The sequence below is a fragment of the Panulirus ornatus genome, chromosome 59 (genome assembly GCF_036320965.1).
Source record: "Panulirus ornatus isolate Po-2019 chromosome 59, ASM3632096v1, whole genome shotgun sequence".
Lineage (NCBI taxonomy): Eukaryota > Metazoa > Arthropoda > Malacostraca > Decapoda > Palinuridae > Panulirus > Panulirus ornatus.
Genome location: NC_092282.1, coordinates 3,863,987 through 4,146,486, shown reverse-complemented (window position 1 = coordinate 4,146,486; position 282,500 = coordinate 3,863,987). Strand labels below are relative to the sequence as shown.

The window sequence follows — 282,500 nt, the reverse complement described above, 5'->3', positions numbered from 1 at the left end:
TTCATCCATTCCTGTCCCCACCCCACCATACATGAAACAGCACCCCCCTCCCCCCATGCACATGTGAGGTAGCACTAAGAAAAGACAACAAAGGCCACATTCGTTCACACTCAGTCTCTAGCTGTCATGTGTAATGCACCGAAACCACAGCTCCCTTTGCACATCCAGGCCCCACAGACCTTTCCATGGTTCACCCAAGATGCTTCACATGCACTGGTTCAATCCACTGATAGCACGTCAACCCTGGTATACCACATTGTTCCACTTCCCTCTATTCCTTTTATGCCTTTCACCCTCCCGTATGTTCAGGCTCCGATCACTCAGAATCTTTTTCACTCCATCCTTCCACCTCCAATCTGGTCTCCCGCTTCCCCTTGTTCCCTCCAACCCTAACACATATATCCTCTTTATCAATCTTTCCTCACTCATTCTCTTCATGTGTCCAAATCATTTCCACACATCCTCTTCTCCTCTCTCAACCACACTCTTTTTATCACCACACATCTCTCTTACCCTTTCATTATTTACTCGATCAAACCACTTCAAACCATTTCTTTTCCAACACATCCACCCTCCTCTGCACAACCCTATCTATAGCCCATGCCTCACAACCATATAACATTGTTGGAATCACTATTCCTTCAAACATACCCATTTCTGCTCTCCATGATAACGTTCTCGCCTTCTACACATTCTTCAACACTCCCAGAACCTTCCCCCCTCCCCAACCCTGTGATTCACTGCCACTTCCATGGTACCATCCATTTCCAAATCCACTCACAGATATGTACGGCACTTCACTTCCTCCAGTTTTTCTCCATTCAAACTTACCTCCCAAATGACTTGTCCCTCAACCCTACTGAACCTAATAACCTTGCTCTTATTCACATTTACTCTCAGCTTTCTTCTTTCAAAAACTTTACCATACTCAGTCACCAACTTCGGCAGTTTCTCACCCAAATCAGCCACCAATGCTGTGTCATCAGCAAACAACAAATGACTCACTTCCCAAGCCCTCTCATCCACAAAAGACTGCATACTTGCTCCTCTCTCCAAAACTCTTGCATTCACCTCCCTAACAACCTCATCCATAAACAAATTAAACAACCATGGAGATATCACACACCCCTGCCGCAAACCGACATTCACTGGGAACATATACATATATATATATAATAATATATATATATATATATATATATATATATATATATATATATATATATATAAAATATATATATATATATATATATATATTTTATATATATATATAATAAAAAAAAAATAAAATTTTTTTTTTTTTTTTTGCTGTCTCCCGCGTTTGCGAGGTAGCGCAAGGAAACAGACGAAAGAAATGGCCCAACCCACCCCCATACACATGTATATACATACGTCCACACATGCAAATATACATACCTACACAGCTTTCCATGGTTTACCCCAGACGCTTCACATGCCTTGATTCAATCCACTGACAGCACGTCAACCGCGGTATACCACATCGCTCCAATTCACTCTATTCCTTGCCCTCCTTTCACCTTCCTGCATGTTCAGGCCCCGATCACACAAAATCTTTTTCAATCCATCTTTCCACCTCCAATTTGGTCTCCCTCTTCTCCTCGTTCCCTCCACCTCCGACACATATATCCTCTTGGTCAATCTTTCCTCACTCATTCTCTCCATGTGCCCAAACCATTTCAAAACACCCTCCTCTGCTCTCTCAACCACGCTCTTTTTATTTCCACACATCTCTCTTACCCTTACGTTACTTACTCGATCAAACCACCTCACACCACACATTGTCCTCAAACATCTCATTTCCAGCACATCCATCCTCCTGCACACAACTCTATCCATAGCCCACGCCTCGCAACCATACAACATTGTTGGAACCACTATTCCTTCAAACATACCCATTTCTGCTTTCCGAGATAATGTTCTCGACTTCCACACATTCTTCAACGCTCCCAGAACTTTCGCCCCCTCCCCCACCCTGTGATTCACTTCCGCTTCCATGGTTCCATCTGCTGCCAAATCCACTCCCAGATATCTAAAACACTTTACTTCCTCCAGTTTTTCTCCATTCAAACTTACCTTCCAATTGACTTGACCCTCAACCCTACTGTACCTAATAACCTTGCTCTTATTCACACTTACTCTCAGCTTTCTTCTTTCACACACTTTACCAAACTCAGTCACCAGCTTCTGCAGTTTCTCACATGAATCAGCCACCAGCGCTGTATCATCAGCGAACAACCACTGACTCACTTCCCAAGCTCTCTCATCCACAACAGACTGCATACTTGCCCCTCTTTCCAAAACTCTTGCATTCACTTCCCAAACAACCCCATCCATACACAAATTAAATAACCATGGACGCATCACACACCCCTGCCACAAACCTACATTCACTGAGAACCAATCACTTTCCTCTCTTCCTACACATACACATGCCTTACATCCTCGATAAAAACTTTTCACTGCTTCTAACAACTTGCCTTCCACACCATACATTCTTAATACCAATCTGCTGGCTGTGTGAGCCTGATGGGAAAAGACCGGTGTGTATATATATATATACATATATATATATATATATATATATATATATTCATATGATTTCAAACCTACAGCACAGAATAGTAGGATATCAGATAATTCAATTCTGATAATCCTTGAAAAATAAATAGCAAAATAAGTTAGAGCAAGAGCTTATTGCCACAAACCTCTAGATGCAGTGACACATTTGAATGCACATTCTCCGTAACTGCATGACTTTGGTCTCACCAGAAAGCAATACATATTCAACAGATGAACAAGAATAATATTTTTGTTTTGCCACAAAGAGCTGTTATTCATTGTGCATTCTTTTGGTGTCCTACTCCTAAGTGTAACTTTAGTGTACCTTGTAACATCATAAGAAACTTTTTCTTTCTTTCAAATGTGTCCACCATTTTCTTGCATATGCAAAGTAGTGGCAACACAAGAAACAAGAAGTACAAATTAAGCTAACAACTAGATACCAATAATTCACTCAAATCAAAGAAAAATAATATTACTGCATGAAACAGTGGGGTAACTAGTGAGTAAGAATATTCTAATCTTATGAAGTCTTCCTTCCTTCTTCTATTATCAATGCAAAAGTTAGTGTCTGATACTGGGAGTGTTCGTGAAAGGAACAAGTTGAGAGTTAATGTGAGTAAAAGTAAAGTGTTAAGGTTTAGCAGGGAAGTGATACAGGTCAGCTATGAGTGTGAGCATGAATGAAGTAAACCTGAAGGAAGAGGGTTGTTTAGATACCTGTGAGTGGACATGGTAGTGGAATGAACCATGAGAGCTGAAGTAAGCCATACAGTGAGTGAGGAGACAAAAGCCCTGGGGACATTTAGGAGTTGGTGGTATATATAGTTTGGTGGTATATATAGTTTGGTATATATAGTTTGGTGGTATATATAGTTTGGTATATATAGTTTGGTGGTATATATAGTAGTCATGATGGTGCTGTATGTCTGAGACATGGTCCCTCAGTAAAAAAGTACTGAAGATGGGTAGATCTAAAACAAATGCAAAAACACACACACTTTGAAGAACATATTCTTGTCCTCCATCAGCAGGATTCAAACACTGTATGCTGAGTACCAGGCAAGGATCTTATTAACCAAGCCACTGGGCTAAAAGAATGGCACTAGCTATAAGACTGACTGAATATCCATTTGACCTTTGCACTGGCATCATGGATCTCATGGGACCAGTCTCCCAAGCACAAGTAACCAGCAAAACCTTTTTAATGAGACACTGACAAACATGTTGATTATAAGATCTTAGAATAAGTGTGTAACAGCATGCTGCTTACTGAACATTTCCTGTACCTCCATCAGCAGGGATTGAACCACTGATTGATGCCTGGCCATTTGGGTATGAGAAAGGAACCAGCTATTTGAATAATCGAATATTCATTCATCCTGTATACAGGTATCATGAATCTCCAGGACTAGTCCACCAAGCACCAATAACCAGAAGAAGCATTTTACCAAGACAGTGGCAAACAGGAAGGCTATACAATCTTAGATTAAGTGCATAACAACATTCACTTTACATAATATATTCTACACCTCCATCAGCAGTGCTTAAACCACTGTTTGCTGAATGCCAGGTTGAGATGCTATTAGCCATGCCACCAGTTCATAAGAAAGAAACCCACTACCTGTATCTGACTGATTATCCATTTGTCCTATAAATACATATAGTGGCTCTTATGGACCAGTCCCCATTAACACCCAAGCAATATGGTGGCTCTTATAGATCAGTCCCCTAAGCACCCAAGCAGTCACAGAAAACCACAACAATGTCTTTGGGGCATGACTGTCCATAGAAGGATATGGTTTAAATGCAATATACAGTAAATAACTGCTAAAGAGCAGATGTGAGCAAATGAGGCACTTCATTGTCTACTCCTGGCACCTTAAGACCCCTGTTACGGGTTCCTGCAGTTTCTTATAGATATTAAGGTAAACTTCAAAACTGTCTCATAAGCATAAAGAGCCATTGGTAAAACAGTATGGGGCTTTGTCTTATTGTTTACCAGTTACTGAACATCTTTCTGCCATTATATGGATGTATCTAGAAAAACTATGATCTACACAGAGTTGAGAATGAACAACACAAAGGTAAAAGTTAGGGAATAAAGAATAATGTACACATGAATGAAATATTCTAAAAACTAACAGAAATGTTTTGTGTGTCAGTTTTAGGTTTCTTTAGGTTCAAACCACAACAAAACTTACACAACAAGCCTCTGATAAAATACATTCAGATGCAATTGCACAGTATCAAAAATGTGTCAGCTTCTATTGGTAGCACATTGACATTACACACAATATTCTTTTTTTAAACTGCTTGTGAAAAAAAGGTTTGTCTATCATTGCCAAGTATTAATACAAAATATAAAGTAAAAAGCATATACCATTTTTCCTTAAAGAAATAAAAAACTGATCAACATGCTACAAAACTCATGCCAAATTATTACTTCAGTTAAATGTGAGGCAATTGTTAACTTTTGACAAAAAAGAGAAAATACAAAAAAAAATCTGTAAATTTCTGGTAGTGTTTAATGTAGTATCCCTTACTGTTTAAATCTAAATAGGTTTGATTTCTGCATCTGATGAGGAAAAGAGCACTGGATCTTGGTGTGTTGTCTGTCTTTTCTCACGTTTACTATAAAATTGACTGGGTTTTACCTGTGAAATGAAAGCTTATGTATATTTCACCAAGGTACATATTTAGTTTCAATATGGATGGAGCAAATACAGGAGTAATGAAGTGATAATTTCTCCCATCAAGACTAAAATCACTAGACTGGACCACAAAAAAAAGGAATGGTACAAGAAAAGATGTGAAAACAGGATAGTATCAGTTACAAGCTAATAAACACTAGCATTTTCAAAATCACAATAGCTCAATGTATGAATAAAAAACATGTTAGCACGCTATGGAGGAACAATTCAGAGCACATGATCATTATCTGTATGTCTGCCTTAGCCCAGTACTGGAATTTATAAAGTTTTTGTGAACTTTGCATTAATAGGTTTGAGATGGCATATAATGCCAACAAAATGGCAGGCACCCATTTTGAGGATGATTAAGAAAGCTGTTGGAGAAAACAATAAGTGAAAAATGGTTATATAAGTTTAAAATACTTATTACACCATGAAAACAAAAAATATTAAACATTTAAAAACTCAATTTCATTTTTTCCAAGTAAATGCTCAACTTATATAAGAGTAACCCTTACAATCCTTTTTCCCACAGTTCATAATAACCTACCTGTATTACCAGACTCCACTTGCAAGAGGTTATACAGCAAGTGGAGTCAACTTCAGTGAGGTTGAATCATCATCCATGGATGAAAAGGAGCACAGTCTCAAGAAAAAACTCAAAAACTCATCACTCACAAGTAGTCCATATTCATTTCCCCGCTACTGATTGAAATGCATTCTTCAAGCTAAAGAGCCCCATCAAAGGGGTCCTAAGGTTACATAATCATAATCTAATGATCTGATAATACTTGATATATATGAAAATCTTTCCATCAGCGTTGCATGAAACCCCTAATGCTGCAATTTACAAGTGAGTATTATTACAAGGGGTATCTACGTGTAGGAAGAGAGGAAAGTGATTGGTTCTCAGTGAATGTAGGTTTGCGGCAGGGGTGTGTGATGTCTCCATGGTTGTTTAATTTGTTTATGGATGGGGTTGTAAAGGAGGTAAATGCAAGAGTCCTGGAAAGAGGGGCAAGTATGAAGTCTGTTGGGGATGAGAGAGCTTGGGAAGTGAGTCAATTGTTGTTCGCTGATGATACAGCGCTGGTGGCAGATTCATGTGAGAAACTGCAGAAGCTGGTGACTGAGTTTGGTAAAGTGTGTGGAAGAAGAAAGTTGAGAGTAAATGTGAATAAGAGCAAGGTTATTAGGTACAGTAGGGGTGAGGGTCAAGTCAATTGGGAGGTGAGTTTGAATGGAGAAAAACTGGAGGAAGTGAAGTGTTTTAGATATCTGGGAGTGGATCTGTCAGCGGATGGAACCATGGAAGCGGAAGTGGATCATAGGGTGGGGGAGGGGGCGAAAATTTTGGGAGCCTTGAAAAATGTGTGGAAGTCGAGAACATTATCTCGGAAAGCAAAAATGGGTATGTTTGAGGGAATAGTGGTTCCAACAATGCTGTATGGTTGCGAGGCGTGGGCTATGGATAGAGATGTGCGCAGGAGGATGGATGTGCTGGAAATGAGATGTTTGAGGACAATGTGTGGTGTGAGGTGGTTTGATCGAGTAAGTAACGTAAGGGTAAGAGAGATGTGTGGAAATAAAAAGAGCGTGGTTGAGAGAGCAGAAGAGGGTGTTTTGAAATGGTTTGGGCACATGGAGAGAATGAGTGAGGAGAGATTGACCAAGAGGATATATGTGTCGGAGGTGGAGGGAACGAGGAGAAGAGGGAGACCAAATTGGAGGTGGAAAGATGGAGTGAAAAAGATTTTGTGTGATCGGGGCCTGAACATGCAGGAGGGTGAAAGGAGGGCAAGAAATAGAGTGAATTGGAGTCATGTGGTATACAGGGGTTGACGTGCTGTCAGTGGATTGAAGCAAGGCATGTGAAGCGTCTGGGGTAAACCATGGAAAGCTGTGTAGGTATGTATATTTGCGTGTGTGGACGTGTGTATGTACATGTGTATGGGGGGGGGGTTGGGCCATTTCTTTCGTCTGTTTCCTTGCGCTACCTCGCAAACGCGGGAGACAGCGACAAAGTATAAAAAAAAAAAAAAAAAAAAAAAAAAAAAAAATCTAATTTTCCAGTTACATTTTTTCTCCATCATTCACTTAACCCTTTCAAGTACGAGTGCTCAAGCAAAGAGTACGCCACTAAGATGGAATTTCATTATGCATCATTTACATATACTGAGAAGACAACAAAATTTCATCCACCCCATCATATCTGATACCTCTTGCTCTAATGCATGTCACATCAGGGACGGCATATTAGGCCAATTAACTCTTCCCTTCTCCCGAGTCTCACTCCACTTTCATTTCTACTCAGAGTCACATGAAAGGTGCTCCTTTGTAAAGTCAAACATTCCCTCATATGGATGTGTTGATATGACTTTCAACTCATAAATCTTATAACAAATGTCATAATGAATCTACTTATACGTAGATCTTTAAAAGAACTGGAGATGTATAAAACAAAGTGGGCTTTATCCTATTAAAAAAAATAGCAAGTGCACCAAAACATCACATAAACAAGGTGCCAACAACACCTGAGGACATGTTGACACTTCCTAATGTCTTGATGATAAGCTCCCATCACTAGTTTTCTATTTCTTTCTGGTTATGGCCCATATCAATTGTTTCTTACTTGTTTAATAAGTCTTTTATGTTCTTTCATTTCATATACAAAATGGATTCTTAACTGTATTATTTCAGTTTCAGATGTAAACTATCAGCAACTGGGAAACAGATCTGGCAAGAACACTTGAGAAAAATGATTTTTTCATTAACTAACAAATAATAGTCTTTTTTACATTACTGTTCCACCAACTCAATTAACCACTGCTTAGGCAATTTCGATTGCATACACTATTATTCTGGTTTATTTTGACTTGATTTGACATATTGCAGAAATATGTCACATCTATTTCAATAGGTTAATATTTACAAGTACTTCATCCACTTTTATATTAATTAGCAGCACTTTTTCCTGATTTAATAACCCTCATAACTATGGACTTAATGCCATCGAATAAATATAATGCTCTAACCTGTCCTGAAACTCACTGTACCCCCTAAACACAATACAACCACTCAATATCCTAAGTAGAACTTCGATGTGTGGTAAAACTAATAAAGTACTAGATAAAGAATGAAACAATCTGCCGGATAATGAAACTTTTATCAATAATGTGATCTACAAAAATAAAACATGAGAACTGAAAATGAATATTGAAAAGTTATTCTAATCAGTAACACAACCGAAGAATTTCACTGCAAAAATATAATAGAATCAGCAAATAATGGTCTGATCATGTTTAATGGCGAATGAAGACGTGATCAATATAATCTTACAGTTCCTTTCAGCAATAACAGCAACTATTCTTACACATACACATAACATCAAACAGCAATAACTTTACCTAGAGAGAGAGAATATCATACCTGTTATCATTTACATCAGAGATTTATCCTGCCTCAGATTGTACCCTACTTGTCTGTAGGATAATTCATGTATAAACGTTCGAGCCAAATACTTCCATAGTAACAACTGGAGGACGATACTTTACAATAAAAGAGCATCACTATTAACATTTGCAAAGTTCTCTGCTAACAGTAGCGCGAGTTGAATACCTTATGCCAGAATTTATATATGTGATGAATATAGTAGCTATTATCAGTCAAGAGTAATTGTCTGGATCCATAGCATAATTCAAATATATGATTTAAAAATCTGGTTCTTTGTTTCTAGTCAGTCTTTAGGCTATATTTCGACTCTTTTTCGTCTATATTTTTTCAAGGCTCAAGTTATCATACGTATATCTTTTTGTATTTGACTCATGGATTTCAGTCAGATACGCTTAAGAGGTCTTAGTCGTCCTTTTCTGTATATAAACCCTAACAAACAGTTCTTTATCATTTTCTGTATTTAGTACATAGAAATGCAGTGTCTGCAACTGTATGCACAGTTCAACTTCGCTTTCATGCATAATTATTGTACAGTATACTTCATAGTCAAAACCTGAACATTGAAAACTGCTTTATGAAATGATAGGAAACTACTTTTTTTTCGATTCTGAAAAAATCATGTAGCTTAAACGGACTATGTGGTATACAACAATTATATATAGATATGTATAAAAAGTCACATCAGCGAACTTCTCATATAAGAAAAGCTTCTAACGTCAAAGGATTCACTCATTTCCCTGCCAATGGATGTATTGCTGCTTTAGGGCTGCAAGAATTTCTGGAAAAGGGGTCTGGAATAATACAAGGACCCCTTCAAGGAAAAAAAGGGTCCTGGAGCACTATGATTGATGATATATATATATATATATATATATATATATATATATATATATATATATATATATATATATATATTTATATATATAGTTTTAAGAATAAATGTATTTGACAGGAGACATGGCAACACTGTTGTTTACCTTAAACCACAACAACATCAGTGGTCGGGGGTCGAGAGCAAGAAGGACAATTTCATTATAGGAGTCTATCACTTCCTGCGTGTTCGTGTGGTATCAGTTGCAGCTGATTGCTTCAGGGTGAGGTGTACTTTTCTTCCAGTCTAATTGATATAGGCAATGATGGATGTAGATAAGTCCGTGATGAAGGTTAGTGGCCCCACTGTCCAGCCTGGCCAAACAGATGCTGAGAAAGGAAGATGCGAAAATCTTGGGATAATACTGAGGCGACTAACCTGAATGTTAGGAGTTTGCTACGTAAGGAACCTACTGAAGAAGGGGTTGAAGGCTGAGAATTCCAGTTTTTATGGTGGAGTAAGAGGGGAATGTGAAAAAAATTGTAAAAGTTTAGTTTGAGGAATAGTATGTTTTTAATGACAATTTCAGTGAATTTATGTCAATTTGTCTTTTGCAAGAGTACAATAGAAAATATTTGGCTTTAGGTATCAAATAAATTCTCCAGCTTTTCGGTGTCAGAAAATAATTACTGTACCCTTATCTAAATTGATGACAGGTATGTAAATATTGGTGTGTATTGATGAAACAATAATAACAGTGTCCATTGATAAGAAGGCTTTAATCTTACGGACATTTCTGGAAATAGGAAGCTGAAAAATGGAAGCCTGTTATTATTGGATAAGTTCCATAACATTATATATGGAATGTATTAGAATTTTATGGAGTAACAAAATTTATTGCAGAGAATAAATTGGGGCAGAGGGAGCATGATGGATTACCACTTGATTGTTCAATAAGAAATAAGTGGACAATGTGGTTATGAACCTTGGGGAAAATTAAGGGATAATGTGAAAGTATACAAAAAGACACTTTTAGATATCAATTTAATGTGATATCTTCTCTTAACTTCCCTTCAGCAGCTGAATATTGTCCTAGTTTTATGTGTTACATTAAAAATATATCACAATTTCAGCATTGCTCCAGCTTCCAAAAACATGAGCAAATGACATGATGGCTTTTGGCTCCACTGCCCCAGCCTCCCCACATTTAATTGAAACAGATTCGGCTGGTTAACAAGTATTTTGTATATCTAAACAGTATTTGTCTCCTTATTGGTCATAAACTTTATCACTATTGTAAGATAGAAAAACTGTCAGTTTTTTAAATCTATAGGTAGTCACTGAGATCAGGAATCTAGTCCATGGAAAGTATTCATTTGAGAGGATTATGTGGCATGTATAGATGGAATGAAGAATTAATAAGGGGTTGTTGAGTAATTTAAGCAAGCTGGATTGAACAAGTTATCATCCTTTAACTTTTAATGTTTGATTGATCAGATTGCATAATACTGATATGAATAAAATTACTCTTAGAATCTTTTCATTTGATGGGGTCTTCAATGGGCAGAGAAGGAAAAATTTCTTGTATGAAACTTGGGATGGCACAGTCAGTGTTAGTTGATTTATCAAATTTTCGTAGTCTTTTTTAAATATCTCCACATGCATTTTCTTAATGAAATTTTGATTGCATCTTTTTCACTCTGGTTAAGTCAAAACATTTTTACTTCTTATATTGTAAGATTATTACCTTATGCTTAGAATTGTATTCTGCAATTCTTTTGAATGTACATTATAAGCATGCATGTAGTGATGTAGTTGCCATGACTTTTCTCTTATACTGTGATGTGTAGCTGCTTAGTCACAAGTTGTTGCTGGAGATCTGGTGGATTCACTTCCTCACTTCTAGAGTTTGCGTTCCAGCCAGTTGTGTTTCTGTAAGATGGCTTATTACAAGCCCTTCATTACTTTCCAGATAGGGAATCACATGTATTTGAGTAATAACTTTCAGTACATTCTAAGAATGTTAAACTTTAGGTTTTTATAAATTCTCTACTTCCTAAACCTTTTGAGGCACAACACTCAGTCAAATTTTTCCGGCAGGTGTATTATGGCACCAACCTCAGTGACTAAACACAACTTTGCCATTCCCATAGATCTACTGGATGACATAGCCAGGTGAGCTGCAATTTGTCACGTGTCTTTATTTGTACCAGATATCCCACATTGAGAGGGGAGTAGCATACAGTATGTTTCCCCTCAAACACCTTTGCCACTTAAGATTTTTATATGCACATGTCTTTCCCACACAAACTTCTCTGTGTTGTTTTACTTCACATTTGGTAAAAGTAAAGAGTAAGGTACTATTCTCTGGCATGCCAATGAGGCCAGTCAGTGAAAGCCATATTGACTGGCTAGGCCTGTCGTATCTGAGGTGCTTTAAACTGTCCATGGTTGGTATCCATTTATCTTCCATACATATATACACGTTTTTTATATATATGGTTTCAGTGAGTGTATGTGGATGGGAGCAAATAAATCCATAGTTTGTGTGTTCTTGGTTTTACATTGCTTGTGGAAAATGGCAAACTAGTATAGAAAAAAGGATTTTCATATGTTATATACATTATTCAACATACCAGTTGCATAGACAGATTATATGAATGAATGAAAATTAACCTCATTTTCATATGAAATATAAACACTAATGCAAGAGAAATTTATTTAAAAAATGATAGCAGTATTAAATGTATAAATCTGGCATCATAACTTGATGTTGTGGTTCCACTCTGTTTGATGAATTGTAGGTGATTGTGATGCTTTATATTTTACGTTGCTAGTGCCAGTTACCATACTGTGGTTCAAATACGTATTAGACTTCATGTTTTTATTTAGAAAAAAAAGATAAACAAGAAAGGAAGGATGAGCTAATGTGCAAACAGGAGGTAAAAAATAAGAGGAACAGCAGGACAGGTGTATAAAGTATGTTGAAAGTATATGGTTTTAAACCTATATATGCTGTTCCCATATGTACTGCATATGTTCTACTGGGAAAGTATCGAACATGTTTATATACACTTTCAAATTTCTTGCCTACATTTTAATAGACTGATGCTTTCTAGAAGCATATATAGATGCCATGTCACCTGCAGTTGTAATTAGACCACAAAAAAATTCTGAAGCCTGTTAGAAACCTATCACTCATTATATACATGGTTTGGGAAAGTGCTGGGCACACACGGTGTATTCTTTTTTATAAGTGTTCACTTGCATATACTGTGTTCTTTTTTTGTGTTCACTATTTCCCGCATGAGCAAGGTAGCATCATAAACAGATAGATGAGCCTTAGAGGAAAAAAGTTTTTGTATATCATACCCATGTTTAAATAAATACAGTGCATTTTAGTGGCTTATATAGATGCTGTATGCCACCTTCGACTCTGAATATCCATGGAAAGAAATCATGAGGACTTTCATAGGTAATTGTGGTGGGAAAAGGTAAAGCACTCACAAGTGGGCCCCATCCTTTTACTGTAATGTGCAGTATAAATTGATGAGATTCAGATAGAAATGATAGATGACTGTGTGATTTGGACAAATCAGAAAACCACGAAGAAGCTGATTTTGAATATAATATTTGAGGGAAACTGAATCTTTAAGTAGAGAGGAGGCAAATGAGACAAAAGGGTGATGGCTGGGTTGCTGGATGTGTGCTGGGATTGAAAATGGCAGTAGGTCAAAGACATAATGCCATGTTTTGTGTTAAGGTGTAGGTGTTTATGATGTGTTAGGTTTGAATGACAAGCTGCTTGAAGATAACTGAAGAGTTATGCTGACAAACATCACTTTATATTATGATATACATGTGCTATAAAATTTATATCATTAATAGTGTGACAGGAAATGCTGTTGCCAGTAAACACAAAGGTTTTTGATAATAATAATTGTGTAAATACCATTTGACCTAGTAATGACATCATTACACACCAAGCAGTCGCATAACTTGTCATTAAACTTAGCAGTTGCATAACTTATCTTTAAACGTGTAAATCACCTATCAACTGAGAATATAAATACAAGTTATCACTGACCAAAGTGTTCCCTTAACAGTCGATTCCTGCTGGATGCTCCAGAGTCAGAAGTGGGGAACCCCATATCTCTGTGCTTCCTGACAGAGCTTGCATACTGGTTTTATCTGGATGAATATGCAGAGAAGGACGAGAAGCTTAACAATCTCAAATTTGACTCATTTGCCCTGCAGATACTTAATGTAAGCATTTCTGTCATGTTACATATTATTATTATTATTATTATTATTATTATTATTCAATCATTATGGAATATTCTGATGAAGTCAGAATAAAAGATTATGCATACTGACTTATGTTTACCATGTCTAGTTAATTATAAACTGAAAGACAGAAAATAGTTACTGTCATATTGCTCTTAGTTTTAACCTACATTACCATAAATTTAAATTTATTCATCCTTGATATCCTTCACCACCTATCATTCATGACCAGCATTTCTCATCATGGTCATTAGTGACTTTGATCATCACATTAACTTCTCATTATTCCTCACTACATTTACTAATAATCTTTGCACTCATCTTTCGACATTCTTCACAGAATTACACCAGTGATCTTATAAGATGCTAATTTCTGTTATTTTCCCCCTATCTTACTCAACACCAGTATTATTTACCACATTACACTCATTTTGATATTCTTCATCCCACCCTCCTCATCATCCATAATACTCTTCACCACATCTCATCATAGACATTGTTCATACAGCACTTGTTATTGGTATTCCTGGACCATGTAACAAGAATGTCATCCATATTCCTCAGATGTGTATCTCTACTTAAAACTTACTTTCTTGGCAGCACTTAGGGATAAAGCCGCACTCAGGAACCATAGAGGATATGCTTCAGGATTTTCATGACTTCAAGCTTCGTGTACCTACATATGGTGGGCTTTTGCTAAATGAGGACCTTTCTCAGGTTTTGCTAGTACAGGTAGGTTGCTCTATGATGTCAGTGCAAGGCTGTAGAATGGTTAGTTTAACTGCCTGGAACAGTCATGAATGGTAACCTTTGTCAGTCTGGCTATTTGAACAGATACAGTACCTTAAAGTAAGTGAATGCTATGATTCATTATAACTTATCCTTGATGGCTCTGTTCATCCAAGATATTATAAATGACATAGTATTTACTGATTATTGTAGTTTTTTCTTGTAATTGACTAACTGTACTTGCCTTGAATTCCAAGAGGATGGTAACAGTAACCTTTCCAGTTACAGGATGAATTTGATCCCTTTGTTGATATGTGCATGGAAAAATGTGCTTTCATTGCATTCCATTAGCTTTTCTAATGTAGTCTTAATGATGCAGCATTAATACCATGCAAACTTATACTGTGATATCAATGCCTCTCTCAAGAATTAGTCATTTACTCTTATTTGCATTCTACAGCATCCTGTCTTTATATACAATATCAAAATTTGCGTGACATTCTCTCCAGCCTCTTTCTCAGATTTAGTATCCTTGTCATGAGGCGAAAGAATGTGTTCCTCTATTTCCCATTTCTATCTTATACTTTCTATGCTCTATTTCCCATTTCTATCTTATACTTTCTTTGCTACTAAAATTATCAAAACTGCTTATCTTGATTCTTAAACATGTTTTATTCTTTATTCCAGAATTTCGTATTATTCATATATGCTAAAGCTCGATGTATTTTGTTTTCAATATATCTTTCCTAACAGGGGTTTTGGCATCGATCTTCATGGGGGTTCCCTAAAGGCAAAATCATCGTGGATGAGGAACCTCATAAGTGTGCTATCAGAGAAGTGAGTGGGTTTGCATTAAATTGTTTGTTCATGTATTGGAATATTTGGTACAGCTTTCTACACCCTACATTATTTACATTTGAAGGCTGTATATTATTTTTCAGTCATTTAATAATATAGTTGATAGCTGTCCTTCACCTTATTTATTTTGAAGCTGCAGGAACCTTATAAACGAGTTCTTGAATTTTTTTCCCTCATACCTATTCTCATACCTCTCATTTAAGATGGCCACAAGTGGGCCATGCTTTTGCCCATGCCATGTTGACCCCTCAGGAAACAGACGAAGAAAGACCCATCCATTCATATATACACTTACATACATACACGCTCATATGCATTATTAGGTTCAGTAAGGTTGAAGGACAAGTAAATTGAAATGTAAGTTTGAATGGAGAAAAACGATGAAGTGAAGTGTTTTAGATATCTGGGAGTGGACTTCTACAGCGAATAGAACCACGGAAGTGAAAGTGAGTCACAGGGTGGGGGAGGGGGGTGAAAGTTCTGGGAGCAATGAAGAATGTGTGGAAGGAGAGAACGTTATCTTGAAGAGCAAAAATGGATATGTTTGAAGGAATAGTAGTTCCAGTAATGTTATATGGTTGTGAGGCTTGAGCTAGGTAGGGTTGTACGGAGGAGGGTGGATGTGTTGGAAATGAAATGTTTTGAGGACAATATGTGGTATGAGGTGGTTTCATCAAGTAAGTAATGAAAGGGTAAGGGAGATGTGTGGAAATAAAAAGAGTATGGTTGGGAGAGCAGGAGAGGGTGTGTTGAAATGGTTTGGACATGTGGAGAGAATGAGTTAAGAAAGATTGACAAAGAGGATATATGGGTTAGAGGTGGAGGGAACAAGGAAAAGTGGGACACCAAATTAGGAGGTGGAAGGATGGAGTGAAAAAGAAGCTGAACGTACAGGAGGGTGAGAGGCATGCAATATATAGCGCAAGGAAACCGACGAAAGAATGGCCCAACCCACCCACATGTATATACATAAATGCCCACACACATACATATACATACCTATACATTTCAACGTATACATACATATACATACACAGACATATACATATATACACATGTACATATTCATACTTGCTGCCTTTATTCATTCCTGTCACCACCCAGCCACACATGAAATGACCATCCCCTCCCTCAACGTGCACGTGAAGTAGCGCTTGGAAAAGACAACAAAATCCACTTTCATTCACACTCAGTCTCTAGCTGTCATGTGTAATGCACCGAAACTGCAGCTCCCTTTCCACATCCAGGCCCCACAAAACTTTCCGTGGTTTACCCCAGACACTTCACATGCCCTGGTTCAATCCATTGACAGCACGTCGACCCCAGTATACCACATCGTTCCAATTCACTCTATTCCCGCATGCCTTTCACCCTCCTGCATGTTCAGGCCCCGATCGCTCAAAATCTTTTTCACACCATCTTTCCACCTCCAACTTGGTCTTCCACTTCTCATTCCCTCCACCTCTAACACAAATATCCTTTTTGTCAATCTTTCCTCACTCATTCTCTCCATGTGCCCAAACCAATTTCAAAACACCCTCTTCTGCTTTCTCAACAACACTCATTTTATTACCACACATCTCTCTTACCCTTTCATTACTTACTCAATCAAACCATCTCACACCACATACTGTCCTCAAACATCTCATTTCCAACACATCCACCCTCCTCTGCACAACCCTATCTGTAGCCCATGCTATAGTATTTTTGTTTCTAATGCCTGTGTCTTAGTGTGTTAGAATGTGTGCAGATTTATTAATTTGGATGTTGATTTTTATTTCACTTGGAACTATTGCTGTGCTTTATATTGGTTATTTTTATATAGATTGTGCTGTAAATTTGTTGCCTGATTTTATATTGTTTTACAAAAATTGTCATGTTTTAAATACTGGAAGAAACATGTTATGACATTTCTCCACTGATTTACCGTTTTACAAAAATCTTATTTCTTTAGGTACTGGAAGAAACGGGTTATGATATTTCTCCACTGATTGACCCAAGTATATACCTGGAAACATCCATTGGTGAACAGTATGTACGCCTATACATCATCCCAGGAGTCTCTACATCTACAGAGTTTGTGCCAAGAACAAAAGGAGAGATTAAACACCTTAAGTGGTTCCACATCAACCAGCTTCCGTCACACAAAAATGACCGCAATTTTAACAAGATCAATGGTTCAACCAATATGTTTTATATGGTGATGCCCTTTGTCAAGTAAGTCTCATCCTTCCTTTTCCATGTACTTTGCATACTGCATACTTCCATGCATGAAAATGGTTTGTCACAGTCTCAGCAGAAAACTAAAAACAGTTACCATTTATGTTTTGGCAGACAAGTATTAATAGAAAAAAATTCACCTAAAAAAACACATCTCCAGTTTATATATTACCACCTGCATTTACAGTAGAATGGAAGAAGTAAAAGCTACCCTTAGATACATTAGACACTACAAATATATTCCTTACATCAAGTTATTGAGAATAGCAATGTTTCAGATATTTAGAAATGTTTTGCGTGATGGCTTGGCTACAAGTGAAACTCATGATAGTAATTTTCAGTCTTTTTATGCTATCCTTGTTTAATGTGATGTATTTGAAATTTGCCTTTCCTCAAGAGCACTACGGGAATGGGTAGCCAACCATCATCGCACTACAAACAGTGGAAACAGCAATGGTGGTAGCAGGGATGATCGTCGCAGCCATCGCAGTTGCACTGCTAATACCACAGATGCCCACCAAAACTACAGCCAGACTAGACATAACCACTCACCTGGTGTTGTAATAGACAATGGCAAACGACCACAACCAGCCTGTGATACAAGTAGAAAACAACAAAGTGCTGTATTTTCATGTAACATGCAGGTGAGCATATATATATATGGATATATATGGGGATAGGGGAGAAAGAATACTTCCCACGTATTCCCTGCGTGTCGTAAAAGGCGACTAAAAGGGGAGGGAGCGGGTGGCTGGAAATCCTCCCCTCTCGTTTTTTTTTAATTTTCCGAAAGAAGGAACAGAGAATGGGGCCAGGTGAGGATTTTCCCTCTAAGGCCCAGTCCTCTGTTCTTAACGCTACCTCGCAAACGTGGGAAATGGCGAATCGTATGGAAAAAAAAAAAAAAAAATATATATATATATATATATATATATATATATATATATATATATATATATATATATATATATATATATATATATTTTTCGCTGTCTCCCGCGTTTGCGAGGTAGCGCAAGGAAACAGACGAAAGAAATGGCCCAACCCACCCCCATACACATGCCTTGATTCAATCCACTGACAGCACGTCAACCCCGGTATACCACATCGCTCCAATTCACTCTATTCTTTGCCCTCCTTTCACCCTCCTGCATGTTCAGGCCCCGATCACACAAAATCTTTTTCACTCCATCTTTCCACCTCCAATTCGGTCTCCCTCTTCTCCTCGTTCCCTCCACCTCCGACACATATAACCTCTTGGTCAATCTTTCCTCACTCATTCTCTCCATGTGACCAAACCATTTCAAAACACCCTCTTCTGCTCTCTCAACCACGCTCTTTTTATTTCCACACATCTCTCTTACCCTTACGTTACTTACTCGATCAAACCACCTCACACCACACATTGTCCTCAAACATCTCATTTCCAGCACATCCATCCTCCTGCACACAACTCTATCCATAGTCCACGCCTCGCAACCATACAACATTGTTGGAACCACTATTCCTTCAAACATACCCATTTTTGCTTTCCGAGATAATGTTCTCGACTTCCACACATTCTTCAAGGCTCCCAGAATTTTCGCCCCCTCCCCCACCCTATGATCCACTTCCACTTCCATGGTTCCATCCGCTGCCAGATCCACTCCCAGATATCTAAAACACTTCACTTCCTCCAGTTTTTTTCCATTCAAACTCACCTCCCAATTGAATGGACCCTCAACCCTACTGTACCTAATAACCTTGCTCTTATTCACATTTACTCTTAACTTTCTTCTTTCACACACTTTACCAAACTCAGTCACCAGCTTCTGCAGTTTCTCACATGAATCAGCCACCAGCGCTGTATCATCAGCGAACACCAACTGACTCACTTCCCAAGCTCTCTCATCCCCAACAGACTTCATACTTGCCCCTCTTTCCAAAACTCTTGCATTCACCTCCCTAACAACCCCATCCATATATATATGTATATATATTTTATTATTATTTTGCTTTGTCGCTGTCTCCCGCGTTAGCGAGGTAGCGCAAGGAAACAGACGAAAGAATGGCCCAACCCGCCCACATACACATGTATATACATACACGTCCACACACGCAAATATACATACCTATACATCTCAATGTACACATATATATACACACAGACATATACATATATACACATGTACATAATTCATAGTCTGCCTTTATTCGTTCCCATCGCCACCTTGCCACACATGGAATAACAACCCCCTCCCCCTCATGTGTGCAAGGTAGCGCTAGGAAAGACACCAAAGGCCCCATTCGTTCACACTCAGTCTCTAGCTGTCATGTAATAATGCACTGAAACCACAGCTCCCTTTCCACATCCAGGCCCCACACACTTTCCATGGTTTACCCCAGACGCTTCACATGCCCTGGTTCAATCCATTGACAGCACGTCGACCCCGGTATACCACATAGTCCCAATTCACTCTATTCCTTGCATGCCTTTCACCCTCCTGCATGTTCAGGCCCCGATCACTCAAAATCTTTTTCACTCCATCTTTCCACCTCCAATTTGGTCTCCCACTTCTCCTCGTTCCCTCCACCTCTGACACATATATCCTCTTGGTCAATCTTTCCCCACTCTCCGTGTTACCAAACCATTTCAAAACACCCTCTTCTGCTCTCTCAGCCACACTTTTTATTTCCACACATCTCTCTCACCCTTACATTACTTACTCGATCAAACCACCTCACACCACATATTGTCCTCAAACATCTCATTTCCAGCACATCCACCCTCCTCCACACAACTCTATCCATGCCTCGCAACCATACAACATTGTTGGAACCACTATTCCTTCAAACATAGACATTTTTGCTTTCCGAGATAATGTTCTCGACTTCCAAACATTCTTCAAGGCTCCCAGAATATTCGCCCCCTCCCCCACCCTATGATTCACTTCCGCTACAGACTCCTGAGACACTAGGTGCAGCAGAAAATGCTACATTGGTAGCAAATTAGACCCAGCTGGACTTTTCATTTAGATTTCTTCCCTGTTGTGTTTTTATGAATTTGATCAATTTTTTGGTAGTGAAAAAGGCCTTGTTGGTGTTGTATTTATTGAAAACATTTACTGTACTTAATGCTGGGCCTTGGTGTTTTAGCACCAAAGCCTCAATACACCATGCATGTGTTTTGCATGCATTTATTAAGCTTCACACTTTCTGGATCATAATCTAGGATCATGGCACCCCATTAAAAAAAATGGAGGTAATTTTGAATTTGAAAATGGGATTTCACCACATAGGCTCAGAGAGGTGAGTCTGTTGCCTTTCTCAAACTTCGGTATAATAAGGATGAATCTAGCTTCATGCACAATTGAGAATGCAAAGAAAATTATAAATGTAGTGGCTCAGTCTAGCTTAGTATATGCTAGATTGACTACAACAGTGCAGCAGCCTTTAAATGAAGTGTGAAAAATGTTGGTGATTTGAGTAGAATATTAGGATTAAAAACTGATGCCTTAAAACTCACGTGATCCATGCACTAGCTCCTTATTGATAATACCTGTGAATAATTGGTGTGCACTTTTTTCTGAGGTGGGAGTGGAAAAAGGGGGACTTAGGGAGGAGTCAGGAACACATTCCACAGATTTGCTACATTCATATTTTTCCCAAAATGCCTCTCCCATGTAAAGCAGGGTAAGGTGTATTCCTTAACTGTGCATTGAAGTGAAACTGGAACCTGCCTTCATGATAGCCATCATTAAAGCAAGCATAAAGAAATGGGACACAACACAAGGCAGTGATTGTTGGTATGCCAACTCACTAATCTTTTATGTGGGCCATGAGGCATCAAAGGAGTTTTATAATAGACTATTGGCAGTTGATAGGAGGAGAAACTTCAAGAGGGTAAAGAGAGCTGAGTGACAGCTAAGTAATCTCAGCTGGTGTCTATCTTGAATCAAAAGATAAACATAGTGAAGAGGGATTTGTGATTTATTTCAAATTAACCTGGTATATGGGAAACATGGTGTTTAATAAAGAAACAGCTTTTTCAAATGTCAAAACTCACATAAAATATTGATGCACATGTACTCCAGATATCATTGTAGAGCACCACTTATCCACATGTAGCAAGAAACATTAATGCAGTATTTTGTACATCACACCTCTACTAAAAATTCTTTGCAGGATGAAGCAGCTGGTTTGGAGAGATTATGCATCAGTGTGGACACCTCACCACGCAAAAGAGAAACAGCCAACAAGATCAGACCAAGAAAGTCTTTGTTTAATGGTAATATGCAATTTTTCTTGGATTTAATATGTTTCACTTTCATTTGTTGATAAAGTTCTGTTATATGTAGGACAAGGATAAATTTGCTGATAGTTATTATCTGCTGTTTGTGGAGTATACATTGTCTCATCTGTACTGCACAACATCTTGTGTTCTTATGTTTGGATAGTTACAAAACCTTATACAAATCTGTTTGATCAGTATTTTTTGCTGCTTCTTCATCTTTCTCCTTTTTCTTTCCTTCCCCTTGTTTTCTTTTATGTCTTCCTCTTCATCTTCCAAAGCCTTAAGGTTTCTATGCCTCTACTAGTGTACTTTGGATTGCACATGTATATGGCATGTTCACTCAGTCTGCCTTGTATTGTCTTTCATAAAATGTCCTGATGACTTGGACTTGAAAGGGATAATCTGATAAAGTTATTCAGTGAAAAATTAACCTTGCTGTGCTTCAGAGCTAATTTCTCTTAAAAGGGAATTTCCCCTTCCTGTTTAGAAAGTAACTTTTTAATTTTCTATTTTAAAGAACATCAAGAGGAAAACCACAAATTTACCTTCAAGACTAGAGGAAAAGGACGGAACAGCAAAGCCAACAGAGAGAATCAGATAACCCATGGTGAATCTGATGTGCACACCACCAACTTTGGAATAAAGACAGTTTTCTGTTCATATTCCTGGCAGAAATTTTACCTCAACAAAAAGGAAGTCATGGATGCTATTGAAAGAGTATGGAGTGGTGTCACTATTACTTGTTAACTGTCTGTGAAAAAGCCCTTTTAGACTTATTCACCACCCATGCTGTGATAGGCTGGATGCTTCAACCAAAGTTCACTGTCATGTGTGCTTCATTGACTGTGTTTAGATGTCAAATATTTCATGATTAATTTTTATCAGTAATTCTTTTAGAGTATGATTCAAGCCCTCTGGATTCGGTAGTTATCACTGTCAAAAGGTCATTTTGATTTAATTTTTCTCAAGAGCTGAGATTTGACAGTTCATTGCAAACAAAACTGTTGGAACTAGAGCTTTGTTTTCATGATTTTAGGAAACTTATACTCAACTAAATTTTGGCATGATTCTTCAGGGGTTGTTTTTAACTGATGGAGTATAGAAGCACTTAGGCATTGTACTGGGATGTCCAAAAGTTACTAGACAGTAAGACTAATGAAACAAGAAATGTTTATTCGATGAAATGTTTTAGATTATATTTTTTTCCATGAGAAGCCTGCTTAACATTATTTTTCCCTTTGGTTATTTTTTTAAGTATTTTCTGACATCTAGTAATGCTTCAGAATTTTTTTTTAATTCTGTGCATGGTGATGCAGAAAAAATGCAAAATACAAATGGTTACTAATGTTATGCAGTATATGTTTACGTGGATTATTCTTGATATCAGCACTGAACTCATTAACTGTAAAGTATTTATTTGTGTTGCTATTATTCAGTGAAGTATCATCAGATGAATGATCCAATATGATCTTGAACTGTTTTGTAACTCCTTGCCACCCCATGTAAATAGTTCAAGTCTTTTCAATAACTGGGATGAGCCTTTGTCTTGGTGACTATATCCACATAGAACATCTTCATAACAAAAACTCAGCCTGAATTGCATCATCTAAATTGCACTTGTGAGAAACATGAAGTGAAGACACTCATCTTCTTAAAGTACAGAGAATTCACCAGGAATTCAGCCAGGAAATGAATTAGGCAAAAGTAATGCACTGTTAAGCACTATTTATGTGAATATCAATATAAAAAGAGAAACCTGTTTAGTAAACAGCAGCATCGCACCTTGAAAAAACACTAATTTCTTGTTGATGCTTTCCTTTCTTTAGGAATTTATTTAAATGGCAGGATTCCAGGAACTGGCATCCTTAGTCAGAATAAAGTAGCCACGAAAGGCCTCTGTTGGGAAGGTATCACCTGTGGCTTCCCAGTGTGTGGGCCACTATGCTAACATCATACATGCATCTGAAATGCAGTTGCTGAGACTAATTGAATGCTGAAGTTTGGAGAAAATTCATTGTTGATTTTCATTATTAAGGGTTCTTTTAGTAGATGATTTTGGATTATGATTTGTAGAGTAGTTGAAGTCATATAATTCACTCTAAATAGGGAAGTACAAAGCAATTTTTGATTTTGCCCACATTAGATTAGGCTTCTCCAAAGCAATAATCCAGTCCTTCCAAATTATAAGGTTGATATATGGTTTCCCTTTCACATTGCATTTAGTTTGACAATTTAGCCTTCTCATTAACAAGGTAGCCTCCATATGAAGAAAGAAAAAGGGTACACACAAGTCTATGTACCCATTTACACAGAATGGAATTCTATGAATTGAAAAGCACTTCAATATAACAGAAATATAGTATTTAAAACTTTCTAATAAATTCTTAGATATATTGTAATCTTTGTTAATTTATATCTTGAGTCACCTTACCTGATGGGCTAAATGGCTTCAGATACTGATGTGATTGGGAACGATGGTAACCAGGACACCAAGAAGGTGTTCAGATTTTAGATCTTATGTAGTGCTGGATTTTCTTAACATCTTGCAGAATAGTTATGTAACTAGTCTTCTGGTGTTCTGATCTCTGTAAGTTGTCCAGAAGCAGCACTTGAAACATCTGCTATGGAAATATATATGTTGAATCTGGTCATCATCTAAGTTGAGTGCTTTTATTTGCTTGGAACAAATAAATAGAAAATCTGAAGTCATGTAGGTTATCCAAGTTAGTATACACAGAGGGGAAAGCAGAAGTAAGGAAGCATACAAAATCAAGTAAGGAAAGATAATGAAAGAAAGAATGACAAAAACATGAATATTCAAGTTACTGTTTGAGTGCTGATACCATGTAGCAGACCATCAGTAATGTTTTTATTGGGAATGCGAAAAAAGAGGGTGGGGGCTACCCTTACTAACTTTCTCAGTAATGTTTGAAGGACATTGGTCAACTGTCTTGATTAAACTTTTAAAATCATATACTGTAAAAAAATATGATTAGAGAATTTAACTATGCTCAAATTCATACATTTTCTTATTCAGTAGAAATTTGTTTAGCATCTTATTTGCATCATTGGTTTTAAGTAACAATGCTTTTATTATACTTCTTATTCCAGAATTTAAATACTGTCTTCTTTTCTTGCTCAGCTAAGTATGTATTGGGAGCAAAATTGTTTGAATGCAAGTTTTGGGCCATGAATGCAAAAGAAAGGAATTGTGGATGTGTTGAAAATGAAATGCCAGAGGGCAATACTTGGAGCAAGGTGCATTGATTTGAAAAGAATGACAGTGTAAAAGAAAGGTGCGGTTGTAAAAACTGTCTGACAGACAGAGAGAGGACCAGGTTTTACAGAAATGGATTGGACAAAAAGAGAGGATGAGTAAAGAAAGATTGTCATAAAACAAAAGTGGAGATCACCAACAGGTTTAGAGAGATTAAGTGAACGAAGCTCGGGGCATCAAAGCTTGAACATTCAGGAGGATGAGAGGCATGTGCAGAATAAAATCAACTGGATTAGTGTTGTGTATGGGGTTGATATACTTTCAGTAGGCTGAACCAGGGCATTTAAACAGCCAAGGTAAACCATGGAGTAACCTAAGGGGTTTGGCTGTGGATAGTAGGCTCCAATTTCAGCACATTATACATGACAGAAAAAGGACACATGCAAATGAGGCTAATGTTCATTTTACTCAGATGTTAACTTGCTGAGGTGGCATAGGAAGCTGTATATATAAAGCTCAAAAGTGTATGTGTCTGTCTTTATGTCTGATTGTTACCTCACTACTTCTAACTCATGAAGCCAATCTTGATTAGGTTTTGTGGGTTGATAGGTTGGAACCAATGATATGTATATAAGGGGTTTTCTACCTTCTCCACTCCCATCTATGTTGGGTTTGAGCTAACATATGTCCATGTGTACTCTGAATGTAAGTTGATAGTACTGTAAATTTTTTTCATTATCCAGTGTGGCTTTTAAAACGTATTTAGGGACACATGGGTCTTAACATGGAAACTGGCCCAATGCTACAGTATCTGAAAATGAATATTTTTTTTTTTTTGTCGCTGTCTCCCGCGTTTGCAAGGTAGTGCAAGGAAACAGACGAAAGAAATGGCCCAACCCACCCCATACACATGTATATACATACATGTATATACGTCCACACACGCAAATATACATACCTACATAGCTTTCCATGGTTTACCCCAGACGCTTCACATGCCCTGATTCAACCCACTGACAGCACGTCAACCCCAGTATACCACATCGATCCAATTCACTCTATTCCTTGCCCTCTTTTCACCCTCCTGCATGTTCAGGCCCCGATCACACAAAATCTTTTTCACTCCATCTTTCCACCTCCAATTTGGTCTCCCACTTCTCCTCATTCCCTCCACCTCCAACACATATATCCTCTTGGTCAATCTTTCCTCACTCATTCTCTCCATGTGCCCAAACCATTTCAAAACACCCTCTTCTGCTCTCTCAACCACGCTCTTTTTATTTCCACATATCTCTCTTACCCTTACGTTACTTACTCGATCAAACCACCTCACACCACACATTGTCCTCAAACATCTCATTTCCAGCACATCCATCCTCCTGCGCACAACTCTATCCATAGCCCACGCCTCGCAGCCATACAACATTGTTGGAACCACTATTCCTTCAAACATACCCATTTTTGCTTTCCGAGATAATGTTCTCGACTTCCACACATTCTTCAAGGCTCCCAGAATTTTCGCCCCCTCCCCCACCCTATGATCTACTTCTGCTTCCATGGTTCCATCCACTGCCAGATCCACTCTCAGATATCTAAAACACTTTACTTCCTCCAGTTTTTCTCCATTCAAACTTACCTCCCAATTGACTTGACCCTCAACCCTACTGTACCTAATAACCTTGCTCTTATTCACATTTACTCTTAACTTTCTTCTTTCACACACTTTACCAAACTCAGTCACCAGCTTCTGCAGTTTCTCACATGAATCAACCACCAGCGCTGTATCATCAGCGAACAACAACTGACTCACTTCCCAAGCTCTCTCATCCACAACAGACTTCATACTTGCCCCTCTTTCCAAAACTCTTGCATTCAACTCCCTAACAACCCCATCCATAAACAAATTAAACAACCATGGAGACATCACACACCCCTGCCGCAAACCTACATTCACTGAGAACCAATCACTTTCCTCTCTTCGTACACGTACACATGCCTTATATATATATATATATATATATATATATATATATATATATATATATATATGCATCAGAAGTGGAGGGAACAATCACCCCGCCAATTAATACCAATTTCTCAACTGCCCATATCCCATATCTCTTGCACATGCTATCACTGCTTCACTAAATATCTCCCATTCCCCTTGCTTCATTTGCTTACAACTTTAGCTATTCTATAACCAATCTCTTCTAGTATTTCACACACACACACACACACCTCTTTTTTCCAAGCTCATTTCTTTCTCACCCTCTTCTCATTCATATTAGCTTCTGATGCATATATCCTTTTTGTCCTCTATCCTCATGTTCTTAACACTACCTCACTAATATGGGAAATGACAAATATATATGAAATAAAATATATGTGGTTTGATTGACTAAGTAATGAAAGGGTAAAAGATATGTGTGGTAATAAAAAGAGTGGTTGAGAGAGCAGAAGTGGCTTTGTTGAAATAATTTGGACTCGTGAGGATGAGTAAGGAGGATTAACAAAGAGGATGTACATGTCGAAGATGGAGGGAACGAGAAGTGGGAGACCAAATTGGAGGGGGAAAGATGGAGTGAAAAAGATTTTGAGTTATCGGGGCCTGAACATGCAGGAGGGTGAAAGGCGTGCAAGGAATAGAGTGAATTGGAACGATGTGGTATACTGGGGTCAACATGGTGTCAATGGATTGAACCAGGACATGTGAAGCGTTTGGGGTAAACCATGGAAAGTTCTGTGGGGCCTGGATGTGGAAAGGGAGCTGTGGTTTCGGTGCATTATTACATGACAGCTAGAGACTGAGTGTGAACGAATAGGGCCTTTGTTGTCTTTTCCTAGCACTACCTCACACACATGAGGGGGAAGGATGTTGTTATTCCATGTGTGGCGGGGTGGCGATGGGAATGAATAAAGGCAGACAGTATGAATTATGTACATGGGTATATATGTATATGTCTGTGTGTGTATATATATGTATACGTTGAGATGTATAGGTATGTATATGTGGTGTGTGTGGACGTGTATGTATATACATGTGTATGTGGGTGGGTTGGGCCATTCTTTCGTCTGTTTCCTTGCACTACCTCGCTGGTGCGGGGGACGGCGACAGGGCAAAGTGAATAAATAGATAAATATATATAGGGGAGAAAGAATACTTCCCACGTATTCCCTGCATGTCGTAGAAGGCGACTAAAAGGGAAGGGAGCGGGGGGCTGGAAATCCTCCCCTCTCATTTTTTTTTTAAATTTTCCAAAAGAAGGAACAGAGAAGGGGGCCATATGAGGATATTCCCTCAAAGGCCCAGTCCTCTGTTCTTAACGCTACCTCGCTAATGCGGGAAATGGCGAATAGTATGAAAAAAATATATATATATATATATATATATATATATATATATATATATATATATATATATATATTTATTTATTTTGCTTTGTCGCTGTGTCCCGCATTAGCGAGGTAGCGCAAGGAAACAGACGAAAGAATGGCCCACCCCACCCACATACACATGTATATACATACACATCCACACACACAAATATACATACCTATACAACTCAATGTATACATACATATACACACACAGACATATACATATATACACATGTACATAATTCATACTGTCTGCCTTTATTTATTCCCATCGCCATCTCGCCACACATGAAATAACAACCCCCTCCCCCCTCATGTGAGCGAGGTAGCGCTAGGAGAAGACAACAAAGGCCCCATTTGTTCACACTCAGCCTCTAGCTGTCATGTAATAATGCACCGAAACCACAGCTCCCTTTCCACATCCAGGCCCCACAGAACTTTCCATGGTTTACCCCAGACGCTTCACATGCCCTGGTTCAATCCATTGACAGCACATCGACCCCGGTATACCACATCGTTCCAATTCACTCTATTCCTTGCACGCCTTTCACCCTCCTGCATGTTCAGGCCCCGGTCACTCAAAATCTTTTTCACTCCATCTTTCCACCTCCAATTTGGTGTCCCACTTCTCCTCGTTCCCTCCACCTCTGACACATATATCCTCTTGGTCAATCTTTCCTCACTCATTCTCTCCATGTGACCAAACCATTTCAAAACACCCTCTTCTGCTCTCTCAACCACAAAAGTGTGTCTGTCTGTCTTTCCGTTATCTAACTACCCCTTGGTTACTGAGCCAGTTTTCAACCAAATTTTGTCGGTTGATAGTCTGACACAAGGGGAATGTTAGTGCAGGGTTCACCCCCCCTCCCCTCAATCTTCCCTGTGAGGGTGGGATAATCCAAATATGGGACGGGTACTTCTGCTTAAGTATATATGAAAAAAGTCTTCCTCTGTTGGATATTTTTTTTTTTTCCAACCTTCCAATAGTTAGTATGCAAACCCTGGCTTTTAACCTGATCCATAAGTGTCAGAATAAAAGCTGGTGAAGTTAGGATGTAGTGAAAATGCATTTCACTTGATCCATATGGGTCAGGTCAAAGGTGAGTGGAATCGATTGTGTAGTGATGTGTTTGCTGGGTGAAGATTTATGGTCAAGGGTGAGGATGCATTTGTCGAGGGTGAAGTGAATTTAGGTTTATCAAAAGTCTGTTGAAGAGGCATTTGTCAAAGTTCAAATGAAGATGCATTTGTCAAGGGTGAATTAGAGATAAGTTGACAAGGGTGTAGTGAAGATGCATTTGGTGAACATGATGGTATTTGATGGTGCAGAGGGGGAAATACTACATTCACTCACATATTAGTTTATGTTTGCTTTTTTTCTTTTATTCACTGTATTGATGAATGAATAATCTTGATGCTTTAACACTGCACTGTCTTTTTATATATAGTTAATAATGAATAATATTTGTCCTATATTCATGCATTTCTATACAGATATCAGAAAAACATGACATTGATGTGATATTGGATCAGTACAAGTAGTGTATAAAATGTATTGTATATCTCTTACTCTTAAGACAAATTGCTTTGTAATACTCATTTCCTGTAAGGCTTAAGTTTATAATGTACAGTTTGCTATTATTTCATTCTTTTCTATCCCTAGGAATAAGGTAAGAAAAATATTCCCATGTTTCTCCCACATGTCATAGTGGTCAACTAGGAAGGTTTGAAAATTCTCTCATGTATTGCTATCCAAGAGTATAACATAAAAAGCTGAAGCTGTCATGTGTTTCTGATGCTACCGTGCAAAAGCAGGAATGGTAAGAAGGCAGACAAAGGAACAATACATGTCATAAATAATTTCTGTTTCATTTGTATGCAATAACTACTGAACACTGATGTAAATATACCTCAGAATTGGTTAGTTTTCATAAAAGTCAAGATTAAATGACTGGATAGTTTAGCTTCAAGTCAGCCCAAAATGGATTGCACTGTAAGGGCTTTACTTACTGTACTTAAAAACTTTTACTTGTAAAAACTTACCTGTATGATTTTTGGAATAAACTGTATACCTGCTTCATTGCCAAGTCAGAGACCTACAGAAGCATATGTAAAGGACCATGAATTGTCAAATGATATACAGATAGCTGGGTTTCATCATCATTTGAGGTGTGACCGAGTTACTCACCAACCTCTGGAAGAAAGGTAATTTTCATACTTAGTTTGTAAGCTAGAAGGATTTGTTTTCAATTTACTCACACAAGTTTGTTTAGTGTATGTCAGTTATTCTTCATCCTCATATTCATGTGAGGAGTCAGTATTCAATCCTTGTACCTTTGCCATCCTGCTTCCAGGAAGGAAAATCAGTACATTTGATACTACAAACATGAAACTGAAAAACTCAGAAATCTTAAATATAATAGCAGGTTTGTGTAATTAGATGTGAAGATATGGTACTATTTCAACAATACAGCCGGTACAACTACTGTAGAAATAATCAGAGGTATTCAACAATTATGTATATCTAGCAGTTTATAACAGGATGGTGTAAGAGAAATCTACTTAACCCATCATACTTTTACTTTAAAATAATTTCGGAAAAATATATATACAGGTTCTACACAAACATGTCAATTTTTTAAATATCTCTATTCTTTAGGAAATTTCAAATGTACAGCCATTTTATATTGCTAGTAATTTCTTTGCTAAACTCATATCAGTAATAAAAATTTCTATCTTTAAAGAATTATAAGATCAGTATTTTTGTTCGAACAGTGGGGAAAGCCCTATAAGGACAGTAATGTAAGTAGATTTGTGCTATCAAACACTTTAATGCCCTTCTGCATCTCCCTCATCTGTAATGTGGAACCTGCTAACACTGAATTGACTTACTGTGGAGCAATAACAGGAAAATGATTGATATACATAACATAGCAAATAAACAGATGCCTTGGGTTTGAACAAATTTTTAACTACTTTTGATTCCAAATTATACAAACTGGAATTAACAGTCAATGCCACTGATAAGACTTGGAATATTCTACAATACTGACCATACCATATCTTTCTTCCCGTCAATCCACAGGGTGCCTTATAATTCTGAACTAAGATCCAGAAATCACTGATTACCGTTAGTAGAAAAAAAGGTATAAACTGCAAGTAATGAAGTGGCATACGCAAGGTATTTGTACTGTTTCATAACATACAATGTGAACATCTATTACACTAAAGGTGAAAAGTGAATTCTGCCTTTGAGTTCAGACTTTTGGGAAACCCTTTGTACTGTATATGTCAATTATCAGTTTTATAGCAGAATGGCATATAATTAAAGCTGACTTTTCATTGATTTTTTTCTTGTTTTAGGCAGTAAATTGAATAGTCTTGGGCTCCAATGGAAGCAATACCCTGGCAAAAGTGTTCCTTCCTTTACTATCAGTTCCTATTTTCTGCCACATACACAATACACCCTACTAAATGGATTTTTTTTTAAGTCCCACAGCATAAGTATGAGATTGCTAATTATCCATTTTTTCTGACTTATACATTCCTTTTTTTCTACCTACTCTAACTTTTCCAGTTTCCTAATCTTACTTCCATCTAAGGAGGGGGCCTCAGGTCCTTTTCCTCCTATGGTTACACCACTGATGAGTATTACAAATCTTACATTCATAATTTCACATTCAGGTCATATAATGTCACACACATGTAATTTACTGGTACAATAATTCATCAGTAATTAATGCTTTCTTTCATACCTATTTGTCATTTTCCATCAGAGTGAGGTAACATCAGGAACAGATGACTGAGCCTCAGAGGAAAGATATTTGCTATCTCATGCTGTCTCTTCTTTAGGAAACTATACAAATTGGAAGGATATCCAATTACCCTTCCCATTTGTAGGAAATAAATGAAAGCAAAGGACCATTTCATATTCCTTCCTTTGCTACCTCTTGTGCCTACTTCCTGTGACCATCCTCATTCTTTTAAGATTGTTCCCAAGAAAACAAGTGAGGAATGCATTATTTTTTATAACAGATTATTTTTTATAACAGACAAACCTAATGCAGTTTTTCAGTATATTTTTCATGTTCTGCAGCAGTGTCTTAACAAAGTAAAGGCTTGCATATGGTTGGCAATGAAAAATACAGGTTTTAATAAAACTACTGGAAAGAAATTCTATCTCATTTGCTTGTGTGAATTTGGCTCCTATGAATTTAGTATAAACATGGGTGACCAGTATTGTATGATTCACAAGTTATACTTTAGAATCAAAACATTATGTCATCCAGCATTTGAAATATGAAACACATGTTATTACAAGATGTGAATCAGAGCAAAAATGAGAAGTCGATGCCATGAGTGCACAATGTTTCCATTATTCAAATTACCTGTATGCATAACTGTAATTATTTGCATACTGCTAAGAGAAAATTCTTTTAAGCATACAACTGTACTGCACTAAGCAATGTTTCACTGTTACCTGATGATAAATCTTATCCTAAAAGAGTAACTTTATCACTTAAAATATGCCTTCTTTCTATGTGAAATAATATTTATCTGACCAGCAAGCCAAAACATCCATCATGGAAAATTAAAATGTTATGGCTCCTAAATGAGGCTATCTTTGCCAGAATTGTAAACACAGTACTGGAATACCTAGTGAAAAAGCTGAGTAACCAATAGCTATCGTGATTGTGAAAAAATACTGAACACGTATGTTAATCATACATTTCTGGATATATCGTTCCGCAAATTCCATGCAATCATATCTAGCTCTCTATTTCTTTAGTAATTATATAAGTGTTGACCACTGCAATTTATCTCCATGTGTTATCTTTGGTATTCAGGTAGGAAAAAATCTACCTCCTAAGTGCATTTATAGTTGATGACTAGACGAGGGAGTTTGAGCTGGAAATCTTTTTCTCCTGTATTATCACCAAGCAAAAGTAGGAACAGAAAGAGCCAAATCAAGATTTCTCCAAGAAAGCTCAGTCATCTGCTCCTGGGCCTATCTTCCTCAAGAAAGAGGGACAAGCAAGTATTCTAAAAAATAAAATAACAACAACTTTAGATTTGAACCTGAATATCTGAGGTTAAAATACATGTCAATAAGAAAAAATTTAAGTCTGTACCAAGAAATCCACCCTTAAACAAAAAAAAAAAATCATTGAACATAATACTAATATCACCTACCTTTGACCTAAGATATGCATCATTCACCATACACAGTGACTAAATTTGTGCATGTTTCACCTATTAATCAACATCAACTAGCCCAATACCCTTATTTACAACAGAAAGGCATGAAATCACTTGGCCTGAAGAATCTGCTATGAAATCAACAAGTTGCTCTTTATTATACACTTACTTGATATTCTCCCTCTCTCTCTGTATATATATGTATATTTTTTTTTCATACTATTCGCCATTTCCCGCATTAGCAAGGTAGCATTAAGAACAGACGACTGAGCCTTTGAGGGAATATCCTCACTTGGCCCCCTCCTCTGTTCCTTCATTAGGAAAACTAAAAACGAGAGGGAAGGATTTCCAGCCCCCTGCTCCCTTCCCTTTTAGTCGCCTTCTACGACACACAGGGAATACGTGAGAAGTATTCTTTCTCCCCTATCCCCAGGGATAATATATATATATTATCCCTGGGGATGGGGGAGAAGGAATACTTCCCATGTAAACCCTGCGTATTGGAGAAGGCAACTAAAAGGGGAGGGAGCAGAGGGCTGGAAATCCTTCCCACTCATTTCTAATTTTCCAAAAGAAGGAACAGAGAAGGGGGCCAAGTGAGGATTCACCTCAAAGGCTCAGTCCTCTGTTCTTAATGCTACCTCGCTGGTGTGAGAAATGGCGAATAGTATGAAATATATATTATATATATGTGTGGTAATAAAAAGAGTGTGGATGAGAGAGCAGAAGAGGGTGTTTTGAAATTGTTTGGTCACATGGAGAGAATGAGTGAGGAAAGATTGACAAAGAGGATATATGTCAGAGGTGGAGGGAACGAGGAGAAGTGGGAGACCAAACTGGAGGTGGAAAGATGGAGTGAAAAAGATTTTGAGCAACCAGGGCCTAAGCATACAGGAGGGTGAGAGGCATGCAAGGAATAGACTGAATTGGAACGATGTGGTATACCAGGGTCGACGTGCTGTCAGTGGACTGGACCAGGGCATGTGAAAAGTCCAGGGTAAACCATGGAAAGGTCTGTGGGGCCTGAATGTGGAAAGGGAGCTGTGGTTTCGGTGCATTATTACATAACAGCTAGAGACTCAGTGTGAACGAATGGGGCCTTTGTTGTCTACCTAGCGCTACCTCACGCACATGAGGGGGGAGGGGGTTGTTATTACAAGTGTGGCGGGGTGGTGATGGGAATGAATAAAGGCAGACTATGAATTATGTAAATGTGTATATGTGTATATGTCTGTGTGTGTATATAGATTTATACGTTAAGATGTATAGGTATGTATATTTGCGTGTGTGGACGTGTATGTATATACATGTGTATGTGGGTGGGTTGGGCCATTCTTTCGTCTGTTTCCTTGCGCTACCTTGCTAACGCGGGAGATAGCAACAAAGCAAAATAATAATAAAAAGAAAATATATATATATATATCCCTGGGGATAGGGGAGAAAGAATACTTCCCACGTATTCCCTGCGTGTCGTAGAAGGCGACTAAAAGGGAAGGGAGCGGGGGGCTGGAAATCCTCCCCTCTCTTTTTTTTTTTTTTTTTTTTTTTTTAACTTTCCAAAAGAAGGAACAGAGAATTGGGCCAGGTGAGGGTATTCCCGCAAAGGCCCAGTCCTCTGTTCTTAACGCTACCTCGCTAATGCGGGAAATGGCGAACAGTTTGAAAGAAAAGAAAATATATATATATATATATATATATATATATATATATATATATATATATATATATATTTTTGCAGGGAAAAAATGCAATTGAGTGGGAGATGTATAAAAGAAAGAGACAGGAGGTCTTTTTTGCTTTGTTGCTGTCTCCCGCATTTGCGAGGTAGCGCAAGGAAACAGACGAAAGAAATGGCCCAACCCACCCCTATACACATGTATATCCATACATCCACACACGCAAATATACATACCTACACAGCTTTCCATGGTTTACCCCAGACGCTTCACATGCCCTGATTCAATCCAATGACAGCACGTCAACCCCGGTATACCACATCGATCCAATTCACTCTATTCCTCCTGCATGTTCAGGCCCCGATCACACAAGATCTTTTTCATTCCATCTTTCCACCTCCAATTTGGTCTCCCACTTCTCCTCGTTCCCTCCACCTCTGACACATATATCCTCTTGGTCAATCTTTCCTCACTCATTCTCTCCATGTGCCCAAACCATTTCAAAACACCCTCTTCTGCTCTCTCAACCACGCTCTTTTTATTTCTACACATCTCTCTTACCCTTACGTTACTTACTCGATCAAACCACCTCACACCACACATTGTCCTCAAACATCTCATTTCCAGCACATCCATCCTCCTGCGCACAACTCTATCCATAGCCCACGCCTCGCAACCATACAACATTGTTGGAACCACTATTCCTTCAAACATACCCATTTTTGCTTTCCGAGATAATGTTCTCGACTTCCACACATTCTTCAAAGCTCCCAGGATTTTCGCCCCCTCCCCCACCCTATGATCCACTTCCGCTTCCATGGTTCCATCCGCTGCCAGATCCACTCCCAGATATCTAAAACACTTTACTTCCTCCAGTTTTTCTCCATTCAAACTTACCTCCCAATTGACTTGACCCTCAACCCTACTGTACCTAATTACCTTGCTCTTATTCACATTTACTCTTAACTTTCTTCTTTCACACACTTTACCAAACTCAGTCACCTGCTTCTGCAGTTTCTCACATGAATCAGCCACCAGCGCTGTATCATCATATATATATATACATGAATGCCCATATATCCACATATACATACATATACATATATACACATGTACTTATTCGTACTTGCTTGCCTTCATCCATTCCTGTTGCAATCCAGTCCCATAGGAAACAGCATTACTACCCCCTGCTTCAGCGAGGTAGCACCAGGAAAACATAACACAGTGGATAGGGAGCTGTGGTTTTGGTGCATTACACAGGACAGCTAGGGAATGGATGTGAGTAGAAGTGGTCTTTCTTCATCTGTTCTTGGCGCTACTTTGATAACATGGGCAACGGCGACCAATTATGAAAAAATATATATATATTATTACTGTGTTGCCAGACTCTTTCTGCTTGTGGTTACACTAAGAGTGAAAAGTCACTTTCAAAAAGGCTGTATCGTCGTCAGTGGATTAAAGAAAGTCAAGTCTTACTGAAGAAGTTCCCTCTCAAAAGGAGTACATCACCTCCATGCATCTAACTGTAGTGCAGCTATGGAGATGGAGGAACTCCATGAAAAGTGTTTTATGGTTATATAATCATAATTAAAATATATACTGCTCTATAAATACTTCAGATACTGTACATGCTGTTTTTAACTCAATGTAAATAAGAGGAATAAGATAAGGGATGAAAATCTACTAGTAAAGCTTGATACATGTCCCACAATGGCCATGATCTACATTTAATCACCTGTGCTGTCTCTAAGTTTCACAAGGTGACTTCCTTTCATGGAACAGGTTATAATGTTTTGTCTGGGGCCTTAACAAGAGAGTGACCAGATCTATAAAAGAACTGATCAAGTATATATCACTACTGGCTTTGCCAGTCTCACAATAAATTCATCAGCCATAATGTCAGGGTTGCAGCCCTGTATGAAGATAATCCCTATATTTTTTCATTCAGTTAACCTTTAATCATATCACTTCCCACTCCATAAGGTGGCATCCTTTTATCCATTTATGGATTATCTCTAAACACAATGTTTATGTGACAATGTGAACTAATTCATAGTCTCTGAGAGTGATCCTAGGTCCAAAAGTTATCAAGACAGCAAACTGTTCTGTCAACTTGATATCCTAGAAAATTAGACTAGTTTGGATGATGGCCTCTGTTCTTCCTGGAAGATGCTTTTATGGAACTGAAGTTTTTTACTGGTAGGGTGCTTGAGACTCGCTTTGTAATCAATATTAAACCTTCAGGCTTAAATTTTATCACCGAGCTTAGCACTAACTAGAACAAAAATATCTACCACAGGAACCCCTAAAGTCATGAAAAATTATTTTCAAGATAATATTATCAAGAAACAACAATACTGGCCAATATTTGATACACTAAAACTATACCAGAAAAAACTAGCCTGCAAAATATATCATATCCTTGAGGTATTGGTGGGTGCCTCATTCATCACTGGGCATATGACTAAGTCTACATCAAAAATTATAAAAAAATATGTGCCCTTCAGTTAGCCTAAATTCATGTAGAGTGCAAATGGTACTGCATAAAAATTACAGTATCCAGTGTTAATGCCTTTGTATTTTTACAGTGATTATGTATGTGTTATAAAAGGTAATTCAACCTCTCAAAGCATTATACTGAGCCTATGCAAATCTCATTCTCTGTACCTGGGAATGTATCAAAGAACAAAGTGAATTTGATTTAAAGTCTACTACAAAAGCTGTATACAGTCACACAAAAGCATGTGAGTGCAATTTAAAATAAAAAATAAGTATACATGTAAATTTGGCTTTATGAAATGTAGATAGATAAAGGTGGCATGTAATTAGATGTGTTATATGAAAAGAAAGGAAACATAAAAGAACAAAGGTAAGAAAGAGAGGACTGATGAAACAGGAACTACAAATGACACTATAAAAAGAGGTTATAAATGACCAAAAACCTTGGTCTTTGGAGAAATTCATCATACATCTTGTTATGTAACATGTGGCATATATGATAAAAAGTAGATGGAAAGGTTGAAATTTATTTCATTAATGTTTTTATGCTAAAAGTTCCAGTCTTGGACAAAAGTCCATATTGAGGCTTAGCCCTATCTAAAATAAAACGATAAATAGAAATAAAGAAATATGCAGAAGAGGATAATTCAAGTTTTGGAGGAAGTGGAAAAACTACTGTTTAAAAAGGATGGGTCTTAGTTGTGAGGAAAGATATGAGAAGGTAAAGAGTTCCAAAGCCTGGCAGTGTAGGGAATGATACATGTATTTTAATGGTCCAACCTTGAATTAACAGCAACCACACAGTAGTCATATGATACAGTTACTTACTAAGTATAATGTGGCCAGGCTAATGGTAGGGATACAAAAGCAGCACAGTGTCAGAGGAGGTAACCAAAATAATATGTACAGATGAGGGAATGTGAACCATCACTGCAGCACAGGCAAAGTAGGTAAAGTTTTGAAGTCAGCTTGGGAAAGCTCATAATTCTCCTTGATCTGGACTTAACTCTGTCTCATAAGTATGAAGAGCTAGACTCTCCCCACATGTGAAAGTGGTACTCATACAAAGATGCATCTATCATTTGTATAATCAGAGTAAATCTTCAGAAGAAAAGAATTTATATCTGAACAGTCCTCCTACTTTCTTACAAGCATACATAGCTACCAAAATAGATTAGATATTCAGTGATACTGATCATGTCATAAATAGAAATGGAAAAGTTATGTGAGGCTTTAGAAGGAAATTAGGGAATTTAGGTAGAAACTGAGTTTTAGAGGCAATAATCTTAACCAGGTTGCACCTGCCTACTGGGAAATCTTATTACAACTGTCATTAATATAAATGACTATGAATTTGCCATGAACCTCCACAGATAGTTAGACAAGTCAATGGAATGGAAAGCTGTGGAGTTGTAATATTTACAGTGAAATGAACTAAACTTGCAAACAACTATGTAAAAAAAACTGTGACTAAATAAAAGCAATTCCTTTATAACTTATAAACAAATGACATGCCTACCTCTGACAAGTCCAGATCACTGTACAAGAGAAAATCAGGAGAAACAGAGGATGGACCTGTCCAAGGGAGGAGAGTGACTAGATCTATGGCGAGAATCATCAGAGAATTTTTTTCATCATAAATGTTAAAAAAGGACAGAGGGCTAGCCTAAATTATTGTTGTGTCAAAACAAGTATCAAGTGGCTGAAATTTTGAGGGGTGCTTGCAGTATTAGCAAATTGGACAGAGTAAGCAATGCTGAAGTGTATTATAGACATGGGATTTCAGAGGAACATACATGGTGTGGTGTCAATATGCATGTTAAGTGAAATACCTTAAAGTGGTGTGGTCATGTGGCAAGGATACATGATGAAAGGTTGGTAAAGAAAATATATAAGTGATGGGAAGGTAGCCATAATCATGAAAAGAAAAGGGAATAAACTAAGAAAAATATTCCAGACAATGTGAAGGGGATGGTGTGTGTTAAGTTGTGTTTGGATATGACAACCTGAAGACTTTCCTGACATGGCCACCATCCCCAGGAGAATAAAGCAACAATAAAAGCAGAGATAGATATTACCTATGATGAGATTTTGCTACATGGGGCACAGCATGCACGTAAGACTCACCAAAGAAAAACAAATAGGCTCAAACGTTCTCAGTATACCAACATAGAGACAAGAAAACAATAGAAAGGGGGATACATGTCCCTAAGCAAGCAGGTGTAATGGATAAATTAAAGTTAACAATTGTGTCTTACTTGATGAGAGAATTTTAGAAAAAAGTTATTGATGCCCTGCTGAAAACATCATGAAATGGTTAGAATTAATGACAATGAATAAGTATCCTGATAAGGTATAGCTAAGAACATAAGCAAGATGCCTAGGGATAGTGGTCTGAAGAGTATCATGCATAAATACTAAACATTAAAAATGAAAGGCATCATATAAATAAAAAATAGTAATTCTGTCATTGGTAACCAAATAATGAAATACAGCTGAGATAAAAATAATGTCCTATCCTAGTTAACTAAATGAAAAAATTACTTTCAAACCTGAATTTGATCATCAATTTACTATTTTAGCAAACAGCTTGAAATACAGATCAGGAACTAATGGTTGTCGGACAAAAGCTTCCTTATAAAATAGAGAGCTTTCAACATACCAATGCTCCCTAAAAGCTTAATATGTTGAACATTCTGAACACCAGTGTATAACTCCTTGCTGAAAATATGACTAGAGTTAACAGCCTTAACAGTCCCAACACATATACATGCCAAGACTACACAAGACCTAAGATGTTGGAAGTAAAGATGACAAACTTGTGAAAATGTATCAATTCATCAAGTATCAGGCAGTACAGTACTTCTTTTTTAATGTACTACTTCCCAACCTTTGTGGTGCGTTAGTTAACCTCCCAGAAGAAAAGGATAAGTTTAGTCCAAGGTATTTGCTGCATTTTGAAACTGGCTCAGTCTGACAGGGCAGTGTCACTGGCCAAGTCTGGCATGGCAGCATCCTCCACCAATAAGGAATCCTCTCCTAAGATGCTGCATAACTCCTGTAAGATGACAAGAAAACTGATGATGCTGTTCTAGAAATAATGTACCTAGACACAAGTGTATGAGAAAGTAGGAGTAAAGAATGATGATTGGGTAATGTGCTGTGAGCTATAATTATCGAGAATGTAAATTACCGATTGCACAATAGCAGATGGATCAGAACCTCACCATGCAGATTACATAATACATTTTTTTAATCCAGCTAACAACATACACAAGATTTTGACCACTAAATGCGAGTGAAGCACACTAATCTACTATAACATTATGTTATTTTGTACAAGTGAAGCATTCAGTACTAAGCTATCATAACATTATACTATGTAGATACTGCAACACTATACCACTGTCTGTAATTTAGGCATATCAAGATACTGTAACACTATGCTGTATCAAATATCTACAATTTCAGTATTTCTTTAAATTTATAAACATCACATAAATAATAACACATCTACTAAGAAACTAAAAGAAAATTCGATAGATGTGCCTCATAATCTAATTACATATATAAAAATAAAAACATACTTATGTTTCAGGGTAGTTTCTGTATGTATGTATATAGCATCAGAGAATCATTGCATACTCTTAGAAATAAGCAGGTTTAGCAGTGTTTTTCCAAATGGTACACTTAAAGGTGATCACTCTTGGCATAATCAAATTTTTAAGGTTAAACTAACCCTTTTTCATAAAAGGATATCAAACTATTTATAAGGATGGCTTAATCAGATGTAAGGTTTTCAGTTCAAAGGTGATATATAACAATCTACTTATGTCTTAAAGCAATGTATCACTCATTTTTTTATGACACAGTTAGACTTTTCTTAAATTACTAATGTCACACAGAAAACATATAAGTTACATTAGTCATATCACAACAGGTAATTTCATATGTTCCTTAATGATACTTCTATTAATAAAAAAAAATCCTTACATTATATCAGGGTTCCTACGGATCAGGACATTCTCTAACTTTACAAAATCATGAAAAAGTTAGGGAACTTCACTGATGATTTAAGAAATTTCAGATAAAAAAAAACAGGAAAATTTGAAATCCCAGTGTCTGAGGCTTGAAATGGTTTGTCAGGCAAATGGTTCAGGCAATTTTCTTCACTTTTGGCTAGTCCATTTGTCAATTAAAATCTGCTATCTTCAATAATTAATATTAACACAATAGTCACAGATGCTTTGCTCTGTACTGGCATTCATTTCTTTATGACTATACAAATGTCAGAAAATTTGTACCTGTGAATATCAGTGAACCACCTCTGCTTAGTATGCAAAGAATTTTGCAATATCTGAGACTAAAATAACCTTTCTTTTATTTTGTAAGTTTGCTGTGCTCTATGTATGGAGTCTGGTATTCATCTTGACATTACTCACTGTTACACAGCACAGGAAGCTGCACTTTTAATAATGTAGATTCTAAAGGATGACATGTCATTTCTTTGCCACAGGCAGAGCCCATGAACATATGAGATAGCACTTGCCATGGGGGGTAAAACAGTTCTATCCCACAAGATGAGGTGAGTTCATAAGAAACATGGTTTGAGTGCAAGTTTCAGTGGAGAAAATCTAAAGGATGTGGAGCATTTTAGATACAAGGGGGGTGGACATGCTAACTATTCTATCTATCCATGAAGATGGAAACATCAAAAAGAACTTTATATCCCTACCTTCCTAGTTATGTAGGTATAATGGATATTTCCTGAAAACAATCTTTCCATCCTCTCAGCTAAGTCCAATATATCTTCATTTAACACCTCTCTATGGATACAGTACTGGATACATATTTACCTTTAATCTCTCCATCTTATTGGGAATATCAGACAGAAGAGTCTCTAAGTGCTGCTTCTCTTCTTTTAATCCTAGACGTTTGTCAGAGTCAAGTTTATCAAACTTCCATCCACCTTCACCATCGAACTGTAGCAAGTGCGTATGAAATTTCCTGCAAAAAGAGATATTGGTATTAGAGAAACAATTCTGAAGCGTATTATCTGTTTCTGTCAAGTACATCATTTCCTCTATATGGTGAGGTGAACCACTCAGGACCTCCTCCATATGCTTATTGTATACTCCAGGACCTCCTCCAAATGCTTATTGTATATTCCTACACAATGCAGTATTTCTTGAACAAATGTGTTACAGAGGGCACTACACTAGCAATTGATAAAATTCCTAATCATCTGAGAGCAATGACCCAGTCTTAAACTTTAATTAACCCTAATATGAAAGAAAGTTATTTTGGAAAGGCATAAGTATTTTCATGTTCCTCAATGGGTTCAAACTGATCTCTGACATAGGCAGAGGGTCATGTCACTCATGTGGCTATCTATCTATCTTTTAGTAGACAAACAAATGGGTACCAACTTCCTTTGAGGGCAAAACATAATATCAAGTGACAGGCCTGGCCAGTCAACAGACTGAAAAAGATTTTGAGTAATCAGGGCTTGAACACGCAGGAAGGTGAAAGACGTGCAAGTGAAAGTGAATCGGATTGATGTGGTATAATGAGGGTGACATGATGTCAATGGACTGAACCAAAGCATGTGAAGCATCTGGGGTACACCATGAAAGGTCTTTCGGGTCTGGTAGTGGATCTGGAGCTGTGGTTCTGGTGCATTACACATAAAAACTAGAAAATGGCGCTACCTCGCTAAAGTGGGAAATGGAGATCAAGTATGAGAAAAAAAAATTTTCATCCTGGCATATCATTCAATATACACCTAAACAGAAGTCCAGACATGATTTCACACTTCTCATCTGTATCATTTAAATATTTTCTACATATTCATATTCATTTATTTTTTCACACATATTCACCATTTCCCATGTTAGCAAGGTAGCATTAAGAACAGAAGACTGAGCCTTAGAGGGAATATCCTCACTTGGCCTCCCCCTTCTCTGTTCCTTCTTTTGGAAAATCAAAAAATGGAAGGGAGAATTTTCAGCCACATGCTCCCTCCCCTTTTAGTCGCCTTCTATGACATGCAGGAATCTATAACCGCCCCAATATCCTTTTTTTGATAGGGTCATAATATTACTTCAGGCCCCTTTTTCATCAGTTCCGGTAGCTCAAAAACTATGCCGTTTCCAGTTGCAGGGATATGATGAACTCCCTTGGAATAATAAGTTCTTCAATAAGACTGTGCTATCTTTCATCAACAGACAATGATACAACCTAGGTGAAGGTGACTTTTCATTAATGGTCAACCAAAAGCAGGCTGACTGCAACACCACTTATTTTCATAAAAAATATGAACAATAATGGAAGAGAAACTGGTTTTTCTTTTGTTCTAAAAATGATTATAATGATAGGCATGTAAATCTGGCATCAATATGGTGTATGAGCAGTTTCTATGGGTGACTGAGATGCAAGCTATTTGTAACAGCTGTGACAGTAGGCTGCTAGTGATATCAATGGATATATGGTGGAGTCACACATCAGCTGGGGACTCAAACAAGGGTGAAAACCATTAAATCCTCATGTGTGGTCCACAGCAACTCTCATTAATTCTTCATCCTAGATAATGAGCAGTGCAAGTGAAAAGGGGTTAAGGTTCAGTTAGTTACCAAATAATGTTCTACAATCACCACAACATTGGACAGCACTGAACAGTCATCATGGGATCTGTAATCATGTCAACAACACAAAGTAATAGTCTTAGTGATGCTTAATCAGTGACTTTTCAGTTAAAAATGTCATACTAAACTGATCATTTTTTATTGCTATTCCTTTGTAGGGCATTCTAGTAGTCATAGCAGCTATGATTAGACATTTCAAGAAAACTGAATGCTCATGGCACCCTTGAAGATCCTGATCTTTGTATTACCTTTAGCAATAGTCCTAAATGGAAAGCATATCCAGGGAAGAGCTCCAAACACGGAAAATCTCACCATAGTGTGGGACGATGTGTGATAGTCAGGAGAGTGATGCCTTGGTCTTTAGCCGCCTGGTACATCTGGCCTTCAACGTCAATGCTCACAGCACTGGTGCACTCATCCAGGAGGGCATAACACGGCCTGGAAAAACATAAAATATCATATTATATGTGTATGCTGACCTCAGTATACCAGTTTTCCTGGTGCTGCCTCACTGACACAGGGGGTGGTGATGCTGTTTCCTGTGGGTTGGGGTGGTGCCAGGAATCGATGAAGGCAAGCAAGTATGAATATGTACGTGCATATGTATATGTATATATACGTGTATGTGTGGATATGTATATGTATAAGGATGTATATGTACATGTATGTGCATGTATGTATATGTGGGTATATGAGTGGATGGGTCTTTCTTCATCTGTTTCCTGGTGCTACCTCACTGACACAGGAAATGGCGATTACGTATAATAAAAAATCATATATGTATATTTAACATACCTATTTCATTATACATAATCACAGTTTTCCATGTCCATCCACTCATATACACATATATATACATAAAAGCCTATACACGCACATATACATACATATACATATCAACATATACATACACATACACAGCCATATACATAAATACACATATGCACATTCATACTTGCTTGCCTTCATCCATTTTCTGTGGTAGAAAGGTAGTGCCTGGAACAAATGAAGAAATGGCTTCATATGCTCACATCTACTCTCTAATTGTCATGCAAAAGTGTAACAAAACCACATCTCCTCATTCGCAGTTCTTTCGGCTTTTCAAAAAATGTACCATCTAAAATGAAATCTGGAGAAGCATTCTCAGTACATCCTCTTGTCTTTTTGTATTTTCAGGAACAAACCTTTTGCTCTCCAGAGTACTCTATATGTGGAATATGATACAACAGTGAATATGAAGATGGACTAATGATAAATGATAGAAAACTTAGAAGAAGATAGGTAGATAACCAAACAGGAAAAGACAACAGACAGAAACATAACCTGAGACTAAATAATCCTTACTTGTGGTAGAAGAGTCGAGCAATTCCCATACGCTGCTTCTCACCCCCAGATAAAACATCCTTCCAGTCTTGTACAGCATCCCATCCACCCTCTCGAACCACCAAATGTTGGAGATTCACTATATCTAGAATGGCTCCAAGGTCATCATCACTGATAACCTTGCTCTTCATGTCCTCTAGTGAGTCAGGGTAGATCACCTGGTCTCGCAGGCTCCCAATTGACATATACGGTCTGTGATTAATTTAGAGTTGTCACTCAAAATTACAAAAATTAGTGTATTCCTTAACCTTAAGATTATTTAGAATCATTCAAGATAATAATCAACATGCAGAGCTTCATCTCACTTTCACAACTGGATCAGAACTTGCTTCCACAACTGCATCAGAATGTTCATTTAAACCACCACCCACTATGACAGATGCTTTAATTTTTTTTTTTTTTTGCTTTGTCGCTGTCTCCCGCGATTGCAAGGTAGCGCAAGGAAACCGACGAAAGAAATGGCCCAACCCACCCCTATACACATGTATATACATACACGTCCACACACGCAAATATACATACCTACACAGCTTTCCATGGTTTACCCCAGACGCTTCACATGCCCCGATTTCAATCCACCCATTTTTGCTTTCCGAGATAATGTTCTCGACTTCCACACATTCTTCAAGGCTCCCAGAATTTTCACCCCCTCCCCACCCTATGATCCACTTCCGCTTCCATGGTTCCATCCGCTGCCAGATCCACTCCCAGATATCTAAAACATATATATATATATATATATATATATATATATATATATATATATATATATATATATATATATGGGTATGTTTGAAGGAATAGTGGTTCCAACAATGTTGTATGGTTGCGAGGCGTGGGCTATGGATAGAGTTGTGCGCAGGAGGATGGATGTGCTGGAAATGAGATGTTTGAGGACAATGTGTGGTGTGAGGTGGTTTGATCGAGTGAGTAACGTAAGGGTAAGAGAGATGTGTGGAAATAAAAAGAGCGTGGTTGAGAGAGCAGAAGAGGGTGTTTTGAAATGGTTTGGGCACATGGAGAGAATGAGTGAGGAAAGATTGACCAAGAGGATATATGTGTCAGAGGTGGAGGGAACGAGGAGAAGAGGGAGACCAAATTGGAGGTGGAAAGATGGAGTGAAAAAGATTTTGTGTGATCGGGGCCTGAACATGCAGGAGGGTGAAAGGAGGGCAAGGAATAGAGTGAATTGGAGCGATGTGGTATACCGGGGTTGACGTGCTGTCAGTGGATTGAATCAAGGCATGTGAAGCGTCTGGGGTAAACCATGGAAAGCTGTGTAGGTATGTATATTTGCGTGTGTGGACGTATGTATATACATGTGTATGGGGGGGGGTTGGGCCATTTCTTTCGTCTGTTTCCTTGCGCTACCTCGCAAACGCGGGAGACAGCGACAAAGTATAATAAAATAAATATATATATATATATTTTTTTTTTTTGCTTTGTCGCTGTCTCCCGCATTTGCGAGGTAGTGCAAGGAAACAGACGAAAGAAATGGCACAACCCACCCCCATACACATGTATATACATACGTCCACACACGCAAATATACATACCTACACAGCTGTCTCCCGCGTTTGCGAGGTAGCGCAAGGAAACAGACGAAAGAAATGGCCCAACCCACCCCCATACACATGTATATACATACGTCCACACACGCAAATAGACATACATACATGCTTTGACATTTCTGTAAGATAATTTTTTGCAATTAGAATCTTTCCTCCTAAACTAAAAATTTTAAGTACCTCCTATTACAAATTCTAATCACTTTATCATATGTCCTTTCTTTATCTATGAATGCTGCATACAACTTTCTTCTCTTTTACTATTTACCTTTATGCTACCAATCTTCACAGATGCTACCAATCTTCACAGAGAAAATATAATCTACAGCGCATACTATCTTTTCTGAAAACCCTCAGTTCTCATCTTATTCTGCACTCTCTTATCTCCTTCACCCTTCTAAGAACACTACCATATACCTCATCTGGAATGTTGATCAAGTCGATTTCTCTTTAAGTTTTACGCATTCCTACAGACCTTTCTTTTATACAAAGGCCCTATCACTTGATATGTTCACAATGCAGCTCACAGGAGGCCTAATGATCAATTTGAAACTGCTCTGCCTCAAATAATTTTTCCTTAAACTTCTTCTTTCTCCCACTGCCCTATTTCTAACATTTCCTATGTGTGCATTCTTTACCTCTGAGGGATGTAGAACATGTCGGAGACTACGGGCTTCTGAAGATGTCCACAGTACACAGGCCACAGACCACTCAAAATGCGAAACAATGAACTCTTCCCACAACCATTCGGACCTGTAGAGATATGTTATCTAGGTGGTTATAATCCATGGTTAAGGAGTTACAATTCAAAGGATTTGTTAAAGGTTTTAATGGTTTACAGTTTAAGGTAAAGTTCATTTACAGTTTGTTAAAGGTTTTAATGGTTTATAGTTTAAGGTAAAGTTCATTTACAGTTTAAGGTTAAGTAACAAAGTTTCATGCTTTTAGAGTCATGTTCTTGGGCAAGAGTGTAGGAAGTCTGTCTTACAGAAATGGTTATGCCTGTCTTTTTCTAAGCCTCTAGGGTTGGGTCAAGGATATAGTTTTATGGAGGACAAAAAGTTTTGTCAATTCAATTAACTAAAAAGGTGCATGTACACACTTGATTCAGTGCACTGACAGCACAGTGACCCCAGTATACCACACCCTTTCAATTCACTCTATCCCGTGCATGCCTTTCACCCTTCTGCATATTCTGACCCCAATTGTTCAAATGCTTTTTCACTCAGTCCTTCCACCTCCAATCTGGTCACCCCATTCTCCTTGTTCCCTCCTCTTCCGACACATATATCCTCTTTGTCAACCTTTCCTCAATCATTCTCTCCATATGTCCAAGCTCTCTTAACCACACTCTTTCCATTACCACACCTCTCTCTCACACTTTCATAACTTAATCAAACCACTTCATTTCCAAAACATCCACTTTTATCTACAGCCCATGCTTCACATCCATATAATCGTTGTTGGTACTACTATATCTTCAAACATCACCATTTTTGCCCTCCTAGATAACGTTCTCTCTTACCACACATTTTTCAGCATCCCCAGAGCCTTCGCTCCCTCATCCACCCTACAACTCACTTCCACTTCCATGGTTCCATTTGCTGCCATAAACACTCCCAGGCAACTGGTACACTTCACTTCCTCTAAGTTCTCTCCATTCATGCTATAATGATCTGGGATAATGTCAGTTACCATAAATGCAAGGAAAACACTTAAAAATAAACAGTATATATCAAGACCTTACCTACCAGAGACTGGGGTGGTTTATGCTGATATAGGAAACTGAACAAGTAATGAATTCAACATTTTTATAAATCAACAGAACCTATAAAAACCTAAATCTATCTTTTTTTATGGGCAAAAAGAAAAATCCATCACCAGCAGCTATTTCTGTGATACCCCTAAACTAGAATAATAATAATAGAAAAAAATGCTAAGTAATCAGCCAATACTATGATTGCTTCTGAATGTGAAAGCTCTACCAAAATTGTTTGGAACTGGCATGATGGTATTTTTTGTCTCTGTCTATAATTTCATTTCAGGTTATATTTGCAATGAGTTTATCAATCTTATTCTACTTAACCTTGTCAAAATTAAAGACCAAGTCATTCAACAAGAAACAATGAGAGTAAAATTAGTTTTCACTAACATAATAGCACATGCATAATTGCAATAAGCTACAATTATTCAGGCAGTTTCAAAGCAAAAACTTAACTAATATAGAGATCAAATCATACAAATTGTGAAGGTTGTCTATTGTCAGTGATATGAAATGATAGCATTCAAAACTGAATGTTCTTCAAGAAATCACTATCATTAAATAGCATGTCTAAATCTTTATCATCCAAAAAGATAATATGAAGGAAAGATGAAAGAACAGAAGGATGGTTAGAAGAAAAACAAAATGGAATAGCAATGCTGTGCTGCAGAAGTATAAAAATGCAGAAAAAAAAGCCAGAATTCATGTCAGAAATATGAAACAGATTGAAAATGAAAAAACATACAAACTGGCATATTTCAAAATGTATAAACTCAAGAGACCAACTGAAGTTTGAGTGATTATCAAAACTGCACACAGTCAGCACACAGAAAGCTCTACATGTATGTTAAAAATATTACAGGTTACTCTTACCTGTTATTAGAAGATGCATTTGTGGTCTAACAGTGATGGTGAGGGATGGCACTACCACATCACAATTTGGTGTCACTATAGGAACATTTTCTATTATTATAGTACCATCAACACTCTCTGTCACAACACCTGAAACCAAGATACATATGAACAAGGTTCACAGGAAAACCCTTGACACATATCACACAAAATGTCAAACTAAAACTTAAAGAGGAAAACGTGGACTGAACATCACACTAAAAACTATGGGAGTTAGAGTTCTGTTATGGATGCACTATGCTGATGACTCAGGGCTGCTAGACTGCTGGTTATGGGGATGGCCTTCTTGTACGTATGAAAGGACAAAAAGGAATTTAATGCAAATGACATCAAAATGGATGATACTCATACAAAATATGTTCTGATCAACATCTGTGAGCTTTGATGTAAGAAATGTAAGAACTGAGGGAGCTAAAGACTTGATGTCTAGCTTAGACATTTTGGATTTTGAACTGAATGCAAAGTCAAGAAAATTACAGTCTTGTAATGGCACCTAAAACCCTCACAAGTGACTGATCACTTATAAGTAGTCATTTACATACCATGAGTATGATTTTTTTTTTTTTCAGATTCTACCACTAGATGGCAACACCTCAACTTCAGGTTTCTATTATAATAATATAAAAAGTTCAGATAGGTTTGTACAGATCAAGGTTAAGATAGGTCTGTACAAATCAGGCAAATAGTTAAGTTTGCATGTACCTTCAGCTTACTCTGACCAGCTTACGGAAAGTCAGATCAAAACAGAATTTCTTAGCCTGGCAGCAAGCTTTAAAACATAAGGGAAATCAATTAACATACAAATTGAGGACCACTAGCCCTGTGGCTAAATGATAGTTCCAATGCAATCAGGTCTACTGCTAACTCATTCCAAGAAGTTGCACAAGCAGGCCCTAATCTAGTGAGGATACAAATATAGTTTAAAAGAATGGGCAAGTATTAGAACTAAAGAGGAGGGTAGAAGTTGAAGACAGATCATTACTGAAATGAAAACATAGATCACATGATGAGAGAGAACCACTGTTTGTAGGAACAAAGGGAGAAATCCCCACAACGATTTTTGCAACGGACAGAAAATACGTATTACAGAAGAGAGATAATCAGAAAAGCCAAAGGAAGAAAGTTTAGAAAGCAAAGACTTAGGCTAGATTCTATTAAATACTTTGAAGATGTAAGGGGTCATGAAAGTATCATCATGCAGCACTAAAGCCATGTTGGTGATCTCCAAGAAGGGAATGGGATTCTAAGTGTTTAAGAACAAGAGAGTTGAGGAGAGTTTCAAAAACTAAGTGTCAGCTGAAAAAAGAAAACTGGGATGATAAGTGGTGTTAGAACAGTCTCCTTTTTAAGGGATGGGCTGCATCGAAGCATGCATAAAAAAATGGAAGTTTAGGTTTTAGGCCAGATGAAGGCAAACTCCTTTAAGACAAGACTAGGTATGCTATCAGACTAAATACTTGGAAGACCCTGCACAAGGAAAACATAAGACAGTGCAATGGTTCAGCAGGAGAAGAAATGAGAAGAGGACAACATGGAATCATCCAAAGAAGTGATGGAAAAGATTTAAATACCAAAAAGAGCAAGTTTATTAGTAGGAAAATTAGCAATAGACAGAACATGTCTATAGAAAGGAGGAAACACCAAGTTAGAGCAATTAGTGGGGATGCCTTCTGGTTACATACTTGAAAAATTTATTTGTAAAAGAAATGAAGGCAAAGTGAGATTCAGGCAAAGGGAGTGTTTCATTGTCTAATAAGCTCTGTCTCTGATGCAAAAGGCATCAAAACAAGAGCAATCCAATCATGTTTGGGAGTATAAAGATCTACCAGAGGAGGAGACATATGACTCCCCTCCACCCAAAACAAACTTTGCTATATGGTAAGCAAAGCTGGAATCTTCCCAGCCACTGTAGTTGATGATGATGATCACTGAGTTCTAATGTACCAGAGATGGAACATCTGATGCCAATTGGGGAAGAAATAGCATATGAATAGAGGATAGTTTCAGAGGTAAAATCAGGTAAGAATGTTGGAAGAGTGGTCATGACGACTGGGAACTTGCATTGCGTTTAATCCTTTGTTCAAGATCAGTGAAGATGGAAAAAAAAAAAAAAGGCCTTGATTCTTCTGGGATCATTTTGTCTCCTGCTAGGAACAGCGACCAACATTGAAGTGCTACTATAATAAAACAATTGGAAAACAAGGATCATCTCTGTGTATATGGCCTGTTAACAGCATAAACAGCATACTATCATTGTTAACAGCATAAACAGCATACTATCATTGATAAGTAATCTAAAATTATTTTTTCTGGGGGTGGACTAACATACTATTTTGGAAGGGTTTTCTTAATATTTACAACCTAATACATGGCAAGGAAGTAGAGCATTATCACCCTCAGATCACTGCCAGGCTGTCATAAAGATAACGTTGAAGAAGTTTACAACAGATACAAACATCAAAACTCAACTGACAAACACAAAGCTCTAACCATTAATAACTGGCATTCCATTTAGGAAAGCAAGATTGGATGAACATTCACGATCTGGCTGCTGCTCCCCATTTGTCATGACTGAGGGTCTTTTGTACTGCCCTTTCTGTACATCCTCGAACACTTCAAGCATGTTACCCACTCGTGCAGTGTAACCAGCTAACTCTACAATTTCCTGGAATGGAAAAATTCCTAATCAGAATAAATCACTCTGACAAACTTGTGGAAACTGAGAAAGAAATCTCTTCAGCAGGTGTCATCTAAGATAGGTCTAATGCCTTTGCTTTGTTCCAGTAAAGCTTCCAGGACAATTTAGCAAGATATGAAAACCTTTTAAAACAACCCATGGGTATTCTTCAAAATAAGTAATAGCTATTATTGATAATCTAACAATGACTTATGAAAGATTGATAATACTAACACATAGTAAATTACATTAGGTTTTATACTGGCACATTCTTTGCACATGAATGGCCTCAAATGTCACCTATAAACATCCTAGAATTTAAATTTTTTCTAACACTTAAAAGGGTACATTCCTATTTTCAAAATTTCTTAATCACACAGTAGCAAACACACACTAGCAAATAAAATTCACTGGAAAAACTTCCTTATACAGGGTACGATGATTAACCCAAATATAAGGAAGTCCAAGGAAACTTTTCAATTACTGCTATTCCAATCCCAGTGTAATGGGATGGATCAGGTACATACAGCTTTTATAACATAACTCAAACAGGTCCTAGTGCAACTCCAGTGTGTCAAAGTGGAACATGGGCTTCATACTTATGAGAGTTTCATTCATTTTTCAAATTGCACAGCAAGTTAATTCATTAAGTGAGACTAGTGTATCCATTCACACCAAATCCATTAACAAAATGCTTCAATGGTTTTCAATCCCTAGTTATTCCTCTAATATCTTCACTTGAAATGTCCTTTGCTTTAATCAATCCTCTCATTACATCTCTCTATCTCTTTTGTGATCTACCTCTCCTTTTATCTTTTCCTGTACTGCTATATGTATGTATGTATATATATATACATATATATGTATATATATATGTATATATATATGTGTATATATATATATATATATATATATATATATATATATATATATATATATATATATATGTATATATATATATATATATATATATATATATATATATATATATATATATATATATATATATATGTATATATATATATATATATATATATATATATATATATGTATGTAGCATTTATGGATCTGGAGAAGGCATATGATAGAGTTGATAGAGATGCTCTGTGGAAGGTATTAAGAATATATGGTGTGGGAGGCAAGTTGTTAGAAGCAGTGAAAAGTTTTTATCGAGGATGTAAGGCATGTGTACGTGTAGGAAGAGAGGAAAGTGATTGGTTCTCAGTGAATGTAGGTTTGCGGCAGGGGTGTGTGATGTCTCCATGGTTGTTTAATTTGTTTATGGATGGGGTTGTTAGGGAGGTAAATGCAAGAGTCCTGGAAAGAGGGGCAAGTATGAAGTCTGTTGGGGATGAGAGAGATTGGGAAGTGAGTCAGTTGTTGTTCGCTGATGATACAGCGCTGGTGGCTGATTCATGTGAGAAACTGCAGAAGCTGGTGACTGAGTTTGGTAAAGTGTGTGGAAGAAGAAAGTTAAGAGTAAATGTGAATAAGAGCAAGGTTATTAGGTACAGTAGGGTTGAGGGTCAAGTCAATTGGGAGGTGAGTTTGAATGGAGAAAAACTGGAGGAAGTGAAGTGTTTTAGATATCTGGGAGTGGATCTGTCAGCGGATGGAACCATGGAAGCGGAAGTGGATCATAGGGTGGGGGAGGGGGCGAAAATTTTGGGAGCCTTGAAAAATGTGTGGAAGTCGAGAACATTATCTCGGAAAGCAAAAATGGGTATGTTTGAAGGAATAGTGGTTCCAACAATGTTGTATGGTTGCGAGGCGTGGGCTATGGATAGAGTTGTGCGCAGGAGGATGGATGTGCTGGAAATGAGATGTTTGAGGACAATGTGTGGTGTGAGGTGGTTTGATCGAGTAAGTAACGTAAGGGTAAGAGAGATGTGTGGAAATAAAAAGAGCGTGGTTGAGAGAGCAGAAGAGGGTGTTTTGAAATGGTTTGGGCACATGGAGAGAATGAGTGAGGAAAGATTGACCAAGAGGATATATGTGTCGGAGGTGGAGGGAACGAGGAGAAGAGGGAGACCAAATTGGAGGTGGAAAGATGGAGTGAAAAAGATTTTGTGTGATCGGGGCCTGAACATGCAGGAGGGTGAAAGAAGGGCAAGGAATAGAGTGAATTGGAGCGATGTGGTATACAGGGGTTGACGTGCTGTCAGTGGATTGAATCAAGGCATGTGAAGCGTCTGGGGTAAACCATGGAAAGCTGTGTAGGTATGTATATTTGCGTGTGTGGACGTGTGTATGTACGTGTGTATGGGGGTTGGGCCATTTCTTTCGTCTGTTTCCTCGCGCTACCTCGCAAACGCGGGAGACAGCGACAAAGTATAAAAAAAAAAAAAAAAAAAAAAAAAAAAAATATATATATATATATATATATATTTTTCTTTCAAACTATTCGCCATTTCCCGCATTAGCGAGGTAGCGTTAAGAACAGAGGACTGAGCCTTTGAGGGACTACCCTCACCTGGCCCAATTCTCTGTTCCTTCTTTTGGAAAATTAAAAAAAAAACGAGAGGGGAGGATTTCCAGCCCCCCGCTCCCTCCCCTTTTAGTCGCCTTCTACGACACGCAGGGAATACGTGGGAAGTATTCTTGCTCCCCTATCCCCAGGGATATATATACATATATTTTTTTTATTATTATTATTTTGCTTTGTCGCTGTCTCCCGCGTTTGCGAGGTAGCGCAAGGAAACAGATGAAAGAAATGGCCCAACCCACCCCCATACACATGTATATACATACATGTCCACACACGCAAATATACATACCTATACATCTCAATGTACACATATATATACACACACAGACACATACATATATACCCATGCACACAATTCACACTGTCTGCCTATATTCATTCCCATCGCCACCTCGCCACACATGGAATACCATCCCCCTCCCCCCTCATGTGTGCGAGGTAGCGCTTAGGAAAAGACAACAAAGGCCCCATTCGTTCACACTCAGTCTCTAGCTGTCATACAATAATGCCCGAAACCACAGCTCCCTTTCCACATCCAGGCCCCACAAAACTTTCCATGGTTTACCCCAGACGCTTCACATGCCCTGGTTCAATCCACTGACAGCACGTCGACCCCGGTATACCACATCGTTCCAATTCACTCTACTCCTTGCATGCCTTTCACCCTCCTGTATGTTCAGGCCCCAATCGCTCAAAATCTTTTTCACTTCATCCTTCCACCTCCAACTTGGTCTCCCGCTTCCCCTCATTCCCTCCACTTCTGACATATATATATCAATCATCTACCATACATTCTATATCACCATACCTATCTAAATGACTTTCATCCATTTGCAACACTAAACTTTTTTTTCAAATATCTGAACTAATCCATACTTTCCTGTTATTCATCATGCAAACTGATCATACAGTATGATCCCCCTTCCCTTTCAAAAATAGTATCTTACCTTCTACTTGCATTCACTTTCAGCATCCTCCTCTTACATACATTAATGAACTTGCCCAGTATTTTGTCCAAGTTTTCCTTTATGTAGCTAACAATACAGTCTCATCTACATAAAACACATGTGACAGCTTCCATCCACAAAAAAACACTGTCAACCCCAATACAGTTTCAAAGGCAATACATGGATAAGGTTTCTTGTAGATACAAGCATATGATACTCTCAGTGAGAAACAATCGTACATTTGGTCACTGAGACCAGTGTTCCTAAATGTGTGAGCACCAGCAAACCACCTCAGCCTATCCTGAGTGAATGGTGTTCTTTCTTTACTCTTCTGATGGCCATTTCATTATGGGTATTTCACTCCTGAGCCACAAGATGGTTGGCTTTTACCTTTCTAAGGAGGAAAAAGCCTAAATTCTCACCTGGAAGCAAGAAAATATGGGTACAAGTGAGATTTTCAGATGCATGATAAGGAAACAGCTTCCTCATCATTGCCCTGCCTTATTTAAGAGCTCAAGACCCTATGAACCTAAAAGTTGGACTCAGAATACTTCAGAAACCTTGTCAAATCCATGCTCTGACATCATCAAATAGTAATCAAGGCCAAAGGCGAAATGACAAAATACTAAGTTGTAAGTGTGACATCCCTTTTGAAAATGTATGGGGTAGGTGGACAAGGCTTTTTGCAAACACTGTAACACCATAATCATCCCACCTCACACAATTCCCCATCCCTATAAACATCAAATAACCGTGATGACATCAAACAACCATGATGCACTCTGGCATTTACTTAAACCAATCACTCATATCAACATTTACTCTTACAGCGTGGTGAAATGAAAATTTAAGGACAGCAATGGAGAAAAAAGTTTGGAAGTAAAACATAAACCCTGAAGAGAAGAGTTAAAGAGGTTAGTACATATCAAATTTAAGAAATAAAATTAACATAAGTAACATCAGTAAAACTCAGTGACAATGAAAAGCCATTCTGGAAGGAGATAAATAAAAGCAGAGAGGTAATGTGTTGGTAGTCAAAGTATATTCAACATGTCTGAGAAAATGCTGGCAATAAAGAATGAAATTTATATGTGATGGAGAGACTGTTTTGAAGAAGTGACTAGAGATGACAATAAATGACACAGATTTGTTGATACATATAGATATGAGGTAAGGTGAGAGAGAAATAGGTATATGAGAAAGAAAGACATAGTAAAGGAGAAAGTAAAAACTAAAATAAAATTAGAAAAGTGAAGCTGTTAGAAGTACAATATATATGGAGTCGTCTGTGAGATGGAGGTGAAATATCAGCGGAATGAATCTGGAAAGTGTGTAAGGACGCACAAAAAAGTGATCAGGTACCTGTCTGGTGAATTAGCAAATGAAAAAATTTTAATCCACTGTGTAAGGAAAGGAAGAAAAAGCAAATGTAAGAAACATAGAGAAATAAGTCTTCTCAGCATAATTAGCAACATGAACAGTATGATAAAGATTGATTGAGTTAAAAGGAAAGAAAACCCCTTATTGGCAGAGAACAAAGTGGGTTCAAGAGGGAAGAGGGTGTACAGATCAGATTATTGCACTCAAGAAAGTACCAGAAAAACTTTACAGAAAAAAAGCATGTACATAGGAAGACTAATATTCCACGGAAGAACATATTTACAAAAAACAAAAGGGAAATGTACAAGTATGGGTTAATATATGGTGTGCTAATGAATTTGTGAGGGATGGTTCAGTGGGCCAAACCAATATATGAAATCAAGACTCAAAACCTGTAATATTTAGTCACTAGCACAATCAAATCATGCACAGCTACATAACAACATACTTTATATGATGTCAGGAGACGTTCAACAGCATCAGCTCCAGAGATCAGCATATTCTTAGCTGTTGTAAAGTACTGTGTCCGCTCCGAAACTCCTCCATCAGCCTCACCACCTGTTGATGACTTCATATGTGATTGCAAACAAAATGTGTACACAAGTATTAAGTAACAGCAGCCATGACTGTATGTTCAATCTTGGTAATTCTATGAAATGACAGTTGCTGCAAACAATAACTCAACTGTCATATATCACACTGATAAAAATCATATGCACTTCTAAGTTAAACTGTGGCAACTGTCGTCTATACCAGCATACTTCTGTAAGCTGAACAAAGTACTGAAATTTCTTAGTCATAAAAGAGTATCCCAAAGAGAAGATATAACAAGAGTAGAGGATTTTGATGTGGTTTGTGATTTGTCCACTGAAAGAGGTCGTACTGTTGTGCAGTGGGTGGAAGAGAACAGAATAATAGATGTTAAACACATAATGATACAAACATGATGATGTAATATTGACCGAAAGTAAGGACAGCAATTAGGAAACTTCTACTTCATTTTGTTTCTTGTAAAACTCATATTACCTCTGTAAAATGGCTGAAAACCAAGAGTGAATAATGGGTTGAAGAAGAGAAGCAATCTATATATGCTTATGTGTCAATTCATAAAATATATCTTCCAGTTGGAAAGCAGAGAAGAATAAAAAAAAAATCAAATACAAAAATTAAATGAGTACCAAATCATGCAAAGAAGGAAGCTACTGTATTTGTATGTTTAGAGGCATCATCATGTAGAATGTTAAGAGAAAAAACTGGTTGATAAAACCTATGACAGAACAGTTAAGGTCAAAGAGTGAATAGTAGACCAAGGGAGATGCTGAACAGATTCAGGGAACAAGATATTAAGTTATAAGAGTTATAAGTAAAAGTATGAGATTGACTAAAGATAAAATGTGGATGAAACTGAAGAAGGAAAGAGGGATGTATAACTCAAAAATGAATCATCTTGTGCAAAGTACATGAGCCTGGGCAAATATTTATGTTCTGGTTCATTGTTCATTTCAATATGTGAGAGAATTATGGTTACCTATGTACATGTTCATGACAAAAGAAAAGTGCAGTGGGCTACATGATATATGACACTGACCACTTAAGAGTTTTGCAAAGGGCAAATATAACAAACAATGGCCAGAAGTAATCACCAAGGGTAAAATGTAATGATTAACAAGAGGGGCTATCCATAATTTGCAACATTTCACTCTGTTTACAAAACAGAATGAAACATAATTTAACCTAACTTACCTTCCTGCCTGGAAACTCATTCTGTGGTTCTCCTGCATCACTCAGAAGGATAGTCATGTCCACAATGTGAGACCACAGGTCAACATGTGTGGTGATATCATGTATGAATTTGTATGGAGAGTCTACAGCAAAACTGAGAAGAGTGTTTAGTGTCTTCAGTATGAAGACAGCAACTCAGGCATGAGGAGTCTTCTTATATCTATAATGGTGAAGAAATTGGCTGTGACCAGAATACTGTAAAAGTCTGAGGGATTTAGCTTTAAATGTGTTAGTAAGTGGTGGAGAAGAGTTTAAGACTGGACTGGGGGGCAGCTGTTTAGTGCTTGTCAAATCATCAAAGTGTGAATATATGTTTTGTTAATACATTTGCTGTGAAAAAGCAATTTTGGTTTTGTTATGAATGTACTGAATGTCTGTTCTTTATGGTTTATTAGTAGTATTATGTTTGCTTTTGATAAAGTGGATGACTAGTCCAGAGAGACTGTTTAAGGTGTAGTGTACAAATTGTTTTGAGAGGACAATGAGAGATTCATTTCCTTGTCCAAAAGTATTATCAATATGTATTCTAACAGTATTTAGTTTGTTTATGGCATTTTTGTTAATGTTTATCGGAAGGGGTGTGAATGTTACACACGTGTTGTATGTCATACCTAGAATGGTTGGTGTTTTATTCAGGGTTATGGGGGTGTAAACTAAGTTCATATTTGTCAAGGTTACTAATAACTTCTATGGAGATGCAGACATTCCATTTCGGGCAAGCTAGCATTATAGCTGCTTGATGTAGTGTTACATGTTCTTTTTATAATTACTTGCATAATATCAGAGTGCTATGATGTGATTGTGAGGACATCTGTATAAAAAAAGCCTAATTGTAGCTTGCTCAAGATGAGCATAGGTCATGTTGGAAGAAATAGCTGAAGTTAATTACAAAAAGAATTACTCCTTAGGAAGACAAGTGCAGAGCAGTATGATTCTTATTTACTACATATGCATCATTATATACTGCATTAAAGTAAATCAGGCTCACAATTGAAAAGTTAAAGAAAGGAAGTTACAGAGGATGCTGTAATTTGAGAAAGATGATAGTAATATGAATACAAAAAGGATAACAAAGCCAAAATGGAAGTGCAATGTTAAAAATACATTACATGGCACATATCAATATATTGAGAAGTTTGCATACTCACTTTCATTTATGGTGGATGTAAGGAGTGGAATGGACACCATAACCATGCCAGCACCTGACCATACATATTTCATGAGGAACTGTTCAAGCATGATGTACCACAACCGCTTGTTGAAGATTACTCCCATGTGATTCACCAATGACTGATATGCTTGTTGTAGAATGGCAAGCTCCACCTGCAGTACAAAAAAGAAAGTCAATCTCGTATTTATCTTTATCTTCTACCTGTAAATATAATGGCAACATCTTCAGAGTTTCAGTTAATCTGTAGCCTTGAACAGAATTTCTACTCACATGCATACCATAAAAGAAAAAAAAAGAGATTTTCATCTGACATCCATCTGGAAAAGTACATGATAAAGGTTGACAGGAATACCTTGAGTAAGGTGCTACAAACATATAGTGTATTAAAAAAGCTAACAAATGCAGAGGAGCTTTTACTGAATAAAGAATGAGTGGGAGGAAGGGAGGAGGATGAGGGGTTCCCAGTGACGGTGGATCTTTGTCAAAGGTATGAGATGACACCAAGGTTACTTAATCTGTCAATGGATGGGGTGGTGAAGTGGGTTAATGGAAAGGTCTTTCAGAGAAGGGTAGGTCTACAGTATGCTGGGGGTGAGGGGGGCCTGGGAGGCCTGTCAGTTCCTGTTTGTTGATGACACAGTTCTTGTCACAGACTTGAGTAAGAACTGCAGAAGCTGGCTTCTGAGTTTGGGATAATGAGTTAAAGGAGGAAGTTGAGAGTTGATGTAATTAAAAGCAGAGTTATATGGTTTAGTAGGGAGGTAAGACAGATATGAATGGGAAGAACATGGCAAACATGGAGTGCTTTCAGTACCTGGGAGTGGATATGGTAGGAAATGGAAGCTATCAGTAAACTATAGGGCGGGTGAGGGGGCAAAGGTCTTGAGCGTATCGAGGAATATGTAATGGTAAAGACAGGCATGTTTGATGGTATAGTTGTCCTAACAGTGCTGAATGAATGCAAATCTTGTGGCATAAATGTAAAAGAATGGAAAAGGGTGGTGATCAAAATGAATTGCCTGAGGACAATACATGGTATGAGGAGGGTTGATCATGTAAGGAATAACACAATGTAACAGAAAAGTGAGGAAGTAAGTGGAGTATGACTGACAGAGCTGAACAGTGTGCTGAAACAGTCTGGACATATGGAGAGAATGAGTGAAGAGAGACTGACTTAGAGAATGTATGTGTTCGATGTGGAGGCAGCAACAGGGAAGGGGAAACCAAGAAGATAGAAGGATGGAGTGAAAGAGGCTTTGATTATCAGGGCCAAAGCAAGCAGGAAGGTGAGAGGCATGCATGGGATAGAGATAGCTGGAGCAATGTGGTACGCAGGGAATGATGTGCAGTCAGGGGATAAGAAGTGGTTCAAGGAAACCACTAAAGTCTGTGGGGCTTGGATACAGATAGGGGGCCCTGGTTTCAGTGCATTATACATAACATCTAGAGAGTAAATGTGAACAAATTAGGCATTCTTTGTCTGTTCCTGGCACAACCTTGCTAACATGGGAAACAATGAACAAGTATGGAGAAAATCTCATGTTATAATCATCCTTCGATAATAGCTTTAATGGGGACAATTCTTGAACAAGATTTTTCAATTAAACTACAGACTGAAACAGTACAAGAATACAAAATACCCTCGTAAGAGATGAATGCACTCATATATGGGTGCCTGAAAGTATGTTACCCAGAAAAGTATATATAAACAATACACGAAAATGGGTAGTAATAAGTGACTGCACCAGGCAATGATGATTAAATTTTATTACAGTAATAATTCCGAAACCCAGATCATTCTATAATCTGGACAATTTATCGAATTCTGGGTGTCTAAGCAAGAAAAAATAAAGCTTTTTCAAGTCCTGTAATATTTGTCCACTGTGCAGCTTATCTATCATAAAACTGAGTGCTAGATGCTTGATGCATATAAACATGCCTTTCAATAGCCAGCGGAATTCTTGTGATCCTCTGCTGTTTTAGTTCATCCATGTGCTTCCTTGTGTCTATGTATCTCAATTTTTTTCTGAATAGTTACTCGATATTCATGGTACAGTAGTAAACTTGTCATCTAATCTATGATAACAAGACAATGTAGAGTAAGAGTGCAGTTTATTATAGTGTCTTTTCTTTTGTTGTTAACTTACCATTTTCATGTCATGTATGGCATCCATGTCTATGCACCAGCAAAGAGGATACTCAGGAAAAATGTGCGTCCCTGTAAAAGTTGCATCAGTAATTACAGGTACAGTATGGCAGTAGTTTAAGGGGAACACGAATCTAACATATGAATACTGTATCACTGATTTTGTTTTGGAATGATATTGTGCTGTCTGTAGAAAATAATGTGGCAGGTTATGTATATTCTGTCTGACAAGTAGGGTCTGGATAACCAGGACTAGAGCATTTACAGAATACGCCAAGTAAATACTTTATGGATACGATGATTATCTATAGGTCAAAATAAAACCGTGCATGACTGAGGTACCTTTCCGATTTAAAGCCAATTTTGAAAAAGAACAATCAATTCTTCCCAAAAGTACACGTAAAATTTTATTCCTTGAATCAGAATTCATCCTAATCCCATCTCCCTTGCAAACCAATTAATCCAGGTTTGGGAATATGCAACATACTTGGGTCATAGTCCTTATCTTGGTGAAGCACTGTACTACAAAACATAAGAAGACAACATAAAAAACAGGTCTGTCTACAGTGCAAAATCCCAATTTAGAATGTTGTGCATATGTAATGATTGAATAACTTTTACCGCAATACACCAAGATAAGCATTACTCTGACATTACCTTACTACATCTTTACCAAAAAACCATTATCATACACAACATCTTAACTGCACTGGGTAGATTGAATGTAAACACCTTTTGTGGGATCCAGTTTTGTTGACACTGGTAGACTGAATGTAAACACCTTTTGTGCGATCCAGTTTTGTTGAAGTGATATTCCTAAGCCATGGAAACCCACTATTCTGAATACCCTTTAGATGAATCAATGCAAACAATTGCTGCAACTTAGTTGTTGACCATGGAAAGGCAGACTAAGATCTGGAGATTGAAAAACTTTGCTGCTAAAGGAAAATCAAAGCCACTGACCCTCCTGATAAAACAGTACTGCTTGACCTCTTAGCTGAGGAGCAAAACATCTGTGCCAAAAGGATAGCCCAAACTTCAAGGTCTGAAGTATGTTGCTAATAACACTTTTGACCATAAAAAGCTGGCAGCTCTCTCACTAATCCACACATGAAGTGTTCATAATCAAACATGGAGATGGAATCTAATGATGCACATAAACATCTATCATCACTGTGAATGCAGAGAACTTCATGAAAGCTAGTTGAATATCAATTTGGTTATAATCATCCAATTAATGCAAACATATCTTGCACTACCTCGCAAACGCGGGAGACAGCGGCAAAAAAAAAGAAAAAAAAAAAAGAAAAAAAAAATATTTTCTAGGAGTTGTGGGCAAGGGCACAACAACTCAATTTTGAACCCTGGAACTACCAAGAATCTGTTGATATGTGAATAGTTTCTCAGGGCTTTGTTCTCTTCCTCTATTCATAGCAAAATAAGATGAGAAATCAACTTCAGAGCTTCAGAATAATTTTTCTAAAATACTCCAACTTCTAATTCATAAACAGGAAATTTGTTTCTATAAAAATCATATATATATATATATATATATATATATATATATATATATATATATATATATATTTTTTTTTGCTTTGTCGCTGTCTTCCGCGTTTGCGAGGTAGCGCAAGGAAACAGACGAAAGAAATGGCCCAACCCACCCCCATACACATGCCTTGATTCAATCCACTGACAGCACGTCAACCCCGGTATACCACATCGCTCCAATTCACTCTATTCTTTGCCCTCCTTTCACCCTCCTGCATGTTCAGGCCCCGATCACACAAAATCTTTTTCACTCCATCTTTCCACCTCCAATTTGGTCTCCCTCTTCTCCTCGTTCCCTCCACCTCCGACACATATATCCTCTTGGTCAATCTTTCCTCACTCATTCTCTCCATGTGACCAAACCATTTCAAAACACCCTCTTCTGCTCTCTCAACCACGCTCTTTTTATTTCCACACATCTCTCTTACCCTTACGTTACTTACTCGATCAAACCACCTCACACCACACATTGTCCTCAAACATCTCATTTCCAGCACATCCATCCTCCTGCACACAACTCTATCCATAGTCCACGCCTCGCAACCATACAACATTGTTGGAAGCACTATTCCTTCAAACATACCCATTTTTGCTTTCCGAGATAATGTTCTCGACTTCTACACATTCTTCAGGGCTCCCAGAATTTTCGCCCCCTCCCCCACCCTATGATCCACTTCTGCTTCCGTGGTTCCATCTGCTGCCAGATCCACTCCCAGATATCTAAAACACTTCACTTCCTCCAATTTTTCTCCATTCAAACTCACCTCCCAATTGAATTGACCCTCAACCCTACTGTACCTAATAACCTTGCTCTTGTTCACATTTACTCTTAACTTTCTTCTTTCACACACTTTACCAAACTCAGTCACCAGCTTCTGCAGTTTCTCACATGAATCAGCCACCAGCGCTGTATCATCAGCAAACAACAACTGACTCACTTCCCAAGCTCTCTCATCCCTAACAGACTTCATACTTGCCCCTCTTTCCAAAACTCTTGCATTCACCTCCCTAACAACCCCATCCATAAACAAATTAAACAACCATGGAGACATCACACACCCCTGCCGCAAACCTACATTCACTGAGAACCAATCACTTTCCTCTCTTCCTACACGTACACATGCCTTACATCCTCGATAAAAACTTTTATATATATATATATATATATATATATATATATATATATATATATATATATATATATATATATATATATATATATAGAACGATGTGGTATATCGGGGTTGACGTGCTGTCAATGGATTGAAACAGGGCATGTGAAGAGTCTGGGGTAAACCATGGAAAGTTTTGCATGGCCTGGATGTGGAAAGGGAGCTGTGGTTTCGGTGCATTATACATGACAGCTAGAGACTGCGTGTGAACAACTGTGGCCTTTGTTGTCTTTTCCTAGTGCTCGCATGTGGGGGGAGGGGGTTGTCATTTCATGTGTGGCTTGGTGGTGACGGGAATGAATAAAGGCAGCAAGTATGAATTATGTACATGTGTATATATGTATATGTCAGTGTATGTATATATATATGTATATGTTGAAATGTATAGGTATGTATATGTGCATGTGTGGACATGTATATACATGTGTATTTGGGTGGGTTGGGCTATTCTTTTGTCTGTTTCCTTGCGATACCTCGCCAACATGGGAGACAGAGACAATGTATAATATATATATATATATATATATATATATATATATATATATATACATATATACTAGGCATTTGGACGATTTTTGCTGGGAAATAACGCAAATAAGTGGGAGATGTATAAAAGAGGCAGGAGGTCAAGAGAAAGGTGCAAGAGGTGAAAAAGAGAGCAAATGAGAGTTGAGGTGAGAGAGTATCATTAAATTTTAGGGAGAATAAAAAGATGTTTTGGAAGGAGGTAAATAAAGTGCGTAAGGCAAGGGAGCAAATGGGAACGTCAGTGAATGGGGCTAATGGGGAGGTGATAACAAGTAGTGGTGATGTGAGAAGGTGGAGTGAGCATTTTGAAGGTTTGTTGAATGTGTTTGATGATAGAGTGGCAGATATAGGGTGTTTTGGTCGAGGTGGTGTGCAAAGTGAGAGGATTAGGGAAAATTATTTGGTAAACAGAGAAGAGGTAGTAAAAGCTTTGCGGAAGATGAAAGCCGGCAAGGCTGCGGGTTTGGATGGTATTGCAGTGGAATTTACAAAAAAAAAGGGGGTGACTGTATTGTTGACTGGTTGGTAAGGTTATCTAATGTATGTATGATTCATGGTGAGGTGCCTGAGGATTGGCGGAATGCTTGCATAGTGCCATTGTACAAAGGCAAAGGGGACAAAGGTGAGTGCTCAAATCACAGAGGTGTAAGTTTGTTGAGTATTCCTGGGAAATTATATGGGAGGGTATTGATTGAGAGGGTGAAGGCATGTACAGAGCATCAGATTGGGGAAGAGCAGTGTGGTTTCAGAAGTGGTAGAGGATGTGTGGATCAGGTGTTTGCTTTGAGGAATGTAGGAGAGAAATACTTAGAAAAGCAAATGGATTTGTATGTAGCATTTATGGATCTGGAGAAGGCATATGATAGAGTTGATAGAGATGCTCTGTGGAAGGTATTAAGAATATATGGTGTGGGAGGCAAGTTGTTAGAAGCAGTGAAAAGTTTTTATCAAGGATGTAAGGCATGTGTACGTGTAGGAGGAGAGGAAAGTCATTGGTTCTCAGTGAACGTAGGTTTGCAGCAGGGGTGTGTGATGTCTCCATGGTTGTTTAATTTGTTTATGGATGGGGTTGTTAGGGAGGTGACTGCAAGAGTTTTGGAAAGAGGGGCAAGTATGCAGTCTGTTGTGGATGAGAGAGCTTGGGAAGTGAGTCAGTTGTTGTTCGCTGATGATACAGCGCTGGTGGCTGATTCATGTGAGAAACTGCAGAAGCTGGTGACTGAGTTTGGTAAAGTGTGTGAAAGAAGAAAGTTGAGAGTAAATGTGAATAAGAGCAAGGTTATTTAGTACAGTATGGTTGAGGGTCAAGTCAATTGGGAGGTAAGTTTGAATGGAGAAAAACTGAATTGAAGTGAAGTGTTTTAGATATCTGGGAGTAGATTTGGCAGTGGATGGAACCATGGAAGCGGAAGTGAATCATAGGGTGGGGGAGTGGGTGAAAATTCTGGGAGCCTTAAAGAATGTGTGGAAGTCGAGAACATTATCTCGGAAAGCAAAAATGGGTATGTTTGAAGGAACAGTGGTTCCAAGAATGTTGTATTGTTGCGAGGCGTGGGCTATGGATAGAGTTGTGCGGAGGAGGATGGATGTGCTGGAAATGAGATGTTTGAGGACAATATGTGGTGTGAGGTGGTTTGATTGAGTAAGTAATAATAGGGTAAGAGAGATGTGTGGTAATAAAAAGAGTGTGGTTGAGAGAGCAGAAGAGGGTGTTTTGAAATGGTTTGGTCACATGAAATAATGAGTGAGGAAAGATTGACAAAGAGGATATATGTGTCAGAGGTGGAGGGAACGAGAAGTGGGAGACCAAATTGGATGTGGAAAGATGAAGTGAAAAAGATTTTGAGTGATTGGGGCCTGAACATGCAGAAGGGTGAAAGGCGTGCAAGGATTAGAGTGAACTGTAACGATGTGGTATACCGGGATCGATGTGCTGTCAATGGATTGAACCAGGGCATGTGAAGCGTCTGGGGTAAACCATGGAAAGTTCTGGGGGGCCTGGATGTGGAAAGGGAGCTGTGGTTTCGGTGCATTATTACATGACAGCTAGAGACTGAGTGTGAACGAATGGGGCCTTTGTTGTCTTTTCCTAGCGCTATAAGTCCATGGGGAAAATGAAACATGATAAGTTCCCAAGCGCACTTTCATGTAATAATCACATCATCAGGGGAGACACGAGAGAGAAATATAACAGTCAGTTGATATACAACGCAGAGAAGTGTAGCTAAGACGCCATTTGGTAAACATGATTGTCCAGGTTTACCTAAAATTGCCACTTTTCATCACATAGTTTAATAAAAGTAAAGCACATTGTCTTTTACCTTGATCTTCCATAAAAGTTACAAAAGTTAATCAGTAAGTTTTATGAGTCAATGTTACCGAACATAGAGTTTTTTGGCAAGACCACTAGAGTAATAGTGCAAGTAAAGAGCTGGGTTGGAGAGGGATGGCAGAATTAACAATAAAGGGTATGGTAAGGTATCTCAACAGAATAAATACAATTGTGACAGAAATGGTAGACTAATCATTGTAATAAACACAAAAGAAGGAGAATAATAAAAGATAATGACAACACAGAAGAAACAGCCATGAGAAAAAAAACAAGATCTAGGCATCTTCAGGATAGGAGGAATTACTAACATTCAAGAAGAAAGTAGGCTGGAATGTTTATAGCACAATAAGTGATAATACATAATATACACTGTCTGGATGAATGACACGGTAACTGAAAATAGAACAAATACTAATATAATATGAATGGTAAGATAACTACAAAAAAATTGAGATTACTGGGAAGGGAGTTCAAGGATAAGTGATCCTATAGGACAAAGAGAGTAAGCGTGAGTATTGGTGGTATAAAATATCTAACGTAAATCACTGGATAGAAAGAACAGAACTGCTGGCAACAGACAAAAAAAAGTTAGGGTGAAAATGGTAGAGCAATATTCAACATCAAACAATCATAACTGGAATGAGAATGGTAGAATAGTTAATATATAGCATGTAATGAAGCTTAAGTTATGATAGAGTGATAGAATTAATAATATGAATTACAAAGCATGGGTTACCTTATGTCCTCCATAGAAAGCAATTTCCTCAGCATTGGTGATGATGCGAGAATGGATAGCTCGCAAGTACCCTTTCCGGTGGGCCTCCTCTGCTACAAGTGACCCAAATTTTGGAGACACCTTACGTAGAATACGGCCAGTGATTAGAACAACCAAAGTACCCAGTGCTGGACCTGGAGGGAAAAACAGAAAATCACAAACATACAATTGCTCAAAATTCCTGCTATTCTTATGAGGTACTTCAGAAGATCTTATATGAATTAAAAACACCATTACTCTAGCATCTCCCTATCTGTAACTATATGAGAATTTATACTAGTCATTCCTAATTTCTTAATCTTACTTTCTTTTCATATACATTTTTTGCTTCTCCATATCAATAACATTTACTCCCTTCTAAATTACACTATTCCTACTATCCATGAATGTCATTATAAAACTGCCTTTTATACAGCTGAAAGATGAGTTGTGAATCTAATGAAGAGAGCCAATTCTGCCCTTCTAAGATATGCAACCACTCTCTGAAAAATTAACAATGCTGCAAATCCTTTTATCTTTACATTCCTTGTACCTGTACATGTTATTAATATCGTTTGTACAATAGCTACTATTATTCCTGATCTATGTCAATGCCTTGCCTTAAAGACTACACTAATACTTGAATATATACACCTCTTCCTTTCCTTAGCCCACCTTGTTTCTCACCAAGATTCTCAAATTCTTTTAACATGACCAATCACTACACTACTAAGGAAACTTATTTCTCAACAGCTCACTGTCACATTCATTCCCCTTTCCTTAAAATAGTAAAATAGTTACTGCTTTCAACCAATCATCAGACACCTGATCCTTCCTCCATTCCTTATAAGACACTTTCAGATCCAATCCACAGCGTTATCAACCTCCATTCTTCATCACACTCACCACTATGTCCCCTCCCCACCCTCTGCTTTTCGATTTTGGGGGGCTTTATTGTTCTTTTTTTCTTCCTCCTTTGTAATCTTTCTCTCTCTAATTCTATCACAAAAGCAAACATATATAAATAATCCCGTGCAAGCACAGGTAATAGGGAAACGAGCACACACAGTTTATCATGTTTCAGGGATTGGCCTTAGTAAAACATAATATTGGGCATTCACTATATGTTTGGGAAGGTGGTGGACTTACACTCAACGAATGTCTGACCATTTGGGAGTCGGTATGTCTTTCAACTTCGTGAGCCCATTGTCTCTGTCATCTGAAATCACTTAACCACATCTATGTCGTCTGTGTTGTACGCTATCTCCAATGAGTTCATAAAACAAATATCGATACAATAAGTACACTCCATTACCTATCATATTCAAATACCATAAAAGTAATTTCCAGTAACAGATAACAGCATGTCCAATTCATAAAAAAAACTTAAACAATATTCTCTAAATGTTGTGTTACTGCAGCACAATCAACATGACAACAAATCCCAATATTCATAGTCTAATCTGTAAATTAGTTACTCACTTATCTATCATCTTACAGGGGTCGAGGGTCGAAGGTGATTCACAATCTGTTTAGGTGTCTCCAGGGGATGACAGCAAGTAAAACTAAATACGTACTGGAGAAATGCACTGTGAATTGGTGTCACTACATTCGAGGACCATGACATATTCTTTACTATATCATGAGCGTTATTATTTGTAATCTTAAATGCTACAACAACTGAATAATTAAGGCGTAAAATTGCAACTCCTCCAAATATTCTAAACTATTTGATGTAATCCGCCTCCCTTGTTTAATGGGAACACCAGATAAATATACGATTACTTATGGGTATCATGTCTACTATTCTTCCTTTAAACTTAAGCCTGAAGTGACTTTTTGTCGTTAACCTACTTAAGTAAGTAACCAGTGGCCGTCAGCAGTCTTTCAGGTTAAGCCTTATCTCACTTCTATAAAAGCAAGGTGCACTTCAATACGGCGGAGCAACCTAAGCAGATTATTCCCTGTTAACGGCAGTTAATATGGCTGAGTGGTGCTCACCAAAGTCGGGAAGTTATATATATATATATATATATATATATATATATATATATATATATATATATATATATATATACATATATATATATATATTCCCTGGGGATAGGGGAGAAAGAATACTTCCCACGTATTCCCTGCGTGTCGTAGAAGGCGACTAAAAGGGAAGGGAACGGGGGGCTGGAAATCCTCCCCTCTCTCTTTTTTTTTTTTCCCCAAAGGAAGAACAGAGAAGGGGGCTGGATGAGGATGTTTCCTCAGAGGCCCAGTCCTCTGTTCTTAACGCTACCTCGCTGACGCGGGAAATGGCGAACAGTATGAAAGAGAAAAGAAATATATAGTATGAAAGAAAAGAAGAAAGATATATATATATATATATATATATATATATATATATATATATAGATAGATAGATAGATAGATAGATATACTGATATCTAGCGAGTTGGTCTTTTTCTCTTTAAGCCTTGAAATCCTCGAACCTCAATGAATAAGTTCTTAATCTTATCTCAACACTTGAAAGGATCCGACTAATGACATTCGCTTAGTATATAAAGTCCGTTTGTATGATGGGTAACTGACATGGGCGTCGCCGAGTTAATCTTTCAGTATGTGTAAGCGAAAGTGAAAACTTTACTAATTATACTACCATGTATGTCTGTCTGCTGCACCTAATTCTCCTGCCAAACGACACATCTAAAGACAAAGCAATTTCAACAAAATTCACCCTAGAAATTTGAAAGTGTGCTATTTTCAAACATATAATACCGAAAAAAGCAATCAAAACAAAATACTGCGTGAAAGCCATCTGTTACGGCTACTAAATGGACTATTTTCTGGCTGATGCTGCCAAAATACAAGACAAAAAAGAACAAAATCGGGTGGACACTAATTGAGAGTCAGCCGTCCACATCCTCTACCGTCATTTACCATTGGTGGCTGTGCTCTTGCTAGCAGTTACCAAGCTAACAGGAGGGGTACAGATAGAACATTGCAAAATATGATGTACATACTGAGACAACCTTATGATACAATAAAAACAGTCAACCTTAAGCTGTGATGAGACTGTGAATGTTAATAATACACTTATCAAAAAGTTACCAAACAATGCTCATGAAATAAGGCTCCAGAGATGTCTCTCTCTCTCTAACACTGTATAAAGGAAAGGAAGTAGTTTCGATATAATTTGTCACTATACGAACATCTGCTCTCCATGCATTGTAGATTCTCAAGGCCGAAAGCTATGGGAAGTAATTCACTTTGAAATTCTCAAGGACTAATATGAAAATATTACTTTCTACGATTACATAAAAGATGTGATAAACAGTAGGTATAAGTCTAATACTGTAAAAAGGAAGTAGTTTCGTGATAATATGTCACTATACGAACATCTGCTCTCCATGTACTGTAGATTCTTAAGGCCAAAAGCTATGGGAAGTAATTCACTTCGAAAGTCTTAAGGACTAATATGGAAATATCACTTAATACGATTACATAAAAGATGTGATAAGCACTGCCACCACACAAAGAACTTCAACGAAATTTTTATTCATATATATATATATATATATATATATATATATATATATATATATATATATATATATATATATATATCACTTGACTGATAACCACGAGAAAAAATAATTTGATTTTATATTGTATTATCCCGTGTATGGCTAAACGACACTGCACTCGGACTCACTATGTTGTGTTCTTCCCTGAGGTTATCAGCAAATACTAGGTCACGTGCATCACTGTGACCTACTGCAATATATACTCCAAAGGATAAAAGAGAAAGTATACTGCCCACGTTTCCCCTGCGTATCGTAGAGGCGAATAGGAAATCCTCTCCTTATGTACTACTTTCGAGCAGAAGGAACAGATGGAGCCATACGGGATTTTTTTTTTTTCATTTTTTCTTTAAGGCTGTCATCCGTTTTCGAAGCATCCTTGCCCAGACGGGAAAGAGCAAACGAGTGAATATATATATATATATATATATATATATATATATATATATATATATATATATATATATATATATATATTATCCCTGGGATAGGGGATTAAGAATACTTCCCACGTATTCCCTGCGTGTCGTAAAAGGCGACTAAAAGGGGAGGGAGCGGGGGGGCTGGAAATCCTCCCCTCTCTCTTTTTTTTTTTTAATTTTCCAAAAGAAGGAACAGAGGGGGCCAGGTGAGGATATTCCAAAAAAGGCCCAGCCTCTGTTCCTAACGCTACCTCGCTAACGCGGGAAATGGCGAATAGTTTAAAGAAGGAAAAAAAAAAAAAAAAAAATATATATATATATATATATATATATATATATATATATATATATATATATATATATATATTTTCTCGCAAAATTGTGCGTCTTTGTGCGGAGAGCACAGGGCACTGATAGCGCCTTGACAAGTACGGCAGTCCCCGTCTGCTGATCTTGCTCTTGTGAAAGAGCGCGGAGAATTGCCGCTCTCTAACCCTTCCAAATCATTTCACTGACTAAGTGAGGCTGTTTGAAACAAAAGAGATTAATGAGTGGCCTGTGTATTCCTGCACAACCTAACCAGGATGCACATGAACCATCCCATACAAGAGGCTGGTAAAGAGGCAAAATTTTCAGGCAGACAAAACCTTCTATGTGGAGGGGAACTGAAGACAAACATCAACCATGCCTTTTTTAATGAACTGGAGCAAAAACCATTAGCATGCCATTTGCTCCATCTTAGGACCAGTTATTCTTGATCTATTCATGTGACTTACCAGATTTTCATATGAATTTGTTTGAGGATGATGCTACAGTCATGAGAGAAATAAGGGATGACAGGGATTGCACCAACTTGCAAAAGAGTTTTAATACACTTAGGAGTTGGTCAGACAAATGGCTGATGTAGTTTAACCCAAGTAAATGCAAAGTACTGAAGACAGGATAGTGAAAGGTCTAGATATGACTATAATATGGAAGGGAAAACAAAGCATGAATTTGTGAGCTTGAAGGACTTCCAGGTTGACATAGTACCCAACCTATGACCAGAAAACCAAACTGAGGAAACTGTTAAGGAAACAAAGTCTGCTGCTTAACAGCAAAACTGTATTTGAATACATGGATAAAGAAATGTTTAATAATCATCTAGCTTATATCGGACCTAAAATGAAATATGCATCTTTAGTTTCATTACTGCATTCAGAAAGCATAAAGATCTAACAGAGAAGGTCCATAGAAGGGGAAAAAATAATAAAAATGATACCTGAAACAAACCAGCTGACTTACAGGAAGTATTCATGAGCGTATTAATGCCTTTAAGAATGTCATCACTGGTTTCACCTTTCTCGTCTTCATGGTCCACAAGATCCAGCCTACCATCTTTAAGGAAGAGGCACCTGTTTCTTTGTTAATTACTTTGAAAGACCTCATAGTAATGATATGTAATATCCTTACCTTCAACAAATAAAACAAGGCAGCAATTGCCTCCTTCAAAAAGATGGAAGGTTGGATCTTGCCGACCTTCTAGTAAGGAAAAACCAATGGTGATGCTCTGCAAGGCACTGTACTCAGTGATAGAATACTGCTGTGTGCTATCATCACTTTTCAGCTAGGGCAAAACTACAAGGCTTGGAGGACTGTAAAACATTACTTATCAAGTCAAAAGATAGGATAAGTAAAAGAGAAGACATCTTGAACATCCAGGGCCCAGGACTGTTCAAAATATTGCCTGCTGCCATTAGACACACACTGAGGTATATAGAGGGAAAATTTAAGAAGGCCCTGAATAAATATGCAAAAAATATACCAAACCAGCCAAGTTGTGGTTGTTACATGAGCCTACAGGCTGCAGTATGGTTGATCAATGACCTAACTCAGCAGCTTAGATTCACCCAAAGCCATTAGGGTAAATGACCTCTTAAGTCCACTCCAGGTCAGATGCAATAAATTTGCTTACAATGGAAAGGAGAAGAATGAAGCAAGCCTTAATCACAACATTCAACATTCTCAAACTGACAGTCTCAAAAGTGAACAGTTATTCGAAATTTATGAAGAGACTAATGAGAGGGCATGATGAGAAATTTGTCATTGTAGATATGAAGATGTACTTCTATAGTAGCAGAGCTGTAGGTGAATGGAACAGCCAATGTAATGAGACTGAATGTAAACAGTATAAAAAAAGTTTAAAAATTTGTATAACAGTAAATCTGTTTAAAAGATGGAGTCTAATTATTGTAGAACAACCTCCTTGTACTGAACAAATAAATAATCACAGGTCCATCATAGAGCAACCAATGGTCACATAGTAAATGAGACAAAATGGTACGTTGAGTAAAGTACCCCAATTTCACCTCAAAGTAATCATTATAAATACTATGTCAAAAGAAGGCATTCATCATTCTGTACTTGAATGGTACTTGTAAGTCATAAAATATTAAGCTGTTCAGTCCTCCGGTTGATTAAAATGAGGAGGCACTTGTATGTCAGAAATATCAGGCAACAAAGTATATCAATTGGGCAACAGAAAATGCTCACACTGCCATATTATTTAGAAATTTTCATCTTATGGTATAAATGATCAAATGGTAAGATGAAATGCATCCCATCCCGCAATCTTAATGAACCTAAGAAAGTGAAGGCTTTAATAATTGGGAAAACTCAGGGTTAAATTTTGCATTTCTACAATAGTCCTGCCTAACTTAAAAGGAATGAGAGGAATCAAGTTAGTGACATGAAACCATTTTGTCATAGCTGCATGCATCAAGGATGTCATGAAATCGCCAAAGGTTGCATCATATGCTGCTCTCCCACGAGAACACTTGAATGTTATAAACATGTCACTGAAAGTCTTATGCTAACCACTCAGAACATTCATGTGCATTAGCCTGTCTCAACTTCCGGTGCTCTTTAATGGTATAAAACAGCGTGACATAAAAATATATCGCACAGCATTTGAAATCTGTAGGAGTATCAAGCCAAAATAATTATCAGGAGAAATTTAACTTTTAGCGACTATTTTTTTGCAATGAGATCAAGTAACTCACCTGGTAAACTGGCACCACCACGTGACCTGGCCAGGCTGGCCAGAGAGTATGTGATGAGCAGTGAATCTAACAGTGGCTTGGTGATGTGGGAGTACAGGTGGGCTATGCTGGATGTGAAGGATGTGATGTCCTCTGTGAGGCAATGGTCTGCATTCTCCAATCGCCCATCCAGGTTTGACACACGATAATAACACTGATTCTTGAAGTATAGGTTATAGGAGTAGTGTATGAGACGGGTCCGGAATGTTAGAGCAAGATGTGACTCCAAGAAACGAATCATGGAGTTCACAAAAGTTGCTGGGATGGCTATACTTATCCATTTGGTCATCATAACGGCAAACTTTGCCACATTTTTTCGCACAATATATTTAACAACTCTTCCTTCCAACTGTGCCACATAGATGGATAGAAAGGTGCGAGCAATGAGGGTTACAGTGTGGAGGTAGAGTAAAACGGCTGACTTTGACCACAAACCTGGGATTATAATCCTTAATAGTCTCTTTAACTGGACGAAGAAATCTTTATTGACGGTAGGTCCTTTCTTTCTGTATGAAGCTTCATCCTTCAAAATCTCTAGCTCCCTTTTGGCAACCTGTCTCTTGTACAGCTCTCTGACTTTTGGATATATAATTCTATAAATATATAAAGCAACAACTATAGACATTCCACTACGCGTTACTGTCGATTCCCTTACATTCAGCATTCGAGCTGTGTCTCTGATTAGTTTTGAAGCTGCGTTCGTCATTTTCCCAAACGTTTATCACACTCAGTTGTTAACTAGAGTTACGAAATGTGCAATAAAAGCGTGTATATTAATAAATAAGGTGAAAGTAAGGAGAAGACAGCAGAGTAGGATACAAAGTACCCTCACCATTGCTAGTAAACAACTGAACTGCAGACGACAAGTGTTTTGCTTTTGTTCTTCGAAAGGCTACATTTAGTGGACTTTACCGCATATTTTGTTAGGTTTTCCATTTTACCTACAAAGTTAATTTTCGATGAAGAATCTTATATGATAACATATTTTTCTTTCTTTTAATAATTTACAAAAAAAGTGACACCATTTTTTTTATTTGGTTTATGGATATTCGTACAGAATTAAAGAGTTGAATTCCTAATGTTCAGGTTAAAGAGACATTGCTCGAATCACAAAGGAAACATCTAATTCGAATTTGCCCGGAAATCCTAAGCGGCTTTCTTAGTCTGTAGACAGGATGTTGGCAGACCAACGGAAAAGTTGATAAAACGAAAGTTAGAGAGGTAACTTTAGGCGCATGACAACAGCGAAACTATATTTCGGGAGCGCCAGTAGAATTTAACGAACGCTTAATATTAGAAGAAAGATCTCTCTTCATTCTCTCATATGATTTCAAACTTGTTTAGAATTAACTTATTTGGCCATTCTTTTAACAACTGCAGCAGTTTTTCCAGGTCTAACTGCAAGTTTCTGAACTCTTGCATGTTCCATTCTTTTCTCCTACGATGGACATTATCTGGCAAGTAGGATTCAAATCCTTATAGGAAATCAATTTAAAGAGCTCAAAATTAACATTGGTGTATTACACATGACGGCTATAGAATGGATGTGAGCATATGTGGCCTTTTTTCGTCTGTTCTTTGAATTACATCGCTAACGTGGGAATCGGCGATTAAGTCTAATATATATATATATATATATATATATATATATATATATATATATATATATATATATAGATAGATAGATAGATAGATAGATAGATACAGATAGATTGATTGATATAATGTGTGCTACCGGATTACTGCTTCAAGTGGTTATACGACGAGCGAAGTCACTTCTGGCGTGACTAATAATTATCATCAATAGACGAAATGACTACAGTTTTGTCGAGAACCTTCTCCCTTCAAAGAATTCTAACTTCACTGTTCCTGCGTGGAACTTATCCTTGAAACTGCGGGAACCCCTTAATCGGGGTCCTGGTGTTGTGTAATATTAATGTTTGTCTCGTTTTCTCACCCTCTCTTTTCCATGTGCTTTTCAGCACCTAGAATATGGCATTAATGAGGACACGACATTTGACCAAAGCCTCTGACACAATTTTCAATCTCTGCATTTTTATATAGACGGGAGAGTATAACAAAGTAACAGCAAACCTGTAAACTGTGAATAGCTGTCAGGATATCACAAAGTTTTAATACAGTACTTCTCCAAATTGTTTCCAATTATAATAACATTCATAAAGTTAAATACCCTCTAATAATGTAGATTACTTTCTGCTTCATGTAATCTGCAAGACGTATCTTTGCATACAAACTCGTACATTTTTCACGAATACCAAGTGGTCGATATGCAGCCAGCGACCGCTTGTAGTAAACCCATCCAGCGAACTAAATAGAACTAAAACACTTTCTGGTGTATGAGATTTCCTTTAGGCTTTCCCAGTTTTCTATTTTGGATCTATCAATTTGTTGTGAAAACCTAACTCAAAAGATATGTATAAGCATGTACCTGCTAATGACTAAAGGATGTTCAACTAAAATATGCCACTCAGAAGCGATTATTCATGATCACCACACTTCAGCATTACCCTTCATTTACCATAATGTTTTCAAGAATATGAAAGGCTTAGAGCCAAGATGTTTACATGAGTTAGGGAGGAAGCACATTATAAAGTCTTTCTGTGATAAAAATGTTTTATGCAGAACAATAACACTTCAAGAGGCTTAACTGCTGCATATATTCTCAAGGATATTTGAAAAAAAACATTTCACATTCATTTATTCAACGTTTTTACATAAGAAAAAAATATATGAAGTAAAAAACGTACAGTACTTCACAATGTATTGAAGTAGACCAAAATTTGCTAAAAATAAAGCTATCTACAGATACATTCAGTAAAATTACCTCTAAACCTAAGTTCGTGCTTTTATTTTCTTGAGAACATTGCTCTGTTCCAGTGCTGCTTTCCGCTTCCTCTGTGAATGTAAGAATTACTGTGAAAACCTTGAAACCTCGACTCAAAAAGTTTTACAGTTAATACTAAAATGCAGACTGTCATCATTTTACTATCAGTCTAGTTACATTACTCTTTACGTATGTATGTTCACCCACTACATATATAAGCTTTAATAATCTTTCCATTGCCCAATTTCTAAATATTTCCTACCACTTATTGTTTCAACATTCCTTTATAGATGTATGGGTTTGCTCACATTTAATTAAATTTACTGTACACGGTCTCGATAAGCCTACTGAAAACTCTGCTTCAGTACTCAGGATCAGACTTATTTGCATCTTCACACACACATACAAACCAAACAATTTCATGTTTACAACCCATTCACCTTTCACACCTACTAAAGCCTCAAACTGTTTTGCTTTCTTCATTTGTTACAATAGCTGCCCACAATAACCATACCAAGCTCCATCCCATAATTTATCAAAAAATATGAAAAATACTTGTAGTCAGTGATTACTATTATCAAAAAATATACCTAGAAATTAAGATACAAACACCAATACACATAGCAACAAAAATAAACTACCTGATACTCCTACAGAATAAGGTGACAATAGCAGAGTGTGGCCAAGAGCTTCATTCATCATACCTAAAATCAAACATAACAGACTTACATTTGGTGTCGTTGGAGTTGCTACAGCATCAATCATCTCAGAGATGGCACGAGGACGACTCGGTGATTCGTCACCAGTGTTAATGGTCAATAATTCAGGAATCTCTAAGACCTGGAAGATAGAAATACATAAATATTTCAATCATAGTTAAACTGACTGAAAGGATAACAATTCTGATGAATGAAGCCTTTCTTTTCTGTTGAGCAATCTGTCAGTAAGCGAAAAAATACTTGCAAAGCCCAAGAGAAAATCGCAAGTCTGATATGGAGATATGAATATCTAGTAAGCATGCTAAGCACCATTAAGGCAGAACTGAGCAATAAAGATGAAATATTGAACAAATTTAAACTTCTATTTGCTGAACTTAGAGGGATGTAATAGTACTTACACCAAGATGATTGCATCTCATTCTAAACTCAGTGATTGATAACTTTTCTTCTGTTGTTCAACTGTTTCTTGTTCTAAGTTTATTGATGAATATGTATCAAGATGAAATGCATATCAAAATAAGGAAGGGGCAGATCTGAAGGAAGTGGAGGAATGTAGTGTTGAAATGTCACCGTATGAGTGCATTTGGTTATTTATGGAAGAAAGGAAATCGTTGATAAAAAGGAGAAAAGGTGCAGGAGACAGGAAAGAACCTTGAGGGACACTGCTGCAGATGGAGAAAGGAGGAGAGGTTGATCAGTCACTAACATGGAGAGAGACTGACCAAAAGAGTGGAGCTTTCAAATGAAGCCGTGTCAAAATCTTTGGATATATCAAGGGCAACTATACTGGATTCCCCAGAAGCTTTCAGGGATGATGATCAGACATTAGTAAGATAGGGAAGAATACCGCCAGAGGATCTTGCCTCATGGAAGCCATACTAGTGATCAGAGAGAAGATGGAGATTCAAAATTTCTGATTGTTTGGGAGTTGAGGTGGGATTCACAGACTCTGGAAATGGTTGATGTCAAAGCAACAGAATGATAGTTAGAGGGGTTAGAACAGTTGCCCTTCTTAGGGATGGGATATACCAACAAATACTTCCAAGAAAAACAGAAAGTTATAGATTTCAAACAGAAGAGAACCGACGAGGAAGCACAGGTGCAAGTTCAGGGGCACACTTTTTAAGTAAACGGGAATGGATGCCATTTGGACCATAAGTCTTGCTTGAGTCGAAAGAAAAGCAATTTTCGTACAGTTCAAAGAGATTTCGGGAAAGGGTACAAGATTAGTAAGAGGAGCAACAGGGAGTATAGGAATGTTTGAGTCATTCAGGGTAGTGTTAGAGGAGATCATGTTTGTGGATGATGCTAGAACTGTGAGAGAAGTAAGGAATATTCAGAATTGTGATAAACTACAAAGAGGATAAAATCAGTTTCAACTTCAGCCAGGTGTAAGTCTGTCTGTGAAAGGGATTTGAGGGTGACATAACATTAAACCCACTAACAGAACATAAAAGTTAAACTGTCATATCTTAGAGTACATGAAGATGCTCAGAAATATAAATAAAGTACTGTATACCTCTATATTTGACCCAAACTAGAGTATGTATTACAAGTTTTATTTCCTCATGTACAGAAACACACAAATCTGCTGCAAAAAGTTCACCAAAGGCAAATATAAAACTGTTCCTAAATTACTGGAGATGATTCACAGGGAAAGAAAAGCCATCCACTGATTGTCCTATGATGTAAGAAAGAAAAGTGGGAGAAAATCTAAAGAGATTACAATAGATAGATACTGATTAAGATAATAGTGTTAAAGTAAATGCATCTTCTAATGGGTTTAAAAAGAAACTAGGCAAAACAACAAGTCTGAAAGAAATTCTTCTAAAGTAGCAGAAGAATCAATGAATATAAAAAGTCCTTATATGTTCAAAAAGCTCCATTGACAGTACAGCCAATGAAAGAGATGGGAATCCTTCTATTGTACAAACAGGTAATCATGCTTAATCACTCACCTATTCTCTCTCTCTCTCTCTCTCTCTCTTTCTCTCTGAGGTTAGTAAGCTTTATCAAAAGACAGTTGAAAATAGAAACTTTTTTCTAACCTTGTCCGGCATCAGACTTTCACACTGGTGCTTGAGAGTTTGTAGTTCAAATACATAGTTCACCAGGATGGTACGCAGGTCATACATAAGAACTAGGTCTGAACGGAGTTCATTGAAGTGTTGACAAACTTCTTCTACAGCCATGGGGTTGTTCTCTGTTGAAACGAAACAGGTATGTATGCACCATCAAATATTCACAAACTCACCACATATTCACATATTGGTTTGGCACTCACAGAAACAAGTGAAGCAGGCACTACCTGCCTGCACTATGAAAATTACATATTATTCTACCTTCTTTAACTCCTATTTCACTTACATAAAGTGGATCATATGCAGCATGCTTATGTTATGAAAAAGGATACTTCAAAAAGAATGAAGACTGCCTAAATAAATACATACAAGAGGCAGAAGGTAAAAACAAAAATTGAGAGAATAATAATAATACATGGAGAAGATTATTCTATATGTGAATAAGAAACACACCAAAAGTGGTCCCTAAAGATAAATATGACCACAAAAATGACCCAAAATAAGAATCGCAGTGCTTCTATGAGCAAAAGCTTACTGGTCTATCCCTACTCGATCTTAATGTCACTCTATATAACATACTGCTAAGGCTTCACTGATACTGCAGAAACATAAAACACAAAATTCTACAGTGTTCTGTATAGGAACACTTCAAAGAAAACTATGTACATAAACATCTCTGGCTCACCTAAATTAAGTTCTGTTAGAAGTTGCTCAATTGCTTTAACCTTCTTCTGTCCAACACTAGCAGGAAGTTTCATGCGTTGTGATCTTAAACTGACTCCAGAAGATTTCACATCAGGGAACTTGATTCCTGTACAACTTTCTAGACTTGGTGGCTAAAGGTAAAAATATAATATATTACTATTCAAAAATGACCATACATATACACGAGTAAATGCAGCACCTTTCTTATCTCTCTTGACAGCCTACACACAAGACTAAATGCACCACCATACCAATCTCTCTTTATAGCTTATAAATTCATGTGTCAATCCATATGTAATCAATCAATCCATCTGTTCAACTGTGAATCTAAAGAAAGACATAAGAACAATTCATGGCAATAATATATCAGACTACAGTAAAACCCCTGTTATCTGAAATGCTTGGGGGAATAAGCTATTCTGAATAACAAAATGTTCTGTAATTCAATGGTCTTTAATATATATCAAATAATTCAGATATTGTAATATCTTAAAATATTTTATACATCTGTAAATATTTCATAAAGAGGAAATAATAGACATAAAAATACAGCAAAAGATGTCAAATTCCTTCATAACTGGTTTCTTGGACTTGCTAAGGCCTTAAGTTGCCATTAGGGAACTGATTAGGCTACTGGGGATTCCATTTTGTCTATGAAAATTATTCTTATCAAAAAATTAAGGTGTAAATCTTTTTTAAAGAAAGTAAGTCCTCTCACCAATGTGTCCAATTTTGAAATCTTTGTTTGCTGGATCTTTTTCTTGGTTGTCTTGGGAATCTTGCGAGCATCAGTGTCAGCACTGATAAGTTTCTGCAGATCCTGTGTCTTTTTCTCTCTCTCCTTCTTACGAGCCTCAATCTTGCGTAGTTCACACACTAGGTGCTGCTCCTCTTCAATCTGTGTTAAGAAGTAAAACAGCTTGCCTATAAAAGATGTTATTTCTAGTGCACTTACATACTAAAGAAACTTATCCATATCAACAGGTTTTATTTCACTATGCTTCCATACTAAAGAAACATCCATACCAGGCTTACAAACCAAAGACAAATATCCATAACAACTAAAGGAAATAAATAATGCTGTTTCATATGCCTTGTGCAAATGGTATTAAAAAGCTTTACTAGGGTATTTTCTACAATAAACAAGATATGTAATTTCATTTCCTTGACTACATTCACCTGTGACTTTCCATGTTTATCTGCCATATACTCTTTTGGTCCACCTGTAGTTTCTGATTCAATGATTTTTAACTTTCATTGCTTTCTCTCTGTTTGACTACTTTTCTCCAACTGTACCTACTGAAACAACCATTACTCTTTTCACATCTCATTTTCTATTGCAGTCGTGTTTTAGCAAATTTTTTTCATATCTACCATGGCCCATGTTAGCTGAAGCAAACTGGCTTGTGTGATGTCACTGGTGGACAAGTGGACATCAAATTTTGTTGTATTGGCACAACAACTCTTAAAGGAGCAAAGGTTAAAGAAAAGAGAACAAAAGATGAAGAATTCCAAAGCTTCAATACAGGAGAAAAAAAAGGAGGTATCAAAGAATGTCATTCTCAATGTTTTTGGTCTCCACACAGAAATTAAAGAAAGCAGCAGCCAGTCACATGCCCTTTTGTCCAAGTCTTGAGGGTTGTGACACATGTGACAACCCATGGGAGCAGTAGCTAAAGTAATACCTAGAGAACAAAGAGAAGGTGATATTATGGCAGAAGGAAAGAAGTGAAGAGAGGTAACAACAAGATGGTTAATAAACTGGAAGACTAGATAAGAAAAAAGTACAAAAAGAGCCACCCCAGATTTGCATGCAGTATTCTATACCAGGAAGAAGGAGATCCCTGCAGATGTGAAATAGATGCTTGCAAGAAAAATAACTGAAGCCCTTATACAAGGCTCTTAGTGTTTGAACAAATTTTGTGATGTTCTTTGTGTAGCACTGCCAGGATAGAATGGAGGATATGTTTACCTCTAACATGTTTAAGTTATTACACAGGGGATTAGTGTTAATTTGAAATCTAACAACAATAAAAGAATGAGATATAGCAGGAGATACACGTAGAAATTCCATTTTTGAACTTATAAAATTACGTAGGTTACTGCTTCCTCAGTCTGTGCAGTGCTGCAGAGGTCATGTACCCTAATTACTTATCAAATAAAAAAATCTGTCTTTAAAGGAGGTGTGCTATATTGCTCTATACAGACATTATGAATGTTGAAATTTTTCTACTCTAGCATAAGTGAAGGATGCATCCAAATATGAAAACAAAATTAATCCCCATGAACACAGGCTATCAACAAAATAATCAACTTGAAAATATATTTAGAAAAGGAAATCAAAATAAATACTGTAGATAGAAACTACCTAAAACAAAATCATTGGGTAACTATTCACTTCTGTTAGAAGTAAAAACTTCTGAATAATTTACACATTGCTCTAAGGAAAAAATGAAAATCTCAATAAAATATAAGCAAATTTCTGTATGTTGGTTTCCTAACATAAAATAAACCAATAACCAACAGGAAATGGAAGGAAATAGTCACCTGTTTTGGTGTTCTATCCCAGAGTTTGAGGAGCTGTTGCTTGCGTCGACGCTCATGATCAGCATCGTAATTGACAATTTTCCCTTCTGGCCCGGTTAAGTTATTAACCTGTAAATATAAATAAACCAGGACTTCTCAATTAATCAAGCACAAGATATAGTTCAATACAAACTTTAGTTCTGACAATGACTCAAAAGGCAGCCATCTTACATATACTGAAATTTTCTACGTCAGGTACACAAAAAACTAGTGGAAACCTGTTAATCTCTTATTTACTGCCTTATCTGTGACCAAAAATGTCATTCACCAATTCAGAAATAACAGCAAAAACTTCCATCTCCAAATGTAGGGTTACATAATAATAACTAATGATAAAAGCTAATACATATCATTTGTCCAACGGAAGTGAAACAAAGATGATCATTTTACATCTGTTCATACTTCATATATATTTCACATACTAAAATAATTCACCATTGAGACTCGTTTTTCCATTCCCTCTTCCAATCTCATTCAGAATCCATATCCCCTGCACTTAGCAGTCAATTCACCTGCAGCATCTACTGATATACCCTTAGTATTTATGAATTGTTCACTTGGGCCCTGGATCATTTTTCCATGGTTTACTTCTATACTTATCCCTTGCTCTGTGCTTTATAAATCTTCACCAACTTGTCATCAATTGTATAGTCTGAATGTCCTTGCTTAGCACACAAGCATCCAAACAATACAGAATTCATCCAAAAACAGGGATCTTACTGAAGTCACCTACCTTAATAATTATCTAAGTCATAAGGTAAACGAAAAGATAGATTACACTCTTTCCTAAACAAATGCATGGAAGCATTCAGAGTACTTCTAAATAACCTCAACCACCTCATACTTTCCCACTTTACCAAGACAATTTTATAGTGATAAATAACAACACATTATACTCCACAATATGATATGTACTGTATCAATCTTCTTCAAATTACTAACATCCCATCTAAAAGCCTGGTAATATATCATCATACTTTCAAACATACAATATAAATCATCCTATATTCTAGAGCAAAAGTAAATAGCAAAAGTCAATAAGTCTGCCTCAGAATCTTACGTCTAACTTGGATTTGTCAGCAGCACTCCGTAGTTAATACAACATCTTATGCCATGTACAAGCAACTGTACCAACAAAATATGCTGATTACCTTTTTGAGTATGTTTGTGACATTATAGTAACGTTCTTTTAGATCCTCCATAGATCGTGAGGTAGGGTGTGAAGGCCAGCGGTCATGGATAACAGGCCAGCGCAGGTCAAACCGCTGACACAGTTCAAACAGGGTGTCTGTTTCAGCTCTAGTCCATCCATCACATAGTAAATGTTCACTATACTCTGCATCTGAATATGTTAAAATATCCACTTTCTGGAAAACAAAAGTAAAGCAAAGTCCAGTAGTTGAATATGATATGATGAAAAGGATGATGCAGCAAATGCTTAAAATATCTGAGTGGAAATCATAGACAAAACAAGGTGCATCTGAAATATCAAAGAATAATAAAGTGCACTCATTAGAGGAACTTTACAGATAATTATAGGAGATGCTACTGCTGAGATTCAAAGGCCCATTGTCTTCCTCATTATACAAGGCTGAAATAGCAAGCGCCTAAATGTGCCCAGTAGCTGGTTAAGTTGAAATTTGTCTATAAAAATGAAAAAATTTTGACTGCCTCCACGACCAAATGAATTTTCATATACAAATCATCAATCAATCCGATCATCCAACTTCTACATACATCCACTTTTCTGATACAACAATAATCAGAAAGGAGGTCATACAAGCTAATCTGTGTCAGTACAGTTGGAAGTTATCAACATTCATAGTCTGCATACTTCCTAAATGTGAATACCCATGCATATGAGATTCTTACTAAACTGGCCCAATTTTCCAAAATCTGAATTCGAGGCAGCAGTGCTCCATACTTTTTGCAGCTGTATTTACTATTTCAGTGGTAATTGCTCTAGTTTTCCTCTCATAATGGTATCAGCAAGTATCCAGGAATTTATCTTTTATAAAATCACTAAATTTCACCGTAGTTTACATTACACTTGTTAAAAGGAGAAGTGAGGAAGAACTTTGGGTAGTGTAAGGGCTCATCTATCAACATCTCTGACACTCAAAGGGTGGCCATGACAAAAGCCTCCATAACTGGTGAACTCCAGTGTGCAAATACAATACGTATATATGTTTTAAATGTGCTACATAACATCATTACAATTATCATGTGAACGAAAAAATTTTAAAAATCAGAAAATCTGAACAAAGTTTGGTAACAAGTAATCCAGACTGGAAATTTTCTATCTGTAATAAACAATGTAAAACAAAGATTTAGAAAAAAAAAACGAGGAGGAATAAGAGGAAATTCTTCATTGCAACAGTATGAATAAGACAAGGAAGATGAGATGCTCTCACTCCTCAAGGTATGTTCTTCGACACCACTTGTGCCAATATAATTATTATCTTTTAACATGTAACCTAGAAAATAAATAACAGTGAAGATATTACCTTATTAAACATAGCAAATGGATACTCCTTGCCTTCATCACATACTCGACGCCAGTGGTAAAAGACAGCACTATCTTTACGAGCAGGATTGGTAAATGGCATCCATTTCCATGGTCGGACACGTTTCATTCCAAGTTTGGCCTTTACGCTCTTATACCCTTGACCTGTAAGTGAAATGAACATTAATCTTTATTTCTATTGATCAGTCTACATTTCTATCTACTCACAAATAAAGGATGCTGACTTTAGCTGTGAAAATACTTTTCTTCTTTCAGATCTTTCTCACTTTCCTTCCTCTTCCTTCTCTTTTAACCAACTCCTCTACATTTCCCACACCTAAAAGCATACTTCCTCCCTTTTTATCAATAAAATTCACAAACACTAATTCTCAATCTGTCCTAAGGTTTACCAATTAATCATTCACAATTGTTACACTGAATTAGAATTCACCTCTCAAGATATTATGACAAACAACCCAACAAAGTGCACCCAACATAGACCCTCTGAAAATACATCAAGCTTTACTGTAAGCATTTAAACAATTTGCAGAGGTGTATGAAGACTGCATACTTTAGGAATAACTCAGTTTAAGCCATCCAACTTTGAAGGTATGACAAATAGCAATAGTTATAATTCAAAATCCAATTAATCACAGAAAAATTTACTCACCACTGTCTGTTGGCAACAGAGGAGGCAGATCTTTGCTTGAATCAGAATAAAGAAGAGCATATAGTTCCCTGTGCATCCCTTCAGGACGACGCATAACTTCTTTATCTTTCTTTTTCTTGGGAACTTCCTTGCGTAAACCCAGGATGACTTCTTTGCTCACCTCTGGGGTGGGTGACCGTTTCAACTCCAAGATATCCCGTACATCTGACATCTTGCTCTATGTATGCACCTACCAAGAAAAGCATAATCACCAGAATTATGGGAAATCATATAATGTACCTTACTGTCTACTCTAAATCATGAGAAAGACTGTTAGAGGTCAACGGAGGCTGCACAATAGAGCTCCATCCGTGAGATCCATGGCAAAGGATTATGATGGTAAGAGGACGCCTGCCAGCTTAATGACTTAAACACAGTTGATGAAACTATGATAAGAAAATGAAGACAAATGAGAAAGACTAAAACGATCCAATAATAATAATCGCCAAGCCACTAAAATTCAACCCGAATCTTAATCAATTTTAAATTACCACTACAAGCAGAGTACAAAAAATTGCTAAGGCCTGTTTCAATTTATCAGCATATACCAACTAACCTGCTGATGTACTCAAACGAAAATACACGTCGTTAGAGGATGTAATTATCTATTTATTTCACAGGACTAATTTCTTTAATGTCAATTATTTTGAGCAATTTCCAGGAAATTTCTTCTGTTCTTGTTTACTAGACGGGTTCCTTGTCGCACACTATTAGTTGCTATTTCAGAAAATCTTAAATTGACCTCTTTTAACGCTGTTCTCGTCATATGCAAGGCGGTTTCTTGTTCAGTTTTGTTTACATCCAGCGAGAGACTACCCACAGCGAATGTATGAAGCAGCGAACACATTCACCGGGACACAAACTGAACAAAATGGTCGCACAAAACTTTGAGCGAACGTATAACCGATACTGTGTCTATTTGAAATATAGTGTGTATCAGATTTGTTACTATCAAATCATCTTAGTTCTGTTTCCTTTGTAACACAATATAGTAATGGTCAAGGGTGCAAAATGTGATCTGTTCATTATCATTTGCAATGCTGAAGTAGTAAGTGGTTAGACTGAAGGTCTGGGATGTCACTGTGCCGAAAAAATTAAGGGCTGTAGGTGGTGTAAAGGGGACGATTATCTGCTGTGTAATCGGTTTTTCCTATGAAAATTAGACCTCGACTATGAAATTTTAGGCTCGTACTATAAGAAGGTGATGTTGAACAAAATCAAATTACCAAATCAATTTATCTTTACCTGGGGAACATGAAATGCCATATATATTCTCGGATTTCCAGAAAGCATTTCATACTGTCCCAAAGAGCACTAATGATTTAGAAAACCAAGCCGGTACCAGATGAAGGTTATATATAGAGAATAATAACCATCTAACGAGGAGGACACGAAGAACGTATGTCTGGTGAGCCTTCTCAAATTTGGCGAGGGTGACACTTGAGGTCCCTTAGGTTCGTAGACTCAGGGGCTCTTGCTGCCTTTCCTATTAATCTAGCTCTCACAATTCTGATACCATCTTTGTTGCCCTCCTCTGGACTTTCCCGTGAGCTCTTTGTGTGCAGTGCAGTGACCAAACCTGGTAATCATATATTTGGCCTAATTATGTAGGATATGAGTAACTTGCTAGATATTTCTCCATCCATATACTTGAAAGTTACTATGATAATTGTCAGCAGAAAGTTTGTCCCCCTAATTGTCCTCTGGATATGGAACTCTACCACAGGTTAGGGACAATGTCAACTCCCAGGTCCTCATACAGAACCCAGAAGCTTATTTCCTGTTGGTAATAATCACATTGAGGTTCTCTTGCTTTGTCCCATCCTAAGTACTTTACATATGCTGGGGTTCAATTTCATAAACCATGTTTCAGACTAACTCTGGAGTCTGTTTAGGTCCCCTGGTAAGTTGAAACAATCCTCCTCGCTTTTCACTCCCCTCATGACCTTTACATCATCTACAAACACATTCATTCAGGATTTCATACCTTCAATCAAGATAAAAAAAACTAATTGTCTTACAAACGTCTCCATGACTCCTTATCACCACAAGAATACATATACCCCGTCTGTCTCTTTATAATAGAAACCTCCATCATCAGTACTTTATTCTCATTAAGAAGTCAGTGTTTCATTGCTTCATGTACCATCCTGACTGTTCCGTCATTGTTATCATTGCATAACTGTTCCGGATCGTTGTAGTTCTTTGGAGGACTAAAAGATAATCATCTCCACTCATGGACCTCCGCGGTGTATCGTTTAGCGTTCCTAACCGTGAAGCAATCACAGGCAGTCCAAGGTTCGAGCACATGGGTTCGATTCCTGGTTGCGGCAGTCGGTGCATGGGCAACCCAGCTGTTCATCCAACCCCAGGGGTTGGTCGGTAACATGGGTATCTTGTTCAGGCTAGGGTATGTAAATATCTTGCGTTAATGAGATGATCTTGCAAGCCAGAATTGATTCGGGATATACCTCTATCAGTCTTTCCCAATCTTTTTGATTTTAGTGCTACCCATTTTTTCAGCTAGATCACTTAGTATGGAAGCGTCAACTTTCGTCTATAATGTTGTTTATAAATTCTCTAGCTAGCAAGCTCTGGTCCTTGATTCCCAGCACTTTTCTAAATTTTCCATTAACTATCCTTGATTGCTTCATCCCTAATAACGCATATCGTTATTTCGACAGTTTCACTTGATTTCCTGTGTACCCTCGCTTCTGTAACCCCAGGTCTACGTTTCTGTCTGTCACTTTTCATGCTATGTTGATCTGCTGCCGGTATTGCTCCCTCTAAACTTCCCTGCCCTCAGCTGTGTGAGCAGAGTGGTGTGGGTGAAATACCTAGGTGACTTAACGGGTGCAAAGCAACATATGTTGGTTGTGAGAGCTAAGTGATGCTGTGTGTCTGAGGGTTGTGATGTGGGCGCAAGAGCTAAGCTGTGTGGTTAGAGGAGCTAGGTTGTGTCACAGGCCATAGATGGAGATGATGTGGGATGTGTAGGTGATGTGAGCGGCTGATGTGGATGGTGGTGTTATTGTAAAGGCTAGCTGCTCTCGTGGGTGCCGGAACCAAGTGGTATGGGTGCTAGATCTAGAGGGTATGGATGCTAAAGCTGCGGGTGCCAATGCTGGGTGATGTTGTGTGTGCCAGGGGTAGGTAATTTGGGCACCATAGTCAGATGATGATGATGATGATGATGTGAGTCCCAGAGGTGGGTGACTTTGTGGGTGCGAGAGTTGGATGATACCGTGGGTACCAGATCTGAGTGAGGTTGTAGATACCAGAGCTATGTTATGATGTAGGTGCTAGAGCTATGTTATGTTACATGTGCCAGAGCTCATTTATGTGGTGGGTGCCAAAGCTATGTGATGTTGTCGGTCCTAGAGTTAAGAAAAAAGGTATCTTGTTGTGAACGTTCACGGGGCGTCATCTGTTGTCTTACAAGGCTTGACAGTATTTTTCTCAGATTTTGTTTCTCCTAATCTAGGGTATTATAGTTTGACTTACAGTATTTTCCAACCTGTGAATACTGCTGGTGAGATAAGTGCTTTATTCCATTGGATCGTTGCTGTAGAAATTATTCTTTCAGGCAGAGAAATTCTAGAGATTGTAGTGGATTTGCGTTGTAAAGTTTACGTCGGAAAAGTTTGTGAGGGTTTTTGTATGTGATCCGATTATGAAGACGGTCAGAAAGGGACACACATGTGAGAATGATTCTGTTGTAGGGATAAAGTATATTGTTACGTGAGGTGCCTATGAGAGAACATACTATAACATGTTCAGATCACACTAAAGTTCGGGTCCTGGTGAGTCTGGAGCGTTATAATAACACCATGGTGGAGGTTGGCCTTCCCTCGCCCCCGTCCATCATCAAGATAGGCAGCTGTGCGTGATCTGTAACAGGACGGAGCTCCGATTTGTCTTTTGGTTCACAGGTCCTGCCTTGATACATATTCTTACGGCAACGTGGGAGTACGCTTCCTATCACAACTAATATATAACTACATTGTAAGTTAAGCGTTTTCTTTGTATATATTTGTTTGGTCTGACATGTCAATGGATGTAAGAAAATGCATCTTTTGTCTTCTGTTGTTGAGGTCAATTTATGGATCTCTAATAAGTGTCGTATGGGATTTATTTCTCATTTTTTTCATTTTTGTTGCTTAAAATATGTTTTCAAGCCCTGGGCATGCCACAAGTGTACGGAAATAACAGTCAATATATTGTTTTTGTTCGGTAATGATTTCCATAATCGTGGAACTGCGTGAACCAGCTGCTGCTCTCTGGTTTGAAATTTCAAGGTTTTGTTTTGCCTCTTCCAGATAAATGACTTTATGTAATGTGTTGCAGTCGCACTTTGTATAAGTTTAGATGTTCAGTTGACCACTGTTGACATAAGTATCGACTCGTAGGTCCGTATCCAGTTCATTATTTTCCTTTGTTTTGTTTGTTCATAAAAGTGTTGAGGCAAGAAACTGTTCCGGTAATATAAGCCTGTGACCGACAACGAACTCCTCCAGTAGTGTGGACTTATAACTCTGCTTCTTGAACGATCTGTCTCCTGCAGTCTGGTCACAATGTCAGCTCACTGCAGAGGTGTAGAGAAATGGGATAGCCACAATGTACAGGAAGAGTTCGTGTGCATTCCGCCGATGAGCAGATGGATTCACTTCGTCAAATATACACATATAAACATGTAAGCAAATCCTATATAACAAATCCACAGTAGTAATGGCGTACTTATAGCAAAAGAGAAGAATTACATCATTCATTGATAATGTAGTTGTGATGTTTTCCCAGAGGCCAGGACAACACAATATATTGCTTTTTCTAAAAATGCTTCTGTAGCTGTGTGGAATTCTTAGCTAGCGTAGCGCTACGTGAAGCTGAAGGCAAGACCAGTAAAGTGTGTATGGATGACGTGTAGGAATACTTTGACCAGGAGACCTCCAGGCTACCTGAATGCTGTTGAACACCAACACTCTATAATGTTTTCAGAAATTGTTTGAAATGTTGATAGAAAATTCAATAACCTTTTTGACACTTCATTTTCCAATCATATTTATTTTCCTTATCTGGTACTGAACTGATTGCTGTTTGTCTCAAGGCTTAACACTAACTAATGGGATAGAAAGTACTTATAGAAATGTTGTAACTTTATTTTAGCTGAAAGAAAACAGTGTGTGCCTTACAAAGAGATGAGTTCAGTGTAACATTATGGGACACTAATCTAATGTGTAGTTGGTTTACCAAGTTGATTTCATCTTCTCCCTTCTAGGCCAATAGCTGTTATATAGAAGGCCATACTTCTCTCGGTAGGTATACCTTATTCTCCTGAACCCCACTCTTAGTATACTCTAAACCCAGTTGGCAGTACGTTCCTAACTTAACTCATGGCTCACCAGTCGTGTTGCCAAATCCCAGTGATAGTATGTGCGTACGCGACGATGGGTGTTCCAGATCCAACTAATGAAGTGTACTAAACCCACTGATAAGTTTTCCTAAACCCCACTGATGGTGTTCCAAACCCTACTTATGTGTTCCAGTTTCTACTGATGGCGTTCCGAGCTCCGCTGATGATTGTTTCAGACTCTGTTGGCTGGTCAAAACCAACAACTGATGCATTTCAAACACCATCAAAGGTAAGATCCAATCCCTATCAGTAGTATGTTCCAAGTGGTGCGTCTCAAAACCCATCATTAATGTATACAAAACCCACCAGTGGTATGAACCAAACGTCACCATTTATAACCCAAAGTCTACCAGTGGTGTGTGACCACCCATGAGTATGCCCCAAACCCTCAGATTATCTCAGATCCCTCTAGTGGTATGTTCAAGAACTAATTGATGGTATGTTCAACATCCACCTGGTGTCATGCTCCAGACCCCACTGATTGTATGTTCCAGACCCTATTGAAGATATCACCAAGAACACATTGGCGATTATGATCTATATACTCTCGTTCTGTGTTATAGAAGCCCCTAGTCTTATGTTGCAGACCTCACTAGTACTATGTTGCAGACCTCTGTGGTGGTATGTCGCTGACCCTTGATGGTATAATCTAGACTCTAGTGGTAGTGTATTCTAGATCCTATTAATGGTATGTTCCAGACCCTTGTGGTATGTTTCAAATACCATTGGTAGTGTACCAGACCACACTAATGGTATGTAACAGACATTACAGGCGTTATGTTCCAGATCCATGGTGGTATTTTGCAGACCCCACTGATGATATTCTCCAGACCCCAATGTTAGTATCTTTCACTCACTGGTGGCATATTTCAGATCCTCCCAATGGTATACTCAAAATACCGCCAATGGCATGGCGTGCACCAACCATATTCTACCATAAATGATACAAACCTCACAAGTGGTATGTTCCATACATGATCGATTGTACGTGGCGCTCTTTTGAGATTTGTAGTTGTTGGCCAAGGTGGACCCACTAGAACTGAAGAGCATTTACCTGATGCTGTGTAACATAAGACAACTGTTATCTTGTAAAAAAATATTAACCATCGTCCTTATCGGATCCACGTGAACAAATGTTATATCTAGCTTCATATATTATTCACTCTCGTTTTGAAAGATTATTCTAAGTTGTATTTATTACTTCACGTACAAGTGTTTGTACTTGCAGGAGCCGCTTGCTGTAACACACTGTGATATATGTGTATGTAGTTTGGTCCTCCCAGAATTTCTTCGTCAGCTTTCTGGTGGCTATCAGTATTTGCAACTGAAAGAAATTTTGACCTTACTTTGTCCCCGAGGGTGAAACGTAATCAAATACTCGACAACATCAGTGTACAAATAAATTACATTCTTGTGTGGGTACTGATATGTTAATTTAGTGTTGCCTATGCAGAATCCGGCTCAGAATTTGCATGGGTGTACAGATCTGCTTCGACAATCTAACCACGGCCCCAACGATATCCGTGTACTTAACCATACAGGGTTCCACATTATTTAGTTGTACATAGTCTACTCAGTATGACACACTGTTCAGGGAAAACAAATTTTATGTGATTTAGAGTGATATTTGTAAATATATTTGGAGTGTATTGCTTGAACACTTGTATTGAGGCAGTAGATTCATTCAGTCTGATCACGAAACTTGATCACATACCTTTATTTAGTAATGTTATTGTAAAGAACATGTCTTCATCTATAAATGATTCCAGCTATCAAACTGGCAGAATTTTACAACAACAGCTGTCAATGTGGACATTTTATTTTTGACATCATCCACCCTGTTAAGATTTGAAACGAAATATTTGTTCTATTCACTCAAAAGTCATCTTTTTCCTCGTTACCTCTGCATTCAGATACAGCATTCTACATCAGTCACACGTGTCCGGACACAAACATAGGCAACAGCCTGATGGCCACAGTTTTTCTCACACATGTTCACAGCTGCTGGGGGTGACACTTGCACGGCGGGCCCGCCCCGTCCCAAGCACACACCTCCGGCCATGACACTTCAGTCCTGATAATGGGTCTATGATTTGTATATAATGAATTTTTTTCTAGCACGAAAACTTCTGACATCGTCTTCAATGAAAGTGAAAACAAGACCGCTCGAAAATTCTCCGTCATGGGAAGGTAATGGTTGAGGATGTGGCAAGCCATACCCGCCGAGAGTTAGCCAGAGAGAAGGTTGGGTAACACCACACTGGACATAGTAAGTTTGGACAAGGGCACGACTCTGGAGAGAAAAATATCGTAATTATTGCCCTCTACACTAACATAACACGCCCAGGAAACATCTTATTTGTGCATCTGTACATTTACCTAAGCACAGCATCATGCATGCAGAGAAGACAGAACATATCACATATGTAATGAGAAAAGTTTTAGGTAGGTTAGTTCATGACAAAGATGGTACCGGGTGAGGTTTGGTATTTGCACGACAAAAGTACAGTATTTTGAGGCTGACTCGAGGGTATTCTGGTGAAATCTTAACTTTTTTGTTGTTGTAGATTTAAGCATCTTCCAGCAGTGTTTGGACATAACATGCTTTCAAGTAGGTGTTGGACGCGTTCATTATGTCATTTACATAAAAGATTTGTTACCAGATTCAAGTTTGACTATTTGAGTCCAAGGGCTGTGAGGCCCTGAGAGCTCCGACACAGAGATGGTCAGCTGTGTCGGGCCGCTACCGTGCCCCCCGCACCTCACACACCCTGACAACTGTTTGATTACTTTCACGTCAGACTCAGACTTGAAAGTTATTACTTTGATTACCTTGATATGAGAACTAACAAACCTTGACAAATATGACTTTGATTATTTTTATTGCAGCACTCTCAGACCATGACAAATATAACTCTGAACTCACTAACCATAATAATTTCAGTTTAGAACAAAATAAACATTTACCTTATGAACATTAAATCCATTTTTGTATGATTTGAACAACCATGAATAAATCTTTTCCAAGGAGCTCAGAAACATGAACAATTGTTACCACAGATCTCACAAACACTGACCAGCAATTTTATTTCATGGTGGTCTTTCGAAAACTTTATATGGGCCTCTGTCAACCTCAAAGACTGGAGATTGGACTATGTTGGAGACTGGATTATAAAAGGAACAATTATAAGATTAACATCAGTGTAAAGCAGAAAAAATATATATGTATCCCAGTTTATAATAACGTGTGAAGGACTTGGCCAACTTCCAGATTAAACTCATCTTCAAGACATGCTCAACACTGAAGGTTTTCTTTCCTGATATTCAAGAGATCAACTTCTCTGGTTTTGTATTCTGAGAAAATAAAACTGATCATTCAATAAGTTTGCTTTGTAAATTTCAGTACTCCAGTGTATAGAAGAAATAGAAACTGCATAAACTTTTGACCAAAAAAAATATTAACGGTTGAGAAACATTATCCAAAGTACGAAGACCAAAGTGAAAGAAAACGTTGGGCTCAGAGTTGGTGAAGTCTAGAGGTGAGAGCCAGTCTTCTGCCTGGACACAAACACTGGTCCCTGCTCTCGCAAATAAACACTTATCACAGAAAATATTTTGAGACATTTCTACACTTAAATTTACTGGATGCTGACAGAACATAAGCTTATTATATATTCACAAAAATATCTATAATAATTATATAATTAGATAGGCAAACGTGCTATACATTAACTTAAGGATAATTAAGTCTATTCGTGGTTTTTATCTATGATATACAATTCAAACAATAACATTACAATCTACTGACTTCAAAATGGATCCAACATGATGGGAACTACAGGCGATCATAATCTTGTTTGTGAGCTACTGGTTTGAAGACCATTATGTCACCCTTAATATAATACTTTAATAGAATAATAGTTTTCTGGGTAGTTAGGTGATTATTGGAAAAATATTCATATTCTCTGTCAGCTTTCCATTCATCGGATCTCTCTCTGCAATCTTCCTCCGAGTTATCAAGCCTTATCTGTATTTTCTTATATATTATATGGACTAAATATTCTTAAACATCTCAAATTCTTTCTCGATGTACAATATTATCTCTTGAGTTCTAACTTTTTTTTTCTCTCTCTTCTCCATTCGCCACAAGACTTTTCTTATCAATTCTTCAAGTTTATATTTCCATTAAACCTTCTGGTATGTATCAGTTTCTCCTATTTCTTCCTCCTACTCTTCCTCTCTCAGATTCCTGGTTCTCACTTCTCAGTCAAGGAATCCGGTGTTGACAAGCTTTTCCAGGAAGAACTTGACATCACCCAGCTCAGAGTCCTTGATACCCAGGGATTTGAGCATGCCGATGTCTCCGTTCTCAACAGCCATGAAGACAGAACGCAGGTGCTCCACGTCAGACCTCAGCAAGTGCAGGGAATCGCCGAAGTCGTCGATAGTCTGCGACTCTGGAAGTGAACAACGTTGGTCAGACATGTGGTCATCATTTGTGTTAAAGTATGTTAATTCAGACTGTTAAAAAGTGAATGATTTGCGAACCTTATCACATTATGCGACACTGGTGGTTGTAAGGTAGGTAATAATGTTATCCTCATTCAACCTCACTGATGGGATCCCAGTAGCACGACCCTTAGGTATGATGACGTGACCTGTGAGTAGGCCCTTAAGGGCCAGGTCACAATCCAAGCTGTTATGACCTTAAGGTCCTAGTGTAATGGTACGATGGCAGGATTACGTCTTCTAATTTGACATTATGATGGTGATGAATCTCTATGGAAATACACAGAGAAGTTAGATAAGTGTAATCTAGATTGGTTTAGTAGCATAAGGAAGCATCCAATGTGTAAGTTTGGGCTATGTATGGTCGTGGTACAGCCATAGGTATCTTTATAAGTCATGGACAGGCACTACTGACAGAGGCTTTACCATCTGGCCTCATCTGGGAACTGTCACGCTTTTCTTTTCTATAGGAATATCAATAATATCTTCTTAAAGACTATGTGAACCTGACACCTCTCATTTCTTCCTCTCCAAGCCCCCTTCTCCTCACGCGATCCATCCCTCCAGAGGCCTTCTAATTTCTGGCACTTTTCCTCCAAAGCAGCGCCTGATTCATTGTGACGTTTATGTTCATCCAGCAAACGGTAGCGTAACAGGATTACAGAGGTCACAATGAGCCTTTGTTAGACCCCATGGGTGACTTCATTAAAACATTACACGCTACAAAGGTTGTTCATTATACCAGCTTTTTTAGGTAGACTCATTTGTTTGTCGACAGAAGTGAATATATTCACAAACCTTCGGTGAATTTATCATAAGTTGCCGTGGTATTTCTTGCAGAGTTGGTTTAGGCTTATCTCTAAAAGATCTAGTGTTCTCACAAACTAAAACAAACTGCTCTAGTGTTTGTACGAATCTGTGTCTAAACACGGTACAATGCATATGATTAACCTTTTCAGAGAAGCTAAAGCTCTAATAATACCTACAGCCTAACCTTGATAATATCTATAGCTTAACCTTAAAGTAACAGTGATATCTTCTCGTTTACTGATCTTGATACTTTTTCCATATACATATTGCACTTTAAGCATGACCCTTTCTTCCCATGTCCTTTGATTAATTCATAGCCCCTACCAATCATGATACAGATCTCATGTGGAAATTCATGGTTATTCTCTCCCATGACTCTTTGATCTATGACCCTTTCCTCCCTGACATTCTGACACAGTTCTTTCCTTCTATGACACTTTGATTTACTGTCCTATCCTACAATGCGTTTTGATCTATGGCACGTTACTCACAGTCCTCTCTTGCCTTGACGATCTAAATCATTATCATGTTCCTCCTACGTTAATCCAGTATTTCTTTTTTTCTTCCACAATATTTTGACATGTGATCCTTTCCCCATCGCTTTTTAAGCCATGATTTACTTTCCTGCACTGGTCCTCCCTATCGTCTCATGTCACCATAAGACAAGGATGATTAATGAATTTCTGGGAACTATAACTTCTTAAACCAGTCGCGTCTGTGAATGATAATTTCTAACAGCTAGAGCGAGATACCAGTATAAAACTATACAATTTGTTGCGTCGAGTCTGACTTGTAACAATCAGAACATCAAAAGACAATCATATATAGATTCACTTATTCTAAGATAATTCCACTACAGTCAACAAACACTAGAATATTCAAGCTGGGGATCTGACCCTCGACCTATAAGAACTCTGAGAAAAATCCTGAACTATAAAATGAAAAATGTTAAGCCGAATTAAGAATCTCCTCATAACAACGCAAATATAATAAAAAAGAAAAAAGAACGTGAAATTAAGATTAAATAGTAATTGTGAATTTCAGAATAAAATCAAGAGATTCGAATGAACTTTACACCTAGATGATGGAATCCCCGAGAGCATCAAGCTGTGACTAAGAAAAATCTTTGCACTTCACGACCAGAATGATCAAACCTCGAGGACACTGAGGCTTGATCTTGAGAAGCGAACTTGGAAACCCTGCTGCTACTGACCTGAGAGAGCGACGGCGACCTGTTCTACGCCTCCGAGGGCCTTGAGGGCATTGCGGGCCTTACTGCCGAAGAGCTTCTCGAGGTAGTTGGGTCCATGGGATGCCAACAGGGACTGCAGGAAGGACGCCGTCTCCTCTACTGGGGGACGCTTGGCTGCAACAAAGTCGAAAGCTAGATTTTTCCCCACACCGCCAACTTTCAGAAATACACAAGGAAGATAATCATTCATTAATATGGTAATAAGGTTTTAAAGATGTAATAGAAATGTGGATATTCAGATTTTACTTTTTGTTGAAGTAGTAAAGTAGAAATAACATTCAATGATGCTCTAAATTAGTGCTTGCATTTGTTTTCTAACATCTTCGTTCTGTATGAACTTTGGAAACTCCATGAATAAACTTCAAGATCAGCTTCGACGTAGGAAATTCACTGAAGGTTAGATTATGCAAAGGATGGAGCTCACTGGCATCTTGGGAATACGGTGAGAACTGAGGCAGGAACGACGAAAAAGATGGGGAAGCAGAGGGATGGAATGACAGAACAGGAAAGTCTTTGAGTGAGATTAATGATAATGGTAAGCATGAAGACGAGTGTAAGGGCTGGGATGGTTGGAGACAGACCCTAAATGGAGACGATTACATCAACTTACCCTAACCACTCTCTCGTGGCAAACCTGTAATGTACATGTAGAGCTTAAGACACAGAACCAATGATTAATGTACAAAGTCGGAGACGTAATCTATATGCAGCGTTGACGACGTACCTGTTGTACAGAGCCTTGAGACGTACCTGTTGTACAGTGCTGGCGACGTACCTGTTGTACAGTGCTGGCGACGTACCTGTTCTACAGTGCTGGCGACGTACCTAGTGTACAGGGCAGGCAACGTACGTGATGTACAGGACTGGCGACGTACCTAGTGTACAGGGCAGGCAACGTACGTGATGTACAGGACTGGCGACGTACCTGGTGTACAGGGCAGGCAACGTACGTGATGTACAGGACTGGCGACGTATCTGGTATAAAGAGCTGGCGACGACCTGGTGTAAATGGCTGACGACGTACCTGCTGTACAGAGCTGAAGACGTCCCTACAGATCCTGTAGCGTAGCCGTCACATGGCTATAGAACCGGTACCGTAGCTATGGAGCCGGTGCCGTAGCTAGAGAGCCGGTACCGTAGCTACAGAGCTGGCGACGTACCTAGTGTACAGGGCAGGCAACGTACGTGATGTACAGGACTGGCGACGTACCTGTTGTACAGTGCTGGCGACGTACCTAGTGTACAGGGCAGGCAACGTACGTGATGTACAGGACTGGCGACGTACCTAGTGTACAGGGCAGGCAACGTACGTGATGTACAGGACTGGCGACGTACCTGTTGTACAGTGCTGGCGACGTACCTGTTGTACAGTGCTGGCGACGTACCTAGTGTACAGGGCAGGCAACGTACGTGATGTACAGGACTGGCGACGTACCTGTTGTACAGTGCTGGCGACGTACCTAGTGTACAGGGCAGGCAACGTACGTGATGTACAGGACTGGCGACGTACCTAGTGTACAGGGCAGGCAACGTACGTGATGTACAGGACTGGCGACGTACCTAGTGTACAGGGCAGGCAACGTACGTGATGTACAGGACTGGCGACGTACCTAGTGTACAGGGCAGGCAACGTACGTGATGTACAGGACTGGCGACGTACCTAGTGTACAGGGCAGGCAACGTACGTGATGTACAGGACTGGCGACGTACCTAGTGTACAGGGCAGGCAACGTACGTGATGTACAGGACTGGCGACGTACCTGTTGTACAGTGCTGGCGACGTACCTAGTGTACAGGGCAGGCAACGTACGTGATGTACAGGACTGGCGACGTACCTGTTGTACAGTGCTGGCGACGTACCTAGTGTACAGGGCAGGCAACGTACGTGATGTACAGGACTGGCGACGTACCTGTTGTACAGTGCTGGCGACGTACCTAGTGTACAGGGCAGGCAACGTACGTGATGTACAGGACTGGCGACGTACCTGTTGTACAGTGCTGGCGACGTACCTGTTGTACAGTGCTGGCGACGTACCTAGTGTACAGGGCAGGCAACGTACGTGATGTACAGGACTGGCGACGTACCTGTTGTACAGTGCTGGCGACGTACCTAGTGTACAGGGCAGGCAACGTACGTGATGTACAGGACTGGCGACGTACCTGTTGTACAGTGCTGGCGACGTACCTGTTGTACAGTGCTGGCGACGTACCTAGTGTACAGGGCAGGCAACGTACGTGATGTACAGGACTGGCGACGTACCTAGTGTACAGGGCAGGCAACGTACGTGATGTACAGGACTGGCGACGTACCTGTTGTACAGTGCTGGCGACGTACCTGTTGTACAGTGCTGGCGACGTACCTGTTGTACAGTGCTGGCGACGTACCTGTTGTACAGTGCTGGCGACGTACCTGTTGTACAGTGCTGGCGACGTACCTAGTGTACAGGGCAGGCAACGTACGTGATGTACAGGACTGGCGACGTACCTAGTGTACAGGGCAGGCAACGTACGTGATGTACAGGACTGGCGACGTACCTAGTGTACAGGGCAGGCAACGTACGTGATGTACAGGACTGGCGACGTACCTAGTGTACAGGGCAGGCAACGTACGTGATGTACAGGACTGGCGACGTACCTGTTGTACAGTGCAGAGCTGAAGACGTCCCTACAGATCCTGTAGCGTAGCCGTCACATGGCTATAGAACCGGTACCGTAGCTATGGAGCCGGTGCCGTAGCTAGAGAGCCGGTACCGTAGCTACAGAGCCGGTGGTCTACAGCTGAGGACCTTGGAGAACAGCCACACACACATGTACTCGGTACCGTAGCTACAGAGCCGGTGGTCTACAGCTGAGGACCTTGGAGAACAGCCACACACACATGTACTGACCTGCCGTACAGAGCTGGGGGTTCTCATCGTAGCCATCGGGACAGTCAGGGGCGCCGTCACACAGGTACTGGATGGAGATGCACATCTCTCCACCAGGGCATCGGAATGGCTCGTACGCCTTGCACTCACGTTCATCTGAGGGAAGAAGGAAGAGACGTAAGCAAGGAGGAAGGGGTGACATAATGGTGTTAATTCCTGATTCTCTAATGCGTTTCTCGTGGGGGCAATCAACTGCCTCACTGGTGATTAGCGAAATGAAACAATACCTCGGTAATCTACTGGTTATTTTGGCACTCACTCATACTGGACTGAATCATTTTTTTTCCCAAGCAGATTTGCCAGGAAAAATATATTTACTTTGTTAGTTTTCGGAATTCTCGTTATTTGCTACTGGGGACATGACAGCCTTTTCCCCAACTACAAATAACGAGACGCCAGGAAAAAAATAACATATTTTTCTGAATATATGAGAAAAAAGTAATAAAAGTTTGACGAATTTGAGTAAAACTCGGCCTTGTTATAACTTAAGTATAAAAACAAGTTATTGTTACTTTGTTATTTACAGCACCTCATCTTTCCGTATCTTCATAAAACTTTCATGTCATATCAAACACATTCTTGGGTGGTCAAGCTTGTGCTCCTCTCTTTCTGTTTTCTTACGACTCATTTTACCCCAAAGCGCAATCATCCGAACATTTTCGGCATCATATTTGATAGCTTGAGCCACCCGCCTTATGTAAACCATATGGACCAACGTCCAACATACAGACGTGTATAAAACTTTACATTTAATGACCACACTGGAGTAGGTGTCAGGTGGTCTTTAACTCCTTGAGAAGGACAGGAAAGGCCCTTTGACCTGATCCTTAAGGGTCATGTCAAGTGCCAGATCATCACCGTGGGTTATAATGTCGTCACAAGGATGATACCGTCGTGTTCAAGGGTCGTACCGTCGTGCCCAAGTATGATACCGTCGTGTTCAAGGGTCGTACCGTCGTGCTCAAGGGTCGTACCGTCGTGCCCAAGGATGATACCGTCGTGTTCAAGGGTCGTACCGACGCGTCGTACCCAAGGATGGTACCGTCGTGTTCAAGGGTCGTACCGACGCGTCGTATCCAAGGATGGTACCGTTGTGCTCAAGAGCTTCCCCAAACCCCACCTACCAGCAAGACCGGAGCCTGGCGACACATCACAGTCTGGAGACCCATCTGTCAGGTGGGTCCCGCAGGCGGCATCGCTCTCAGGACTCTCTTCCTATGAAGGTGCTGCTGCGACGATCAGGAAACCAATGAATACCAAATGTAGACGCGCTCCCTGAGGATCGCTTGAGTCGTCTGTCCTAACCACCGCTCATGACGGATTTGAAGGGATTGTCCTCCCAGCGAGAACGGTGGATGGTTATCTTGATGTTCACACGAGTTAGAGATTAGTGGGATTTTATCTGACATTGGGATCATTCATTTTTTTTTTTAAATGAGGTTGCAAAATTGGCCTTTGGCTTGGCTGAATCATCAGCGTGGGGTTGCTGTCAGTGGTTGATATAGGGCTGGAGGTGATGGTAGCGCTCCTCGGGGTTAAAGCACAAATGATGAGGTGTAATCAGTGGTAGTGAGGTTGGCTGTGGTAACCTGGTGACCGCGTAACGTGTCTTTAGACCCATATTATCAGCTGGTACTGTTGGACGTTACTGACTGGTGCTGGTTGTTGCGGGGGATCAGGAGAAAGGGTGTACCTGGATTCGCTCTGGTTGCCAGCCACGCTGGTGATAGCCTCGCTCAAGGATCAGGTCAAAGGCCAAGTCATCATACGAAAGGATCGTACCGTCGTGCTAAAGGGTCGTACCGTCGATGTCGTCGAGAGGTCAGGGTTGATGCAGTTAGTGTTGCTTGGAAAGTAAAACGTTGGAAGACCAAAGTATTGAGATACAGTACGCATGCGCAACACGTTATTCCTCTCTCGCAGAACCGCATCACAGATGTCCAAACTACGACACCGACGCGAGACTCGACATCAAAAACATATGTTTTCTCGAATACTTTTAAGTACAGTTTTACTGGCCCTTCAACACGACAAACAACTCTGAAAACTTGTGGAGGAGAAAATTCACTTAGCCTTATTTTTTCTTGTTTGTTCACATACGAGAGTGGAAATCATTAGTCAAACACAATAACGAAGCCGGGTCCACCCACATTCATTTACGAACGAGAATTCTTCACCAAGATATCGGGAGCTTCAAGAACAAGATAAATTTTCCGGCGAAGAAATATACCACAAATGAAAAGATTTCTGCTTCGGCAAGTAATTTTCGAGAGAGGAGAGAGAAAGACAAGAAAGTATTCGGCGACAGATAATGGCGCCAATTTGTTTCCACCTCAATTGGTACAATGGCAGTCTTCGCTACCACACGCGCTATCGTCAGCAACGCTCATTCAAATATTTCTGCGCTCGCTCGTTTATTTCTGCAGCAACAAAATACCAAGGGTTCCTTACACATTCCCAGAATTTTGGTGAGAGTATTGTGGACGATGATGACGTTGTTAAAGCGGGAGAGACTTGAGAAACGAAACTGAATAGTTTCAATATTGTGCAACAGAACCGATGAAAACATTGCAATGATCCTAAAAGCAAGACTGGTGGAATTTCCCGTTGAGTCTATTGTAGACTAGTCAAGCTCGAGGGGAGGATGGTGGTGGTGTAGGTTTACTGCTGCTGTGGCGGAGGGAGCGACCATACCATCCCCCGCTGTGCTACATGACCTTTCCAGAGCGAGGACACATTTGTAGACACTGAGGGAGGCACAAGGGAGAAGACTTCAGATATCGTGAATCACTGGTTTCAAAACTGCCGTCTATTTCTTTTTCTCTTGGGGAGTTTGACTATAATAAAGTTACTACCCTAACTTGTCACCTGTGTACTAGCACGTCCCCTTTACCTGGGAGTGTGTGCTTCCTTGTTTAGATACTCCTATTGATCCTCACACCTCGACTCCTCCACTCAAGAACAATCCCAAAGAACTACAGCCCCGCACCACCACCTCAGGTAATGCGTCCTAAACTAATATTTCAACCCAGGAAACATGGCCATTTCCTCTCTTAGCTCCCTCCGGCTGGGAAGACCAGCAGTAAACTTTGCCATGACCAAGCCAAGAGAACGTAATTACGCTCTATAATTCGTACTTTCCTCAGTAAGAGGAAGGAGAAAAAAAGTTTTTGCTGTTTCTTTGTATGCTATCTACCAGTCAACACTCTAACCTTGGATTAGTGAAGATGTACATGATACGTAAGGGTCAGATGAAACTCATTTTCACTAAAGATCAGTGTTTCGGTGGCGCGCTGAAGAAAAGCGTGTATTGAAGATGATGGTGTAGTGATAGACAGATATGGCATAATACAATTTGGGATCTATACTGGCTGTGTGGGCGGCTCTGTATCTGGACTGAAAAGAGATAAAGACATGTTTCAACTTGACCAGAGCTCTTCACTACCAATATCCCTACTTACAACAATGTCAGAATATTCCAAAGCGTAGTTTTCCTCAAGTTCAAAATGCTATACACGTCTGTCTGCCTGAGGCAGTCCAAAGTAACGTTCTCCATTCTCTCAGAATAAGGAGAGAATTCCAGACATCCTGGAGGACACCATCACCCAACACAGATTCCTCAAAGTTACATTACCTGGCTCCAGAAAATCTCACTGATATAATGGAGAGCATCTCTCACACACCCGAATTCTTTCTCTGGATTTTCTGAGAACTCATCTGGGGACATTTCTGTCCTCATAAATGACACCAACTGTCACGCAGAGAAGCAAGAAAATAAGAAACACAGAATCAACGTTATAGGTTCCGTTAGTTTTACCATTAGATACGAGAGGCATGTCACTCTGGGGAAAGTTTTTCAAAGTTCTATCACTCTGAGATTTAATATTTTGCGACGAAACCATTTCCCGAGATGGTGGTAGCAGTCCGAACTCAACATCAAGAATACTAACGTGTGCGAAGCAGCAATGGAACCACCTCAAGTGAGTAGACGCCACCTTCCTTCCCCCAACAATGATTCTATTGTCTTACATGATAGGAGTTTCCTCCTGGTGAGGTGTGAGGTGATGGGAAGCTGTCATCATCTGCTGTGGCACATCACCAAGGGTGATGTAAGAACAGGAGGTGTGGTCTGAGATCTGTCTGTTTGTGACCTGGTATATATCTGTCACCCATTCAACTGGTCCAAGTCAGCTCGTGTGCTAACTCGTCTGTCCTGTGACTTGGTACCTGCCTCTGCTCGTGTGTTGGTGTCTGTCATGTCGTGACCTGGTATCTATCTATCACTCTGGCAGGTAAATACTCGTGAGTGAGGTTCGATCTCTCCCTCCCCCAGCTGGGTAAGGACCTATTTACCAGTGTTCTTCAGGGTTTGAAATAAAGTTTCAGGTTAAGAGCATCCTAATTAATGTCTCATTAATATTCATAGCTCATTATCCTTAGAATACACAGGAATTGGTCCGTGATAATATTTCCTTCCCAGGGTTCGTGGTCATCTATTTTTTCCCCTACTGAAAAATACGTAAATTTCTTTCTCTTGGGAAATCCCCCCCCACCCCCCACCAAAAAAAAAGTTAATGCTATTTCTATCATCTGACAGCTTAAAACTTACGAGATAAGTAATTATTTACGACAAGGGCAATTAGTTGATACTATTCTTAAAAAATTCAAGACATTTACTCTCTTCCCCAGAATCTATCAGATCAGGTCTTGCCTGGCAGGTGAAAGGAATGTCCGGTTAAGTTCCGCCGGGCTGAAGGAGCAGCTAGACGAGCATTTATGTTTCCATACCATCAGGTGTGGACCGAATATCTTCAACCCACGGCTTCAACAGCGTTCACAACCTGTGACCCATTATCATGAGGTGATTGGACACGAGATATATTTCATGTTTGCAATAAACACATGTCACCTTAAGCACCACAGTTATTTACACCTGTCCGAAACCTTTCGATTCAAAGAAAAAGAGACCATGTTGAGGTCTAGGTCCTCTGGTCGTGCGTGGGGCGGCCATGTTTGGTAATAGACATAAGCACACCTGCTTTAAGGGCACATGGAGCACTGAAATTCTCTCTCCCTGCCCTTTAACATGACCCTCCAAAGGTCAAAGAGATCAACGATGATTAATGTTCTTGACACTCGGTTAGGACAAATAACGGGGCTAGCTGGCTTGAAATCATTTCAACCCCACGAGTACGACGGGACGATCCGTCGTTGCTCAAGGGTCCTGCCGTCGTTGTTTGAGGGCCAGACTGTCGTGCTCAATGGTCGTACCTTCATTATCAGGTGGCTCACGACCGCTTTCTGGTCTGGGGATCAGGTGTCACGCAATAGCTCACACAGGCGACATAATGGCCGCCATTGATCATAAGACGCAGACAAGGATCAAGGCCTCAGCCCGACTCAGTGTGCATCAGGTCGCTGTTTATCCCAGTAGGACGTGAACTTTGTAGCTGTTGTGGGGTCTATTCACTGGGCAGCCTGGTGATTAGCCGTCCATCATCGTAAACAACCATTCCACCAAGGCTCTTTGCTTAATAGCCAATCAGACACAATTGGCTATTCACTCGTCTATCAGTGGGTACCTTGCCTGGCTTAATAGATGACAGAACAATGTCTCGGTGTATATATAAAGGACGACCCTTAACGGCGATACATAAAGAAATATCGCTTGTAAATTGCAATCATGATTTCCATGATCTCTAAGGTGGCGCCCCAGCCCTGGTAGGTCGTGCGCTGCAGGTGCATCTTTAACAGTAAAGATAATATGAAGTTTAGCTTTCATTTCTTGACTTATGTATGTATCGATTCAGCCCCCGCGCGTGTGGGTGTACTTGGAGGAAGGCAGGAGGGAGTGGACGGAGAGCAGTTCTGGCCCAAGACATGTGTAATGCACCGAGAATAATACGAAAATGTTGGATGATTCCATTACATATTTGTCCCGTGTGGAGCGTCCATCAATGTAGTGAAAGATTCAGACTGTGGGCTATCAACATTTTGTTTTCTATTTTCCAGTTGGTTAAAACAGGTTGACTTTTCTGTCAACGTAAATCTGGCCGTGGCAGGTGTGTAGGTCTGAATTTATACATGGCTAGATCTGTATGTTTTCTATCTGCAATTTCATGTCGTGCATCGTGTGAAGTTTTACCAGGGGTATTTGTAAGAACGTCACAGTGTAAAAAAAAACACTTTAGAGGATTTATTTATTCTTATTCTGGATGTGTCAGGTGTTTGATGTGACCAACATGAAAGATATTATTCATACACGAGACTTTTATGGTCGAAGCTGTTAACAACGACGATTGTTTTTTCTCTGCTTTGTGACAATTATGGATTTTATTTTTGGAAGGTATTCTCCCGGCTGCAGAAACTTACCGCTCAGAACAAACATCAGTTTCTTACGCTGTCAACGTCAAATCCAGAGTTAATAATCATTATTCAGGGACTTGCATCTTAAGTCTTGCTAAACTTGTAACTGGTGGTTTTATCATTATCGTGTGTGTGTGTGGAGAGAGAGAGAGAGAGAGAGAGAGAGAGAGAGAGAGAGAGAGAGAGAGAGAGAGAGAGAGAGAGAGAGAGAGAGAGAGAGAGAGAGAGAGAGAGAATGGGGGGGGGGGGGGAAATGTACGGGCAAATTTTGTTTCAGCACGCAATCTGTGAGGTTGCCTGGTTACTCGCAGTCTCGGGGTTAGTGTTCAGTCGTGGTAACCCTTGAGTATTGCAGTAATTTTCGAGGGAACAGTAACGTAATAATAATTTTGGCAGAAGACAATAAACTAACGACCCAGCCAACTCCCTCACCAATCACTGTCCTACTCAACCACCTGACACATCCCTGACCTACTTAAGCACCAAACCAATCATCATAAACCTACCCAACCACCAGACCAATCACCTACCCACCCAACCCTCATTCTAATCACCGACCTACCTAACCCTCAAACCAATCACTGACCCACCAATCATCAACTTACCCAACCACCGAACTATCCAGGCCTCATACCACAATCACCAACCTACCCAACCCTCATACCAATCACCGTCCCACCGAGCTACACACGAGGTTCAGGTATGTAGCAGGTCCACTGACTGGGTGGTATCGATCCCTTGCCGAACTATCACGCCAGCTTGGGGAACGCCCTCTCCCTCCACACACCTGCTTTACCTCTGTCTCTCCCTCCACACACCTGCTTTACCCTTCTCTCTCCACACACCTGCTGTACACCTGTCTTCCTCTACACCCCTGCCTTACCCGTCTCTCCACACACACCTGCCTCCGTTCATACACCCACCTATGTACGAGCCTCACCTAACAGTAATTGGTAAAACACTATCTTCTTAGTTCGGTTAACGTTAATGCCGTAATATCGTCGCCCCTGCAGGTCTGTACCTGGCTCTCTACCTAATGATGTTCGTTTGTTTATGGTGACTATTGAAGCGCGTTCGCTTACGTTGCCATCTTGTGTTCATCTCTTAATGGCCTCCTTTGATGTTTGCACTGGCCCTCGCTCCAGTGCTTTCGTGTTGATGGTATTGGGCAATACTCGTTTGCTTAAGCTGTTGTCTTATGCTTGTTAGTTTATGGTTCACTGATGACCGACGGTCATTCCCTGACGTCATGTTAAACTACGTCTCTCAGTGATGCTCTTATGTTGTCGCCTGTTGCACCTCAACCTGCAATGGTAGTGGAATATACTCTACTTCAACAGTGCTCACTTGTGCTCGGGATGCCCTTTGATGACTGCTCTTGTGTGGTTTTGTCCGATGCTTATCAGTATTGAGGACAGATACCATCTAATACTATCATTTCTCAGATGAGTGATAATATCTTTTGCTCATGATTTCAACAGAAACTGATCTTTATACTTGACACTCATTTAAATAGGGATAATCTTATACAGTTATGTTGACGTTAATAATATATATATATATATATATATATATATATATATATATATATATATATATATATATATATATATATATATATATATTCTTTTTTTTCTTTTCTTTTAAACTATTCGCCATTTCCCGCATTAGCGAGGTAGCATTAGGAACAGAGGACTGGGCCTTTGAGGGAATACCCTCACCTGGCCCAATTCTCTGTTCCTTCTTTTGGAAAAAAAAAAAAAAAAAAAAAAAAAAAAATGAGAGGGGAGGATTTCCAGCCCCCCGCTCCCTCCCCTTTTAGTCGCCTTCTACGACACGCAGGGAATACGTGGGAAGTATTCTTAATCCCCTATCCCTAGGGATAATATATATATATATTTATATATATATGAAGTATGAAGTCTGTTGGGGATGAGAGAGCTTGGGAAGTGAGTCAGTTGTTGTTCGCTGATGATACAGCGCTGGTGGCTGATTCATGTGAGAAACTGCAGAAGCTGGTGACTGAGTTTGGTAAAGTGTGTGGAAGAAGAAAGTTAAGAGTAAATGTGAATAAGAGCAAGGTTATTAGGTACAGTAGGGTTGAGGGTCAAGTCAATTGGGAGGTGAGTTTGAATGGAGAAAAACTGGAGGAAGTGAAGTGTTTTAGATATCTGGGAGTGGATCTGTCAGCGGATGGAACCATGGAAGCGGAAGTGGATCATAGGGTGGGGGAGGGGGCGAAAATTTTGGGAGCCTTGAAAAATGTGTGGAAGTCGAGAACATTATCTCGGAAAGCAAAAATGGGTATGTTTGAAGGAATAGTGGTTCCAACAATGTTGTATGGTTGCGAGGCGTGGGCTATGGATAGAGTTGTGCGCAGGAGGATGGATGTGCTGGAAATGAGATGTTTGAGGACAATGTGTGGTGTGAGGTGGTTTGATCGAGTAAGTAACGTAAGGGTAAGAGAGATGTGTGGAAATAAAAAGAGCGTGGTTGAGAGAGCAGAAGAGGGTGTTTTGAAATGGTTTGGGCACATGGAGAGAATGAGTGAGGAAAGATTGACCAAGAGGATATGTGTCGGAGGTGGAGGGAACGAGGAGAAGAGGGAGACCAAATTGGAGGTGGAAAGATGGAGTGAAAAAGATTTTGTGTGATCGGGGCCTGAACATGCAGGAGGGTGAAAGGAGGGCAAGGAATAGAGTGAATTGGAGCGATGTGGTATACAGGGGTTGACGTGCTGTCAGTGGATTGAATCAAGGCATGTGAAGCGTCTGGGGTAAACCATGGAAAGCTGTGTAGGTATGTATATTTGCGTGTGTGGACGTGTGTGTGTACATGTGTATGGGGGGGGGGGGGCATTTCTTTCGTCTGTTTCCTTGCGCTACCTCGCAAACGCGGGAGACAGCGACAAAGTATAAAAAAAAAAAAAAAAAAAAAAAAAAAAAAAAAAAAAAAAAATATATATATATATATATATATATATATATATATATATATATATATATATATATATATATATATATATATATTGGTGAAGCTTAGGTTGTTATTGTCGGCCATAACAGTAACCATGAGACGCGTGTGTACAGCCACCCACCAGACAGTCGTCAAGTCTCATGACACCGTCGTAACGCCCGCCTTACTGAACAGTATAAGCGGCTGCCGTCTTGCTGTTACCGGGAATACGGCTCCTGGGATCTCCCCTAATGACATGGGCAAGTTTTACCTTATATTCTCTCTGTACAAACACGTGTGGTTTTTACACACACCCCCTATACCAGGACGACACGTTGGGGAAGGCTGCACAAGTCCAGAATGACGACCGGGAATAACAGCTTCCCCTGGGCAACATGAATCGTTGGACCACCGGTCAGAACGCAGGCACGAAACCTGGTGATGTTGCCACAGATGGAGGAACGCACACAATAGTGGTTCGCCCTCTTCCTTCGGGGTTCAGGAACAGAGGTAGAGACAACCATCTCCCAGTCTGTTTGTCGTCTGCAGTTTTGATAAGTCATAACTCAGCAAGTTCTGAACACGAGACGATATATTGTTGACCCTACGAGATTTTCACACAGCTCTTGTCAAAGGCATCTAAATCATGGCATTTTCCCTTATTCATAGTCACCTTAAAAGTGGAAGATCAGACAGTCTCAACTAAAGCCTCGGGCAATTAAGGAATGATTATCCCTTATTTATAGCCACCTTGAAATGGGAGATTAGACAGTCTCAACCCAGGCATCAGGTCGTCCTGCTCTGTGTAATTAAGGAATAATTCTTTCCAGCTACAGTTCCTTTTCTAAGCCACAACCCAGTTAGTTACAAGTGTAACCTGAATTATCATAAGGTCGAAACATTTTAACGATGTTTGGCCGCAATGAACGTCAGGCTCTTGTTTTCCCCGTCCATCACTTATCATTGCTCCTCCTAGGGACTGGATGTATTACTGATCTTTCTAATGGATATATATATTTCAGTAGATGTATATATTACTGTTCATCTCTCTGTGTTTACCAGTACCTTTCTTGAGTATCTTCTTATCCTCAGCTACATTCTCTCTCTCTCTCTCTCTCTCAGGCACGAAAGCAAGTGCCAGGGTTCAAGTAGTGGGCTCATGATCGATCGATGTCTTCAAATAATAGAGGGATGAAAGGCAGGTAAGCTGATATATATATATATATATATATATATATATATATATATATATATATATATATATATACACACACACGAGAATATATTTTCAAGACCTGACAAAGCTCCACCCCCGAGGTACACATCAAAATATGCAACTTCCCTAGCACAAACACACACAAAAGCAACAAACGCTCAAATATTTTTTTCAAAAAGTATACAAAAACGGAATCCTCACATCTTCAAAAAGAACCAGCACATTTTCGCGCAGCAAGCAGCCCGGGGAGTCAAATTGACCGTCACGACAGAGGATGTTGTAGAGTTGCCAGCGTTCGAATTTAGGCTCTGAACGTCTGAGATTGAAAGGGAGCCTTTGCTGCCTTGGAGCAGGGAGTCTCCAGTCACTTAACGCGAGGAAGTGGCAAGTGTTTCCGTATTACCTGTCACCAGCAGGTGGCGTTCACACGGCTGGGGAAACTGCCCGTGTTTTTGTTTTGGTAGACAAATTCCAACTGTCGTTGTTTCACCGTTGGGGAGCGGGCGCCGACTCATCACCGGTGCTGCCATTAAGAGAGCTCCACTTGAGTTGTATTTTCCGTGTTGATGGTATCGACAGAGTTCAGATTAACGTTTATTTAAAGGTTGACGGGCATGTTGATGTAGATTCAAAAGAAACGTTAGTTCTAAAGTAAGTGAAAGATTTACGGCAGCGTATAAATCACAGACGTTCATTCATTGTTAATATTTAATTGAGAATCACAGGAATTATCAGTGACAACACGAAGCTACTGCCGGAGTAATCAAGAAGTAAGAGTAGTGTGTGATGATGTGGGGTAACCGCCACTTGTATACGAAGTCCTATCCGTGCTCTGCTCTCCCCTACACCTTCTCTCTCTCTCTCTCTCTCTCTCTCTCTCTCTCTCTCTCTCTCTCTCTCTCTCTCTCTCTCTCTCTCCACTCACTCCTCCTCCCTTCCATCCATGGTTAAACACCGTCCCCTGGACTTTGGTTCCCCTCGTGAGCATGTGAATCGTTGGTTCTGCCTTTTATCACACCTCTCCCCTCTCCCTCAACCTGACACCTACACTCTCCCCCAGCCTCTCACCTACACTCTCCCCTAAACCCTTACCTACACTCACTAGAACGAAACTCGGAGGGTTTTCAAAAAGGTGTGATACTGACGTGGGAAATGATCCTTTCCAAATAGATTTGCCGGAAATTGGAACATGATATCGTCAAAGTTGTTAATGCAAAGCCTATTAATACCTTCAAAAACAGACCGGAAAAATATTTTACCAGCTCGAATCTTTACAAAATAAAAAATAGTGACACAAATGTATACAATAATAAATTGTACTAAATTATCTGGTTAAAGAGATCGTTACTCTTCATGGACATATCACCTTGAGGTTAGGATAAAGTGAATGATAAACTTCTTACTATTATATCCTAACCTGATCTATGTGGAATAGGTATGAGGTTAGGATTAACATGCAGATATCCTCGTTACACACTCAAGTCTCGCATATACCCTCTAAAATACCACTCATTCTATCCTGGAATCGTAGACGGCACTCGGGGCATTAGTGTGTCCTACTACGGAACGCCTGACTGGTGAAAATGCGGACATTCTCATGTTAAAAAGTTATGGTTCAGCTTCAGGAGCAATCAACCACATATATACATAATTCATAGGTCGTCTAGAGGCCTGCGTCTCCCAAATGGTAAACGTACTATCCGACGTGTACACTACAGTGACAGCTGACCTAAGTGGGGACGCAACGTGGAGAGAATATCTACGCAGACGCAGTGAACGCTGTCGCTATCCTCGCCAACGTCGTTCAAGTCGTTATCTTCGTTATCAAAGTCATCGCAGTACTGACGCTGAGCAATGTACAAATGAAGAAAACGAATGTTTTCTAGCCCCGCTGTCTAGGTCTTCTCACACAGGAGGCAGTATCTAAAGAAATTAGAAAGTCCCTGGCAGAAAGCATTGCTGATCCAATGAACTGCAGGGGACTGATCCACGGCAATGTTGCAAACATGAACGGAAAGTGTAACGGGGTTCGAACCGAGTTTCTCGAAGTAAATCCACTCGTTACCTGTGCTCCATGTGCCCATTCACTGAACCCTGCCGGGTTAGCCTCGGGAGAGCGCCCCACTAACATACCCAGTATTCGACTATCTACAAGAATTGTATTTTCTATCGTGGATCAACATCACGCTGGGCTGCTGTGTCAGAATACGTTACAACGGACGTTCCTCGTTACCAAGATACAATAAACATGCTGATTGGCCAGCTAGATTTGACGTCAACAAACCTTATGTGCTGCTTGAACAAGAAAATTAACCATTGCTTTGAAAAACTTTGCCAAAATGAAAATTATTCAGAACCCACCGGGCTCAGAGGTAGTGCGGCCAACTGTAAAAATGAGTCTTGTCCAGTATCATTGCCTTCCTGAGACTCACAAAAGGTGAGTTTCCTTTAAGTAACCCTATAAGCACGGCGGTACAAACCTCGAACATGAGAGTGTTTGACCCTTAGGAATGATGGACAGATCTCTGAGCTGACCATTACGCAATCAAAACAAATCGAGCCATTAATTGGCGCGGATTTCTCTGTATTTGCGGAGGCAAATTTAATGATTATAATAGTAATGATACTAAAAATAATGATAATAATGATAATAATAATAATAATAATAATAATAATAATAATAATAATAATAATAATAATAGAATAAGATCAGGAGTGAGGCAGACACAACTGGTAAGGCAACACACACGAGAGGCCAAAATAAAAAGCACAGACAGAACCATAACCCGGCTCATGAGCCGCCATCTGACGCTGGCTGCCTGACGAGCTCAAACACAGATCCAGCTGGGGAGTCGCCCTGTTTGTCTACCGAACTGCTCCAATGTTGAGTTTGCCTTGATTGATCTGACTGTATAACTATCCAGATGAGAACAGCAACGTTGTCCTTGTTTGACTGGACCCGTGGAGATAATCCGAGGGTCCTGTATGAAGCGAACCCATGTGCAGGGTCCATCAATACTTGCCCTCTGGATAAGCCATAATCCTGTGAGCAGTTCTATACAACCCTTGAGTGAGACGGCACGACTACTGAACACGAAGTCACGTTCCCTGAACCAAACTTTGAATGTGGTGGCGTGACCTTTAGCCGAAAGCCAGGCTATCGTGCTCAAGAGTCGTAACGTCATACTTAAGGGTTAACTTAAAAGGAAATGTCTCAGGAAACTGGGCGAATCCCAGGAGGATGTATAATACATCCGTAATGTTCGCTTTGCAGGGCCTAAGGCCGCTGTGCTAGGGCGTTCTGGCAGACCTGTGTGAAAATGTGTCCAAATGTATCAATTGTGGTAAAAGTGGCGGATAAAAATCCTGTCAGCTACTCTCTCAATATATATATATATATATATATATATATATATATATATATATATATATATATAATACACACAATATAAAACTGATGTAGACCATGTATGGCAATGACTGTGCTCAAAAGCCTAAACACGTGTACGTATATAACACTGACTTTGGGTCTAGATCTCGACTTAATCATGATAATTACGTATTCAACCTACAGGACACGATACATCTTAGTTTAATATGAATTTGATAATTAATTGAAATAAAAAGAATGACAGTTCCGATGTCGCATTTCTTGCCAAGTCGTACGATGATAATACATCACCATTGTCATACTTTTCCCTAGACACGTCATCCTAGATACATCACACGACTCTCAAGATTATATTATCTAAAAATATGAGAAGCGGCCTTGGGGTCCGGGTGCCTCACGACTGCACACAATTCTTCATAATTTTTCAAAGCAGAGTTCCACCCCGCTATCCCCCGGGCACGCCACTCCCAGACAAGACAGACGTGGGGCGGCCCGGCCCGGCCTCTGGCGTGTTCCTTGGGAGAACCACAGACGGTCGTATTTCCATCTGCATTATGAGGGAAAAGAAAAAAATAAGATTGGGATACCTTTTTTTTTCCTGGAGAATAACAAAGGAATTTCTTCTTCCATATACATGAGAATCGTCGTAAGGAAACGAGACTCGGAATTTTGATGCACTTTCTAAGAACGAGTAGGTGAAGGCAACTCCCTGAAGCGTTCGTGTCATCGCTGGGGGTCATTATTGATCAGCGAGATCGCTGCTGGTCCATACGAGAGATTACATCTCTTCCAGAGGACTAATCTCTGCTTCTGGACGATTGGCAGTTTCGACGTTCGTCTTTCATTCTAGAATTCTCCGTTTTTTCTGTGAACTGAACTAAACATATCTTATCACTGAATAATCACGGATATGTACATGCAGGGATACCAGAGATGTTATTTATAAACTTGAGTTATTCACAGCACGTATCACTTCATGGTTATTATTGTGTAAAAGCCCTTCATTAGCCATATTTAAGCACATCTTAAACTCATGTATACTATATTCTCTTGATGATAATAATTTTCATATTGCTCACACAATACCTCAATTCGAGCAAATAATGAATTAAATGAAAAACCAGCTATACAAGTGAAGACAAGAAGAAAGGCATTTAGAAAATGCAATATTTACACCGTACACCCAGGACGGCAGATAGTTCCTCAGAGCGGCACCAGACTGTCTACAGCTCAGCAATTTCCTCAAATAAACCTTCGCCACAGTGGCTCGTGCGCATCACCACCCTCATTTGTTGGCGTTTACGAGGCCAAGTCTCCCTGATGGCCGCTTGCAGCACCTGCGATGCAATTGACTAGTAATGGACGTGCATAACAGGTAATTTTGATTTATTTACGAAATTTGAGATTCTGGACACGCGCGGTATCACAATGGAGGCAAATGACAGTAGTAACCAACAGGTAATAAGGGGAGCATGCAAGTTCAGAAACGCGAAAACTAAGTTACGGTGGATTTAGTTTTGATGACTGCTATTCGCTGGAGGACTAGAGCTCTCCAATCCTGTGTGGTATGTCTGACGAATATATGGATCTTCAAACTTTACACACATCAGGCACCAGGCAGGGAAGAAACGAATAAAACTTTACAGACACATCACGCAGGGAAGAAATGAAAAGTTTTCGGTCAATATACGTCGAGGGAGGAAGTCATGATCAGTTACGGCGGGTTATACTGTATCGTGGTGGATTCCAGATCACGCACACGCAGCCACCTGGCTAGGTAAGTCTGATAACGATTTTCTTTTTTCCCTAATAAAGAACCACAGCAATCCCTGGAGGTGTCAGAGGACATTCCATACCACACATTAAGAAACTTTGTTAATGTGAGCACTCTCCAGTAGGTGTTTAAAACACCTAAATTAGTTTTAAGGCGAAAATAAAACTTCTTGGACTCCTCACCAAGGTACGAATGAGGCGAATGAGGGGGAGAGGCGCCTGTGAGGGAGGGCTCGTACTGGACCAGTAGCCTCGTTTGTGCAGGTCACGTCCCTCCCAGCAATTCTACCGCCTAACATTGTTAAGCTCCGACCGCTCATGGACGCCTCTAAAATAATAGGTACAAGATCATCACATTATGATTATACACACACACAAACTATATATATATATATATATATATATATATATATATATATATATATATATATATATATATATATATATATATATATATAAGCGGAATAACCGTTTGACTGCTCCAGTGATTTATCTAAGATACCAGAGTCATCAACATTCGGTAACCAAGGTTGCTCCAATTCTATTACATGTGATTCATACGAGCATCATTCCTCCGTCCCCCCTCGCGCCTCAGGTAACGACCCTTCCATCAAGAAATACTGAACAATGGTGATGTCACACATCCCTGATGCACTCCCTGAACAATTTCCAAAATCACACATGTACATCATTTGCTCTTACACAAACACCATGTCCATTACGAAAGTTCTCTCTCATATCTTTTGAAATATATTTCGCAAGAACTATGTTGACCTTACGAAACGGTACGATACACGAGAAACTTACAGCACTCACAAACAGCCATGCTTGATGTCCGTCCGCTCTGGCTTGTACAACCCACATATACCTGGGACTACCACTCTGGTAAATCCGCTCGCGCAATACACCATCCTCCAAGAGACAGTGTGTCCATTTGATCTTGTGAATATTACATTAGAGCTTCTCTGGGGATGCACCTCCGTAGCTTGTCCGTGACGTCATAGCGCCAAGTCGAGAAGCAAAGAGAGAGAGACAGAGAGAGAGAGAGCACTTACCTACCTACAGACGGCGAAATGGAGTAGTGAGAAGAGGGAACAAATGCGCAGGAAGGCTGGGGGGGGGGGGGGGGTGCGACCAGGGAGACGTGGGGAAACAACCAGGCGAAGGTAGCACATGCAACACCACATTAACAGGTAACAGAAGAAGAAGAACTGTCCTGTAACGAGGTTACCTACTAAAAACAATTAGGCTCTGCATACATCTATCTAGTTTGTGTAAACTAGTTGTCTGAAGGTAGTCATACAGTCTCCTTAACAAAATCAATTAGTGTTATTCATAATAGGAGCAGGCTGTTTATACTGGCTATTAACGACCCTGTTTGAAAACATTTCCCTCATTGGTATAAAACCTATTATTTCTAATTTTCGGCCTAGCGTTTCTCGCTCCATGATTCTAGTGAACTTCGAAGTTTCTATGTCGCTGCTACTGATCTGGAAACTTCTATTACGTCAACAAGGAGCCTTTGCAATCGTAGAGAATAGCTCGAGTTCCTTTGATATTTCCTTATTTTGTTTGTTTCTAAATCCTATTATACCTATAACTTGTCACAATTAATCGTGGCAATGTTTGGTTGGTGCAGCGGGTACTCTTTGAACCATAACTTAAAGTAATTTCTGATGATGACCACAAGATCCTTCTCTTTTTGTACATCTCCAAAATACGTAATTTTCTCTCGATTACAATTAAATTTCATTTGGTTCTTTTCAGATCAGACTGACGATTTATCTTATACGTTTTGGACACCTACTATAATTGTAAGATATTATCCCTCCTACCATTTAGTAACTTTTATATCCAGCAAATTCAACTTTCACGATAGGCTTAGCTATTTCACCATAAAAACAGTGGGGCCAAGGACTGGTTGTGGATGGAAGGAATGCAGAATGTGTGACGATGTCTGATTGTGTCGGACTGTGGTTCCTTGGCTGCGCTCACGGGACTACCAACTAGGCTACGCTGACGGAGCTGCCAACTAAGGTACACGGGACGAAAATTTCATTGGATATATAGCTGCCGCTTAGCTACACCGAACGAAAATCCTACTGTTGGGTAAATAAATAAATAAAGAAAGTCAGCAATAAACTCGAAACTCTTAAACATAAAACATGAGCATATAGATAAAGACATTTCATATATTTATGTGTATGGGTTAAGAATAAGATGGTAAGACGTGATAAAAAAAACTGCAAGTGTACAGTAAAGATAAATAGGAAAAATACTTAGAAATAAGTGTTCAACCTTGAAAAGCAATATAGTTCAAGGATATCATTTACGACGGTAAGAAAGGGGACGAGCCATCCAAAGACAAGGGACTATGCCAGGCTCAAGCCTAGCTAGTCTTTAACAACCTCATATACTTGGGTTACGACTCATTCAGTGCCTCGTCTTCCAGTTTATGTCTGTTTACACTATGGGAGCGCCAGCAGCAGTGGCCTGCTAGTGACTACAGCCACCTGAGGCACAACATAACCACAGGAACTCGACAGTGTCATGCTCGAGGTAGGAATTGTTCTGGAGTTAGTGGCTGTGTGAACCAGTCATAGCAAAGCGAGATGGGGGCAGAACAATGTACTATACTGGGCAATAAGAAGAATTCCAAGGGCTTCGCTAAGACCCTATGAATTGGAGCAGCAGTTCAATAACACTAGCGTAAATAACATAGACCATAACGGACAGTGAGGATCCGTTAATGCTTATGTTAATTTGTAAACTTCCATACTTTCTGGTGACTAATATAAGACTACTGTAGTGAACGGGCATATCTACTTACGACAATGATAACTGATCACAATTTTCTCACCGGCATCCAGGATTGGATTCATCTTAGGCCGCGCATGAGTGACGAACTTCCTACATCGCCATCATGCAGTTTAATAAACTGCCTGCTTATTTGTCTTTTGTATGCGATTGTCGTATAACATCAATCAACGATTAACTAAGTTTCTCTCCATCTAGTCAAGAAATTCTTCAAGATGGAATCTTGTTTAGCTAATGTCTACAACATAACTAGAAAGGTTTCACGGTTATAAAGCCTATTCTCAAAATTGCCTAGGTCTACACTTTACATGAACAAAAAAAAAAAACCCCTCAATACGGCTCTCAATTTTAAAACAATTTCCAAAAAACTTTTTCAAGTGGGCATTATTATTTTGTTAAGGGTCTTCAACAGTTTGTTTGACATGAATGCAACAGCATCATCAGTGCTTTCATCTATGAGTATGATACTTATTTAGAAACAATTTGGTAAGAGGCTTAGTTAACAACTTGATATACACACCTGGTACACTATTCTAGCAAACCAAAGAGGCCACCATTCAGTACCTTGACTGTAGGAATTCAGATATGCAGACCTTGTAAATACTGGCTGTATGAGATGAATTGTAATTTCATTTGTTATCCATAGCTCTAAAAATCTTCTCTCTTCGTTTATTTTCCCACTTTCCCAAAAGGAATGTCTAATGGTAGCATATGCAGCAACCTTGGCAGAAAGCCCATAATATTGTACACTTTGCCAGCGATATTTTCCTTGACAAGGTCGAGGTATCCTGCATATAACTTCATACTGACTGAAATTAGTGAGTGATCTTTATGTACATCATCCGAGTCATACGGCAGAGAAATGAATTATTTTCCTTTATGAATATTCCCGGCACCCGCCAGTGGTAGGAGCCGGGCGGGTGAGGACGATACCCTTAGATACCATATCAAGAGACACTTTCTGCCCCAACTGAGCCACCTGATTAGACAAATTCACAGGGAATTCATATTCCTTGGTACTAGAACCACATGTCTCTCCTTGTCCATATACGTAAGTGTGAAGCATCACCCTCCATTAAAACTCTACATGCTGCACTACTGGACCCAAGTAGGAATCCATTTGTTGACTACTCAAAAGTCAGAAAACTACCACGTTCTGTTACCAATGTGTAATAAAGGGGTAAAGCCACCACCTTTAACAATAGTGCCGGATCTCACCCCCTCACAAACGGGAAAAACTAACGTGCAACGAAACACCTGCCAAACTTGAGACAATGCCCTTTTGTCGATGCTTCCAGCTAATGTCACAATGACCTACACTTCTTTGCACATGATATTCATCCTTTTCCTGCGATGCAAACACATACCTGCTTCAGTTACGGCAATAATCCTTAGAGTGCTTCACCACACGTCGCCCAAAATGCCGCCAAATCGTCTCCCGTGAAATTCAAATTCTCCTAAATCCCGCCTTAATTATATACATATATATGACGCCCATAAATGTTTAATCTAATGAAAGATATATATTTTTTCATAAGAAATGATTTAGTTAGATTTTCTTTCTTATAATGAGGTAATGTCTCGTTTCGTTTTTGAGCTTTAAGAAATTTAAGATGGGTTTTCATTTGAATTGGAATTTCCAGATACATTATTATACGCAAATCAGTGACTTAACGCAACTCTGCAAGTTGTCCGCACTCACTTTTAGTATCACTATCTGTTTTCCATTGTTTCGATGCATGGTAGGCTACGGATAATTAGTTAATTCATGAGATAAAAGTGGTGTAATTTTATAGTATCAACCACAATTTGCAACTCATCGCTTTCTGGCACCTTCGGTATACCAAAGGCGGGAAGGATGTCCAGGCTCTTCTCGAGAATCTCGTCACTTTCCTCCTTGGCATATCGCTATATATGTATTATTTTGAGATGTGTTGTGCAAGTGCTTAAAAGTTACTCCAGAGCATACTTAATGCTGCCTTCAGGGAGTGCGATTAGAGACGAACACAAGATAACGTAAGGAAGATTCATATGGCCCGGGAAAAACATGGCGGATCGAAATTTCCAGAAGTAATTGGACTTTCTAAATTGATATCTCAAAATGGGGAGAAGCTGCAGGTCGTCCATAATACGACTGACAGGTCAGAAAGAAATGTATTTATGAATGTATCTTATGTGCATTTACTCAGTAATTGCCTGTAAAAAGAGCAATAAGTATGACAATTGATGAATAATGTACAGGGTGAGGAAATCTCGATGCTCGCCTGCCAAGCATGTGGACTGGGGTTTATGTTTATTTGTTTGTACGAAAATATCAATATGCTATTTTCATATCATTACTCATTGTTTGTATAAGCTGTTAGGCAAGGTTTGTCGAAGCACCATAGATAATGGTTTGGTTAGTAATAGTGATGAATTTGATAATTAGTGATGTATTTGATAATTATAGATGAGGCTTTGCTTCTATTGCTAACCCACACAACGTATGTATGGATGATGTGCCATACCATCATTTGGCTCATTTTGGCAATTTAGTTAAGGTTGCTTAAAAAACATAATCGTACAGGACCGGATTTATCCTCTTGGCCGCCACTCAAGAAGTTTTTTTAAACCGTCACATCCTTAACCAAACTCAACCTTTTCTAGAATATAACCTGATCGTGTTGGGTTTAGATTAAAGATTATCATCTTTACAGACTGATTATTTTTTCCCCCTTACATAATTGTCTATGCCAGAGGATGATTTGCCAAGGAAGTCACGTCAGTTTTCAGTACGATTCGTTCAGACGGGTATTTGACATCTATATCTTCAGGTTGGTGTGAGAGTTGGAGCCAAGTGAACACTGCCCAGTAGGCTGGACGCTTGTAAGGCGGTGGTTAATTGACGAATTCGTAACCCGAATTATTCCCTGCTTAACCTTTCCTGTAACTCATTTTTGCAGAAAAAGGCTTCCAAATGGGTAGTTTCATTATAAGGGCTATTATTCACATCTCATGTTTTAAGGACAAAGATGCATTCATATAAGAAAAAACATGAAAAATAGAATAGAATACAATGTATGTAGAACAATATGAAAGGCGTTCGCTGCTATAAAATAATTGACATAAATCTTAGAAGCTAACTTTTACTCATTTCACATTTGTTTCTCCGTTTTACGTCATCGTCCATCGAAGCATGAACGTGTAAATTTTTTTTCTAATATGACCAGTAAAGAGATGGCATAAAAAGTGGTGTTATGGATACTATATCAGATCAGATATATTTTATTTATTCGAAACTTAGATCAGCTTAACGGCCGATTTGAACTGCAAATTATTCTTTCATGTTCCAGAGCACTAATCGGGCATGAATCATTTCACATGAAAATATGCAAGATTTGTTCTCTTAGTATTCGAATGGAAAAATGTTGTAGCATATATTAATTGATTTCTGTTCCCATTTCCTAAAATTGTGTTCCATCGAAAAAATGAAAGCGAAAATAAAGCGAACCCTGTAGTTGCCAGATACCCTTATGGGATTGAAAGTTTCTGGAGATCTCTGCATAGCCATGAGCTTAAGTTTGCCACGTACGGCCTATTCTGAAGTCCGGCCCTGGTTTTGTATCGTTTTCCTGTTGCATGAGAGAATAATGTATATAGGAACAAGGTTTTATTATCCTATTCTTAATTGTTATATATTAAACTCTGTGTTTTAGCCCATTTTGTGTCATTTACATATGTATTGATATGTATAATTTTTACTTTTAAGGTCGAATTTGTCATTATGTTCTCGAACTAGGGCGTATAGTAAAAATGTAGGCATATGTTATTAGTAGCTTTAAAAAAAATTCGCTTCAGAAATTTGTATGTAACCATTTCATATGGGTGATTATTCATTCTGTTTTTAGGAAATTGGTCGAAAGCGAGGAATCGCCAGTGATTCATTTCAATGTGCAAGGATTCGAAAAGTTTTGTATTTGCTGAGATTGCATATTTCTTTCTGTTGCCGACAAGATCTAAGGTATATATTTTGATATACAACTATTTATATTTGAGGAGAGTGTATAATAATCGATACAAGAGACATATCTCTGTGCAGCCAGGAAAATTTAACGTAACGCACAATGTTCCCCTTGCACTTGTTCGTTTACATCTGATCAGTTATGGACGGCGCAGTCCAGCGTGGCCGACTTGCGTTGTCACGTGTTAGTGTTGACGTTAAATCTTGCAATATCAGGAACCCAGAAAAGAGTCTTGGTGATCTATATTGTACAGTGTTTGCTGCCGAATCGTTTTTGAAAGGGATTTCTTGACTATTGGAAATTTTTTTTGAAATGGTAAATACACGGTGGAGGTGGTCAACGCAGTCCAGCGTGGCCGACTTGCGTTGTCACCTGTTAGTGTTGACGTTAAATCTTGCAATATCAGGAACCCAGAAAAGAGTCTTGGTGATCTATATTGTACAGTGTTTGCTGCCGAATCGTTTTTGAAAGGGATTTCTTGACTATTGGAAATTTTTTTGAAATGGTAAATACACGGTGGAGGTGGTCAACGCACTGGTGAGTAGACTGTTTCATCGTATGTTCCGTTCGCCCTCCACTTGGTCCTGGCGGCTAGACATAAAACTCAACATCTTAATATATTTTTTTCGGAAAGGTAGTAGTTGAATCTGAGGGAGAGGTTATTTGGAGGGTTTGTAGCAGTACGGTGATCATAAGGATTTAGCAAGATGATTAGAGGAAAGTATATGAATTTACATAGCCTGGAAAGTTTATGAATTTAGCCTGGCAAGTATTTTTTTTTTCTTCATAGCCTGAGAAGTATAGGGATTCACATAGCATGGGAAGGATAGGCATTTACAGTATCGTACCAACCAAGTTGCAGTGTTATGGTTAGTGTCGGTGGTGTATTGTTTACTTGCTGTCGGTTGTTGCATCGCAGACTTTATGGGTGAAAATTAGTCATATCATGCAAGCCTTATACAAACCACACTTAAATGTTCTCATTGTCTTTATAACCAGAGTAATTGAACCTTGACTGGTCAGTGATTGCTTTTCATATTTAAGAAAACTTCTGAACAACCCCATTAATTTCCATAAAAAGGACGGTAACATTAATTTCGGTGTGTTACGTGTTTGTTACGTTTTCCTCCTCTTGACGTTTTTGACATTTCGTTCAAAAGGCTCAAGGATGTTCTCGCAAACTAAAGCAGGCATAATTTTGAATTAGTTCATTAGTGAGAAACTGCAGAAGCTGGTGACTGAGTTTGGTAAAGTGTGTGGAAGAAGAAAGTTGAGAGTAAATGTGAATAAGAGCAAGGTTATTAGGTACAGTAGGGGTGAGGGTCAAGTCAATTGGGAGGTGAGTTTGAATGGAGAAAAACTGGAGGAAGTGAAGTGTTTTAGATATCTGGGAGTGGATCTGTCAGCGGATGGAACCATGGAAGCGGAAGTGGATCATAGGGTGGGGGAGGGGGCGAAAATTTTGGGAGCCTTGAAAAATGTGTGGAAGTCGAGAACATTATCTCGGAAAGCAAAAATGGGTATGTTTGAGGGAATAGTGGTTCCAACAATGCTGTATGGTTGCGAGGCGTGGGCTATGGATAGAGATGTGCGCAGGAGGATGGATGTGCTGGAAATGAGATGTTTGAGGACAATGTGTGGTGTGAGGTGGTTTGATCGAGTAAGTAACGTAAGGGTAAGAGAGATGTGTGGAAATAAAAAGAGCGTGGTTGAGAGAGCAGAAGAGGGTGTTTTGAAATGGTTTGGGCACATGGAGAGAATGAGTGAGGAGAGATTGACCAAGAGGATATATGTGTCGGAGGTGGAGGGAACGAGGAGAAGAGGGAGACCAAATTGGAGGTGGAAAGATGGAGTGAAAAAGATTTTGTGTGATCGGGGCCTGAACATGCAGGAGGGTGAAAGGAGGGCAAGAAATAGAGTGAATTGGAGTCATGTGGTATACAGGGGTTGACGTGCTGTCAGTGGATTGAAGCAAGGCATGTGAAGCGTCTGGGGTAAACCATGGAAAGCTGTGTAGGTATGTATATTTGCGTGTGTGGACGTGTGTATGTACATGTGTATGGGGGGGGGGGGGGGGGTTGGGCCATTTCTTTCGTCTGTTTCCTTGCGCTACCTCGCAAACGCGGGAGACAGCCACAAAGTATAAAAAAAAAAAAAAAAAAAAAAAATATATATATATATATATATATATATGTATATATATATATATATATATATATATATATATATATATATATATATATATATATATATATATATGAATACAGAAATACATGGCGTTACCTACCAGAGCTCCCAGGGTGACATACGATATATGAAGCTTCGTGCTGTAAATTCAGTTTAGGTTAAGCAAAACATAACCAGTTGTAAAAGAAGACATTTACACATTTCATATGATAATAGGTAAAAGTTACTTCTGTGGCACTGCAGGCTACAGTATCGGAATGCTGTAAATGTCACAACGGGATTAGGAGCAGTTGTCAGGGAGCACTATGCAAGCTGCGTTGATTAGACCATCTTTTTTTTTTTTAGTTTTTAGTTTAGATTCAAGAGAAATCAAGCACACCTCCGTATGACATCTATCTTTCACATATACATACGCCAATGAATGGTTTTTAATTTGATTCGATACGAAAGCACTTAGTGGTAGTTGACGTCGTAACCGCTTGTTATGAATAATTTGCGTCCCGTGCCACAACCTGATGAAGTTAAGAGTACGCTAAAACAGATAACTACGTATTTTTACTGCTCTCATTTGTAGATTTTGAATATTCACCAGATACAAATGGACTTCAGCAAGCAGAATTTGACAGTGTAAATGTACAGACCCCTTGTCGGCGGAAACACACGAAACGATATTTACACAAAGAAAACAGAATGGTTTACATTAGAAATATTGTCGTGTAAATACCTCTGACATATGTGTGAAAGATTTTGGTTAATATTTCTTTTCATTCGTCATTCGATGGCATAGCTGACAGTTTTCAAATGCATGTCCTCCCTTCAGTTTAAGTATGGTTGGTTGGGGTGTTTTTGTGTGTGTGTGTGGGGGGGGGGTGTTTTTGTGGATGTAGGTGAGAGGAACTGTGGGAGGTGAGCAAACACAGGGGTCCTTTTGTTGGTAGTTGTTCATTACTGGTGTGGCAGGTGACGGAACGCGGGAGTCCTCAGGTGGGTGTTCATCTCTACTTATCATCGACATGCTAGAGTGAGTGGTCAGTGGCTTTTGGTTGACTGGTTCAAACACAGTGTGGCTGACCGACATTTCAGTGGTAAGATGATGAAACCTCTTGCTTTCACATAGGCCCAGGGCTGGGTTGCACTGCTGTTATTATTATTATTATTATTATTATTATTAGTAGTAGTAGTAGTAGTAGTAGTATTATCATTATTATCATTTCTATTATCATTACTGTAGAACCTCGGAACCTCTTATGGGCTCCTGCTGCTTCGAGTCTGTTCGCCGTACGGGATCTCAGATCATGAAGTGTGTTTATGTGTGTAATTCTCTATGGGATTAGTACAGGGCAATTAAGGCGCTGCTATGAAAGCTCCTGCATCTCGGGAATGACGGGTCTTGTGATATGCTGGTGTTTGTGATGGGTGGTGCTTAACACCGGGCTTCGCTTGCTCGTGGTTATACCGTTGAAGCCACCTCCGTTTAAGTTATCATTCTTAACAAATGGGAAGGAGTACAGTATCATAAAGGAATTTGCTGATAATTGTAACGCAGAAAGGTGCAGGAATCTCGTAAAAAAGGTCCAGAGGTTATATGATTAAAATTCACACACACACACACGCATGCACGTAAGCACACACACACACACACACACACACACACACAACGACAGGAATACACCCCATGAGAGTTTCCCCAATCAGCACGCACCAGGCTTATCCAGCTCAGGTAAGGCCGGGTAGCGCCTGCTGGGAGGCGTTGGTGTAATGATTCGCTTAGCAAATGTGCCGGATGACGTTATTAGCCAAGGATGCCATGTGTGGCGTATGTACGAGACATCATGTAACCCTATTAACTTAGGAAGGAAAAATAGATTGTTTTTTAATGAGTTAGTAATTACGTGCGCTTGTATGAGGAATATTCAATATTTTTCTGATAATATGAGGCATGTGTAGACGAGTTTTGACACAATAGCCGCGCGCTTGGCAATGCCACGTAATCCATCTGGGCGGAGGTAGTGCATTATCAGGCTCGGGTTTAATCCGTTTGCAGTCCTTCGTGACGGATGGGCCGGCTTGAGCCTTGCTGTGAGCCCTAGACAATATATGTATATATATATATATATATATATATATATATATATATATATATAAGTTCAAGACACGGGGATATGGTATAATCTTATAATCTTTAAGCTTGGTAGTTATTCCAGACTCAGTTTTGGAACGTAATATTTACGATAGTGCGTCATTCTGGATGTCGGAGCAATATATACACCCATATTCCAGTTTGAATCAAGTCCCAAAGAAGAACAAATATATGCGATTATTGCGCCGTAGCCTAGCAGGCTTTGTAGATCCCTGCACAATACACCTCGCTTTCAGTCCAAAATGACGTTTGCTGAACATTTCCCACATGAAATGAAAATGTAACCCCAGAAGTGTCATTGAATTTCACAACGACAACGGGCAGTATTTCGACTTTAGACATCAAAAGTGACGATGATTCAGGTAATTGTTGCAATCACTTGTGATGCAGCAAGTGGAGAGATTGTTCATTGTCGGTATGAAAAATTTTCTCGTTATTTCTGGGGGTTGAATTTTCATTTAAAGTAGGGAGTGTCAAAAGTCATAAACGATAAAGTGCAGAATCAATCGGCTTGCATAAAGAGGTTGACAAAACGATGTTGGGGACTCAAAGTAAGGTGTAGTGGGCAGGGATGTGCACGGCATGCTAGGTTACGGCGCAATAGTTGTAAATATTTATATGCTCTTGGTCGGGAAGCAAAATTATGTCACTGAGAAACCACCACAAGAATTATAAGATAATTCAGATACGAAACGAAATTCACATGAAAGATTGATTAATGTACCACGTATGTCAGGGCCAATTAAATGTGTCCACGGTTTTCACTGGTGCCCCTCAAAGATACGGGAAGAAGCGCCGAACCATTCTACCATCGAAAATACGTCGCAATTCGACTTAAAGTATTGCTTGCGAGACAGTTTATAGAAAGTTATTTCCGTAGTAATGACAAAGTAGAAAATCAACAAACGTGATTACAATAATGAAACCTTGGAGGTAATGAAAACTACCGTCAACTTAATTTGTGCTAGTTCGGAAATAATATAAGTCTGAAGTCCTGTAACAGAGGTGACGATTTTGACAGTTATTCTAGTGAACAATTGGTGATACAGCAGAACACATACCCATACCTGCGCACATATTTGATAGACATTGCAAATGGTGACAATAAAGTGTAGAGCGCTATTAGTGGAACTTGCAGACTGGTAACTACGCGGAAATACAAAATTATACAAACACATATGGGGCAGGTACTTCAACCTCAGCGAACAGAAACCAGACAAGATTTTTTCTTTATTTACGAAACAGGTAAAGTAACATCGTAAGAGTGTGTAAAGCATGATAGATTTGAATACCATTAATCCAGTTAAGTCATCTGAGGTGATGTACTGATCTTGGTGAAATCATCTGATATTTCAATTAATTTCCAAGTATAAGTATTTGACAGTAGGTCACAATGTGAACATGCAAGGAGGTGGAGTGTTCGTTCACCACGTTTATTCGTGCAGTGCATGCGCATTATCGCGTTTCGGCTGTCATGCGTACAAGCCCACGCACTCTGCGCATCTAGACGTGTCATTCTGAACGGGAATTATTCATCAATTCTGACGTTAAGCAAGAATTGTTCGTCCGCTGCGCACCATAATTTAAGGTGGGTGTCAGGGATATAGGTGGTGGGTGTAAACGAGGTTGGTTGAGAGGTTGGCAAGCGCGATGATGACACTGAGTGAACGTGGGCGTCCTGGAGGTGGTAGCAAGAGTGCATACTTCAGAATTTATGGGACAGCTTCTGTGGCGAAGACCGACACTAATGACTGAAGAGTGGAAAGAAGGAGGTAGTAGGTGTGAAATGTTACTCGTAGGACTAGATAAACATGAAGGAATGTAACGAGGGAGAGAGTCAACTAGTGTTTTACCTGCACGTCCCTCTCATAGAAAATCTTGTTATAGATAATCACATCATACTCAAGAGCACTTGAAACTTCTCTCGGCAAACGACACACACACACACACAGAGAAAAAATGAATCGTCAGTTAGTGTCTCAAGACTTGCAGTGAATGATAATTCAAATCAAACGTGGTACATTAAAGTTTAAAACGGTTTAAAAAAACGAACTGTTTTCTGAAACCTTGGGAAAAGATGAGAATCCTTTGAGTCTCACAACTCCTCCTGGTCCCTGACCAGCAGACACACGCTCCTGCATAACGGAAATTTCTTGTGGGGAAAATTCTCTTTCGTAAGGCCAACCAGCAGTATTTTTCTTTTTCTTTTTTCTTACTTTAAGGGAATATTGTTTTATTCTGGGCAGTAGCACACGTCCTCTGGACCGTATGTAGGATGACAAATGATGACTTTTTGTGGTGGGGGTTCTTCGTTTAGAGAGCCATGCAGATGAAGCTTCTGAGACATTTATTTCAGGGTAACCAGTTGATAAGTTATTGTGATCGTCAACACTAGCTCTCGAGGCAGATCGTTAAGACTGATTGCTTATAGCAGCTCTAGGGCGATCAGCAGTACATTTTACCAGGATTAGTTGTCGAGAATGTTCAAGGCAAATCCGCAAGGGACACGTCAGTAAAGTAGACCTCTTCATCTTCGTAGAATCTCTCCTGTCGTTAAGAATCAGGTTCACCGGTCTGCACCTCCTTGATGTAGTGGTAAGCGTCCCTGGCCGTGACGCATTCACGGGCCTCCCGGGGTCGAGCGCATAGGTTCGAATCCTGGTTGTGGCTGTCGGTTTACAGTCAACCAGTCAACCCAGTTCATCCACCCATAGGGGTTGGTCGATAAAATGGGTGCCTGTCTCAGGCTAGGTTATATATATATATATATATATATATATATATATATATATATATATATATATATATATATAGAGAGAGAGAGAGAGAGAGAGAGAGAGAGAGAGAGAGAGAGAGAGAGAGAGTTAATGAGATTGTCTTGATAAGGGCTTCAATTGCCCGTGCCGTCAAAGCTAACATGAAAAAAGAGACAAGCTCTTGATTAATATTATTTTTACCCTGCTTTTTTTTTTTTTCACTCGAGGTGACCATAATTAGGGGACATTTTATTTCCGTATCATGTCGGGAACAATAGAAAAAAAAAAAAGTACCCAGGAAGGTACCAAGAGACCACGGGAATTGAGCTCCAAGGTGGTCACGAAGACTGCGTGTGGTTAGAGGTTGGAGAGTGTGAGGTTGTGTTAGGGGGTCACACTGATGAAGGAAGCAATTTGCCCCATGTTGTGTCAGACATCTCGTTAATGTAAGATAAATATGCCCCCTTGTTTACTCTTCCCGGGCCACGGCCGCCGACATCTGGCTTAGCTTCATAAAAGGTGTTTTTCAGGGCGTGGGTGTGTGCTTGAAGGTGTGCTTGCTTGCTTGTTGTAATGATGGCCCCGGGAAATGGTTTTTGAATACTTGGATCATTACCATCCATATGAGAGGTGTAGTTTGGGTGATAGTTTATGTGTGTGTGTGGGTGGGTGGGTGGGTGGTTGGTTAGGTGTACATGGCTTTAATCAGAGATATTTGTGTCAGATGGTATAGTCTATGTTTATTTGGAGTCGTGTCCGGATTTATTTGAGGTGTGGTTAACGGGCTTTCACGGGTGATTTTGTGGGTAAGTGTAGAAATGTGCATCAGAGAGTAGCGGTGCAACTAAATGAGAAAGCAGCTGGTACGAGAGACATGGGAACTTCGAAAGCTTTGCGATGTTATTAAAGAAACAAACGTCACAACGGTCCACGCTCGAGTTGCCAGCGGCCACACAAAAGTCAATTAACACAAAAAAAATAAACTGTTAATCTTTATTATTATTATTATTATTATTATTATTATTATTATTATTATTATTATCATCATCATCATTTTTATTATTATTGTAGGAAATGCTGAAGGTTGGTGCTGTGTCCTGCCAACCTCATGAGGAGCAGTAAGCCTCAGTAATCTGTGCCTGTAGTAAAAGGCGGCTAAAAGGGTGTGGGTTGGGCTCCCCAGGGATCCCAGCACTGCAAATATTTATCTCCACTAAAGGTGGAGGAGACTTCGGCATGTCCCGCGCCATCACCTGCAGGCCGCGTTGGGTCCCTGGGGTTGAGGAACAAAGTGTAGGCTTATCAGCTGGTGGGACGTAGTTGATATACTTAGGAATCATGATGAAGACAGGTGGGTGAGAAAGGAATGGAATGGTACGAGTTTGGTGTCTTGTGTGTGTGTGTGTGTGTGTGTGTGTGTGTGAGAGAGAGAGAGAGAGAGAGAGAGAGAGAGAGAGAGAGAGAGAGAGAGAGAGAGAGAGAGAGAGGTGTAGGATGAAGGATGAGTGGTATGGTAGAAAGGTTGACTGGTGGGGTATGAACATAATGATAAGGTCGGTTAAAAGATGATCTCAGTTGCTTGTGCAGGATGGGACTGTAGATCAGTGAGGAGTAAGTGATGTTGTCATTAGACAATATACAGGGGTAAGTGAAAAAGCAGAGCTTACGGAATAAGTCTTTACTGTGGATAGGTTGTTGATGCATGAGACGAGGGAGCGAAAAATAAGGTTGAAGGACACAGAGAAGAGGATAACGGAGAAGGGATTATGGGTTGGTAAATATTTTCTCTCAGCACAAGGTTGCGTAGTGTATGGTAAAGTAAAAAAAAAAGTGATGGGACGGTGTGACAGTTGTTTATATTAGAAGTATGCGAGTATTTCTAGGTATTCAAGATAATCAAGGACAGGAAGTGGCAGTGAAGAATGTAAAGTGGGCTGTTAGGCTTTTAAAAGTGAAGAAATGCAAATGTGAAACTTAAATTTCAAAAGAAGCAAGATGAATAATTAAATAATTCAGACAAAATTGAAGCAGATGAGCCAGCAGTGATGTGCTGGCGGCTAAAGGATGTTAACGGAATGAAGAATGTTAACTGGAATGAAGAAAGATACAGCATTGTAGAATGAAGACATATGGGGAAATAATGATGATTTATGAAAAAAATTGAGGGTTCAGAGAGATGAGTTTAGATTGTTTTATAAACAAGGGGTCATATAAGGAATTTGAAAAGAAAAAATACAAGTTAAAAAACTTAAGGGGATTTTGGAAGATGGATGTAGAATTGAGATGGATTGTGCAGTAAAGATATATGTTTGAAGCGCGATGATGTGTTACACAAAGGCAGTACGAGACTGGTCAGGTGATGATCTTTGTGGAAAATGTAGGTGGTCTTGTGTGTGTAGGTGGAGGTACTACGTGAGAGGTATGGGTAATGCTTCAGTGGGACTAGAAGATTGGAAAAGCAGTCATGCAGTTCAGAATATAAGTATCAGTTGTGGAACGAGGTAATGATTTGAATGTCAAGTGGTGAGATATGGATGATTTGGATAGCTGCTTGAAAAGTGGTCACTAATTATAGGGTTATTTCATATTTTGATAGATGGCGCAGCAGATGCTGAAATAATATTGGTTTAGCGATATGACAGAAGAACCCGGGGACAACGTTGATTTAAAGCTGGAGAGAACCAGGGAACTTGTCTGCATGTCACTCAAGACGCTTCGTCATGGTTGGTATACAGGAGGGGAGGGAGACTAATGTAAACACCTTTTGTCTTTCAATGTACACCAGAGGCAGTATACTGCGATGAAGATCGGAGTCTCGTTTGTCTCTTCATACCTACTGTATAAGATGACAGGAGCGCCATGAGACAGCTAAAAATAAAGCATAACACTCGGCAATTGTCGAGATAAGAGAAACAGCGTGAGGGAGAACAGAGAAAGACTTTTCCTTCAGCAGGTGTTAGAGATAACAATGGTAGCGTGAGATAGGCCAGAGTCGTCAGCGATAAGAACAAGAGGCGTGAAACAGATGGCAAAAAAAAAAAAAAATGAAGAAAATAAAGAGAGGTGGTACTCCCGTCGTCGTAATGACACTGTCACCTGCCACAGCTCCGGCGAATATCAACCGCCGTGTGAAACTCGTCTCTCTCTCTCTCTCTCTCTCTCTCTCGGGGTTGCCAGGACGTAATTATAGAGGCTATATCGGGCCAGGATCTGAGATGACACGGTAGAGGGGGGGGCCACAGGAGGCGCCTCTGTCGGTGCAGGGTACGAGGTCTGGGTGTCAGGACCACACGTTGATGAGTTGTACTGATGATGTGTTGGGGAACTGCGGTGGTTTTGTGCTCTGTCTCGCCCTGGGTTCGTTAGCGAGGAGGGAGAACATGTAATGTAATTCTCTCTCTCTCTCTCTCTCTCTCTCTCTCTCTCTCTCTCTCTCTCTCTCTCTCTCTCTTAATTCAGTGTTTCTTTCCCGCCTTCTCTTGGTCATTCTGTCTGATTTGTCTGACTGATGTGTCAAGTCTGTCTGTCTTATGTCTTACTTGGGCGTAATATTTCTTGTTTTCGACAGTCGTTTCTTGTATGTCTTGCCTTCAGTTATTGAGAAAAATGAAGCCACGATCACTTAAAGGTAAACAGAGATTTTCCGTAAGGTGTGACCTTTGCAGCAGGGAGCCGTATGCAGTGAAGAACCACACACAAAGACTGCACGAAGGACCGATGTCTTCAGTCACAAACACGTTGACATGGTTTAATGAACTGAAGACGGCGGAGGGAACCTCATGAAACCTATTGAAAGGATATGTAAATTCCTGAAAGGTGGTGAAAGATAAGTTGACTCCATTGATCTTTGTGAGGAGGAGTTGCCGCACACAGTACCAAAGTAAGGTTAAGATAAAAAGACAAGGAATCGACGTAATCTCAGTAATCGGTGGACAGGAAGGATGCGAACAGACCGTAAATCGACTTGAGGCAGTGTAGTTGGGCTCTCGGGGATGGAAGGCACGGAGAATGAAGGAACAACATGGTGTGCCAAAAAAAATAAAAAAAAAATACGAAGTTGACGTGAATGTGATCTGTGCCAGCGGAAATATAATTTAAGAGCTTGCTGTAAGATGTAAGACTATGATAGATGGTGGAGAAGCTGTAATCAGCGGCTAGCTTAAGGTTGTGGGCTGAGGAAGAGTAATGGAGGGTAGGTTACTGGCTGGCACAAAGTATTTAAACGAGAGAAAACTGTCAGACATAATGCCGAGGAATTGGGAGATTAACGAAAATTACGGGAAAGGAAGAAAATGGGACAAAGTTGCGGCGAAGTAGTGTAAGACTATATCATATATGAAAATGGAGGCAACGTACAAATTTCGTACTATAAAAGATCCAGATTTTTTAGATTACAACCAAAATAGACGGAGCTAACCTCGTCTTAAATAGCCTACGTTTAAGTTATGGGATAATACGAACATCATACCTGACATAAAGCTCCTCTTACCCCTCCCTGAACTGACCTGGAAGATTACAGCACACACACACACACACACACACACTGTAATTTCCTGAGGAGAAGTCAAGTTTGAGTGCGCCGCCAAGAACCCGTGAGAAGCACATACACACACACACACCCACACACACACACACACACACACACACACACACACACACACACATATATATATATATATATATATATATATATATATATATATATATATATATATATATGAAGACAGCGGAATCTACTCTGCAAGGAAGATAAAGCTTCATTTCTCAGAAAATAATTCGTATTAGAGCCGAGGCTTGGAATGATAATGTGGGGTCGCCTTACCAAGATGGCCGACATTTCCGCCGTCAACACCGTAGAATATATTATGCAAAAAAAGATCACAAAACATAGGGAAAAAAAAGTTAGTTCACAAACTCTTGGCGACGTAGCTGCATGATGAGAGATATACGAAATAAAAAGAAAAAACTAAAAAAGAAGGCATGATGGACAAGACGAGGCTATTATGTGAGGGTGATGAACTGCAAGTGAGAGGAGCAAGATGGCAGCGGGCATTGGCTTCATTATCCTAGGCAGCTCTTGATGTAGGAGGGGTTGGAGGTGAGGTGCCTTCTTATATATCCAGTGGGGCGTAGCCAGGCACGCGCGTGCCTCACCGTGTTAACTTGACGCGATCTCATCTTCCTCCTCGCTTGTGTTAAATGTTTTTGTTGTTGGGAAGTGTTGTATGTTAAGAGCTTTGAGAATGACGTTACGTCTCTTAGGTATAAAGGGCCAGGCTTTTAACCTGGTCTTTTAAGGGACAGGTCAAAGGTCAGGCTGTCATTCGCAAGGGGCGTCCCTTCGTGCGAGCGTGTTCAACATGTGTTGACGTGGATAGTCATGTGATATTTAAATGTCCATTTGTCAGGTTTTAAGAGTTAAATTTTACGCTCTATGTTTAATGTGAAGTTTGCTTTTTGTATGATGTTGAACATTAGATGTTGATGTATTTTATGTTTTGCCTGTTTAAAATGTAGAGTGAATGTTCTATTTTAATTAAAACAAGTCTTTACAATCAGAAGCATACACTGAATCTCAAAAATATCTTGATTTCTTGAATATCATTGGGCATTGTGAAGATTGTTAAATGCTGAATGAATTCATTATAGGTTAATAGATGTTTGTGACAGGGGCTTTTGTTAGATTTTCAAACGAGTTTATTTAGATGCTGTTGTGTGAGACAGGAAACTGATGGGATGTTCATTTAGAATGTTAGAATTACTTAAGTAATGATTGCAGATTTTTAATTTTGAGTGCCTTATTAATGTTGCCTTATTAATGTTTAACACTACACCTAAATATTCCGAGAAGCGGATCACCATCGTGTACACATTAACATGCCGAGCATTGTGTCCACGTCTGAGTATACATTAACATTTCTAGGACAACTTTAACACTGGGCGTGTGTGAGTCCTTGGGCTGTGGCCCTCCCCGGGCCTCAGTGCTCATTTGCATATGCAAATGAGGCATAAGTTCTGTGCAAGGTAAGGCGTTGATGATGTTGGTGTGATACCCAGGGTTTGAGGCGGGTAAGGCGGGTAAGGGAGGATATTGCATTACTGGCCCTGGTACACGCATGAATGTGTATCGTCTCACGATGTATATATTTATATATACATTCCATGGGAGTGTTACACTTGTCAGAATATGTCTATACTCGCCCAGAATTTACCCGATGTGTGTATTTTATCATTCCTGTCGAGTGTAGGAATGCAGTTAGTTCAATAAACTTTTATGATTAGATATTGTTACACACATAAAATACTGTGTGTACATCAGCTGGAGACATGTCAGTAACTGTGTTGCTGGATTATCGACGTACGTACACTTGCACTGATTTCTACACATTTTCTCATACATTGAAAGCAGAACATAAAGATTTCGCGAAATCAAGATTCGTAGTTCTTAAACGCCTATATAGATTAGTGATATGATTGAGCCAATAATGAAATTCAGTATGATATTTGCCGTTATTTTACCTCGAAAGAATTTAAAAAGCACGGGAGTAAGGCGTTCACAGCAGTCCGTTATGTGGAATTTCCTTCATAAAAACGTAAATCCGCTTGAAAGTAATTAGTTCAGACACTTGTCTGAATTTATTTGTCACATTTGTGTCAGTAATTCACGATCAAGAATTCTGTATTTGCTGTTAAAGTTTCATCATTTGATAAGTTAAACAGTCCTTTTGTATTTGTATTTTAGTAAGATGGAAAGCCTACGGTGTATACTAACCACAGTTCATTATTGCATATGATTCATATATGTAAAGCATGTAGTGGTGTCACAGTTGTGATATACTGAGTATCATATAGTATTGATATACCGTCATATAGTATTTTTGACTCCACCACCTTTTCCACCTAAGAACACACACACACACACACACACACACACACACACACACACACAAACGCGCGCGTGTGTGTGTGTGTGTGTGTGTGTGTGTGTGTAGAACTCTCAGACAAACAGACAGTTACGATCGTCTGACACATCATAAGTAAATACCATCATACTATTAGATGATTATTAGTAGAGAGCATCATAACCTCCTAGCAGTCTCTCTCTCTCTCTCTCTCTCTCTCTCTCTCTCTCTCTCTCTCTCTCTCTCTCTCTCTCTCTCTCTCTCTCTCTCAGTAGCTGAAGGTCTAGCGACCTCCACCTACCTACCTGTAATGAATAGATAATATGTCGATAAAGTAACTGATAACTTTAGGAGGAGGAGGAGGAGGAGGAGGAGGAGGCAGCAAGTGAGGACAGGTTGAGTAGCGTCATACGTAGAAATACGGGATAAAGAAGAGGTGAATCTGGTCTTTAATAATTACATGTCTGGTGTATGAAAAACGATATGCTCTTTATAATACAGGGATTTCTAAGAGGGAAGATGAGCACAGACTGTAAAGAAATGTGGATTTCAAAGGATTTTACGCATCCTGTTTTGTCTTGAGAAATGCGAAGACAAGACGTGGGGAAAAAAGATTCTGTGAATGAGTTCCGGTGTGCAGAGATGATAAAAATAAAGTTACGAGTTGAGAGAAGATTGTAAAATGCCCGCTAATTACATCTCATTAAGGAGAAAACACGATATATATATATATATATATATATATATATATATATATATATATATATATATATATATATATATAAGAATATGATCCGTGAAAAAGATGCATTCAAGAATAAAGCAAAAAAAAAAAAAAAAAAATTCGAGTCCATATTAAGAATATATTCGATGCTGACTGTACGGTTTGAAATAGAAATTATCTGATGAAAATATTAATAAAAAACTTCACATCGACATATATGAGGTTCTTAGCTGGCGGCAAGACATTTAAACCTTACCTTCTCTCCCTCCCTCCCTCCCGGGAATCCCCACCAGTTGGAGGCCATCTGAGACGACATTTAAGAAAACTCCAGAAATTACGGCCATGTTTTCGGCCTGGGGGACGGGAGGGTGGTGTTAAGAAAAAAAGATACTAATTCCTAAAGGATTTCTTGGTTGTGAAGTATCACAGAAAACTCACACGAAGACGAATAATAGTAGTAGTAGTAATAATGATAATGATAATAATAATAATAATAATAATAATAAGAGGAGATACAAGAGAGAGTGGCCGACGATGATCCTCCCTTGGGAACGTTTCTTTTTTTGTCCAGCGTGCAGGAGTGTGGTATGAAGGAGGGTAGGTGGCGGAATAATGCGCTTGCTTTAGTGTCTTCTGCCGAGGCGCGCTCATGCCAAAGGGCTTTGGTGGACGCCGTAAAAGGGGCTTTGTTAAGCAAGCGCATCCTGAAAGGAGTTAATATATGCGTGTGGAAGCGAGCCGGACGGTCTTCAGGATGAATGCGAGGTGTCCCAAGATGAAATCTTGGCGGTTGCGATTGCGAGATGTGAGGTTCTGAGGCCGTCTGGTGATGATCTTTAGTGACTTCCTAAGGCCATCTGGTGGTGGGGTGTGATATGGGAAAGTTTCTAATGTCATTTAGTGGTACGTGGAGACTTTGGTGAGTGAGTTTTTGTGGCCGTCTAGAGATCAGACGTATCATTAATGAGGTTCCGAGTCCATTTGCTCGAGAATTGTGACCTCTTTTTCTTTTCTTAAGGCCATCTGGTGAAGAGGTATAACATTAGCGAGTTTTTTTTTTTATGGTGGGGTCATCTGGTGGTGTGGTATGTCATTTTCTGGTGGGATTTTGAAGACATCCGGTGGCCTGGAGCGTTACTAGTTCTTGAGCTCATTTGGTGGAAGTATATAGCACTAATTAACCCTTGAGGCGTTTAGTGTTGCCTCATAACAGTATTGAATTTCTGAGGACCACTGGCAGAGACGCAACACTTGAGTATTTGGTCGGGCGGGTGGTTGTGAGTTACGGATATCTGTTATGCTGGTCACTCGTCTTGACAACTGCCATCTGGTGTCCTGTGATGTTTTTTATTGGGGTAAAGTGGTGGGGCTAAACTACACATCGGAAGCTGTCTCCTCTTATTCCTCAGTTCTCCGGCCATGCTTCTCTCTCTCTCTCTCTCTCTCTCTCTCTCTCTCTCTCTCTCTCTCTCTCTTCTCTCGCTCATTTATATGTACGAATCTGTTACTCAGAGAAAACAAACTTTGTGAGATGAAAGGAGACGGAAGACAGATAGAAAGGCGCAGTGTGCTGAAGAGAAAGAGCGATAGGAAAAGGGAAGGAAGACAGAATATGAGTTAGATGGATAGATAAATGGATAGAGAAAGGGGACTTGTGAGACTTCGTCACCGAGGTGGTGGTCGTACCTGTCGTGTTCCGGAGATGAACATGTTATGGCGGCGGCGGATAATGAAGAACATGGCAAGAATAATGAATTTCCTCGACCCACAAACTCTTTTTCTACACCCTCTCCTGACTAGAATTAATTCTCCCACTATCCATTACGAGCTTCGGTAACGATATTACACTTCATGTAATTAACCGAGAATTATATAGTACGGCGAGCAACTTCATCACCTGTAATGCGTTTCCATGATATTACGAGGCCAGTGGTGATCAGATGCGGCGTCGTGCTCTGTTGGTGTCCTGCCGCTGTCGTCTAGTCTGCGTCTCTCTTTGTCCTCGCCTTTTTCTGTCTTCGTTTGTGTGACCCTATCCGTCTCTCTGGGCAAAATCTTGCTACAGGTGTGCTCCTCTGCCCTACAGTGTGGCTGCAAAACACGGCCCTCGGGACTCCTGTGGTCGGAGGACTTGCGGTTATCAGGCGGTCTCCGTAGCGCCCGGCCAGAGTGAGAAACCCCTCTGAACTCTTAAGAGGCCTCTGACTTCCCTTCGTCTGAGGCTTTGCTCCCGTCGACTGCATTCGGGGAGCTTTCGCCTTCCTTCATTTGGGGCCTTTGACTCCTCTTCGTTTGCATTCGAGGAGGCTCTGGGCTTCGATTCAACCCTCAGCTGTTGTGCCGGCGAGTTGAAGATGCAGTATTTCAAAACTGGGATGCCGGGGGGAACGAATCCAGAACGCACCACAGAGATTCAACCCTACCCATTTCAGTCCTTCCAGACACAACTTGGGAACATATATTCCATTTTATGGGCCAAGTTTGGTCGGAAAGTTGTTTGTGTTTATTTCATGAAGAGAGGAATACTCCTGGAGTGCAATAGGCTTCGTGCCGACGCTGGAGTGAGACAACAGACATGGCTGTGGGGCCTGGAAAACGTGTCTCTCTCTCTTCAGAATTCTTTCCAGAGGGGGTAATGTATGTATTGGGGTGCCGGTCTTGCCCGCCTCCCCTGCACTTATGAATATTTTAGTGGCGCGCGACCTAGCGGGGAGGGAGAGAGAGAGAGAGAGAGAGAGAGAGAGAGAGAGAGAGAGAGAGAGAGAGAGAGAGAGAGAGAGAGATATTATGTGGGCAATCTTTGTAGTAACGTGCTCACTTATCTGACATAAACGTATTTACACTTGTCTTAGCCTAAGTAGGTAGGTTGTGTGTGTGTGTATAAAGTGTGTAAGTATTTCGCGCAAGTGAGAGCCAGTGTACATACCCACGCTCACAGTACACACCCCTCGCTACACTCAAACGGAGGCACACGCCTATAGCCACATTCTCCCGGGGAAGCGCCTGAGCCTGACACACTTAGCTCACACTAAGTAGAACTTGGTACCTGGCTTAACGGTTTGTACTCAAGCTTCTAATTAAGCTAAGAGAACCTGTACTTACGACCTCAGGCGACTAATGAGACTGGACTTTCCACCCCACCCCACCCCACCCCACCTCTAGGTTTAAGTACTTGTATGAAAAGGAATATATAAAGTTACTCCTATAATATGCAGTCTCATGTAGCGCAAGACCAAAATTTTTTCCTTCACATTTTCACGTTCAGAAGTGTCGTTGCTCCACTGCCCTACTTTTTGTTTTCTATAGTATCTTGTTATTTTGATCCAGCGAACATTGTTTCATGTCTGTTTCTTTTTTAAGTTTCTATGGGTTTTCTTACGCTAGGACTTCAATTTTCCTCGTTTGTTATCTTTATTTTCGTCCCCCTCCTTTATTGGTACATCCTATGTGTTTGCCTTTTCCATGGTATATCCTTTTGTTTCCTTTGGTTTCATCTTTGTACTCTGTGTGGTCTCGTGATTCATTACTTTATTTTTCATATTTTCATCTCACGGTGTTTCTCTTTGTGTCTGCTTCGCGTGGTTCATTCATGTTTTATGTTATTGTTTCGATGTTGTTCGTATGAGGTTTGGTGGGTTTGTTAGATAGGCATTTTATATCCTTGAATTCCTCTAATTTTTGATCTGATGATTACGTGTATAATACGTGACACACATTGCCTCTGATGACCCTCTTCATATATATATATATATATATATATATATATATATATATATATATATATATATATATATATATATATGCTTTACGCCATATTTGGGATAGTACATATTTTGTTCTGTTTAGCCCCACAAGTCCTATCCTGAGCTCTTTTGTCAGCTGGGTAAAATAGAAGAGCTATTTTGTCTTTAATATTCATAGCGGTTATTCTGGACGCTTACCACTGTGTACAGGGAGGAAAGTTTATATGATTCAGCAGTTGAACGCTGTTCAGAATTTATGTGAATTTATAAGATAACTAATGATTTACTATAGGTTTATATTTCTCTCCGTCTCTCTCTTGTGTATCTTTGTCTCTTCCACTCTTTTTGTCACTCTTTCTCTTTACGTCTTTTTCTCTCTCCTCTCTCTCTTGTTTTTCCTCCTCCCATAATCTCTTCACTGAGCGCAGCGCGCGTGCCTTGTCGGTGACTGGATTATGCCAAGACTTAATACCATTGATAATATTGTAGTCACTTTGTTCTCATACCTTTAATGCTCTTCCTCTCTCTCTCTCTCTCTCTCTCTCTCTCTCTCTCTCTCTCTCTCTCTCTCTCTCTCTCTCTCTCAGGGGACGGCGCAGATTTCCATCGTTTGCAAGGACGAAAATTATAGATAGCACTAAGACTTGCAGCACTGATCTAAGACTTGGCACACTTAAGACTTGAAACACACGGTACTGAGCTAGATGTACTAAGACCTGCAGGCCGTGAGTTTTATTTAGGCCAGCAGCACGAAGCTAAGACTTGTACCACACTAAGCTGGGGAAGACTCACAAGACTGACACTATCATTATACGCACGAGCCTGTTTGCTCTCACAGCCTTCCGTGCGTTCCCTACAGAATATCCTTCCCACACAGAGGCTTGCAGTGGCTTTCTAATTAAGTGTTTGTTGACTCTCTCCTTAATCCAATTAGCCCCTAACATTGCGTCTCTTGTTGTCTGAGTATGTTTTCTTCCTGCCGTCATGCCGACCTCCTGTGTTTCACTTTGTTTATTCTAGTTTGTTAGTGTTTTGTAATCTCTTCCTCTCACCTCATACCACTCCACCTGTCTCATTCACTCACTCTGCTATGCTGCTTTGTATCTCAACTGTTTAGTGTATTTGACTCTTTTTCTTCATTGATTTACAGACCCTCTAACAGTATATTGCAAGTCCTCTTGCATTTAGTGTGCAATCATCCTATAGACGAACCTCATACTTCGATTTTAAACACCCTCAAGTTAATGTACTGTCGTATATTTACGATCACTACCCTCACAGTGTTTCACAAACACCCACACATTGGTGCACTGTCACCGTTCCATTAGTTTGCAGTTAACCTAACAGTAATTGGCAGACCCCATAACTGTGAATTATAAAACGTTTTTTCTTGATTAACAATCCCCTTACCGCCTCCACCACCACTGCTATTACTACCACTAGTAGCTATTACTGTTACTACTACTTTATCAAACCCGTTACATTAATCTTAAAGTTCACCTGGCAGTAATTTACAAACCCCTTACGTTAATTGACTCTTTCCATCACGGCCTCTTTAATCTTCGGGTCCTGCGCGTTCTGTTCTATTGCTCTCTCTCTCTCTCTCTCTCTCTCTCTCTCCTCCGTCATTTACTAATTACATCACCCGACAGTTCCCTCGCTCTATCAAACTCGTATCCTTCTACGTCTCAGGATTTTGTCGTCTCATTCCTTGCATTCCAACCTGTTGGGCCGTCTGCCACCATTTTCATGACATCGTGGTTGGCAGACGCTGCTACCAGCATCGCTACCAACGCTACCATCATTGCTCCCACTGACACCACACCGGTGCTGCCACACTTACACACCACGTGGCTTCATCACCATGATCATCACCACAGTCCTTCATGACCTTGACTTTCCTTCACTATCACGGAACGTTTACCAACAACACTCCCTGCTGCTTTTCTCCACCACCACCACCACCATTCTTCAGCAACATCACATTTCTCCACCACCCCCACCACTATTAGTGTTCATAGTTCTATATCGCCTCCACTCTTCTCCTTCTCCTTCAGGGGTGTTTTTTCACCACTGCCACCACCAATACCACCATCCCACTGTCGAGAGTGAAAAGACTTCACCATCGACTGTGTTCACCATCGCCACCGCTCCTCTCTATCCACAGTGTTCTTCAACCTAACCCCCCCCCCCCCCCCCCCCCCCCCCCCCAGCGGAACAAAAACCCTCTGCTACTCGGCTTATGAAGTTATCCTTTCCAAGAGAACACTTGGGGGGGGGGGGGAGGTGATGCCTTGGGGAGAATGAGGGGGGGGGAGGGGGAATTTAATAACGTAAAGGTTAGGTTATTGCCGAGGCTATGTTGGTGGTGGTGGGGGGGGGGGTAAGAGAAGGATTAGGGAGGGGCGGTTGGTTAGTGCGTCCTACACTGTAACCTTCTTGTCTTATGTTGCTGCCACCACTGACACCAGCACTGGCACCACCATTATCACCATCACCGACAACAAGTACACTCACCATCCGTCCCCTATCACCACCGTCTCCACCACCAGCGGCAGCAGGCACACTTTATAGCACGTAATGAAGACACACTACCCGGAAACATTTTCGTAATCACACTGTAATGTGCAACAGATCCGGGACATTTGCTGCTGGTAATCCCAGACCCGAGGGTTGGCAGGGGAGAGGCTAGCCAGCGACATGTGTGCCTTGCTGTCTCACCTTGATGGAAACGTAACATTTCAACATTACTGGTATTATGTATTTTTCTTTTCTATCATTATTCTTTTCAGTCTTCCTGATGCTCTTACTGTGTCAGTCCCTTGTGTAACCCAAGAGGTAATCTCTGCTTGCAGTGCCAGTTGGCATTTGAATGGCACAAGGTTTCTCTCTCTCTCTTTCTCTTGGGAAATTGCTGCCTCGACAGTGTTTTATTATGGCTGTGGAAAGCGGCGTTTGTTCTTGCATCTTTGCTGTGTTGTCATTTACGTTTGTATCATCCTGTGTCCGTGTCGTAAGTACTTGTATCATCCTTCATCCGTGTCATATACTACTCCATCCGTACCCTGGGCCACAGGGGTCTGTGCCATCGTACCCAAGGGTCGTACCATCGTGATCAAGGGTCGTACTGTCGTGATCAAGGGTCGCACCGTCGTGATCAATGGTCGTAACGTCGTGATTCAAGGGCCGTACCATCGTGGTCAAGGGTCGTACCGTCGTGTTGGAGGGTCATATCGCGCCCAAAGAGGTAATGGCCATACAAGCCTGAATTGTAAGATTTTTTTTTATGTTCAGAAATTCACGTCATGAAAACATCAGCAACAACAACATCAGTATAGTATAGTTCACAGTCGAAGGGTTGCCACTCGCCAAGTATTTTTGGATTCATGTCGTGGAGTGCATGTACAGGACACGCATATGCATATGACGCAGATCTACTCTCATGCACTGAATGCACTTGACTTGCTCACACTGATGCTCTCATGATGTGCACACTCTCTCTGCATTCAGCAGGTGACCGACACGCACTCATGCCATGCCCTTGGGAACTGACACGCACTCATGACTTGCACTCTGGAAGAGATACGCACTCATGACTGGTACTTGCTCGCGTGATCTTTGACCTTAGCGGTTATGGTCAGGTCAAAGTTCAGGTTATCATCTGCGAGGATTGAATCTTTCTTGCTCTGTGGTCGTAGCATCGTGCTCGTTGGTCGTACCTTCGTTTTGAAGTGTTATGCCTGCACTTTCAGTGGTCGTACCACAGTGCCCCATAGTCGCCTCACCGTCGTGCTCAGGGGTCATACCTCGTTGCTCTGTGGTCGTACCGTCGTTTCCAGGGGTCGTGTTGTGGTGCCTCAGAGTTCAGAGGGTCAAACTAGCGAAGGGCAACCAGAAATTCCATTTCCTCGAGACCTAACAAGTTGGAAACGTGTGTGCAGACAAGCAGCATAACGACCTGAACTTCCAACTGGGGGGGATAATAGACCCTCCTCCCCCTGAAGTCTAATTAGAAGGCAATTGGAGGTCATTACAGGAAGGAGGGAATGTGGTGCTGGGGCCGTAGTCTGCAAGGGGGTCAGCCGTATGATTAAGTTCGCCCGTGCGTACGTGCGTGCGTGTTCCCTTGGCTTTTAATGAAAACGATGACAGATAATGATGGGCTGCAGTAATGCTATGAGGGGAAATACACACACACACACACACACACACACACACACACACACACACACACACACACCAGTACACCCAGACTAGGATACATGACAGTACACATGACACCTCGCATGTCTGCCTGTACTAGTCCTCTGGCCGGACCAACATTCTTGTCCAACTGGACCTTATGCATGAAGGTTTGAACGTCTTGGTGCAGTTGTGAGGATATCCAGGACGTCCCTCGTTCATAACCCACGTCTTCAAATTGTCTGCTCATGAATCACCCATCAGCACTTACGCCGGCTGGCATCAAGACTCCCACGTACACTCACCTACGTATTACTCCCACTTACAACACTGGGCTTGCTTTTCTTAGTCCCACCTGGAACTGTTTGCACGCCGGGAGACGTTACCTGGAAGTTACTGGACTTGTTCCACGCCCACGCCATCTTGGTTTCCTTGAGATTCGCCAATCACAGCATCCTTCTCTAAATGTTTACTTCCCTCGTTGGTCAACCTCATTTCCACCCGCTCACGCTTTTTACCAATGGTTTTACTAACCCATCATCTGCGAGCCTTGCTGTTTTCTTCTGATATAACTTAACATCTATTTCATATTTAACATTGTAAGAAAAGACAAATAACTTCTTAATTAACCCACGCTGACACGTCACCTTTTTTACCTCAAACTCGTTAAACGGAGAGTATATTGGCATACATTCGTTATTGATTTTACTGAAAATGTACCTCCAGTATACTTTTTCACCTGTATTTAAAAGAAAGATGTTTGATGCATCTTATATATTGCCCTTAAGCACTTCTTAATTAAACTCATCAGTAGCCCTATGATTACCAAGACCTCTGATGATACACAATATTTTATATATATAAGTTTTTAATTTTCCCTAAATACTTCCATCGATTGGCATACTGTTTAATGCTCTTAATTTCGAGTTGCAGAATGGTGGGGGCTTCATGTGATGATTCTTTGTCAAGTAACAAGGCAATAGATATACCAGTCTGTATTTTCTCTCAAGGTTTAATGTATATGTTAGGGTTTCTCATATTGTCCTCTACTACCTGGGAGGTGGAAAAAAGAGATATTCTCTGCTTTTCCCCCCTGCTATTCCTGGCTGTTTTCCCTCAAGGCAGGTTCTTCATCGCTGTCCTTTAACTTAGCAAGAGAGATCCCACATTCCGATAGAACGCAGAGAAATCATGGCCTTGTGCCGCACATATGTGCCCAGAAAACCGAATTATTGCGTTTACACAAGGACAGGATGACGTATGATTTAGACTCACCATAGATATATTAGTTACCGAACCATTCTTTTGAGGATGATATATATATATATATATATATATATATATATATATATATATATATATATATATATATATATATATATATATATATATATATATGGAGGTGGAAGAATGGAGTGAAAAAGATTTTGAGCGATCGGGGCCTGAACATAAAGGAGGGTGAAAGGCGTGCAAGGAATACAGTAAATTGGAACGATGTGGTATACCGGCGTCGACGTGCTGTCATTGGACTGAACCAGGGCATGTGAAGCGTCTGGGGTAAACCATGGAAAGTTTTGTGGGGCCTGGATGTGGAAAGGGAGCTGTGGTTTCGGTGCATTACACATGACAGCTAGGGACTGAGTGTGAAGGAATGTGGCCTCTGTTGTCTTTTCCTAGCGCTACCTCACGCGCACGCGGGTGGAGGGGGGTGTCATTTCAATGTGTTGCAGGGTGGCGACGGAATGGATGAAGGCAACATGTATAAATATGTACGTGTGTATATGTATATGGCGCTGGTGGTGTCGTTGGGGATCTCGTCAGTGTGGTGGCACTGATGACCTTTACCTTCCTCCCTCTTCTCCATCCCCTCCTCTTCCACTACCATCACCACCACCACCACCACACCCTTGTGTCTCATCCTTCATCATTATTCCCTCTCTCCCCCGCTTCCAACCACCACCATCCTCCGCGGGCAACCAGCTTACCTTCTCTCTATATATATTTTACCCACCATCTTCTTGCCCCACACTACCTGCCCTTGAGGAACATTTACTCTCTCATACGTTCCTTGACAACCCTTCCCACGGCTGCTGTATATCAGTGTGTAGCTCCTGACCTGCTGCAGACCACATACCTTCCGCTGGCATATCTTGTATACTCGGTGCATATTGTGTGCTTGGACCAAATGTATGCTTCTTGCTTGCCTCTGTTGCAAACCTCTCTGTATCTGGGGTATGCTTCTGTGTTTCCTCCCTCTCCTGTATACTTCTTGCCTCCGCTGTATATTTCTTGCCTCTAGTATATACTTCTTGCCTCCGGTGTATATTTCTTGCCTCTAGTATATACTTCTTGCCTCCGGTGTATATTTCTTGCCTCTAGTATATACTTCTTGCCTCCGGTGTATACCTCTACTTTGTATCCTTCTTGCTCTCACAGTGTATATACCTCCACCCTCCTCTGTACTGCGCAGAAGCATTGACCTTTAACCCTTGAACACTACGTTACGACCCCTGGTTATGATGACCTGGCGTTCTGCCTGACCAATTTACAGGGGTCAGGTCACGGGCCCAGGAAATCACACCCAAGGGTTCCTACCGTCTTGCTCAAGGATCGTACCTTTGTGCTCGAGGACCGTACTTTTGTGCTCAAGGATCGTACCGTTGTGTTTAAGGATCTTACCGTCGTGCTCAAGGATCGTACCGTCGTACTCAAGGATCGTAACTTCGTGCTCAAGGACCGTACCTTTGTGCACATGGATCGTACCGTCATGTACAAGGATCGTACCGTCGTACTCAAGGATCGTACCGTCGTGTTCAAGGATCGTACCGTCGTGCTCAAGGATCGTACAGTCGTGTTCAAGGATCGTACCGTCGTGCTCAAGGATCGTACCGTCGTGCTCAAGGATCATACCGTCGTGCTGAAGAGTCTGAGTTAAAACACGTAACATAAACGTCACACAGCATAGGTATATTATACTATGCATATTGTATATGGTACAATGTTAAGTCTTATTAGACATGACTCAAGAATATTTTCCGGGATTGCGTCATAACTGAAATAATTGAGTAACTCACTTTGCCAGAGAACACTGACGAATGGTGACCCAAATATCGAAAAGAAATATAAGAAACATATCGTATAACCCATGAAAATTTATAAAGATGTGAAGAATCCTTTTGCAATAAATGTTGAATGAATAAATGAATATTTAGATGTACGTGACATATTTATTTGTAATTATCGCAAGACCGATTTCTATGAAAGTTCTGTTGTTACCCAGGACCTTTCTCATGGTTCCTGAAGCCCAAGACTGCGCCACTTCCAGTAGTAGGGAAATGTAGACTCCTTTGGCGTAAGAAGTCTGTGATTTTTCACTTGCGGTGTAACCTCTAGCAGGCGGAGTCCGGTAACACCCGAAGATGAAATATTAGTAAAGGAGGATATGGTTATATGGAAGATATATTGTGTGGAAAATGCTTATCTGACGAGTCAGTAATCAGCGGACTGAGTCGATTCCCCAGGCGAGAATTTAAGTGACAGGATGAAGGCAACAATTATACAAGGCAGGCAGGTTGACCTCCGTCACCTTGGGACCGCCAGAAACAGGTCACCGCATGTCATGGTGTCAGGGGACAGGGTCACCGGCCATTAAATTATCGGACCAGACGTGTTGTGTGTGAGGGGGTGGGGATGGGTACGGGAGGTTAAGGCAGGCCGGAAATTCAACTGGCGGAGGTCAGCAGTGTAAGAAAGACCAGGTCGTCGGGAAATGCCAGGTCATTAGGATATGTCAGCCCAAGCCTGACAGAGCTGGGTGTCACGACGGTACGCCACTTTAATACGACGGTACGATCTTTGGGTAAGGGTCAGGTCAAGGGTCACGTCACAGTCCTTGATGTACGTAAGAGCGACGTGGAAGACTTCAGTCTTCAAAAGATCAAAAAGAAAAGACGCGAGAGATATCAGAAGTGCAAACTACCTAAGGTCGTTTTCGATTGACTTTTCAGCTTATCGAAGAAACTGTACTACGACAATAAAGCGGAGTGCTGTTGGTAGAAATAAATGGGTAAACTAGTTAAATATAGGCCTACCGTAAAAATAGCTCAAAAATATTCAGACATTTTCCAGCGTCCCTGAACATTTGCCATATTTATAGAGAGAAAATATTTCCTATGTTTACACACACACACACACACACACACACACACACACACACACACACACACACGGAGTATGATTCGGTCATTCATAATAAAGTAAGAATTTTATTTGACATTCATTAATGACGGATATACACACACACACACACACACACACACATACATACATATATATATATATATATATATATATATATATATATATATATATATATATATATATATATATATATATATATATAAGAGCGTTTGGCTAAAACTTTTTAATTGGATATTCAAATTAGATATTGAATGAATAAAAACTATGCATATTTGATTGTCATATTCATGATTGCTCTGAAAATCACGGACGATGTTAATCACGGACGATGTGTCCGTGTGTGTGTGTGTGTGCCAAACCGGCCGGCCGCTGGTGGTGGTAATGGAAATGATGAATACTGAACATATTGATGTGTACGTGTGTGTGAGGATCTTCGTCTTGTTTGTCTCCGTCTGGCCACCCCCTCTCTCTCTCTCTCTCTCTCTCTCTCTCTCTCTCTCTCTCTCTCTCTCTCTCTCTCTCTCTCTCTCTCTCTCTCTCTCTCTCATAGTCTCAGCTTTCTTATCCCCTTCATTAAGAGCTCAATAACACGGTCCTGGAAGGTAATGAGGGCGTGGTGTGTGTGTGTGTGTGTGTGTGTAGGGGGGCAGTGAAAGGAGTTGGCATAGGTGATTCGAAGGACTTCCAGAGAGAGAGAGAGAGAGAGAGAGAGAGAGAGAGAGAGAGAGAGAGTGGTGGTGGAAGAAGACTTTATAATCATTATAATAAGGGATCAGATTACGGTTGACACTCGTTATATACTCATTATGAGTATCAGTACCTCATTATGAGTGGGTTGCGTGCAGTACAGTGTATCTTCAAGCAAACAGCAATTTTGATGTTCTCTGCTACATTTTCCGTAATATCCCGTTTTCTGTGTGTCACTGGATTTGCCCATAATTAGATTTTTGTCATCATTTTCTTTATTTCTTTCTTTATGGTCTTCCCGGACTCTAACTTTTGCATCGTCGACTTCATTAGCATCTTGATAACCCACGAGGTAATGATAAACGGGTCTTTTGACGCAATAAAGATTTTCAAATTCTTATCATAAGAAATTTTTAGTTAATTGAGATATACGATTTTCGTACCTGCGAATATTATGGTAATTTCAGGCATAATTTTATTTTACATTTTCTGTCTGATTCTGACCTCTCATCAAGCTAATGAAGTAGAAGCAGTTAATTACTATGTTGCTAAAAGGTCGAAATTATTTTTCTTATGTATGAATTTCTCCCCCTTTTTTTTTTTTTAATCACGTTAGGAATTGCACCCCCCCCCCCCCCCCCCCTGCCGAAGCTGTGAGCTTATTGGACGAGGATGAAAATGCCTTGCTGCTTATTGAATGAGGCCGACATGGTGGAGTTAGTCTAGCTTTAAATGTTACAGCAAACTGTACAGTGAAGTTTGGGTGATCACCCAGCAGAAATAGCACACACACACACACACACACGGAAGTGGAAAAGATGGGAGGGATCATAACGGGCCATGCTCGTGTAGCAGATCTGCACACACAGTTTGGGAAGCAGCAGCCAGACGCGAGTCCAAACCTCCATTGCAAGAAGCCATAATGACAGCAAATGATTGTGAGATAGATGAACAGATACTTTATGGAGTGAAGACCTCCTACGAGTGTTTTTTTCTTTATATTCGAACGATGATGTAATGCGCTTGAGTACAGTGACACCATCACACGACTGATATCCTGTATTGACTAGACACTCGAGGAATTCCTTGAGCCCGGGAAGTATACTTAGAGGCGTGGCATTCCCTAGGCCTGGCAAACACTGGTGGTGGAGGAGAGTGTTGTGGAGGGTGTTAGTGTAACTGGTAGCTGTGCGAGGAGGCTTGGGTTAGCCCCACTTGATACTGGAGTTATAAAATAGAGGTTTAGGTGATGCCCGGAAGGTATTAAGGTAATTGATGGGAATACGAGGAGGTTAGGGCGACCTGATGGTGAGAGGTGATGGAACGGAAGGAGAGTAGGGCGTGTGTGAGGGGTTGGGAGCCCGACGGAGGGCATGGAATGAGGAAATAAGGCCCGAACTATATGATGTACAGAAAAACTAGCTTGATGGCGCAGGCAGAGACGGCAGATGGCTGTGATTCAGGTAAATTCAAAGTAATGGATTTTGGCGATGATATAGTGAATGTGTAGAGTTTAATAAGCCATTAGATTATGCAAAACAATTCTGAGTTGCTTATGATATAACGGACAGAATTGTTGGGTTTCATAGCGAGAACTATGAACTGGAGAGACGAAAATCAAGAACTTAGTCCGACTCGTCTGACCGTCTCTCCCTCAGACGCCACCAGCCACCTTGCCCCAACACAAACAAACACTGGTGGTGGTGGAGGTTCTCCTCCAACAAGTGGCGGCGAGCTTCATTGATTATACTACGTTAGCACACTCCGCTCTACTACTGATGCACATTAGCATACTACGCCCTGCTACTGCTACACACTAGCATACTCCGCTCTACCATGCTGCATACTAACATATTCCATGTGATACTGATACACGTTGGTATATTCCGCTCTGCCGTTGGTATGGTTTTGCATTTTTGTCAGCGTGATTCATACATTATGCTGCCATAGTGTTTACCGTCAGAAATACGGTGATTACCATAATGACGTCATATTTGCTTTCTGTGTAGTATGTCTAATGTCTGGCATCTTGAGCATATCTGCTGTCATACATACTCCTCATGCCTCTATATCCCCAGCATATAATGCTATCCCCCCCAAGTTGTTGAGAGTAATGAATCGTGAGGATGTTTATGGTTCAACTTTTGGTAAGGAGACTTTCTTATTGTGTCGTTCTCTCTCTCTCTCTCTCTCTCTCTCTCTCTCTCTCTCTCTCTCTCTCTCTCTCTCTCTCTCTCTCTCTCTCTATCTCTCTCTCCCTCTCTCTCTCCCTCTCTTCCTTCTTTTCTTCTCTCTCCACCTCCCCCCGACATGACGATCCCCATCTCTTTTTTCTCATCATCAGCCCTATATCTTCCCCGCCTCTTCTCATTACTTTATACACCCCCGGCTCTCGTATCCATTCTCCTTTTCCCTCACACCATTTTCTTCAACCCCTGTTGTCTTTGGAGGCCGGCAGAGACGCACCCACTGGTTTAACGAGGTTATCCCGGCCTCTCCTGGGCTGAGTGTGTGAGGGGTGCGTGCACCTTGGTGACCTGACCAGAGGCGGGGGGGGCGATAATCTTGTTCCTCCCCTCACCAGTGACACTTCTAACCGAATTTCACTGTTTTCCATTTCTTAATAAGATATCCAAGAGCCCGGGGGTGGGGGGAAACCCTTTGAATATCATGACTGTGTTCAAAGGACGTTGGAGAATGACTTGATTAATCTTCTTATCGAAGTATCATTTTATGGTGTATTGAGCGAAGTAAATCCCTAGGAATGACCCAAGTATTGGGAACGGCGTCAACGGAGGTTTATCTTTTATCTCTCGCTAATAGATAAAGTATATGGAAATGCGGTTCCAAAGACCGTAGCTTTTGTGAAAGTAGGGGGTACACGTGATGATGTGGGAGGGGGGTATTGTAGGGGTTGTTGTCATTCCGTATATAGTTAGGTACTTCTTACGTTACTCTTTAGCTATTGCAAAGTGTCGAGAAAAGCTTTTCTCATTTCTCACTGACCTGATCATCTGATTACGAGGAAGTACGTGAAAGCGCATTAGATTTACGGTGAGATACGTTCTTTCCATGGTAAGGTCGCGTGTTGGTAGTGTGGTAGTAGTAGGTCTGCCAGCCACCATCTGCACCGCTGGCTGGAACCGTGAGTGTTAACACGGTCGTAAGTTGCATGATCAAGTATGTAAATATTCACTAAATCTCTCGTTTTATTGTCACAGGTTTAACGTTTTCTCTTGGCCAATTTCGTTGTTAATTTTTATTTCTATTAGATCATCGTTTGCTGCAGAGCTCCACAACTATTCAGCAAAGAGGATACAGACAAGACAAATTTTTTAGCGAAGGTATGTTGTTACATCTATATTTTTTTTTGTCCAAAATCATTTTGGATATAGACGCGGAAACATCACTGCACTATTGCTTCCATTTTTTTGGGCAAGTAGCGCAGTGAAAAAATGTTGCACAGTGTTCGGCAAATTCTTTCTATATATTTTACTTGTCCCTAATGGAGATTTACAACCATATATATATATATATATATATATATATATATATATATATATATATATATATATATATATATATATATATATATATGATATAAATATAATATAATATATATAACGATATGAACAGAACTTTCATATATGAATTAGGTGTTGGATGAGACAACTTGACCTAGGCTTGCTGTCATTTTTTTTCTTTCGTAAGAATAACGACGTCATTAGCAGATTCCGGGTGAAAAGGATGTAGGTTTTTTGGTGGCAAATTAATGACCATATTTATCACGGGTTTAACAGAATTTGTGGATGTTCTGAGAGCAAGAACAGCTGGTGGAATGTCTGCTCGTTCCTTGGTGTAGGCGAATGTTTAGGTCTTTGTTGTATGTATTGCTTCTTTATTCAATTTTTAAAGTTATGAAAAAAAGAGATAATCCGAGTTTGACTTCTCTTTTCGTCTCCCGAACGGCAACAGTGTAATGTTAGTGTTTTAAACGCATGAAATTGCCATACTAAACGAGTTTCACTTCGTGTATGTTAGCACAGGTTCAAGAGTCCACGTGTTTGTGATATAGGTCGAGGGTTGCCTGTGGTCTGGGAGTGATCAATATTCAGTAAAGACTTGTTTGGGTTGTTGGAATAAAGTTTGATATAAAAGATATGCATGTGATACGGTTGTTGTGAATCGCGAAAGGTTGTGATGATAGTCTTGGTCCAAGCAATTGATTAAGGCTAGCTTCGTCGGTCATCACATACAGTCCTCGATGCAGACTCGTGAGCAAGAAGCTGTATGCTTTGAGTGAGGCAAGGTACATTTTCCTACAATAGGATTATTAACATACGTAATGACTTACCAGCGAGAGTGGTTGAAATTAACTCCCTAGAAATGTTTGAACAATAATACTTAACATAGAGTATTTAGCTTCAAGTCCTCCACGTCTGGCTTTATTTTTATTTGCTCCTCCGTGAATTCAGTGTCCACGTTATTTCTTGTGTGTTTCTGGCGTCTTGAATCATCTACAGACAACCTCGAAAGGACCCAAGTGGCTGGCTGTTATTACGTTCGTTCCCTCGTTTAGATTGAAGAGAATTCTAACTTTCTTCATGGAACTTCAATGACATTTTTTTTGGATATATTCCAAACGATACTTCCCCGCATTCTCCCCTCATTCTCCAAACAGCTGTACTGCGCTCCAGGCAATACAGATGTTCCCCGGTTTATGGTTATTGTGTACCACCTGGTTGGTCCCTTATAAGAAAGTTCGTGTTGCCGCCGCTAGAGGCACAACAACCTGGAGGGGATGTGAACGTAGCTGCTGGCGCGTCATCAGAATAAAGTAAGTTTTTACCATGCAAACGTACAGCAGGATCTTGATGACTCTTTGCTCTGATGTTTGCGTTTTAAATTGCTTTTTCAGTGCACTTTCGTGTATAGCTGTGAGAACAGAATGAATTGCTGCATACGCTGGGGGAGCTGTCACGTATTTTGATGGATTTGAATTGTGGAGAGCACGATTCGGGTAAGGTTCAGAATATATTGATGAATGTATATATCTATTCATAAAACAAATTTTTTTGTCGAATGTACTTGTGAAAATTATCTTCGGTTTGTTTGATATCCGAATTCTCTCAGTACGTGAGTTGAATAAGAATGCGCGCGCACACACACACACACACACACACGCACACACACACACACACACACACACACACACACACACACACACACACACGACCAAAACATAATGGCATTCAAAAGCCTCACTGATATTCCCTGGCATGCAAATCGGCCAGCATGCACCTCGGAGAAGAATATGAAATGGACGGGACATCCGACAGCGGACCTCCCTGGCAAGAGAACAGAGCCTGCAGAACAGACCGAGAGGAGGAGAGGTTATAATGTGAGGCGAGACGTATGCTAAGTGTATGGTGGTGTTGTGATGGGTGTAACATTGGGCAGTGTTATGTGTAGGAGGCTGTAGGAAGCACACTCGTGGAGTGTTGAAGGTGTTATTGGGTATACATGATAGTGTGTGTAATGGGTGTAACTATGAGCATTGAGGGTAGGATGTGTAAAGATATGTGTACCGGATGTGAGTGGGTGAGAGAGAAGGGATAGAAGTAGTTTGTTGGACGTGCGAGATGAAGCGATTTGAAGGGGTGTGTGCTGGTTGGTAGGGGCTTCCGGCGGGACGACCCCACCCACAACACGGGGCCACGGCTAGAGGGACGACCCCACCCACAACACGGAGGCACTAGAGGGACGACCCCACCCACAACACGGAGGCACTAGAGGGACGACCCCACTCACAACACGGAGGCACTAGAGGGACGACCCCACCCACAACACGGAGGCACTAGAGGGACGACCCCACCCACAACACGGAGGCACTAGAGGGACGACCCCACCCACAACACGGAGGCACTAGAGGGACGACCCCACCCACAACACGGAGGCACTAGAGGGACGACCCCACCCACAACACGGAGGCACTAGAGGGACGACCCCACCCACAACACGGAGGCACTAGAGGGACGACCCCACCCACAACACGGGGCCAACAGCGGGGTGGATCAATAGCACTTACCTCTGAGCCAACCGACACCCAGGGTGTTCACAAGGCCTCCTGGCCGCTGTGTGTGTGTGTGTGTGTGTGTGTGTGTGTGTGTGTGTGTGTGTGTGTGTGTGTGTGTGTGTGTGTGTGTGTGTGAGAGAGAGAGAGAGAGAGAGAGAGAGAGAGAGAGAGAGAGAGAGAGAGAGAGAGAGAGAGAGAGAGATTGTTTTTTCTTGATTTTCTTACCTGTGTCTGTGCATTTTTGGCTCTTGCCTTCTCTTTCCACCCACCCCCCGCTCTCTCTCTCTCTCTCTCTCTCTCTCTCTCTCTCTCTCTCTCTCTCTCTCTCTCTCTCTCTCTCTCTCTCTCTCATACTCTTATCCTGTCTCTCTCTTGTATGTACCATTGATTTCTTTCCTCCACATAATGGGCTGGTTCGTAATTACCCAGTCCTCCCAAATTCAGATCCAATTAGCGTCAGAAGTCGTGTTCCCTGATGATTTCCAAGACATTTACCCGATTTAGTCTTTCGTCAACATGCTGAAAATCTCTCGTTTGTTTTTTTTACGTGAGGTTATGTATGAGCTGGCGTCGTGGTATACCTAACGTTAGGCTGGTCAGTGCAAGTGAATGTCCCAGGAGGATCGCCTATGGTGTTCTAGCAGATAAGTTACAGCCTGAGGACGAGATGTGTTCTTTTTTTTTCCTCACATACATTTTTTCGGTAATATTTTAGGCTCTCATTGTCCTCAGTTATTGTTATTATGCTTTGTCTTTCTTATTGTTCTCTGTCTTCCTCGTTCACTTGTTCTGTTGGTTTGGTTCTCTTTAATTTATATCTTCTATTTTCCTTCGCTTTATTCGGTCCAATACCCCCTCCCTCTCTCTCTCTCTCTCTCTCTCTCTCTCTCTCTCTCTCTCTCTCTCTCTCTCTCTCTCTCTCTCTCTCTCTCTCTCCTATCGTCTTCTTCCCTGCCACACACTCTCCCTCATCTTCCTCTCTGCCACACTCCCCCTACCCTTCACGTTCTCCCAGCATTCTGACACTGTTCTGGTTATCCTCCAGCACAGCCTGAATACTTCATGATCCTTCCCTGGCCATGAACAAACGGGAACAACAAAGAAGGAGCATAAATGGCCGTAAGTGTGGGGGTAGAGCGCAGGACAAAGGTTCTGGGTAATTATGGGGGGGTGGTAGTAGGGGGTGGGGGAGAGGGGAGGGGGGGGTGAATAAACCATGAGTTGTTGTGAGATACAACTCCAGCATGACTTCAGGAATGGAGAAAGTTCCGGGTTCTTCATGACGGTACCCGTAAATGTATGCTTATGTGCGTTTTTAGGTGTATATGTACGTTTACATATACGTGGATGTATGTATTTGTGTGTGATTTTATTTGTGTATGATATTTCTAAAAGCCCCGTTGCTGACGTTTGAACTTTGAACGTCATTTTGTTTTGAAATTTACTGAAACATTTAGCCGACGAATGTAAACATGGGTGAAAGCGAATTCTAGATTTTATACATGTACGTGAATTATACTGACATCGTAAATCGTCGAGGAAAAAAAAAAAAAACACCTTTGGGAATTTTTTTTTAAAAAATAATAATTTTTAAAAATAATTTTAAAAAAAATTTTTTTTTTTTTTTTTAAAAAAAAAAAAAAAAAAAAAAAATTTTAAAAATTTTTTTTTTTAAAATTTAAAAAATTTTTTTTCCCCTTTTTTTTTTCCAAGGGGAAAAAGGGAAAGGGAAAAAGGGGAAAAAAAAAAAAGGGGGGGCCAAACCCCCGGGGGGGGGGGGAAAAAAAAAAAAAAATTTAAAAAAGGGGGGGAAAAAAAAAGGGGGGAAAAAAAACCCCCCCCCCCAAAAAAAAAAAAAAAAAAAAAAAAAAAAAAAAAAAGGGGGGGGAAAAAAAAAAAAAAAAAAAGGGGGAAAAAAAAAAAATTTAAAAAAAAACCCCCCAAAAAAAAAAAAAAACCCCCCAAACCGGGGGGGCCCCCCCCCCCAAAAAAACCCCCCCCCCCCCCCCCCCCCCCCCCCCCCCCCCCCCCCCCCCCTTTTCCCCCCCCCCCCCAAAACCCCCCCCCCGGGCCCCCCCGTGTGTGTAATGGGTGTAACTATGAGCATTGAGGTAGGATGTGTAAAGATATGTGTACCGGATGTGAGTGGGTGAGAGAGAAGGGATAGAAGTAGTTTGTTGGACGTGCGAGATGAAGCGATTTGAAGGGGTGTGCTGGTTGGTAGGGGCTTCCGGCGGGACGACCCCACCCACAACACGGGCCACGGCTAGAGGGACGACCCCACCCACAACACGGAGGCACTAGAGGGACGACCCCACCCACAACACGGAAGGCACTAGAGGGACGACCCACTCACAACACGGAGGCACTAGAGGGACGACCCCACCCACAACACGGAGGCACTAGAGGGACGACCCCACCCACAACACGGAGGCACTAGAGGGACGACCCCACCCACAACACGGAGGCACTAGAGGGACGACCCCACCCACAACACGGAGGCACTAGAGGGACGACCCCACCCACAACACGGAGGCACTAGAGGGACGACCCCACCCACAACACGGAGGCACTAGAGGGACGACCCCACCCACAACACGGGGCCAACAGCGGGGTGGATCAATAGCACTTACCTCTGAGCCAACCGACACCCAGGGTGTTCACAAGGCCTCCTGGCCGCTGTGTGTGTGTGTGTGTGTGTGTGTGTGTGTGTGTGTGTGTGTGTGTGTGTGTGTGTTTGTGTGTGTGTGTGTGAGAGAGAGAGAGAGAGAGAGAGAGAGAGAGAGAGAGAGAGAGAGAGAGAGAGAGAGAGAGAGAGATTGTTTTTTCTTGATTTTCTTACCTGTGTCTGTGCATTTTTGGCTCTTGCCTTCTCTTTCCACCCACCCCCCGCTCTCTCTCTCTCTCTCTCTCTCTCTCTCTCTCTCTCTCTCTCTCTCTCTCTCTCTCTCTCTCTCTCTCTCTCTCATACTCTTATCCTGTCTCTCTCTTGTATGTACCATTGATTTCTTTCCTCCACATAATGGGCTGGTTCGTAATTACCCAGTCCTCCCAAATTCAGATCCAATTAGCGTCAGAAGTCGTGTTCCCAGATGATTTCCAAGACATTTACCCGATTTAGTCTTTCGTCAACATGCTGAAAATCTCTCGTTTGTTTTTTTACGTGAGGTTATGTATGAGCTGGCGTCGTGGTATACCTAACGTTAGGCTGGTCAGTGCAAGTGAATGTCCCAGGAGGATCGCCTATAGTGTTCTAGCAGATAAGTTACAGCCTGAGGACGAGATGTGTTCTTTTTTTTTTCCTCACATACATTTTTTCGGTAATATTTTAGGCTCTCATTGTCCTCAGTTATTGTTATTATGCTTTGTCTTTCTTATTGTTCTCTGTCTTCCTCGTTCACTTGTTCTGTTGGTTTGGTTCTCTTTAATTTATATCTTCTATTTTCCTTCGCTTTATTCGGTCCAATACCCCCCCCCCCCCCTCTCTCTCTCTCTCTCTCTCTCTCTCTCTCTCTCTCTCTCTCTCTCTCTCTCTCTCTCTCTCTCTCTCTCTCTCCTATCGTCTTCTTCCCTGCCACACACTCTCCCTCATCTTCCTCTCTGCCACACTCCCCCTACCCTTCACGTTCTCCCAGCATTCTGACACTGTTCTGGTTATCCTCCAGCACAGCCTGAATACTTCATGATCCTTCCCTGGCCATGAACAAACGGGAACAACAAAGAAAGAGCATAAATGGCCGTAAGTGTGGGGGTAGAGCGCAGGACAAAGGTTCTGGGTAATTATGGGGGGGTGGTAGTAGGGGGTGGGGGAGGAGGGGAGGGGGGGTGAATAAACCATGAGTTGTTGTGAGATACAACTCCAGCATGACTTCAGGAATGGAGAAAGTTCCGGGTTCTTCATGACGGTACCCGTAAATGTACGCTTATGTGCGTTTTTAGGTGTATATGTACGTTTACATATATGTGGATGTATGTATTTGTGTGTGATTTTATTTGTGTATATTTCTAAAAGCCCCGTTGCTGACGTTTGAACTTTGGACGTCATTTTGTTTTGAAATTTACTGAAACATTTAGCCGACGAATGTAAACATGGGTGAAAGCGAATTCTAGATTTTATACATGTACGTGAATTATACTGACATCGTAAATCGTCGAGGAAATGGAAAACGAAACAAACACACTTTCAGGCGCAACTTTACATATATATATATATATATATATATATATATATATATATATATATATATATATATATATATTTATTTATTTATTTATTTAATGAGAGCTACACTCTTGCCTGTGCTGTCTCATCTAGAGCTTCTCTAAGGCCACAGTTAGTCAGGTTAATGGACGACCCGTTTGCAGGACCCGCCTACTCTTTCTCCTGGCTTGCTCCGCGTTGGTGTAAGGGTCCATGGTCCCTACCCCTATGTAGAGTACAGCCCCCCCCCCCCCCCTCTCTCTCTCTCTCTCTCTCTCTCTCTCTCTCTCTCTCTCTCTCTCTCTCTCTCTCTCTCTCTCTCTCTCTCTCTAACTTTTTCTCATTTGAACTTTGAAAATCAAATTGTCAGACGTCAAGGCCCCAGTTTTGACGGCGTCGTGTGGCGCAGGGAATTCTCCGTCCCCGTGTTTGACTCTCCTGAGGGTGAGAAGACTGGGCTCAGCAGCTGGATGTGTCTGGAGTTCGTGTTGACAGACACGGGTTGAATTCTAGTCAGAAGCAGCAACAGCAGCTGCAGCAGCGGCCTTGCGTAAAGTCTTGTGACTGAGTCTGCGAGAACTTTGTGTGTGTCCTCAGCTTGCCATCATCCAGCAGACATAAGTAATGATTTCAAGGCCAGTAGACCAGCGCTCTGCTGCCACTTCATATCTCTCACTCAGAGAGTGTACTGTCCTGTGATCTTTCCACAGGCACTTCCCTTATCAGTTAGCTGTAGTCTGTATCATCCTCTCCCATGGCGGGATGAGATGCTTAGTGAATGCCACGTGTAACATCGTGTGTTATCATCAGGAATCTCCTAACTTTGATGCCGTTTGGATAGAAAGGAAATAATAGTCAGCCTTCATTGATTTTCCTGTGCTTCAAGTACCGTTCCTCTGACTCGTGTAACTATCGTATACCTCGATTATCTCGCGTCCTCTGACGAGGCTGTGGTATCCTCTCGCCCGCTTGGTGGGGTCCTCTTGGCTGGATCCCTCCTCCCACAGTGAAATAACCAAGACGTCCTAGCCACATTCTGGAGCCACACGACACACTTGCTCTCCTCGTCACTTCCTGACCCTCCTCTGGTATCCCTTCACACGGATACTAACACCTTGAGGATGACCTCTGCCACAACTGTTGCTCTCTGGGAAGGATCGGTCGACCGACCACCTTATGGGATTACGCCCTCGAGTTTTTGACATGATTGTTGTTTCTCCTCACACGATATCCATCTCTCTGCGGAGGGCACACGGAAGGTCGTTGCTAAAGATATCGTGCCGTCAGTTGACGGGGCCCGTTGAGGTCAGTGGTCCGTGTCAGGTGAAGACCTGCCGGATTTATCAACAACAGCAAGAATAACAATAGCTGCAGATATATAATTTTTTTTTTCACTCACGGATTCGTTTCTTTTTTCGTTACTCCATGCGAAACAAGGGAACGGGGATGTCTGGCATCGAAAAACTCTCCTCTGCTTTGTCCGACTTTCATTCTATCTTTATTTCCATTTCCAAAATTCGGGTGTGTCTCCAGCCTTGCCTCGCTCCTGCGCTTGCACGTGCATTTCGCCTCGGCCCCCAAGATCGGCAATTTTCTTTCCGCCTGAAAGCATTTGCTGTTTCAGTCCTTGCCAAAGAAAGGGGGATGTCTTTTGTTCCCCCTGGCTATCGGTTTTTAGCTTTTAACTTCAACTGTTTCAGAAGTTTGGTTCATGTCTGGGTTACTGCTCTCACGAATACCATGATTTCGTAACACTTTCCTTTTTTTTTAACCACTCGTATAGTTACGTGAAAGCCAAAGATCTGCTTGTTATATTCTTTTTTTTCTTCTTTGCTTGACATCTGATTAATCTTTACCTCTTTCAGAAAATTCTGAAGTTGTTGTCCTGGATGATTCCATAGCTTTTGATTGGATTAAGCCGGCGTCCCATTTCTAAATGTTCATCCTTCGAAGTCCATCCGCTCTCTCTTGCTAGCTCACTCCCAGTTTTTCTCCCAGTTCGTCCATTACTGTAATTGTTGGAGAATTTACATCTCTTTCGTGTCAGTAATTCTGTTCGATGCATTTTTGTTTTGTTTTTCCGTCTTCCCTCTTCATCGTTGCCCTTCCAATCAACAATTTGATTCACTCATTTGTTAATGTTTCAGTTTGTCATTCATCTCCTTCCTTTCATTATCGGTTTTTCTCGCCCCATTTTCTTTTCTGTTTATTCTGCTGAGCTCCACTTGTTTCTCCCCATTTCGGACCTGGGCAGCATCTCACAGTGGGCTAGACATAACCAAGTCTGTTGTAATGATTCCAAGACTAAGTTTCTTCCTCAGAAATTTGATTTGTATTCTTAGAATACAATGCGATACAACGCGATACACTAATTATGTCGCTGTATTGTCCACTCGAGCGAACACAGACATGGGCGTGTCACTACGCTCCACAACACGGTAAAACCCGTTCGTCCCAGGCAGCAGACAGAGTTGTCAGATGTCCCATACTTTTTCAATTCAAGAAAGGATTTCTTTTTTTTTTCAGTGGAAAACTGAATATTGTAACGGCCAATTAACCCGAGGCAGACCATTTGGAGCCGTTCGCTAGACTGAGCAAATTGTTCAAATAATGTATGAGGCCAGACGGTTATGTTGAAATGTATTTTGTGAGAATGTGATAGAAAATCTAACAGAATGTTAACAATGTTAACAATGTTAGCAGAATGTTAACAGAAAGCGAAATCAGCTGGGTCTATAAAAAGTTATTTTTTTCCCTCGGTTTTTATTGATTGGGGACGATATGTAGGCTTCTCTCTCTCTCTCTCTCTCTCTCTCTCTCTCTCTCTCTCTCTCTCTCTCTCTCTCTCTCTCTCTCTCTCTCTCTCTCCGTCCCCATAGTCCATCTCATTGTCTGTCAGTTTACTTGTATATCTATCTACCTCCATCTCTTTTGTCTTTCCGTCTCCTTCTCCCCCACCCCACTTCTCACCCACCTCCCAAAAAACACTCCCATCGATCTCCATCTATCACGGAGTCCCCTCACTGCTCTCCCCAACCCACCCAACCCCCTGTCAGGCTCGGGAACACCAAGGAACACCAGTGGAAAGGTGGCGACGTATTCACGGAACCCGTTGCTTGTGAGGGAGCGCCTCGCGGAACACACCAGGGTGGGATGGGTGGTGGGTACCTATATGGTGGCTTGGTTACTCTGCCGAAGCACCTGATGTATTCTGAACACGACACACAAAGACCGTCTTTGTATGCCCAGAAGGTTTCTCCACTTACACTGGGAGAGTGTAAATGTGATGTTGCCTTTGAGAGAGAGAGAGAGAGAGAGAGAGAGAGAGAGAGAGAGAGAGAGAGAGAGAGAGAGAGAGGAGAGAGAGAGAGGAGCCGTTGTGGTCAGACTGAGAGTGAGTGGAGTCTCTTTCTCTTTTTCAGTTTCTCTCCCTATTTCTAGCTTATTTTTGTGTACTCCGTATTCGACCATTCAACATTATTCATTTTCTTTTAAGATTGAACGAAGTCTTTGTAATTCTGTTTTTGCGCGCGCACTGTGTGTGTGTGTGTGTGTGTGTGTGTATGTATGTGTGAGTGTGTGTTGCATCATGCGCTTGTGTACAGTTGCATACATTGACACACACACACACACACACACACACACACACACACACACACACACACACACACATATCCTTAGAGTGTGTGTGTGTGTGTGTGTGTGTGTGTGTGAGAGAGAGAGAGAGAGAGAGAGAGAGAGAGAGAGAGAGAGAGAGAGAGAGAGAGAGAGAGAGAGAGTACAGTTCCAGCTAACATAATAAACCAATACAACGGCCCCTCCCACCTTTCGTCTGGACAGTTCAGCTTTAAGCTAAGTGAACAGCAACGGGAACTTCACCTGCCCCGTTCAACAGTTCACCCAGTGCAGGCGGCCGGCCCAGCAATCATCGTTCACCTGGTCGGGGGAACAAAGGCTCCACCCTCTGACCCCGCCCAGCACCGGACTGAGGCGCCGCCGGTGACTGGATGATGGCGCAGGGACTTGGGGAATACACCCTTCGTAAACGTGCATCCTGGGTGTGTGAAGTGTGAGAACGGGAGAGATGGAAGGGAGAGATGAAAGGAGAGAGAGAGAGAGAGAGAGAGAGAGAGAGAGAGAGAGAGAGAGAGAGAGAGAGAGAGAGAGAGGCAAACTGTATACATGACGAGAGTATTGTATGAAAAGATCTATCCGGAAATTGATGGTAAGCGAGAACATCAGGGTTGGGTGTGTGGGTGGGTGAGGGAGTGGGAAGTACATCCTCGTGACGTGTGTTACGAGGGATATCGACCCAGTAATACAGAAGATAAGATAAAAAAGACGCAGGAGATCAAAGATGCACTCCCTTAATGAAGCGTGGCGGCTGGGTCTTGAGGTCAGAGTCTCCTGCAGGAGGGTGGGAGAGGAAGTCAATGAGCGTGGGAGAGAGAGAGAGGGAATGTAAGTGGGAGAGGGGTGGAGGAAATGCAAGTGGGAGAGGGATGGAGGGAATGCAAGTGGGAGAAGGGTGGAGGGAATGCAAGTGGGTGAGTGGTGGAGGGAATGCAAGTAGGAGAAGGGTGGAGGGAATGCAAGTGGGTGAGGGGTGGATGGAATGCAAGTGGGTGAAGGGTGGAGGGAATGCAAGTGGGTGAGGGGTGGAGGGAATGCAAGTGGGTGAGGGGTGGAGTGAACGAGACTTGGAGGGGAGAAGCATAGAGGTGGGAGGAGGGTGTGGGAGAGGAAAGGAGAGTGGGAGGGTGTGGGACTGAAATAGGCTGATAAATGAGAACATAGCTATGCGCATGTGCAGTACATAAATATGTTTACATCTCTCGCTTTATTCATTTAGAGAGATAGAGATAGATAGATAGATAGATAGATAGATAGAGAGAGAGAGAGAGAGAGAGAGAGAGAGAGAGAGAGAGAGAGAGAGAGAGAGAGAGAGAGAGAAACACATCGAAATCATTAAAGATGTCTCTGTCAGCAACCCTTCCATATTTCTTCACCTTGATTTCCTTTTTCATTCGTCTTGTGTCGTGAGCTGTTGACATAGTGGGGTACAAGTCTATGGTGGGCAGTGCCCATATTTCACTAACGTAACCTATTTTCTTCACGAGTCTGCCTACAATATTGTGTTTCCTTACTCTTACATTTATACAATGATTTATTTTCATTATTTAACAGTATTTTTCTGAACTTTTGAATTCAGCTTAAAACCGTCATTTTTTTTTGCAAAATTGATGGTTTCCACTCGATTTATTATGTATGGTGAACGTATGTTGATCAGGGTGATTGGGGTAGTAAGTAATTAGTGCAGTCAATAGTTAGGTCATTGATTCTTTTTTTAAGTCAGCCTTACTTAAGTGATTAGTGATGTGCTTTGGCTGCTGATTATTGTAATCAGTCCAGTGATTTATTCAGTAATGAAACAGGTAATTTGTTCACTTAATTATGCATCGATTATTTTCAGTGATTGATGCAGAAATTAGTCCTGTGATTTGGCCTGTGATTAATCCAGTAATCACAGCTGTGATTGGTACTGTGATTATTGTAGTGATTTGTCCAGTGATTCATGGGGTAATGAGAGCAGGGATTGGTACAGTGATTCATGCTCTGAAAGTATTGTCGAACGCCCGTCACTTGCCACATGGTGTTGATCCTTAGTGACGGAGGTGTAAGGAAGTGTCTAGACCATTGACGGGAATTTCCTCTTCCACGCACTCATCACACACACACACACACACACACACACACACACACACTAACTTCAGCATGAAGTTGTTAAATTACCGTAATGAACACTTTTCTCCGCCCATGAGGAAGATGATAAAAGTCCTCGTCTCCCCTGCAGGAAAAAAAGAAAATAAAAGGCGATGAAAGTTTGCTTGGTCTCGTGTTCTCGACCCTCTTGCAGGACAAATAAACTTCATTTCTTTCCCTTGTGTTTCATTCACTTTTTATTGAGTTATGCAACGGGACGGTGAATTGTATAACATAGACACACACACACACACACACACACACTCACGCACACACACACACACACACACTCACAAAAGCGTTACCGGATTCCCCCCGTGCTACGACGTGGGTGTATGTTAAAGAAGTGCGGTCAACTCATTCCAAAGGAGGTCATCCTTTGCTGCTGATTGTAGCGCAGCCATGAAGGAAGGGTCGTTGAAGTTTTATGATTTATAAAACAGGAATTTTACCATTTAGAACCACACTACTATAGTGGTGTAAACAGTCATTTACATTTGCCTGCGTTCGAAGTTAATTTCGCCATGAGAAGCCTTTATTGCACACTCGCTATCTCAGATTACTCCAGGTAAATGTATGCACATTATATACCATGTGTCTTTAATTTCCCTTCACTTTATATGCGTTTCAGAGAAACATGATATGTGTCGTTATATTGTTCTAATGTCCCATGGGGACTCGTTATTCTAAGCCACAGTAATTTGAAACTGTAATTAGGAATGATGTGAGTGATGTTGAAAACATTCTCATGATATCTATTGACGACTTGTATAGATTATTTAATAACAGTTGGTCGATAGTATATCGTGATACAAGGGAATTTTTAGTCATTTTTAAGTCTCAAGTATGTACGACGCTGTTTGACTGGAGTGAATTCATAGTAACTTGTAATTTAAGTTAATTAATGATAATTTGTAATATTTCCGATAAGATAATTGGAATATTGAATTAAATTCATCATGGCTTGTGTAGTCTCCTCGCACCAAACTCCGGCAGTAGAAAGGGAATGTTTCCTAATTATATCCAACATGTTTGATTTGTATGTAATGATTTCTTGGCTGTTAGTTTACCCAGTCCTCCGGCAGTCGATAGACATCAAGTCTAACTGGAAGATAGCACGTGCAAATCTTGGCAAAGACCTTATGAAGCGAATGTCATGTAGCATATATTGCTATACTGATATATGTTCCTCTCATACTTGTTCGCTGTTTCTCCCCCCCAGTGAGATAGAGCTAGGGACAAAGGTAGAGGGAGCTCATTTGTTCTCCTTTACTTTCTAGCTTTCGTATTTTCCATCCGTACTGAGAAAAATTATCTGTATTAGTCTTAAGTTAACATGAGCGCTTCCGTGTGTTTTAGAAAAACGTGATCACAGTATGAGTCAACCAGTATGATTCAACCAGTGTGATTCAACCAGTATAATTCAACCAGTATGATTTAAACCCACCTTCCACCTAGCTTATATGTTCAGAATGCCAGATCAACAAAGGTACGGTCCAGTGATATCCATTTAGCACCGTTTCTGAGAACTTGCAAAACATTAGGTTGTCGTGTAGCATTCAGTACGACTCAGATCATAACGTTGGATTTTGGATGTATAGAAACACTGATTACCTTGCTTGCTTTTATAATGTGAATTTCTCGTTTTCTTTTCAGAGAAGTACGTGATGAGGGTCTTCGCAGACCGAGTCTCTGCAAAGGTAATTAAAGAGGCTTTTCTTCTCATTAGCAAATTTGATTTTATGTGATCATATGTCGGCTCAAAAGATCCCCAGAATTTATTCATATCTTTATTTTTTATTAATGTAAGTTCCGGTTATGGACAAAAGTTATATTGCGAGGCATCGAGATTTGAAAACCACAAATTTCTTCGTTTGAATTGGAAAATTTAGCAACGTGCTCAAGTCCCTCTCCCGTGAGACATGCAGGTTTCAGGGAATAATGGGCACAACGCGGCGTGAAATAAAGGCGTTGGTTATTCATCCGGCTGCCTGTGAATGACCCGTCATGACTATTTTGCCGCCGTGCGAGGGCATCGGTCCATGAGACGCGATCATGCGGTCGGACGCTGTTCGTTGCGGTCATTTTTTCCTGGTGACCGCAAGACACATTCTTTTCTCGGCCAGAATTTATCGCTCGGCAAACTACCTCGCCTTAACTCTCCGGCATAGTCGCTAGTCTTGTCCAAGGGGTCGTGGGTCGAGCGGCGCATTAACTTAATAACGTTTTGTGAAAACCTTTGCAGTTTGTAGCCGTCACATAACTTAGATTGGATTGGTCTGAGGGAAGGGTAAGTTAGGCGGTGTTATGCTCGGGCCGGCTCAACTTTGGGTAGATTAGAGAGCGTAAGAAACCGCAACGCGTAAAACGTGGAAAATATTGCCGTGTTTGGTAGAACAAGAACGGATTTAACACGCGGAAGAGAACATAAATGCACGTAGCTCACGAAGGGAATCCAATACGAGGATATGTTATGACAAGAAACAAAACGATGCACCCAAAGAAAATGTGTAGAAACTAAAAACGTAGAGAAAATGAGTCAGGATAACACGCAGAACATGGTGTTAACAAGTAGAACATGAGATAGAGCACAGAGAACAGAAGAAGAGAAAGCATTGATCAGCAGAAGTAATACCCAAAGGACACGAGAATAGCTGTGAGTGACAGAGCTGTAGAATTAACAAAGAAAGCAACAGCAGTTAGAACACACATCATTAGACATAACAAATGAATAATGGAATCAACACAGTGAACATATGCAATTGTGAATATAAGAGTGGATAGTGCACACACACTTCGTAAAAGTTAGATAAAGTACAAGAAAAAAAAAAAAAAAAAAAAGGATTTGATACAGATGAACCGTGACATTAAAAAGAAATCGACTGAAATACACCAAGTCTTTCGTAACAACACATATCAAAAGAAGTGTGAACTTATGAAACACAGGTTACAGTTCACAGACGCCATTACAGTGGTAAACACCAGTAATAAATGTCAGCCAGTGAAAGGGTAGATGATGGGTCATTATCTCTAGTGGGTCCACTGGGATTGATAAAGACCCTGTTCTTATACAGAACTGCTGCACACGAGTGGGATATAGCATTACGACACTTGTACGTTTTACTCGGAAATAACAGCATTGAAACAGGTGGAATATTGAGACAGAAGCTTCAGGCAATGTGGCATTCACACGTGCTACAGGAAACTCGCGATATCATTCCAGGTTGCAGGATATTAGTGGGTGTTACTGCAGCGAAGGTTTACGAATGGAATATTTTCTGACACGAAATATGAATAGTATTGGTCACACACACACACACACACACACACACACACACACACACACACACACACACACACACACACATAACGAGTGATTTCGCAAGTGGAGGTTAGGAAATACCATGAAATATAGGGATAGCGTATTTCATGTCCGGTGTTCAGATGATGAAGATGCATTGCTCTTTGTGTATATAGCCAGTGGTGCATGAAACACTTATACTAATGTAAAACTTTAGTAGGGTATAGTTATAGGTTTTATATATATATATGTATATATATATATATATATATATATATATATATATATATATATATATATATATATATATATATATATATATATATATCAATAATTAAGAAATAGTCCACTTACCAGAGTATGATGCATGGCACTCACAAGGATATAGTTGATCATACCAGGAGACATTATGTGCTGCTCACACATAGATACAATATATGGCACTTACATATGATACAATATATGGCACTTACACATGAATACAATACATGGTACTCATAAGATTATACATTACATGGCACCCGCAAAGTTATACTTTAGATTGTACTCTCAGAATCATACAATAGATGGCTCTTGCACAAGGATGCAGTTGATAGCACTCACACAAGGGTACAATAGATGGCACTAACACATTGGTACAATAGATGGCACTCACACAAGGGTAAAAAGATGGCCCTCACAAAACGATGCAGTAAGTGGCATTCACAAACGGATACAGTAAATAAATGGCACTCGCGTTAGGATACATTAAATGGTTCTCACACAGGTACGTAAAGAAAGGCTAGCATTAGGACACACACCAGTGCACAGTACAAACTCACCCAGGAGCACAATACAAGGCCCACTCACCCAGGGGCAGTGTAATGGCTCACTCACTCAGGGGCAGAGTAATGGCCCACTCACCCAGGGGCAGAGTAATGGCCCACTCACCCAGGGACATCCACTAGAGAGGACCTTCCCCCACTTGGACCAACAGACATAGCCAGCAACAGACGTCTTCACCACTCGACCTAAAAACACAAAAATTAGCAAAGAAGAGAGGACACAGTACCTGGCCTGTTCCGTGGGTACTCTGGTTGCCGGTAGTCGTAGCCGTAAGCTGTTGAGAGAGAGAGAGAGATACGATCTTGAGTACATCGGATATACGTCTGTGGTGTTACTAAAGTGATTGGGGAATGAAGTCTGGTGATGCGAACCCTTTGGCGCGGTAGCCATGACTCCTGGGGCACGACGGTATAACCCTTGATCACAACAGAGCGACCGTTTTGTGGGTATTGGTAGCCTTGGAGAACTTTAGCCCAGCCCTCTACGGGTTTAGGTCAGAGATCAGGCTTATTATTATAACTTCAAGTGTCGCTCTGTCGTGCCCAAGGTCGTACCATCGTGCTTAGCGGGTTTTGAAAAACGCTGAAATGTACAGATGCGATGGGCTGGAGATGGATGTTTCTATAGTGCTGCAGAGGATGGTTGTATTTGAGTTACTGTGGCTTGGGTGACTTTGTAATGTTTACATACATTAGATAATGACTGATTCGGTGATACATGTGTCCAGTAAAGTAGGCTAATCATATGATACATTAGATTGTAGGTGATTCAACTTGCACATTAGGTTGTAGGTGATTCGTGTTGTACATTAGTCAGTAGGTGATTCAGTAATACATTAGACTGTTCGAATGGTTGGTCATGGATGATTCAATGACACACTTGGGCTATTGGAATCATACATCGGTTATAGGTGATTCAGTGATACATCAACTTAAGGATGATATGAGACATATATGGGAGAATTCTCAAAGAAACAAATTATGGAAATGAATCTTAGTTCAGTTTCATACCTGTAATTCAGACTGATCAATGATACACATTTAAATGTGTGGAATAACTGCTAAACATTTGGTTGTTAACATGAAATGTCTGAAATCAATACGGACGAACAAGTAGAATGAGACGGAGATACGTGTTATGTCTTGGCAGTGCTCATTATTGTGATTTGATAATATATATATATATATATATATATATATATATATATATATATATATATATATATATATATATATATATATATATATTATTCCTGGGCATAGGGAAAAAATAATTCTGCCCGCGCATTTCCTGGGTGTCGTAGAAGGCGACCAAGAGGGGCGGGAGCGGTTGGCTGGAAATCCTCCCTTATCATATCTCTTTCCAAAAGAAGGAACAGAACATGACGCCAAGTGAGGAATTTTCTCCGAAAGGCTTTGTCATCTGTTCTTGATGCTACCTCGCTCACACGGGAAATGGCAGTCAAGTATGAATGATGTGTGTATATATATATATATATATATATATATATATATATATATATATATATATATATATATATATATATATATATATATATATGTATAAACTCTTTCAAACTGTTCACCATTTCCCGCGTTAGCGAGGTAGCGTTAAGAACAGAGGACTGGGCCTTTGAGGAAATATCCTCTCCTGGCTCCCTTCTCTGTGCCTTCTTTTGGAAAAAAAAAAAAACCCCGAGAGGGGAGGATTTCCAGCCCCCCGATCCCTCCCCTTTTAGTTGCTTACTACGACACGCAGGGAATACATGGGAAATATTCTTTCTCCCCTATATATATATATATATATATATATATATATATATATATATATATATATATATATATATATATATTTTGCTTGAACAATACGTTGTATTGAAAGCTCTGAAGCTCTTGTATATATATGTTGAATAGTTTTTCTGATGAGAATTCATATGACGGCGGACGGAACGTTCGAATGTCAAGCTGTATCAGAAAGTCGCCCGTCATCAATAACAAAACGGGCCAGGAGACGCGCGACCTTTCCGACGCAGAGCGTTGGGTCCGGCCGACGCACTGTTGCTCTCGACGTAAAATAACGTAACTGCGTTGCCTCGCTAACGTGCATGGTTACTAGTAGAGGAAGAATATATATATCGGCGGAGTGAATCATGACTATATCCAGGCCTCTCATGGATTGGATCATGTATCTGTTTGGATTCCCTTTCACAGTCGTTTTATTATTTGCGATTGCCTCTGATTTCAGTTATAGATTGATGGAATTGTTCATACTTTAGAGGCAGAAACTCCGACTGATTATTTTTTCATTAGACTGATTTACTTTTAACTCGTAAGTAGTTAACACAGTTAATTATAATTCATCAAACAAGTTAAGTCAGATGAAGGTCATTTACCAGAGACCTCTGGTGGTCACCTACACGAACGAAGGCCAGGCTCTTTTATGGGGATATTTAACACAAAAATACGTCGAAGTTTATTATTATTATTATTATTATTATTATTATTATTATTATTATTATTATTATTGTTATTATTATTATTATTATTATTATTATCATCATCATTATTATTATTATCATCACTATCATTTGTAGTAGTAGTAGTAGTAAACCTATCTCTGTCGTTTGTAGTTCTTGTAGTAAGAATTATTTATGTCTCTGGCTGTTTCACATGTCTGTTTGAATGTTCGGTGTGTGTGTGTGTGTGTGTGTGTGTGTGTGTGTGTGTGTGTGTTTGTGAGGTAAGGTTGTGGCTAGGATGCTGGGATTCGTTAAGGCTAGGAATAATACACGGAACTTTTAAGGCTGAATTAAAGGGTTTCTGATAATTTGATAATAAAAGAGAATCAACGAATTTCCTTGGTTTACAAAGAGAGTGTTACGATTTTCCGTAGAGTTCAGGGAAAGTGTTAAGAAAAATTGACGATTTTCCGTAGATTACCTATTTATATGTATAGGACGTGAGACACACCGAAAACTGGAATCACCGTGTCTTCACAGACTCATAGATGACTGGCGGTGGGACTCCACGTAGTGGAGTGACGCTTCCTCCTTACCTCTGACAACTAGGCCCGCACATCACAAACAGGTCTCCATGGCCAGCCCCCCGGAAGCTCCCATGGAGACACACGCCCAAGTGATCCCACACAGCAGCTTACATGAATTTACATGAGAAAGACAGACAACAGGAGGCCTAATTGGCCCACGAGTTTGACTTGACAAGGAAAGTGTAATTCCGCTCAGCATTTTATTTTTTTAAGCAAACACCGACTTCCCTGAATTTATAAAATATTTGTCTAACCGACTTTTGATTGTATTTATAGTCTTAGCATCCACTACGTCAGACGGTAACTTATTCTAGTTCTAAACACACTTGTAGGTAAAGAAGCTTTTACCCACGTCCTTACTACATCTTTTAGCTTTGAGTTTTAATCTATTTGTCCTGGTAACCGTATTTTCTTGTATTTCGAAAAAATATTCTTGATTTAATTATCGCACTTGTTTAGAATTTGGAACACGGATTAAGTTGCCGTGAGGCCTTTGTTTTTTTATGGGAAAAGAAATCCAATCGTTTTAGCCTCTCTTCGTATGCCAGATTTCTAAGGGGTGGGATTAATTTTGTCGCGCCTCTTTGTACTTCCTCTAATTTTTCTTCGTCTTTTTAATAGTTTAGGGGTCAAAACTGGACTGCATATTCAAGGTGTGATCTTACTAGATAATTGTAAAGTGTGAGAATTGTTTATGGTGTCTTGTAATCTATGTTCCTGGCTATGAAACTTAACATTTGGTTGTCTTTTTTACTTGCTGCTTGACACTGTTTAGTGTACTTGGGATTGCTGCTAATGACATCTTCAAGATCCTTTTCTTCATTTACTTTAGTTAGAGTTTCCGCATAGTTTGTATTCGCAACGTATATTCTTGTCTCCAAATTGCATAACGTTACACTTTACATTAAATTTCAATTGACGTCTGTCTGATCACTCTGGTAGTATGTAAAGATACTTTTGAATAATATCACAGTCCCACCTATTTACAGCTCTACCTCCCAGTTTAGTATCGTCAGCAAATTTGGAGATCTTAGATATGAAATCGAGTTCTAGGTCATTAATGTATATTATGAAAAGAATGAAGGAAGGCTAAAGCAAACACGGTCGTTTTTTGATAGAATTTTATTTGTGAAACAAGTACATTAATGAAGGTGCTCGCTGGAAGAGGTTCAGACTGGAAAGAAAAACAAGAGGGATGCAACACGCATTCCGTCGCCACCAACCAACCATCAGAACCATCTGGCTCGTCTCCACGAACAAGTCGAGTAATCCGGTTGTTTTCCTTGCCACAAGACGATGTTGTGAGAAACAGTCAGGATTTTGGGAGGAATAAGTATCGAACGATTGACAAAGGGTAGCATGCTGGATTATACAAGGAGAGATGATGGTTGTGGCATTGTTGACATTATAGAGGACGTGTATGGGAGGTGGATGGATCCCTGTGAGGAATTACTGAGTACTAGCGACACTAAGGGATGTGTACTGCTTACAAAGGGTGTAAAAGGGGTTACACCGTATGTTGAGATGGCCCTTCATGGCTCGGCGTGTAGAGAGCGATTTCTGTGTTAGGAAGAGGAAGGAGGATGAAGCGGTGGCAGAGAGGATTGATAGGATTATAGAAGGTGAAATGTGAAATTAACATGATGAAATATATTGAGGGATCTAGTATGCATATTTGTTTGTGTGTGTGTGTGTGTGTGTGTGTGTGTGTGTGTGTGTGTGTGTGTGTGTGTGTGTGTGTGACTAGAATTTTACACAGAAAGATTTCAGAAAATTAAAAAAAAAAAAAAATAGCATGTACATTGTTTATAGCCTTGGGAAAGAAAACCTGAAGGAGTTGATAGGAATTGTCCGTGAAATTTGTTGAAAACTTATGGAACAGAGGAAACTGCTGGAGGTCTGAGAGTTTGATGTAGAGAGAGCAGAGCATGTGACAGGATAAGTGGGGAGTGAGTGAGGGGTTTGGGGCTGCGGCTGGCGTGAGACAAGGGCGAGTTATATCCCCACCGTTGATTAAGTCTGCTTATGGACGGTGTCGTGAGGAAGGGGCGGGCAGGCAGGGAATGTTGTTAAGAGGAGCGTGACTCAAAAAATAGACGGAGGATGTGGGTGTTGATGCAAGGAGGTGTTAACTGGAAGAGCGGAGGAGCTGTAGGGCAGCGTGAGGGAATCTAGGTGTGTTCCTGAGGAAGAAGTTGCATGTCATGGCTCCTCAGATACGGGAAATGGAGACTTGGCTCACGGCGGTAGAGCCATGAAAGAGAATGTATATTATGGTAATTTTTTAAGACGTTTTTGCATCCTAAGGCTACTCACTTTTCAGCTCTAGTGCCTTTGCTAGTGGATGATAACATTTCAACTTATTGGCTTACGCAGTTAAGACATACTCTCGGCATTAAACGAATTTTGGGGTAAATATGATGACAGAACATGATAAGTTCCTATGGAATAATATTCTTATAAGACAAGCATGAGATGGTTAAGCCATTTTCTTGTCTTACCAGTAAGTCACTTGTTAGTTTGGAAGGGTGACTAGAAGTTTATCAGTGTAGCACCGATGTTCAGAAAACGAGAGCTTGAAGTTAGTAGGTAGTAGACGTATGGAAAGCATCATTGCATACAAGACTGTACATCATTAAGAGGATCACCATATAGTTAACGATTCGCGTCATGGTATGCGACCATTCGTTCATGTCTGACCAATATTCCTGATAGCTTTTTGTGATATAACCAACGTCCATGATGAACAGAGAAAGCGGTTCATTCACTCACTCAAATTTTCAGAAAGCTTTCGATAAAGTTGCGCATCAGAGACTACCAGCAGACGTTCACACATAGTACAGATCTTGTTGGACTCGGGTGGGTACAAGAAGAAACAGAGAGTAGTGATTGGTCAAGCCTCACAACCTGTAGATATAGCGACACTTGTGCTGCAGATGATCATTCTTCGCACCAGATTTATGTTATGGTGTATGTTAATGGCATTGATATTGATTGAGATGTCACAATTTCCACCAGACGAGACTTAGGAAGGAGAGATGTAGGCAAAATTAAGCGTCCCAAACTGCAGGTTGATACAATCAGTTGGATAGATTAGGCTCCTGGGTGGCATATGTAGTTTAACAGTAAGCGCAGAGTTGTGCACATCGGCGGTAGAAACGAAATAACAGGCAGCGATATGGACTAGTGTTGAGCTGTATGACGTTCATTCTTGGATACTTGAGGAAGTGTTTCGCATTCACGTCACTGTAACCAGTCCTCACACTGTACGATTCACTGGTGCGTCTCCATTGTGAATATTGTGCTCAGTTTTGATCGCCTTGCTTGAAAAAAAAGACTAGTCGGAGAGAGAGAGAGAGAGAGAGAGAGAGAGAGAGAGAGAGAGAGAGAGAGAGAGAGAGAGAGAGAGAGAGAGATTGGGAAAGAGAGCAAGGGAGAGGGAGTAGAGGAGCTTTAAGATGATGGTTTCTCTACTAAGAAACAGATGCCTAGACCACCTTGACTATTTACCATAGAAGAGAGATGATTAAGAGGTGATTGGATACAGTTGGTTCAAGATTATTAAAGGCTTTGTATCAATCAGCTTAGCTGAAAACAAAACCATAGATACATTAGAAAAAGGGATTGATAGCTACTTCACTTTCAAGTCCACGACTGGCTATATTTACGCCTCTCTAAGTATGAAGCGTTCAAGTGTTTCCCTTTGAGTCATCTGTTTGCCTCTGCTCTCTCCACACCAAGTTCTTGCGTTCCCGATCTCTTCTGGTATTGCAAACAGCCATGTATAATGATGCATTGTGATTTTTGCATGGTATTTCATTGTATTATGTAAAATGACGACGAAGAAGAGTGTCAGTATTTGAAGGTAAGTTCTTGACTGACTGAAGAACGCCTAAGGAGGCAGGTAAGTTCGTCATGACGCCGATGGACACCTGGAGATAGATGCAGGTACGTTGATGATTACGATATTCCATGCGATGCCAGTGGTTCATTATCGCCGGTTAACGGGAATTTTATCCTTTTGGGTTCGTGTGATCCCCATTTTTCAAGGATCACTACATTGCCCAGAACGAACCCCTAAGTTTCCATCACTTGGCGTTGATTTTTCACGCTGTTTTGATGTTACAGATATGACGTCTTTTCCGACGTTCATAGAAGTGGAGGGTTATAGATTGAGTCGGCTGTAAACAGTGGCATGTGTCAGATCTCGATGATTTATCGACTCTGTATTATGATTTTTGTAAAGTGTTTTTCAGTAAACTATTTTTTTCTGGACAACGTATTGTACTTGTCCTCAGAGTACCCTGCCTCAGTTCTCGATGATAGTCTGTGGCAGTTCTTTCTGATAACCACTGCCACATCTTTATAATAGTTGGTTGTGGTAATTTGTTATAGCCACTGCCTCAGTTTTATAACAACTTGTTGTGGTTCTCTGTGATAACCACTGCCACATCTTTATAATAACTGGCTGTGGTCCTTTGTGATAGCCACTGCCTCAGTTTTATAACAACTTGTTATGGTTCTTTGTGATAACCACTGCCACATCTTTGTGATAACCTTGTAATGTTCTTTGTGATAACCTGTGTCAGTCCCCAGTAAAGACTGGCCAGTTCTTTGTGATAACATGTGGTCGTTCTCTGTAATGACTGAATGCAGTTCTCTATTATAACCTGTGCTGTTTATGATAACCTTTGTTATTTCTGTATCATAACCTGGGTTATTTCTTTAAATCGACCCTGTGGTCTGGCTTTCTGATAGTCTGTGGTAATATTTATTTTCTTCAGATAACCTGTGGCAGTTTTCATTAGTAACCACTTTTAGTTACTTTTGAGAACCTCTCCCACTTCCCTGAGATAGTTTTTTCATAGTCGTCCGTGCCATTGTGTAATGGCTGTCACCGTCAGGCCAAGTGCATTGCAAGTGCATCAGCCTGACGGTGGAGGAGAGGAAAACAGGTCTTTCATACTGTAGCACTTTCTCGGTGCCTCCCAGCGGCCCAGTGTTAACTGGCTGTTAAGGGAAGCTGAATAGCACGGATGGCTGTGTTGTTTATCTTGGGGGATGGGTAGGGGGAAGTTGAGTGCGTTTGTGTGTGGTTATTAATGTAGGTCATCGACCACACACCCAAAACGTCACGTTTAGTCATTCATGATGAGAGAAAGTGTTCCACAAATTCTGAATATCAGAATTATTAATGCATACACCACTGGGCTGAAGACCCAAGTGCGTATCTTTCTTCATATCGTTCTTCACTTTCCCTCGCGTTTCACATTCCTTCATTGCGATACTAGCTAGCTTTCATGTTCTAGAAAATAGCAAACAGAATATTTGTCGTATGTTATTTTTTTTATCTCTCTTTTTTTTTGGGGGGGGGGGGACCATATAAAACGCATTTAAGGCCCTACAAATCTCTGGAAATTTCCATGTTTTTCTCTTAAAATTCATGGAATATTTGTTGGTCCACTGTATCCATTAGTATTCAAAGCCTCTCGGATATTCGAATATTGGGAGTGGTAGAGTGGTATCCTACTCCCGGTTCAGCTGGGATGTTGGAGTTTGCTGCGCTACGTAACGCGACACGCATGACGGCCATTCAGTGTTTTATGGTTGCGATCGGCCGCTGGGATTTATGTGGCTAAGGGATTGCCATTGGCTCTGGCGTGTAATCCCCCGGGCCTGGCTTGGCGCTTGAGTCGGTGGGCTCGGGATGAATCCCCTTTAATCCGCGAGTCGGCGGATTAGATTTCGAGGATTGAATTTTTAAGATTTAACGTCTAACTAAAAGCCGAAGATTGGGCGGTATGTTTATTTATTTTTGCAGAAACGTACGAACGTGCTCAAAAAATGTACACATACATATGTGTGTATGCACGAATAGAATAGTAATAATAAATTACAACACACACGCACACATTTGCATGTGAAGTAGCACATCAACACAGCTTCCATAACTTTCGTAAATGGTCAATAAACGATGTATCTTTATTTATTTACAAGATTACCTCTCTCTCTCTCTCTCTCTCTTTCTCTCTCTCTCTCTCTCGACCTTCCACCGTTCCTCGCCTGGTTTTCGAGAGGCTGGTCGTAGGCCAAGCTGAGGGACTCTGTAATATCCCTAAGACACATTAATATCCCTTAGATTTGTAATGGTGTTTGCGAGCGTGGGCTGGGAATCTTGGGATGAGTTAGAGGTGTGGTAATGGGGACGGAGAGAGAGAGAGAGAGAGAGAGAGAGAGAGAGAGAGAGAGAGAGAGAGAGAGAGAGAGAGAGAGAGAGGTGGGGGAGAGAGATAGTGGGTGGGGGATGGAGTGAGTAAGAGGTGGGGGATGGGTGAGGGAGAGACGCATTTGGACAGAGGGAGGTGTGTGGTGACCACGACGAAGTTTTTTGCCGTTTTAAAGGCTGGCACGTCGCGCTCACCGCATACAGTACCGCAGTTCTCTGGCGCTACGCATCTGGCCTAGTTGTCAGCCTTGCGTTCATCTGGAACTGTTGTGTACAAAGTAGTGCGGCACCGGATCACAAGGAACGAACCAAACATCACATTTCGATGGGAAGCGTCGGCAAGTGGAACAGAGGAACACCAAGACCACGAAAAGGAAAACAAAAACAGAATGAATGAATGCCTCCGAGATGCGCGCTACCTGATTAATGCTCCTGAAAATATTAATAAAAAATCTGTAATACGAGAACTTACTGTCAGGTAAACCCTTGAATAAATCAACTCACCCACTTGGTACGATCACATGCTCCCTTATGACCGATGATCTTTTTTGAATCCCTGATTAATTCAGCCTCAAGAATACGAATCTCGTCAGTCAAATTAAATAGACTCTAATTATAAAACTGTGTGAGGAATCAGGGTAAGTAGAGAACCCTCTTACCTTACCAGCTGAAAGGCTCGGCATTTTAATTAAGACGTGACATTTAGACTTCTTTTGACCACGTTTCTTCCTCACGTGACCCCAAAACCCTTTTCGAGAGGGTGTGACCTTCCACTGCCGGTTTTGACTTTTCACTCCAGTGGATAACTACTTTTCGAATCTAGTCTTACATATTCCAAGCACTTTACTGTGAGGAAGGATGGAACAGAAAAATGATCTTTTACATTCATATCTTCCAGACGGAGGTAATTCACTCACGTAATTATCTGATTACATGAATACATCCCGACACAATCATATACCTGTGAGGATGGTTCTGCAGATGATGCTCTCAGTAATGGCTGGAATGATACCAAAGTAAGCACATGCACCTTAGAATTCACCCTTAAACTCTCTGTATAATGCAAGACTGTCCACAACGATCACATGGTTTGGATTGAAGTATGATTACTCATGAACATTTGCGGGGAAGTATTGATGTATCATGCTACTAAGTGTACGATAAAGTGAGTCAACCCTTTGAATTGGGATGTGAATCCTTAATAAACGATAAGGTTTGTGTATAATGAAAGAAGAACAGATAAGATTTAACACACACACTGTTTATGTATAATGAAAGTAGAACAGATAAAACGCGTATGATGAAGAGAATATCCTTGGCCAAAAGTCAGCTGTCATCTCACGGACGTCTACAGTTATTACGACACCGCCTCTTGTTCTTTGCTTTGGCGCTGTTTAAACCGTGCGAATTCATCTGTGTTGTCTGTATCCGTCAGTCGTCCTGTGTGGGAAAGATTGAGACGAATGATATATTCTACGGTAACAAAGCCTGGCATGGAAAGGCTTGGCTGCGGATCAAACTAAACAAGGTATAAGCGTACGATACCATTGTCATGGTGACGTGATCTCCACCCTCCACTAAGTCTAAATTAACGTACATCCTGGCAATTGTCGCGCTCGTATTGCAACGGCGAAGTGCCCATTGTCCTGTGTGTTTGTGAGAGTGTTATGTGTGTGTGTGTGTGTGTGTGTGTGTGTGTGTGTGTGTGTGTGTGTGTGCTTCAGCTTTGATGTCCACATTACAAGCGGAACCACATTTAAGATAATGACTCCTGCGGGATTATATTGCGGAAATTAAACGCAAGGAAGTATCATTATTGGCGAGAACACGTAGCGTTGCAGGTACATCTTGAATTTTGCTGGGACTGATTATTATCTTCTTGTTGATTTTCCTGTTTTCTCTACATTAATCAAGTATTGATCAACCACAGAGCATTGGAATATGAGATGAGTTAGGTTCATATTTCTCCTGCGTGTGGTTACACCGTCAGTGGAAATGCAAAGTTGTATCATCATTTTCAGTGGAGGATGTGGAGTACAGTACTTTCGCGCTCCAAAGGAGTCCATCATTTCCCTGCTCCCGATTGGAGCACAGCCTTGTAGCTGCGAGTTGTGTGGAGAGAGACCAGTACTGATGATGATAATCATTTAAAGGATTCCCACACACTCCTCTGTACCGTGTTACTGACATGGACCCCGTCCATGTTTCTACCCCCACACACGCACGCTGAGATAAGACTTATCTTTCACAGTGGAACGGCCTGCTGTCACATGTACACAGTGGAGCTGCCCACTGTCACACATGAACACAATGGAACGGCCCACTCTCACACATGTCCTCATTGGAACAGCCCACTCACACATGTGCACAGTGGAGCATCCCACTGTCACACATGTGCACAGTGGAGCAACCCACTCTCACATGTGCACATTGGAATAGCTTGCTCTCACACATATACACAGTGGAACGGCCCACTCTCGCACATGTGTACAGTGGAGCAGCTCACTCACAGGACCCCCACAGATACGACAGATCGAGCTTAGTGTCGCCCCACAGTGCCTCATCCCGTTCCTCACCGTCACCAGTTCCTCCCCACGTTAGGGGATCACCTTCCTCAGGAAGTCTGGCCAACTGTCCGAAGATCCTGGTGTCTTCTGAGCCTCCTCCTAGACCACACACTCCTGGACTGGGCTCCCAGAAAGGCCCCCGGGTTATGTGTGACGTTGTGTAAGAGGATATAGCAGTCTAGCCTTCCAGACTGTGCTTCACTTCCTCTTAAGAGCTTCCTTGTGAAAATATGATGACAGTTTTAACACCCAAAGACACCAAGAATCCCTTTACCTTACAGTCTATGACTTGCAAACTTTACTTGGGATATTAAGCATAAGATGTCTGTGTTGAACTGCAGACATTGACATTTAGAGCTGAATTACTTTAGTAGCCGTCGATGTTAACGTCTGGGAGAATGGACTTGATAGAATGCTTGTATGTAGCAAACTCGTGAGTGGTCTGGGAACTGCTTTATTCCAGGCAAGCAAAACGATGTGCCGGAACATCGTCACACCCTGCACTGGAAACATGGAGGCTCGCCTGGTAGGATCTCGCACCAGTCCCTCGCTTCTCCAGAGGTCCGCTTAAATAAGACCTGAACCATTAATTTTAAACTGTGGCCCTCCAGATCTATAGCCAGTACACGTGCCAGCTTTAGCGACAATTCAATAATTCCACGAGGAGATGCTGCTCCTGTTGATCCGATCGAGAGACACGTGAGAGGCAGAGATCGACAGCGTTACCCGTTGTGGATTCCGTCAGGAAGCGGCTTGGCAGCACCTCTGGTATATCAGGGATATACAGGCGACAGCTGTGTTACAGGTGTCGGCCCGTACGTGTTGCCGTCACGCAAGGACGTGATTGTGACGAGTGCTGTGATGGTATAAGAGGTATCACCCAGTACACGGTGAGGTCATGCCTTGTATTGCTGTCGTGCTGATGTTTATGATGTTAGACACTTTATTTACTGAGATAGATATATATATATATATATATATATATATATATATATATATATATATATATATATATATATATATATATATATATAGAGAGAGAGAGAGAGAGAGAGAGAGAGAGAGAAAATTCTTTCCCTCGGTTGACGGTTTCTTCTTGAAGTAATTAAATAATTGCCCCGGACAATCCCTAGTTCCGGCCGCCCCCAAATCAAGAATGATTCGGACTTCTCTGCGGAGCCTCTCCTGCCCACCGCATCCCTGAGGCGACTAAAGGATGGAGAAGGGGATGGATTACCTCCGCTTAGATTGCGTGGAAGTTTCAACAGCAAGGGCCACAAATGAGGGGGGGGGGGGGTGAGGTTAATGCACACTAAGTAAAACGGACGCTGCTGTTCACTCCCTCAAACTCCTGAAGAGTAGGTAGGGGTCTTCTACTTGCGAGCAGGAGCCACAGACGATAAGCGGAGTATTTGTTAACACTGTCACGGGGTTCAGAGACGGAGATCAACAACATGCATCTGGAATGTTAACAAAATAAAATGAAATATGTAATACTGTAAAAAGTTCAGCGCTAAGTGTAGAGAAAATCTGAAAAATTGGGTTAAATGCTCGACACAGCAAAACAGAAAAAAGGGAAAGGTCACCCGGCTAATCTTTTGAACCGGTAAGTCACTCCGGCTAATTAGCTTTTAAAGTAATTACCTGAATGGTTCGGTGACCTCTCGGCTGCTCACCTATTTAAGAACTGAATATTGATTTAAGACCAGCCATTCATCTATTCAACCAAAAAAATAGATAGTTGTTGAAAAATTGAATTAATCAAATAACAGAATCATATAGTCGATCACTTCACCCCTCGGTAGCTTAGCAAGTTACCAAGTCAAAGAATTACTCAGGTCTGTTGACCACACAACTCGTCAGCCAGTCAACCATCAACTAATCTACAACCGTATTAGCGTCTTGGCCAAAGGAACTCCACTAAATTCTATGACGTACGACTTGTCGAGGCTTCGCCAGTGAGCCCTGATGGGGAACGGGATTTGCCCAGCGGAGCACCTTGCTCAGAGAGAGAGAGAGAGAGAGAGAGAGAGAGAGAGAGAGAGAGAGAGAGAGAGAGAGAGAGAGAGGCACTATACCAGACCTGGCTTGGTTGGTGTTCAGCGTCCCCTCTGATGCCACAGTAGATCTCGTCTTCCAAGGGAACATCTTCGCTGAGGCATTACCGTGAACAGTGGGTGTGGTGGAGGAGGGGGACTTAGTCGTGAGATTAGGTTCTTGTGGCCGCGTGGGTGTGGGTGAGCGAGCGGAGGCGGCATGGGCGTGGTAATAATATTCTGAGAAGAGTTTTCGGATGGGTCCCTTGGTGAAGACCCAGCGGCCATATTCTGACGTTATATTTTTTCCGTTGCTGTGATTTCTTCGCTCTTTTACTCTCCATTTACGTGCGTGTCCGGGTGGATATATTACATAGCAACGAACGCACGTTCATGCAATAGCCTGTGTGTTCATATTTACGTAAATACAGACGGTACAACCTATCACTCAGCCTTGGCCGGCAAACAAGATAACACGCAGGAAATACGAGCACAACATCAGTGAGACAGGCACAGTATCTCTCCCAGTCCCATGGGGAACTATTATTCACTGCCGGATCCTGAAAAACGGTGCTGGAGTCTGCCTGAAAATCAGAGCTCAGTTGCCTAGCTCTGGGGTCCAGCACTCTATGGACTACAGTTTTGTTTTTCATATATATATATATATATATATATATATATATATATATATATATATATATATATATATATATATATATTCATGTATTATCCCTGGAAATGGGTAGAAAGAGTACTTCCCACGTATTCCCTGCGTGTCGTAGAAGGCAACTAAAAGGAGTGGGAGCGGGAGGGGGGGGGGAGGCTGGAAATCCTCTCATCCACTTTTTTACTTTTCCAAAAGAAGGAACAGAGAAGGGGGCTACGTGAGGAGCTTCCCTCTGGGGCTCAGTCCTCTGTTCTTGACGCTACTTCGCTCACGAGGGAAATGGCATATATATATATATATATATATATTTATAATGGAGTGGTGTTTCCAGACTACTTTTGCACTGTTGGCGATAGACGGAAGTATAGGCTTGTCGAGGCCCTCTCACTCCAAGGTGTTCATCATTTCCCTGCTCTGGCTTGGAGTGCAACCTCGAAGCTGCAGGAGCCCCATGAATGGGGAGATATTACTACTGATAATCATGATAATCATAATAATAATGGACTTGAAATTTTGTCTTCTGAAATCTTAATATGGGGTAGGAAAATGAAATTATACAAGTAGAATTTTGAGTAAGTAAACCATCCTTTAAGGAAGGACTTGCTACGAGTAAAGTAAAAGATAGTGTGGGGAAAAAAAGAGAAATATTTTGAAATTTTCGTGAGCGAAACATCTTGTGTCTGGTAATGCTTTTAACGGAGGGAAACAATATGAGTCTGGTACTGTATTTAATGGGAGGAAATTTTTTCTTTCTTTCATGGTATTACTCCTGCCTGATGGAGAGAGAAAAGTATTCATGGTAGTAATTTTGATGCCTGAGGCTGTCGTAGTGTTTACTTACTAGCTACTGCCTGCCCGAGTTATGGTACTTACACACTTGAGGTGTACGCATGAAATACATAAGTATGCTGATCTGTTATCATTGTGTAACCTTGTAGGCTCTGGTATTCATTCATCGCACACACACACACACACACACACACACACACACACACACACACACACGCACGTACGTACGCACGCACGCACGCACGCACGCACGCACGCACGCACGCACGCACACGCGCGCGAGGCTTCGTGGCTTACTGGCTAGCGTTACCGACCATGAGTCAGCACGGACCAGACCGCATAAGTTCGAATCTTGGGGCATGGCAGCCGGCTTGCACCCAACCCAGGTGTTCATCCTCCACCCTGGTCGAGAAACGGACACCCAGCTTAGGATAGCGTGTAAATAACGAATAATTAAAGAACAGTTTATTGAATTCAGGCAGCCACTGAGCTGGAAATGTACAGATGAGGGATTACATAATGGGGGAAGGGTGGAGGAGGGCGTGATGGTAACTAGTTAATTATTCACAAAAGAGTTTAATAAGATTAAGGTGGGACAGGATGCCTCTTCGCTTCTACCCACATGAGTGAAGTCTGTCTTCATAGAGGAAGCTTTGCAGCCCAGATGTCTATTCAATTATTCATACATTTAGTGGTGATGGGTGGAGGTTGGTGCTAGTGGTAGGTGTGCTGGTGCTGATATGTTACAGTGTCATGGCGATTACACGAGGCGGTCTCCCTACCCTCACCCCCGAGGAAATTGTTATTGAGTTGGTGGGTCACAACTCCAACGGTCGTAGAGCCGAAGAATATGTCAGTATTGTGTGTGTGTGTGTGTGTGTGTGTGTGTGTGTGTGTGTGTGTGTGTGTGTGTGTGTGTGTGTGCATACATACATAAGAGTGAAGATATGATACACAGGCAGTATATAAAGTTGGGAAGGAGCAAAACTCTCTCCCACCGCCAAACGCAAATGTTGATCACACACCAACACACTCACACGTACAGTCTTACAGGCTTGTGTGTCTGGGACACATCAGAGAGAATCCGCACTAGAGTTTCCGAGGCGCACGAGCAGTGAGGCAAGGGTGAGCTGGAATGATGACGACGGTTAACCGGGTTCTCGCAAATCAAGATTGTTATTACGGGCAAAATCAGGATCGTGGTTAACATTATCCGTAACCAGGAGTCCGGTTTGATAGGGCCTGATCCTTCGATGATATATGGGTAACTGTAGCCTGGGTAATTGGTACTTAGGTTAATTGAAGTTACGGATTAGCGGGGCCGAAACATGTATGCGTCATGGTGAATGATCCATACTGGTGCGCTGCTCGATGAATAATGCATGACGGAGAAGGGTTAGGGAGAGAGAGAGAGAGAGAGAGAGAGAGAGAGAGAGAGAGAGAGAGAGAGAGAGAGAGAGAGAGAGAGAGAGAGTGGAAAACGAATGACAAAAATATAGAGAGTGAGGGTGAAAACCTCTTCATGCCACTATCTCCCCACCAGTCACAGCAGTAATGTGCAGCATCCCTACCCCAATCCTTCCCGCCGCTCGTCCACACCTCCCTCAGGAACCGCCCACTGATGTTTCCCTCAACACACAACTTGTTTCCCAACGCAGCCCAGGGGACGACAACGCCCACCCAGCTTCACATGAGCTCTTCACGTAGACAGAGGGAGACGACCAAAAATGACGTTGTCGAAGACGGAACACACACGACAGTAGTAGCCAGTCGGTATTGTCCCCAAGATGTAAGAGGCAAATTTTGCCATTGATGTCGTGTTCCCCCTTAGTGATGGGAGGGGTTGAAAGAGAGAGAGAGAGAGAGAGAGAGAGAGAGAGAGAGAGAGAGAGAGAGAGAGAGAGAGAGAGAGAGACGAAGATGCATTAACTTCGCGAAATGGGGTGATACATAAGCCCCCCCTTGTGAGGGGAGTGGGGGACGACTCATTATATCCTAGTGAAGGGAGGGGAGATGAGGGAGACGACTCGTTCGCTCCCTCTAGGGAGAGGAGGGGAGATGAGAGGGGGACGACCTATTATCTCCCTCTTGTGAGAGGAGGGGAGATGAGAAGGGAGTACTCTTTTGGCCCCCAAGTGAGAGGAGGGAGCGAGAGGGAGGGAGGGGGTGACGCATTATAGTTTTCCCTTTACAAAGGATACAGTTGAGTTCTGGCTGGAGATATACAGTATATATATCTTCGAGGGAGACACAGAGAAGGCGATATCGACGTCTCGAAAACCTTCTTTGTTATGGACGCCACAGTGTAAACTTTGCTGAATAAAAGTTGCAACAAGATCAAAACTTAAGCATCATACCAAAACTGGATCTCGTCCCGGAAGGCTGGGTGGAAAGGGAAAGGGTGGGAGTGGGCGGGAAGGGAAGAGTGAGAGACGTGTAACAAGTGTAAAGGAACGTGAGTCACGTCAACGAGAGGCGCCAGTAGTAGGATCCAGTGATTTCTCAGATGTTTATACTTTACGATTCTCCTTTGCACTGATTACCTTACTTTCGTTCCTTAGAATGTGGCGTCTAGCGCCCGCGATAGGAGCTTTAGATATTCAGATCCGCAAAGAGCTGAAAAAAAAGAAGGCTAGTTTTGTTTTTCTTAATTACATGATGTATATTTTTTATTACATAATGCATAATATTAATTACATAATATATATTATTACATAATGTGTATTATTAATTACTTAATATACATTATCAATTATATGATGTACATTATTATTAGATAATGTATATTATTAATTACATAATGTACATCATAATGAGTCTGTTGAATGAAGTTATCACACTCGATACATTATAACGATATACTACTATCCCTGTCAGAGAAACCAGTAGAAAAGAGATATAGTCAAGAATGATTTATAATTCATCTTAAACTAGTTTACGACGGAGTGTATTAGCAATATGTACTTGTGACAGAGCCAAAATGGTTGGTTTTGCCTGTACGACTCAAACATCAAAGTGCTGAAAGTAACGAGCCGGTATGATGCCCAACTTTCTAAATCAAGCATCATTCACCTCGGTCTCCGTGCGTCCTCGTTATCGACCGTACACACACTGTCTGTTGAGGGTGTGAGATCCTCACAGAACACTGGGGTAGCCTTATCCACGACGGGGCAGATGATGAGGGAAGTTGTGGTAGGGTAGGACGATGCACTGCGTTGATGTAGAGGGCGGTGGCAGTAGTGGGGAGGTGAGGGCCATCCGGCACGGATGGGAGTGGTAGGATGGCAGAATGTAGTTGAAAACGAGAATGATTTATGATCAGAAAAAAAGATTTTTTCCCATCTCTTTTCCCTTTTGTTTCTGGCTTTCGTCCACGGCTGGACGCATTGCGTCCCACTCTCATCACCGGTTCCTACCGACTGATGGACGTAGCGCCTCCCATTTTCATCACCCGTTTCCCCTCCCCCTTTGCCGGGCGTCGGCGTAATTTCATTACACGTGAGTCTCACTCTGTTGCACACCGTCCCTTCTCGTTTCCCAGCGGCGGGCTTTCTGTGATACTCTTCCACACACCTATGGTAAGTGTCTGGCGTGGCAACTGCGCTACTGACTCGACTCAAAGTGTAGCGAGACAGACAGCGTTTTGTTCGAACGTGCGCTGCAGGAAGGTCAGGATAGCAGTTAGCCGGGGCAAGACTTAGGTAGGTATTGGGTGAGATGTTGGTGTCCCGGGGACACACACACACACACACACACACACACACACACACCCTAGCCTCTGCCAGGGTAAGAACATAAGGTGGTGAAAAATAGTTTAGAACAAATTCACTTTTATATGGAATTAGTTATTAAGCAGAGTTCTGTATTTGTATTTAATAATTCGGGATTTGAAACTTAGGTTATGATGGTGGGATGATTAACGGAATGCAGCATGAACTTGACGATGCGGATAATTAATTCTGTAGCTTTAACTAATTGCATCCATTGTATACTGTTGACAACAAGATGACTGTACGTACCATCCACCGTGTAAAAGGTTTCCGTATGGGAGGGAAACCCCATTGCCAGGAACCATGCAATACTCTTATTATGGCGAGTGAGCCTTTCCAGCGGTCCTCAAGCCTCTTCCCAGGAAATTACAAAGCCTTACATTTCCCCCTCCTCGTTCTCGGCGGCTTGTCTCGTGCTGTTGTTACGGGATGAAAGTTTGCAAATTTTTTGGGGGGGCAAAGTTTTGTTTCCTCGAGATAAGCCTCTTAATCCCTTTCAGCAAAGACCTCAGAACCAGTCCGGAAAAAAAAGAAATTCTTTCTTTCCATCAGACACTCATTACCATTGTAATGAATATCTGCATTTATTCCAGGAAGTTTTAAAAACGTCTCTTCTAACACCCCGAACTTTCCTGGAAACAACACATCAGAATCAGCCAGAAAAGATCTTAAACGATGCGAACGCGAGTCTTCCATCTTTGCAGTGTAAACACCCTCCCTCAAAAGAAATTTCACCAAGCACCCCCCAGGCCTTCAGATGTTCCCAGCAAACGTTCTTTCCAGCAAACGTTCTTTTCAGCAAAGACCAGCCTGTTATTAAGATTGCCCTCTTTTACGAGGCATCCAATTTCGTCACGCCCTTCCTCAGATGAACATTTTTCTTTTCCGGCTTAGCTCATCCACTGACCTTTGACCCAACCATGAGTCAAGTAGATTACCTCCTATGAAGCCGTTGAGACGGTAGAGTAAGGAGACAGCCACTGTATAAAACGCATAAAGCAAGACGAGGCCGCGTGCTGGGTAAAAGCCTCATTGTCTGTTGAGTGTTATAAAGTGACACGGACAGTGACGCTGGTAAGACTCCATCTTCATAATGTGATTAATGAACAGACTCAATATACATATTTATGAGGTGGAGAAGCAGTGGTGTTAAGCACGCAAGACAACATTCAAATTAATGGTTTAACAACATCTGTTAATTCTTGGTGAACATTCAGTTTAGAAGTGAGTTGTAAATGAGGCTTGTGTTTTTATTTCCTCTTTGACATCCTGACCGTTTCTTTTTCCAAGGTTGCTATAATTTCGTCTGTTATCAGCTACGCGATTATGAATGGTAACAAATTAATTCAATTCATGCATATCCTGTATGGTCTAGCTCTCCTTCTCCGACCATCACTGTCTGTTTCATTCTCCTTGAAATACTAACATTCCTTTGTAACAACCGTATGTATTTACTTTAAGTTGAGGGCCATTTACACATGGTATGGCCACTGCTCAAGTCTCGTAGGTACTCGTAGGTAGCAGAACAGCTCGAGGTGGGGCTAGTGGAAACATTGGTGTCAAGCCTCCGGCCGGGTAATGCGATATAGGCGGCGCCCGAACTCGCTTCCTGCCGGAAATGGGTGGGGGGCCACCAGTGGACGAGCTGGCCACTGTGGACGGAGGCCACCAGTGGACAAGCCGGCCACTATGGGCAGGGGGCCATCAGTGAACGAACCGGCGACTATGGACTGTAGGTGGAGCATTGTTTTGGAATGAATGAACGTCAGTCTGTTAGTCAGTATATATATATATATATATATATATATATATATATATATATATATATATATATATATTGAAAAGAAAATGTCTCTATTATAGTTAGAAAGGTAGGTAGGTATCCATAATCATTAACTAACTTCACTCGAATGTACAACGTTTACAGTCGACCAATCAGATTTCTTGACGTTTAGAATCGACCAGTCAGGTTTCTTGATTAAATTCCCGCGGAAACACACCTTTTGGGGGCCTATTAATTTGGCGGGAAGAGCCCAAGCACCACATTCACGCCCCAGCGAGCCTTGTATCCGCATGATTTCGAGGTCATCAGGGCCTAATTCTCGCTCGTTTGCCCCATTTACGAGCGCTTGTTGAGCGTTTACCTTGTTTCTAGAATCATCCCCAGTTGTTAGAAAGGTGACTAGGCTGTTTGCATGAGGGGAGTGGTTCTTGGTTGTTGACTGGCTTTGTTTACCCCGGGGGTGCGAGATGGTGTTGGGGTGAAATGAGGGAAATAGGGAGGTTGTCCGCTTGTGGTTATGGAGGGACTAAGCTGTGATCCCAGAAAAATGGGGCAGGTATCTGTGGTTGTTTGAGTGCTCTCTCTCTCTCTCTCTCTCTCTCTCTCTCTCTCTCTCTCTCTCTCTCTCTCTCTCTCTCTCCAAGATCATTACTTTCCTCATTTTTCATCATTGGTTGCCATCTACGTCACCACACACACGTCATCCTCATCTCTGGAAAACATCAACAGCAGTAAGAACGTCACCGCCCAGTAACCACAATACCCCCACCCCCTCACAACCCTTTATAGCTGTAACTACAACACCCACAGCAGTTCGCAACGCCTTCCACCCACAACCGCACCGTATCCGGCAATTACGGTGTGTAACAAGTGCAGGCATGAACATCATGCAGCGCACAGCACCATAATCATTATATTAACCACCCCCCCCGACAGTTGCAGCGCCAGGGCGCAACAATCGTAATAACCTCGCCAACCGACTGAAACATTAGCCACAATTTGCTACACCAAGAGCTCCACGAGGACCACAACCTCCACACCAGCTGCCAACAACCGCACAGCACCAACACACAACAACACCACAACCGGCGTGCCCTCCGAGACCCAGCCAGCCACACTGCTGCAGCCATTAACACCGCTACACCCCAGCACCAAGCATCTTTACCGCAACAACAACACGGCCGGGCCAGTTGACGTCATACAAGTCAAATTTGAGCATGCTCTCATTAACATGGTGGGCACTTCCATCATCTGCCCAGCGCCCTAGTCCTTGTGTGTGCTAAACACAGTTTACTGCGCCGGCTCTGGTATCACCGGCTGTGTTCTTGATGACCTTATCTCGTACAGCGTATCGTTCTTTTCTTGGCGTGTTAGTCCTCAGTTTCTTCGCTGCCTCCTCTAATATCTTCCTATTCCAAGTCTCCATAAATACGCTTCTCACCACCCTCCTCTTTCATGACCTTGAATGTGACAGTCGACCACTTGCTTAGAATTAAGTCATTACACACACACACACACACACACACACGCGCGCGCGCGCACACACACACGCATATGAACTGACATATGGACGTACATAGCGCTTGACTTGTATGTGTTCTCATGTTTTATCTTGCAAAAGTATTGCCTTTTGTTCGACTGTGTCCTGAATCGAGCTCCTTGTTGCAGTGAAATTCGTTTGAAAAAGAGAAATGAATCCATGAAGCAGGAGAGGCCTAACTGAACACGACCTCTGTGTTCACTAACCACGAGACCGCGACACACACGTCTGAAGAACAGGTACCCAGCATCCCGTGCCGACGGTCACACACGCCTCACACCGACACTCACGAGGACCGACAGCCACCCGCAAGGGCCCCCCATTAACAATTACAACCCTAGCACGAACCCTGTAGTGAAAAACTGTCTCAAAAATGCGGTGTTAATAGCATTACGTCGTTAGAGACCCGTGGGAAACCAGAGAGAGAGAGAGAGAGAGAGAGAGAGAGAGAGAGAGAGAGAGAGAGAGAGAGAGAGAGAGAGAGACAGACTCCGATGATGTAGGTTTTCTTATTCATAGCAAGTATCGTCAGGTGATGACATACTCGCCTCCCGAAGGAAGACAGATCGCAGGGGAGAAGAGATATATAAAGAAGTCAAGAAAGAGTTTCAAAGAGGTTGACATTACATCCAGCGAGACCGGATATGAGCTTCGGTGTGGACGCCCCGAAGGACTTGGTGTAAATTTGTCCCTACCTGATGTAGGTGTGGAGAGCAGATGAAGAGTTGAGTCAGAGGTAAGCACATGTTTGCCTCTCCTACAGATTTTATATTTGAAACCAAACTATTACACACACACACACACACACACACACACACACACAAACTAATCAGCTGGTGGAATCATATAGTAAATCCTCAGAAAGTACAACATTTATGCCAGATGAAGAGTGAGGAAAGACCGTGTTGTTTAAGCAGGAGAGGTTCAGAGGAGGATGGTGAGTGTATCAGAGTGTGGTAAGAGGGGCATTGAGAGGATTTGGTACGTGGGTGTAACGCACTAATCTGTAGTGGGTGAGGTATGGAGAAATATAGAGGGATTTAACCATAATAGCATGTCTTACTGGAACGTGTGTGTGTGTGTGTGAGAGAGAGAGAGAGAGAGAGAGAGAGAGAGAGAGAGAGAGAGAGAGAGAGAGAGAGAGAGAGAGAGAGAGAGAGAGAGTTGTTTGTAATTAGTGTAATTATTTTTTCCCCCTTTCACGATGGTCGAATGTATCTCTGTATCACGACTCTGATTTCTGTTCCCATTAAATGCTTCATCCACCCTGCACCCACAGACTTCATCCACCCTGCCCCCACAGACTTCATCCACCCAGCACTGAAACGCTTCATCCACTCCATACAAGCACACATCATCCACCATGTACCCAAACACTACATCGATCGTGCACCCACGCGCTTGTTCCATCCCTCCACTCTCATACTACGAGTTTGACGTTTGCACACTACCATTCCCCGGGATGTTACTGTGCACTGTTGACTCATTCCGTACCAATCATCACAGCCTCATCGAACCCCGCGTCCTTGAGGTATAGAATTAAAGCGCGTTCTCAAATCAGGTATTCCACGTTGACTTTTCATTCCCGTCTCGCTTGAAATACGAGGCTTAATCAAACTCCCGCCTTCTTCTCCCCCCTCCCCCCTCCCCCACCTTCAGCCGCGCCCTCCTCTGCGCCACACGCCCGCGCGCGCGCGCGCCCCGCGCCCTCTCTCGATAATGTCAAGAGTTTGTCCAATCTCCATGAGAGGCGGGGAGCCAGCAGCCCTCCGTCCCTCCCTCCTCTTTCCACGTCTATATTTCCTTTCTCTTTCTCTTCCACATTTTCTCATCCTCCTCTCCGCTCACGCTTCCTTCCCCCTTTTCTCTTACCCTCCTATCTCCCCTTTCTCTTCCTATTTACGTTCCACCTCTGTTCTCTCTTGCCAATTTTCCCCTCATTCCCTCTCTCCCATGTCAGGTGTTTCTCCACCTCCCCTCTTCATCTCTTCTCCTGCCTGGCTGCTCGCTCGACCCTGTCCTCCTCTGTTGACAGTAATTCGACCCCCGCGTCCTGCTCGCCGCATTGGCGCCCCCACCTGGTCTACCTCAGCTGCTGTTATTTCTTTCATTTATACCTCGACACACACCGGTTCTACCGCCCCTGTGAGGCCGAGTGAGTGTGTGTCAGAGAGAGAGAGAGAGAGAGAGAGAGAGAGAGAGAGAGAGATAAACGGGTAAAAACGTTATGTAGATAGATAGATTGTATTATAGAATTGATAATTTAGATGGAATTCAGTCAAACAAACGGTCAGACAAACATGAAGATTCACACACACATACGTAGAACGATAGTGGCTGGTTGGTTGGAAAATATATGATGCTAACGAAGGATGGAAAAATGTTGGAAATAGGCAGTCTCACTGAGAACGATATATATATATATATATATATATATATATATATATATATATATATATATATATATATATATATATATATATATATATATATATATATATATATATATGATAGAGAGCAGTGTTTTCGTGTATAATTTTCTAACTACCTCAGTGTCCCTTGCCTCCGTGTAGAGTTGTCAAGTGGTATCCCCTCACGAATGTAGAGACAGGAAGGTTTTATAAAGCATGATGAAATTTAATATGGGTTTGATACAAGAATCCTCACCATGGGTAGGATGTCATCACAGAAGAATAAACTTGAAGCATTTACAGGGTGGGTTCATAGACCTACCGTTGAATCAGTCGAGTTGCTTGCCCCAGGCTCCATGACCTTCTTCTAAGTAAGCTTTTGATCGCAGATACAGAAAACGGTTGGGTCAGGCCACGGTTAGTGCCGGTACGAAATTTCACTTTGGTTGATTCATTCGTAGCTGAGTTTCGATGCCGAGGCAAACAAACCGACGGAGAGACGAGGACAAGTTTCCTTAGCCACGTTGTGTTGAAGGGTCAGGTCGCCGTCAGCTTTCTTGGGCTCATATTGTCATTGAGGAGTATGGTATATGGTCATCAGTATCCAGCATTAGGAGATTGATGATAATGATAATAATCATCATTATCATCCACTAGAGAGCCAGGTCATCACCATTAAGAGCTCAGGCCATCATCATCAAAGAAAGAAAGGTCATTTTCAAAATGGTCAGGCTACCGTCATCAAAGAAAATCAAGTCATCTTAATCAAGGGTCCGACAATGCGAGTCCTGCTGAATACTTAAGGAATTACTGTAGAATGTCTCTGAGACGGAGGGACGTCCAGAAGATCGTGGGGGATGTTAGAACTCCTCCTGGAAGTTTATATCGGAGACGGGAAATTAGAAAGTTTGGAAACTGTTGAGAAACTGTGGAGGAAGCAGTCTTAAAACTTTTACATCACCAGCAAGACTTGGGATGAGGCTGACAAAAAGTACTCGAGCAAGTGATAGGTTTTTCTCTTCGTCGTAATGAGCGGCCACCGAGGGAAGGAGGAACCTGTTGGTAAGAACAACAAAAGCTGCCTGAAAATCCTTCGCCTGGCGTTACTTTCCTGATGGTTTCTGACGATCCGGCGAACCAGGTGGGTCTTTTCATGGGAATGCCTCCATAAAGAATTAATTTGCGAGGAAACGGAGTTCTGGCGCTCCTTCTTTTGTAGCCGCCCTTAGACGGTTCCAGATTACGATACATGAAAGTTAATTACGTACACGTGTTGCGGAGAGTCAGTCGAGAGGCTCGTGAAAATACTGGAGGTCAGGTGGTTTTTCACACAGCGCGAAATAATGTTGTGTTGCTCCCTGGCACGGCTTGTGATGTTTCAATGGTTTCAAGTACTTCTGCAGCAAACCCCACCCTGTATAACGGGAGTAAGGACTAAAGGCAAGTAACTTAAATCTCGTTGAAAGAATTGAGGTTAGTGGTTTACTGAGAAAAGAAGTTGAGTAATTTAAGGAAAAACCAGCAGTACATTTCTTGATGTAAATGCAAAAAAAAAAAAAAAAAAAAAAAGAACCTCACATACGCTCTCTCTCCAAATACATTCCCTCTCATTCAACACATACTCTCACTGCCTTACACCTCTTTTCCCACATCTCATTGAATCTCCTCCCACACTTATCTTCCCTCACGAATAGAGCTCCAACTTACGCTTGCTTTACATACATCATGCAACACAGAGACACACGCATACTCTTCTTCACAGATCTCTTGGCAGACCAAGAATGAATACTACCCTTTACCACAGAGGCAAGGGACTGAGAGAGGAGTGCTTGTGGTACACGGCAGGAACGAAGGAGTTCTGTATTCATTAATACGAGTGCCGCATCCCTGAATGTGTCTTAGAAGTGAGGAAAGGACAGGATTATAAAGGTAAAAGAAAACTGCGAGAGTGGTTCTCTTTGTGCCTTGTGTGGTAACTTTATGAGGAAATTGCAAGAGCTGGGGGGAGTTCCCAGTGCCATGATATTAGGCCTTTTGTTGTGGACATCATATATGCCCCTGTGTCTGTGAAGGTCACTCTCATTGACCAGAGTCAACCAAAAATCGATAAGCTTTATAGGAATTTCCTGGAGTCAAGATTCCTCATCATTCCAACACAGCGCATGGAATCGAACGCTTCCTTCACATATACTTATGCAGGTTCTATCAGGTCTCGCACGGATCCTCCACACACATACGAGAATCAAGGATCCGGTCCCGTGTTTGTTCTCTCTATATAGTCCAGACTGCTCAGGGGGTAAGTCGAAGGCAAACAGTCTGGAAGCCTTGTCAGTTCCAGGTGAATCAGGATTTTTTTGTTTTTTGTTTGCGACGCACTCAGCATTTTACTGTCTTTGTAGTTGCTGTTATCCTGCTGGTTCCCTTTGACCGGGGTTCCCTATCCAAGTCAAGAGGAACGTTACCCATGTGGCTCATGGCAGACACGCATGTTTTCTGTCTTGTTCCTGCCACTATTTATGGGACGCCACAACAGATAACCTCGTTATGGACCATTAGGTCTCGTGTTACCTGTCCTTCCAGCCGTCACCGGCAGTCCACTAGTGCCTCAGGCTTCAGTCACAATCATCCCACTCCTCCGTCGCTGGACCAGTGTCCTGGACTAGAAATCAGCATCCTCAGATGAGGTGAACGGATGATGCTGGGTCATCATGCCTGGGACTCATCACACGCAGACCCTAGTTGTTCGTCACTTGTTCGGCTGCAGCCAGTCTGACCGAGGGGTCACACTGCCCTGTCACCAACCTACTTTTTCTCTTTCCATTCCCCTCTACTGTCCTTGATACCTCTCTTCCGTTCCCGATTTTCTTTCGTCTTCCTCCAAGGCGGCCTTGAGCGAAGAAAGAGCCAGAATGATGATAATAAAAAAGTCATGTTGTGTCATCCTGAACACGCCAACGAAAACATCCAGCACCAGACTTGGACCATCTACTCACACACGCCACGTTGCTGACCCGAGGCTCGACGGTGATCGATAATTCTATTTTTCTCCCTTAAAGAGGCTGAGTTTAGCCCTCGGTGTGACGTGGATGAGTGTTCGTAATGCCTTTATTACACATGTGTGACACCTGTGTTCTAGATAGGGAAGATGCCTACTTGAAATAATCATTATCAAGAGTATTTGATTGTGTATTTTAAGTACAACAATTTCTGTTTGAGGATAACTAGCCTGTCTTATAAGTGGCCATAAATTCGCGTATAACTTAGTTTTGGTTATTAGTGACTTGGGCGGGATTCAAATGGCTTGGTTTGAGCTCAAATCAACTAGAATTGTGTTCCGTCAAAATGTTGTGATTTGTGATCAGAGGACTGGATTTGAGTTTGACTACCTATGCCATAGTGGGTTGAGTTTATGGACGAAATAAGTGATCATGTGATCCAAATAACTTGGCGGGTAGATAGATCTTATCTGCTTATTCTCCAGTTGACAAAGGTCATAGTCATGCAGTGTCTTACAAATGAATGAGTTGGTACTAAGAATGGAAGACTTGGAGGTGACTTTGTGTTGGAAGTGGATGAACTTGGGATCAAGTTGAATCCATATTGGAAGTGACTAAGTATGTTTCTGAAGGAACAAGTCTGTGTTATAGGTAAGTGAATATTTGTTTGAAATGATATATGTTCATTTTTGTTTTTTGTCTTCATGCGTGCGTTCACTTTGAATGAGTCAGAGGTCGGAGTGAATGAATTTGCTTTTGAAATTAATGCCACTTGTGTTTGAAGCCATGAAGTCCGTGGTCAAGGTAAATCGATTTATATTATTTATGATAACTTTGTGTTTCAAGCTTGTGTTTCCTATGCCTGGGTTCGTGTTCGTCAGGACCGAATCTTGGGTCTGAACACATCAACTGTTTCGAAATGCCAGACGCCTTGTGATTATCACAGATATTAGGTTAGAATCCTATTTATTCCCTGTGAACGAACTACTGCTTCGCGTTGTTCTGAAGTACGTAGTGGCGTCTGGTATTGAAGTGAAGGAAATCTCACTGAAATGTCGACCAGGTATTGAAAATTGGATGGGCATTGCCATGTTTTGTGTCTGCTACACATTCCCCGCTGTTGAAATATATTGCCGGGACGAATATCTATCTTCTTCTTGTCCTCATCTACAATGCTCCTTTAACTTCAGTCCTTTTTATTTTCTCATGTTATGTCTCGTAATAATTCACTGCTTGTATTACACTATTGTATTTATTGTATTCATTGTCTCCTACCTTCTGATGATCGGTCTCCCTTCATGGTCCTTAACCTGTCTGTGTGTGTATCGTTGTATCGTCTCGTCATCGACCGCTTCCACTCATAGTCCCACGTCCTAGACCGTCCGTGATCCTTCTCTCATCACCTGCGGTTCTCCCTCTCCTCCTGTTGTTTTTGCCTCCTCTCTTATCCCCCTCTTCCCTTCCCCTCTTGTCCTCTCTCCTGCTTCTTTTTCCTCTTCCGCCTTAACCCCTATACCCATCAGTATAGCGGCAGGCCGGGCCATGAAGGTCGTGTGAGCGTGTCGAGCCCGAATGGGCCACAAATTGCCAGGCCATAACTTCCGCACCACACACACACACGACAAACACGTTGGCCACACTTGTCTCTTTTTGGAGAATTCTTCTCTGAATTCCTTACTCTCTCTCTCTCTCTCTCTGTATATATATATATATATATATATATATATATATATATATATATATATATATATATATATATATATATATATTATATTGTATTACTGCTTTTGCTGTAGAGTTGTGCTAGGTGCTCTAAATTTTTGTCGTCATATTTTCCATTTTTTGTAACTTTTCCAGTTGATTTTTCTCTTAAGAATTTCGCTAGTTATATTTTTCTTTAATTTATTCGTGGTTATCCCTGTACCATTTGGTATTCAGAAATTGATGGTTTGTTTCCTTTTCCTGTTCGTCTGTGTACATGAGGTCAACTTCTTCTTGGAATAGGGCCGAGGCTATAGCGAGCCTGGTGGTCGTTTGCCCATAGACTAATCCTGCGATGGTATGAAATCTATTCACCTGGTGTGTGTGTGTGTGTGTCACACAAGGGACATAACACTACTTTTTGCCCGATATAACAACACTGAATATAGATAATAAAGTTAGAAAGAAAATCTCGGTGCTCGAGTAAGGGTTCAGTGCTAGGTCCGTGGGCTACGTGTTGGTCCATGCCTTCGTCTGGCACTTTTGGGTCAGTTTCGTAAGATTTCACCATCGGTCATTGTGTTCCCAAGGTAGTAGGGTTGTTTCCCCACTTCCCCTGGAACTAGGGTTGTTCTCTCTCTCTCTCTCTCTCTCTCTCTCTCTCTCTCTCTCTCTCTCTCTCTCTCTCTCTCTCTCTCTCTCCCCATCATAAAGAACTAGGACTGTTCCCCTCACATCCCCCCCAAGAATTGCGGCTGGTTTTTCCCTGAGCCTCCTCAGCTCATATAGTCCGACGACTCGTAAACCAGCCACAACTCGGCCTGACCACAGCTGAAGCCGACCACGACTCATAACCAGACCACAACTCCACAACCCGACCACATACCCCGACAGTGAACAGCACAAACATCAGTTGTTCCACCACCACCACCACCAACATCATCACATGAAAGATAAGTTTACCAGCCAGGCAATACATCATGGCGAATAACGAAGCAAAACACAAATATTTATACAGCCGCGCAGCAAACAGGGGTGCCATATGGAAACGAATAATACAATATTTAGGATCGTGAAACAAGATACTTGATGGCCGTCATTACGAGAAATCGGTTGCCACGTGCACAGTTCAACGTAGTTTACTCGGCCAGGATGTAAAATTTCGCTTTCTGGACAGTGTGTGTGTGTGTGTGTGTGTGTGTGTGAGAGAGAGAGAGAGAGAGAGAGAGAGAGAGAGAGAGAGAGAGAGAGAGAGAGAGAGAGAGAGAGAGAACATGAACTTTGACCTTCTCTATCATTCTCTGTTATCACCGGTCGACCTTTACGTCCCCCGATTATAGCCTGAATAATGTAGAAGGCAAATAGGCTTGGGTGACGCTCTAATGTAGGACTGTACGTGTATGGCACTGGGAAGCGAGCTGGTCTTCCCTTGCTTGGGAGTCCTGTGGCTGTAGTGAGAAATGTAGGGCACTGAAGGGCCTGTGTGCTGTGCGTAGATACATAGTGTGTACTGCCAAGACCTTGACACTGTTCTACCGTAGTGTTCTGCTGTACGTAGGTACAGGCATAGAACTCCTGTTGTGTGAGAATACCAAGTGTAAGGTATTTTTTTTCGGATATACGCGTGTATTCGTGGACCCGGAGCCTAACCCACGGGAATATGTGATACCCGTTCCCTCATGGATCATCCTGCTCCATAATGATGATAAAAGACAATAACTTTGTTACAATGAACAAAGTAAACAGACGTGGCAGATGAGGGGAAAAAAAAAATGCTATTTAGTTTGGTAAAAAGCTGATATTTTGTGTCCAGCAGAAATTTCCGGGGTTAAGTCAGACGAGCGTTTTCTTTGCTTATTTGTCATTTGATGAGGGTGTGGGAAACACAAGAAGCCCACTCAAGCAGAATGAGTTGTTTATGTGTTCATAATGTGATACAATTTTGTCTGGTAAACAGAGAGATGTTCTTGTATGGGTTTACTGAGAGAGAGAGAGAGAGAGAGAGAGAGAGAGAGAGAGAGAGAGAGAGAGAGAGAGAGAGAGAGAGAGAGAGAGCACATATTACATATCCCTGGAGCCATAAATGCCCCAGCACGCGCGTGTGTGTGTGTGTGTGTGTGTGTGTGTGTGTGTGTGTGTGTGTGTGTGTGTGTCTCACTGGTGGCCGAGTTTTCCTCGTAAGTATTGATTCGGCTCAGAAGTTGATATCTTTACTAGGAAGAAAGGCAGGCCGTAAATCCCCCTCTTCAGTGGGAATAAAAGTAATAGCTTATTTCTCGTTTTGTGTAAGAAGTTATGAAAAATGCAGCTGTTAAACAGAAATGATGTTTGATTTCTGTTTTTGAATATCCTTGAGAAAGCTAAAGGAAAAATCAGAAAAAGAAGTATTTGTGGAATAACGCACCCTTAGATTTTCGGTTATCTTGTCTAAACTAGGGAGAGAAAGTCGTACGTTTATACGTTGCCAAAGTCAGCATTTTCTCTGGGAAAATTTGGTGTTTCGCGTTGAAGGCTGGAGGCGCTGTGGTGAGGGTTGGGAATACCGGGTTGTGGTGAGGGCTGGGAATACCGGGTTGTGGTGAGGGCTGGGAATACCGGGACCTGCGTGTCTGGTCGCTGTCACACATCCTCCTTCCGTATACCTCCGCCCTCATCAAAGAGCAGGGTACGAGAGCGGCCATATCCTCGTACTTACTGTCAGATAAAGATATCAAGAAGCCGTACACGATCGGGAAGAGTCTTGGATGTAATAGACGAGGGTCATGTAGTAGGGTTGCTTCTCCGTGGATGAAGCTGTGTAGGATATACAGTTTTTCTCCTCGGTGTCAAACTTGGCTCATTTGTAGAGTTGACTCTCTCGGTTGCCTCTGTTGTTCGCTGTGCTCTTTCTTCTGTACTTCTTTTTATTTGTTACGATCGTTTCTTTGTTCCATTCCTGCATTTCTCTTTCTCTCTGTCTCTTCATGATGCAGTTAGATGGAGTCAGTAAGAAGATGAATTCGATGAAGATGGAAAGCTTTGAAGATAACCTGCCTCGGTTTTACACCAACCTCATTTCTATTAAAAAAAAAACTGTTGGGAGATGTGAAGAAGACGTACCTCAGACTTGACTCCACCTGGACCCAACCGATCAATGAGGTCCCTGACTTAACCATAACCATGGCTCATCACCTTGATTGGGTCACTTCACCACTTTCCTCAGCTCTCAGTCCCCAGACACACTCCTCACGGTCTATGGTCTCCTGCTGTAAAGTTGTCACATACTTTATCCCTCAGGATTATAATCTGCATGTTGTATCGTGTGCCTGTTTACTCGGAGCGCTCTCTCTCTCTCTCTCTCTCTCTCTCTCTCTCTCTCACAATCGTTCTTCCTCTCCCCGCGGCTAATCGTCACCCTCCTGCTTTACTGCCGCTGATATCCTTTACCTCCCCTTCGTCACCCTCGTTTTTTCGATATTCGTGTATTGTATCGCCCTGAGCATATTTGCAGCAAGTCTGATTGATTCAAGCGGATAAAAACCGCATTATCTACATGTCGTACTTTCTGATTTGCAAAAGCTGGGGATGTTGGGTAGATGTTGCAATTATTTTTTCTTCTGAGGTGTTAGTTACTCTTGTGTCTACGTGCGGGTCTCATTTGCCTCCCTGTGGAGAACTGCTCGCGTGTCTGAGGTGGATATTTTTTCACTTCTCATGACAAGTGTGGCATCACGAGCCCCTCGCCTTGTTGCCACTCTTGCTTCCACGTCTCCTCAACAATCTCTCTCCTCGACACACTTATTTTTGTTCCTTTTACAAAAGTGGTGTGGAAGCACCTGTACACATGATCATTTTCCCCCTGGCATTTCTGTTATTACCTTATATGCTCTGGGAACATTTACATTGTTGTTCTTTTTTTCTTTTTCCCATCGCCTTAATCATTTCATCCTCAGGTGGCCTGAAGCCCCCTATGTTTACTTCTCTGTTGTGTTCCAACCTGAGCATACATAAACCTCCCATAACAACTGATAGCTGAAGTGGTCTGAAGTCTCCTCTCTAACTGTAGATAGATTTCAAATGATCTAACCCAGCGGACTTTCTCTCAGTGTTTCCAGTGATATATAGGATGAACTTGCGCCCAAGGACTGGTGTGCTTCTGCTAGTGTTGAGGGAATGCGTTCAAGCTTTTCATCCCCACAATTCTTTTGTATACCGTCAGATGATATGAAGATCAGTCATGGAATAAATGAAGTTCAGATGTTTTAACCAGATGATGAATATTAACATACCAGCATGTGAAGAATGAAATGTCATCTCTTTAATGTCACGTTCTTTGCTCAGTAATGGCTAGGATGAGTTTGGAACACTGTCTCATCGCATGTTGATATAGTGTGTTTGAAAAGATGGTTGTGATTAAAGATGACTTGTTGCCTAACTTATTGGTTCTCAGCATGATTAAGAATACTTATGACCCCGAGCAAAGTGAATTCAAGACGCTTCAAGCGAGTAATTTTCCGCTAGATGTTTATTTATAGAAATGGGATATGAGTAGGGTGAAGCTGCTGATATGCTGTCGATGCGACTGATGAAAATTATTTCGATTACCTTCATGAAAAATCCACAAGTAATATGAAGATCAACATTTCACATCAAACATACATTAGATATTATCAAACTTTGACTGAACAAGTAACATTGAGAGACTTTGTTAACATTAACTGATTCACTGATGCTGATTTATTTAATAATTCCAAAATTATGCTGAAGTAACACTGGGTAGGTGATTAGGACGAGATATAGAAGCATATGATGAACTCGAGGTATATGTGACTTACTGCGTTCCAGTGAAAGTGATTATATCATTTTGAAAGGTTTTCTGTATACCCGGTGTTACTCGATACGATTGCGAGAGTCGGAGTGGAAGATATGTGGGGGAGAGAGAGAGAGAGAGAGAGAGAGAGAGAGAGAGAGAGAGAGAGAGAGAGAGAGAGAGAGAGAGAGAGACTCAAAAGAAAGGAAAGGGAAAATAGCGAGATACGGGATAGAGAAAGCAGAGTGAAAGCAAAGGTAAGTAAAGAATTCCACTTAAAGAAAACCAGAAAGAAACCATATTCGGCAGACATGTAAAAGCAGACAAACAAACAAACACAAAGATAGTCCAACAAACAAACAACGGACACACGGACACAATAAAAAAGCAACCGAAAAACACCAAAAGGGATTACAGGAAAGAAGGAAGAAAGGAAGGAAGGATGGAAGGATCAAAATAATCACTCTTAGACACCAAAATAGACAAGCGGACAGACTGTGACAGACAGACAGATTTGACAGATAGACAGACAGACATACCTTCATGCATGTTGTACGGGGAGGATAATAAGTAGAGAAGGTACGGCCCCTTTAGTCGTGGTCCACCCTCACCTGTCACAAACAAACAAACAGAACACCAGATTGAGGATGATGAGCCAAAGATGAAATTAAAAAAGAAAGAAGCAAACAATGGCCTTTTTCTCTTTTTTTTTTGTGGGGGTTGGGGAATTAATAGCAAGCAATGGATCAGCCATCACAGCAGCACCTGTAACAGACAAACAAACAAACTAGCAGTGCATACCCCCCCGTCCCCCTTCCCCCCAGCCCGCAAAAATATAAACAAGTAATATGTGCCATATTTCCATGTTAATGAGAAACAAACAAATACGCGATATATATATATATATATATATATATATATATATATATATATATATATATATATATATATATATATATATATATATATATATATATATATAACGATATATATTCTTTTTGTTGTACATGGTTGTAAACGTAGTATTAAGCGGCCGCTGTGTTTCCTTTTTTGTCTTTGTCTTAAAGAATTATATTCTAAGCTTTTCCTCAAAAGGTGTAAATATATTTCGCCCACGTCTTCTCTTCAGTGTGTTGGCATTAACGTCGTTAGCGGTACGTCGAGCTACAAGTGCCGAGTCTGCATCTCCGGGGAACAAAATTACTGCCTCCACCATCAGAGGCTGGACCGGATGAGCTGGTGTCCGAATGTTTACGGGTTAGGTAATTACGGCTCGCCTTCGCTGGACTTCAGAAGACATTAGACTGATTTTGGAGAGAAACTATGCAAAATATCAGATTGTTCTCTTATTCATGCAACGCAGTTGTGTCTAACATTAGACAAAGAAGACAACAAACGTGTCGGTCTGAAGTCACGAATGAAATCGAACGAGGCCGTAATGGCGCCTTGCCATCAAAATGGATCTGTTTTTAGAAGTTCGTCACGCTCTAGGAACCTTCCCTCTTGTAACTGTACTGGCGGGTCATCCCGGCACGTTACGATGCCCAACATAATTTCTGAAGAGGCGACGAAAGCTTCGTTGTAAGCCAGCGTTTTTTTTTTTCTTTTTTTAGGGGAGGCTGAGCGTAAAACGAGTTGTCACATTACTTTTCATCAGATCCGTCCAGAGTGTAAACATACTCTTTGGAAACCTTGGATGTGAGAGTTGGTACAACACACACTAGTGGACGAGATGTGCACGAAATGAGAGAGAGAGAGAGAGAGAGAGAGAGAGAGAGAGAGAGAGAGAGAGAGAGAGAGAGAGAGAGAGAGAGAGAGTAGGAGAGGGTGCCACGTGATCCCGCCTCATCTCTAGAGCACGAAGGTTTGATCCTTGAACAGAGCTATAAGACGCTATAAGGCCAGGTCAGTCCAGTCAAAGGTCGTACCTTTGCGCTCATGGAGTTAACTAGGTGATGTCTGAGTTAAACATGCTTAATGCAGCAAGACGTATGAAGACGTAGGAAGTAGATTTATGGAGACTTGTATAATGAGCGAGCTTGTTACTGCGACACGGAATTTTGAGAGAGAGAGAGAGACAGGCATCGTGTTCTCTACTGCTTGTTTTTACTTGGGTTTGGAAAACGATGTTTGTGCAGCGTGGAAATAAACACATTAACGAAGAAGTTACAATGATGAACGTTGTTTTATGTATATATGTGTAAAGACTCGCGTGAACTAGTTTACAGATTTCCGAACATATCGATAGGTAGACACGATGAACACACACACACACACACACACACACACACACACACACACACACACACACACACACACACACATATACACACACACGTCTGCAGCTGCGTGGTTATAAAGATTCCAACCCAATTCTCACTTGCCAAATTTGGCACACACAACACTGGCACAAAATGTTCCTCAGACTCAAGACTTTCAAAAAATTTTCGGCACATAAAGTTTATCTAAACATGAGACAAAGGAACCGAAGTTTCTCCCAAAAACAGACATTCTCTCCTTGGGCAAAAATGTAAGAACGATATGAAAACTGAAATGCAAGAGACAATATCATATCACTGAAATCATCCCGTCGGTTAAATGTTTTCCTATGTTGGAGGTTCGTATTTTGGGAAGGCCAGCTTTTGGGAGATTTATTATTGTTTGTGTAGGATTGTTTTGGGACAACCTGAATTCCGTCGTCTGCCTGTGGGTTGTGTATGGGAGAGGAATGGAACACCTGGGGTTTGGTAGATCAGTATCTATTGAGTGGTGTCGACAGACAGCATAGAGCAAGGTCTTGGAGGCAGCCATCTCCCTTGAGGGTGACGCAGTGAGTGAGGTGTCTGTAGACCAGCCAGTTGTATACGTGGTATGACAAGGAGGAGGAAAGTAACCAGGGGTCCATCCCATGGCTGGAAGTTATCCTGCAGGACCGACGACGCACATCCTGCGGATATCTCTAGACGAGGAGAGTATTGAGGGGGGAAAAGACCAGATGAGTTGCGTAGTCCACCTGGGGGAAATTTGTGTACCTTGGTTGAGGTGGGGGAACGAAGAGGGAGGGACAATGAAGGAGGTAGTGTAGCCAGGAAGAGGTGGGAGTGGTACTGTATTGTAGTAACTAACTGGGGTTTTTGCTTGTGTTAGAGTGCCTGCCCGACTACAAGTAACTAGTGTTTTTATTTTCTGTTGCAAAGATAGTGCGTAGCGCTCTCTGCATACCTTGCATGTTCCACAATATTGTTGTTTTATACTACCAGAGAGAGAGAGAGAGAGAGAGAGAGAGAGAGAGAGAGAGAGAGAGAGAGAGCGCTGTTGTCATTGATGAAAGATGATATGGAGGAGGGGAAGTAAACTGTGAATTAAAAGATTGAATGAGTCCTGTGAATAATCACATTAGAAGTTTGTTTATGTTTCTCCCTCTCGTCACTCCAGTGCTAAAGTATGTCCTCCTTTTAAGGATATATATATATATATATATATATATATATATATATATATATATATATATATATATATATATATATATATATATATATATTTGGATGTATTTCACTCCTTTAAATCACTGCATATAATTTGCTCAATGAGAGGCCTTTGAGACGCAGTAATACCAGCCTTTGTAATATCCTTGGTGGATACATACAGAACTACCTGACAATAATGATTTTCTCGTTCATCAAAAAGAATATCAGCAGAGAACAAAGAGGATTCTCTGTTGGAGTATTTTATGACGGACTAACAATGGGCTGTGTGGTGCTCACAGCTGTACATGTCATTATGAATTCCCTTTACAAACAGTACGTTTTTCCCAGTGGATCCAACTCATTTACAACAAAGGAATTATGATAATGTGTGTGTGTATGTGTGTGTATGTGTGTTTTCCTCATTCTACGGTGGTGAGAGAGAGGCACGAGATGAAGAAGGGAGTAAAGGTGAAGAACAAGATGATGATGAGGATGAGGAAAATTGATTGGATAGGCAAGTAAGACAAAGGCAAAGAAACCGGAGAAAAAGGAGGAGGCAGAAAGAAGCAAAGGAGGAATACCAAGCCAGCACATGTGTGAGTCAAAAGAGATGAAATGTAACAACATAAATGGAGAAAGTGAGATGAAAGGAAATACAAACAAACGAACAAAAGTCTGCTGAAAAAAAGTTTGAAAGATGGAGATGATAAGGTGTCATCAAAACAGTGGATGAAACAAGAGAAAAAGACGCTCATGATGATGCGAGCCAAGTAAGGGAGGAGAAAAACGCGAAGATGGTAAGTGGGTAACGCTTACTACTGGTGAATCCTTCACGTCAGCAACATAGAAACATATGAAATAGAGCCAGGAATTTTTCACAGGAGGCACAGAGCTGTGAAGGAATGATTTATGAGGGAGATCGGTGAGGCAGGCGCAGTGTGGACCGGGACAGGAAAAAAATTAGCCCGCCCGAGTGGGGAAAGTAGGATTTTTAGGGAAACCAAAGGAACTGCGAGTGGACCGAGTGAGGGTGTCTTTTAAGACGGCTGCCTTTGAAGGGGGAGTGTTTGGACGGCCATGTGGAGGTGGAGTGTTTTGGAGGCAAGGCCGCAGTTATCAGATCGAATGTTGGGTTTTAGTCTTGTAAGTTTACCAGCTTTATGGACTCTAACCTTTTTCATTTTGTACATAATTGTGCATGTCAGAGTATATATAAAGCTGTAAGAATTTGCTGCCCCACCTTTGAGCTTCCACCCAGGGCCATTGCCGAGCTCACCTTTTTATGAAATCCGGAACTGTTTGCAGGTGGAAAAATGTGGAGGAGGCCTGTGTGGAGTATGGGAGAGAGACTTCGATAATCGAGTCTGCTATGCAATCATGACAGCGCGAGATCTTTACAGACTTGCCTATCTGAAACGTCAACAAAGACAAATCTCTATCCATCGGTACAAATCCGGCTACCGTTACACGAACGGAATCCAACCGCCTTACTTTCTAAAAACATTAGCAGTGGTTCAGCCACGGAAGTTTAGTTTTCCTCTAGAAAACGCCGAAAGCGAATAATCCGGAAAAAAAATCCCACCCCTTATACGAGAACGTCAACAACGAGTAATCCAGATCAATGCTTTCCCTCTCCTGCAAGAGTGTAAATCCGCAGTAATCCGCTTAGACCGCGCTTCCACGAACGCCATTGGGCTTTGTAGCTGCTGCGCTAGGCCAGTTCCACTCAGGGTAAGTGTATTTGGCTGACCCCCTAACTTGCCTTCCCTTCATCACCCTCTCTTTCCTCCTTCCGTCTACTCCCTAGGGGAGGGAGTAGGGAAGAACGAATGAGAAGGGAGGCGCAGAGGGTAAGGGAGGACTGAGGAGAAGTGGGGGAGGGGAGGGGGGGGGTTAGGGGGAGAAGAGAGAATAGGTAGACACTAGAATAATCAACTACATGACCTGGCGCCACTTTGCCCGGCATTGGCGACCCTTCCTCGTGGCCTCCAAACTCTCGACCCCGGAAAGTGAGAGGCGGTGATGTGGAGGAAGTCGGGGAGGGGGTAGAGTAAGTGTGGGAGAGGAGGAGGGAGAGGAGTAGGGTGAGAGTCAGGAAGGGAGAGGCAGGTGGATGAGAGAGTCAGGGAAGGGGAGGCAGCACGATGAGAGTCCAAGGATGCGAGTCAGTGAGTAGAGGCAAGAGGATGAGAAGGGAGGGAGGGAGAGTGAGGAATGAATAGGACTTAAGATGAGAATTAGGAAAGGATAGAAGGAAATGAGGGAGGTGAATGATGAAGGTATAAAGAGAAGGTTGCTGATGAAGAAAAGGAAAAAAAAAAAACGGGGATTGGAGGATGAGGAATTGATGAGGGAAAACTATTATAGAAATGGATCCCAGACACACACACCTGAAGGAATTATTGGTCTGTAGACATTGCTGTTGTATATGCTGCCCACCTAGTTGACTGGCTCCTCTCTTCTTGGGAGCTAATGGCACACTACAGTTGTCTCTATGATGATTACATTAGGCTCTATGTCGTTGGCTCAGATCACTCAAATGAGAAAACATGGTATGTGCTTCGAATGAGTTCAATTGGAAATCGCTACAGCGTTCTTTTCCGTGCTGTGAGCTGACTTTACTAGAAATTTGCATTACTAGAGATTTGCAATACCTCAACATCACAACCGTGGCAGTTTGCGATAAGTTAGAGTGTAGAATACTGGAGACTTGTAGTGTTATGAGACCGAGATATTGATATGTTTGAGTGAATGTTCGATGCATGATAAACCCTTGAAACAGGTGATGAATGTCAAGCACGTATCCTCACCAGAGTTGTGCACGTCACACACTGCAACTCGCCCAGCACAAGATAACGCTGGCCCTACAAGAGGATGTACACCATCTATCGAGAAGGGGAGGGACTGTCAACCTGCCAGGCGACTGACTGACGTTCCAGCGCTCTGCCAAACTCCCACACGTGGAATCACCTTGGCTACTTATTACTAATGTCCAATAATGAACATGCAAGATGGAAGCAGTCCTCAAACACAACATATTCCCTCCTGCCATTCGGCCCTGCCGTTTTGAGCGAGACATCGTGCAAGGTTGATTATTCACGTACAGTGAACACTGTCGTGCGTCGCTAAGAATAACCTCAAAGCAGCGCACGAAGCCGCCTTTTATCAGATCATTGGACATTGATTCATATTGACGACCTCTCACGATGAAAATCTCTTGAGCGAGTGAAATATTGTGTCGCGTCAGTCACCTGCATTCTCAAGGCTTGGAGGAGCGCAGCGGGAATGCAGGATCCTCGTCTCCTGTCAGAGCCGTTCGTTGCATCCATGAGTTCTGGGTCTGCACCCACGATAGAGAAGACATTGTAAGTAAAAAGAACACACACACATACACAAAAGCCTCTCCTTCACTGTTTTGTGAATTACATTTACAAGAAGGCCTGTAGACGAATTATTTTGAAATTATACCACAAAGAATTCTCTTTGGCCAGGCATTAGCGCAGGCAGCTAGATTGATACACATATCAGTTACCTCATCCAAGGATCACCAGGCTGGCCACAATGTGTTCATCATTATGCCCAGACAGCAGCGGATATATCGAGAGGATCGTTAGTTATCAAGCACAGACATCAGATGGACCGATAGGGGTGCATGATTATACATGATGCGTAACAATAGCAGATGGACAGGGAGAGGTGTTCCTATTCATATCAGACAATAGGAGTTGCAGGCGAACCAAGAATTAGATTGATTAAAAACTCGGTATCATATCCAGGCAGGAATAACAACGTCGTCTCAAAGGTCTTATGATTATATTGAACAGCTCTGTATCGTCCACCTCAGCCAACGGAAGGTGCACTGAGTGGTGCTCTTTAATACGCTTTGCCCGTCGTACCTGGGCAACAACTGCAGTCTGTGAAGTCGTGTTACGATGCCTTAGCAGTGGCGACAACAGGTGGGTTGAGGGTTGTTCTTTATCGTACTCTGGCAACCCCAGGGGGACTAGCATGTATCAATATCGAGCTGAGGTAAAAAAGAGATTGCCGAGAGCTTTTGTACAGTATTATACTCAGCCGAGAACAGTTGGAGCAGTGTGTGTTAATATTCGTACCCTGGTGACAGTAGGTGGATCAAGATCTACTCACTATCATACCCAGGTAGTACTAGATGGATCAAGGTCAGTTCACTGTCATACACAAGCATGTGAATAAAAGTCAATTTAGTTAGATTCAAGCAACAGCATGTGGATCAAGGTGCGTTAACCGTCACACTTGAGGCACCAGCAAACAACAAAATGACTCCAGAGGTAATCAGTACAACACCATCATATCTTCGGACCGTATTTGGCAGGAGGGGCCTGTCCCATGCAGAGACCCCGGGGGATTCTAACAAACAAAACCCAGAAGTCGTAGCATGGACCAAACAACAACAGCAGCAGCAGCAACGAGTAGAGGGAGGGAGGGAGGGATGTTTGTTTATTATTGTACCCAGAGACCCACTGGTGGAGCCAGAGGTGCCCAGACAACGGTGACAACAGGTGGCGTGTGGGCTGGGCTGGGGTGGAGGGAAGGAGGGTACGAGGCGTGACAGATACATTACAGAGCGAGAACTGATAATTACAGAGCTTGGATCAGGGTAAATGGGATTATTGAACGTGTGACGAAGGATTGGAATTAGGTCTGACGGGTCCATCCCAGTAGCTGTGCAAGAAATTATATACGTGTTGCCTTTTCCTTTTGAGAATTATGTGTTGTTCTTTCTACTTTGTCTTTTGCGTCATCTACAACTGATTAAGTCTAAGTCGACAGGTGAAGCAGGATAGGAAGTATGGTAAAAAATCTGTAAGATGCAAATAAGATGAGCTCATTGTTATTCTACCAGCCAAGTATGTGTTATTCTCTCTACACTCTCTGTCTCACCATTGCTTCATCTACAGCTATAATCTCTGAAACAACTTATAATCCCTGCCACTGCTGCCAGCATGAGACTACTACTCTTTTTCTTTTCAAATAAAAGCTAGTGGGCAGTGACTGAGATATTAAGACGAATTAAAACAAAATGCAAGGTCAGAGAACACAACTGGATCCCCAGATGCAAGGGTAAAGAACAACAGGATCCCCAGATGCAAGGGTAGAGAACACAATAGGATCCTCAGATGCAAGGGTAGAGAACAACAGGATCCCCAGATGCAAGGGTAGAGAACACAATAGGATCCTCAGATGCAAGGGTAGAGAACAACAGGATCCCCAGATGCAAGGGTAGAGAACACAATAGGATCCTCAGATGCAAGGGTAGAGAACACAATGGGATCCCCAGATGCAAGGGATAAGAGAACACAACAGGATCCCCAGGAACCAAGGGTATGAAAGGTTAACGACTGAGACAAGAGATTCTTGAAGTACGAACAAAATGCAGACAAAAAACATCGAAGTGCAGAGAAGAAACGAGAGGAAAGATTCTTGACGTGTGAAGAAGAAATCTGGATATGACTTTTGAGGTGCAGGCAGAAGACGAGGACGTTATACCTGAAGTGCAAACAGGAGACAAGAATTGCATAGCTCAGGTGTAAACAAGATTTTTGAGGTACAAACAAGCGGCAGAAAATAAACAACAACACGCTGTTTAGCTGCGAGCAAAGCAGGAAGCTAAAAAAAGATAGATAACATTAGCGAAGGGAGAAACATTACTTAAAGCAGAAAGCAAACACAGGATTGACTAAAGCAAAGAAGAAAGGAACGCATATAATCCATCACAATTTTCAGATGCAAGCAATGTATTGTACAGAACAAAGAGCAACTACAGACGACAGTAGAATGCGACTCTGACATGTAAAGAGGGAGAAGCTTCGTGACAAAAGAGGCAATAGTGCAACGAATCTCTCAACAAACGCAGCACCAAAACAAAGACAAAAAAGTGTACGAACCAAGGCCATTATTAATTCAGGGCAAAAACCGTTGACGCAAGCACAAAAAGGGAAACGAGAGAAATTCCGACAAAAAACAGAAGCGACGCGGGACAGTAAAAAGAGGAATCCTCTCGGAAAAAATCAATATACTGCAGAGTGAAAATGGCACAAGCACGAGTATTGAAAAACAAAGAAATGAAAAAAAAATAAAAATGATTTGTGAAGACACGAGTGACAAAACGTTAACAAAATTCAGAAACATTGGAGACTCTTAGCTTGGACTACCTGGCCAGCTGCATGAACGACAGGGATTGCAAAGAAAGAGAGAGAGAGAGAGAGAGAGAGAGAGAGAGAGAGAGAGAGAGAGAGAGAGAGAGAGAGAGAGAGAGAGTGCAATGAGTGACAGTGATTGCATAGAGTACCAGAAGCCGTGTATATTTTTCACATTTTAGCACAAAAAGGAATCGACAAAGTCACGGTAGCTTGTGAACGTGGTGGGTGAAGACACCCTCTCCCTCAGTGGTGTGACGCAATCCCCTGATTAAAAAAGATCAAAACCCCATGGAGCCCCACTGATTGGTAGCCTTAATTAGATCTAGAATGCAGATAGGTTGGGTCTGTGTGGCAGTTCACAGGGCAAAACACACGCGTTGTAACGGTCCAGGAACAGCAGAGAACTTCTTGTAAATTTCGCGTTAAGTTGATCAAAAAATATCTTTTTTTCCCCCGGCAACGAGATCGTATCGCAGAGTAAATAACGCGCCTCACTTGATTAAATTAACCAACGAATGATTCTAACGTGATTAAATGGACGACTGAAGCGTCTTTCTAATTTGATTGAATTGATCATAGTTCTCTGTTGCACACCGTTCCGTCTCTGTTTCTCAGTAAACCAAAAGGAAAAGTGATATATATATATATATATATATATATATATATATATATATATATATATATATATATATATATATATATATATATATATTCCTATGAGTCCACGGGGAAAATGAAAAACGAAAAGTTCCCAAGTGCACTTTCGTGTAATAATCACATCATCAGGGGAAACACAAGAGAGAAATATAACAGTCAGTTGATATACATCGAAGTGACGAATGTATGTAATTTTGAGTTAATTTCTTTGTTGAACTTTGACTTTATTTATTTGAGTTAATTTCTTTGTTGAACTTTGACTTTATTTAGTTTCGTTTAGCCTGAGGTGTGTGTTTGTGTATGTGTGTGTGTGTGTGTGTGTGTGTGTGTGTGTGTGTGTGTGTTTGTGTTTTCTTTCCAAACGCATCACGTACGCGGAAGTGAGGAGGGTGGCTCGGCCACACTGGCCTGGAAATGATGGAGCTGACCCACATGCGTAAACATATATATACATATATATATATATATATATATATATATATATATATATATATATATATATATATATATATATATATATCATACGGAGGATGAGCAGCACAGCAAGCTGTCACTTTGGTGTTGGAAAGTGAGTTACCAAAATGAAACGCGACCTAAACCGGGCTAAACCAGGTTAAGTGGATATCGATTTCACTGAAGTTTCGCTTTGCCATGTTCACCTTTTTTTTGACTGATACTTTACGAAAATAAATGGATTTCTTTGTGCGTTACGCGGCAGGTAATGAAGCCGAGTCCTAGAGGATGCGTTCTGGGCTAACGGACCTCATTCGTTCATCATCATCATCATTCATTCATTCATCAGGTGCACCAGGTATATCCGGCTTACAAAATGAACTTCCCATCACGTCAAAAGTTAATCGCATGAAGTATAGCCCCCATGTTTTTAGATTAAGGCGATAAAAAGGCAGATTTGGTATATAATGGAAATTGGGGGTCATGTAAAATTATAATGATGTATATATATATATATATTTGTTTATATTTTTTTCCTCGCATACAGTTTAGTTGACGAAATAATGGAACGTGGAATGGGCTTATTGACTTCATGAGCTGGGATTTTATCTTCATCTTCCTAAAACCCTGAATTAATGTTCCGAAACTTTTCATCAATCATCTGTATTGGGAAAGGTTGGATGATATCGGCCAGGTGAGGTCAGGCAGCCATGCTATTCTGGATTTTTTCTTTTTTGTTGTGGAAGTTGATCCTGGTTAGCTAGTAGCGTCCTCATCTCCATTTCACGAAGCCGACACGACCAGGCCTAATGAAGTGGATCCTGTGTGAGAAGCCAAGCCAACTGTGACGCACGTCTCCCAGAGGTTGCACCCAAATGGGGAGCACGGTGACTGGAATGGCACTCCGGCCTACAGAAATATATCAACAATCGCAGTTCTCATCTCGGCGCAGTCTCTAAGCCATGTGAAACGGGTGGCTTTTTTTTATCTTTTCTTTAATATCTCACAGCATCTCTGTCTCTCAGACTACGCTGATTTACTACCCTTTTTCGTTTATCTCAATTTCATTCTCGTCGTTCGAGTCCAATGTAGCGGTTTCGAACCAAGTGTTCTGCCGGGAATAGAACACCCAGCTATCAAGGGTGGTCCCCCTGGTCAGGTTGCTAGGGAGGTCTCGGGCCACCATCACCACCACTGTCATGGGTCATTTGATGATCCGGAACTGACGTGCTGATGTATCTGATACCCACCTTCACTGGACTAATATGTGAACATCAAGTACCGCTCCTTAAGTTAGAAGAATGAATTCTGGCAAGAGGCGCCATTCTCTCGCACAGGCCAGCTGACCTCTGAATATCTCTTCGGGTTTGGCCTCTAGGTGTCGCCGTGACGTAGTGTGGAGGGAATGATCTCTCTGTCCAGCAATCACTGAGTGTTTGATTGATCACTGAATATCGTCACCTATTGCCTTAACCTGTCGACGTTCAGGGAGGGTCGTTTCCATGTCGCCAACATCGAGCGCGGAGGGTCTGTCGTTTTCATCATCCACCAAGCAACGCTCACTGTTCATCCCCTGACTGAACGACGGAATCAACAATGATCATCTGTCTTCTGAATATACGTGAATTGGAGGTCTCTCTGATGACCATTCTCGTGAAGCCGAGGGGGATATCTCTCTCGTGTATTCTTCTGTCTGCACCCAGTACACGTTTGATCTTGTGATTGTACAAACAGACATACCTATTTCAACACACACACACACACACACACTACCTACCTACCTCCAGTACACCCAGTGATGCACAGACTTACGAACAGACTCGTCTCGTCACCCGCACTACACACACGGTTCTCAGGGACTCGAAATTGAAAAAAAAATTCAGAGCCTTGTCGTCGGAGAACTGACAGACTGACAGCCCTGCTCGATACTTTTCTTCCCTGATACGAAAAGAAGAAAAAAGTATCCGGCAAAGCGTGAGACAAAAGGCCAAATGTGAAGCGAGATGATTATTTTTCCATTTTCCTCCTCCAGTGTTTGCTTAGGTTTTGTATTTCCAGGTAAAAACCTCGCAAGAGAAATACGGTGATGCATCAATTTTTTATGTATACATTTTTTTTTTCTAATCGTTGATTTTTAAACAGAATTTATCGGAGTCTGAAATTCGTTGCACATTATGAAACATGAGTTGTGCAACTTCAGATTCATTTCATCGTCACTTGCCACATCTTGACCAGGTATTGTTGTGAGTATAACATGGAACCTGTGTAAATATACGAAAGTTTTTATCTCGGTTCAGTGTTTTTTTAATGGGATCCAACACTTTCTTTAAGGGGTATCCCACACCAGCTAAAAACATCATTAAACTATGAACAAAATAACCTAAATTTCCTTTTGAAATTTAAGCCACAGGGGAGTGAACTGTTGAAACAAAGCTCGTACATATTTACGGGATAACGTGGACTACATATGTGCCTCTGTTTTCCCACTTTGTCTTCAGTCTCTCTCTCTCTCTCTCTCTCTCTCTCTCTCTCTCTCTCTCTCTCTCTCTCTCTCTCTCTCTCTCTCTCCTCTGGGTCGTCTCGCTTCTGAACCTCCGTCTGAACTTATGTGAACGATAGGTTGATATTCCGAATTCATTATCAACAGCTTTTCGTTAAACCTTTCCATGTCTAAACACAGAAGAAGCACGCGTTGGCTGATCTTCATTCTGAGATCATAGCATTCAAGAACCAAAGCAAAATAAGGATAAAGTACAGGAATATAAATGTGAATAATGAAGGCAGAGAAGAGATTGATATTTTCATTCGCTTACAATTACTAGTTCTTAAGATAGGAAGCATAAGTATAGTTATACAAATTTAGTGAAATCATGAGGCATCAGTCATCCAAGCAACTGAAAGTGTGTAATGTCAGAAATATTACGAAGACAGGTCTCATCTCGTGTCTTAATATTTTTGGCTGATAATCACTAAAAATCAAGTCTCAAAATTGGATCAAGTTCAAACTGTACCTGAAAGAAAAATGATAAAATACGCCTTCTCCAGAAAGAGGGCCTTGTATATACTCGGGTGATGGGGACTGGCGTCTGATGGTTGGGTTGGGGGGTTGCAAGTATCTTGAGACGTATTAAATTTCCTGTTGTGAGCGAGGGGGGGTTGTGTTGGGCGGACACGAGCCTCAGGCGGGAATGGCAGGTGTTGTGGGTGAGACCCCACGCGTCACCGCTGGTCCAGATACATGGTAGCTGTTGCCTTAGTGTCACACGACGTGACGTGCAATTGTGGTAGCGCCTTAGCGTCGTATGACGTGACAAAGCACGCGTGTCGACGCCTCGAGTCGTCAGCACAGCCATGTAGACATCATATTCATCCTCAAAAAGTCATATGAAACTACGTCTCTCTCCTCCCTCAGTTGTTCCTCCCTCGCCGGCCGCCCCGAACCGTCTTACCGTCCTCCCAAGTGCGTCCGCGTCCAACTATCAATCACCCCCATCTCCACTGTCATTGTCCTCACACCCCCCTTCCCTCCACTCTCCTCTTCCCCCACCACCACATATCCTCGCCATAATCAGTCACTCGCCATGGGCTTCCTTAGTTTCCCGTCGTTGTAGCCGTCAAGTCACTCTCAGTGCGCCATTCATCACCTCATTTCTTGCCACGAGCCATAAATATTACTGGGGGTCTTCCTCCGAACAAGCCGGCTGCTCTGATGCCTCGCTTTCCTCGCCTTTTCTTGAAGCAAGCGTCGCCTCCAGTTTTTTTTCTATCCTTTTTTTTCTGATTCTTTTTGCCTCTTTCATTCAGTTCGCTGCTCATTAACTCGATTCAACTTTTTAAATACATATTTTTTTTTGACTCATCTGTATGTGTTTTATTCATGGGCTTCAATACGTGTTGCTCGTGTGTGTCAGTCTGGTCATCTAATGATGTGTTTCTGAATCCCTCGCTGCGTCAGTTTGTGGCAGATCTTCGGCTCGCCATAATGGACATATGATATGATCTCCCTTCCTCGTGTGTATCATATTGCCGGGTCGTCTTACTCCAGTCTGTGATATCGGTTGTCTTCCTCACTGCAGTGTGTCACATACTTTATTTATCACTGCAGTGTGTCACTTCCAGAGGTCTTCCCCATTCTAGTCTGTTGCATCTCTACACTATCCTCACACTAGTGTGTCACACCCCTGCGTCTTCTTTCAGGCGCGCGTCTTTTTATTGATCCTCACTCCTGTCCATCCGTCCATGCTGTTCAGCTTCTAGTTGCTTTTTCTTGCATTTTCCTTTCATAGTTCCGTTACCTGTCTCATCTGAGTGATAGTCACAGTATGTTTACGAAATGCTTAGTGCCATTTACTTCGATGACCGAGGGTAATCGAGGTTAATCTAGATTGATTCCAATGACCTTGAAATTGCTGTGTTTAAGAATGAAAGTGCAATCGGCTAGTAACGGTTTTAAGATATTCCTTTAGTAATTCTTGATGATCCCGCGTCTACGAACGTCATCCGGATTCCGCTTTGGCAGCTGTTCGGTCGCAACAAACAGTGACGACGGAGAAAACAGACAGTGATTAGAAAGTAAACTAATTAGGGTATCGACCCACTACTGTGTCCAAGCACACTTGAGGCACCTGCTCCAGGGTCGCACTCGAGTTAGTGGATGAATAATGGTGAGTGCATCGCTCCCGTCGCATCCAGTTTGTTGCGCGAGGTTTACTGCACGTCACAACCAAGTCATAAGGTTCTGGCGGGAAAATGGGGCAGTGACATTGTTCATAAATGACGAGGAGTTCAGTTCTTTTTCCTTGGTTTGCTATGTTTCTTTTGTTTCGCCTTCTATTTGAAAAAGCTATGAAGTAATTTCGATGTCCACATGATACATGAGTTAATCGTACTGGTTAAAAAAGATGGAAATACTTGGTCATCCACAAAAGTGGTGACGAGACATAAACGTATGCAAACTGAGAGGTATACTCTCGCTTTGAAGACTCCACGCCAAGCCAGAGAACATGTAAGCTTTACAGCATCCTCACAGAACCTCCTAACCCTTCACAACCCTCCTCCCATACCCCCAACCCCAACGTCCTACTGGGAACATTTCGGAACCTCCCAGATTACGCTGCAGATCCTTCCAGACCTTCACAACATCCTGAAGAACAACACTTCCATGATTCCAAGAAACACGCCAGACACACTTAAGCTTCTGGGACAGTCTAGGCAAGACCTTGGAAGCCAGAGGAGGGCTGTCGGCCGACCCAGACAGTCTGGCAACAGTTGCCATATCAATAGAACCCACTGAAAGAGAGTCCAGCTGTGATCGCCCCCGATACCTGGCAAACAGCCAAACCACCCTACCTCACTGACAGGAAACTAGGCTAAGCTGCCCCCAACTGGTAGTCTCCTTTAAACCTTTCTCGTTCTTCTGTTGTCTTTCTTACTTGCTCTTGTATCTTCACCCTTACTGTGAACTGGTGTCATAACTCTGACCTTTCCATATATATATACCCTGGCGGCAGTTTCACCCTTCCATGATCTAGTGTCGTCTCCCTCACTCTTCCTGGCTTCAGTGTCGCATCCTCTACCATGCCTTGCTCTGGTCATATTTCCTTCACTCTCTTCCTTTCTCTAGTCTCGTTTCTTTCAGCCTTCCTTCCTCTAGTATAGTTTCCCTTCGTTGATTTGTTCTTCTAAAGTTCTCTTAAGTTATTGCAGCGGTTAACAATTTTCAGTACGATGCATTTTATTCTGTCATATTCAAAATAGTTTCTGGCTACTTTTTCTATGAGCAAGGGCGTGTTTCTCCTGGAAAGAGAAAAGTACTGCGGGCTATATATGAGTTGGTTAAGACGCACGGCGGTATCGCTATAACTTTGCCTAGGATACACAGCAGGGATGAAGACGGATTACACACCCGAGATTTGTGCTGGAAACTCTGGGCCATGTCTGTTGAGGAAAGTGGGTTAACTTCATGTCTTTTACACTCTTCAGCAGCAGCATTACCATTCACCACCACGGACAGAACATTCGCCCGATATTGTAAGATAACATTTTCTAGAGCTTGAAAATTTCACGAGTTCTTTTTTATTTCCAGTTTCAAAACATCCGAATCTTTCACATCGCCAAACTTCCTGCCGCCAGGCACTGACGCGGGTTTTTATTTTTCATTTTGTTTCTCTCTCCTGGGAAGAAAGAAATCATGTACACGTGCTCACAGTTACAGGGAAGAGAAAAACGGAAAATGAACTTAGCCTAGTTTAAGTTAGGTTATATTTAACGACCCATGGTTAGAATGGTAATATGCTGTGTGGTATATACGTATAAAAAGGAATTCTTTATCTCACCAAGAAACTTCATGACTCAACTTCAGGTGAAGGATAGTCACGTCTAACTAAGGGTTAGGTTGGATAGTTCTGGATAGATCTGGCGAATGATTTGAATAAATCAAAATCTTTTATCCGTGAGTGTTTTTCTTCCAGTCGGTTGATCTTGTTATGAGATTAATTTTCTAGGCTGAAAACATCTTGTACTCAGTTGTTAAGAATTCGTCAGGTAGTTCCTAAAACTTCTTTTCATAACTTCTCATAATTAATAACATATTCATCAAAGATTCATAGAGCTTTCGGAAAACCGATCTGTAAACTCTGGAATTCTCAGGCATTTGTATCTCGATGGGAAGTTGCGGGGAGACGTCTTGGGCGCCCCGCGGGACACACGACATACAGACAGACGCAGGTAAAGCAACGCTGCCGAAGCTACATGACGAAGGAGGCCCGTAATATTGATCGTGGTAGGACTCACTACTGCAGTATATATATGAGTATAAACCTTCCCTTCTGTAGTCTGTGTGTTATATGTGTGTTACTGTGTCTTTGTGTTAATTGTGTGTTACTGTGTCTTTGTGTTATATGTGTTTTACTGTGTCTTTGTGTTATATGTGTTACTGTGTCTTTGTGTTAATTGTGTGTTACTGTGTCTTTGTGTTAATTGTGTGTTACTGTGTCTTTGTGTTAATTGTGTGTTACTGTGTCTTTGTGTTATATGTGTGTTACTGTGTCTTTGTGTTATATGTGTTACTGTGTCTTTGTGTGAAATGTATGAGTGTTGCAGAGTATCAGTGCATTACGTTTTATATTTGTTTTTTGTTTGTTTGTGACGCGTTTGATGCACTTTCAGTATGTACGGTGTTACTTCAGCCTGCAAAATGTTAGTATGATGTTAATTTTGTGTTTTGCCTGTTCATGTAGTTAGCTGTGTTATTTTTGTGTAGTATGTTACATGTTAGTTTTATGTCAGGTCCGTGAGTGTTATAGCCTTATTTGGCGTGTAATGTGTTAGTTTTATGTTCGTTTGACGTGTTACGTATTAGCAAACAGAATTAACACGTTCATCGATAAGGGAAATAATCAAGCAAGCTGTTCATGCCCCACGTAATACGAGAATCAGAATATGCCTTTCAAGTTTACTCAACGCACGTAAAGAAGCACATAAGAGATAGTAGAGAAGGTTTAGAGGAGGGGCGACAAAGATGGCATCAGAGGTACCAGAGCTGTGTTGCAGGGAGATGCCAAGTCTTTGAATGTGCTTATCATGGAAGATTAAGTGAGAGATGAAATAGCAGGATCAAGAGATGGGATCCCCCGAGTGTGGCAACTCCCTCCCCCATGCAGTACAAATAGGCAATTACAGATAGGTAACTACACACACGATCTCTCCGGTAATGTCCTGAGTGCGAGGGAACAAGTTATACAGTTGGTAATTACATTAGTGATAGTTAGCAGACTCTTAATGAGACGGTAATGTAGGGAAATTCTCTCTCTCTCTCTCTCTCTCTCTCTCTCTCTCTCTCTCTCTCTCTCTCTCTCTCTCTCTCTCTCTCTCTCTCTCTCTCTCTCTCTCAGATTATTCTGCTTCAAGAGCAGGAGGAGGAGGAGGAGGAGGAGGAGGAGGAGAAGCTCTTGTTAAACACACATGGCATAGTTTTTACACTCCTCCCTCCTTACCCATAACCGGTGGCGGAGGGGCTTATCCCAGCGAGTCACAAGGTCTGCCATAATCACCAGTATGCCCTAGTGGGTAAGTTCATCAAGGCTTCCCTAATCGCCCCAGTTACATGAGTCACCTATGGAGCGTGAAACAATTACCTTAATTACACGTTCATAAGTTATACTTGTGTTATAGACGGAAATAGGAAATTATATTCCTTAGCAAGTCAATTTTTGTTTTGTTTTGTGCAGGTGAGTTACTGTAAGCGAAGTACTGTCAGACTGAACCCCGGAGGAATATTCCTTGCTTGGCTTCTCCTTTTGTTCTTATTTCTAGAAAACGATAGTACAGGAGGGGAGAACTGTACACTCCCTGCTCCTGACCCTCATAGTCACCATCTACGAAACGCAGAAGATGCATTGATGGTATTCTGTTATCCTCTATCGCCATGAGTATATATATATATATATATATATATATATATATATATATATATATATATATATATATATATATATATATATATATATAAACCTGTTTTGTAAGTAGATTATGGTTATCTCCTGTTTCAGCATAAAAGAAACTTGTTTAAAGAACACAAAGAATAAAATGGAGACAAGTTTCAGGCTGTCCTTCAGGGACAGTAGTAAATGTTATATCTCGAAGGTTAAGTGACTTTGGTCATGCTGAAATGAATCCAGGCTTTTTGTCAACATGTAGAAAGTTACCCAACTCATTTTTATCCCTCCCCAACGCACAGATTAAGGCAATTTCTCTAGCACACACGTTCGCACATATTTTTTTTTATCAACATGATAAAATCTAACTGGTTTTGACAACAGTTGAGAACAAACTGATGTTTCTTTCTAACTTAGTTGACGTTAATTTTGCACGGAATTTATGTTGACGTTTAGTTCGAAATTTAGGGTCAAGACTTATCGTCTCGTAGACGGCTGGTGTGTGAGGAGGAGGAGGAGGAGGAGGAGAAGAAGGTTGTGAGAGGCGGCGAGAGGTCTGTGACCTCTTTAAGAAAGAGGGAAGGATGAGAGTGGGTGAGACAGCTGGGTGAGACAAACTAGTGGAAGTTGTGAATGTGGTGTGGGAGGCAGAGAGATGTGTGTGTGTGTGTGTGTGTGTGTGTGTGTGTGTGTGTGTGTGTGTGTGTGTGAGGGTAAATGAGTTATTGTGTGTTTGCGAGAGAGAGAGAGAGAGAGAGAGAGAGAGAGAGAGAGAGAGAGAGAGAGAGAGAGAGAGAGAGAGGGGGGGGGGAGGGGAGGGATTGGAAAGGTGGTTGGTGCATTATGATGTTATACTGAAGCTGCAAGAGAGGTAAAGACTATGAAAAAGGTGAGTCTGTGCGAAAGAAGCCTGATGTGTACAGTGTGTGCGAGAGGATCTCGAGATAGAAAGAGGATGAGTGTGAGTTGTGTTCGAAGGAGTGAGAGAGATTTAAGAGGAAGAAGTGGGACAATGACACAGGTGTGACAGGTAGCTAAGAGAAAGCTCCGAGAAAGAGTGAAGAAAATTGAGAAGTATATAATAGGAAAGCAACAAGAGTAAAATTCGTATTGCTGCGAGGGAGTGAGAAAGAAAAAAAAAATATCGTATTTAAGGTGACAGGTGCGTTACGGAGCGGAAGAAATTGTTGAACGAGAGAGAGAGAGAGAGAGAGAGAGAGAGAGAGAGAGAGAGAGAGAGAGAGAGAGAGAGAGAGAGAGAGCTGGGAGAAGGGTAGACGTGAGAATGAATTGTGGGGGGGAACATGAGATATGTGAGATGACATGTGAAGATGGTGCGAGGACAAATCTTGCCTTAAACTGACATGTCCAAGTCTTGCTTTATTATGCATCTTCCTTTTTCTCTCTTCCTCAGTCTCAGTTTTTCTTTAAGCGTTTTTCCTCTTTTCTTATTTACCGTTTGCGCTGAACGCTGCCTTCCTAGCCCTGACTCATGGCAAAACCTCATTGAGGGGAGGCAGGTACTCTTTCTCCTTGTGTGTGTTATCTCCATTTTCCCACCGACAACCTGCCTTAACTTTCTGTCTTTCATCTTCTTCCTCACGTCATCCCTTGCCATCCTTACCTGTGGCTCTGAGGGATGCCGGAAGAAATCTCATGACTATTAATGTCCTCTTCGCCACCGTGACCATCCATAAGTCGAACAAAGCCGAGAAAGTTTCATCATATGAAGGCTTTATATATTTTCCCCATCACAGGCTAAATTATTTGCGGGTATATCTTTTTTTTTTTTTGTAGATGAAGTTCTTATAAGCTCAGCCATGCACTCATCATCGGTGAGGAACTGCGTATAGTTAGATCATTTACTGATGGTCGGCAGTGGAAGCAAAACTGCTTTAATCTGGAGGACTCGAACTTGTGTTGAGACATTTTGTCTGGAGCCCTGCTGCCTCTCTCAGATCTGAACTTGTCCAGGAGTCGACAGAGATCCCGGATTGGTTGACCGGAGCCAACCACTACGACCAAGAGCTCTCAGTAAAGTTGATAAGGCTCTGAAGACTTTGCGGAGCTCAGTGTTATTGGTCAGGTGTGATGGGGAAAATGTGATGGTGGAGAACGATACTGTTGTATTCTTCTCCATGGAATTCCTCTCACGTGATATTTTTCAGCGTAGATATTTTTTTTTATTTGATTTCTATTCTTTACCCTAGAGACCGACACAATCTTTTAAAAGTGAAATGGTACAAATGAAGACGTCGTGTAGATCTGAATAGAATGATCCCACGCGAGACATAAGAGCCTGCTGACCTTCGTGTCTGCAGCTTGGCGAACCTCTAGCCTGGTCCCCAGAGGTTGGCGGCGGAGGCTCGGATTTCCGTCATGAGTGGAAACCAAGATGAAATTTATATTGCATTACTAGGTCTCTGCCAGGCTGCACCCACTCGCCTCTCTCCCTCCCTCCCCTCATTCTCTCCTCCTGTCTTCATCCTTTCTCGATGCCGACCTTTCTTTTCCCGTTCTCCCTTTCCCTTCCACTTCCCTGTCATTTTCATTCACCTGCTTCCCGTCCCTCAACCTACCATTTTTCTTTCTATCTCCTGCCGCATCATTCAAGTTCCCTTGTCAGTGTTTTCCAGTTTCCCCTTTCTCCTCTTTCCCCTTGGTTCCTTTCGTATTTTTTGCTTTCTCGCACTTCCTTTATATATATGTATATATATATATATATATATATATATATATATATATATTTTTTTTTTTTTTTTTCAAACTATTCGCCATTTCCCGCGTTAGCGAGGTAGCGTTAAGAACAGAGAACTGGGCCTTTGAGGGAATATCCTCACCTGGCCCCCTTCTCCGTTCCTTCTTTTGGAAAATTAAAAAAAATAATTAGAGGGGAGGATTTCCAGCCCCATCTTTTTCTATTTACCATCTGTCTACTTTTCCTTGTCATTTCTTCATCCTTCGTATCCTTACACACACTTTCTCTGAGTTGTTGTTATCCATGTCTCCTCCTTTATCGCACCCATTGTTCCCTACCGTCACGCCTCATCTCGTTTCCTTAACACCCGAGGCTTTGCTGGGATGCCGGAGAAAATCTCATGAGTATTAATGTCTTCCTCGCCATCACGACGACTGTGTGAGTGTCAGGCGGAACCACACCCGCTTCAGATTGAAAACTACACACAACATATCCATCACGATTTAGAAAATGAGACGTGGATTTCCTAGCACTACCATCACACATGGATTCACATTAGACTCACCCATCCTCTGCCTTCCAAACAGCAACAGTAATGAACATATGATAACCAGGTTAGTAACCGGTGAGAGAGAGAGAGAGAGAGAGAGAGAGAGAGAGAGAGAGAGAGAGAGAGAGAGAGAGAGAGAGAGAGAGAGAGAGAGAGAGAGAGAGTGGAAGAAAGCAGCCTTGAATTCGGCAACTCCGACCTTGGGAAGGGTATCGGTGGGAGAGCCTCTGTCGTCGTCTTTTCGTGTGAGATATTTGTCTTAGCCTGGTGGAGCTTGGCATGGTATCCGCAGAGCCTCACACAATCCGAACGACTGGAATAAAGTTTATACCCCCCTACGGAGCCATAAGTAAAGCTGATAAGACGGTGAAGGGGCTTTGCTCGGCTCAGTCTATCAATGATAGGATAATGGAGGAGATGTGTGTGTGTGTGTGTGTGTGTGTGTGTGTGTGGGTGTGTGGGTTGGTGAGGAAGGAATGTCTTTTCTTTATTGTAAGTGAACACTATATATATATATATATATATATATATATATATATATATATATATATATATATATATATATATATATATATATATATATATTCATTACAGGAAGCTGTAACTGATATTATCTCAGATTCTAGTACGTGATATTAAAACGGTGAAGCATTGTAAATCTCGAGTAAGATTGTCAGACATGGCACTATGTATATTGTATCACATCACGTTGTAAAACTGAAATACACTTTTGTTCTGCTACGATGCGGGATAGTCAGCCAAGGCTTGATTTATTCATATTTTGGCACCAAAGTCAAGTTTGCTTCACATTTAGATACTGAAATGAAATATATGCTGGTAGCTGTCATGACGCATTCAGGACGCCATTTACATAGAACCGCTTCTTCTTTCCTGTTGCTCTTCCTTCTGTATTCTCTTTCATTTTCTCCCTTGTTCATTGCTTCCCAGGATGAAAAGATGAGATGCACATCTCCATTTCTAACGTCCGTATGGATGTGGAGGAATTCAACCATCGAAAATACGGCTAATGAGGTGACGGAAGCCGAATCTGTTACCATTGACTGGAAACGAGACGAATCCACCCTAGTTTGGACGACTCGGATCCTTTGATGCGTTCTGGCTGGAATCACCGATGCCTTCCGTTTGAACTGTCCTGCAGCTTTGCAAAGCCTGATGGAGTCAACACAGAGCTTCAGAGATCTCGAGAAGCTGAAGGGAAGAGCTTGCAGCTCCAGTCAGATCTTTAACCGAAGTTCATGAGACTCAGAAGGGGTTCTGTGGTGATCCAAATGTTGATCACTGGAAAATGGATGCGATGATGGTTAAGAAACGGTGTGTCCTTTTGTTTAGATTTTTGTGTGTAACGTCATTCTTTTGATGCTAAGAATGATCATAATTCTTTTATACATATGATCATTACTCTTCATTGTAAGGCGCGATATTCAGTTTTCTTTATGATTCTGTATGGTGAAAAAATGTATACAAATGGATAAGTAGTGTGTATCAGAGCAAGAGGATAATGCATAAAACTTTGTCGTAAAAATTATTGCAGACTGTAAGATCCTAAACTTGATGTTGGTAGCTTGGCAGATCTCCAGTCTCTGGCAACTAAAGTCCGCGTTTCTGTTGAGAGTGAGTACCACACTGAAGGTTTTACAGCTGGCAACATTACCAGCTTTGGCCAGGAACGACTCTGCCCAGTCTCCCCTCCCTCTTCTTTCCATATACCGTAATTTCACAGCTTAGCCTAACCACTGCCTTTAAAGAAAGAAAGACAGAAAGAAATGATTGGAGAAGTAGGATCTATAAACTTGCATGGGTGTACATGTCATCGGTCGGGCAAACAGGGTTGATAGACGGATAGTTCGGAGCTGGAACGAAGCAGTTTCAGTATGACTCAAATGATCTTAGTCTTTTTTTTGCCCGGGTGTCGTTGCAGCCTTCGCTGTGAGCTGTTTTGGAGCTTTACCACGTCTGTGATAGGGCCTCGACACACAGCCCTAAAATCTGTATAGCCGGACTGTAACTTTGTGGCTCAGCGCCGGGTTTTCATACAGAGCTGACGAAGCACCGGAAGGGTTTTACGGCGCCGTGTGTATTCGTTTGGGAATAATGGACGAGATTTGGAAATGGTGAATTCTCTGCCGTGCGACTACGTGATCTTTTTTGTCTTTTTTACTGATTTTTGTTATAATCCATTTACTTTCGTAAATATATTAACATTTCACTTTTATCAAGATTCACAGAAAAAAGGTATGATTTTCTCCATCTGAAGAGAATAATGATATAGTGATTTAGCGGGTGCATTAGTTTTCATCTGGCACAATTGGATTTGGTTTTCCTTCAAGAGATAAAGTTTGTGTGTTCATCTTGGGTTAACGTCTTGTGGGGCTTCCATGTCTCGCTAGCTCCACATACCCAGGCCTCCTAGTTGGGTCGACCCCCAGTTACCACTTCCCTCCACTCTTCTTCCTTCCACTATTTTTTTTTTTTTAACTTTTATTTCCCTTCTCCATCTCTCTTCGGCCTTATTCCCAGTCCTTCATTCTTCCTCTCCCGTCATTTTTACTGTTTCTTTCATTTACCCTTTCTGCTTTCAGTCCTTTCGTCTCCGGATTTTCATCTTATCCCCTTTCCTTCTGTGTCTCCCTTCCTTTTATGATTTTCCCCCGTCCCTCCATCTCTCCCAGTCCCCTTTGATCCTCTTCCCTTCTGTCAGTCCTCGCTGTTCACCTTCGTTCATTTTCTCTATTACTTTGTTTCCTCCTCTTCCTTCTCTTTTCTCGCGCTCATTTTCTTTCTTTCCTCTCTCTCTCTCTCTCTCTCTCTCTCTCTCTCTCTCTCTCTCTCTCTCTCTCTCTCTCTCTGTAGTGAAAATCTTTTCTAATAATATACTCTACTTTCCCCCCTTTTTTTCCACTCCTTCTTCCCCAGTTCTTCGTCTTTCCTCCTCTTTCCTCAGTGCCTCAGATCTCACTCCCTTTCGGTGTCTTGGGGGTAAACATAAGACCTCACGCAGTCACTCACTAGAGGAAAACAGCACTGAGAGCGCACACAGATCTTTTTACAAGAGCGAACATGATCCTTTAAGAGCTTACGTTCCCCCCGGGAGGGTTGCGGGCAATCGTATTTCATTTGTTTTTGGAAGCGTCGTTTCCTGGGAGAGGGTTCTCGGTCATCTTGGTGAATCCGAGCACGTTCTGCGGCGAGCCTAATGTTGGATATGCGGTGAACTCGGTTGTCTGGGGCAGGAGGGAGGAATGTCTCATGCTGCAAGAGCGCTGTGTTCTGAACTTGTTTGAAAGGAAAGACGTGGGGACAGACGACGCTTTTGATGGTGGGTGTGATTCGGGCTTAGAGAAAGGGTTAGTTAACACTCCCATTACCATACACTCAGGGCTACTAAAGTCTCCTATCTCCCTGTCAGACACACACACATACACACACACACACACGCACACGCACACACACACACACACACACACACACACACACACACACACACACACACGGGCCTTTCTGGTGTTGATGATAACGTTGCTGTCCATGAGTCAGCACGGGCCCGCCTGGGCTTGAATCCTGGGCATTCATACGGGCCACACCCAACTCACGTGTTCGTCCTCCCTTCTGAGCTGGTCGATATGTATCTCCCAGGTACTTGGAGTGTCAGTAAGGACGCGAGGAAAATTTCTCCTCAGCAACGGGTAAGACAAAAAGGCCTATGCGGCAGAAATGTGAAGTTAAGTGTTGGGCTTCACGATTGTGTCTGCCCTGTACATAAATTGCTTTTTTATCGTCAGAGATCATGAGTTACGAGTACCTGTTGTAAACTCAAAGGTTAAGTTATGCAGGCTTATTCATTTACAGATTTGTGGGGCGCTGTTGACATACGAAAACTGGTGCAAAGCTGACAGAGTGTTGAGAGAATCCTAGGTGGAAGCATATATATATATATATATATATATATATATATATATATATATATATATATATATATATATATATACCTCAGAGCCTTAGAGAAAAGGTTGGGCCGCTTTGTTTGTGAAACAGTTGTGTATATTTGCCAGTGGTGTACGGGGTTACGAGACAGTTCACTGGCTTTTTATCATACAGTTGTACACTCCCTACTGCGGGGGCTTGAATGAATTTACTTTTATCATCTATTTTGTGGACAGTTTTTGATCTCTGCCTAGAGTGAGTCAGGGTAAAGTTTATCCTGAGGGTAGAATGCAATGTAAGAGTCCTTAGTTTTACTTTTTACTCTATTAACAAGATCCCTTGGGTCTGATTCAAGGAGTTAAGGAAAAAAATCTGTACTGAAATTTCTGAGATATATCGTTAACCCGAGTCACAGAAATTGACAGAATGGATTCACGGTGAAAAAAGTAATATTTCTCTCCCCTCCAAAGACTGTAAATGTCAGGCGTTTCCAGTAAGGCACTGGAATATCTCAGCTCCATTCGTGGGTGTGCTTCGTCAGCCAGACCAAATCTTTAGAAAGATATAAGAAAGAAGAAAAAAATTGTATGAATGAAACCCGGAGAGATTCATAGAAATGGGAGTCGGTTAAGAAAGAATAAAATAAAGAAATGCATCATAAAATGAACCCTAGAAAAGTAGAGCTTTTACAAAAAAAAAAACTTTGAAGAGAGAAACCCAAAAGTTGAGTATAACTCAAGAATCAACGATGAAAGATTTGAGGACAGGATCTGGAGGTGATGACTTCGGAGAAGTTTAAGAAATAAAGAAACTTCTTTATCCCTGTAGTTAGTCCCAGAGTTGACAGCTCTGTAGCATACATCGTTACCGAGGGCTTCAAGTATCCCCTCTTGGCTACAGTGTCTGTAGATTACTAGAGACAGATAGATAGATAGATAGATAAATAGATAGATGGATAGATAGATAGATAGATAGATATCTGAGATAGAGATAGATAGATAGAGAGAGAGAGAGGGACAAGAAGATAATAGATACTCAAGAAAGTTATGAGCAAATCGTCACTCAGAAAAAAAGGCCGTAGATTTCTTGTTCGTGCCTGGGCGAGGGGGCATGAAAGGGAGAGATTTGGCGGATGGATGGCATTGCTCTCTCGGAGGACCGGGAGCGAGATGACACGTGGTTTGAGATCGTTCTTTAGGGATGGGAGAGGACTGGGGCGTGGCTGAGTTTTTCTCTCTTGGGGGGGTACAGTGCTGGGGCGCGGTTAGGGCTCGGTTTGGTAGTGACCGAGAGTTATGTGAGACATGGGTGAGGAACATTCTCTGGGGTGATGCAGATAGAGAAAACCAGAGCAGAGGTTTGGACACATTATGTTATATCATTATGTTAGATATGTAATTCTTGGATTAGTATGATTTGAAGTCCGTAATGTGGATGACGGAAGTATATTTTTCAATTTGGTTTTTACTTTCCCGCGTTTTATGAACGGAACAGTAAGGAGACGGCTGGGGTGAGCGCGGTATCTGCTACCTTCAAGGCTTCTAAGAGGTAGGGAATTTGGCGATTTTTTTCTTTATCCCAGTAGGGCATGGGGGGGGGGGTCTAGAATTACTAATTGAATTGCTTTTCGCACTAGGAATTCCACGTTTTCTTACAGTATCACATACTATTCCCTAAATGCTGTTCAGCATTTTTCTTTCATCGTATTCTTTTTTCCCATTTTCGTATTCTTTCTGTTACCAGATTTCATAAAAGTACATCAGATGTTCACTGTAGAATATTTTCTAGTTAACACCACTTCCATTTTTTTTTTACCACCCTTTTAATCTTTTCTTTGTATGTTACTCCCTAATTTGCTCACTACGTATGATATTCCCTCACTACAATCCCTCTTTCCAAAATGCTATGATTTGTTTTACTCGGGCTCATCCTGGGACCTGATCAACCTCCATTCCTGTGGTTGTGCAGATACTTGTTAATAGCCTTTCGCTTTACTGCCCAGTTTCCACCACACACGTGTGATTGTGACCGTAGGACACTACTACTCCTGGACTTCAGCAGTGTACCTCTTCATGGACGACCACCAGGTCTCCTGTTCTTTGTCCTTGCCACGTAACCTACACCATTACCACGATCTCTCCCAACATTCCTCTTACTTCCCCCGTGTCTCAGTGGAATGCCGTGTATGCATCTAATGTTCGCTGTAGGGATTGCGCTCCTTGCGTTATGGGGAGAGAGATTGTTTCTTAACCTCGTGTGTGTGTGTGTGTGTGTGTGTATATATATATATATATATATATATATATATATATATATATATATATATATATATATATATATATATATATATATTTATGTACATCAGTAAGGCCGTCCCTAAACTGGGAGGATAAATTATTGGTTTGAGTCTGTGTGTATGTGTGTGTGTGTGTGTGTGTGTGTGTGTGTGTGTGTGTGTGTGTGTGTGAAAGCAGCGTATCTCAGAATCAGAATTCTAGATATAAAGAAATATGACCTATACGTATATCAACTACCACCTTAAGGAAAAGGAGACCGACTTTTGCTGGATATAGGTCAGAGGTCAAAGTCAGAAGGGTCAGATATTCGCAGACGTACTGACCGCGGAGATCAATACCTTAGAATGGGCTCTAGGTTGGGTTATTCTCTTGTTCTCCACTGTTCTGGAATATTAGCCAAACCCACTCTCCTCGATCTTACACAGAATGTGTGTGTGAAGCTAAGCAAGTGGACGAAAGTGTGGCACACCAGAGGTGCATCTCTCGCACTCTTATGAAGGTTTCTTTTCTTCTCATTTATTTTCTATTTTTGCTTTAAATAAGATATTTCTCCCAGAGGGAGTTTTCTCTTATGTTTTCCCCAAGATTTAGGTTTTCATCCTACGTCAAGCTTTCGCATCCAACTTAAGTCTCTTCATCCCTCTTAAGTTCCAGTAACCTTAAGTCTCGCTTTCGACTTAAGTTCTCGCTCCTCGTATGCGTCATTTCGTTCTACGTGACCGTTCACCAGCAGCCAGTTATGTGTTACATAACTTTACGGATCTGTCGGTATACACGTTCTCGTAAATTTATGATTAGTTCAGGCAAATATTCATTCGTTAATGAATTATTGGTGTTGATGATCGTTCCCTTAAATATCTAATCAGTCAGCACGAGCATACACGTCTCTAATTAATGAATGTGTCTATGATATATATATATATATATATATATATATATATATATATATATATATATATATATATATATATATATATATATATATATATATTTATTTATCTATTTATTTATTAGTACATGGCGATGAATGCTGTGATCAAAATTGGCCATCACAGACGTTTGCATTCTAGGAATTTACACCGGGAGCATCGCTGGAGCACATCCCAGCCTCTGTTTCTTAAAGTCTATAATAATTCTTGGATAAGAGGAAACCATTTCGGGTGCCGTGAAGGAGTGAACCTTTTCCCAGATTCCTAGACATGAAATGCAGTTTTGGCGGCATCGCAAAACCACAGATGTTTGGGGTGGGCTAAGGCAGCAAAACATGTTTACCAGTAATGCAATACAAATGGATTTCCATTTTGCTAACACTCGCTTCTCCCAAACCTGAACTTTGTCTTGGTTTTTTTTTTTTCCAGATGATTTATCGAACCTGTGCGAACACAGCACTGATATATCTAATTTCAAAACATGTATTGTTTCACATATCTCTCTCTTCTTTGGGAGTACAGGGCTCGCGATATAGATCTTAAGATTGTCAAATTTTCTCATCCCACATTACAACTCTGCATGATTTTCTTTCCTCTTCTCTCGCCTTCAGGGTTTTCTGTACCTTGATATCTTTTTTTTTATAACATTCTCTGCCCCACACACAATGGATGTGTGAGTCACGACAGTCACACAAAGACTGGCTGGCTGGCTGTGTTCCCACGCTCGGTGTCAGCTGCCTCCCTTCCTCCCATTTCTCGCTTCCTGCTTCCTCTAGTTCGTGTTAGTTTTTTAAACTCTTAATGAATACAAGGAGGAATTGTGAGTGACTACACGAAAGGAGAGGGTACGATGCGCGACGTGTGTGATTATGAGTATGGACGAGGAGGAGAAATCTTGGAAACAAGAGGGATTTTACTCGATTTTTTGAACGTCGTTGCAAGATACTGTAGTTACCCGAGCAACAGGGAAATAGAAAAGTGTTATCGAGCTAACCATTTGTATTCAACCCTCCTCGTACAATTTCTGTGGGCGTTTCATTATAGATTAGTTCCCCTCGGTGTAGCAGGGAAACTGTTTTTCTATTTTCACACTGAGAGATGCATTGGTCATCTCCATTTACAAGTGACATGGATTTCGGTGCATCGTTTTCAAATAAGATGTTTTCGTATTGATCTGTACTAATGATGAATTATTATGTACGTTAATCAATGGAGAATGAAAGCGTGATGACACAAGAGAGCGAAGGGAATATGAGAATGAAACAGCAGAGATGAATCTACCAGTTGCGTTTAGACAGGATGCTTGTTTTTTTTCCAGGGCAGGCAATGGCAGGATTCATTTAGATGGGCCTCGGTGAACGGTAATTGATCATATTTTCATCTGGCTTTAGTTCCAGGATATTAGATCAAAAGTCCTGGATACGTTTTGAGATTGAACTTGTGTCGCTGAAGCTTGACTTCACCTGCTTGTTCTCAACTGACTATGCTGGACACAGCTTGTGGCCACTGCTGCTGCTGCTGTTCATCCTGGGAAAATACGCCGGGGACAGGATGCTCCACTTGGCTCGCTTGGCCGCCGTGGTTACCAAACCCCTCTGTCTTTTATCCTTTACTCCGACGCGTCAACAGTTAGCAGTAACGTGTGATGCGAGAGAGACCTGTTTTCTTGTTATGGTAACTGTGATACCCGATTGATGAGAGGGACGTCTCATGCCAGACAAGTGTGGTGGGGGCAGAAATTTTGCGTACATTTTACACATATATTCAGGTGGTATTCTCACGCTTATGTGTATGTATTGTATGTATTAGTAATGCACTTAAACGAACGTGTGTGTGCACACATAAACACAAACATACACATGTACAGGTAGCTAAATACAAAATAGGTTATTACAAAAATGTAGCATACACACAGACACACACACAGACACACACACACACACACACACACACACACACACACACACACACACACACACACACACACACACACACATGACTTTGCAGTGTGCATGACTTCCCAGGGATTGAATTCTGACAATAGAGATACAGAGGAAGGACCTCAAACCCGGGGAGAGGGAGTGGACCAGTTCCTGGTGTGTGTGTGTGTGTGTGTGTGACGCAGTGACCTGCGCTGTGGCAATTGTAGTTAAGAACACTGGAATTATTGTGCTCGACATGCTGTGTTGACTACAGGGCCTCAGATCGCTATGAGAGAGAGAGAGAGAGAGAGAGAGAGAGAGAGAGAGAGAGAGAGAGAGAGAGAGAGAGAGAGAGAGAGACTCCCGCATACGTAAAGAATCTCAGCTTTCAGGTCTTTTTTCAGCATTTTAGATTGATGAATAATTTGAATAACGAAGTTATGTATTTAGAGATGTAAATCAGGAACATTTTACTTCAAAGGAGGAGAACTTCGTTTCTTAGATTTTGATAACCGTCTGAGAGTAAAAATAAGAAAATACAGTGAATCAACAAAAAAAGTGATTTAAGAAATACATGAGCATGTAGTCTTGCAAGTCTCCAGTTACTCCCTAATGCAGTATTATTGACCCGTTAATCTCCTGTTTCCCTGGGCAGAAAAGGGGAAATGCTGAGGAGGCTCGAAAGGTGATATGGGTGAGTTACTGTGCATACAGGGCATACACGAATACAGATATACATGTAACATGTATAGAGGCTATAAAGAAGGACTATTATATACAGTTCTCTGTCCGTCTGTCTGTCTGTCTGTCTGTCTGTCTGTCTCTCTCTCTCTCTCTCTCTCTCTCTCTCTCTCTCTCTCTCTCTCTCTCTCTCTCTCTCTCTCTTTTCATGGGGTGCGTAACAGGTGTGTTGCACCTCTGATAATGCTTGGATTACGTACGTGCACGGGGAGATGGGAAGAAAGGAAAGACAAAGAGATAATGAGCATAGGGGTATAGGGAGAAAAGAGGAAGGGTGAGAGATGGAGAGATAAAAAGGGACGAAGGGATGGGGCAAAAGAACCATGGAGAATCAGACCGACGCGTGTTATCGGCGCCGTATCTCTTGTCTCTGTCCTGAGGGAGGAGGGATCACGTCCGTCGCCCCTACGTCATCCTGCAGGAGCGACGGCAGCAGCAGTAGGAGTTACGTCGCAGCACCGAGACCCTGGGGGGGACGAGGGGGCCGGGTTCACCAACTGAGGAGGGGGGGAGGGGAGGGGAGTGTGGACAGGGGATAGTGCCAGGGAGGGTGTTGGGAAGGGTGCCAGGGAGAGTCAGGGGAGGGTATATCCTCGGTGGCACAGTGGGCGGAAGGACACGGCAAGTGGCACTATGAGGATAATCCTGGACGGCCGGGCGACCCTCGCCACTGGCACACTTAGCTGGCCCTCCCGGCACCGCCTCCCTCCCTGCCTGCCTGCTGTAGACCTGCTGGGGTTGGACACCTCATAATGAACTCTGGTCTTGATATAATTCAACGTTCTCCTCGTCCGCAGTCAGCTCTCTCCTCTGGTGTCGTTTTCTCGCTTTCTTGAAGAGATTTGATGTTCAGAATATATCCAGCATCCAGTTAAACTTACCATCGTATCCCTCTGAACTTAATGACCTCAATCTAAACACTTTTGTAGCTACAATGTCTTCACTAAAGTTTATTTTACGTAGTCTTTTTACTTTTAGGTTAAATTCTACAGCCGTCTGTCTTGATCCCCAGACAGTCACGTCCTTGCTGACGTGGTGGGGTTCACTTTTAAAAAGAGCCTCTGCAATCCCCAAACCTGACGTTCTTAAAGTTCATTTCACTGTTACTTTGTCTTGGGCTCGACCGTCCCTCCATCGTGATTGTGGGGAGGGAATAGTTGCTCTTTGCCGTTGGTTCAGACTGTCAGATACTTTAGACTCCACGTAACGTATTGCGGCATGGTACTGGGTGTGTGCAGTAGTATCAGAACCGAAGATTAAAGAAGACCCAGTACGACGCCTGCCAAGGGACGTAGGCGCACTCAACACCGTTCGTCATCAAGCGTTGAATTTCATTCCTTATATCTGTCGTTTAAGCATTGCTTTTTCCGTTACTTATTTGGGTGCCTTATTTGCTAAATACGTAAACAAAAATATGGGATCCACCCGGGTCTAAAGAACAATGAGAAGTCATTCCTGTTTTCGCATGTCTCACTTTAACTCATTTGTCCTTTTTTCTTTTTTTCTTCCATTTTATCGAAATTGCAACTCTTTTATGACCCCTCACGCCAACAGCCTATGATTATAGTTTTAAGTTTATACCTGGTGGAACGAAATAAACCTTTTAACCAAACCTAAAGCTAAGGATGGAATATTTCGTCATACAATATGAATCTGGGTTCTTGAATTCACTCATTCTTGACGGAAGGGTCCGTCCTCAGCTCCGTCTTTCCTTCCTGAGCCCAGAGTCACACGCACACCCGGCCTCACACTACTAAGGTCTTGGCCCAGGTAACCTCCTGGCTTACCCCCATCGACACCCTCCCGCTGACCTCCTCCTAGCCTGGGGCACTGAGTCTTCCTGATCCTGGGTCTTCCTAGTGACCCACTGACCTCTCTCTTCTCTCTCTCTCTCTCTCTCTCTCTCTCTCTCTCTCTCTCTCTCTCTCTCTCTCTCTCTCTCTCTCTCTCTCAATCTTTTTTAATCTTAGGTTTTCCTAAAGCAACCAAATTTTGTCTCGAATTCCCCTTAAAGAAGACCTGAAGTTTCTGAAACACCTTCATTCCCTACAAAATCGCATTTTCATACACCAGAATCATCGTTCAAAGAAATCCTATGTTTCGTCTTTGGGTGGTGTCTAAGATTCCATTTCGTTACTTGATTTTACTGCAGAGCCGCAGCGACGGTCACGGAGGGCAGCAGCGGCACGACCCACACACTATCTCGGATGGGTTGGCACAGGTCCAGGAGCAGAGCCACCACCACTTCCCCCATACAACAGATGCGTATTAGCTGGACGGTTTGTCGTTGCTGGAACATACATGTAACATGTCTGGAAACCTTTAAGGGGAGTGCTGCAGTATCAACGATTGTGAAGAGTTTCAGTTTTGATTTCGTGGGTGAAGAAACAGGGGAATGAAGCAGATGAAGCTGGAGAGCATCGGCCTGTGTTCACAAGCCGAGGAGGAGGAGGAGGAGGGAGGTTATGGGAGCTGCTTAAGAATTTATAGGCGAAGGATGAAAGGAAAAAGATGTGCGGCAAGTGATTGCCTCTGATGACATGAGAGGGACACACACCACTTATGGATAAAGTTTACCAACACCGTTGCATCAGCAGTGGCATTAGCTCGGGAATAATACGAAGGAAGACTCGGAACAAAGGCCGAGACTGGAGGGAGGTTGAGGGGAGAGGGATTAGGTGGAGCCAGGGGTCATTAACGAGGCGCTAATTTTAGAGTGGATGCTGTCTCAGAGGAGCGGGAAGCCATTCACCAGAATGCTAAGAGTGGAATTCCATGCGAGGGCGGCCGTCCCTGCTCTCTGGCGTGATTAGGGGCCAGCTTAAGGAACTTGGGCGGACAAACAAGAGATGCTCTCTTGTAGTTTTTGAGATTTTAGGTTACTAGCAGAGAATGGTGGGCTGTGTGGAGCTCAGGCATTGGGATCTGGATGACTGATTGTGTGAGTTTCATCTGATTGTTGGGGAAAATATTAGAGTCTAATTCATGCACTGAGGTAGGTCCCAGAGACCCCTAGCACTACAGAAAACTTGGTGCACTCATCTGTCACATCATCCCAGTACCACATTTTCACGCACTTTTGAGCCTTCGGTCGCTGCAACATCACTCTTGTATCTCAGAAGACCATAGCTTCACACACTGTTGGCTCTCAGATCATACGGCACCACAGTTTCATGCATTCTTTGTTCTCGGATCACTCCGCAATCTCTGCTCAACGCACGCACTTTTGCCGTGAAAGTAGATTTACGTTAACAAACGTACAGCTTCTAAGCTTAGCACTACGGCACTGTGCATGTGCCTTAAAAAAACGCTTTACCTGCGAAGGAGGTCTTCACCTGAGAAAGTCCTCTTTACCTGAGGAGGACATCTTCATCTGAGAAGAACACCATTACCTGAGGAGGACGTCTTTACCTGAGGAAGACATCTTCATCTGAGAACACCATCACCTGAGGAGGACGTCTTTACCTAAGGAGGACATCTTCATCTGAGAAGAACACCATCGCCTGAGGAGGACGTCTTTACCTAAGGAGGACGCCTTTACCCGAGGAGGACATGTTCGTCGGAAGAGAACGCCATCACTTGAGGAGGACATCTGTCAGGGCAGAACGCCTTCATCTGAGGAGGAAGTCTTTACCTGAGGAGGACGTCTTCATCTGAGGAGAGCGCCTTCACTCTAAGTGGACGTCTGTCTGTACCTAAGAGGGACATCTTGACCTAGGAGATGTCTTCACAGGTGTAGGACGTTTCCACTTGGGGAAAACTCCATTATCTGAGGATAACGTCAATGTACATCGTAACTGTACTGATACAGACGTTTCTGTCTGTCATTATGGATACTGAACATTACGTTCTTACGGTCAAGCTAGTGTGAACTTTTCCAAGGATCGCAAAAAGCTTTTAGGTCATTCCAAGCAGTTGCATTTCAGACAGCCTCAGTCCTGTACTGACGCAGTTTATCTGTTCTACATATATATATGAGCTGGATACCTCTCTGTTGACTCCATGATCTTTCATGCATATACTGCGTGAATTTTCAAAGCGCTCGTGTTCTTTGATATGTAAGGTTTTTAAACATTTGAAACGTTTACGTTTTTTGATACATAAGCTTGTTAAACATTTCAAACGGTCGCATTATCCATGATCTGTCGTACTAGTGCATGCAGCATTTTTTTTTTTTTAGATATTATTCTTTCTTTTTAAAATTTATAAAAGATTCATATCCATCTATACATGAAAAGTACATTTATTTATGGCTGAAGTTCATGCTTTAGTCTCCAGGTACCTAAGGTTTGACTGTACATCAAACTAAACTCACAATCTGACTCGAAATTCAACCTGTCTTTCTCTGCTTGTTGCGCATTTGGCATGATTATAAATGGATAACTATCAGAGATACCTTTTGTTGAACTGGCTTGTCACTTAGCATCTTAATAAGTGATTATCAAGTGTATCAAACCGCAAACAGAAGTCCTGAAAACTATAATCTTCATTTCAAGAAATTGGTATTGAGCTTATATATATATATATATGTATATATATATATATATATATATATATATATATATATATATATATATATATATATATGTATATATATATATATATATATATATATATATATATATATATATATATATATATATATATATATATATATATTTATATATATATATATATATATATATATATATATATATATATATATATATATATATATATATATATATATATATATATATATATAAATATATATATATATATATATATATATATATATATATATATATATATATATATATATATATATATATATATATATATATATATATGTGTATGTATTTATGCATTTAGAGCCCTCAGAATTACAGTAAGATTCATCGTAATGAGCGTGTTGGCGAACCAAAGTGTTGGCGGACCCGGAAACTGTGTCCGGACGCATCTGACCAACATTTGCTGGAGTACAGTATCATTAGTCTTGATGTACTCCTTTCCTTGTGTCAGTACGTTGATGGTTTTGTCTCTGTTCGATTCTAAATTTATTCTTTATTGCTTTGTTTTGAACGTGTATTGTTTGGTAGTGTGCCTCTGTCATTTTTCTTTCCGTTTTAGATCATATCTAGTTAGAATACAGCGTCCTAAAAGCATAACGATATGTCACAGAGTACTGATAATGATAATAATGATAATAATTATAATAATAATAATGATGATAATAATAGTAATGATAATAATAATAATGATGATAATGATAACGTTTTTGTCGTATGTCAGACATCTCTTAACTCAATATCTAATACTCTTATGTTTTCCTTTCGTGTCTCGAGAACTTTTGAAGTCATTCATAGTTCGTACAATGAATTTCCTCGTGCTCCGTTGAGCACACAAGGGAGACATTAACATTTCAGAGATAGATTATGCCAAGAAGGACCAAGTATTATCATTTCTTACCTCCCTAGACACAAAGAAATTAGTTCCTCATGTGAAGACTTTATGCAACAGAAAACGCAGAGTTCCCACATGATTAATGGTATTTAAAACCTCTTGTGACAGAGGCTGAGAAGAAATGAAGGAGTAACGGCTTTTCCTCACTTTCTCATCTCGTGGTGAAGAATTTATCTGTTACGGTGTTGGCCAGCCCGCCTGTTGAACCACCATGACTCGAGGTCACGAGTACCCCTCTTCTTTGTCTGATCCTTCCTCCCTCACCACCCCAGGGACTGTGTGCATCAAGTGAACCCCTTACATTTTGGCTTGTTATATAAAAATTCTCAGTCATGGCTATGGCCATTAAAGAACGAAGTCAGTTTTCTACAGAGAAGGAATAAAGGTGACATGACAAGGCTGAACAAGAGAATCTTATCTTGGAAGGTGTTTCATCTGCATGAACAAGCAGTCTGGACTTCTGCAGATATCAACGTCAAGCACAACTTTGCTTTTGATCAAGGCCGTCACCAAACAACATACCGTAGAAATAGCATAATGTAATTCATACATAAAGTATAAACGCAGACACATTCCTTGTACATGTTGAGTTCTGAGCTCTAACGCGCTATGCTGATACCTCAGTAGAGGTAAGTCTCTTTGTCATGTTATCTGATCAGTAAATATAAGGAAGAGAAGGAATATTTTTTCTTTCCGTGAAGACTTTGCCTGCCACTCTCGACAGACTAAAGTTTGTTGACAAGAAAAAAAATATTGACCTTTCCCATCACTGAGCAATGTACTTGTCTCACCATCTGTTCATCAGAAGGAAAGCTTACAAAACAGGAGATCCCCCTACAGTTCACACAACACTCGCGTGCCGACTCATTCCTTCTCTGGACAAAAGATTTTGTAAGAGAAAGACAGTTCTCCCTCTCCGTTCTTTGAAGACCAGATTTACCCCTTCTATCGCAAGGAAAGCAAGAAAGTAAATCTCCTTTTGCTTCACCATTCAGAAACCTACTCAACATGCACCTCCACCCTTCCTTTGGCAACTGATCAAGACAAGGGGATAAAGGGAGGACCTACCTGATCTCTTGGTGTAGTGTCGGAGTCCTGGGAGGCGGTTGATATCAATGGCAGAGGCAGAGGCCGCCAAAAGGACCAAGAGAAGGAGGCCCAAGCCGTGGCAAAGGCTACTGGTGGACTTGCCCATGACTGCTGTTGTCGCTAGAGTACCACACGCTCTTACACCACTACAACACAACGCCACCGAGTCTCCTACAGTGTCCTCGGGCTGTGGCGAGTCTCAGGGGTCGGGCCTCAGGTCCGTTATTAGGAAGGGAAAGACGAGGAAATCCCCTAAGGACTTCGGCCCGGTGGGAAGGCAGGCAGTTGGTACTTCAGCAGTTGGCCGTCACCGCTGGGCTACAGCTGGTCGTCCGCGCTCAGCCGCTCTGTCGCCACCGGTTGCCCAGCGCTTAACCCGTCTCTACACTTTATACGCCACACAGACCCACACACGCCGCCCACTCGCCCACACCGCTCTCGAACTTCTTCAGTCCAACGTCCCTGTGTCACACCGTTGCGGCCACCAGCCCTCCCCGCTTCTTATGACTCGCCTTCGACGCTCACTGTCGATGTTGACGGTTCTCCAGTGATATTTGGTCGATTCGCAATGACGTGAGACCTTTAGGAATAAATCTTACGGCACATTTGGCATAATCAAATGTAAAGCACAGTAATGACACATCCAAACAATCCGGAACTGAACATCCAGTATAGAGGACTTGCGCTGGGGACGAGTCCCCCAGCCAATCAGCATCCAGGCAGCTCTCGCTTCCACCATTCAGCGGAGAGCTTCCAGCATTTTGCTTTCCCGCGCCAAAGATTATCAATACACGGGAAAGTCCACGAGTGAGACCCGTCCCACGGCTCACATGTTGGAAGGTCGGGAATCCTCTATCGATCTGTCCCCGGAACTTCCCCTCTAGCTCTGAGAGGAACAGGTGAGGGAGGGGAGGTGAGCGGTCCAGACTTGGGCGTGGTGAGGGGAGCATCGGCCCCGCCTGCCGCCCCCGCACCTGTCCCTCCCCGCCAGTGCACACCCAAGCCCGCCCGTCGTGCAGGTGTACCACCCGCCTTACACCTGTTCCAGCCGCCAGCAGGTTTTTTAGTCGCCGCACACTTGTTTCCGTCAACCCTCGCATCCATATTACCGACCTCCTTGCTACTACACACCTGTCTAAAGCCACCGACAGATGTCCTAGTAGACAAGCACACCTCCTTACGTTTCTGGTGGGTGCTCCCGGTTTTAAACCCCTTCCCTGCGCATCAATAAGTATCTCAGCTGACACACTTGTCCCAGTGCACCGCATATGCCCCCATTTTTCAGTACATGTTCCTGACCTAACACACACACACACACGCACACACACACACACCAAAAATACAGTAGTTTACAGACTGCTTGTCAGTAGTCTAGCATTTTTTTTTTTTATTAAAGGTACAACATTTGCTGCGTCCTTCCATTCGTCTGGCACTGATGCCTCGTCCAGTAAGATCTTGAATTACATCTCGGATGGTTTGTACAGTGATATACAGATCTAGATCCTTCGTGAGCCTCCTTGTGCCTTACCGTACAACCTAAGTGCCTTTCATAGCCTTTCCTCAGCCCGACTGAGTTAGTTTTGAATATACCGTGACTCCGCGGTGAGAACATTTTGGAACAGCATCCAGCACCTCTGTTTCGAAAACTCTCTTATTTGAGTCCAGTACACTAAGAATCCGTTCTGTATATAACAAATTATCTCTGATGAATCAAAGAATTCTTTTTTATACCTTGTCTACAATGTTTTTTTTTTTTTTAATTCTCAGCTTATTCTTATTTTTCTACACTCCGCTTTCTTATAACTTTCAAAAGCTGCTTAACTGCCTCGCCATGATATCCAATTCACCGTATGACTTTTATTCCTTGGCCGTTAAACATCTTACTGACCCATGTTTATTTCTTTACTGACCTGCTTTCTCCTTGTCCTACCAGTGACACTCACCTACAGACTCTTTCACTGTAAATTCCATTGAACCTCTTGTTACAATGCTGTAGACTCTTGACTATGGACTTTCGTGAAACAGTTTATGTTTGTAAAGTTGTTCAGCTCCCCTTTCGAGCTTCCTCTCATCTAGCCCTTCTGTTTCCTCTGTCATTTCTTCGCACTACTTACTCATGTTTGATCTCTTTCTTCCTTAAAGTCCATCCGATTGTGTCATGTTCTTATTTTCTTGTTATCACCCCTGCGTTTTTCTGTCTCGTCCCCTTACCTTCCTCTGCTGTTCGACCCCTCACTACACAAGTGTTCCAGGCGTCGTGTAACTAATGAATGAGACAGAGCACCTGGAAGGTATGACCACTAGTGAGAGGTCACATTTCCACGGTGATAAGTCCTCCTTGGAATGGTTAACATGCGTAAGGAAACACCCAGGTGCGTCAGTGACGATTCGCTCTCAGAGACGTTGGTAATAAGGGTCGACTTCAGGTGGAGTTAAGCAGGGAGTAGCGTGCTGTTGCATGTGCACTTTTGGTCACTTCCGTCGAGTAAGCTGAACCCTTCTTGTTAAGGAAGTGCTGCTACAGGTAATTGGTGGAAGAAGGGTGAGGGATGCTTTCTTCTCACTCTAACCCCTTGAGTACGACGATACGACCCTTTGGGTACGAAGGGTACGATCCTTCAGCGTAATGAAGCCTTCGACCTGATCCGAACGGTTTAGGTCCAGAGATTACGCCATCATGACTCAAGGTCTTTACCATCGTGCTCAAGGGGTGTCCTGTCTTGTATACAGCAGTCGTACTGTTGTGCAGAAGGGTTGTAACGCCGTCCTCAAGAGGTCAAAGATGGTGGCTATAATTTGGTGCTTTTCAGTCGTAGGGATCCTTCGTAAGAAATGAAACGGTACATTTTGCCTCTTGTGTGTGAAGCAGGTTGTATCCAAGGTCTCCACATTTCCCCTGCTACTGGAAGTAGCGCAGACTTGGGCTGCAGGAACATTTTTCTTAGAAAGACGTTCTGGGATAAATACAAATGATTGACGTATGAAGTCACTTATTTTTATATTATAAGTAGACTTTTTGCGCTACTATCATGTGGAAAAGTGTACTTCCATTTAATGCAAGAGTTCATAAGCTAAGAAGAAAAAAAATAATGCCTCAGAAATGATAGGTACACACTTAAAGAGAAATCATCTGTTCTAGAACTGAGATGCACGCCATCATATATGCTTCTCTTCATCGTCAGACCAACAGTGATGGACATGATAAACAACAGCCTAACTGCAGTGAGCATGACGAGACCGGGCATTTCACGGTGTCCCGCACTTCAGATGACCTCAGGGCCTCAATACCTTACAGTTCTCTGGTTTGATATCCAAATGCTGGATGCGTCCACTGATCTCCAGCAGCAGCAGGATCATTCACAGTGGGAGAACGAACACGAAATTCTCACAAATCCAGCGAGGGAAAAGTACGTGCGTCCCTCATTGGTTTACGTCAAAGTGGGAGCGAGAGAGAGAGAGAGAGAGAGAGAGAGAGAGAGAGAGAGAGAGAGAGAGAGAGAGAGAGAGAGAGAGAGAGAGGCCAAGGATCTTCGTGTGGAGGTTTTCATATCGCAGGTCATCGCTTCGAGAGGCAGTGTATTAATGTCTGCTAACCCAGGGACATCGTCGTCCCCAGTCCGAGTCGTCTCCGCATCCGGGCCCAACTGAAGACCAGATATACACGAGAGTCTTTTTAACACACGTGTCGATCATCATGCCATGGTGTGTTAACCAATATCAGTAGGCGGCTGTGCATGTGTTTATTTGAGTGCATATATGTATGTGTTGTTAGTGTGTATGTTTCTGTGCACGTGCATGTGTGTCCGTGAGCATTTATAGGGGGCATAAAGTGATTGACTACATATGTATCATATCGATATGTATCATTAAATGTATCTCATGAACCTTATGAAGCCTTCGATAGGAGACCCAATCTTACCATTTATCTTTAATGATAAACAGATAATGATCAGATGGACTCACCTCATCACCTGGCGGCGACCGTGTCTCGCCCCTTCTATATAACCTTTACTAACCTGACCTCAGACATCTCTTATTGACGCGAGTTGCCGTCCCGGCCATCTCCGACCTTTTCATTACAAAAGTCACTTGAACTTCGACCTCTTGAATGAATGGATGCTGACTTACTGTTGTGACAAGTCTCCCCTCCGAGCGCTCTCCTCGACCTTTTGTCTTGGCTAGTTCTAGCTTAATGCCATTCCTTTAGCTCATTGATATGCAGTTGCTGTAAGTGGAACATCTGGGTTGAGCCCCCGTTACCTATTACCCTCCTCCTATCCCTCTCTCTTCTCATCTTTCTCTTCCTCACCACACTCCCAATTTCTTTGACTCTGCGAAGTCTTTCCCTTCAGCTAACTTTCAAAAGGTATTTTCGTGGCTTTGTCTCCAGCCTCCGCGTGACGACGCGAAGAATGATTTACCCTGGCTGGAATGACAAATGAGTCATATGTTGGAAAATTATAATACAGTCGAATACAAACACATCCGGCATTATGCTGACATGAACAAGAAGCCAATTAACATGAAACAAGAGATGAGTTATGTCACGATGCAAGGCTGGATTAGCATAAACCAACATTCAGTTAGCAGTCAGTTTTGTTTGATCCACTTCCTTCTGGGTACAGACATAGAGGAGGAGGAGGAGCGGGACTGGGAACAGCAAGAACGGCAGGGAAAGAAATTATTTTCCCTTAAAGTTAGGAAGTTTTGAGCCCCATAACTTGTGTTTCTGGGAATTAGGGAGGTAACGATGATAAGTGCTGCCAGGTTGGGAGGAGGGAGAGATACAGAAAGATAGAAACACACACACACACACACACACACACACACACACACACACACACACACACACACACACATACACAGACACACACACACACAACTTTTTTTCTTCTTATTCTTTCTCTCTCGAGGTGTTATCAAGTCACCTGTAGATAAATCTCGCAGACTGTCACTCAATCACCTGGTTCACGGGTCATACAATCTGACGACGCCAGTGTGACACACTGTCTCCTTGTGCACCTGACGTCGGGGGCGTCAACGTACTATCTGTCTTGATGTGTATCTAACATCACAGCATAAACATGCCGCCTTGGTGCATGTCTGACATCATCATCAGTATAAAGACACTGCCGTCATGCATGTCTGACATCATCACCCTCTGAACATACATGACATCACAACTTTATTCATAATGTGTCGGTGTGTATAAGACGTCATCTTTCTAATGCATACTATATACTTACTACTTTGGTGCCAGTCTGACATTACAGTAATAATTGCCTGGCATATACCTGACATCACCACAAGGTAACTGACATCACTAATTCATTCATACTGGGTTGGCCTTTTTTGGATATTTCTGTTTATCGATGTAGGATTAACCTGATGTCCCCACCCCCAGGACCTCTTTCCAGAGGCTCCTGCAGCTCAAGGCTGCGCTCCACACAGTAGCAAGGAACATCGCTAGCCTAAACATACTGTGTCACAGTGCATATTTGACGCTAGCAACCTATATACACTGCTTTGGCAGACCTTTCATGCATCATCATATCACCAGGTCTACGTTGCAGCGTGTACTGCTATGGTGTATGGTGAAGTGGGGTCAGTGGGTCAGGCTGGAAGTATCGCTGGGTAGCGCAGACTGTGATTGTAATCTGCAGGGAAGAGGTGGCCGGAACCTTGCGATTCCGTCGTGTTATCCGGCGAGTCAGCGGAAAAGTTGCAAGTCGTGTCGAAAGCATTTGGTACAATGGTCAGGGGTAAGGCGGAGGGAAGGGGGGAAAAAAAAATGACGATAAAAGCGAATAATAGTGGATTGGAGGGAGGCAGACTAGCGCGGACAGTAAATGGCGACGGAAAGTAAAGTGGAGTGCAGGTATTGGAACACAGTCTTGTTCAGGATGGAGGGAACAAACAGAAACGTCAGAAAAATGGTGAGGAGGGAAACTCGCTAGATTGGGATGAGGCCTGTGTGTGTGGGCGTGTGAGGATGGAGGGAGTATCGGAAATGGGCGACACATGGGAGTTTAGCAGAGATATATATGTGAGGCCGAGGATTCGTTAAGGGGTTACAAAATTACGTTATCTCACACAGGGGGAAATAGACATGCTGGGAGGTTTTAATAAGGAACGTGATTATGTGGCTGTATTTCACTGGGAAGGACGTGTTAAAAGAAGGCTGCGGATAAAGGGGTGATCGTGAGGGAGTTTGGAGGTGGAATTAGAGGCATTGCGAACGACTCAGACTGTCACATAGGGAAAGAGTAAAGAAAATGATGCGGGGGAATATAATTTGTGGGGCTCTGATGACCTGATGGTAGATTGAAGATTTTTCCAATAGGTTATCTCAGGAGGAGCGGGAGGAGATAGCACGGCTGAGATTATCTGGGAATAGAAAGATAAGGAACGGATGACACGTCTCATCAAATCTGGCTACTGTCTGTACAAAATCTTTCTTTCTCACTTAAGAAATTATATTTGATATATATATTTTCGGTACAAGTGTACCATTTTGTACAAGTTTACCATATACTTCGTTTTCATTAATACAAGACGAAAGAAAACGATATTTACATCCAAGATGATAACGTTCACTTATTTTCTGTTTCCTGGTGTACCAAAGGTACACAGAGGGCGAGGAAACCAATCCAACGAACGAGATTAGAACAAATAGGGAGACGGCCATCAGCCTTCCAGCGCTGATACAATCAGAACCGCCGGCTAAGCTGACTCAGACCACACGGGTAAACAACGTCTTCTGGACAGGAGAGGAGATCCGCTAAAATTAAAGTCATTTATGTTCAGATTCTTTTTTTTTTTTTTTTACTTGGCAATGCCCACAGACATGTGTCTGGTCACTTCATTTATATTGACTATATTCATGATATTATGACACGTTCCTCCGTTTATATCAATCATATCCATACTAACACATTCAAAGCAAGCATCACTAATTGTGTTTGCTAGTAGAGTGTATGGTAGAAAGGATAGAAAGGATTAATGTTAAGTACAGATGTGGTTTGGAATGGTGCTCAGACACTTGTGGAAAGTTTGATTTGCAAGAGAACTGTCAAGTTATCCCATATCTCACACATCCAACTGAAAGAGCCCACGACAGTGCAGTTAAACATGGGTCGACCTATGCTAGTAATGGCACCCCAGCGTACACACGACCTATGCCAGGAATGGCACACCCGAGAACGGGTTATCATATTGACAAGAGCTCGTGCCAATCTGAGTCCCGCCGACTCTCTACACACAAGCACGACTGTGAGGCATCAAGCATTTTCCCGACCCAGGTTAGCGCTAAAATGGCCAATAAAAGCTTGACAAGAGGTAGGGAGAGTGTTTGCCACCTTGGCAGGTGCCATTAAATGACCTGAAGGTCTCTTGAGGACGCAGCGCCTGCCTCGTAGAAGAACCATCCCTTGACGAACATAAGGGAAATCTTGCGGGAGTCTTACAAGATACGTTGTTACTCTGCTGCCCGATGGGTGAGGAGAGAGGTCTAGTAATCAGCTGGATCAAATGATGTGTTGTAGAAGGTGATGATCGTTTTTATGGTTAAAACACATGCTGGATGTTAACCCTCTCTGATGATACGTAATTGATAGTGGAAGAGATTAATTGCAGGATCCAGGAATTTGGAAGTTGTGGCAGTAGCTGTGGAGCTGTTTATTTCCAGCATTATAAGAGACCTGTACCTTCATTTTCATGAGAGGAAGTATGACCACACTTGAAGCACTTCAGAATTAATCAGTTGAAGAAATATGTATTTACAAATTTGCATTTACAGTGTAAAATCAGGGCCTTCTGGATCATATATACTTTTTTTTTCAGAGGATACTTCATGGCAAATCATGACTTTCTTGTTAAAAAGGTTTCCCAGTGCAACCATATAATTTGTAGAACAGGACACACATCTGCAGTCCTTCATGTCCGAGTTTCTCATCTTTACCTTTACCATGAGCCAGAGATTCACCGCAAGGCGTCATTAGACAGTTGAAGGAGCCTGGGAAGCGAACGTCCCAGATGGGAGCAATACCAGCCTCTGTCACAGCTTTGCCCTGCCGTAAGATGTAAAGATTTGCATCCTTGGTCCCTCTAGTGGAATGCCCTTGTTGCTGGTGAGAGCCTTCGCTGGCTAATAGAGACGCCAGTAAACGTCATTAGCTGCTCCACATTGACGATGTTCTTTGCTGGACTTGACTAAGATGTATGTCATTCATTTGACAGATAAAGCTAGTAATATACCCCAATAGTATATACATATACACTCCTATGAGTCTGCTGAGAAAATGAAACACGATAAGTTCCCAAGTGCACTTTCTTGTAATGATCACATCATCAGGGGAGGCACAAGAAAGAAATATAAGTCAGCTGATATACAACGAAGAGACGTAGCTAGGGCGCCATTTGGTAAACACGTGATTGTCCAAGACAGACACCGATTATACCATAAACGTATTCTGTGGACAAGAAGGGAAATTGTTTAAAAAATTTATCAACAATGAAGCTATCCAATTTATATCCTTTTCCATGTACAAGCACTATTTAGAATATAAGTTAGGATAGTATTCTGAAAAATGAACAAATACTATTCACAAAGCAGAATTTTAAGGTATTCCTTGTTAATTCAAAGATTATCGGGGAACGTACTGTGTTTGCATATAAACTGTTATCAGTACGGATTTTTGCACTGATGATTTTGGTGAAAAAACGTATTCCCTGCATGTCGTAGAAGGTGACTAAAAGAGATGGAGCGGGGGGGCTGGAAATCCTCCCCTCTCGTTTCTAACTTTCCAAAAGAAGGAACAGAGAAGTGGGCCAAGTGAGGATATTCCCTCAAAGGCTCAGTCTTCTGTTCTTAACGCTACCTCGCTAATGCGGAAAATGGCGATTAGTATGAAAGAGAGGAAAGAATATATATATATATATATATATATATATATATATATATATATATATATATATATATATATATATATATATATAGTGCCTCTTTCCTTATGGGGCTCCACCATTTGTGAGGCAATACAATAAAACCTTGAAGCATTTATGATGAAGAAAGAGTTATTTATATTCTGTAAGATCCTCAGCCCAGGAAAAGAAATAAAAGAATTAGGATTCCTCGTTTTAACGTTTAGCGAAAGACATTGCTTTAGAATATTCCTCGACAGTGGTGATATTTGGAAAATATTTGGCATGCCAGGGAATTCTCAAACAGGGCCTTGCATTATTTCTTAGCGAGGAATGATCAGGATTGGTATATGCAGTAAAAATGAAGGGGAAGGAGCCAAAAGACGTAGGAGAGAGAGAGAGAGAGAGAGAGAGAGAGAGAGAGAGAGAGAGAGAGAGAGAGAGAGAGAGATTTACTTCTGAAATTAATGTCATTATCAAAAGACGGTGAAAGATAGAATTCTGTATTGCTTAGAGCATCGGCAAATATTTTAGAATCATATATATATATATATATATATATATATATATATATATATATATATATATATATATATATATATAATATATATATATATATATATATATATATATATATATATATATATATATATATATATATATATATATATATATGCGTTTTAAGGTAACTTACGAAGGAACTGGGAAGACGTTCCTTCCTTGTGATGTTGTTTATTAGACCTCCTTGGAGCAGTGCTAGTCTTACGTTCCTGCTCCTAAGACTGCTAGGCAACCTGCCCCTTACAGCGTAGTAGGGTAGAAGGCCTGAAACTGCTGGGAAAGTTTGCCTCACTGCTGGGAAACGTTCTCATTTCTTAGAACTTTTAAAGCAGATTATTTTTACACTTTCTTCCTCTAGTGAGGCCTTTCACGAGCCTCTCCTCCTCTGCTCAGATCGCTCCGGACTCCCCTCATCTGCCGAGGTCATTAGACAATATCGTGGTCAAACTACTGGGTAGGTGGATCTGCCTCTCTGTCCTGACAACGATGCAGGTTTTTCTCCGTGGCTGGGACTTGTAATGACTGTCTCCTGCTGAGACTGTTAGGTGTCCCTTGCCGGGACTGTTAAGTGTCTCTTCCTGGGACTATCAAGTGTCCCGTCGTGGGACTGTTAGAAGTACCAGAGTGTTACTCCGAACCGAGACTGCTGAGGCACCTTGCCTCTGCTCTGCCCACACCGCAGTGTAAAGCCACATTCCGCCAAGGTTCATTTCGGTAGGGGTTCTTTACACGACTAAAATTGCTAAACAGGAGGTCGTCTTAACCCACTCAGTCCGTCAGAGAGAATTCCATTCTTCTCCCAAGTGGTACAGAGTAAAGTTTAGCCCTCTTAACACATCTAGAAAGAGGGGTCTCTCTCTCTCTCTCTCTCTCTCTCTCTCTCTCTCTCTCTCTCTCTCTCTCTCTCTCTCTCTCTCTCTCTCTCTCTCTCTCTCTCTCTCTCTCTCTGCCCGGAATTACTAGGGTGGTCTTCTAGATAGCTTCTGTGTGTCTGAAGGTCCACCACCACCACGCCCAGACACTTGCTGAGTCACCGTCGCCTCAGCCTCCCACTTATGCGAACTGATCGATCGACGGGATCTTCGTAGACACAGATGTTATACCTTCACGATCGTCTCGACAGAAGCACTCGTGGGGGAGGAGGTGCTTCCCTCCCAGTGGATGTGGAGCATGTAAGGGGCTTTGCCTTGAAGTGGTGGCCGTTTAAAGAGCAGCATGAGTTTGCCGAGAGAAATATACCGAAATTTTAGATGTGACCCCAAACGCATCATCGCCTGTTTGATCATAACACATGGAGGTGGTATCTCTGTTATCAGTGAGTTCATTGCTCACTGTGTCTGGAGAAGGAGATCTGAAGATAAACTTGAGGCATTTTCCCACTATATGCCACGTGTTATTTATGAATATATGAATATGGTATAAAAACATAAATATAGTATAAGAACAGGACAAGAATCAAATGCCATGTTTGATCACGTTAAAAACTATGATCATTCTATTGACTGGAGTAATGCCATCTCAGTTATTGATTCTAACTTCAGTACCACGAGAAATATCATTGAATCTTCTTTTATTGAATACACAGAGAATTATAACCTTGATATTAGTGAAGGTCTATACAAATTGGGAACTTATCGTGTTTCATTTTCCCCGTGGACTCCTAGGAATATACTTGATCACGCGCAAAATTGTGATCCTTTCCATTATATATATATATATATATATATATATATATATATATATATATATATATATATATATATATATATATATATATATATATAACAAAAATTTAGTTAAGACTTAGCTTATATTGCACAAAATGTTACCGAACCAAGACGAAAATTATATAGGAATCATAATGGACTGTCAAAAATTATATGGAGAGCAAAAATTAATTAGGTAAGCATATTATCTTCCAGTAGTTAATTTCATTCGCATGGATTTCACTTCTGCATGAGACAGCCCTGACGGTAGCACTTGCATACTAATATTGTAAGTTTAGAAAAAACCCAGTTGTGAAGCACTTCCCTGAATTGGAAAACTACGAAAATTATTTACAAGTGTAATGTTCTATTTTGTTGTTTGTTGGAGGGAGACTCTGTGTTTTTACTGGTATTTGTGTGTGTGTGTGTGTGTGTGTGTGTGTGTGTGTGTGTGTGTGTGTGTTAGTGAGAATGTATAAAAGTACATGTGTGAGTTTGTGTGTGTATATGTGAGGTATTATGTGGGTATATATGGGTTTGTGTGTTTTATATTGTTATTACATGTATGATTGCGTGCTTGTGTTGTGTTTGTATGCTCAGAGTTGTGTCTATTTGTATCTGCTTCCGTTTGCATGATTATTCATCAGTGCTGAGCATTCCAGTCTCCATAGTTCAGCTCGCTTTCCCTCCCCTTCTCGTTTGCTGTCTGGTACCCAAACATGTCTCCTCTCTTAATTCAGACGTGTGTAGCACCTCAGAATGGGGAAGCGGTAACCTGGTTAGATCCAGTAGGGTAAAAACGTAACTCCTACCAATATCTCTGTCTGAATCTCACTTGTTTCTCCTCTGTGTTAGAGATTTCGTATCACATTTCAGTACCACCCTGTAGGAAAAATAACATAGACAAGTTTTGAACTCGCCCACATCTTCCACTCTCTCCTGCAAATCCCACATCAACGTCACAAAGTCTGCTTCTCCAGAGCTCGAGGTCTTGTACAGGTGTCGCGATTATGTTTATTGTGAGCGAGTACTCCCTGTTTACTGGGGTTTTATTTGCCTCACTATGCAGTAGCACTGCCTGCAGATATAGCATGGCTTCTCCACATTTAACCCAGCCAGAGTGGCATAGAAACCTTTCTTGTTCAATCTTCAGCGAATATATTTCGAACATTCCTTTTTTGTCTGCCGTTATGTCGCTGCCTTGTCCCTGTTTTCCAGGTATTGTTACGGCTGCTACTTTTGTGAGCTGTGTAACTGTTGTTAAGGGCTGAAGGTAAGCATATAAGATACATACGCTAATGATATGGGGTGTGTGCAAATGGCGTCTTAAAATGCAAAGTGTACACAAGAAGGTGGACTTAAATGTACAGTCTTCTGATTGTTGGGAATGTTCACTACAGTTGATGCGGTTGTTATTGTTAGTGGTCTGTGTGGGCATGGATGGTTCTGATGCGTTGTGGTGCCGAACTGCAACCCAGGGGACGAGGGAATCTGTGTGGCAGGAGGTGACGGTGGCGCCGCAGCTTCTTCCCGAACTTTTGGATGACGTCAAGGTGATGGTTGGAGAGAGTCGAGAGGACGTGATAGGTGTTGAACGTGAGACCTAGGACGACGATCTTGTGTGTTCGTATGTGTATGTAAATAGAGACTGACACCTTCTCCCGTGGTGGATGATGCCGGCGTCGGCCTCCGCCACACACCAGCTGGCGCCAGACCACCAGCAAAAACAAGGGTCAATAGCTAGTGCAGACGCAGGTCCGTCCGTCCTACCATCCCCTGGTCGTAAGGATACCAGGAGAGCTAAGCTGCTCCTCTGCAGGATAGATACAGTGTGGGCTTGTCTTTCATCTTCCCTCGGCTGGTATATCGTGAAGCATTTTTTCCTCAAATATTTTTCTCTTTTTTAAGCGTTTGACGTCCAGGAACTTGCGCTTCACAGTAAATTCGTCTGAATCTTACCTTATTGAGCGCGAGCGTTGCTATGTATTCAGCGTGTAGATGCTGGTAATTCTTAGCTTAATGACCGTTTAGCAGTCAATTGCAGTTAACTCCAAACTGCTTCCTCACGTCGCCAGGTCTTCATTTTGTGTGGCGGGGCGTGAAAGCACCGTCGTCGTTCACAGATATAGACGCTCACTGTGGAATCCTAAACACCCACCGTGTTGCACTGGAGATGATTACACGCAGACACAGACAGACAGACAGACGCACACACACACACACACACACACACACACACACACACACACACACACACACACACACACACCTTCACCCATGTGCAGTTTATCACACTTTATGTCAGTATACCCCCACACACACACACAAACACACCTGCTGCCTCTCTCCCCCACCCCTCACCGTAGCCCTCCCTCCGCCCACCACCGAAAATTAGAACAGAGAGCCAGGGAGCTGGTGTTCGAGCTCAGGCATATTTTCATTACGAGCTGCGAGGAAAGTTCGGACGAGCCCCTGATTTATGTAATGATCCTCTCCTCTGCATGAATTTGTGGTATGGCGGTAATAGGAGGGAACAAGCGAAGCCTTGCTTGAACAGCGTCGTTATGCTTTCCTGAAGCACCAACTCTAATTGAATATGGACTTTTCCTAAACCCAAGGTCGATGGAAGGTTGCCGTGTAGGCCTTAGGTATGTTGAAAAATTCCATTTTTGATTATATGTTTTTGGTAATGTATTTTTGAGGTATACAGTACGGTTCTCAGCTTGAGTAACAAAATATATATGTTATAAGCTTGAAGTATGATCACATAGATTCTGAGTTTAACCAAAAAACATGAGTATTAAGCTTGAGTAACATTATAACTTGATTTAAGCTTGAGGATAAAGATAAACATTAGTTTTAAGCTTAACAGAGACAGAAGCTCTGAGCCTGAGTAACAAAATACTGTAAGTTCAAATCCTGTGTGACAGATCAGGTCATTTTTTTGGCTTAAGTAACAAGACAACACAAGTTCTAAGCTCGAGTGACAAAATGTTATAACTTTTTAGTCGGAGTAACAAAATATCACGTTTGTAACGAAAGTAACAATAATTCTAAGCTTGAGTAAGAAAATAACGTTGTAAGCTTAATAGAAAGTAAAAAGTTCTGAAGTAACCTAAGTATGAGGGTTACATAAAGAGAAGAAAAAAAAAGGAGAATGGACTGTTCCTGTCTTCAGTTGGGTATGGAGGAGATAGATCAAGAGAGAAGGCCCTATGACGGACGAGGCTGAAGGCATTGCATTGGGAAACACAGTCAGTTGGTGTGGAAGCAAGGGAAGCATTCCGTCAGGGTGTCGATGCGTGGAAACAGTATTCCATTTTATTCTCGGGTGGACCAAAGCTCGCATGATACGAATGCCGTCATGAAGACGATTTTTGCAGGGGAATAGAGTGCAGCGGAAAATGAAGAACAGAATACCTCTATTGGAAAAAGATTTCACCCCCCAGTGAAACACAATGGCAGCCAGCCAGGTATAGAAACGAGGAGTATGACAGAAAATTATCCTGGAAGTGGGAGGGGAGTGCTGGAACACGTCGAAGGTGGGAGAGAAAGTGGATCTAGTAACGAAGGTGATGGAACGGGTCGATTAAACCAGGTGGGAGAGACAAAACCGAGAGAAGGAAAAACATTCACGAATTTCACAAGAATGAAGCGCTGCAAAAAGAAAAAAAAGGGAAAAAATGGATGATAGAAAGGAAGAAAGAATGTCACCAGAGGGAAACATCCTGGGAGAACTGTTAACGGAAAACGGAGGAATGGATTATGCAGCGTTGCGAGGGTTGTGAATGGGGCACTGTAACATGACGCCAGCTGGACGAGGAGATGACCCAGCATTAACGGGCTTGACGGACCTTCATGAAATAGGAATTGGGATTCATGTGTTGGGATTCGAATGGTTGTGCAGGATTTTCCCGTTGGAACAAGAAAACCAGGAAAATGGGAATGGCAAAGGAAAAGGACAGACTCAGAAGCGGTACAGGAGAGCAAGTTGAAGGCACGTGTGAGGGAGATGCAGATGCCACACCCGAGCAGATTTCTTGCATCATCTTATTTAAAGGCTTTCAAGAAACTTTGCGAGTTCTTGCATCACTTCGATGAAGGCGGATGATCATTTCAATTGCTTAATTTCACGGAGCGTTTACCTCCTGTATTACTTCGTGCTTCGGTAAGCTGAGCTCACGTTGCGTCTTCTCCGCCGTCTGAGAACGCAGACAACGTTCCCGTGGACGTAAGTCAGTACGCACTGCGACAGTATATTTTCAGGGCTGTTGCACTTGCTCAGCGACGAGCATGAGTGTATGTGAAAAGCACGGATGGTAAGGTACATCAAGCGTTTTTCTTTATGCCATCTTCCCAGCATCCTTTACGACAGTGCCACACATTTTACTATGTGTCAACGATCCATGATAATAATCTCGGCCAAATCCCCTCTCATGTTTACCGCTGCTGTCGTGTGGCGGTATTTCAGGTGTTGTAGTTCAAGAAGAACACGTCTTAGGTTATGTTCTGTTAAGAATAGTTGTAACACCTACGCAAGCTAGTATAGTGTTCCACGTTCATGTCTATCGTCAGACGCACTGTAGTGTTCCACGTTCGTATGTCTATCGTCAGGCGTACTGTAGTGTTCCACGTTCGTATGTCTATCGTCAGGCGTACTGTAGTGTTCCACGTTCGTATGTCTATCGTCAGACGTACTGTAGTGTTCCACGTTCGTATGTCTATCGTCAGACGTACTGTAGTGATCCACGTTCGCATACCTGTCGTCTGACATGTGTGAGAAGCGTTTGATAACATCTCTGTTACGTCATCTTTCAGTTCATCATTCCGAGGAGTGAGAATGGAAGCCCATGATTGTCGACGCGGGAGTGCATTATTTTGGCTCAAGATTGTAGATATAATAAAAAGAAAAATGTCTCACTCACGACCATATTTCCTGTATGGAGGCACTTTGAAAACACATTAAGTTAGGGCGTTGTTGACAGCCTTTAACTGACTGCTGTCAGCTGCAGGCAATACTTCTAAATTGATTTTTCACTAGAGATTTGAAAGATAAGGACGAGGATTGACAGACACCAACAAACGTGTGGAAATGGTGTGTGTGTGTGTGAGAGAGAGAGAGAGAGAGAGAGAGAGAGAGAGAGAGAGAGAGAGAGAGAGAGAGAGAGAGAAGGGGGGGGGAGGGAAGGGGGAGGATCGAGAAGGATAAAGAAATATAAGGGACGGTGAACTAACTTACGCTGCAGTTTATTTCGAAACTCAGGGAATATCAAATATACTGGGACAAGCTTCCGTCTATATTACTGGGACAGCTTCCGTCTATATATAACCGGGACAGCTTCCGTCTTAAACGTCGTATTCAGAATTTGAGTGCCAGCTTCTCCTCAAGCATAAACACTTACCAACTTCGTCTACTTTAGAAGTAAACACTTAACCACAATCACCAGTAAAAAAAAAAAAAAAAGAAATTGTCGAGGTCATCCGTGTAGCGAGACAGTGATAGCGTAGTCTCCATGTCCTCAGTTTACTGTTTCATAAGAGACTGGTGAAATGAGCCAGAGTGCGCATACAGCGCTCGCTATCAGCAGATAAGAGAGATGCTGTCTGATTACGTGAACTTTTGGTCCGACCTTACGGTAGGGAGGATGCGGTTGACCTAATTGCCACACATACCTGCTTATAAACTGAGAATTTAAATGTCGACACGTCCTGGATCAGAGACCCATAGTGTATATATATATATATATATATATATATATATATATGTTCCTTAGCAACTCATTTCAATAGCTTTATTTCAACTTAGATGGGGAATGATTCTAGTCATGTCAGTGTAGGTAACACTAACATTTCATTTAACATTTCACTCCAGTCAATATGTAGTTGTCTTCCAAGTTTGCTTCTGTAGAGGTGACCCTTAACATGTTTAGTTAAAGAAAACGTATCAAAACTTCAATCAAAACTTCACTTTGATGAATCTTGAAAAAGATTTAATAAGTTTTTTTTCACTTTAAATACATATCTTTCATGGAAGAATAATCACATAAGAAACGAGTGATTAGATCAGTTAGTCGATAACAGTAATCAGACTGAAGAACTGATCACACGGGCTACGACTAAAATCGGTTCGTACATCACTAACACACATATATATCTACATTGGCAGTTTCACATTTACGCGTTACTGATCACTTCACAACAGATCATTATCCCCCTTACATATTAATCGATGAAGCAGGTTAGTGGGGACTGGTTCATACCGCGTCTCCACGCTGCCTCAGAGGGGCGAGTTCTTCGCAAGGTCCGGCATGGCGTTCTGCGACCCAGCCAGAAACCACCACCAGTAGGCGAAGTTGAAGACGAGGAAAAGGATCGGCAAGAGAACAAGGGCCACTCGGTCCACCCATTGCGCCCTAACGAAGTACCCTCCTCCGGTATCCTCAGGCGGAGGAGGCCCTGGGTTGTGGAAGGGCCGCACCTGTCGGGAGGGACGTGGATGACATTTCCCTCTGGGGACGAACTTCAGTCCCTCGACAATGAAGGGAGAGGACAGTGCCCAAATCCACAACCAGAGCAACAAGGCAATAGTTGAAATATAGAATAATGTATTGAGGCATTCTCCGTCTCTTGTTATGTTCAGTAATGCAGATTTATCGTTTGACAATTCATTACTATCACTGGGTGTGGGAACTGGTATAGCAGAGTACAAATGAATGTAAGGAGAGGGACAGAATAATGACGCACGCACCACACACACACACACACACGCACACACACACACACACACACACACACACACACACACACACACACACAGTATGTGTTATCACTGTACAGCCCCAGGACATATTTTAAAGGGCTCCTGCAACTTCGAGGATACATTTCGTGCAGAAGCAGGTAAATGATGGACTCCTTTGTAACGAGGCGAGTTCTCGACAAGACTGTTCTCGCCTTTATTTGTTGACCGATGATGCAGCCTCGTGGGAGATGCCTTCTTGCTCGAGGTGGAACACCCCTTGCAGGCTGAGGTTAGCGAGATTGTTGTTGACATTAAGGAGGGCTGGAAGGTAGCTTACCTGAGACACGTTCTTTACTTTATGCTGCTTCTTGGTGGCTTCTTCTTTCTTCCCCATTTCCATCATCCTGTGGAACAACAAACGTCTTAAAACAAAATATCATGTGTAACAAAGCTTGATATTCCCTTAAGATTTAATTAGTATCGTGTATTGCATAACAAATATGCTGTGGTGTGTTGGTAACCGGACATATCTTTACAGAAGGTCGCGTTGAAAGCGTCCAGTTAATCCCGTAGAAATTTCTGCAAATGTTTAGTCAAATTAGGAATATTTTACGCTTCTAGAGTAATGTGAGGTTGACACACACACACACACACACACACACACACACACACACACACACACACACACACACCACATCTTTCACTTACTTGATAATGAGACCAAATTCGAAGAGCACGACGCTGACGAAGGTGAGGCAAGAGAGGAGCCACACATCGATGGCTCGCGTGTAGCTGACCTGGGGTGTTGACTGCCTGTTGGAGGCGTAAGCGATGACATGAGAGTGGCTCGTCAAAAAAGGGAAGGAGCGGAGGTGGAGGGAAAATATCAAGAAGTAAGCTAAGCTAAACCATTGTTGAAGATGGAAATTGAGAGTTAGCTTACATTGCGGCGCCGAGGAGGGAACACATGGTCAAGATGGTGGTGATGCAGAGGGTCATCCGGCCCGGGATAGCTTCGGGTGGCACCACCAGCGACACGAAGGACACCACCACCAGAAGCCCCGACGGCAGGTAAACCTGCAGTAGCATGTAGGACAGTCGACGGGTCAGATGCAAACGGAACGCCAGCGCTGGGTAGGTTCCTGCACGCCCAGGGCGGAAGAGTACAGGGCATCAAGCCTTAGATTATTATCATCGTTCCTCGTCTCTCGTGGTACACTCCACTATATCTTACGTGGCCGCCTGAGGTGACCTGAATACCAATTGCTTCACTGTGAAGTTGAGTTCCCGAGGATGAGTAAACATTTCATTGTGATTTTGCGCATTTCATGATGATACAGCAAAGAAATAAGATCTCAAGTTTAATTGTCAAGAAAGTTATTATGCGATTTCTCATTCTCGAGTCAGCATATAATCAAGGAATAGATTGAACGATCCATATTAATCCTTAATTTTGATACAAGTTTAACCCAGATCATTCTGATGATCCTCCTTTCTACTATGGCTGTCTCCCTGGTTTGATATCTTCCCCAAGCCTCCTTCTCCTCCGTCTACCCTCCCTCCTGTCTCTCTCCCCCTCTCTCCCTCAAATCAAGTAAGACCTCACCATATACGTCCTGGACTCGGGTGTACGGCTCGGTCTTCTCAAACCTCACTAAGAACTGCTCGCTAGGGATGCCGTCGGAGACTTCCAGCCCAGGAGGGACCCAGCTGTACACATTGTGGTCCAAGGTGTAGGCGTCTGGAGGAGGAAAACGAGAGTGAATGAGAACTTGAGCTCCCAGTCCCAAGATACTGGATCGAGTTCTTGTGCGCTTTGTTTTGTCTGACGTGTGGTATATTGTCCGACCCCAGAGTGCTGCTGGAATATTGTCCGACCCCAGAGTGCTGCTGGTTTATTGTCCGACCCCAGAGTGCTGCTGGTTTATTGTCCGACCCCAGAGTGCTGCTGGTTTATTGTCCGACCCCAGAGTGCTGCTGGTTTATTGTCCGACCCCAGAGTGCTGCTGGTTTATTGTCCAAACTCAGAGTGCTGGTGGTTTATTGTCCAAACCCAGAGTGCTAGTGGTTTATTGTCCAACCCGAGAATACTGGAGGTTTGTCGTCCCAAGCCAGGGTTACAAGAGGCTTATGTGACTACCGTATGGCCTCGAGATGTTTCCTAATGCTCTTAAGGGATAGGGCAAAGGTCAAACCACTATATCCAGGAGTCGCACGGTCGTGTTCAAGGGTCGTACCGTCTTTCTCGAGGGTCGTATCGTCGTGCTGAAGAGGTCGGACAGTGACACATATACAGTATTATGAATTTACTTCCCTCATATATATATTTTGAAAAAGAAGTGAACCAAACTTGTTTCCATGATATTCCCATATATCTTGATATTTTCAGAATGGAGAAATCTTCATATTTCACTGTGGAAGATTTTGAGTAGGATGCACGGCAAAGTAAAATATGTGAGAAGAAAAAAATCTGTAGTTTTTGTAGTTTGCATATTTTGTTGGAGTAAAAAGCGAAGCTTCCTGAATTCTGTAGTGGAATTGATAGAAATGAAGATATTACAATAAAAAACGTATAGAAAGTATGTGGCAAGCGTACCAAGCTATTATGAATGTGATTCGAGGTTTGCATCCTTGCTGTTGTAGGGCATTATGCGATATATATATATATATATATATATATATATATATATATATATATATATATATATATATATATATATATATATATATATATATATATATACATATATATGTGTATGTGTGTGTGTGTCGAGAGCATTCACGATTGGCTCTAAAAGTCTTCTCAGCAAAGAAAAATTCTCAAATGGTTATAAGAACGAGAGAGAGAGAGAGAGAGAGAGAGAGAGAGAGAGAGAGAGAGAGAGAGAGAGAGAGAGTCATAGTTTATGAAAGCTTGAAAAAAGTCAAAATGATAGAACCCCCATCGCTGACTTGACCTGACCTGACCTTGCTAAACCTCTCACTTACAACTCTCGATCCTGATGTTGCATATCTGATGGTCGCGAGGGAACCAAGTGTAGTTCATCCTGCAGGACACCCGCACGAACATACTGGAAGAACATACATAACATACTGTTATGATAGAGAGATGAACCATCACGTTCATCATAGCATCATTATCATATACATAGAGATGTACCTTGCTTTAGTATTGCGACAAAAGGTTGCTGCTTCAGAAAAGCTGTTGTTGATAGATACTCAGGCTATACAGTGTATGGCAATTGTAATGACTAATGCAAGTATGGAGTCTTTTAAAATGATATAATCACCTGTGGCACAGAGAATCCTTCACTATGATGGTGGTCAGTGTTTGAATGGGGGAAGATATAGTAGTGTGTCTTTTTGCCAAGTTTGGTCTACAGGATTCACGTCTGTAGCTGTAATGTTGCCAGAAACATGAAGAGAGATGCAGCCTCATCTCTTGATTGTCCACATTCCCCGTGCCAAGAGCAACATAAAGAGAGCAACCGTAAAACTGGACGGGGGACAGCAAACCCCCCTGGGGACGACACCATAGACTTTGTGAATTATAAGGATCATAAGAATTGCCTATATTTTGATTGCACTGTTGATGGCTGCCCACTGAAGCTTATGTACTCTGTGATCATATGATGATAATGACGATTGCGAAATGTATTCCTGGTATTAGATAACTTCCGTTACCAGGAGAGTTTTAGCAGTGTGCAAATGTAGTTGGCATATATATATATATATATATATATATATATATATATATATATATATATATATATATATATATATATATATATATATATATATATATATATATATGTATAATATATATATATATATATATATATATATATATATATATATATATATATATATATATATATATATATATATACACCATCCAGTACGACGCTTGAACGTTAGTGTAGCTTCACTCCACATCGCAGCCGCGAAAATATCAACTTCAAACTTAACAGGACAGCTGGCTCGATGAAGGTAAACACTGCGTAAGAAACAGGTCATATGATGATGAATTACACCGTGTTGCCCTCGGTCAAGGAAGAAGAAGAAGAAGAAGAAGGAAAAGATACTGCGTCGAGTAAATCCTATGTAAGTAGGTGCTGTGTCAATAATTTATTAACCTGTTTCCAGGAATCCCTAACTTACCCTGCCAAGGCTCTGCGTGCGACCACGTTGAAGGTTAGCTTTGCAAGCATGTTGCATGAAAGAGACAGGCTGGAAGAAGGAGAAGGAATGAAGAATTCGAATCTTACTTCGATACCATGGTTGCTGTATGAGGTTACTGTATGACGTAATGCACTAATACAAAAAGCCTGTATATAGATGAAGGAAGAGACCTGTTAGAGCGTTAGCTAGATCAAGATTCGACCCCCAGTTAATTCTACAAATAGTTCTGGAAGAGAAGACGAACACGGAAACACACAGAGTTGTGCGTCAAGCACTCTACGGTTGATATGGGACTCAGAGGGTTATGCACAGACGTGGAAAGCTTATTGTGATAGGTAGGAGACCGTAACTGGGGAAATAACAGTGTATGGATTGTGATTGTAACTGCTAATTGGACTTTGAAACTGTGAGGATGATATTTGGCATGATAACCATATATTCATAGAAATAGAATCTGCAAGTCTCAGAGCAACATTGCGCTCACTTTAAGGAAGTGTTATATAAATGAATGAAAGTATTTGAATGATTTAAAACCACTTTCACTGTAAAAGGTTTGTGTATGACGCAGAAATAAAGTATGGAACACTATCTCAATTGCTAAAACTCATAAGCGTTTGAAGGAGACTCGGTTCCATTTCACGGAGACGTACATTTACGTGCAGACAACATCGATACATCCACGAAGGATATCATAAAGATGCTCATTCAAACACCTACAACACACATGCAGACAGACAGATAAACATGCAACTCACTTGCCAGAGTAATCAACAGTAGCGTCACCGTAGATCCAGACTGAAGCAATGTCTGTCAAGACGGAGGGCGTATAGCTTCCTTCACTATGGTCTGCAGTAAAGGGCAAACACAGTATCAATTTGCGTCATTATATATATATATATATATATATATATATATATATATATATATATACATGAAATGTAATTACAAAATGAAAGATAAGACACTGGAACCAGCTACTGTGCAGGATATGAATCTGTACCACAAGTGGCAGTTAGTTATTAATGTAACCAAAGATAATGTCATCCATCCCCTATGTGTTTTATGAAATCAGGTGATGGTGACTTCCTGTGTGGGAGGGACTGTACCAGACTCATAATGACTGATGTTTGTCATGAGGGCTGCATAATGCAGAATGACCGACCGTACGTACGTACGTGGTAGGCCAAGGTAAATATCTGTCAGTATCTTGCGTTTGCGTTCATAATTTCAGCAGAGATAATCGATTTGGATTCTTAAGAAATGAAGAATGAAGAGGGGGTAAGAAGACACTGGGAAAAGAAAGCACATTCTTTTCGGATCTTTTAATGATTTATGGAATGACAATACGGCTTGAAGAATTATATCTGCTTCGCTTCGAGAGGTGGTCACGTGAGGCGTAGGACAAGGAGGTAAGTAGTCACCTATGTAGAGGTCCGGGACCCAGATGTGCTTGAGGATGACAGGATTGAGAGGCACGTACTCATGGTCGGCCAGGCCCGGGGGGATCCTCAGGCGGACGTCCTGCCACTTGACCCTCAGGTTGATCTCCATCACCACCAGCTGCAGGAGAGGGACAGACCTTGCGTGTATACTTTCAGCGGTGGACCGTACTGTCTTGCAGCGCACGTCACCGGGGGCTGGTAGGTACACACACACACACACACACACACACACACCGATCAATCTGAACTGAACTGGTGGTTTCGAAAATCGTCTCACAGCAAGTCTGGCGTCGGAAAGGGAGAGGTATAGCGAACGTTTTCGAACGGGAGGGCTTAGAGGACGCCAGCAGGTAGCGGTTGTTGGCATAATGGGAAAGAACAGCAAGAGTGCATATGGAAATGTTGACAACTACCGTAAATGAAGATCTAGGTCAGAGAGAGAGAGAGAGAGAGAGAGAGAGAGAGAGAGAGAGAGAGAGAGAGAGAGAGAGAGTAATGGGATAGTTTCCGGGGGTCTGTCATATTTTTATTCCGTAATGGGAATACCATTCAGTACGTTACCTGCCTGTAAGTCTATCTGTCTGAGCTCATACACTGTGTCTTCTGGAAAGATTATTTTCGAATGTTTCATAAGCGAATGTGTGGGTTGATGTTTAGCCGCTGGGTAGTAAACACATGGGTTACAACTAATACAGAAAATAAGTTCATAAACAAATGATATAAGATTGAATAGTGTTTGACAGAATATCCCCAGTGCCCCTTTTGCCTTCTAGTACAATCTCATATCATTCAAAATTCCTTTTGAAAAGAAAAAGAATGATTGAATGTTAAGGTAGTGGCGTTCCGGTTATTACCTTTATGACTCGTAACTGGTTGGTTCAAAAACTATACATCAGTCTGGATGAAATATGGCTCATACTAACTTCGTTAATTCCCTTAACTAATTGTAGTGTTACAAGAAAGGAACGCATGACTCTCCAGTCTTTCCCTTTGTTCACCATTCGGTAGGGAAGGTATGGAAGGACATAACCTGTGGATGACCACCACATACGGGAGACAGCAAGCAGAGTCTGGAGTAGATAAATACAAAGCGTTCTGCCTGTAGCCATAAATTTCCTAAGAGCTGATTTCAATGAACTTTCTTCCTTCAGGAGAAAACATCAAAAAGTTATGACGTGAGTGATGTATGTCGTACTGGGCGAGGAATTACTGTGACAGGGGCGGGAGTGCGCTTTCAAAGAAGCAGGAATTGATTGCTATAAATTTCTTGATTCAACAGAAATGGTACCGATTCAGTCTAAGGTTCGCATGCAGGACTGGGTGACGTGTAGTCGTAAGCAGGATTGAAAATTATATTTCTGTAAGGTGGTGGTGAGATACCAAAGTTATTAGTAGCTAAAAAAGACGAATGATATATACCTACATGTATATTAAGAAAGACATCTACTTGAGAGTACCTACCGCCAAGTGAATGTAGCGATACTGGGAGGGTTGGCAGATAGAGAAGTCCTGATAATGTGATATAGATCTCAGCCACTCGGTTTTATTCCCACAAACATGCCTATATATATATATATATATATATATATATATATATATATATATATATATATATATATATATATATATATATATATAATGATCATGAACATTGTGCGTCATATGCAGCGCATGTGATATACATGAAGTGCATCTTTCACTGAGTGCTGTATGCACCAGGAACATCATGCGTCACATGCATCAGGCACGTTGTGCATTATACTTCGTGTTGTCAACTGTGTTCACTACATACGTTGTGTATCATATTCAGTATTATCATATAAGGTGTGCGTCGTGTACCACGTGTATCATAAACCTGATGCATTATGCACTGTCTCACACTCCGTTTGCACAGCAAACTTTGTCTCATAAGCTGTGTCTGCAACTTGCCTTGTGTGTGTGTATATATATATATATATATATATATATATATATATGTGTGTGTGTGTGTGTGTGTGTGTGTGTGTGTGTGTGTGTGTGTGTGTGTATCTTACAGGCCTCGAACGCTGTGTCACACATCATGCGTCATGCGTTCCGTGCGTATATTTTCCCGGTGCGTCAGGTAATTTTGCGTTACTTACGCCCTCCACTTCGTCTATCTTAGGCAGGTTACGCACCATCACGGAGATTCCCACTTGTAACGCTTCACCTGCCAGGTGAAGGAGGAGGATTGATTAATCACCTTGAGCAGAGGACATCAGTTCTCATGTGTAAACATTGTTGATCGATCATTTCATATTTATCTTCCTAAAATAATTGTTTTATCATCGTTCCATACTGGCGGCACCTGTTCACTACCGTACACCTTGTGCTGGTTGTAAGAAGAATTTTCGGATCATCCTTGATCATGATTTAGAAACTCTCTCTCTCTCTCTCTCTCTCTCTCTCTCTCTCTCTCTCTCTCTCTCTCTCTCTCTCTCTCTCTCTCTCTCTCTCTCTCTTTTGAGGGCCGTAAGATACGTTGGAAGCATCGTGTCTCACACGATCAGAGAAGTTAGGCAACGTTGAGACTGGTTTGCATTTGGATGGGTGACCCTCTGGGATCACGAGATGCTACTGTCATGTGATGCGATGAGCAGTAAGGGCTTTCCTTGCCTTAAGGCAAAATCTCATAAGAACTTCTCGTTCTCATTGTTGGCGTAATTACCTCTAGCTAATCTGCGCCTCTTCCGTGTACTAGGGACATTCTTCTCATAGGGAGTCGTGTTTCTTTTATTTTTTTTCCGCCTCTTCACATCACCCATCATCATCAAACAATGACACGTTACCTCCAGCATTTTCTTGCGGTCCTTTATCCGGAACCCATCAGACATCTTGCGGATACATCCCTAACCTACTGAACGCTCTACACGCGCATTCATTTTATTCAGAACTATTTCCCAACTGATGCTAGTTAGGGAGGTACTTATTTCCCGGGTCATCATCTCCGTGCCGGATTGTTGTCGTTTGATTTCCTTTTGAGGTACCAACACCTCGCAACGGTCCTCTCTTCAAGAACTGGGTTGTTTGATCCCATCACCACATGTTTATCCGTAACCCACAGTGGGGTTCATGTACAATTCTAACCTCCAACATTGTCTAGACAGAACCATCCGTCACCGGCGAGTGATTTCTCTGCCTCGCTTTGGTTAGTTTCAGAGTACACTTAGTACGTGTAATGTTCCCATGTCGTTTTCAAAGATTCTGTGCTCCAGTGCTTCCCTTTCCCATCCACCAATTACCAATGATTTACGTAAGATTACCTATCCATTCGAACCATACACACTACTTGGGCCACCTGCACTCGCTGGCCTTCTATACTTTTTGTTCACCTCAGAATTCTTGGCCCATCTACACTGACTAGTCACCCACAGAGCCTTGGCCAACCACAGTACCTGGTTACCCACTCCCTGGCCACCCACAGAACCTAGCCACTCAACATACCTGACGGAACGGTAGGGAAGACCTCCTTGCGGTACTCAGGCCCTGTGTAACCCGTCCATTGATCTTGGGTCAGGTTTCCGGTCCAGGCTGCCTCCTCGCTCGTGCTGTTCCTCGAGTGGAGGTCGCCGTTCACCGCTCTGCAACATACAGACAGCACCTTTTTGAGTGTACAGCGTAACTGCATATATATATACATACACAATCCTGCTATATAGGCTGAGCTGTTATGAAGTATTGGCCACGATCACCCCATATGTTTCTAAGTGATGAAGGCTATCTCTCTAGTTGCAGTGGTTTAGTAGAATTAGATTATTTGCATAAAATCTGAGCGACGATGTGCACAACATTAGCTTCCAGATAGAAGGGCTGTCATAAGATTTATTGCCTCCGCTCCGCTGTAGGATTAATCCAGTTTAGTTAAATTTTCGTAGTAAATCACCTAGATTGAAGAGGAGGAATTCTTGGAACCCTCATGAAAACATAGTTGTGTTAATTGTAAACAATAGTTGAGGCAGTAAGGATGGTGTCTGCCAGCCATTCTAAGTGATTCTCGCCTCTATACACATGTTCTGCCCCTTATGCATTACTTCACTGAATAGGTTTACAACATTTCATAAGACACAGGCAAGTTTTTCATCAGTCATATGTGGTTGAGACCCTTTATGCATTTGTCATAGTATGCAAGTAAGTATGTACTATTCAACCTAGAAAAAATACATGGAATAATGCGAGTAGAATTGAATATGAAGTAATGAATATTGATTTTGCTGCATTATGATTTCGTGATTTTGTTTTGGGAATTTTGTAATGTTTGCACTTACCCGAATATATCCTTTAGTCCACCTCTGGTCCCGTTCCCATATTATTCCGTCCCCTTATTTACCGCCTCGTTATTCCTTTTCTGTAACCTTCTCGTCTTTTCTCTAGACATCTTGCCTTTGGCTGTTGCCTCCTACACCTTCCTTCTCATCCGTCACCTCCAACTTGTGTGCATCCTCCAACACCACCCGTCTCTGGCATCACCTCCCACACTTCCTATCTCTTCCTAGTCTCCCCCCATCACCCTCTCCCACTGTCCCCCCCTCCTCCTTCCGCCACACACACACACACACACACACACACACACACACACACACACACACACACATATATATATGCACGTAGTTCCAGCTGTATCATTATCCCCTACCCAGTGTAGTTAAAGGTTCTTCCATTGCTACATTGTGAAACCCTTCTTCCCACTTCACTCTCTGTATAACGCTTGTCCGCCATGCATTTTAAATGTGAAGTAGATGATGTCCTCCAACCACTGCAGCTGAAGGGTCATGTTAAAGGTCACCCCACAGTTAAGGGTAGGACTGTTGTGCTCACGGGGTTAAGACATCGATATTCTCATCGTCATCAAAGTCTCTCCCCATCATCTCACCGGCATTGTAGTTATAGAGACTTGCTTTAATGCCCTTTATTTCCAAAGCGATTCGTCCAACACACGGGATCGTCGGCCTACAACGAGATCGCCAACACATGCGCAAACTTTATTTATCTTTTAGAGAAACATGTAAACCCCTTTCCTAGATACAGCCAGTAATGGTCAAGAAATCACCGCGCTAGATTTTAAGCTCTTTCGCTGTCCAAGTGAAAAGGAAAAGGAACTCAAAGTGGGCCACTTTCCACCTGCGCCAGATATCCGAAAACTTTTCGAAAAATCTCTCCTTCGGACTCCTCTTGCTGTGTCCGGGTAGAACCAGAAGTTGAGATGGGGAAAACATGTAGACACAAGACACTTCTTACCGCACTCATCACAGTGTCGTTCTGTGTAACACAGATGCATATTCATACCTGCACAAATGAAACAGAGGGTTACAGAGGTTCTTTATCATCAAATATGGAGTCCGACAGAAAGACTAGAGTTATGTCAATAGTTGGTCGCTGCCTGGAAAACGAACATTACAGCAATTCATTTATCAGCTCCTTTCTTTGCTTCCTCAGCTGTGGAAGTATACCCAGTGAACTTGTCAATCTTTCTTTACAGCAACATTTCCCAGTTACGTTTTTGTTGATATATATATATATATATATATATATATATATATATATATATATATATATATATATATATATATATATATATATATATAGGTAGATAGATAGATAGATAGCTGAAAAGTCTTCCGTTTCTGAAAGATAAAGTGAACTCAACATGAAACGTTTGCAAGTGACTTACTCGGAGTTATCACTGCCGGAGAACCATCATGTGTATTCACATGGCACCAAGCGCATTACGGTGATCGTAAAATGTGAAGGACATTGTCGCTGACTTATCACATACGAGGTAATAAAGTGCACTGTATAATTCATCAGACAATTGACTTCAGGTAGTAAAGGCAGTGCCAGGTATTCCTGGGGAAGTGCGCACACGTAATCTTGAAAGGTAGAATGAGTAGGTGACGGCAAACTCGCACTGCCCATGTTGGTACCTCGAGCCTACCTCCAGTCCTGGAACTTTCGAGGGGTCGGTGATACTTCCATGACACATGGACATTTCCAGGATCGGGCAGTGGCAAGTGTGACTGCTTGCTGGATTTGACGGTCTTCAAGTACGTGAAAGTTAACGAGATATCACTGGTGAGTCGGGTGGATCTTTACGCGAGTTGATTATCTTAAAGTGGAAATGGCCATTCAAGTTAGGTTATGTAAGCCGCATGTAGTGACCGGCCTTATCTTCTGGTAAGAAGAAGAAAAAAAAAATCTTAGAATTCATATTGGCGAAGGTCTGTCAATATTCAGTGCACCGCAACGCATGAATTGTACATATACAAATATACACCAGCAAAATAAGAAGAAAAAAAAGAATAACTTATGACTTGAGACCAGCAGAAAAAAAGAAAAAACTGTGTCAACAAAGACAAACAGTTAACGAGGCATATACAGAGAGAGAGAGAGAGAGAGAGAGAGAGAGAGAGAGAGAGAGAGAGAGAGAGAGAGAGAGAGAGAGAGATCAGCATGAGCTTACGGTGTCCAGGAGAGGCAGGAGGAGAGCAGGAGCCAGTTCACGGTCGTGGTAATGGCGACGGCGGCGGCGGTGGTGGTGGTGGTGGTGGTGGTGGGTGTCATTTGTCGTGAGGATGACGACGGAGGGACGGACGCACGCCCAGTGTGACCTGTAGAGCGAGAGAGAGAGAGAGAGAGACGGGAGGGTTAGGCTGTTCAATCATACTTTCTGGAGGAGATTATTCACGTTCAAGTATGTCTTTTTTTCTTTTTTCAACCCATTATATTTTGTCTGGGTTATCGTGATATGACTCGATGTACCCACCTGCAGTATTCAAAACCTCTTTTTTATTTATAAATCTTTGGTCAAGGATGTGGTTTTATCTTTTGAGATGGACGACAACGTCCATTTGTTTTCTCATAGTGCGTTTGGCGTACATTTCTTCGTTTGATGCTTTGGACGAAACTCTGCTTGACGCATCAGGTACCGGTCATGGAAGACATCAGTAAGTCTCAGTCATTGTTGTGCAAAGGTCGAGATCAGGGCCACATTGGCACTCGTCTTACGGCAAGGAACGATGGGGGGAAGGGGATTGGATAGGATGTGGTAGATAGTGGTGGAGGGATCACCCGTGCCACCAGCCGATACATAGTACCCTTCCTAGGAGGAGGGATCAACCACTGGTGTTTAGGCGTTTGGTTCAAACACCGGCGACCCTCTCTGTGGCGTGACCGTGTTTTGTATTATTCAGGTGAATGATGCTATGCTACACCCGTACAGTGAAGGGTATATGGTTGGTAGTGAAGGCACGCCCACCGGTTTTTCCCTCCTTTGTTTAATCGTTACTTCTGGTCCTTTTCTCTTATTCTTGGAATGTTCTGTATTATTGAGAACTTGGAAAGACAAATGGCCAAGGTTGCTGATAATGAGTGGTATTATCCCGTGTCGCTCACACGTCAGACTTGCTGAGGGACTCGAGTGATTGTTTATTCATTTTGATGAACATTTGACATTATCTAGGGGGGAGAGAGAGAGAGAGAGAGAGAGAGAGAGAGAGAGAGAGAGAGAGAGAGAGAGAGAGAGAGAGAGAGAGACGTACGAGTAGATGACTAATCAATACAGAAGTTAGATAAGAACGTTGTACTGTGTTCATCTGTCCTCAGGCATTTTGCTACCTCCTGCCCAGCCATCAACCCCGCCCTCGCGCACCCAGGCGCCAGACAGCCAGCACCAACCTTATATTCGCACATTCAAGTTTACTCAACGTCAGTTCGTGATAGAATGTTAGTATTGGTACCTCAGGAGTGGTGTGTGTGTGTGTGTGTGTGATGATAACGCGTATGCTACAGCGGATTCCTTCACTTTGTTTGGCACGTCGCGATTAGATTGGAATTCAAACGTACCTGATACATGATACTGACCATGAAATTGAACATAGTTTGGGCAACCACTGCAGTACGCACACACTTGGAATTTTAACATTTATAGAAATTCACAAACAGTTACAAGCCCAGAACTAGGACACGCAGAAGAAAAGACATTCACGCATATATGCCTTTAAAGCACACACACACACACACACACACACACACACACACACACACACACACACACGCACACAGAATCGGAAGTCATGAACCGAGGAATAAATTGATGATAAAATTCAGGTATTTGGGTCCAGTTGTCACACCTTTTGGCCTGTTTGGCGCTCTACAGCGACAAACATGGGAGAGTAAACTACCAATCTATCCAGCTTCCCAGTCACCTGCATCAGACCAACGTGCAAGCAAGCCTCAGCCAAGGCCAGCTTGTGATCGATTGCTCTCCAAGTGTACGCATTGGCGTCCATTTCTACTTAGATGAAGACGTGCACGTATGTATGTATGTATGTATGTATGTATGTATGTATGTTCAGATGCAGGGAACTTTGTTCTCATACATGAAAGGAGGTCAGACAGGCGACCTCTCTCGGTTGGTCAGTAGTGCATCCTCTCCTATATTACCATCTGGTCAACGATTATCTGTTCACAAAGTCCACCCACGTGCTAATGAATACCCCGTATTATGGAATGGTGCGTTATTTGACCAGTATGAAGTGGCCGCATTACGTACGTACGAACTGCCTCGATCAAGACGGATTGCGAATTGTTGATCTTCGACTTGACGGACCAACGCGCCACTCTGTTCCTCCCTGATGGCATGAATAAGTTATCTTGTTTCAACACTGTCGCTCCTTCTGTTCGCTCATGATATAGTGGATATGATGAATTATGGACGCAATACACTCAGGCTGTGACGAACGAGTGTGTCAGGCGATGATAACATCTTGGTCGCCTGTCACATCAGAGGGAAAATGAGAAGTGCATCAGCGTTTCCACTCAAACGAACCAAAGCCATCTCTTGAATTACTATCAATTCCATGGGCCCGATGCTTCGACCCTTGAACGCGACGGCTCGGCCCTTGGTTCGACCTGTCTTTTGAGTCCGAAGGTACGACCCTTGGGTATGATGAAGGCTTGGCCTTTGACCCATTAGGTGTTAATCCAAAAGCCAAGCCATCATACCCAAGAGCTTGTACCGTCGTGTTCAAGGGTCGTTCTATCGCGCTCAAAGATTGTGCCGTCGTGTTTAAAGGTCGTTCCATCGCTCTCCATGATTGTACCGTCGTGTCTAAGGGTCGTTCTGTCGCGCTCATTGATTGTACCGTCGTATTTAAAGGTAGTTCTATTGCGCTTAATTATTGTACCGCCTTGTTCGTGGAATTAAAGTTTGTTTTGCCTTTTAACATTCGCATGTTCGTGGATCAAGGAGGATTGAAAATTGTTCTGAGAGGGACAGCCCACGTTGCTGGTCCGAGAAGGTAGTCATGTAGTGGTCCGAGAACATTGATAACTTTCTTTCCCTTCGCTTCTTACATGTTGACAATTTATGATATGAAAAGAAACATGAATGATCCTTTGAGATTTTAGACCACTCAGGGACAGTCCTGAATCATACCGGTGACCAATAGAGTTTATAGGGCATTTAAAAGATTGTTTAACTCATGAGGTGTCACCTGAGAATGGAATCATAAGCCAACAGTTCCATTATACCATATCATAGCTGCTAAGTTGTGCTGTTTGCTAACAAAAGTCAACGCTGAGCAATTGGACGTTGATTACCGGTTCCCGAGTAGAAAGCTTCGTGTGGAACTCACGTTCTCATTTCTGTAAAATACTTCTAAATTTCAAAGAATTCATTGTTCATCCAGTACTCAGTATATCTAGATGAATTATCTACATGGTCTCCACCGAGTTTATTGCTTAACTTCACATGAAAGGCCGCCAAGTGTATCAGAATCAGCTGCGTGTGCCGTGCGTGCACTGATTTTTTCACTGTCCTCGTGGAATTACTCAGACGGCAACAGACTTCTGGATACAAAGATAAGAGCAAGTGAAAACGTAATTGAAAGAAGAATACATGAATATATGAGGAAATATGCCCGTGTGTTCACATTATGAGAACGATAAATGAAAAAGCATCTGTTCATGCTTTCGTCTGTTTTTCAAGACGCACCAAGAAATTGTTCAAAGTGAAATCAAGCAAAGTAAAGTGGCTCTTTGCCAGACTCGCCTGTAGCTTGAGGAGTCAAACGCCTTGCCTGAGCCATGAATACTTTAAAGTGAGAATGTGGCTCTTCGCTGGAGTCGTACCAGTACTCTACGAGGCAAAGATTTCGCCTGACTTGCTATAACCTGAAGAACACGAGATCGGGGGTTACGGTTCGAGACGGCTGCTCTCATTCCTGTGTTTAGCACATCGCATACGGGAGTTAGTGACGCATCGACTGATGTCAACATCGCGTCGTTAAAGTGCCTTGTATTGTATATTCTTGGTCAGATGAGGGGCCACAGTCAGTCTCGGTAACCTGGTAAGCACATGTGTACACAACCCTAGCTTTCTGCCTGTCCTTCATATGATAACGACCTCTTCAATGTCTGGAAGGTGTCCCTAAGTCAGACCCATTTTTAATATTGCACTTGTGCTGGCTTTGTCGCTTTCCGTAATTCCTTTTCTATTTGACGAATATAGATTTCTCGAATGCAGTCCACACGGGAATGCGTCTCGGTACATATACCTCCGTCATCGTTTGATGAAAGACCCTATTAAAAGGACATTTCTAACGGTTATTTTATACTTAAAAGGATCATTACCGTCAAGAAGTGTTAATATTTTTAGTAACTTAGTTAAAAGGAAATTTGAGAAATGTTCTTTAAGTATGCTTATTCCTTTACGCTGATACTCCGGTAAGATATTTTTAAGTTTTGTTAAGGTCTGGATAGCATAAATATTTGGCCACAGAACGTATATATTTCAGCGGTACGTTTAAGAATTCCTGGAGCTATAGAAAACCTTGAATTTTATCCTCTTCCGTGATAGTCATGCATGTGCACAAGGAAGACAGGAACTTATTTATGTCTTTACTAATTTTGATGTTGAGAAGCAATCTACGCAGGTCTTCTGGAAATTCAACTGGACCACCGTTTTCTTGTAAGAGTTAGGACTAAAAACCATGGCTAACGACTGCATACAAAGTCATGTTAGCATTGCAAACAGGAGGCGACAATCAGGACAGAAAGCATTCCATGTTTGAAATGGCCAGAGTTGGAGGAAAACGATTATCCACATCGTCACCTCAGTACCTGTTGAACATGATTCAGTAAGGTTGATAACAGCGTGGTAGCGTGCTGATAGATCAACTCTCTTATGGACCAAGATCCTTAACTGGGACGTGTGGTGATAAAGTGTTAACATCAAAACTTACCTGTTGGCAAGGTTTAGCATATCCACTCAAGTCACGTCTATGGAACTGTTGAAATGCAAGTGGGATTTCTCTTTCCTCTTCCAGAGAGTGGGGACAGCCGTACCAAGTGACCATTTTGACTGTTTGAGGCAGAACCTACTAAGCTCAACGAATGTGTGCCAAGGACTATCGCCCTTGTGTGCTTAGACTCAGCAGTATAGTGAGTAATTGATCTGAGAATATTGTTTATAACTTTATTTTTTTTCATGGCCATTACGTACACGATATACACGCACGTGGGCGGACCCGTGTTTGACTCATGGTCAGCGACGCTAAATAATATCCTTTGGGAATTCAAGTTTAGATTTACATATTGTGTTCGATAATGTCCACAATAACGGTCATTAATTGCATTTAGCCTGCAGCAGACTGTGTTACGGTGCTTGGCTATGATGGCGTGACATTTGATCTGATCTTACAAAGGGCCCGCCCCTTTCTAAGGCCACAGTATCATTAGATTTGCCTGATCGCTGATCCTTACATTCAGTAAGCACTCAGTGGCTCTGGGTGATGGCACGACTGATATTTCTATGGTTGCTCTAACTTCCCAGATTACCAGTATGGTCAAAGGTAGACCCAACGATCTCCTCCCAAAGCCATATACAAAACACGTTTTGTGATATAGATTTAGTTCGATTGTTTCTCTTAGTCCTAAATCCACTGTTGAAGATTGTATTGAGTTTTCCCAATTTGTCTGATGTCTATATTTTCTCGCTTTTCCTTCCCGATTGAGATATCGGTATAGTCGTCACACAGTGTCGATCACCCGTCATCCGTAACACAGTCTTCCAAAGTTGATTTCAGGAGCATTACGCTTTCGGCACGCGGCCCACATATCGCAACTTGCTTCGTGTAAACAAACATATTTCATGACCGTGAATAATCCTCCGCCTTCAGCTTCATCTGATATGTATAAGATTTTCTTTTGGTTTCGAATGAATGTTAGGTTTTATTTGCCATGTCAATTTAGCTCTACTTTCGTCTTTGGTCAGGGAAACAGTGGTCGATATTGATTTCTACAAGACTTCGAGTACATGAATTTCACACATGGAATTAGAAAATTTGAAAGAGAACTTAGTTGACGTATGAGTCATGATCGCACACGTGATCAAATAATGTAG

General features: G+C 41.3%; 6 protein-coding genes across 15 annotated transcripts in view; 1 reads left to right on the top strand and 5 right to left on the bottom strand.

Moving 5' to 3' along the window:
• The window catches only part of LOC139767276 (phosphoribosyl pyrophosphate synthase-associated protein 2), a 48,180-nt gene extending 39,323 nt beyond the window's left edge, over positions 1–8,857 (bottom strand). For 2 of the 6 annotated variants that reach the window (XM_071696462.1, XM_071696466.1), the window contains exon 1: positions 8,703–8,857. Coding sequence is in view for 3 of the 6 variants with exons in the window: in XM_071696464.1 (XP_071552565.1) it covers positions 5,127–5,158 (32 nt within the window). In the remaining 3 variants the exon portion in view is untranslated. Of the gene's footprint in view, positions 1–5,126; positions 5,238–8,702 lie in introns of all 6 variants that reach the window. The other 4 variants (XM_071696464.1, XM_071696461.1, XM_071696463.1 and 1 more) reach the window with 4 other exon arrangements.
• Positions 8,858–9,684: 827 nt separating this feature from the next.
• On the top strand, positions 9,685–24,298 carry LOC139767275 (m7GpppN-mRNA hydrolase-like). Its single transcript, XM_071696460.1, has 9 exons — positions 9,685–9,820; positions 11,638–11,712; positions 13,644–13,803; positions 14,425–14,556; positions 15,307–15,390; positions 17,366–17,628; positions 18,029–18,275; positions 21,796–21,898; positions 22,422–24,298. Exons 2-9 carry the CDS (start codon positions 11,645–11,647, stop codon positions 22,649–22,651), a joined length of 1,287 nt encoding a protein of 428 aa, XP_071552561.1. The 5' UTR covers positions 9,685–9,820; positions 11,638–11,644; the 3' UTR covers positions 22,652–24,298.
• Positions 24,299–30,555: 6,257 nt separating this feature from the next.
• On the bottom strand, positions 30,556–76,978 carry LOC139767274 (ATP-binding cassette sub-family D member 2-like). 2 transcript variants are annotated; one of them, XR_011717029.1, is made up of 12 exons: positions 76,106–76,978; positions 69,053–69,225; positions 60,565–60,739; positions 58,083–58,192; positions 52,633–52,807; positions 50,104–50,232; positions 48,107–48,221; positions 45,862–46,092; positions 44,830–44,955; positions 42,730–42,880; positions 40,764–40,931; positions 30,556–30,693 (listed from the first exon to the last, which is right to left on the bottom strand). XR_011717029.1 is itself a non-coding variant. In XM_071696459.1 (11 exons), the coding sequence occupies exons 1-11, from the start codon at positions 76,848–76,850 to the stop codon at positions 40,842–40,844; spliced, it is 2,220 nt and encodes a 739-aa protein (XP_071552560.1). In that variant the 5' UTR covers positions 76,851–76,978; the 3' UTR covers positions 37,918–40,841. The 2 variants fall into 2 exon arrangements, 1 of the variants encoding a protein (XP_071552560.1); XM_071696459.1 differs by lacking the exon at positions 30,556–30,693 and having other exon boundaries at positions 37,918–40,931.
• Positions 76,979–78,849: 1,871 nt separating this feature from the next.
• Positions 78,850–89,159, bottom strand: DMAP1 (DNA methyltransferase 1 associated protein 1). Its single transcript, XM_071696063.1, has 10 exons — positions 88,852–89,159; positions 88,257–88,485; positions 87,588–87,751; positions 86,232–86,447; positions 85,042–85,149; positions 83,213–83,392; positions 82,475–82,625; positions 81,757–81,911; positions 79,719–79,829; positions 78,850–79,060 (listed from the first exon to the last, which is right to left on the bottom strand). Exons 2-10 carry the CDS (start codon positions 88,465–88,467, stop codon positions 78,998–79,000), a joined length of 1,359 nt encoding a protein of 452 aa, XP_071552164.1. The 5' UTR covers positions 88,468–88,485; positions 88,852–89,159; the 3' UTR covers positions 78,850–78,997.
• Positions 89,160–95,406: 6,247 nt separating this feature from the next.
• On the bottom strand, positions 95,407–246,939 carry LOC139767271 (IDLSRF-like peptide). 3 transcript variants are annotated; one of them, XM_071696452.1, is made up of 6 exons: positions 246,510–246,939; positions 208,269–208,340; positions 173,636–173,683; positions 103,165–103,299; positions 100,238–100,390; positions 95,407–98,162 (listed from the first exon to the last, which is right to left on the bottom strand). In XM_071696452.1, exons 1-6 carry the CDS (start codon positions 246,634–246,636, stop codon positions 97,969–97,971), a joined length of 729 nt encoding a protein of 242 aa, XP_071552553.1. In that variant the 5' UTR covers positions 246,637–246,939; the 3' UTR covers positions 95,407–97,968. The 3 variants fall into 3 exon arrangements, with proteins under 3 accessions (XP_071552553.1, XP_071552554.1, XP_071552556.1); XM_071696453.1 differs by lacking the exon at positions 208,269–208,340 and having other exon boundaries at positions 246,510–246,928; XM_071696455.1 differs by lacking the exons at positions 173,636–173,683; positions 208,269–208,340 and having other exon boundaries at positions 246,510–246,937.
• A 16,734-nt stretch (positions 246,940–263,673) lies between these two features.
• On the bottom strand, positions 263,674–273,681 carry LOC139767080 (glycine receptor subunit alpha-2-like). 2 transcript variants are annotated; one of them, XM_071696051.1, is made up of 9 exons: positions 273,545–273,681; positions 270,062–270,200; positions 269,396–269,486; positions 267,447–267,529; positions 266,065–266,199; positions 265,402–265,600; positions 265,167–265,271; positions 264,796–264,862; positions 263,674–264,197 (listed from the first exon to the last, which is right to left on the bottom strand). In XM_071696051.1, exons 2-9 carry the CDS (start codon positions 270,189–270,191, stop codon positions 263,997–263,999), a joined length of 1,011 nt encoding a protein of 336 aa, XP_071552152.1. In that variant the 5' UTR covers positions 270,192–270,200; positions 273,545–273,681; the 3' UTR covers positions 263,674–263,996. The 2 variants fall into 2 exon arrangements, with proteins under 2 accessions (XP_071552152.1, XP_071552150.1); XM_071696049.1 differs by lacking the exon at positions 273,545–273,681 and having other exon boundaries at positions 270,062–271,580.
• Positions 273,682–282,500: the final 8,819 nt, after the last annotated feature.

Coding starts and splice junctions, on each gene's coding strand:
- LOC139767275 (XM_071696460.1), top strand. CDS start 11,645: ATGGCACCAACCTCAGTGACTAAACACAACTTTGCCATTCCCATAGAT. Junction 11,713..13,643: donor CTACTGGATGACATAGCCAG/GTGAGCTGCAAT, acceptor TTCCCTTAACAG/TCGATTCCTGCTGGATGCTC. Junction 15,391..17,365: donor ATAAGTGTGCTATCAGAGAA/GTGAGTGGGTTT, acceptor TTATTTCTTTAG/GTACTGGAAGAAACGGGTTA.
- LOC139767274 (XM_071696459.1), bottom strand. CDS start 76,850: ATGACGAACGCAGCTTCAAAACTAATCAGAGACACAGCTCGAATGCTG. Junction 69,226..76,105: donor TGGTGGTGCCAGTTTACCAG/GTGAGTTACTTG, acceptor TTTTCCCTCCAG/GTCCAGCACTGGGTACTTTG. Junction 50,233..52,632: donor TGGAATGCCAGTTATTAATG/GTTAGAGCTTTG, acceptor TCTTGGTTTCAG/GTGTTGTGACAGAGAGTGTT.
- DMAP1 (XM_071696063.1), bottom strand. CDS start 88,467: ATGTCAGATGTACGGGATATCTTGGAGTTGAAACGGTCACCCACCCCA. Junction 87,752..88,256: donor TCTGTTGCCAACAGACAGTG/GTGAGTAAATTT, acceptor TTTCACTTACAG/GTCAAGGGTATAAGAGCGTA. Junction 81,912..82,474: donor TCTAACAGAACTTAATTTAG/GTGAGCCAGAGA, acceptor TCGTTTCAACAG/AGAACAACCCCATGGCTGTA.
- LOC139767271 (XM_071696452.1), bottom strand. CDS start 246,636: ATGGGCAAGTCCACCAGTAGCCTTTGCCACGGCTTGGGCCTCCTTCTC. Junction 103,300..173,635: donor GTACCCACGGAACAGGCCAG/GTACTGTGTCCT, acceptor TTCTTCCCTCAG/ATGAACGTGAGTGCAAGGCG. Junction 98,163..100,237: donor GGTCGCCGTCGCTCTCTCAG/GTCAGTAGCAGC, acceptor GTTCACTTCCAG/AGTCGCAGACTATCGACGAC.
- LOC139767080 (XM_071696049.1), bottom strand. CDS start 270,449: ATGCCAACAACCGCTACCTGCTGGCGTCCTCTAAGCCCTCCCGTTCGA. Junction 265,601..266,064: donor CCGAGTCCAGGACGTATATG/GTGAGGTCTTAC, acceptor CTGGGCGTGCAG/GAACCTACCCAGCGCTGGCG. Junction 265,272..265,401: donor TCCCTCCTCGGCGCCGCAAT/GTAAGCTAACTC, acceptor CGCCTCCAACAG/GCAGTCAACACCCCAGGTCA.